Source organism: Protopterus annectens, chromosome 12.part0 (genome assembly GCF_019279795.1).
Source record: "Protopterus annectens isolate FY-2018-M chromosome 12.part0, PAN1.0, whole genome shotgun sequence".
NCBI classification, from domain to species: domain Eukaryota; kingdom Metazoa; phylum Chordata; order Ceratodontiformes; family Protopteridae; genus Protopterus; species Protopterus annectens.
In genome coordinates, this window is record NC_056746.1 from 1,378,481,901 (window position 1) to 1,378,770,258 (window position 288,358).

The 288,358-nt window shown below is 38.8% G+C and overlaps 1 non-coding gene across 1 annotated transcript; it reads right to left on the reverse strand.

Moving 5' to 3' along the window:
- Positions 1-17,271: 17,271 nt before the first annotated feature.
- On the reverse strand, positions 17,272-17,343 carry TRNAE-UUC. Its single transcript has one exon. It is a non-coding gene; the product is annotated as a tRNA-Glu (tRNA).
- Between the last annotated feature and the right edge of the window lie 271,015 nt (positions 17,344-288,358).

Sequence of the window (288,358 nt, forward strand, 5' to 3'; positions counted from 1 at the left end):
ACATTCTCCTGATGTAGTTTGATGTCTTCATGAAATAATGACTTTTTTCGTAGATGTTGACTGTAAATTTCCATTTTAACCTGCAAAATTCCAGAATTTTCAAATAGATAGTCATATTACGTAGTTTGGCTGATTTGGTAGGTTTTATAAACATGTATATTCACAAGTTCTTTTGTACCACATCTGGCTGAGTAAGTGAACATAATCAGAGCTTTTACATTTAAAGAAAAGAAAAACAGAAATTGACAATTTCAACAAGTGATAAATCAATGTTTCAGAGCATCTGTGATTTATGCAGACCATGTGGGCCAGCTGAGCATTAGAAGACATTAAAGTTAGGCATATAAAACACTAAATCTTAACATGTGTTCATGACTTGTTTGAGGTTATTCATATCTCGTGACCTGCTTCACCTCTCTGCCCCAAAAAGTCTGGTTTAGTAGAAACATCTGCCCATGTTATTCTTACTGTGCTGAAGTCCTATTTTGATGTGACTCAGTTCTCCATGGTATAAACAATGTATTCCATAGGCCACTGGGAATCAGGCTTTTAAAACGGATCAGTTCAGACGGCACTTTTTTGTTCTTCGGATGCCATCTCCTTCCTATTCCCCCCTGCTGTGCTGCACTGTCGCTCACCTTCCAAAATGAATTAGTGGTTTTGTTTCTGTGTGCCCTATGGAATACCACATATCTAAGAAACAGACATGAAAATAAACTGGCCAAGAAAAATGTGCTTATTTTAGATCTGTGCCAAGATGAATGCAGTTTGACATTAAACATGCTAAACACTGTATTTCACTGGCCTTGGCCACACTGAACATACTCAAACATTTGTTTCAGTCATTTTGGCTATACAAAGCAGACTCCTACATTTAGTGTGACATTTAGTGTGAGCCAAGTCTTATTCATCTGGCTAAATATCATTTTGCACATTTGTTCTCTCTACAACCTTTTACCATCTCTATTTTATATATATATATATATATATATATATATATATATATAAATGCATTATCATGAGTAAATATAATATAGCATGGCATAGAGTATGCTGTTATATTCAGCCCAGCAGGGTTTGTCTAATGTATTGAAAAATGAAATAAATCCATCTGTAAAATAAAGCCCATTTGATTAAAACTTGTTATAGCTGCTGTTTTTGTACATACTAGAATGCACCTGGCTGAATAAGTGAACACTTCTATATTACAAATAGCCCATTTTAGTTATGTAAATCTTTCTGTGATCTGATCTAACCATTTGGTGAATTTGATCATAGAAACAACCACTGAACAAAATGCAGGGGTAACATTGTAGTTAAACTATCATTTTAGAATTGGCAGATTCCTAGTCCTTCAGTGAATGCTACATTTATATCGCTTCTAAGATCTTATAATGCATTATGTATTTATCTTTTCCAGAGATCTCAGGCTTCAAGATATTTCTGCAATGGAGATTTTCTTCAATAACTTTTAAGGATAACTCTTTTAGCATTATTCTTTAGTTTTTGGCTTTTCTAACCAGTCTAAGGCATATTCCAGCAGGATTCCAAGCACAGGAAGGGCTTCATGAATAAAGATTAACAACAGTGTCACACAGCTGATCAGGTGGCTACTATAAGTACAGTGTTTTGTGGTTTCAAGACTTAATACTTCAGAAACATCAGCTGCTTGACTGGGTTTCCCATTAAAACTCACTCTTCATCTTTACATTTGAAATGCCACATTACCTTAAGGCCTAGCTGGTTGCTATGTGACACACACACACACACACACACACACACACACACACACACACACACACACACACACATTGTACTTTTTGGTTTGTATAGACTGTGTCTTGCTATTGTACTCTTAGTGTACTTGTCAATCAAAGTATTACTATGTTGTATATCTTGGTCTGAGACTGGAACTGGTCAGGTATGATCAGTCCGCTACCCCATTTAACAAACTCAAAAATTAATAAGTAAGTAAGTAAATAAATAAATAAATATATAAATAAACTTAATGAATGTGTTTTATTATTTGGAGTTAAGGCTATATTCTTCCTTAAGAAATAACATATCTATTCTTATTTTAGCAGTTGAGACATAAGAAGATTTTCTTTTGAAGGGTTCTTGGTTGGCTAATTTTCTTCATGAAATACCATTTGGCAAAAAAAAAAAAAAAAAAAAAATAGAATATCTTGCATTCAAGGATGTCCATGCACATCTGTTGATATACACTCAGTCATATCTTGCCAGGTACCTGAGCTTACATATTCTCATGAGACTACCAGTGTATTCCAATGCCATTGGCCAGCACTTTTCTGCAAGTCAAGAACTAACAATGAAGATTTGACATTTACAGATTTATCCTTTGCAATCTCTAAAGCACTCAGCAAAAGCAACGTCAAACACCAAACATATGGCTACACTCAGTAGATACCCAAGAGCAAAGCCCATAAGGCAAGCTAACACATTACCCAGGGCTCTTGTCATAGGGGATTCCATTATATGACACACAGATGCCGCACCCACGAGATTGAACTAAGAGAAGATAACAGTTAGTTGTTTATCTTGAGCCAGGATCCACTAAGTTATGCATGCACTCAAGTCACTATACCACAGGTACCACTATGAAGAGAGGCATTGTTGATTTATCTGAATATGTGTCTCAAGCTGGTAAGTTCCTTGAATTGAGCAGCATTCTATCTTCACCAAGGATGATGCCACAGTATGAACAAAAGATAATTAACTTCAATAATTAGCTTAGTTTCTGGCGTCTTTCCAGGAGGATTCAATATTTGTCAGCATGGGAGGACTTGGTTAACAAACCACATGGATGGACTGCACCTGACTCCCCTAGGCTTCCAAATATTGGCTAAAACTTTATGTACACCTCTGAGAGCCATTTTAGGCAATGCCAAATTGACAAACCTACCAACATAGCAAATAAAACCCAAACAAACTTAAATGCATTATTGCCCATGGCTAGGAGCCTAAACAGGAAACTTCATTCCTTAGAAACTCTCCTCAGTCTGGAGAATATAGACAACTGTGCTGTTACTGAGACATAGTTTAAATTCACAGGAAGTACTCCAGCAGTCAAGGCTTCAGTGTCTTCCATGCATTTAGACCATTAGCTGCACAGACAGGGACAAAAGTTGGAGGAGTCTCTGCCTGTATTAGCGACATATCATGAACAAGGGTGGGGACCATTGTTTTAATTTTAGGGTAATAAGACATAGTTGTGAAAGGGACCAGGGGGTGTGATTTACACAATTTTCTTGAAAATAAAGAATATGAATGGATTATTAGATTATGTGCAGAGTTTGAACCTGGTCCTAACAATACTGTAAGTATTATTTATTTATTTATTTATTGACATTTGTTAACCGGGTTTTTCCAACTGGGCTTGTGGCCTATTTTCAGTGGAGACCCGAGGAGAAAAGCTCCAGTAGTACATTTTAAACAAGTACAATTTTAAACAATATTGATATAATAGCAGCTATAGCAAAATGATTCACATATGTTGGGTTACATGCATAAAGTTAAAGTTGCATTAAAAAGAAGCTAAGTTACAATTTTACATTGATATAGTTCAATAGGTCAACAATACAAATGTTTTGTTTGTATAAAATTATGCAAATGCAAAGTAGACACATTGGAGAGAGAGGTGTAATGAGGTACTAAGTATGGTCCTTTTGAGGGTACATAAATGGAAGGAAGACTAGGTAGGGTCATGGCAAGGGCAGGTTCTGGAATTGAGAAAATAAGCTTTTAGTTCATTTTTAAAGTGTGAGGTGTGGGAGATTGAACGTAAATCAAGGGGAAGTTTGTTCCAAGCATGGGTAAGGGAGTGTTTGTAGAGTAGTTTGCCTACTGACCTTTTTGAGTAGTAGATATCAAGTAATTGTTAGTTAGAAGTACGGAGGGTCCGGGATGGGATGTAGATGGAGACTAAGGAAGATAGAGATGGACAGAAGGAGGGTTTATAAAGAATAGAGTGTAGCATATGAAATTGATAAAATAGCAGAAATTGGGCAAGTTCAAGACATTGAAGAGAGTTTAAAGAAATGCAGTGGTGTGAGTTGTATGGGGAGTTAGTAATGAATCTGGCTATTTTATGGTAAGTCTGTTGGAGTTTGTTTAGAGTGGAGGCCTGGATATTGGTAAGAACTGGGGTGGCGTATAAGAGGGAGGGGAGGAGGAGTGCCTGGCCCAGGGTAAGTCTAGATTCAGGGGTTAGGAATTTTTTGTTCCGATATAGCAGACCTAGTTTTTGGTTTGTTTTTTTATACATTGGAGTATGTGTAGGTTGAACTTTAGTTCGTCATCGATAATGACCCCTAGGAGTTTTGTGTGGGTGTCAGGTTGGATAGTTGTATTGTTAGAAGATGTAATAAAAAAGGAGGTTTTGTGATGAGAAAGAGAATGGGGAAGGAAAAGTAGGAGTTTGGTCTTTTTGGGATTTAGAATCAATAGGTTGTGAGAGAGCCATTGTTCAGTGGATAGTAGTGCCTGTCGGGTCAGGGAGTGTAGCTCAGGAATGCTATTTGAGATGGATATAAGTGTGGAGTCGTCGGCATACTGAATAAGGGAGGATTTTTTGCATGTGGTGTAAAGATCATTGGTGAAGATGTTAAACAAAAGGGGTTCCAAGATGGAGCCTTGGGGAACACCAGTGGAGATGGGAAGGAAAGGTGAGGAGGATGAGAGCTATTTGACAGATTGTTCCCTGCCAGATAGGTAACTATTAAACCAGGCAAGTGTGGAGGGGGATAGGTGGAGATTTGCAAGTTTGGATAGTAGTAGAGGATGAGAGACAGTATTGAAGGCTTTGGAGAGATCTAGGAAGAGACAGGAAATGAGTTTATTGTTGTCTAGGGCCTCTGCAATGATATGAGTGAAGGAGAGATGGGCAGTGGTGGTGCTGTGGTGAGGACGAAATCCATGTTGGGTAGGGGTAAGTAAGTGGTGTGTGAGGAGGTGATTGAGAAGCTGTGAGTGAATACATTTTTCTAATATCTTGGAGAGGGGGGACAGAATGGCAATGGGTCGGTAGTTTGAGGGGTCAGTGGAATTTCCACCTTTATGAAGAGAGATAGTGAAAAAATATTTCCAAAGTGTGGGGACAGTTGATTCCAGAATAGATTGATTAATTAGTATAGATATAGGATAGGCAATTGAGTCAGCAGCAAGTTTGAGGAATGTAAGAGATAGATTGTCAGTGGAAGGAGAGCAAGGTTTTAGCTTGAGTAGTAGAGATTTGATGTGAGTAATGGGAACTGGCTCAAAAGAAAACAAAGTTGTGTTAGTGGGACTTGGAGGGGTGGGTGTCGAAGTAGAGTTTGGCTTAGAGGTTACCAGATTTTGGATGGAATAGATAAAGTGTTTATTCAGGAGGGTAGCTGTTTCCTGAGAGGAAGAGTTAGGGTATGGGGAGGGATAAAAGGGCTTTCCAGGATAGAGGATGTTGTTGAGAATTGACCAAAATTTTTGAGGATTAGATTTGTTGTTAAGCTGAGCAGAGCTATAGTATAACGTTTTGTCATTAGTTGTATTTTTTTTGCAAGTTTCCTCAGTTGCCTGTATTTTTGAAGAAAAAGTGGTTGTTTAGTTTTAGTCCAGGTTTTCCAAGCACGATCTCTTTGTTTCATAAGGGACCTACTCTCTTTGGAGACCCAGGGAGCATGATTTGATTTTATTCTGATCTTTCTAGAGGGAGCTAAGGAGTTTAGAGCATTCATGAAGATGCTATTGAAAGTGCTTACAGCATCGTTTAGAGGGAGGTGATTTAGGATGGACCAATCTATGTTGTGGAGAATGGAGTTAAACTGGGATGAATTGAAAGTCGATAGTTTTCAACAGCCTTTGATAAGGTGGGGTTTAGGAATATGGGAGTAGTGTCTTAAGATGGTGGTAGGGAGATGATCACTGAGGGAGTCAGGTAAAGTGGTGGGATTGTGATATTGGTGGGTGGAATTGGTAAGGATCCTGTCTATGATGGAGCTGGAAGTGGAATTTTTATGGAAGCGAGTGGGAGATGTTATAAGTTGGTGGAAGCCATGTAGGTGGATGCTGAGTTGGGGGGAGTCAGTTGTGAGTTTGGATCAATCAATGTTGACATCACCAAGGCTAAGTGTCTCATATGGTATGTTGTGGGAGAACCAGGATAGGATGTTTTCAAGAATGGGCAGATTGTTACCAGGAGGAAGGTAGATAGAGGCAATTGCAAGTTTTTTGTGGGGATTCAGATGGCAGTTAAGGATGATGATTTCAGCTGTGAGGAAGTTAGGAATTGGGGAAGGGTATGGTGAGAGGTTAAGGTTGTTTGAGTATAGGATGGCCACGCCACCACCTTTTTTACAGGTCTATCAGATCGGAAGATGATATAACCTGGTGGGAGTATTTCACTATTTGAGATTTGTGGCTTGAGCCAGGTTTCAGATAGGGAGAGGATATAAGGGGTATTGAGAGCTATCCATGAGTGCAGCTCAGTGACTTTATTTGCTAGACTCTGAATATTCAAGTATTTGGATGGAGATGATTGTTGTGACTAAGGCTGGTGACTGTTAGAGGAGTAAGATGGGGGCAGTGTAGAGGTAGTTTTGGGGAGAGAAGAGGGGCCAGGGTTGGGATGGATATCTCCAGAACAAAGTAGGTTTTTAGTGAGGAGAGAGTGTGTAGTAGATGCTAGATGGAGTTTGTATAGTTTTGACTTAGCTTTGTGGGAAGGTTTAAAAACCTGTATTATGGATAGTTTACATAGAGGTAGTAAAAAGATTAGGGGATACAGTAAAAGATGAAGTAGTTGGATATATAAAAACAAACACTGTACCAAACGAAAAAAAGAGGGTACTGCAGCCACTAGTCCAAAGTCCGAAAACACGTTAGACTCTTTAACGTTCAGAAAGTTTATTTAAAACAACAACGTTTTTGTCGCTTAACGAGCGGACTTTTTAAATATTCCTTCATTTGTAATTTCTCATTTTTCTGAAGAAGTTACTTATGTTTAGTGAAGAAAACTTTGGTACAGTAGTTGGATATATGTTGTATGAGTGAGAAGTTGGTGAACATAGGAGTGGGTCAGAGAGATTGGAGTAGTAAGAGGTGGAGATAGAGAGAATAAGGAGTAGTGTGTAAGATATTAGAAAATAATACATGTTGGAATAAAATATGGTCGGATAGAGTAGGTCGAGACAGTGGTATAGAGGAAGTGGTGTTGACAAGATTGACAGATTAGTAAGGTGGTTGTGGCAATAGGCAGGAAGTGGAATTGTAGTGGCTAGTGGGATAGTTAGGTATAAAGATAACTGTAATGGGGTGCGTGGGAATAGGGGTAGGGTAGGTGAGTGAAGTGAGCCCGAGTGTAGCGAGGGCGAACAGAGAGGGGATAGCACCCTGGTCAAGATGAAGTCATAGAAACAATCAGAAAAAGATAGTGAAAAACTAGGTTGAGAGACAAGGATATAAAGCTTCTAAAGGTATAATCACCAGAAATAAAAAGAAATAAAATATGAGCAGAAGTAAGACCTGTTTTATTAAACCTGTTTTAGTAAGAATACAACTGTGATGATTGGAGAGAGATGGGCGAAGGCTGGCAGCCTAGTCAAATAGAATTTGATATATAATTCTGGCATTTGTAAATAAATGTAAAATACAAGCATGTTTTCTTGAGTGTAAAAGAATACTGTGAAATGTGGAACTGCAAAATATGTGACAACATTGCACTCTACTGGCTCAGTGAAGCATGTTGTGACCCTTTTATGTTAGAATTCGGCTCCAGTGCGTCTGGATGAAGGTTTCATGCCCATTGTTTTAAGGCTAATGTTTATGACCAGAATTTACATGTGGATGGTGCTTTACTGCTCTGGTTTCTGTTAGAATATACATATGAAATGTCTTCTATTGTTGTAAGTTTCTGAGCAGGTGTTAGATTGCTAAATAATGTGGTTTGTTTGCCTAGGAATACCTAAGTGTCAACATGATGTAATTTGGGAGGGACCCAGCAAACATATTTGTTAGTAATGTTTAAATACTATTTCTCACAAGAGAGAGAAGAGCATTTTGATCTTGGATATCTAACTCAGCACTCTGCCTAAGCTCACATGTAAGTTTCTAGCACTGCGATTTCTTGTAGGTATAGTTAAAGCTAGTAAAGATTAATTAGGTATTTTTCTTTGAAATCAGACCTGTCCTACTATATTAATTTAAGTTTCTGTGTGATCTCTAAACTTTTAGATATCTCTGTGGTGTAGTAATTTTGTCTTGTGTTTTAATTATTTATTATTAAATGTTTTAAAACCTTCTACCTTCTACCAGTGGCTGGTTTGTGTAGACATAAATTATACTTTAAAGTGCATTATATATTTATAGAGGTTATTGTAATAGGCCACTCTAAAGTAAGCCTTGACTGTTAGTCACACTACCATTGGATTATAATATTCCACAGTAATAATTGGACACCCTTTTAAGGGCCTTTTAGTAGCTGATATTATTAGTTGGGTGGTGGCAGTAATTACTACCATATGGTCTGGGTAAAGGGGCACAGCTGGAGAATCTGTGTCAGCCTTTCCCGGGAGTGTCTGTGAAGTTGTATAAATACTTATCTCAAAGTGTGTGTGTGTTGTGCCAGCTACTTGGCAGGGACACAAAGCACTGGTTGGACAGAGGGGGTACTGGAGGTTTTAGCTTGCCCAGCTAGGCTGAGACCTGGACCCTATAGCTGTGCCAGTGGGGAGTCTTATTGGGTACCTGGTGAGCAAGTGAGCAACCAGCCCCAGACTGACTGTGATCTCTGTGTGCACTTAAGGGAAATTGTACTTTACTTTGTGTATTAGTTATCCTTTGCTCTTCTATGAGACAACCTCCCTGGTGTTAGTGATGAGGACCGAGGCTCCTTGATTGCTGGGCCAGGGCAAGGCCGTCACAAGAACAACAAAATAGTTAATGTGTTTAAAAAAAAAAATTAAGCAGTGTCATGTGATATGCTGGCTGTGGTCAGGTGATACTTGTTTGCTCTTATTTACATGGTGATTATTCTTTGTAATGGTATTAGTATTGAGAAAGGGTTCTTACCTGAAATCGTTGCTTTAATAAAGTTTTTGCTTGACATTGGAGTAGTTTATTTCTGAATACATAGTTTAAATTCACAGGAAGTACTCCAGCAGTCAAGGCTTCAGTGTCTTCCATGCATTTAGACCATTAGCTGCACAGACAGGGACAAAAGATGGAGGAGTCTCTGTCTGTATTAGCAAGAAGTCTAACTCTGTGTTGGTTAAAAAGGACAATGCCCTGGAATTTATGCACATGCAAATCACCATACACACAGTCATACACCTTATCGTAGCAAGTTATAGGTCACTATGTCCCTAGAATGTCATAGCTCATACCTAGACCTACTGGAGACACTCACCATTAAACCAAATTCCCTATTCATAGGAAACTTTAACTACCCCTCTATAGACCTGAAACTATACACTGCCTCATTCTCACATGCACAATGATTCCTGGACCTTATTAACATAAATACCCTTGACCAGATAGTGCGCACACCCACCAGAGGTTCAAACATACTGGACCTGGTACTTACCAATATAGGTGAGTGCTGCATTCACCCCTAGTGTCACGTCCTCATTGGTGAGGTTGGACCACAAAGCTGTCCCCTTTGAAATAAAAATCAGCTTGATAACCCCAGCAGACCCTATAACAGGAAGTATACCAAAGCAAACTACATGATATTAAGCCATAGTTTGTCGAAATTCAGTGCCCCTTCTAACACAGAGTGGTTCACAGACACCCTGTCTAACCATGTACATGGCTGTATCTAAGCTACTGTACCTACTAGAAGTAAGCACAAAACAAACTCTAAAAACAAATTATACTGGTTGAATCCTAACCTTAATAGAATATATAACAAAAGGAAAAAAAAGTCATGGCTAAAATCAGGAAAAACAACTCTCACAGTGATAGGAGCTCTCTAATTAATCTAAACTCTCCTGTGCTTTAGGCTGAATTACAGAGTGAAAGCCATACATAAAAGCATCACAAGCTACAGCGAGGGATGCACTCTGATCATAATGCACAAGAACTGTATATCAACAGTACCAGCTATTGAAAGCATTCCATTTCTGCAGCTACCACTGTCAAAACACTTGGTGTTTGCTCCAGCATGCTGGCTGACAAACTCAGCAGGTCTGTCTTCATCTAACTAGAGCCCTTACAAGCTCTAGTTAGATGAAGACATCCCGTAACCTAACTTCTTTATCTTCTATTATGTCATATGGAAACTAAGAGGATTAATGAAATCCAATAAGGCCAATTACAATGTCAAGATTCACAGGGTAAAGACAACCACAAGGCCTTCTAACACTATGTCTGACACCTCAAAGGTAGCACATATTAGTGTGCCAAACTGGTGGTCAATGGAGAGACCTTCATTGAGCAGAGTAACAAAGTGAATTTGATGGCTGACAATTCAGTTAAACTTTACCACCTACTCCTCACTGCCTTTTCCCATGAATCTCTCCCATAACTATTAACAGGGAGCAGGTCCTGCTAGTGTTCACTAAGGTCAGAAACACAGCCTCACAGGGCTCTGATGGTTTCCTGGGATGCCTCCTAAATAGCTTGAAACATGGCCTATTAGGGCCACTTGAGTCACCTTTCAACTATAGCCAGAAAAAGGCTTTGTTCCTTGAGGATGGAGGACTACAATGGTTTTTCCATTTCACCTATTAGTCTGACTAGTCTAATATGCAAAGCCATGGAATTAATTATTATGGAAATGATCAACAAAGACAGAGGCAGCCTTCAGACACTGGACTCAACCCAGTTTGGCTTTGTCAAGGGAATGTCATGCCTACTAAACTTGTTGGACTTCTTCGAGAAGGTCACCAAAGCAATGGATAAAGGTAAAACAGTGCATACCTCCTACCTGGACCTGGCAAAGGCATGTGATACAATACCCCACCATGGGTAAAGCTGACAAACTCACTGAACTGGGCATAAATCCCTAGATAATTCACTGGATTGCCAGTGGCTCACAGACAGGACCAAGGAAGTCAGGATTGGTGATACCACCTCCACTAAGAGACCAGTCATCACTGGTGTAGCTCAGGGCTGTGTGCTGGAACCACTTTAATTTGGCATCTACCTCTTGAAGGTAATGGCTAATGTCAAGGGCCTTTGGCTGACCATGTTCACAGATGACAGCAAATTGGGAGCTACCATAGATTCCTTCATGACACACACATCTTACAAGAGGGTCTAACACAGACACATGACTGGTGCCAAAGCCACAGATTAAAACTCAGTGCCAAGAAATGCATTAGACTCCCTTTTGGGAAAACTACTACCTGCTAATTACTTCATCGATAAGACGCCCTTAAGAGTTGACCTGGTAGTCAGGGAATCTGGGATCATATGTATACAGTAATCTGACCTTTGACCAACATGTGGAAAAGGTAGTAAGAAAATCATTCTCTGTTACCCAACTTTAAGAAATGGCATGGCATCCAGATAAAAAGAAGTCATAGTACCACTTTATTTGGCTCTTATCAGACCCATCATTGCGTATAATACCATATTCGGCACATACCTCACCACACATATGCAACAGTTGGAACACCCACAAAGGCTCCCTACCAGGAGAATCCAGGTTATAAACATATTGACCTATATGGGCTGCCTTAAAACCTTTCTCTGCAGGTTACTGACATGAGATCTATGCCTGGCATACAAGGCATCCTCTGATCCAGCTCTGATGGACTTTTTGCACATCCGCAAAATGAACAGCATCAGAACCACTAGATCCAAGTATTTAAATTTTGCTTGTGACATACATAAGGCATGTTGGTGAGACAAATATGTGTCCCAGAAGATCCCCATGCTCTGGTACAGGCTCCCCTTCCTTTGTGAATCAGAGTCCATACCTAACCCTTCTTCTTCTTCTTTCGGCTGCTCCCATTAGGGGTCGCCACAGCATATCAACTGTTTCCATTTCTTCCTGTCCTCTGCATCTTGCTCTGTCACACCAACCGCCTGCATGTCCTCTCTCACCACATCCATAAACCTTATCTTAGGCCTTCCTCTTTTCCTGTTACCTGGCAGCTTCATCCTTAGTATTTTTTTCCCAATATACTCTGCATCCCTCCTCAGCACATGTCCAAACTAATGTAATCTTGCCTCTCTGGCTTTGTCTCCAAACCTTCCAACTTGGGCTGACCCTCTAATATACTTATTCCTAATCCTGTCCATCCTCCATACCTAACCCTATTTAAGCATAACCTTGATCAATAGATGGGAAATTGGAAATTCTTCCTGGGTCTGGCCCTCATGTTTCTGATAGAGAGATGGCAGACAATAATGCCCAGACTAATATACCCCCCTAACATAATCTCTAGAAACTTCCTAAGTAACATACCCTCTCCTATTAAATGACCCGATACATAGGGACACAATTGGATTGGGTTGCACAGCTAGGTTTATAAAGGCCCTGGTGGTCAATAGCCTAATATATACCTACGAACCTTTGTTACCAAGTGATAAAGAAATAAAATCCTGCCTGAAAGACCTTACCAGGATGTAGAAATGCATGAGCATTTGGCTGTATAGTCCTTGGATGTTAACAAATCCCAATATGACTAGCTTGACTAAAGATAACAGTTACAACACCAGAGGGTAAACACCCACCTCAAACTGCATTAAAAATGCACCAGAGATTAAGAGATTTATAATAGAACAATTGGTTTAAATCAGAGCGGATGGTGAACCCCGTAGAAGAAAAATGTTCACACATCACCAGATACGCACTTAATATACACAGGAGGACTGACAGACAGTATTTAAAGCCTCCTGTGATAATACCTGAGGAGAATGTAAAGTGAAAGAAGTTGAGGAGTGTTATAAATGACTGAAATTCAAAGCAGTGTGGAAACAAGCTTTTTATATACAAATATCTAATGATTGACAAAGACATGCATACAAGTTCCTGCTTTCATACACCCTTCAACAGCATGGGGCACAGACTTCATCACTGAGGAATTATAATTTCAGAGCAGTTTCCATCATCCTACAATACAATGCACACATCCTCTAATTCTGCCATGGCACTGTTAGGATCTGAACTCAGATCATTTGAGTATAAGCAGACAGTTTGCTGCCTGCAGCACACTGGCATGGTGAGTCATCATATTATAACAACTCCAACATTCTCCTGAGATTGTGTCATGCTCTGCATAACTGCCTTGCTTAGTGTGTGAACATGAACGCTTATTGTACAGGCCTTCTTATTCAGAAGGTACGAGCAGGATTAAGCAATTGTTAACCCATGTCAGCCCAACCTGACTGCCTTGGGTGTGGATCTAAAGAAGGATTACACATGCGGTTGCAAGCTGGAACATGGAAATCCTGGAATATAGAGTACTGCACTTTTGGTTTGTACTACTTCATCTATATAGGCATCTTAACTACTTTTAGGACATCTCATTTAATACTTTAATGAAATGATGTAATCATCGAGCAGTTACGGAAAAAGAATATGCCTGAAAAGCTATCACCTTTGCTGTAGGAATAAATAAACCTGGCAGGTGTTAGAGAAATCTTTTCTCAAGATATGTGTGCTTTCAGAATATTAGTCCATTTTTCTTGTCAAGCATAAAAATGATCCTACTTCATTTTGCATCTGATATTAAATTATGTTATATTACTTTCTGAACAGTTTGCTTAAAAGTCCCCACTGGTTTAGCACAAAGGGAAGGGAAAACAAATTAGAAACATGCATAACCGATTTCCTATCACTTTTTTATTACTTCTTTAATTTGGAGGAACACCTCTGAATTAAGACATTTCAAGGTTCATATATGGACCCCGCCCCCAAGCCTCAGAGAGACCACAGTGTTGTGACATAGTGCTATTTGCGCCCAGTTGAATTCCAGGGTTAAACAGGAAGTAGTTAATTCTAATAAACATGCAGTTAATGAGATAGTGTGCATTTAGAAAATATGGTTTTATACCCACACCTTCCACTTGCATAACATACATTATTTCACTACACATCTGTGATACATGCTGAGAAATATGATTCAGCTTACTGAATGTTTTCTTACTAAAAGGAAGAAAATCCACCTTTCTGCTTCCCTTTTTGGTATTATGTGGTAACCAAGCATTAGTCAGGAATTAATTATGAGTATACATTTCATATATCAACATTCACAGAGTAATAATTTCTTCATTGCTTGTTAATTTTTCTAGAAAAATGATGAATACTTCCACAAAGAAGCATACGCAATTTAGCTGGAATCAGATAGTCTCAGAGATGAGCAGTTTATAACAAACAGCATGTCAATATACTACCTTCACTTATTTATGAGGGACAAAACTTAATTATTGTATATCTAAAACAGCAGGTTTGGTTGATAGTGGAATATTTGGGGTGAGTGAGCTTCCCATTTTGTTAGATGAGATGATTGCTTTATAACAAAAACATGCAAAATTGTTGAGCAAGTCAAAGTTTACTATGTGGAAATTATTTATTTCCAGTGGAAGACCTCCCTGTGAATTGAGAAATTGCATATGAGTGGGTTCACAGTACTCACTGGGATTCTGTCTTGACATGGCTGATATATAGCACAACTGTAACCTTTAATACACGCAAAAGGATTATACCTTATGAACACTCACACTTAGATACGAACAGAATTTACTCATATATCATGTTGGCTACCATATTTTGTATTTCTACTCACTCATACATTTACACAAGCTCCTTTTGTATTAGCTATAAGACTAAAAGGTCTGTAGTCCTTTATATCAAAAGGAACTCAGTACTCTATGCACACATCTCCACATTATGCTTGTAATTAAGAGATCTGCATAAGGGCTGGTCAATTATTTCCTTAGTTCCCAGAAGCCTTTGTTGCTGATATCATCTTTTCTGGAAGCTGTTGTGGATATCAGACTATACTGGTGCATGTTTCTGATCACATGTATTTCAAGGTCTATATTAGCTAGTCGAAGTGTCAAAAGAGTGAACGTTCTTTCATCGACTGCTAATATGCAAAAACACACAATGCCGACTGGCTGGAACAGCAATTTTTTCCTAGGGAAAAAAATTGCTGGGACATTGTCTGGACTTTGCCGTTTCCTCCACTGTGGTGTGATCTCGGAGTTGGTATATTTAAGTGGGGTTGGGGGTGGGGTCACAGCCCCCCACATTGGGGTGTGTGTGGAGCAAAGCCCCCCACTTTATTTTGTTTGTAGATTTGGGCTTTTTTGTTGTTGTTTTTTTTTTTTTTGGGATCAGTGATTTTTTTTCCCTGGGATGGTATGTTCAACTTTGTGTGTTTTCGCATATTAGCAGAAAGCCGCGGTGGTGCAGCAGTAGTGTTGTTGCCTCACAGCAAGAGGTTCTCCTGTTCGATTCTCGGCTAGAGTGCAGGGAGTGCCTTCTGTGTGGAGTCTGCATGTCCTCCCCGTGGTTGGGTGGGCGTTCGAAAGACATGCGAAAATGGGCGTGCCTTTGTTGAAGGTTGAATGTCGAGCTGGCACCTCGGCGTTCGTGAAAATCTACTGCCAATCATTAGCAGACCGGAGTTCCGCTGTGGCGACCCCTAACCGGGAAAAGCCGAAAGACAACAACAGCAGTTGATGAAAGAGTGTTTGCTCTTTTGCCACTTTAATTAGCTAATATAGACCCGTATTTCATAACCTAGCAATATGAGTCTATACAGACCTATAGGATACCATATATAAAGCACCTCAATATAACTTCCAAGTTTCTTACATAACAAATCTCTCTTTTATGCTTTAAGAGGTCTCTGAACTTTCAGTTTTGAATTATTCCACCTAGTTGCATGCCATCTTTTGTGTAGCTAGGAAAATAAAATAATTTTGCATATTATGGATGCATAAAGACAACTCAAATACTTTATTAAATCTATGCAGCAGCTTGGCCAGCTGTTAGAGGAAGTTGAAATAATGGTTAAGGTGTTTACTTTGCAGACATGATGTGCAGGGTTTGATTCTCACATGGGGTAATTGGCTAGGCTTAAAATGGCTAACAAGAGCAGTTAGCCTAGTACTAATCTACGGACCTATGAACCTAAGGAAGGAAAAAGAATTATGAAAACAAAACAGGGTCGTCTAATGGTGAAACAGACCCTTCACAAGTAGCTGGTTAACTGTATTATTTGTTTATTTTTATGATGAATGCAACAAAATCCTGAAAGAGGAGGCAGCTATGGCTCTACTGAGTCAGTAGTTATTAAAACAGCGTTATCTAAAAATATATCGCTCAAAATAAAGGATTTGTGAGAAGGCACCTATCAATCTGTTGCTGGCTTTTTTTTTCCTGAATGACTTTTGATCAAATTCTAATTACCAAATGACTTTTGGAGATTGTTGAGGTTGGACCTGTTGTGTAATCTTAGAAATGGTATATATAAGCTGAGGGTGAGGGGGTCTCCCTCAATACATGTAAAGTTAGTGGGCTTGCCCTTTGAAAAAAAAAAAAAAAAAAGAGAGAGATGAACTTCTTTTCTGCTTGCTGAAAGTGGTTTGACTGAAAGACATTTAGAAAGAATGAGTTCTATAGATGCACAAGCTTCCTTAAGAGATGGTGACCTGTAAATCCATTCATGCACTCTCCAAACATCACAAATAGATGCCCAGTCAGGAGATAAAGTGGCTCTGCTGTCTAACAGAGTATGCTATACGTCAGTCACCATTTTCAGGGGGCTGAGGGTACACAGCTTGGACAGAGTATGCTATAGGTCAGTCACCATTTTCTGGGAGCTGAGGGTACACAGCTTGGTACTTTTCCATTCCTATAAAGAACTTCCATTGCAACAATCCTCATGATAAACATGGCATATCTGTGTGATTATGCTCACCATAACACTATATGCTTGAATACTAGGATCATATAAGTAAAACCCACTTCCTCTCACTATCGCCCTGGTCCTGTAAAAGTTAGAGGTATGTTGGTCTTTGTAAAGTGCTCTGTACTAGTTACAGACATTATGCAATGCTTGGGTATTTTAGTAAACTGAAATAATTAACCCAAAGTGAGTGGATATGTTACCATATGTTCATAGATTGGTACTAGGCTATTGGCCCTAGCAATTCCCTGGCTATTTCTTCCCACAATATTTACTTTCCTGGACCCCTGTCTAGCAGGGCGACTGACGTGATCCCCGGGGTAAATTTCCTATCTCCCATCCAGTCGTCAAGGTTCTTTTTGAAGAGGGCCAAGGAGGCACTCTGCTTGACATAAAGTGTAACCCATTCCCATACCGGGAGTTGAACCCAGGCCACCTGGGTGAAAATCAGGAATCCTAACCGCTAGACCATATGGGACAGCTTAGCCTTGTCTTAGAGATATATTACAGTGTTTTGTGTAACGATAACATTTTATTTCACCATCTGATGGTTTTACATAGGTTAGTCTAAGTTCATAAAACTTCTTTAGCTTTCTTCAAGTGTATTTCTTGATACAAAATCTTTGTTTTCACTTTCCATACATTAAAAAGGACAGAGCAAGACACATTGCACTCTCTTTTATTGCAGAGTTCCCATGAACAACCAGACCTTGAAATTTTGTTTGTGTGTTGCTAAAGGATTACAAACTGCTGAAAAGCTAAGGCCAGAGATGTAGACGTTTGTTCATTTAAAAGATTTAAGGAACCAGAATCCAGCTAATGGAACCAAGATAATGGGACCCATCCCAGGACCTGTAAGTGACAGCTGTCATTAAAGGTTTTAGGTCCAGTGACCCAAACAGTAAAAATCAGCTGCAGTCAGCCACCATGTGGGCTCGCTACCAAAAAATGGAAGGGTATGGGGGTCAGGTGACACACTGAAGCAGGATAAATTAAGATTGACCAGACCCTGCCAATGGAAACTGGATCCTTGTATGTGGAATGTTCCCTCTCTGCCGAGGATCTAGTGTTCTACCAAAGGATGAAACTTTCCAACCAGGTATAGCTTCCTTTCCATTAACAATAATGCTGTTCTGTTCTATACTGCAAGCTCTTCCATAAGATTTTATTTTGTAATAATTTGCACATTTTAATAAATGTAATGACTAGAGCTGAATTTTATTTTTTGGTGGGGTTACGTTTTTTTCTAATGAAGGCTGCCAGTTACAGCATTTATTTTCTACCTGAAGTATATGTTTATATGGCACTCATATACATAGTATTGATTCTACAGCTAGACCTTTCATTCTGTGTTGGTTGCTGTCCTATTCATGAGTTGTAGCTGAGGAGAAGCCATGGTCAGGTGTGAGGATATTCAAAAGCCTTCAGCCAGATTCCTTATAGCTGTGTCAGTAAATAAGCTAAATGCTTCAATACAAGTGCAAGCTGCAAAAAAAAAAAAATAATAATAATAAATAAAAAAAAAGAAAAAAAAGAAAACTTTGCTAATTCAGTCATCCTGGAGATCACAGGTATGGTTCTTAATAAAGTCGTACTGACTCTTCAGTCTTAATGGAAGACTTATGGATTCCTATGGGAATGATAGGAATGCCTACAGGATGGTGTCTTGTAAGAATGGGTTGCCCGATATAAATTAAAATGATGAATTTGCACTGAATTCTTGTTAGTAATTTACAGTCAATAATGGTCATCATGTCTGGTCATCATTTTTCTTATCAGTATAACTGGTACTAAAGTTACACATGGCAAACAATGAAGACTGATTTTGTAGCCAAGTCATCAAACATGTGGCTTTACAGATACTTAAACTAAGAGAAGTACTAAGCTGTTAGCTGAATTCCACTTGGTGGTGGGTTTATTCAGACAGCTGGTGTATTTGCTGGACAGACCTTGGAAACCCAAACACATAGTGATAGCGTTCTGGGAACATCCAGCAGATGCTTCTGTGTGATGAGTTCAACTCGTACTTCTAGGAGAGCTGTGATTTGCAAGAAAGAGACAGCCAGGCTTGAGTCTTTACTACTTAATACCTTAAACCTCCTGTAGCAGATATATACAAATGACCTTTTAAGAACATGCAAATGTTTCAGCAACATAGCTTCTGAATACAAATGACCTTTTAATTTTTAAGCTTTGGCAGATGCATCCATAGCAATAAAGACAAACCCCATTAGCTGTAGACTGTATAGCTGAGTTTCTCTTTGTTTTTGTAAGTACAGTATAATTAAATTAACAATGCTTTAGAAACACAGAGATTAAAATCAAGCCTGATGTCCATAAACATTATGGTGCTTGCAAAATAGCACAAATCACATAGGTTCATAGGTTCATAGGTAGGTACTAGGCTATTGGCCCTAGGGCCTATATAAGCCTAGCCAAAAAATGTACCCTGGCTTTCGCCACCCAAGAAAATTATTTTCCTGTGCCCCTGTTGAGCAGAGCCACAGACGTGATCCCTTGGGTGAATTTCCTATTTCCCATCCACTCATCAAGATTTTTCTTGAAGAGTGCTAATGAGGAACTCTGTTTGACATAGATAGGTAGTCTGTTCCAGAGTATGGGAAGTCTGCGATATGCGATGGAGTAAAGCTGTAGTTTTTTGAGACGGTCTGCGTAGGGAATCTGTTTGAGGCCAGTAATCCTCTTTGTGAAGTATTTCTGGGGTCTTTCCAGTTGTTGTAGATGTCTTGTGAGGTACATACCAAAAGGGGCATTGTACTCTATAATGGGTCTAATGAGTGATGAGTAGAGGGGAACAATGACCTCTTTTTTTCTGGATGAGAATCCTTTTGTGATGAGATGAGCCACGTAGAAGGATTTAATGACGATTGTGGCAATGTGATTATCAAAGGAGAGACAACTGCCCACCTGTGTCCCAAGGTCTCTTATCACATTTTCAGCATTAAGTAGACTACCAGCTATGTGGTAGTTCATGGGTACAAAGTTTTTACCAAAGGGGGTGACAATACACTTTTTGGCATTGAGCTTCAGGCCATGGCTTTGACACCAGGTATCTGTCTCAGTGAGGCCCTTTTGTAGTTTGTCCACATTGTTAGGAGTTTCGATTATGGCTCCTAGTTTGCAGTCATCTGCAAACTTTGTTAGCCAAAGACCTTCTGTGTTAGTCTGCACTTCAGAAAAGTAGATACCAAACAGGAGAAGACCCAGGACTAAACCCTGTGGTACTCCACTTGTCACTGGTCTGAAGTCGGATTTGGAATCTGCTACTTTCACAGTGTGGGTTCTGTCCATGAGCCAGTTGGCAACCCATCTTGTGACATAGGGATTTATACTTAGTTTAGTGAGCTTATCTATAATTCCAGAGTGGGGAATGGTGTTGAAAGCCTTGGTGAGATCTAGATAAGCTGTGTGAACCATTTTACCCTCATCTATGGCTTTGGTGACTGCTTCAAAGAAGTCAATCAGGTTTAGGAGACATGATCTGACTTTTACAAATCCAAACTGGGTAGGGTCCAGAGTTTGGAGATTACCAATGTCTTTGTTTATGAGTTCCATGATGATATGTTCCATGGCCTTGCAGACCAGGCTCGTCAGGCTAATGGGGCGGTAGTTCCCGGGGTCCGTCATGGCTCCACCTTTGTGGAGTGGGATAACCATCGCGGTGCGCCATTCAGTGGGTACAAAGCCTGAGGTGAGGCTATGACTGAACATGGTACTTAGGTAGGGTGCCAGTTCATTCTGTAGTTCGTGTAGAACGCAGCCTGGGATATTGTCAGGTCCCATGGATGCTGTGTTCTTGGCTTTGGAGAGTGTGTTTTTTACCATCTAAACTAAATGATAGAAAGGTGACACAGACAAATCATTCAGTAAAAAACTGCAGTCTAGAGTCTTCACTGTGTAAATCCTTAAACCATGTGTAGTTGAGGTCCATGGGATATATGCAAATGACCCCTTAAGGACATACCCATGTTTCAACTACATGGCTTCAAGGAATGAAACAAGCAGCATACCCTGGGACATGTGACCTTTCTCTGCTGTAAGATGACTGAAAGATGCACTGGATCTCCAATAGCCTTTTCAAGAATGTCACTCGTCCCTCGTCACTCCATAAGAAAAGAAAACACTATATATTTCAACTATGCAAAATTTTAGATATGTAATGTAAAACAATGTGCAGACCCATAAACAATGCAAATATTAACTGTGTGTGAATAAAAAGAAATGTAAAAAAACTGCAGTCTCTATTTTTCTGTAAACATTGTTCGATTTTATTTCTCCTCATATAAAAATCAGAAACTTTTTTCCAACAAATATCTTACATTTATACAAATGAAAATTAAACAACATGACACCACTTTAGTTTCAAACAGTACACATCAAACAGATCATTGAAACAACTGTAGTTGCAAACTTTATAATCTATCCAGTCACAATAATTTCCCAAAAGGTGGCTTTTATTTCAATTCTGTTGTGAATTTATTTTATTTAAAAATGTGACACATTAAAATTCTGCAGAATAAAAGTGCAGAAGACTGCTAATAGAAATAGCACAATGTATATAATTCTGAAATATATTCAGAGAACATTTAAGCATGGATTATACTGAGGTACAGATTTCATCTTTATATACAGGGATTTTACCATTTAGTGAACAGTATTAATTTCTTTTCTTTTTCAGGTGGCTCACACCATTGTGGATACCTGCATAATATCAAAGATTAAAACTAATACAGGTGAGGAGCATTATAAGGTGAGCCAGGTGATGTAATGCTACACTGATATCCAAGCCTAATTATACAGAGGCAAAGTAATGTAATCAAACATGTTTATGCAGGCCGTGATTAAATCTTATGTTACAGCCATAATGCAGTTACTACAACACACATCAAAACTCTTCTCTGTGAAATGGGCTGTGGACAAAATATGTGGAGGATGGGCCCTTTTGTTGTCACTCACCATGCCGAATACAGAACTACCAATGAGAATGTAATTTGTGCTTTAAAATCAAAAGCCATATTATGCTCTGAAAGTAAGAACTATCAAAGTACGATACAAAATACAAGTTGCTAAAAGGTATATTCAAGGGGAAGGTGAGAAGCTCCCCTCCCTCGGTACATACCAGTCCTGGTATGAAGGAATGCCATCAAAGAGAACACTTTTAATATCTAACCAAAGAATCAAATGTGCATGTTGCATATGCTTTAAAGAGTAGCAGACTGTATCTGCAGTGTTTGCATACAAAAAGGGGTGTACCGTGACTTAGTGAATCTTATTAGGTTGAAATTGTATTTCATTGAATAGTACCCAAAAAGGACTCCTGCTTTTCCCATTCCCCATTGCGGTATGTCTTTAGAGGGGGACTGTGAGGCCCCCATTACACATAGGGTCAATATTTCTCATCAGCTAGAAAACTAGGGTCCTTTTAGGTTGCAATTCAAAGAAATGCAGTTTCAAGCTAATAGGATTTGTACCTTGACAGAGGAAGAGAAAACATGTCACGGAATAAAAAAAGCTCACTTTCTAATACAATTACACCTACAGGGTTAGTAGATGTTCACAGAGAAATAGATGTGAGCTTTAAGGACACATGATTATTTGTCAAAGGTCTTTTCTTTGGCAGACAAACCAATGGCAAACATCAGACCTCAAGCTTTTTTGCAAGGGGCAACCCCCACCCTACAACCATTTTGTGGGGGAAGAGTATGTCTGTTTGACTGTCTGTGTGTCTGTGTGTGTGTGTGTCTGTCTGTAACATATTGTACACACTTGCTACAGCAGTGGTAGCAACACTTTGTGAAAAAAGGTAAGAATGTTATTCACAGAGCTTGGGAATTATGTTCTTTTTTAAAGATAATTATCAACAGCTCTATGGCAAGGAAAATAAAAGTTTTACTATCACACCAAAATATTTGTCAGGTTATTATTAAACGTCTCTAACAATTAAGCAAGCAACTGAATGAGCAAAGTAGAATAAGGGATCTTCCCTGACCTGTCCAGGTATTTTGATCTAGTAAATCTATTCATATTCCTTTTAAAGTGCTTTAGCTTGTTGGATTCTTTCTCTAGTCCATTTCTAGCTTAATAATAATTTTGGGGGTCACTCGCAGTTTGCTTGGACTAAAACTACTTAAACCACCACTAGTATACATTAATCCTGGAGTCTCCCATGGGGCTCAGCTGCTGCTGTCTTCTACCTTTATAAATAATCTCCCTGAAGTGGGATCCCCCTCCCTCTATGAGATTGCTTTCTGCAAATGTTACACTGCTTTACTAGTGTGTTATCTATCTCAAGAAAGCCACACTGCTTGTTACATACCTGGCCAAAAATTCGACACTTCTGTACAACTATGGCTGTGATGCTTTGTAGCTCAGACAACAGTTTGTCTATCTGCCCCCCCCCCCCTTACTGTCATGACAGACTAGTAAACCCTTTGCAGGACTGAATACTTCAAATACTTGTTGTAACCCTGAACCTTCTATCAGCTTCACTCATAAAATATTGCTCAGAAACAATTGTGGTGTGGCTTTCACCATCACCCATCCAAGATGCTGTACTTATTACTGCCCAGAGCAGTTGTAAGTTGCACCTTACTGATGGACGCCTCATGTATCTCAACACAGGCAAACATAATGAAAAAAGAATATTTCTGCTGTTGTACAGTGCACTGATGTCTTCTAACAGCTCACCTTCAGGGTTATTGCTAAAGCAGATACAAAACCCATACAGGGGTATGGGACAAGTTCTCCAACCTAATTATCAGAGCATAAAGTACCTATGTGTGTATATAGAGTAGTAAGGTCACCCTAGAAGAGGTGATAGCAGCAGCTGACGGTGATCATTTAATCTGGAGTGCTGCATGGGCATATATATATATATATATATATATATATATATATATATATAATCTGGAGTGCTGCATGGGCATATATATATATATATATATATATATATATATATATATATGTATATATATATATATATATATATATATATATATATATCTCACTAAACTAGGTAGAAATCCCTACGTCACAAGATGGTTTCCAAATGGCTCACTGACAGAACCCACACTGTAAAAGTTGCAGACTCCAAATCTGACCTCAAACCAGTGACAAGTGGAGTACCACAGGTTTCAGTCCTGGGACCTCTCCTGTTTGATATCTACTTCTCTGAAGTACAGGCTAACACAGAAGGCCTCTGGCTAACGAAGTTTGCAGATGACTGCAAACTAGGAGCCATAATCAAAACTCCTAATGATGTGGACATCCTACACAAGGGCCTCGCTGAGACAGATGGCTGGTGTCAGAGCCATGGTCTCAATCTCAATGCCAAAAAGTGCAGTGTCATCCCCTTTGATAAAACCTCTGTACCCATGAACTACCACATAGGCAGCAATCTACTTAACACAGAAAGTGTGATAAGAGACCTTGGGACCCAGGTGGATAGTAGTCTCTCCTTTGATAGTAACATAGCCACAGTACTCAGGAAGTTCTTCTACGTGGCACACCTCATCATAAAAGGGTTCTCATCCAGGAAAAAAGATGTCATTGTTCCCCTCTACTCGACACTCATTAGACCCATTATAGAGTAAAACGTCCCTTTTGGAATGTACCTCACAAGACATCTGCAGCAGCTGGAAAGTCACAGAAGTACCTTACAAAGAGGATTACTGGCCTCAAACAAATGCCCTACACTGACCGTCTCAAAAAACTCCAGCTTTACTCCGTAGTATATCGCCTACTCTGAGGTGATCTCTGCCTAACATATAAAGCTATGTCAAACCACCCAGAGCTGTTGGACATGCTACGCCTAAAGAAATCCCAATCCCTCCGAGCTACACAGTCTAGGGACCTAAACCTTGTCACCACAATAAACAGGACATGCTAGAGGAATAGATTCCTGTCCCAGAGACTTCCCATACTCTGGAACAGGCTACCCATCTATGTCAAGCAAAGTTCTTCATTAGCACTCTTCAAGAAAAATCCTGATGAGTGGATGGGAAATAGGAAATACACCCCAGGGATCACTTCTGTGTCTCTGCTTGACAGTGGCACAGGAAAATAACTTTCTTGGGTGGCGTAAGCCAGGAAACCTTGTTGGCTAGGCTTATGTAGGCCCTTGGAACAATAGCCTAGTACCTACCTATGAACCTATGAACCTATATATATGTATATATATATATATATATATATATATATGTATATATATATATATATATATATATATATATATATATATATATATATATATATATATATATATATATATATATGTGTGTGTTTTTTTGTTTGTTTGTTTTTTTGACTAGTACTCCCTGAGAATGGTACTCAGCTTCCTTGGATATTTTTATGAATGTTACCTGGAAACCAACTGAAAGTCAAATGCCCGAATTACAGAATGCTGAATTCTGTTCAGAAGGCAGATTCTTTGTGTTCTTCTGTTACTTGGAAGCATTTCTAGAATCTGCTGCAGACAGAAACCTGCAATGTATTCTTTTGTGTGCTGCCTAGCTCTCAAGTACCAAAACCTAGCAGTACTGACTCATGACAGCCATTTTTCAGTACTGCTTTGCTGCTTTCTTCTCCTCCGCTGATGCTGTAGGTGTTACCACTTGATTCAGAATAAAGTCCGTTACATGTGTGATAAATTCTAGATGGATATACACAGGCTGTTTTCAAATTTCTAAACAACAGCTGAGAATGGTTCAGGTGGCCGATACTCTCATGGCGGATGTCTGTAAAAGTTATCGTTATTTATCTCATAGAAATGAGAGTTGACAAGATGATTTTTAGTTTTTTTAATGGGGCATTGCTCCCCAACCCCCTCAATTAGGATTCCTTATAGGAGGAGATGTCCTTTTTGGTCTACCCTGCCCTGCAGCTATTACCCTATTCAGATCATACCTCACCTTTGCAGGATGTGTTTGACGTGTCCAAAACCTAAATAACATTTGTAAATATCTTTTGAGAAACTTGTTTAGTTTGTTTTTTCCTAGTGTACATATGCTGTAAATAAACCAATCTAAACGTGAGTAATTGCTTAAAGAGACACCTTATACCATGAAGTATCATGACAGAAAAAAATGGATGAAGATAAAGTCAGCGACAGCTTTTAGAAGCCCAGACACTTTCAGTGGGCAACAGGAATTCTTTCTGAGAACTACTTAACAGTCATATCTACCAAAGTGTAGTGACCTCACAGTATTTGGAAGTGCTGATTGTTTTTCCAGTAGAGCTAAACCCATGGTTACTATTCCATGTACTTTCGGCACATGTAATTTGATTAGTCAAATAAACCTCTTAATCATGCACATAGCCAGCCTTAGGCATAGGCCAATTAGGCAGCTGCCTAGGGCGCCGCTCTAGCAGGGTCACTTTTCCAGTAAACTGGGTGGTGTAAATAGACCAGGATGGGGGTACCAGGTGGTGTGGGGGTGCTGTGAAGTCATTTTGCCTAGGGCACCGCTTGACCTAAGGCCGACCCTGACCATGCAATATCATGTACAGCCCTCAAGAATATGCCTATTTCTGTGACTCATCCAGAAACTTTAGTTTGTTTAGTGAATTGTTTATGTTGCAAAAGATGCAAATGAAGTTCACAGGAATCAAACCCATTTCTGAAGGATACAGCTTTTTTTTTCTTTTGCAGATCATTACTTAACGGCTTTTCTTATATTGATTATCAGGTGTATTAAAATATGGAAAGTGTTCTTGCACTTATATTGTGGATCTCAAATTACTAAAACTGACTAAAATCCCAGTCATTGTACTCTGTATTCTACAGACTGCTAAGAGGTCACCTGTGTCTGGCATACAAGGCATCCTCGGACTCATTACTGATGGATTTACTGCACATTAGCAAGTCAAATGGCATCAGAAATACTCAGTCTAGGGATCTGAAACTCTTCATCAACATCAACATCAACAGAATTGTTTTGGGGGGCAGGTAAAACACACAGAAGATACCACTGCTCTGGAATAGACTCCCGATTCACAGAAAATAAAGCTCATCCCTGATTATATTGAATCAATACTTGGTTCTATGGAAGGGTAATTGAAAATTCACTGCATGACTGTCCCCTGTACTACTGATGGACAAAGACAACTCCAAAATGCTTTACCCCATGCACAGGTCTCCTCAAATTATCTATGGTATGATCCCACTTATTTTCATTAGGGGTAATATATAATTATCAGCCATGAGATGGGTAAGGCCAACCTAACACCAACTGGGATAAGTTAATTCAAGCACCAAAAGGGAAATTGACTAGGCTTAAAATGGCCTCCAAGGGCAGCTAGCCTAGTACTTACCTAAGAACCTATAAATGCATGTTTTACAAACAACAATAAAATAATAATCACTGAAATAAATGATAAAGCATGACAACTACCTATGCATGTTACATGTTTATGTGACCATCATGAAGTCTTGCTCTTGAATATAAAGCTCATTTTTAGTGTTTATTGCTGGAGGCCTCTGCTAGTGATTCCAATTACCATGTTAAAACTAATGTTTCAGCCCAACTTAGAAAGAGTTCCAGACCATACCAGCATATACTGGTGTCTCCACATTTAAAAATGTTGAAAGGTTTCTTGTTTGCTACAACATATGCAGTTATTTTGGGTCAACCATGTTTCCATTGGTTATTGCTTAAACCATGAATTCTTCTCTCCTTACTTTAGGAACATTGCTCAAGTCATCTTTTTCAGAAGAAGCATTAATGCCGTAACATGTCTTTGCCTCCTATTTGTACAGTATGTATAAATATGATTTCACAAGTCACCAGATACATATACACACAAGTGCACCTGGATATACTTATAGTTTTCTTGGTGACATCAAGTGTGCTCAGTTTTTAAATCATTGGGAATAAGGACTCCAACCCAAATCTGGGTGGCCTCTCCACCTTGTTGGAATGATGTTGCACAGGTACTGCTTAAGTTTGGGGTGTACTACAAAGTCAGAAAATAAGTATACAACAGGTATGAATTAGCAGCTACAGAAGTAATCATACTAGGAGGTGGACTGTGGGAGGCTAAGGTGAGGATTCTGAATACAAGGGAGCAAAAAGAAAAGACATAGCTGTTTCTAATAACAGAAGCCATTCAATCATTTCTAATTTGATGCAGTGGTATGTATGGCAATGTGCCAGCTCTGCACTTCTACAAATTCTCTCAAAAACTATTCAGAGTGAGAAAAGGTGTTAAGTAAAGACTAGACAATAAAGAGTCATAAGTAAAAATGCTAACCCAAAGTTAGCATTGTTTCTAGGCACAACAGCCAGCTTATGCTTTATCAAACACAGATTAACAGTGGACATCCAGAGTATGAAGATTTTTTCTCCCTTTTTTTTTTGGGGGGGGGGGGGGGGCAGAAAAAAAGCAGGAAGATTAACAGATTGCCTCAGAATAAACTCTGAGACCACTATAGGCATAAAATAATGATTTGTTCTCAAAGAATTCCTTTCATATGGAAAATGAGGTAGAGCTGACTTACCATATGAGCTAGTAACTCAAGTATACTCTCAGCTTGTCATGTATAGATGGTCCTACTTCAGAAGACCGACAAACCAAAAGACTGAATCCCAAAAGACTGGAAATTCAAAATACTGAACACATTTGTAATGTGGGGGCAAGACCCCCAGCACCCCTCATGTGGGGGACTGCACCCCCCTCCCCCTGCTAACTATCTATATATATATATATATATATATATATATATATATATATATATTTATATATTTATATACCAACTCCAAGATTGCATAATAGTGGAAAAGGGGCAAATTCCACCATTCAGTATTTTGAATTTTCAGTCTTTTGGTTTTTCAGTCTTCTGAGGTAAACCCATACAGATATATTACTTTGGATAGTAAAAGCAAACCATATTACTAACATAAGAAAAGGTCGGCTGTGGTGGTGCAGTGGTTAGCATTGCCACCTCACAGCAAGAGGTTCTCCAGTTCGATCCTTAGCTGGGGTGCCTTCTGTGAGGAGTCTGCATGTCCTCCCTGTGGTCGTGTGGGGTTCCTCTGGCTGCTCCAATTTCCTCCCACATCCCAAAAGACATGTTGTAGGTGGATTGTATACTCTACATTGGAGTGAGTGCGTGTGATCCTTCCATGGAAGGTTGGGTGCCAGGCTGTCAACTCGACACTGTAAAACTCCACTGCCAATCATGAGCAGACAGGTGATCCATTGTGGTGACCCCTAACTGAGAAAAAGCCAGAAGAAGAAGATTACTAACATAAGAAAACTTGTATACCTTTAGTTTTGATTTACATCAGTATAGACTAACAAACTATTTTTAATAACCCCAACAATAAAACTAGTCAGCTTACGTTTTTCAACAATAATATGAGACAAAGGCACATGTGTAACACTAATGACTCTCAGATCTTTTTTCATTGGTTCAGTTCTTGGCTGGGGTGACCTCTGTGTGGAGTATTAATATTCCCCTTGGTGCATTGTTAAATTTCAGTGGGGCATTTTGTTTCTTCTCATATTCAAAAGATGTACTGATAGGTAAACTCTTCCAATAATGGTCCGGATTCCCATCCACAACTGTTTCTGTGTTTTATGTCTATTGCTTGCTAGGGCAGGTGTGGGCTCCCCTGCAGCACTTAAGTATGAACAAATAAAAGAATACATATAACAAAATATGTATAAAAATGTGTAATTAACATCATATTACATTAACAGCGTATCTACAGATACTTCATATTGAATAAGATTATATAGTTTGCAAAAGAAAAACAAATATTACCCAGTTTGCAGAGTGAAATAAATAAAACATTCACTATTGTCAGGCTAATAATGATGAGAAAGCAGGTACAGAGTATAAATGATCTAAAGGTAGACGGAAAGACAGGATACGGGGTTAGTAGTAGGAATGATTAGAATGCAAAGTGAAGAAAACCATTGGTTAAACCAAAATGGTGGAGGTAACTAACTCAACTTACAGTAGACAGAGAGAGCTTTACTACACAGAAGGACTAGAGATGAGGAAAGGCTGGGTATGTATAAAAGTTCGCCATCATACCTAAACTGTTTACAAAAAAATATGTTTGCCAAATGCTTGGATACAGTTTATCTTAAATGGAAGAAAGCATTCTGAATTCTGATGTTTGTTGGGAAACTATTCCAAATATTAGGAGCGGTTTTTGAGAAGGCCCGTTTGCCAAAAACTAAGCCAAAGAAGCTCTGCATAGTACGATATCTCCCTGGTCATGTGATCTAACAGAATGGAATGTGTCCAGCTAAAGGTTCTAAGCACAGATGAGGAAAAATGTTGAATATTAGTCGCTTTTCTATTAAAGTGTTCAGAAGGAGGGTGGTGCAAACGGAGATGACAAAACAATAAAGCTCACCATTGGTGCTCTGTCATTAGCTGTTACAATAAAGTAACAACTCATTTACTTTATCAGAAGCAGTGCTGTGCAGTTAGCAGATCCTGCACAATCAGTGAAACCGCATATTCGACCTATGGGATGAACATATCATTGGCAATAACTTGTTCTGATTCTAAAATAGGCAAGTTGGTTAGATAGTAGCACAGTTTCAGCTGATGAGAGACTGTCTACTGTTTGCTCTGTGTGGTAACCTGGAGTATAGTATATGACCAGACTCCTAGGTATTCGGGGGTTTACCTGTGAGATCAGCTATGAAATGAAGAGGGTATCTGCACCCTCTGGTGTATGCCAAACAGTATAACATCAGACCTCTTGGACTGATAATGACATCATTTTAACATGGTTCTGCATATTGAAATTATTTTGATGCCTTGCACTTCAAATGACAGAGGAAGATCAGCACCTTCACAGTAAGACAGCAATGTGATCCATGCCAAGAGAAGAAAACTGTTTGTATGTGTCTGAAATAAGATCATTCAGTGAGTGGGGGACATGATAAGGTCTGTAGAACTCTTGAAGAAAGGAAGCCTGTGTCAGAAAGAGAGTCTTCATAGAATGTTTGCATGGATCATTCAAAGATTCAGTTAGTGAACTATTGAAGAGAACATTCATAATATTTTTTTAGAGTTTTTTTCAGTCAGAAGAGGGTAGTTAATCTAATCGAAATTTTTTTAGGTAATTGAAGAGTGATCTAGGTAGACCTTTATGTGTGTTTGTGGCAAAGCAGAGGGAATTTAATACACTACAGGCATTTTTGAATCCATGTTGTTTCTGATTTAGGCTGCCATGTTTGTTGAAATGATCTAGAACTTGTTTATACATTTCTGCATCCAGAATTTGTACCTAAGGGTGGTTCGGCAGCAATTGGGCAAAGGTCAGCAGATGAAGAAGGGATTTTGATTTTGGATGAGAGAATTATGGATGCCTTTCCCATTTTGGGGATTTGACGCCATTAGCTAAGGAAAGTGTAAAAATATGAAGTAAAAGTAAGTCAATATAGGGAGTGAAAAGTCTGAGGAAGACAAGATGAAGAGCAGTTCTAGAACAGCTTTATTAAGCATGACTGACAGTATATTGAAGCACTTCTTTGAAAGAAAGTTCCTCGAAGTACTCCACATGGAATGGATTCTGATAATTTCAGAGGGTTGTGGACTTAGTTGCTAAGTGAAGCTAGTGTAGAAATAGTCTCTGAACAAGTTAGTAGCTTGAGTTTGAGAGGAAGTTAATGTAAAAAGACTTGTAAGTGTGGGGGAAAACCTTTTTTGTAGGTATCATTGAGGTTTCAATTTTTTCCTAGTAGGTTTTAAGTGATGACTTTGAAAGACTCACAGCTATGTTGCTTTGGCAGTGTTTTTGGTTAATCATATTTTGTTTGCCACAAGATAGTGCAGATTGAAGTTTGAAGGTTCTTCTTAGTGTGGCAACATGACTCTTCCGAGCCCTTTCTCTTCCCAGTCTGACTTGTACTTAGCAGCTTCATCCAGATATTTAACCTCTTTCAGCTGGGGTCAGCCTGGCCAGGTATGGGTGTGCAGTGACCTCTTCTAAGAAATGCTCCTACATCCACAATGATGTCCTCATGAGCCCTATGAGACAGATACCCTGGCAGTTCTCCAGTTTCCAGCAGAGAATCTAATGCTAGGTACACCTTGATCATATGTCCCTCCTTCCTCTGATGAGAACCAAACAGGCCATACCTCAGCACTCCTCTCCTCACCCCATGCTGATTCCACCTGGCACCTGAAAGCGGAATCAAACTCAGACCTCCTGAGAGTCACGGTCAGTGCTTCATCACCTCCATGCCATCAAAGAAGCACTTGTTTGGCTATTCTTGTTGAACTTTTGAAATCATGGCATGACAGGAAAAACTGAAGAAGCCAAATTGTTTTTTGTGCTATGCTTTATTTATTTTATTTAAATTTGTTAACCTGGGTAGATCACTGATCAAAACTCACTAATTTCAGCTTCAGTCTGGGATACACAGCAAGAGACCAAACAGTAAACGAAACAGTATAGAGAATGGAGCAATACAAAATGGTAGAGATAACAATGCACTACAAAAAATAGTTTTGAGTAATATGGTACATTTTGGGTAGGAATTATAACATATACAATATATACAACAAGACACATCTAGGCTCCTGATTAGTAGAACTGTAGGTGGATAGACAAAGAATATATAGAGCTGGTAGGTAGGAGTGAGATTATGTAATGTTGACACAGAAGAGGCATTAGCATTTGTCTGCTTCTTTAAGATGTGTTTTAAGCTGAGGTTAGGAAAGTGAGAAACAGCTTGAGATGGCAGGGCAGAGTTTTAGATTGAGAACTGAATGAAGCTATGATCAGCGTTCTGAAGTTTGGTGTTGCAGTGTTGGAGTAGAGATGTTGTGATTCCTGCGGTTGTAGTTAGGTGGGGGTCATATGAGTTTGGATGTCAGTGCTGGGAAAGTTTGATTGTATAGAAGACGTATAGCTAACAGCCTAGAAGGAGTTTGCTTCTTTGATTGACAGAGAGTCATTTTTTGTAATGATTTGCAGTGGCGTTTTTGTTTTAGGGCCAGAGTGATGAATCTGTGGATTCCATTTTTGATTGTTTGGATGTTTCTGGCATTATTTTTTGATTAAAAGGCTATTAAGGGAAGGCCAGAGGGTGGCACAGTGGCACGTTCAATATTGATAGCATTACCTTTTTGGATGTACTAGTAATTAGGAATGCTGACCATACATTGATATCTGAGGTCTATCGTAAATACCCCCAGTATAACTCCTTGCTTCATGCCATCAGCTTTCATCCTCCTTATATATGCAGAAACATTCCAAAGTCACAATTCTTACACCTGAAGCGGATCTGTTCGGATGCTGACACTCACCATGCATATGAGGCAGATTTGGTTAGGAGATTTAATGACAGGGGCTACAAGAAAGGGGACATCTATCAAGGCACATGTTGGGCTGCCAACCAGAACAAAGAAAGTCTACTTCAATACAGGGATAAAACCCCAGATAATAACTCCCAAATCAGATTAGTCACCACCTATGGCAGGAATATAGATGTCCTTAACAACAGTGTCCGCAGGCATTGGAATATTTTACTGGCTGATATTAAGCTTAGTGCGCTTTTGGATGCTACATGCCACTTTTCTTTTAGGAGGGGCAAGAACATTGGCTCATTCATGAGTCATTACAAGCAAGGGAATAAATATGATAACAGCCAAACACAAATAACATTAGAAGGTGGGCCCTTGAAGGGCTGCTTTCCACGTGGACACTGCACCCACTGTAAAAGTATGCTGAAGACCAAAGAATGTACTAGTAAAAACACTGGACAAGTGTTCAATATATCTTTTTTTGCTAATTGTCAGTCTGAATGGGTTATTAACATGGCTACTTGTACCTGTTCAGCCTTCTATGTGGGACAGACATCTAGATGTGTCAAATTCAGGATATCAGAACATCTAGGTGACATCAGATTAAAAAAAAACAACAAATGCTTTATACAAACATACAGAGAAACACCAAAAAGCCATGTTTAGATTTACAGTTATTGATATAATACAGGGCAACAGAAATAATAAATCAGGTTGGCATCAGCTATTAAACAATATGGAAAATGGATAATCAAATTAGGTGCCTTGTTTTCTCCAGGATTGAATGACTACTTTTAATATATTTAATGAATTGGTGTAATTTACCCAAAGTAACCTCAGGTGGGGCTATACTATAAACAGGTGCTTATTTGTTTTGTGGATTTAATGCACTGAAGAAGGCTGGATTAGATAGCCAAAACTGGTCTGCTCTATTTTTGTGTTTCATGTTCTCCTATACTTAAATAAATCTACTATATTCACTGTTTGCTGGCTCTACGGATTTTTTCATTTGGGCATTGTGTTTGGAGCTGTGCAGCTACCATACTTGCAGGGGCCTGATCATTTTGACATTGTTTTGGTTTCTTTCCCCATTCCAAAGACATGCAGTAGATGAACTGGACACTTTAAATTGGTCATAGGTGTGAGTGTGGATGTAAGTGTGTGATGTAGAAGAACTACTGTGGCAGTTACCTTGGCACTATATGATGCGACACCCCGACCCCATGTGCAAAAATGGGAAAAAGGTGTTGTGGATGTGGATATGGATGCAAGCTGTTTAAGGGGGATTCCTTTGCTAATCACTGCTCTTGTTGCTTTGAAGAGGAAGGGGGAAATTTTTGTTGGTCAAGCATACTAATGTGTCAATCTTTTTCATTGTGCTGTCTGTGCGGTAGGATAAGTTCAGAGATGGGTTTAACTAGATGCCTAGATATTTGAAAACATTGGTATTCTGTATAACAGAGTTGTTATGGACCACAATGTGAAGAGGTGACTTAGTGGCGCTACTTCTACAGCTCTACATTTCAAAACTTCAAACTTCAAATTCAGTATACCAAAGAGCATTGCTTTAATTTTGTAGGAAGTGAGTAACAGCTTACTGTTATTAACCCACTGGATAAGTGAGAGTTAGTTAGTCTGAAGATCTCTTTGTAGTAAATGGAGAGCTTGATTTGAGCAGTGGAAAACCATGACATTTGCATGAAGGAGTGGGGGTAGTTGGGGGAGGTCAAGATGTAGTTGAATGATGTTAATGGAGAACAGTAATGGGGTCAGAATAGATTCTTCTGGGACACCCTTCTTGGGTGGAGCAGGGTGTGAGAAAGATGATAGGACCTTGATAGTGAAGTGGCTGCTAGAGAGGAAGTTGTTAAACCATGGCGTGATATTGGACAGACATGTATTTCAAGAAGCCAGTTTAACAGAATGAGATGGTCAACCAGGTTGAATGCTGATGTAAAGTCTATAAAAATAGCACCTGTGAGTTGGCCCCTATTCATTACCATAATGATGTCATCAGTTATGGGCCAGAGTGCTGACATCATGCTATAATCTGACCAGACACTATGCTTCTTGTGAGTTAGAAGCTTGTATTTGCTGATGTAATTAATAAGTTGATTGTAGATGAGTTTATCTAGAAGTTTGCCCAACACTGGATGCATGGAGATTGGGCTGTAGTGATAGGCTTTTTGTGGAATTTGACTATTTGTGGACTGGATTAATTATTGCATTTTTCTTTGAGTCAGGCATGGTGTTTTGTGTTAGGTATATGTTGCAAATGTATTTTAGAGAAGATATGATAAAACTTTTGCAGTGGAAGATGAACCAAGGATGGTGGCCATTCGAACCTGGGGGACAATCAATTTAAATTTGTTTGAGTACTGCCTCAATATCTTGGGACTAAACATGCTTGAAGTAGAAAAGAGGTATATAAGGGGGAGGGGGGGTCAAGAAGTTTAGAAGGAAATGATTATGAGGTAGGAATTGGGGGGAGGCTGCAAAATTCTGTGAGGAAATCAGGAGGTGAAAATTGGTAGATTAGCTTTTGGAGTTTGAAAAAGAGTTTCTGCCTATGAAATAATTTACCTCTTTCAGGATGTGTTTAGAAGTTCTGAATTGTAAACCTCGCTTGGCTTTCATAAAGTAACATTTGTGTTACCTTATGGCTTATTTTGACAGGTTTCTTAACCGGGTGAAGTTTTACCTCATTTCTTGAGAGGAGTTAGTTTTCTAGTAGTGACAGGCTTTCTTCCTCAGTTTAAACAGTGCTTTAAGTTCAGTTGTGAACCTGTCTTTCTTTTTAGGCTTGTTCAGTCTGAACATAAGTGGGAAGCAGGAATCTTCTAGGTTTCTCAAGGCTGAAGTGAGGGATTTTGCTGCTGAACTGGGTTCTAGTGTGTTTGGAATGAAAGAACAGTTGATGGAGTAGAGGTTAGATTTGATTTGAGCTTTTTGATATTGGTGTCTGATTTTACTCTAAAATGGCATAGTTTTGGGGGGGGGCTTTTTTGCATTGAAGGATTAGGGAGAAGGTTATGGGGGTGATCCTTGAGGGTGGGGGATGTGTATACTGATATTTGTGGCTAGAGAGGGACTGTTGGTGATAACTAGATCAAGAAAACAGTGGCTGCGTGTTAGGAGGTTTGGACATGTGTGATATTGGACTAAATGCTTAAGGATGAAGTCAAATAGGAGGTCTAGGACGTCACTATGTAAGAGACTGGGTTTAAGATAAGGTCACCTTTGGCTTTCTCAAGCTTCTTGATTCCAAAGTTTGGTTTAGTCCCTGATGCCTTTATTCACCCTTGGACAATGTACCCATTCGATTCTCCTCTTAGTAATGTAAAACATTATTATTTATTTTATTTTTGTTAGTTAACAGGAGTAAAGCAACAGTCCTCCTGCATCATTTCAGGTTCAGCCTGGAGCTGAAAAATGAGTCAGTAACCATTTATAAAAATGACAATTACATGCAAAACATGTTATGTCAAAACTGCAGACAATACAACATACATACATGCTGTAAAGGCACAAAAGGAAAGAACATAAGAACATTTTTTCCTTAAATGCTGACAAAGATAGAGGTAAATGTGGAGCGGATAAAATCTAAACCATGTAAGGACTAATCAGGAGACAATGATTGGAGTTCAGCAAAAAGATGGATTTTTAGTTTCAAAGACTTGTTATTGAGAAAACAGCTAGGTTTTATCTTTTAAAATCTCCAGAGCAACAGCCACAGAGATACATAAGCAATATAAAGTTTTGTGTACACCTTTTAGGTCTCTTACTTAAAAGATTGCCAGTGGGGAATTTTATGATGTCATGCTGGATATGTTATAAGTTGTGTAAGCCCTCTGAGTTGAATAACATTATTTAGGTGTTTTCAAGTCACATTGTTTATTTGGAAACATGGTATCACAGTTGGAAACCTGATAAAAATAATTTAGGGTGCTATTTAAAGTTGTGTAAGGAAAAGTGTACACTACACATAGACATTTGTGCAACACCCCAAGAGAACTATAAGCCATTAACCATATACACCATAACCTAGACAGGCTCAGTAGAGTTGATAATTGAGCACAATGAAATAAAATAAGTGCGGCTTAGAACTTTGTATTTACGATCAGTTAGGCTCCGCCTTGTGGCCCGTCAGACTGAATGTTATTTGTGGAGACATGCTAGTTGTTTTTGTATGAATATATTTTTCAGCAATGGCTAGTATATGAGGTTTTTCTTTCACCTTTGTTATGTCCGTTATATTTAGAAACACTGGCAAAGAAAATAAGGGTCTCAGAAATTCAAGGATAAAATTAGTATGGTATGGAGATAGTAAGTGTTGTGTTTTGCTCAGTTTCTTCCTTTTCTCTGAGTCTGTGAAATCTTTGAGAGTGTGTGTGTGCGTGTGTGTGTGTGTGTGTGTGTGTGTGTGTGTGTGTGTGTGTGTGTGTGTGTTTGTGTGTGCCTGTGTGTCTGTGTGTGTGTGTGTGTTTGTGTGTGCCTGTGTGTCTGTGTGTGTGTGTGTGTTTGTGTGTGCCTGTGTGTCTGTGTGTGTGTGTGTGTGTGTGTGTGTGTGTGTGTGTGTGTGTGTGTGTGTGTGTGTGTGTGTGTGTGCATGTGTGTGCGTGTGTGCCTGTGTGTCTGTGTGTGTGTGTGTGTGTGTGTGTGTGTGTGCGTGTGTGCATGTGTGCATGTGTGCGTGTGTGTGTGTGTGTGTGTGTGTGTGTGTGTGTGTGTGTGTGTGTGTGTGTGTGTGTGAAATTATGACTGTAGGACTATAAGGTGTGGGGGGAGCATGATTGTTAGACTGAGAAATGCAAAAGTGCATCAGGGCTGGGGCCGGCCTCATCACAGTGAATTATCTTAAAAAGGAAGAAGGACTATTCTAATTAATGTTTTGTCTGCTCTAGTGAGGATATGATGTGAATAAGTAAATGTAAAATATTTAATTTGGAGTTTGGAGAATGTGGAAAGAAAGTGTTTGGTATTGTTTTTCTTTCAAATATATATATATTTTTAATTAGGTGGTGGTAAAGTGGCAGTGTAGAAAATCTCTAAAAAAAGTGATTAATTTGTTACAATAACAGTGAGGCTGATAGGAAGGTGCAGATGATGAATGCTTTCAGAAGGCAAATAAATAGCTGAAAGAGATGGGACAAGGAGTGCAGCTATGCACTCAAATGTGATTTATGGTGAGTATTTTGGAAGTAGGACTTTGTGTGACTGATTGGTTTAGGCAGGCTTACAAGTACAATATGGAAATATTTTTTCTTAAAAGGTTAATCAAATAAAAAATATTGAAAAGTACCTCTATAAGTTTTTTTTTTTTTACATGGAGTGGGGTTAGGGAGCAGTTAGGGTTAAGCCTAGCCCACTTTTTGTTTTGCAGGGGACTATCAGTCAGTGCATTAAAGTTGTTCTGATCCACAAACCAATGCACTGTTTACCAGAGCAACACTGCACATGTATCATCATATGCCTTGCAAAAGGAAATAAAATTAGTATAACTTTGACCTGGTTAAAGTACTTAACACCTCCAAACCAGTGCACCTACAAAAACCCCTCTGCTTATATTATGATCCTTCATTTCATACACTACAGTTATGCCGTACTGTTTGAGTACTTACTGGCATTAGAGGCTCAGGGACAGACTAATCAGGCCAAATTATTTGGTGTCCTGTTGCAGTTTTCAGTTTTAATAGGATAGCAGGTTGAGGTCCAAGCCTACCATAATGCACACTGGGAGACAATTTATTTCACTCAGATGTGTTTGCTGCATGCAGGACTTTCTTTTCTTATAAGATATAGTGATTGCAAGAATAGGAATGTGTAGGCGCTACCGCCCTCTAAATAGTACGTTTGCACCATTGTGTATCCCACTGATGCCCCACAACCTTTATCAGTGAGATGTACGCTGCCTTGGTAACCTCCAAACTCTGGACTCCACCAAGTTCGGGTTTGTGAAAGGCAGATCATGCCTACTGAACCTGATTGACTTCTTTGAGGCAGTCACCAAAGCCATAGATGAGGGTAAGGTGGTTCACACAGCCTATCTAGATCTCACCAAGGCTTTCAACACCATCCCCCATTCTGGAACTATAGCTAAACTCACTAAACTAGGTATAAATCTCTGTCACAGGATGGGTTACCAATGGGCTCACTGACAGAACCCACACTGTAAAAGTTACAGACTCCAAATCTGACTTCAAACCAATGACAAGTGGAGTACCACAGGGTTTAGTCCTGGGACCTCTCCTGTTTGGTAGCTACTTCTCTGAGGTACAGGCTAACACAGAAGTCCTTTGGCTAATGAAGTTCGCAGATGACTGCAAACTAGGAGCCATAGTCAAGTCCCCAAATGATGTGGACATCCTACAGAAGGGCCTCACTGAGACAGATGCCTGGTGTCAGAGCCATGGCCTCAAGCTCAATGCCAAAAAGTGCATTGTCATCCCCTTTGGTAAATACTATGTACCCATGAACTACCACATAGGCGGAAGTGTACATAATGCCGAATGTGTGATATGAGACCTTGGGACCCAGGTGGACAGTAGTCTCTCCTTTGATAATCACATTGCTACAGTAGTCAGGAAATCCTTCTACATGGCACACCTCATCACAAAAGGGTTCTCATCCAGGAAAAAAGAGGTCATTGTTCCCCTCTACTCGACACTCATTAAACCCATTATAGAGTACAATGCCCCTTTTGGAATGTACCTCAGAAGACATCTGCAGCAGCTGGAAAGGCCACAGAAGTACATCACAAAGAGGATTACTGGCCTCAAACAGATGCCCTACACTGACCGTCTCAAAAAACTCTATCTTTACTCCGTAGCATATCGCCTACTCCGAGGTGATCTCTGCCTAACATATAAAGCTATGTGAAACCCAGAGCTGTTGGACATGCTACACCTAATGAAATCCCAAGCCCTCTGAGCTACATACTCTAGGGATCTAAACCTTGTCACCACAATAAACAGGACATGCTGGAGGGATGGATTCCTGTCCCAGAGACTTCCTATACTCTGGAACAAGCTACCCATCTATGTCAAGCAAAGTTCCTCATTAGCACTCTTCAAGAAATATATTGATGAGTGGATGGGAAATACACCCTGGGGAGCACTTCTGTGTCTCTGCTCAACAGGGGCACAGGAAAATAACCTTCTTGGGTGGTGTAAGCCAGGGAACCTTGTTGGCTAGGCTTACTTAGGCCCTTGGGCGGATAGCCTAGTATCTACCTATGAACCTATGAGTCTATGACCCTATGAACCTATGAACCTATGAACCTATGACCCTATGAACCTATGAACCTATGAACCTGTGAACCTATGACCCTATGAACCTATGATTGGAAAGAGTGAAGACATTAATGATAACCAAATCATCTGCAGAAAGTATCACTTGCAGGTTGGAAAGATTCAACATTACAGACAGGAAAAATAACCCCTACCATTACTCAAATCCCCAGTTCATTGGTGTACCCAGTCATTGGTGTACCCAATTCATTGGTGTACCCAGTTCATTGGTGTACCCAGTCATTGGTGTACCCAGTAAGCACACAGTGCTAAGAAGGATAATTTATAGAAGGCAGAAAGGTATCATCATAACATAATAATAGAATATCAGGCTATCAGCCCAAGGGGCTTTTTTAAGCCTAGTCATGCCTCCCAATACGATTTAATAGGTATTGGTTACCAAGGGCTTAGTGGAGGTATAAATACTTGGGCATAGGTGGCCGAGTTGATCAATCGACCTAGCAACAGCTTAGGTAAGGTAATAAAGCCAAGAATGGTTGTGATGTGTTGACCTGCCCATATTGCCCATATGGATGTAGAGAAGCTGGTGATGATGGAGAGCACTAGAGCTTTTGCGTAACTATTGTTCCAGAATACCAAGTGACATCATTACATGAGATCCAAGTCTTTACCTTTGTCAGTGGTTGTTGTGTTGCACTGCTGTTCAAGGTGCACGGAGTCCTGTCACATAATGAATAAGGGAACTACTTCAGCATATATTTTACTTGAAAAGTACAAAAGGTATTGTTTTGTTAGTTTGTTAGAAAATATCTTATTTTCAAGAAGCAAATGGAGGTTAACGGGGTTATAACCCCCTTTACAAATGGAATTAAAAAAAAAGAATGTTACAATGGCAACAGCTGTTAAAATACAGTATGCCTGTAACATTGTTGTTAACAAAAAAGAAAAAAAAAACACTAGTAGCAGCTGACAAAATACATTCTGGGAGTCTTGTAAACGTATTGGTGAGGTTCGCTGTTCTAAATTATCAGTGAGAAGTTAGAAGACAAGAAGGCCAAGATTCTTTATATTAGCAATGGCCCTTCCGCAAACACTTCAATGCAGGTACACAAAATAATGAAAGACAGACTTCCCTAGAATTAAGTTACATCAGCTGTGATGTACTCAGTATCTTTCAGGAAACAGAGAATGTCTTCAAGAATAACTTTATGACCTTAAGTAAAGATGAAGTCTCTAAAGTGTACAACAGACTGTCAGAAAAATATTTGGAAAACACAGGCTGTACCTCAAGTGTACTGCACATCGACCCTGTACTTCCCACTTAAAGCTTGCAACCTCGAGTACGTGGCATTCCTTAAGAACTGCACCTGAGCTGGGGCTATCCACCTGGAAACAACAAAGAATATTCCAGCACTCTGTGCCTTCTTTTTCATTTTTTTAAGGCACATTAATAAAAATAAATAAATAAATAAAATAAATGGGACATTGAGTGCGGGAATATTTTTACTGTTTGATGGGATTTCTACATTTCTATGTGAACACTTGCTATGTGGATTCCAGGTACTACTTTTTTCTGCTTGACTGTCCAGCTGGATCCAATGCTGTTATCCTTGCCAGCAGCCCCTACCTTTGTGAAATGACTCATAAACTAGTTTTAAGTCACTGTAATGTGCTGTCTCAGTTTGCAGGATGACATTCCAGTCATTCACTCTCCCAAAAGTATGTGCCAAGTAGCTACTTAAACCAATAAATATGGTATAAATCCTATATACAAAAATTAACAAAAATAAGGCTCATGCTCAGCTTTTGTGGTTTCTGCGAAATAACATCAGCTATTAAATTAGAGGTAGGATGATTTTAATTCACAACATGGCAGTGTGACAAATACTCTGCCTCAATATCTTTAGCAGTTACGTTCCAAACAGTGGTTCTGGTAATTTGGTATGAACAGTGTTTATAGATATATTAAGGGTTTTTACATGTCCAATCATCAGTTTCTCTTGGTAAAATAGCCCAGACTGGATATAAACCTAAACAACTAGCAATGATTAAGAAGTTACCTGGCACATCCCACAGAGGCTAGCACTGATCACCGCTGGAGTCTCAGCAGGGTAGGGATAGGTGAATGTTTATGTTTTCTATAGTCATCAAAGTCTTATGACAGCACACAATGATTTTTTTTCACTTGCAGCTAATATAACACTTTATTTTAGTTCCAAAACTGTCTCCAACCTTCTACTAAATAGAAATGATGTCAGGAAGATCCACAGTTTGTGTGTTATACTCTCACAACACATGCTTGGATTCATGGGGTTCATATTAGAAGAACGAAAACCCTAAACCGCAAATGCTCACATGAGTGAAAATGCCGGAAATCGAATGTGGGATTGCGGGGTTGTGTTACAGTGAGGAGTGGGATATTTGCCTTTTCCTCACTTCAGTGCGACCTTAGTTAGAATATATAGTTAGCGAGAGTGGGGGGGGGCGTAGCCCCCCAGAATTGCAACTTCGATCACTGGCTTTTTCGCTCATGTGAGCATTTGTGGTTTAGGGTTTTCGTTCTTCTAATATGAACCCGGATTCATGTTCTTCCACCTACACAGCAAACTCAAATTTGTCTACAGCAGTCCTGAAGCACCATTCTTTTGGGATGGCGCATTAAAATGTGATTCTCCTCTACCTGCGGTAACACCAGCCTATATGGAAATTAAAGATTCTATGGTACTTATTGAAAATACCAGGGCATGGACCGCTTTACTATCAAATGGACGATCGCACTATGTGCAATTCACATTAGTCCGAATCGACCCATTTGGTAGAACTGAGAGCACAAACGCTAAAATGTAGAATGTACAACAGCGAATGCAATCCAGCATTCACCGTTGTGACTTTCTACACTTTCATGCAGATCGCACTATAGTGGGGATCAGGAAATGTACCCTTTCCCTCACTATGGTACAATCTCAGAGTTTGTATATCTAAGTAGCAGGGGGTGTGGGGCATGCAGTGGGGCTTGCCCTCCTGCAAACACATTGTGTACTGTGTGTCAGAGAATGTCTTCATTTGTGGAAGTGTGGTGCATGTTCAAATATTTGAACATTCACCACTTCCGCGTAAGACATTTGTGTTGCTCGCTGAACGTGTTTTTCATTTCTATGGTTCATAAAAATGAAAGTTCGCAGATAGTGCGATCAGGAAAATGATAGTAAACTGTTTGGACCTCATTAAAACACATAAGTAAATTATGAAAAAACATAAAAACAGAGTGACAATAAATTGCAAGGTTAAACATATTAAAAATCTCTAGAAAATTCTGTACAAAAGAAAACACAATCATGTCATCCCAAACAATACAGTTTTACATGAATCAGTACCAAGCCATCTACAAAGCCTCGTACAAATGCTTTGAAAGACATCCATATTCCACCTTGTTAACCATAACAGCAGCTTCTCTTCTAAACCACAATTCCCATACATGTAACACAACAGTATAATCCTGTTTCTCTGAGAGTATATTGGTGTTCATAGACTACAGTCCTTTTGACTGTCGTTCAAGACAGGCCAGGAATAGTCAAATAAAAAGCAAAAGACTGTCTTCTTCATCTATGACCATCATAGTAGAAGCTAAAATTCCCACCATCTGGAAAATATCCTACGTAATCCCACTTCACAAAGGAGGCAGCTCTACTGAATTCTCCAGTTATAGGCCAATAGCTATACTCTCACCACTTGCAAAGATTATGGAAAAATGTATTCGTAGACAACTCATGCACCACCTAATCCAGAATCACCTTATGGCAGACACTCAGCATGGCTTCCGTCCTTATCACAGCACTACTTCAGCCCTCCTAGCCTTTACCAACACCATAAACCATAATCGCAACAATAATTATATATCCTCAGCCCTCTTCTTGGATCTTTCCAAGGCATTCGATATGGTTGATCACCAACTTTTAATCCACACCCTGCAAACATTCTGTCTAGATACTAGAGCCCTTCAATGGTTTCAATCCTACCTGAATGGTCGACAACAAGCTGTCCTCTGGCAGAACAAACTCTCTAACCTTCTACCGAACACCCTTGGAGTACCACAAGGCTCTATACTAGGGCCCTTGCTGTTCTCCATCTTCATTAACGACCTTTATACTGTCATCCCAAAAGTCAGCTGTATCCAATATGCTGATGACTCTACTCTGATTTGCTCAGCCACATCTCCAATAGAGTTATGGTCAGCTACCCAGACCACCTTTAATACAATAGAAAACTGGCTTCCTGAACGTCGTCTTATCCTAAATCCCCAAAAAACTAAAATGCTGTTATTTTCACCATCACGTAGGTCTACTGCTTTCACCTTTACCATAAATTCAAATGATGGCACAATAATCTCCCCTGACCCCTCTACAAAACTATTAGGTGTCATCATAGACAATAATCTAAAATTCGACCTACATGTTAACCAAACTATCAAAACCATCAATAAAAAACTAGGGTCACTTTACAGAATAAAAGCCTTCCTAACCCCTCCAGCTAAAATTGCCATAGCTCGCTCTCACCTTCTTTCAACCCTTCTGTATGCATCCCCTCTACTCTCGAATTTAAACAAGACTGTCCTTAACAAACTCTCAATTTGCTACAACCACATTGCCAGGTTTGCCACTGGGCTGCCTTTTAGGACACATCATTGCATCAATCTAAATCAGCTTGGGTGGCTTGAACTACCCAGCCTAATCCAGTATAACCAACTGATTATGGCTTATAAAATCCTCTATAATCTGGACAATACTCCTGCACTTAAAAATATTATCACCCCCTATAATAATCCTAGACCGCTTCGATCCTCTAGCCAACTACTAATTCAGACTAGCAAAATTAATAACACAGCCGGTGACTCTCTCTTTGCAAACTCTGTAAGTAAATCCTGGAACTCTCTTCCAGCTGATATTACCTTACTTTCCACCTTAGGTCAATCTAAAACTAGACTCAAACAACATTTGTCACTTAACTGGCTATGTCAATGTATCAAGCCTGGCTAACTCTCTCTAGAATGTGTAAAAATCTGTTAACCAGTTTACTGTGTAATTTAATTTAATCCTAACTTGCGCTCAGGATTAACTCTAACCTGTGGAACTTGTTTAACTTGCTTACTTATGTAATCTCTGTAAATAGTCTGTTTGTAATATGTAATGCTGGTATTATGTAATGCTGTATCTGCTTACCCCTGGAGCTTTTGTCCCCGGGTCTCTGCTGAAAATAGACATGCATCCAGTCGGACTATCCCGGTCAACAAATGTAAAATAAAATAAAATAAATAAATAAAAGTAATTCAAAGTGTTGTAATTTCTTACATTCAAGAAACAGGTATTGTGAAATCACTTTCACATGTTGTCACACTTCCAGAATAGCACTCGTATTGTACTTTTTATAATATTTCTTATTTAATTAGTAGTTTACATTGTGAAATCATTACATAAGATGTCATAATGCAGATAATAAATCAACATCTTTCATTCTTTCTCTTACAACCCTCCTGAGAGTGCCTGATAAGGCTTCTTATCCTTCCAGAGCGTGTCAGCTATTGGTATGAACTAGTACTGCCTAGTGTTATAGGTATGCACTAGTACTGTCTAGTGTTATAGACTGACAGTAATTCTAACTTCCAGTTAAGTAGTTCCTTATATACTTCCGAATATGCCTACTTCATTACCAGCATACTGGTCTCTCTTCACTAATTTCTACTTATCAATCTACTCCCTGTATTTCCATGTCAAAATATTTCCCAGAACCTAAAGCCTATTAGGTTGAGTTTTGTCTACAAAAAATATAAACTAAAGGAGAATAAAAAAATGCAAACTGAACCACGTTCAAACTTACATCAGTCTGACTTTTATATGAAATTCCCCTCTTAAGTGGATTTCTAAAAATGGATACAAAAAATGATATTCAGGATTTCATGCACTACCTGTATAATCATATAGACATATTACTCCACAACCCTAGTAAAACTTTTTTATTAGCATAATGTGTTTATAGTATGGTGTTTTTGAAGTATTCTAGAAATCAAGTTTACATCATCTCATATTCTGAATGTATTTATCCATTTTCCTTCTTAGCATCAGATTTCTGAAATACCCAACATCATAAAATTGTTAGTACTTAAAGACATAGTCTTAAGCATATCTGTGTATTGAAACCAACAGTCTTCTGTATACTAATCTCCAGAACTCTAACATACAAATCAGATGTCAAAACCCTAAACCCAAAAGTGATTCAATCAGCATGTTTTGTTAGCAGGGCTGCATCATCTGTATATCTCAAAATAAAAGGTTATTCATTAGCCTTCGACCTACATTTGCTGCTTAATGATACAGTGTACATAGTGATGGCACATAGTGAGCTGCTGAGAGGTCATCCCTGTTTAATTCCTCTGCATAAATGAATTTTATTACCTATAAATCATTAATCATGGGGTGTATCTTCTGCATAAATTAATTTCTTTACCAATAAAACTATTAATCATGAGGAGCATTCTCTGCATAAATGAATTTTATTACCTATAAAACTATTAATCATGGGGCATACACCTGAATTAGAATAAATATCATAGAGAGAAGTTGTAAGACTTTAGTGTGGAAGACTATGAATACATATGCATAATCCCCAAAACAAGTCAAACAATATTACCCACAAATCCTTTAATATGCCATAAATGTTTCTCTGAATTTCTCCTGCTGCCTACAGCACTCTTGTCATTCCTCAAGTGATCCATTAAGAGACTTAATCTGATGTTAAGAATGCTACTAGGACCTTGTAATCTTGATTAAGTAAAGTAACTGTCCTCCAATTATCAGTCAAGGCTTAGCAACATTTTTCTCTAAAAGAACAGAATAGGATAATAGCTTTATATGCTTTAGAGACATCTTGATGCATTTTTTCATACGTTGTAAATCAGCAACAATAACCTACCTGGAATGAGAATATCTGGTGTTTAGAACTGGAAGGGCTACAAACTATGTTTTTCTGTTTTAGGAGCTATACACTGGTCAAAGTTTAAATTGTTGCCTGTCACTGTGTATAGATCTTTAGGCAGTGTCACTTTGTTATGATTTGACCATTTATTTTGCATTCATAATTTTTTTCATGTATCATGATGCTACATTTACTTATCTTACAGGGGAGGTCATTACTACTGTATCAGAACTGTAGTTTTATAGATCTTGATGGAGAGCTTTGGCGTCTTTCATTCAAGTTATTATGCTGTCCAGTCTGCTCTCATCAGTATATTTGTTTTCCCAGAATCAATTTCCTTCTTTTTTATATTTCAAAAGAATAGCTCAAAAAAGAAATGGCCCCAGTAAAGAGTCCTCTTGGATACCATCTACTGTCTCACCCACTGAAATTTGTGGATACTAATTTTTATTTATTTACTTCCATTGTTGTTTATTGAGAAAGTCCGACTGGGTTGCATAAGACCCTTTTTCAGCAGAGACCTGGGAAGAAAAGCTTTGCTACAAGGACATTCAAAATCAACTCTGCAGGGTTTTCAATATATATGTATAGAACTTAAAGAAAAAAATTACAGACATGTAGGCTTAAAAATAATGACACAGTTTTCATTATGTACATATATGGCAACTATGACTAGAATTATCAACTAGGTTTTTGTGGAGCTGAAGTGTTTTTCCCTTTCCAAGTGCTGTGTCTGAGTTTGATGACCAGAATTATGGCGATTAGTGCACAGTTTCAGGAGAAATATATGAAGACCATAAACTGAGCTGGAACATGAAAATGTTAGAAACTGTAGTCAGATAAGTAGCTGTTATGTCATGATTTAAGTCAAAGATAGTGGACAGTAGATAGTAAGTGGACAGCAGATTGTAAGTGGATGTTCCTGAGATACATAAGATATACATAGAACCCATAACTGGAGGAGCTTTAAGGACCTTAAGTAGGGAGACAGAAAGGATAATACATGTAGAATTCAATAAGTTAGACAATAGTTAATTATGTACATTTAGCTGCTTTTTTGCAATGGTGGCTTGTAGGGTAAGGTAAAGTGTCTGCTGTGAGCTGAAGTGAATGATGGTTTTAAGGGGCCTATTAAATAGTTAGTGAGGTATTAAGTAAGGGTGTTCTTTGTGTTTGAAATTGCATTTGCTTTTAGCTTGCCTGAAGTTGAAGGGGACGTGGGTTCTAAAGCTTGGTTACATGGCTGGAATATAGTGTGTCTTCATGGTAGTTTGTGGATTTGGAGACAGTGACTATGTAAGTGGTGTCTGATTTCAAGGACCATATTGTGATGTACCACTGTAACACAGATTGTGTGGCGGGGCTATCTGTGGTTGATAAAATATTTTTGGACAATTTTTAGCTGAGAGAATATAAGCAAATTGGGAAGTTCCATCCATGGGAGTTTTAGGGGAGTAGTGTAACAATGGGTTTGACTTGGGAGATGCACTTAAAATTTAGTAAATTTATTATAACACTGTCACAGTTTCCTAACTGAGAAAAGTATGGGGTCACCGAAGATGAGTGATACATACAGAAGGCTAGGTAAGAGACACAAAATTGCTGTAGCTTTGTGCTTTTGGCCACAGAGATAAACAATTCCTATTTTTTAATGAATATAGGCACCAAGTTTTAGGTTTCATTAATTACAACACCAAGTAGTTTTGTAGAGGGAAGCACATCTACCTTGATGTTTTGTTGGAAGGTGATTCTGAAGGAGTGATTGCCTTGATTCAAGGTTTTGATGGTAAATAACATTAGTTTGTTTTTTTTGGGGTTGAGTAATAGTTGAGACTTTTCAAACCACTGTTCCACATTTGTAAGGAATTACTGAGTAAGGGATTGCTGAGTAGGTTAGTGAGTTAGGGATTGATGACTAAAGGATTTATGAGTAAGGGATTGATAAGTAAAGGCTTGATGAGTAAGAGATTGGCGAGTATGGTACAAAACGTAAAGGATTGATGAGTAAGGGATTGATGAGTAAGGGATTGGTGATTAAGGGTTGATGAGTAAAGGACTGATGAGTAAGGGATTGATGAGTAAGGGATTGGTGATTAAGGGTTGATGAGTAAAGGACTGATGAGTAAGGGATTGATGAGTAAGGGATTGGTGATTAAGGGTTGATGAATAAAGGACTGATGAGTAAGGGATTGATGATTAAAGGTTGATGAGTAAGGGATTGATGAGTAAGGGATTGGTGATTAAGGGTTGATGACTAAAGGATTGATGAGTAAAGGCTTGATGAGTAAGAGATTGATGAGTATGGTACAAAACATAAAGGATTGATGAGTAAGGGATTGATGAGTAAGGGATTGGTGATTAAAGGTTGATGAGTAAAGGATTGGTGAGTAAGGGATTGATGAGTAAGGGATTGGTGATTAAGGGTTGATGAGCAAAGGACTGATGAGTAAGGGACTGATGAGTAAGGGATTGATGAGTAAGGGACTGGTGATTAAAGGTTGATGAGTAAAGGATTGGTGAGTAGGGGATTGACGAGTAAGGGATTGAAGTTCTGTTCTAGTAGTGGCTGAGCAGATAAAAATGGAGTCAACACCATATTGAATAAGAGTGAGACTGAATGTAGGTTATTCCTAAATAGATTGAATAGTAATGGATCAAGGATCAAGCCTCATGAAACTTCAGTTGTGACCGATTGGTAGGTTGTTTGTGAGTGTAGATTGCCATTTTATGCATTAGGTTATGTTGGCCAGATAACTACTGAAGCATTTGATTGTGGGTTCAGAGAGTCCTAGAATTGTTAATGTATAAAGAAGTTTGAGATGGGGCACTGTGTCAACTGTTTCTGATAGATCTAAAAATATTGTGGAAGCAAGTTTTTTTCATTTCTGAGGAAAAGGATTGTGTTTATAAAAAGGATATTAAGACAGTGTTAATGCTATGATGGGGACAAAAACTATGTTGTGTATGAGAGCTTTTTTCTACTAAGAAACTGAGGAGTTGGGAGTGAATGCATCTTTCAAGGATCTTAGAGTGGGTAGGATAGCCATTGGACTATAATTGGATAGTTCTTGGGTATTGCCACCTTTGTGAAGGAGTAGAATGAAGGGTTACTTCTAAAATGAGGGGACAAAGGAATTACTGAGAGGTCTGTTAATAAGAATGGAAATAGTATGCTACACCACTGACAGCAAAATATAGGTATTGTGAAGGGAGTCTATCAGCTGCTAATGCTGGCTGTGGGTTTAAGTTGGATAGCAGCTTTCTTATTGTACTAGTGGGTACTGATTTTATATAAAAGGATGAAGGAGTATTGTACATAGGCAAAGGTGTGGAGGGATTAGTGTTTTTGTTTCTTTTATGAAATAATGAAAATTATTGTCTGTATTCACATCTAATTAATTTGGTAGTGTGTTGGTTGTGAAGGGTTTCCAAATTTGATGAGATTGCTACTGGTGAACCAAAAGTTCTGAGGATTCTCGTGTTGGACATTTTGCAGTGTGAGATAATATTTCCTTTTGTTGACATTTATAAGTGCTATTGGTAGATTACACAACTGCATGTTGATCTGGAAATTTATGGCAGTCTTGCTAGTTTGCCAAGTTTTCCAGGCTTTATTCTTGTCAGGTATTATTTGCTTGGTTTGAAGGTTAACCATGTGGCATGGTTAGGCCTAACAAATTTTCTTCTGACAGGTGCTTGTCTATTCAGGATCGAGGGGGAGTTGTTATTAAACGTCTCACTAGCTTTTCCAGTGGTAGAAATGTTAGGCTTGACCAAAAACATTGTTTGTGTGTTTTTGAAGTTGTTTTTGTTGAAATGTATTTATTTATATTTGTTTACTGGAGTAGTGCACTGACTAATATTGGCCAATGTCAGGCTCAGCCCGGGGGAAAATCTAAACATTTCACAACAAAAATACCGAAATGTAAGCAATAACAGAGTAGTTCAGACTAATTGCATAGAAAAAACTGTGTATATACATTGTAGTGAACAAACACAGTGCAATGTACAATCAGAGAATAATATACAATATATATATTAGGTTCTAAAGTGGGTCAGTCTTCAGTGAATCCTGAGAGGAGAAGAGACTCAGTAAGGAGATAAGTAAGGTAATCTGTCCTGCATTGAAGCAGGAGCATTTGCTTGGATGAAGAAGTGCTTTTTGAGTTGCATTCTGAATTTGGAAATTATTAATATTTCTAACTGTACTCAACTGGATAGTTTCTGAAGTTTTGTCATATTGACAATGATGGTCACTTGGAGAGTCTGGTAGTGTAACTGAGGATCAGATTTGCTCTGGATCAGAGGTTGATATCCAATCAATGATGGTAGCGTTATTGCTGCTTTCATTAAATCTCATTGGGGAACTTATCTGTTGGGCGAAGCTGAAGAGCTTTAATTTGTCAGTTTGACTTTACAGAAAGCAGTGCTGAATGCCTCTCCAAGGACAAGATATGCAAAAATCATCCCTTCAAGTTCTGTAGTTTTATAGCTCTCACCATGATTTTACAGATAATACTAGTCAGAACTTTAAACAATTACTGAAGTCTTGAGGTCCTCCCTTTTCCCATAATGTATTACACCATCCCCAATCCCTCAGATCAAGTTTGCTGTTATATATCCTCCCTCTAACGTTTAGCTCTCGCTGGTGTTAAGTATTATCTTCTTTCTCTTTGTCCTCAGTCAGTTGTGTTTGTTCTTTCCCTTTGTGCCCATGGGTAGTTTCCCTTTATTTTTTTATTCTAGCTAAAAAAAAAAAAAAAAAAAAAATATATATATATATATATATATATATATATATATATATATATATATATCTATAGTATACAATCACATAGTCAATATCACTGTGTGCAATTAACGTATGTGTGGAAATCAGATAACAGAACCATTAGTGCGAGTACTATATTGTCAAACCTTACAATAGTGAATAGTCGCTATAGCAAGGTTTGACAGTGTAGTGCAGATCGCACTATAGTGGGGATTGGGAAATGTACCCTTTCCTCAGTGTAGTGCGATGTCAGAGTTTGTATATATAAGTAGGGGGGATGTGGGGGGCACAGCCCCCCTGCAAAACATGTTAAAATATGTTTAGTGGCTATGAGCATTTCAGTGAAGTTTAAATGTTCGACATTCGACTTCACTGAAATGCTCGGTTTGGCATTTACTGTGGTTGGTGTTGTGATTTCTGAACATTTTCTTCGGATATCTGCACTTTCGGCCACAGTAGTGTCGAACATGTGATAGTAAACATATATGTACATATATATATATATATATATATATTCCTAAAATAATAGAAAGAAACTTTTTTTCTTTGTTGATGTGTGTGTGTGTGTGTGTGTGTGTGTGTGTGTGTGTGTGTGTGTGTGTTCAGTCAAACTTTTGCTATGAACTGATCGTTCCTGTTTGCTCTGTAGTATGTCAGACAAACCTACAGGATTTAAAAGATGCCTTCTTGTGGGCATAAAATCCCTAAATGAAATGCCCATAAGAAGTGCATCTACTGCTTGGGACTAGGTTACCTTAATGTTTTTTTGTGAGGTATGTGCTTTCTTCAATCCATGAGCCCTCTTGGATCGGTGCAATAAGCTAATTTTAAAAGCACTTTTACCAGCTTCATTGCCTTCTTCTTCTGGGACTCCAAACCACTCCAAACTTTTGGGCTTCAAGGAATCAAAAAAACAGATGAGGTCTCTCAGCATCTCTAAGGGCATCGGAGTTGTATGAAAAACATCAGAAACTCTCGGATCCAACGTCCTTGGATCTCAGCAAGGCCACTCCTCAACTGGATTCACAGGGCCTCTCAGATCTGAAGAGGATTATTACTGTGTCAACTCCTCCATTGCCATCTACCACTGCTTTGGATCCTACAACTTTGGATCTGGCCATGAGGAGCCATACACCTGAGTTCTTCCTAAAATCAGTTTCCCAGGCTCCTCTTTCACAAATCTTGCAAAACCTTCCAGACCCACTTCCTCGGCTTTACCCAGATATTCTAGAAGCTTGACAGAAACCAATATGGACAGGATGATGTTAAAGTTTTTCAGGGTTCAGCTCCAAATGTGTGGTCTTACCAACTCCATCCCCTCTTGGATCTATGAGTGCACTGACCCATTCCTTACAGACTCTTTCTCTGATCTGACCAGTGGTTTCAGAGTCCCAAGATCCTAGATACCCAAGACAGTTGGCATTGGATCTGAGGATATATCTCTATGACTATTTTCCTGACCAGCTTTGCACCAATCTCATCAGATCAGAGTGGATCTCAGATCCAAGAAGTTGACGCTGGGTGTGAGGGGATAGGTTTGGCTCCAACTTTGTCAGATCTGTCCCTTCCTCTTGGTTCCTTGGTGCTCAACAGCTTGGATCTAATTCTTTCTAGAGGCCTCAGATCCAGGGTTAACACTGTTCTGTCCCCTTCACCTTTTTTTACTCCAAGGGAGAAGGAAGGAGTTTCTCTGGGTCTGTTGGCTTTCCAGGTTGCAGAAAGGGCCTTCATTATACACTGAGATCCATCCTCTCACATCTCGGATCCTTGCCCCCTGCCCTGGATCGGTCAGAGAACTGAGCCCATCATTTCTGCCATAGGGCAACCTATCCCAAGAAGCCTCCACACTTCCCCTCTGAGTAAATTCCCCCTTCTTCTGACACCTCCCTTGAATATCCCATGGAAGAGGTCCCATGGAAGAAGATGTGTAAGAGGAGGCACATCACTGAAGACACTGACTTTGATGAGGAAGAACAATCCCCTCGATCCCCACCTGAAGGGTGGGTGTTCTGTTTGATGCCATTGTTATGGCAGCAGCTGCAAAAAAAGAGCTGGCCGAGTAAAGCTCCAGGGTCCATCCACCAAATAAGGAGCCCAAAGCGATTGACAGATTTGGAAAATGCATTTATGCCTTGGCCACTTTTGTACTGAGGTTGTTAAATTATCTGGCACAATTTACCCATTTGCAAAGAGGTTTGATCAAGGAGCTCTCAAATTCTTTTGCTGAGACCATGTCAGAGGATGACCTCAAGAAGGCCTCTCTCCCAAAATGACTATGAACAATTCCTCAGTGAGGTTAATCTCTCATACAGTGAAAGGTACCTCAAGAGCAGATGGTTTAGGCATAGCCATTAGGAGACATGCCTGGATGAGGCTTTGTGACTTTGTGATTTTGTGGAACCCTTCAAGGTGTCCTCTATTAATGCCTCCTTTGATGGCTCTTCCTTGTTTGGACCATCAGTGAAAGAAATGCTCATCCACAGTGAGCAGGAAGGAATGACCCTGTCTGCTATGCGGATCAAGTTATCTACTGCTACAGAGGACCTTTTCTAGAACCCAGCAAGGAGGGATGAAAACTTGGTTCTGGAAGTCTTTTGGACCTTTGCAAGACCCACACGGAGACACTTCCTCCAGAGGCACAGGGGAAGGTTTCAATGGTAGGCATCACCTCAAAAGCAGAGGAGGTCCACAAAACCAGGGCTCCAGAGACTCCATGTCTGACAGGCTCTATGCTCTTTGTCCATCTCTGGAGGCAGATGGGGGTCATCTGTCCCTACACCTAGAAGCCTGGACAAATCTTACAAACAATGCATGGGTGTTAAATAGAATACCCAGAGGTTATTACATTCCCTTTTCCCTTCCACCTCCAGGACCCAGGAGAAATCTCTCCCATGTTCTACCCAGTCAGAGAGAGTACACAGCTCAAGAAGTTCAAAAGTTACTACAAAAAAAGAGTTGTCCAACAGGTCCTGAGTGAACAAATAGCATTTGGAACTTACTCACACTTTCTTCTGGTGCCATAAAAAACAGGGGACCTAAGACCAATTCTAGATCTAAACAATCTGAATCAGTATGTCAAGAAGTCAAAGTTCTGAATAGTTATGGTTCAGTCCATCCTGCCTCTTCTGTGCAAGGATGATTGGATATGCTTTATAAAAGTGCAGCAAATATTTTGGTCTGATCTCCCCTACAGAAGAGTCACAGAGGGATGTACCGATCCATGACTGGCCCTCTGGGTCTCCTCTATGTGTATCCCCCTGTATAAAAACACAAATATGGAAAAAGAACACTCAATCACAGATTGATTTGTTAGCGCTTTCGTTTACTTCACATAGGTAAACTTCATCAGACAAAATTATATTAAAAATATTTGCCTTATATAGGGTTTTAAACAATGACATCACCAAATCAATTAACAGACAGAACCTTTAAAGGAACAATACATTAGAAAATACGATTGCATAATATTCACTCAGAAGGTATATTCTATTAATAAAGCAAAATATTATAATAACTTATAACCATTAAAAGTAAAATCTCACATACAAATACAATTATATAAAACATTAATTCAAATGAGACTCATTCTAGACTTATTATCTCATAAGTGCTCTCATTTGTAAAATGCTACCTATAGAAATAGAATCATTTAAACCCAGGTAGACCATGGCATTCAATTTTAACTGCCATAACAGTTCTTTTTCCTCTAATTTAAGTGAAATAGGTCCACCCCTCAAATTTTCATAGACATTGTCTATAACCATAAATTCAAATTTATGGTTTGGGTTGTAGTGAATGTGTCTTGCTAAGGCATTGTTCAAATTAGCCTTCCCAACAGCATAAATATGATTTTTCAGGGGTCGCTCAGTTTTTCCAATGTAAAATGAATTACATATTTTACAAATACCAAGGTATACAACCCCTTTGGAATTACAATTAAATTTGCCCGATATGTTGTATTTCCTATTCAAAATACATATAGACTTGCCTGCTTTAATAAACTTACACCATTTACAACATTCACATTTGTATATGCCATTATAAGGTGAAAATTCATTCAACATTTGTTTTTCTAAAAGGCATTTATGTTCATACCTCTCTTAAAGCTTAATTTGGGACGTTCACCCACACTTTTTTGAATAGTCTGGTCCTCGGTTAGGAAACCCCACAGTGATATTGCGGATGGGGATGATGTTAGTAGCAATGATGATTCCCCACCACAAAATGATGTGGTTAGAAGAAGCAAAAGACTTAATAATAGATCTAACAGTATGAACACCAATACTGTTGGTATGAATGATGGAGGTCCCCAGGTTTTTCCAAGAGGCAAGAATGGAACAAAAGGTGGTCAAACCAATACTAAAACACAACAACGACGGTGGAAGAAGAATCCACCGAACAAACGGAAGAGATAGGGACAGATTTAATTCTTAATGTACCTGTCTCAAATGTTGACTTACCTATTATTCTTACTAATAATACTAATGATTTCAGAATTTACAACTATTCCAACTTTATGCCTACTTATATGCAAACTGATGTTTTAGCTAAGGGCTGTACCTTTGTCCCCTCTATTAGAGGAGATGTAGCCAGGACACTAGTTGATTTAAAATTGTTTACGAGGAAATTGAACTTGCATGTTATGTTTGGTAATAAATCTTCTATTGTTAATGAATTTAGAACTGCCAGTACTTTTAACCCCCCATTACATCCAACTATTTCCCTATTTGAGAAAGTATGTTCTAATGACATTAGAATTTCTTTTGTCAATAGAACTACTTGTAATACACAATGGTTTAATTTATCAAGGGATGAAAATGAGGCACTAAGATCTCTGAGGTTTGCCAATATCTGAATTATTAAACCAGATAAAGGAGGGGGACTGGCATTTTTTGACAATGAGAAATACACAGAGAAAATGAAAAATCTTTTGTCAAATGATGCATATGTGAAAGTATCGAAAAATGAATTGAATGGGGCATACCAGCGGATTAAGGGCTTTATTAATGATTTATTTATTGATGGTAGTATCGACATTGATACATTTAACTATCTTTGGATTAATCAGCCTCGAATTCCTGTAATGTTTGGGTTGCGCAAAATACATAAGGATGTCAAGGAACCCCAGTTTCGGCCCATAGAGGATGGTAGACAGTCCATTACTTACAGCTGTGCTAAATTTGTTGATAATAAATTAAAAATGGCCACTTGTGATGAATTTCAAATATGTAAGGACTCTTGGGCCTTCTTGGAAGGTTTAAATAACATCAAATTCTCTGATGAGTTTAATTTTCTCACTATCGATGTACGTGATTTGTATACAATTATACCTCATGACATCGGATGTAATTGGGTGAGAGAATTTTTATTAGAGAAGCATGTTGAAGGTGCCACTATTGATTTGATCTTATACCTATTGGATTTAGTCTTAAAGAATAATTATTTTATGTTCGACCAAGAATATTATCTCCAAAAAACCGGTGTTGCCATGGGGTCTCCCTGTGGGGGTACGTTTGCCAATGTTGTGATGGCTTTTTGGGAGAAACATCTACTTTTTGAAAACCCTGAATTTAAACAAAAAGCTGTATGGTACACTCGGTTTTTGGATGATATATTTATTCTTTGGAAAGGTGACGAACATTCTGTCAAACTTTTTATGGAAGAAATCATGAATTATACTGATTTCTTGAAATTTACTTGGGACTTTCACACTGAGAGAATTTATTATTTGGATGTAGATATAATTAAAGACCATCTCAAATAGGAAACCAACCTATTCTAATGCCTTTTTACATTTCACTAGTTGCCATCCTGAATTTCAGAAAAAAGCTGTGGTTAAGGAGCAACTTGGAAGGGCGGCTAGAATGGTTTCCTTAGAATCAGATTTTGTTGATGAATGTAATAACTTGAAAATGATGTTTTTGAAACGTGGATACCCTGTAAATTGGTTGAACGAACTTGTTGATGAAGTCTATCAAAAAAGGATAAATGGTTGGTTTAAACCATTATTGAATAAAACATGTGTAGATGATTTGTTGAATTTAGATCTTATAACATCTGAATGTCATTCTGAGCTTAGTGCACATGATCTATTAGGTCAGACATTAATTGATACTACTATCATTTCTATTAATAATAATAATAATAATAATAATAATAATAATAATAATAATAATAATGCAGAATTTAATAATGAGAGACTGAGTTTTATTACAACATATTCGTTGGATTCCTCTATCATTAGGTCCATCCTATACAAGAACTGGGGTTTCCTAAACGAGGACCAGACTATTCAAAAAAAGTGTGGGTGAACATCCCAAATTAACCTTTAGGAGAGGTATGAACATAAAATGCCTTTTAGAAAAACAAATGTTGAATGAATTTTCACCTTATAAATGCATGTACAAATGTGAATGTTGTAAATGGTGTAAGTTTATTAAAGTAGGCAAGTCTATATGTATTTTGAATAGGAAATACAACATATCGGGCAAATTTAATTGTAATTCCAAAGGGGTTGTATACCTTGGTATTTGTAAAATATGTAATTCATTTTACGTTGGAAAAACTGAGCGACCCCTGAAAAATCGAATTTATGAACATATTTATGCTATTGGGAAGGCTAATTTGAACAATGCCTTAGCAAGACACATTCACTACAACCCAAACCATAAATTTGAATTTATGGTTATAGACAATGTCTATGAAAATTTGAGGGGTGGACCTATTTCACTTAAATTAGAGGAAAAAGAACTGTTATGGCAGTTAAAATTGAATGGCATGGTCTACCCGGGTTTAAATGATTCTATTTCTGTAGGTAGCATTTTACAAATGAGAGCACTTATGAGATAATAAGTCTATAATAAGTCTCATTTGAATTAATGTTTTATATAATTGTAATGTGAGATTTTACTTTTAATGGTTATAAGTTATTATAATATATTGCTTTATTAATAGAATATACCTTCTGAGTGAATATTATCCAATAGTATTTTCTAATGTATTGTTCCTTTAAAGGTTCTGTCTGTTAATTGATTTGGTGATGTCATTGTTTAAAACCCTATATAAGGCAAATATTTTTAATATGATTTTGTCTGATGAAGTTTACATATGTGAAGTAAATGAAAGCGCCAACAAATCAATCTGTGATTGAGTGTTCTTTTTCCATATTTGTGTTTTTTGCTGGTTTGAAGTTGAAATTTATTCCTGTATCCCCCTATATCTTTGATCCCAAAGTTTCTACAGAAAGCAAGAGGGCTAAAGAACTCAGTCATATTTATTTCCCCTTTGACCCTCATCAGGTATGGTTCCTTTTCCTTTGGATACACCTCAGATTTCCTCCATGAATACTGGAGCCCACTCAGGATCTCCTATCTCAGCCATCAGAATTCCAGCTTCCCATTCTCCATGCCCACAAGCTGACTGCATAGTTTCTCCACTTCCAGTGATAGTCAGACAGTCCAGGCTCACTGCCCTAGTCCATGACATTATTTTGGCTTCCCAATAGGCTTCCACTAAGAAGGTCTACGAAAGTAAGTGGAAAATGTTTTGATATGGGCTTCTAAAGAGAACACTGACCCTTTTTCAGCACCTACTTAAGCCTTCCTTCTTTTTCTCAGTACTCTTTTCAAAGAAGGAGCTAGTTTTTCTACCATCAAGTTGCAGCTAGCTGCCATATCCAATTTTCATACTGGAAATGAATTCTTATCTTTGTTAACCTTCAGGTTATGTAAAGCCTTTATGAAAGGAATCTTTCTCCTTAGACCACCCATAACAGACCCTTGTCTCCCTTAGGATCTCATCTTGGTACTCCAAAGGCTGACCGAGAAACCATTTGAACTAGCAGACAATTGTGACATGAAGTTTCTTTCTTGGAAAAATGATATTTTTGGTAGCTATTACCTCAACGAAAAAGAGTTTCTGAACTCCAGGCCTTATCTTCTAGGCCTCCATACATCATTTTCCACAAAGGTAGGGTATATCTACAAATGAATCTTTCCTTTATGCTTAAAGTAGCCACAGAAACTAACATTAACTAATCAGTTCAACTGACAGTCTTCTTTCCCAACTTTACTGATAAGGGCGAATACTTGGGGCACCTTCTTGACGTTCATAGACAACTACGTCTTTATCATCACAGAACAAAAAAGTGCAGCAAGTCTGATCAACTGTTTGTAGCTTTCTCACCTAACTGCTTAGGTCTAGCAGTTTCTAAAATTACTTTGGCCAAATGGATTACTGACTGTATTTCTTTGATTTTTACTCAATGAAATTTGGACTTTCCTTGTCCTCCTAGAGCCCACTCTACTAGATCTATGGATATCTCATCTGCTTTTACTTCCAGAGCTTCAATTGATGATACTTGTGCTGCAGCCCCTTGGTCAATGACTCATACCTTTCTCACACATTGCAAACTGGACATTGTCTCCAGAAGCAGGGCTTCCTTTGGTTCGACAATGCTCTGGCATATCTTTCCTTGAGGGCCTCCTAAGAGTTACATAGCTGGGGGCTCTTACCCCTCAGTGAGGAAGAATGAAAAGGACAACATCAGATTTATGCCTGTGTTGTCCATTTTCATTCTTTGTCATCTTCTCTTCCAGCCATCCTCCAGCTTGTCACTTCTAGAAGATCTTTAGATGATCTTGGAACTCTCAGGTTCCAGGTTTGAGCCTCATCCCTTTTGCATCTGTCCTGTTTCTACACCTCTATACCTCTATAAGCAGTAGGGCAGCAAACCTGATCTGAGGAATTGGAGATGGTGAAGTGCATTATGGGAAAATGACCTCAAGACTTTGATCCAAGTCTTGGAAACTGGCTGAGTTGGATCTGAGGGTCAGGTCTGTAACCCATCAATGAGGAAGAATGAAAATGGACAACACAGATGACAAGTTATGTTAATTATCAACAGTTAAATAAATTAATTATGGTTGCAAATTAGGTTTCTCTACTCCTTGTTTAGAGCATACTAGATGAGGCTTTGTTCAGCCACATTCAGTTCAGCAAAGTTGAACTCTAAAATCACTATTTTCCATAGGAACCCACTGCTTTTAAGAGATTTCTCAACCTGTCATGTTTTTGCAACCACAGAGCTGATATAAATCGTCCTCTACGCTCATCCAACAAAACCCTGCTCTGCATATCCAAAGCCAATAATACTGCAGGGAAAGGTCTTTTCTCTCACATCATCGCTAGGGAATGGAATAACTTCCCCCAAATATCTCCTCAGCACCAACCATCTCACATTTCAAGAAGTCACTTAAGTCACACCTCTTGCAATCATGGCTCTGTCCTTGCATCACATAAATGCTTTCCTGCTCCCCTCCAAATCTTGCCACCCTCCTCTCTTCACTGCTTACCATAGCTAATATACAGTACTCTAATACTCCCCTTCAGGGCCTACTAACTAGCAAATTATTTTTACCCTGTGAGATGTCTCCTTAATGGCATCAGTTTTTGATTGCACCATTCAATGTATGCTTTGTTCAGCCAATACTAACATCCAGGGTCTACTATGTATAAGCTAAGCTTGCTTAGAACAAACTAAGGTATGATATATTGCCTTGATTGTATATATACTACTGTACAGAATTGTTTATTGTTTGTAAATGGACCTCGTTCTAGTCGGACTTTCCCGGTAAACAAATGTAAAGTAAAAAAAAAAAAAATATATATATATATATATATATATAGAGGAGATCATGATTTATGATTCCAGCCATAACATTTACATGTGTGAGATGGACATCTGGCGTCGTTATCTGGATGATTGTTGGTTGGTGTGGAAGGCTGATGAGAGTTATCTTAAAGAGTTTCTTGATTATCTTAATGATGATATATGGGGAATAGAATTTAAAATGACCTTCCATAGATCTAGGATATTATTCCTGGATGTGGAGGTGAACAGGAATGAGGATAATACTTTGTCCACTACTTTATTTAGAAATTTCCCTCAATATAACTCTTTATTACATGCTACCAGCTTCCACCCACAACATATCATCCAGAATATACCTAAATCTCAATTTTTGAGAGCCAGAAGAATTTGTTCTAGCCAACAGTCCTATGCAACTATTAGAGATGACCTTACCCGTAGATTTATTGAGAGAGGTTACCGTCCAGGTACAGTTCACATGGCCAAAAATTGGGCTTCTAATTTCAATCGACAAGATTTATTATGTTACAAAGATAAACATCAGGATGCTATCCAACAGCCCATATGGCTGGTTACTACTTATGGACGCAATTCTAGGGGTTTCATGAATATTGTAAATAGACATTGGAATATTTTGATGGCAGACGAGAAACTCAAGTCTTTTCTTGGAGATAGATGTTCCTTTTCAATCAGAAGGGGACGTACGGTAGGATCTATGTTAAGTCACTATAAGAAAACTTTTTCTGAACCGATTGGCTATACTCAGTTATCTCTTACAGGAGGACCAGTTCTGGGATGTATTCCCTGTAATCACTGTTCATACTGTGCACGGGTTTTGAACACCCGTGAATTTAGTAGTAAAAACACTTCTGAGATTTTTGATATCAAGTTTTGGGCTAACTGCAGCACGGAATGGGTCATCTATTCGGTGACTTGTAGCTGTTCTGCTTTTTATGTGGGACAAACTTCTAGGGCCTTTTGTTTAAGAATTTGGATACTTGTTTGGCAGGGGTTTTTTTACCCTATGTGATCAATAAATCATTTGAATTTGGCTGTTTCCACCACTTGCTGGCGTTTTTTGGTTTATTTGGATGCTTCTTATTCAGCCGTGCAAGGGTCTCACGTGCATCTTTTTCTTGGACTGGTGTTTTACAATTCAATGAGCCATAGAAGAAGCTGTAAATTATAATAAGCGTATAATTTAATGTCAAGATTTGAAATTGCAAAGGCAGGCTACCAAGAAGCAGTTTAGGTAATAGAAAAATGCAAAATACACACTCACTTCCAATGTTGTGATAAAATTGGCAAACCCATTTCAGGACTATGCCATCAACGAAAATTTTTAGAATAGCATTCTATTCATAACAGACAAGCTCTGTATGCATTTTATTACTCATAATGACATTTATCAAGTTTTTCTTAAAAAAGAATTCAGAATACTGAGACACATGACTTAGGACTATATCCTAAAAATCCTAAAATCATCTAATTTACCATTTTCTGTGTTTACACAAGTAGTCTAATGCGCTATGGTTGACAGCTAGAAGTGCAGGGTTATTTGTGAGAATGTCTGGTTTGTCATACTGTTATTTCATCAAATGTTTGCTTTGCTGAAAAAAGTAAGTGGGATGTATATTAGGTGCACCTGTGTTTGTGTGAATGTGTGTGGTTTAGGGTTAGAGTAAGGGTTAGATTAAGTGTGTGTGTGTGTGTGTGTGTGTGTGTGTGTGTGTGTGTGTGTGTGTGTGTGTGTGTGTGTGTGCTTCTGTGATGAATGTCCGAGCTGTCTTGTTTATTGGTAATGCTATGGTAATGGTCTTTTTAAAGTTAAGATGTACGTTAGGGTTAGGGACATGGTTAAGGTTAGCACTAATTACATTAGCAATGCGTGCTAACCCTAACCCTGTCCTGGCCTCTAACCCTAATGTGCATCTTAACTTAAAAACCCTCCCTATAACACTACTACTGTTCAGACAAATTTGAGGTGAATGCGGTTTGGTTATGGGTACTGCATTGGAAAAGGAAATGTATTTCATTTTTCAATGCACTGAGTGTTGATGTGTTGTTTGTATAATATAATGAATGACCTACATGTTGTGGTACGTGTTTTCCATGTCGACTACTCATTATGTATAGTCCATATGAGATAAAAGACACAAGTAAGACACAGGACCAGATTCAATAAAGCTTACACTAAGTGTATGCTAAGTGTACACAGTTGTGAGTGAATAGATAACACAAACATAAGTCACACCTTTTTTCTACTCTGTAAAGACTGTTGGCCGAGGCGCTAGAGAAGTGAGATATTTCTGTTTATTAAATATTTGAAAGTTGAGCTGTTACTCACTGGTGTTCTTTTGGTCGTTGCTGTTATATGAATATTTACAAGTGTTGTTGTCTAATAAGTCACACTTTCTTCTTCCTAATTTTACTTTTCCTACTGATATTCTCGCAGCTTTAAATATTGAAGGGGATTCATAAAGGTTACCACAAAGTATACACTACACTACATGTACACTTAGTGAAAGCTTTCTGAGTGACTAGAAAGCACAAAAAATGTGCTACAAATTTTATTGAATACATATTGTGTATACTTAGTGTAGGCTTTATTGAATCTGGCCAATAATAAAAAGGAAAGACACCTTGGTCTTGAAGGATTTGTGGCATATTTTTCAAATGTTTTAAGATGAGTTAGCTCTGTGTCTACTAGAAATATGTTTATTGTTTATATTTGATTGGAAGAGTCCAACTTATATGACTTAAGCTTATATTACTCTGGACCTAAAGGAAGGGAAGACAGTAACTGATATAGCACACTGTTGCCCATTCCCTGTATTAACTACTAACTAAAATAATAGCAGCTTATCCAAACATTCCTTTAGCATAAGATCACAGGATCATAGGAATTTCAAGACAAGTAAGTCATGACATCATCTGTACCTTGAAAACATCCACTCTTATGATGTACCTCTCACTTCTAGAAGGGCAAAGCAGGTCAGGACAGGGATGACTTTTCAGATGTCCATTCAGTTATATGTTTTGTCCATAATAAAAGATGAAAGACTCAAATAAATTGGTACAGGCACTAATTATAAAAATACACACAGAAGATCTTTAGTCTTGCTTTGCTCTTATCATAATGAAATGCCATGCCACTAAGGTATTCAACTCAATTAATTCCAAATTTGTATATCTAATTATGTCATGTCATGTCATGTCATATTATGTTTATCCATGCAATATGTCACTATGATTCAAATTTTATATAGCACAACTCAATCTCAATTAAAAATTAATAAAAAATTTTGTTGTTATATGAAAATTACTACAGGAGGCAGGCAAAGATGACCACTTTCCTCTTCTTTGAGTGTATGACCATAAATCCTGTACTTCTATTATTTAATAGTCAGTCATTGTTTTTGATGATGCATGCTCCTATACAGTTCCAATTACCACCAAGAAATGCAAAAATTATTTAGTGAATGAACAACATAAATGGAATTTCTATGAGCTACTCTTAGGTTCACAGGCAAATGACCACCATGGTCTTTACAAACCTAACCATGCAACCCAACTCAGTTTTGTCCCACAATTCTTTGAACATCTATATGGTGGGGTATGTTAAAGAGGTAACTATGGGTTATGTGGGAGAGGGGGTATGTTAGTCGGGTATTACTTCACTTACTGTTGACCATCAGAGACACTGGGACCAGATTAGCAGTGAATTCACAGACTAGCTAATGATCAAGCAGAAAATACTGTTTATGCAATCCATCATTTTAATTTCTTCGGAATTTATACTAATTTCCAAGATGTTACACCAGCTGATTACAATGCTTACTGTCCACTCTCCACTAATGAACAAAGAAAATAGATTCTAATTAGCTCTCCTTTTAGGTTCCATAAATGTCACTCATTGCTTTTCTCCCTTGTTATTTCTCCTTTTGCAGCATGTTAGGGTCCTCACCTGAACCCAAATTAACAATTGTAAAAGATCCTTTACTTAGTTTCTGTGGCACGGTGGCTTTCGTGCATTATCTGGTTATTATCAGTAAGCATCTGGATTTGCAGGTTTCTGACCGCCTGTCTTGTGTTACAGCACAATCTTTTGTGGAACTAGTAGCATCTAATATTCATCTAATACGGTTTATTCAGTATGGATATTGAATAAAACGTGGGATAGTAATATTCCCAACAGAATGGCTATTGGTCACCCAGAATTATGTGTACTGTCATATTATGAGTCTACTTTCAGGAGATTCGATGTTTGTATTCCTTTTTTTATGTGTCATAGTCAGACTTTAAACTTCAGTGCTTCCCTCGTTTAATACCATTTTGTCATCCCAAATTAATCATGACATAGGATGAATTTATTACCAGACATATGTTAGAAAAATCAAATGTTCTTTTAAAATTTTCAATCAGCTTTGTTCCCTTTAAACAAAATAATATATAATTTATGGTAATCCTTGACCAAAATGACTTTTCCTTACGCTACAAGAAATAAATACCTGTACCTAGTGAATGTCCAGACAGGCATAACTGGAATAAGGATTTAGAAGATTACTTGCTAAGTGTGGATTGGTTATTATTTTTCAAATTTATTTTCATAGAACATAAGTCACAGCATAGTTATTTATTTACTCCACTGATGCTTCATTTGAAACTAGTTTGTGTTACTACTGTGGGGCTTGTTGTACTTATTTTTTTAAATTGCTGATGTCCCCAGGTTTCACCTTTGTGTGTCCCCTATTCTGCTGTTGTTCTATTATTAGATGTATAAAACAACTGGAACTAGGATCTTTAGAAAAAGGTAGGAACAAACTACATAGGAAAAAATGGGAAGTGTGGGTTCAATACATGCAGAGGAGGAAATAGGTTTAAAAGAATGCAGGAGTTAAATGAGCGATGTAATGGCTGACTAACAATGACTGAATATGTCAACAGTGATGTACAATGTTTGCAGCTACAGTTGTGTCACACAGTTTGGAATGTATAATGTTTGGAACTGAGATTGTATCACTATGGTTTATTGTCATTTATATAAATATATCATGCCCTGTGTTATACATGATGTTTCTTGTTTAAAAAAATAAATTGAGTAGAAACATAATTTCTACAAACTGAAGTGGATGGTAGGATTATTGCATGAAATGTTTGGTTGATCATGTTGATACTGTAACAATATGGTCTAATAAACAATTACCAGATTCTATAATATTTACCTCTTATCTATAAAAGTATACTTTTTCTGCTTTTCACTTTTTTATTGTCTTGCCATTGTTCTTTTTTTTGTAACAATCCAAGTTTGATATACTTCATATTTTTTCTTTGTTTCAGATTCATTGTATTTTTCTTTGTATACTTAAAGGAATAAATAAGCATACAAAGAAAAAATACAGTGAATCTGAAACAAAGAAAACATATGAAGTATATCAAACTTGGATTGTTACAAAAAAAAGGAATAAATAAAAAAATGCCGCGGTGGTACAGCGGTAGCATTGTTACCTCACAGCAAGAGGTTCTCCCGTTCGATTCTGGGCTTGGCTTGGGAGTGCCTTCTGTGTGGAGTCTGCATGTCCTCCCCGTGGTTGGGTAGCATTCGAAAGACATGTGTGCGTAAATGGGTATGCCTTCGTTGAAGATTGGGGGTCGAGCTGGCACCTCGGTGTTTCATAAAAAAAAAATCTACTGCCAATCATTAGCGGACCGGAGTTCCGCTGTGGCAACCCCTTACAGGGAAAAAGCCAAAAGACAAACATGCTTAAAGGAATAAATAAAATATTTTTAAGACTGGCACAATGTTAATCAGAGCAATGGCGATAAAACCGGGTATGATGTAATTCCCTTGCTGTGAAACGGTGTCAGTAGAGCTTTCTGCCATACATCAGGGATGTGCCTTCATACTGGCATTTTGTTTAACATGACTAAGGGGATTTGGTAAGGGTTGCCTAGATTCTGTGCAGGAAATCACCAGGTGTACTGTCCAGTCCCATGGAACTTAATGTTATTAATTTAATTTGTAGTTACTTAAAGGGTGTCCTCCCTTTTGTCTGCAGCAGTCTGATAATACATATATATATATATATATATATATATATATATATATATATATATATATATATATATATATGTTTGCTTAGTGTGAAGTCTACAAAAAAAGGTGTTCTGCAAATTCAGTTATTATAGCCCATGGACTGGTCATTGTGTCTCTATTTACTGAAAATATATTGTATTTCCCAGATTTTCCCATTCGAATTTGTGATGTAATTAAAGAATACATTGTCTTTGAGATCAAGCTGAGTTTGCATATATAAATATCTGGGTGCTGTTGGTTTGTTCAACAGGACTTTGGTTGACATCTGTTTAACTGACTGCATTTGGTTGATTATACAGATCAGCTGGTTGTGGAATATTTTCTTTCCCTGGGGATTGTGTGATCTCGGAGTTAGTATATATAATTAGAAGGAGTATGGGGGGCACAGTCTCCCACATAAAGGGATGTAGTTTATGTTTTTTTTAAATTGATATTTGCATGTACTGAAGCAACCTCAGCATATGCATAGTGGGAAGCTGATGTTTTGATCTAGAGTGGTTTGTCTTTAGGATGTCAAAATTCATGTTACAGCTTCTGTACTTTGTTTAATCCAGACTTCATTTTTGAAAACTAAGTAGTAACTTGTTTATTTATTTATTTTTGTATACTTATTCATTTTAGGATTCCACCAAAGTCTTTTTTCCTGAATTTATCTCTGTATGTATGACTTACCAGTTTTTGCTGTTGACTATAATAGCTTCCACCATTTTATCATGCTCAAAAGCTTTACCGTTACCTCTTCCCATGACCCTTTCAGAGAATTCTTACAACTGTTTATTATCACTATTCATAAATATTTTAACTTAAAATGTTCCCTTAAATGAATGAAGTCTGGTACGAAGGTATGTGTTAGTGTATAGTTCACACATATTACCTTTACTTTATCTTTGTTTATGTTATACCTTGAAACCTACATTATTTGACACAAAATGCTAAATATTTTGGAATGATCATTTCTGGACTGGTAATCTATAAAATAACATCATCAGCGAACAATGATATGTTTTTCTCAGCCCCATTCCTATTCCACTCACTTATATATGATTGTCTTATCTTTTGTGCCAATGGCTCCAAATACAAAACAAGCAATAATGGGGACAATAGACAGCCTTATTTTGTTCCTCTTCCACTTTCAACTTTTGACATCACCATGGCATTCATTTTTATCATTACATTAGACCACTTGTATATTTCTTGTAATATTAAGTCAATAAGTGACTGGCCATCCTGTGTCCACTTGTCCAGCTTGAATTACCTAGGATAGCTATAATAAACAAAGGCTAGACATAAAAACAGGCAACCTGCCAAACATGAACTAAAGCTTGCTACACTTAATACAGGTTCACTGACAAGATGCAGCTTGGAAGTGGATGACATGATGTTACAGAGGAGGCCAAAAATGCTGTGTATCCAGGAGACAGTAGGGAAGGGAAGTGCAGAAAACATATTTGACTTCGGATCCAAAATCCACTACTCAGGGAGAGGACAGACTAGAATTGGTATGGTGAGGGGCAATCTTAAGAAGGCAGAAAGGAATGTCATGAGAATTAATGACAGACCCAGGGGGCATGGTCAATTTAGCAGAGTGAGAGGACCAACTGAACGAAGCTCTGTAACTTCAAATTTTATCTGACTAATGTTGGGAGAAAAAGTAATATAGCAGAGACATTTTATGAAGTAATACATTCTAAGGTTAAACATAACTAAAGAATATAAATTTATGTTTTACCATCAAAATTCCAAGTGAAGGTCCAATGACCACGGGATGCTGAAATTTGGTCGGCTGAACCCATGTTGTGGAACCTTCAGTCATGCGAGTCTTGAGTTAGCAAATGCATTGTGCATTCACACATATGTGGTCGGCCTTCTGACAAAAGATCACTGTACAGTGCAGAGCAGGAAATTTGCCTTTTCCACACTTTATTGCGATCTTGGAGTTGGAATATTTAATCTGAGGGGTGTGTGGGGGGCTTCCCCCCCTGCTAAATAGTGTTGTCACTTGGTATGCAGTGTTTGACATCAGTCTACGGATGTCAAGAACAGTTGAATTCACATTAGGAAGTGTGTTTGCAAGATTCTAACCTTCTCGACATTCCATTTTGAACATCTGTGTCAATGTTTTTGGTAAGAATGCCTTGTGGACGTTGACCTTATGATAGTAAACCTAAATTTATATCTCAGATTTAAAAAGGAAATCAGTCAGAAATCAGTTAAAGATTTATCAGTGAAGAGACATGAAAATGAGTTACTGAGAGGGAATTATACAGGAACATTACAGTCAAAAATGAAATACAATCCTTGATCCAGAACATGTGAGATATATCTTTGAAAATAGACAAGTTAGACTCCAAGACTGATAATTAAAAAAAAAGAATGTAAGAAATAAATGGAGCATATGAAAAATCTGATAAAAATGGAAAGTAAACAGATTATTACTATGGAAGATGCTTTAAATGATCATGAAGGGAGAATCTCAGAAGTTGAGCTACAAACTATATTTCTTCTAAAACAAAATACTTGGCATGTTGAAAAAAATAATGATTTAGAGAATGGAGTTAGAAGGAATAACATAAAAAATTATGTTATGCTGAAAAAGGATGAAGGAGACAAAACAGTTAATTTTCACTTTACAGAGTAATATAAATCTCTGAATCTTCCTGAAGCCCTTTCTTTTGGTATAGAAAGGGCACATAGATATTTGGTCTCTCCTAGAAGGAAGGAAAATGTTCCCCCATGTTCAATTATATAGTAAGATTCATGTCAAGTATGGAAAATGGCTTAATTTTAAAAACTGCATGATCCAATTCTCTTATAAAAAGTGGTGCAGTGCCTCACAGCAAGAGGTTCTCTGGTTCAGTTCTCGGCTGGGGTGCCTTCTGTGGGGAGTCTGCATGTCCTCCCTGTGTTCATGTGGGTTTCTTCCGGGTGCTCCGGTTTCCTCCCACATCACAAAGACATGCATCTGGAGCATTTCTCCCCAGGCCTCTGCTGAAAATTGACTTTGTTCCAAGTCGGACTTTCCCGGTTAACAAATGATAAATAAATAAATAAATAAAAAATAAATAATGACTACTCTACAAAAGTTGGGACTTAATGGAAAACATGCTTAGCTGTAGTTAAGAATCTAAAGAAGAGAGGACTCAAAACAAGTATACCTTTTCCAGAAAGAATTAAAGTTCAACTTTCTGATGGGGTCAAGACTTTTGACACTCCAGGAGCTTCTGATTATCTTTGGAAAATATAAAATAATTGTTGTCCCTTCAGAAGAGCAGAAGAACAGAAATCTAACTAACTAAAAAAAAAAAAAAAACTTAAAAATAAGCGACACTATATATTTAAAAATTACTAAGGGAATCCTGTTTCTACTTTGTTGTTACCAGCATTATAAAATCAACCCCTTAAATCCTAGTAGGCTTATATTTACTTATTAATTCTTGAGATGGAAAGGAGCAAATCAATATAAGTATGAAATATGCTTCCTATTTAATAATTTTTTTCTAACAATTAATATAAAATTTCAGGTTAAGATCATTCTTCCCTACTTAATCTATTCTATTATAATAAATTGTACATATATTTAGTAATTTTTAGATTACAAGTAAGAAATAGTTAAGTTAAAATAGATATTAAGTTATAGGAACTAATGAAGAACTCACAATACTGAAGTTTAGTATTTGGTTACTTAGTAATATGCCTTGTAGTACTATAACACATCTTGTTTCTATGTTTAAATGATAATAGTAGCTGCAATAGTTGTGTTCAGTATGCAGAAAGCAGGAATTAAGTGTGCCTTTCCAATGAGCCCCCCCCCCCCCTTTTCTCTTTTTCCTCTCTCATATTGTTTACATATTTCCTTACTTTGTGCTTACATTTAACAGCCTAAAAAGCTTTGATTTATAGGGTAGTTTATAATTAACATTGTTTTTGCTTTGATGTTTGATAGTACAATATATAATTAGATTAATATGTTTTGTATTATTCTTAAACTACAGTGAATACTGTGCAAAAGTTAATGGCCACTAATACATTTCTTTATTGCTTTTTTAAATGAAGTCCTGTCTGCAGTTCAGTGACTGGAATGGACTTCAGGACCTTAATTCAATTGTTTTTTAAACTTAGGTGGAAATTTACTTATATTTTCTTTATCACCACCAACACAAACTGCTCTTGCAAGTGAAGAAAATGGAAACAACTTCAAGAATTTGAAACATCATCATATCATTAAAAGAATAAGAAACTTAAAAGTAAACAGAATTGTTTTAAGATATAATATGAATTAATGGGATTTTTTACTAACACATTTATAAATTATACATTCTAATGTTAAATGCTGATAAAGTAATCATTTTAAAGCATTTACTGAAAATATTTGCTGTTTGTTTTTAAAAAAGGGGAAGAACTAAGCAGAAGTATTTTCTTCAAGTGCATTGCATGGCAAACAGATACAGATGTTTAAACACTATAAACTGCTAATAGGAGTCATTGTCTACTGTTAATTGTTCTGTTCTTGCAGTCTCTTGTTTGTTTACTGTAGCATTTTGAACAAGTTACTTAGACTGATAGATATCTTAGTCACCCATATACTTTGTCTAATAGATTAATTTCATTAATAATTATTCATTATCAGTTAAGTAAGTGACTGAATTTTTAATCATGTGACTAGAGGTCAATTAAGGTAGTAAGTTAAAAAAGTAGGAACAGCATCTAGAATTACATTAAAATATATCTAGGCAACTTATTTTTTCAATTCAGATGTGACAGAGATAGATTTTGCTCAATTCCACAGACTCTATACTCTGTGTCCTGCTGGCTGTGATAATAGAATTATTTGTCAGAGTGAAGCTCACACTGTATGTTCATTTTTATCGCCCCTTATCTCATTTATGTTCTTATCAAAATGGTTAGAAACTTAAAAAAGGAAGAGACATTTTAATTGGGTTTGCACATAGGTGATTTGAAGTAGCAGCATTTTGTAAGTGAAGAAGTTTTTTTTTAATGAATGCATATAATTTGGAAATAGTTATGTGTCTTTATAAAAAAAAAGGAGAAAGAAGTTTATATTTAGGTCGCATAAGAGATTTGTGGAATAAGAAATGGTGTGCTATGGTACCTTCATAATCTTTAATAAATGGATAATGTATTGAATGTTAAAACTGATTAATTATGTCATAATCAGATTATGCAAAGGACATTAGTCCAGTCATTCACCTATGCAAAAGTCTGAGAAAACATATAAACTCTACATGTATTGTAATCTGGCACCCCATCCCTTACCCCAACAACCCATGATTACAGCATATTAACATAAACATGCTTCTGTATAGCTTTTCATCTTTCTACATTGTAGTGCTTACATGTCTTAAAACTAAAAAAGAGAAATTGTTTATTTTAGTATTTTTATCCTTTACAGCAGTCACTAAAAATATTTTACTATATAACATTCAATTTATATCATGAAATATTTTATACAAATACTGTTAAGAAAAACATTTTTTTTAGTTTTTCCACCTTTCTCCTTTCTGTTCTTCCAGGTATTGATTGTATAAAGTGTAGTATGTGCTTTTTAGTCCCCCACAAGTTTAACAAAGTCAACAAAAGTCCAGTCTTTCTCAACCACTTTTTCAAGTAAATCCTTATTTCACAAATATGATTGATGCTCTATAATCTTACCGTTTTCTCTAATTTCAGTGTTGTTAGTTGTTGTCCTGTTCATTTCCATCTCCAGCTGTAGACTCTGGTTCAAGTCTAAAGTACTCTCAATTATTCTAGTCAACTCCTGTGCTTTTTTTCTTCTTTTTTCCCAGTCTGACACATTTTCTTTTGGAATGTTGGAAAAGGTTTCACTGGCAAAGTTTCTCTGAACTTCATCATCAGAAGTATAAGAAGCAGAGTTCCCTTCTGTTTGAGGGCTCACTTTTTGTTGGACAGACTTTTGTATTTCCTTTTTAGCCTATTATGCATCAAAAAATGACTTTGATCCTCCAGGAAAAAAATATTCTGATGCCAAGTGGATACAGCTTGAATCTCACACCTGCTCATCTAAATTTCTTGATTGCCAGGATACATTTGCTTCTCTTCAGTCTGGTGTACAGTGAGTAATGATTTTCTACAAACTTTCTATTGTCTCCAATTTTTAACACTTTGCCCCTTTGCCACAGTTTTGTCAGGGTCAACTTTTTGTGTGGGTATGATTGCACCTTTACTGATGCACATCTTTGCTACTTTCTCATGGCTTGGTTTGGAGCATACATATGATGCATCCTTTCAATTTACAAATCCTGTTGTGGAATATCCGTGTATTTGCTTATCAGAGCTTTCATAAAATTAATACAGTCTTTTCCTTCCAATTTCTATGGTACAGCAGAAAATCCCAGGTTTTCCCTGTGTGCTCTGTCCTGTAACTCTACCATTTTTGAAACAGCTCTTCTTGAGCAGTCTCATATTCAACCAGCCTTTTCTTCATTTTTGACTTCTGATTTTTGCAGTTTTATCAGTTTGTCTGAGTAGCTATTTAAAACTTCTTTCATTTTTTACAGTCTTTTGTTATTTGAGTTTTATATACTTTTTCAGCGTTTCATTTATTTTAATCAGCTCTGAGCACATTTGATTTTTTTCCCTCTAGGTTACTGGAAGCCATCTCTTGTACCAAATTTGGAGCTTGAACTGCTTTTTTGCTGAACAGCTGCAGGATACTTCCCAGTCAGTGTTTTCTCTTCAACTTTTCTAGTTGATTTTCTTTCAGACTGATTCAGTTTCTTCTCTGCTGGTATTCAGGCAGTGTACTTACTAGCCAGTAACTGAATTTTACCAAAAGTGGAAGAATTACTAGCCCTGATCTCTGTTTCTCTTTTTACACTGGGAGAGCTGAGGTTAAGTTGCTGATAAATGTGCAGCTATCTTGGAAGTGATTGACAGAAATTACTTTGGCATGCATTTTCCCTAGATTGTAAAATTGTGTACGTTTGGGGCAGAATACTGTGCTTGTGGGGGACGGTCAGTGGTTTACTTAAATTTAGAACTATTTGTTCTCCACCTTGTAAATTACCGACTCATCCATGCCCTGTTCCCTACTTTCTACTGTCTTTCTGTGCTTATCTATGAAGCACCCTCTGGTTTCTGTAGTAGTCCTTCCCCCACATGCAAAAAGAAGGTGGTTGCAAAGGAGTCTTTAGGTGTCAGGCCAGCTTCTATACTGCCTCAGCTGCAGGTGTGCAACTCTGCTGTGGCCACTTATTGTTTGTCAGACTGCCCATCTTTTCTCCCTGTCCTCTTGGTGTGTAGCTTTTTCAGCCACCAAATGTGTGGGAGGGGGGATAGCCACAACGTTTGTAGCTGTACAGATGCCCTTGATGGTAAGGGAGGAAATGTTTTGGCAGCATCAGGGGAAGGTGCAAGTGAAAGGTTTTCACTTGACTGGTAAGGGCAGGACAAAGCTGTGATCATTGTGCCTGATATAAGTCAGTCTGTCAGCAGAGGGTGCTTAACTGGGAGAGAGGAAATTCACCCCGGGGATCACTTCTGTGGCAATGCCCGAAAGGGGCACAGGAAAATAATTTTCTTGTGTGGCAAAAGCCAGGGTACCTTTTTGGCTAGGCTTATATAGGCCCCTAGACCAATAGCCTAGTACCTACCTATGAACCCATGAACACAAAGGAACCTTTCGTTTATACCATAAAGCTGATGGTAATTTATTTCCAGCTTCATGGCTGCATGTTATTTTCAATATAATAATTAAATAAGTGCTCACTTTCTAACTTTCATTTCTTACTTTTTTTAGAGTGTTTCTATTACAGCACAGTAGTTAATTTAATGTTGCCATTTTGGCAGTATAGCTCATAAATTTTGATTTGTGAGTGTAGTGAGGATGGGCTGAAGTGCATCTGGTTATTGAGACTATTGATATCTCAATTCCATCTAGATAAATATGCAATAACTAAGTTGTGTTATACATCCATGTCTTTTCATACAAATAGTTTCATACTGCCCTTTCACCTTCTCTTTTGCTGCCTGCTTCTGCCACATTTATTTGTATCTGAAACCTCTAAGTTATAACTTTTATTTATCCTCACTTTTGCTGGTAGCATTATGAATTCTTTACCTTCAATTGTTATATGTATCTAAATAAGAGCTAATCATTTGGTATATTTATTCTGTCTTCCTTTAATACCAGTGTGGTTTATTTGGAGATTATTTTTTACATCTTACATGCTGATATTTTAGTTACTACAAAAGTTACACAGCAAGAAAGAAGTGTTATTTTGATCCAGCTAGTAGTTGTAAAGGTAATAGAATTTTGATTTATTTTTGCTTTAGTAACTTTATAGATTTAAGTATATTAAAGTAATACAAACTGTTTCTATAATCATCTTGCAAAATGCTTAATAGTAGGTTTCCTGCCTTCTCATATGCTCAGAATGGGACATTTTATATGAAAAGTGAGCTATATAGGATAAAGCAAATTGTTTAAATACCAGTTATTCTTACAGAATTTAATTTGTTTATTCTATTTTTTACAAAATTGAGTAACTCGTGTGGAATAATTATTTAATGTAACTATTGGAGAAGGCTTCTTTTTTTTGCAGGACATAATCACTTAAATGAGTATTGTTCTGTACAAAGGAGATAAGTGATAATCTTACTAATAGAACATATATAATATTAATTCTAGTGAATGTTAATAGTATAATATAGATGAGTTAAGTACTTGGAAATTGGGGAAATCTGAAAATATTTAATTGTTATAAAATAAGGAGATACTATATTATATTGTTTGTATTAAAGACTAACTAGATCTGTTGCCTTCTACTATTAATCCCTTCTTTATAATATTGATTATTCATGTTGCAGTTTTATAGGCTGACATATATACTATACAATCTTGTAAAATAAGTAATCCAGTAGTTATAGTAATCATAGTTGTTTAGTATTCTAGGATTGTATTCATATTACATAATAACTACATACATTTAAATATATATCAGGTTCATAGGTAGGTACTAGGCTATCTGCCCCAGGGCATTTATAAGCCTAGCCAGAGTGTGCCAGCTTTTGCTGCCCCATTGATTAATTAACTGAGCCTCTGTCAAGAAGAGCCAATGAAGTGATCCCAGGAGTGTATTTTCTGTTACCCATCCACTCGTCAAGGTTTCTCTTGAAGAGTGTTAGTGAGGGGATCTGCCTAATGTAGTTAGGAATTTTGTTCCAAAGCATGGGGAGTCCCTGTGACAGGAATCTATCCCTCCAGCATGTTCTATTTATTGTTGTGGCGAGGTTTAGCTCACTAGAGGGAGTGGCTCGCAATGACGTGGATTTCTTTAGGTGGAGCATGTCCATCAATTCTGCATTAGACATGGCTTTGTAAGTCAGGCAGAGATCACCTCTGAGTAAGCGATATGCGACTGAGTACAGCTGGAGTTTTTCCAGTCGGGCTGCATAGGACATATGTTTGAGACCAATAATCTTCTTGGTGAGGTACTTTTGTGGTCTTTCCAGTTGTTGGAAGTGTCTTGTGAGGTACATCCCAAATGGGGCATTGTACTCTAAGATGGGTCTGATGAGTTGTGAGTAGAGGGGAACTATAACCTCTTTATTTCTAGATGGGAACCATTTAGTAATTAGATGGGCTACATAGAAGGATTTCCTAACTACTTTGGCAATATGATTGTCAAAGGAGAGATTACTATCTACCTGGGTTATTACCTCTTCTGTATTAAGGGGGCTGTAACCTATGTAACTCAGACAAATTTTATTTTTTGATTATAGTACAATTTGTATTTTACTCAATATTATTTCTGAATTGTTAAAGTTATTGGAAGTTTCACAACATTTATAATCCATGGTGTTTACTTTCTTGCTGCTTATTCTGACATTTACTTTTTATATGTAATATTGACAGACTAACGTAGCAAGATTCATTTATTTAATATATTTTATTCTCTTTGTTTTGGAAATGGTTTTCTGTATTAATTATATTACTCAAATGTTACACTATTATTATATTGATAACATATATTTAGATATTTTTCATGAGTTTTTTCTCTAATACAGATTTGTAAGACTCATAAAAATTTGGCTATGTATTTCAGTAATTTGTATTTATTAGTGAAGTTTTCATCAGATGTATCTTCAGAAAACCTTTATAAGAGGTTTTATGGATGGCGCAGTGGTGCACTGGTAGCATTGCCACCTCACAGCAAGAGGTTCTACAGTTCGATTCTTGCCTGGAGTGCCTTCTGTACAGAATCTGCATGTCCTCCCTGTATTTGTGTGGGTTTCCTCTGGGTGCTCTAATTTCCTCCCACATTTCAAAGATGTGTCTGGAGTGCTTCTTCTCAGGCTTTTGCTGAAAATTGGCTTTGTTCCAAGTTGGACTTTCCTGGTAATAAATGTTAAATAAATAAATAAAATAAGAGTGACTTAATTCAATATATACATGAGATCAATAAAATATTTTAAGTTTTACCATACATTTAACAACATAAGATTTTTAATGCAGGGTAGTTACATATACATATTAGAGTATAACTTGAATTGAATATGTATGTTTATATTATGTATAATGTATATAATATGCATACCATTGTTTTTGTCAATTTGTATTAATTTGACCGAATGTGTTAAAGTGTAAACTTCTGTAATGTTTTGTATCTTTATTCAGGAGCTTTTCTCCCCAGGACTCCATTGAAAATGGGTACTTCGGGCCCAATGGACAATCCTGGTAAATCAACTGTAAATAAAATAAATAAAAAATAAATAAATAATATTCTTATGAATATAGGTTTATGTTTGAAATAAAATAATTAAAAATGCAAGCTTGAACATAAAGATTCTAAATAGTTTAATAGAAATAATTATAAATAGCTCTTTTGCTGCATATCAAGCAATATCAATTAACTTAATAGAAAATAACTGGAAAGGAATAGTTAAAAATAAAGAAATAAGTAAATAAATGGGGGGGGGATAAGATTGATATATAGTAATTTATTTTTATTATTTTATCCCAATAGTGACATAGGGTGAGTAACACTTGAGCAAATGACACAGAGAAATTTAAGTTATAGCAGCTAATTTTTGTATAAGGATATAGCTTTCTTAGTGGGATAGTATGATCTTTCTGTCTCCTTTTGGAGACAGAATGAAACATTAATATCCATGGTTAGTCGGACCACAAATATAAATATCTTAGTTTGTATTGCTTTTGTTTATTATATATGTTTTTAATATGGTAGTTTAGGTTTTAGAAATGAAGAAATAATTTTACTTAGATTTAAACATAGTAATACTAGTTATATGACATTTTATCACAGTGCTTTCAGTGTAAAGATACAAAATAAATGGAATGAAATTAATTTCCATTAACACCAACATAGTAAACAGCAATAAAAGAAATGTTTTAATGAAATATTTGAACATAAATATTGTCTTTTTGCAAGAGACACACCTAATTGAAGAAGGTATTGGTTTAATAAAAATGGATAAGAAATCATTGCTTCCTCAAGTTTTGAAATAAAAAGAAGAGGGGTGCATCCATAGTTTGGAAGAAACTCCAGTTTATGCCTAAAATTACATATACAATGTCTGATACCAAAGGTATGCATATCATAACAAATATTATTTTTAATAACAAATCATATACATTATCTAGGGTGGTCTCATTTTATCTGGAGATTTTAATTGTGTAATGGAAGAAAATGATACAAGTATTAAAAATGGGAAATGTAAAACTGGGGTGATAGCAAAAAGTTCAAGTAAATGACTGTCTAATAACTATGGCAAAGGTGTGGTGACAACTGCAGACAGTGAATCAAGTATGGCGCACAAACACATAGCGATAAAATGGTTGCTTCTACAAATATATTTAGTAAAATCAATAGCTTTAGAACTATGCCCATTTATCTGATCATAATGGCCTATTTATGAATATTATAATGGATAACAGAAACTATCAACTAATACATAGAGTTCCTGGTTATATGACAAAACTTAAAGACTTTAAAGATTACTTTTAGGATAAGTTACAGCATTTTTTACTTTAAATAATAAAGATGATATTAATAAAGTTATTCTTTTGTGATTCTCTTACAATACATAGTGATAAAATGAGAAGGTGGTCCTATAATACGATTAAGGAATGGAATAAAGCATTGAAGGGAATTGCATAATGCATGATTAGAACAACAAGGAGGATATATTGATAATGTAAAATTATAAAAAAATGACTTAATAGTCCAATATCAAAATATTCTGGAATATAAAACCAAAATTGCATTAGAAAAACTTAAGCTCCAGAGTTATGCATTGACATCTAAAATATACAGAGAATGGATAACAGAAGTAAAGCATTAAATTAAAAGCTCAGATCACTTGTATTATGAATGTATTAACAAATATAAAGACCTCAGATATTGAAGAAATGCTTTATATATTTAAAAATCACCATGAGGAACTTAACAAAAGCAATATGATAGTAATTGATGAAAACAAATTAAATGAATACTTAAATAAAATGTAGCTTTCAAGTTTAAAGAAGAGAAGATACTTAGAATTTCTAAACCTATAGCTATATGTGAAATTGGTAATGTAATGAAATGCAGTTAAAAGAGAACGTCACCAGGTTTGGATGGTCTGTGTGACAGTTTATAAAGTATTACCACACAATGTTATGAGTTAATTAAGTGAAGTCTTCTCAATTACTTATAATTCAAATAAAGTGTCCCCTTCATGGAAATACTCTTTAATATCCCCTATTTTAAAGAAAGGAAGAAATAGTGAATTATTTATGGCAATCTTGTCCTTAAAACTTAGAGAAATTGATGACTGTGTTGTTGATAAACCTCAGAAATGATTCATTATTAATAGGCATGCATATGACAATGTTAGAAGAATATTAACAGTATTAGACTTAGCAAAAAATCAAAAGAAAAAAAGTGTTAACCAGTTTATTTATAGAGAAAGCATTCAATTCTTTAGATTGGGAATATTTACTTAAAACACTTTCTGCATTTGGCTTTCACAAAATCTCATTGATTTAATTAAGAATATAATATTTTGGTTCTAAAGCATTCATTAAAATAGATATGTTTATTTCAAAATCATTAGATATTAATAGAGGTACTAGAAAAGATTGCCCCAGTTACTGTTTGCATTAGCCATTGAACCATTAGAAAAATCCAATATTTTGGTATATGTAAAGATAATAAGACTAAAATACAGCTTTTGGTCAATGATGATTCTCTTTAATTAGGGGAGGTAAATCACTATTGTGAAGAATTGATCAAAGAGATTAACTTATTCACAAGTTTACCATTAATGAAATTTATTGATAATAAAACTGAAATTATTTTAATGAATCAACAAATGAATCCCATATTAAGAAATAAATATAATTATAACTGAGAAATCAAGAATTTAAATATTTAAGAGTTATAATTCAACCTGATATTAATAAAATAATGAATACTGATTTTCAAAATCTCATGTTTTTATCTAGATTTATCAATAAGTGATGAATGGAACATCAATTATTTTTCCTTTGAAGAAAGGTTAGCTCTTATAAAAATGATGATTCTTCCCAAGATGTTGTATTTATCTTACAATCAACAGCTTTACAATGTACAAAATCCTCAGTAAAGAAACTGGAGAAGCTGTTAATCTCATTTTTATGGTATCTGAACAAGCCAAGACCTACATATAAAATCATATTAGATTATGGAAGTATGGAGGAATGAGACTTCCAGACTTAGAATCTTATTTTATTTTTTGCAATATTTACAATAATTATATCATGCTTAAACCCTAATTATAGTAGTAAATGGAAAAGTATTCAAGAGCAAATTATATCAGAATCCTTTAAACCTAAAGAATGCAGAACATTTGATTTCATTAATAATATGCTTTATGGATAGTTAAAAACATTTGATACGAAAACATAATATTGAAAACATATTCAGTATATATCACTATGATACTTAAAACATCAAGCAATTTTATTTAAAGATTCCCAATGCTTAAAAAATGAAATATGTAATATTTCCAACTATCTTTTTCATTTGGATTGACTGAAAGTCAAGACTTCACTTAAAAACAATAATATAATATTTATTTTTATTTTTATTTTACATTTGTTGACCGGGCTAGTCCAGCTGGATATATGTCCATTTTCAGCAGAGGCCCGGGGAGAAAAGCTCCTCAAAAACACAGTAAAATGTATATAAAATAACAATATTCAACAGATACAGGTACAATACATATTTAAGCAATTTTATACAAGATAGATTTTACATATGTGGGTAAATTAAATATATAAGCAAATATTTTCACTTCAAAACATGTCTGCTTACAGAATCATATGACTTATAACATTTGTTAGTTATAGGTAGGTAATGATGAAGACATTATAGGGGTATTGATGAAGGCATTTTAATAATATATAAGGCCCGTTATCTTTATGGTTTTCAGTAGGCAATTAGTATGTACAGTTGATGAGACAGGTGTCTTTGTGAAAAAAAAATAATGTTGTGGTTAGACTGTTATGATAAATATTCATCAATCACAATTATGGCAATTTTTGGAAATATGATTTAGACATGTCATACTCATAGGTTCATAGGTTCATAGGTAGGTACTAGGCTATCGGCCCAAGGGCCTACGCAAGCCTAGCCAACAAGGTTCCCTGGCTTACGCCACCCAAGAAAGTTATTTTCCTGTGCCACTGATGAGCATAGACACAGAAGTGATCCCCAAGAACTTTGCTTGACATAGATGGGAAGCCTGTTCCAGAGTATGGGAAGTCTCTGGGATAGGAATCTATCCCTCCAGCATGTCCTGTTTATTGTGGTGACAAGGTTTAGGTCCCTAGAGTGTGCAGCTCGGAGGGATTGGGATTTCTTTAGGTGTAGCATGTCCAACAGCTCTGGGTTTGACATAGCTTTATATGTTAGGCAGAGATCACCTCTGAGTAGGCGATATGCTATGGAGTAAAGCTGGAGTTTTTTGAGGTGGTCAGTGTAGGGCATTTGTTTGAGTCCAGTAATCCTCTTTGTGAGGTACTTCTGTGGCCTTTCCAGCTGCTGCAGATGTCTTGTGAGGTACATTCCAAAAGGGAATTAATGTTAATAGATGCTATTGCTAATAAATGTAATGATTGTTTATTTATAATGGATGAAGAAGAAAAGAAATCAATAGCTGCTATTTATAATTTTATGATCTTGACCATTAAAAAATGCTTACCTATGAAAAATTATATTTCTATTGTGCATAAACTAATTTTGATGAATAATTTTGATTCAAGAAAATGGAATTTCCTGGATTCAATAGATACTAACTTTCACTTAAATGATGATAAAATGTTATTACTGATGTAATACATCTAGTTTATATTGGGGGGTATTTATGTGGAACTATATATGCAGAATCTTTATTACACCTTATTATAAAATGTCTAAATTTAATAAAGATACTGTGGTCAAATGCTAGGCAATGTAATACAATAGTTAAAGCTGATTAGTTACATATGTTTGTAGAATGTAAAAAAAAATGAACAGTTTTGGAAAGATGTTTATATTTTTTATGGGCCTTTGGTCAGATAACTGCATCCTTTCAAAGTCAACAATTTTAATAACTGTTCCAGTTCCATCAGCTATTAATAGTAAAATTCCTAAAATGTTTTGAAGATTACTTCCTTTGGCTAAGAAAGTTATAACGAGGAAGTGAAACTCAAATGTGACTCTTTTATTTGAAGAATTTTTGGGTATTGCTGCTGTGATATGTAAAAATGAAAAATAAGTTATAAGACTATGTTCATTTAACAATGCTAAAAATATACTGCTGAGTTAATTTAAAAGCTTTAATTGAAAAGTTAACAACAATTGACTGAATATTTATGTATATTAATGATAAAATTAACTGCTTGAAGGTAAGTGTGTTGAAATTTCTTCCTTTCTGGGTAAATATTGTAAATATGTTAAAATCAATAAAAATTAAAAAAGTAACAGTCCCATGGCAGTCAGACTACTATGTAAAGATAGGGCAGTATTCATAACCTCAGCCTATGTCCCACAGTAGAATTAAGATAGAAAGGGAAAGAGTGCATTAAGGCAGCAGATAGAGGACATACTAGATGAAGCAGGCAGCACAAGTTGGTGGTGATAATCAAGGATCTGAATACTCATATTGGACAGACAGAGCAGGATATGAGGGCTGCCTGCATCCACATGGGTGGGGTAATGGGAATAAATGGTTTGATGGTGGCTAACACATGGTTCCACAAGAGCAACAGTCACAGGATCATATAAAAGAGTGGCCAACATGCAACTCAGGTAAACTCCCTCATAATAAGGAAGGGGCATTGAGTTATTCAGTGATTGCAAAGTTATCCCCAGTGAAACAGTCACCCCACAACATAACACACTGATGGCCACAATCAGGTGCAAGTAGTGATCAGAGAAGGCTCTAAGGTCAACAGAGTCTAGGCTGAAGACCTTGATGTTGCCTGGAGTGAAAGAACAAGAGTTCCTGGAAACATTCATGGCTCTAGCACATCAGGAAGCAGAGGAAATTGGAGGAGTTGAAGATGAATGACAATATCACAAAACAGCATGGATAAAGACTATAGAACAGATATGCAGATGAGGCAGATATGGAAATAAGGTACATATGGAAAGCTAGTGGTGGAATGCTGAAGTCCAGGAAGTTATTGAAAGAAAGGAGTGCAGGATAAAGTGAGAAGCAAAAAGACAGATCAGTCTAAGAAAGAATACTAGATGGCTAACAAAGAGGCTAAGAGAGCCGTCACAATAACAAATAGCAAGATATCAGAGGGACACTGCCAGCTTTTGGAAAATAAATCAGCAGATGGCACAAAGGTGCAAGCCAAATACAGAAAGATAAAGAAGTAAAGTCATCAAACACCCTTCATAAGGTATGCCAATAAGAACCTGCTCACATGTCCACAGGACATCAAAGGCAGATGGAAGGAATACTTCCAGCAGCTTCTGAATGATGAAAACCCAACAGAAGCTGTACTGCCTTGGGCACAGACAATGATGAAAGAGGGAGAAGAGCCCACCCTATTGAAACCTCCAGCAAATAGATGGATTATAGAGATGAGGTTTGTGATAGCCAGGCATGACCACTGAAGAAGAAAGGAGAGCGGCACTAAACTGAGAAAGATGGTGACAGCTGACACAGCACCCTAACCACATGAGAGTGGCACTAAACTGAGAAAGATGGCGACAGCTGACGCAACACCCCAACCGCATGAGAGTGGCACTAAACTGAGAAAGATGGCGACAGCTGACACAGCACCCCAACCGCATGTAGAAAATGGGAAAAAAGGGCTGACGATGCTGATGATGATAAACCTGAAACATTCTTAGGGAAACTCGTTTTATACATTGTCTCCGCAAATATACTTAACGTGCCATGTGAAATTCTTTCCCTGCATCTTCTAGCCCCAGTAACAGAAGGTCTTCATTTTTCCTTGTCAACCTCACTATGTAATGTGTGTCTTCAACATATTATCAAATAGCTGGCTGATTTTCATGAATTTACATTGATTCCAATTAATTATTTTTGGTAGTATCTTTTCCCACTGCCTCTTCTTGGTGCTATGTGATAGTACTCCTCCTTTCCCTTCTTCAGTTCAAAATTTTTGAACTGACTGTTGTTTACTGCACTTCTTTTATTTTAGCAGAGAAAATATAACTATAAACTAATGCTTTGATAACTAATTTAGGAACTATATATAAATGAACCTCCTTCCTTTTTGTCTTTCTGTACAGTAAGCAAACTCTGTTCTGTGATACCTTCTCCTTTTTATTCACTTCCTCATGTTCTTTCTCACCCCAAGATACGGCTTCCTAATATATATTGGGTTTTCCTTTTCATTTATTTATTAATTCTGTGATGGGTTAGATTCTTGTTATTTAATGCCGTTGGCTTTTTCCTGTAATATTGGCTTTGCCTAACCGATTGTACATCTTATTCTCTTGCAATTGGTCCTTCAGCTAACTTCATTCACCTTGTCCTGCCTCTGCATGATCACCTCTTATCTCCACCATCTTGATTGCTTCACTTACATTCACTTCTCTATCACCCATTCCTTCTTACATTCTTATAGTCCCTTCTTAGCCTTACAAATGCCTCTTTGTCATTTTCCTTTACATTGTCTTCTTTTCCTTCTGTTTTTGGGAGTCCACCCTGGTGTTTCTAATTTTACTTTCCCCATCAAGTTTCTTGAGTTTCTACACCTTATTTCTTAGAGTGTGTGTCGGGTGGCAGATGACGTACGCTACCCAATGTGCTGTTAGATTGTAATTGTACCTTCTTAGTGTGTGTGTCGGATGGCAGATGATGTATGCTACCCAATGTGGTGTTAGATTGTAACTGTACCTTCTTAGTGTGTGTGTCAGATGGCAGATGACATATGCTACCCAATGTGTTGTTAGACTGTAACTGTACCTTCAAACTCATACAAGGCCACATCTTGTTTTGCCATTGTTCCTTGCTTTGCTATTCATGTGATAACACCCCCCCTTCTCTTGCCTTCCCTGTAAATCTCTCATATTCTTCTTCTTCTTCTTTTTTCAGCTTTTCCCGGTTAGGGGTCGCCACAGCGGATCATCTGTCTGCTCATGATTGGCAGTGGAGTTTTACGGTGTTGAGTTGCCAGCCCGGCCCAACCTTCCACAGAAGGTACACACATGCATACACTCACACCTAGGGCCAATTTAGAGTGTCCAATCCACCTACTGCATGTCTTTGGGATGTGGGGGGAAACCGGAGCACCCGGAGGAAACCCACGCGACCACAATGAGGACATGCAGACTCCGCACAGAAAGCACCCCACCCGAGAATCGAACCAGAGAACCTCTTGCTGTGAGGTGGCAACACTAACCGCTGCACCACCGTGGCCGCCCTAAATCTCTCATATTCTATCAATGCAATATTCTTTAAACCATCTCTCTATTTCTATTAGATATTAATGCATACCCTGATATAATGCCCTCTGCTGTAGCTTCTGCTTTTTCATGTGTAACCTTGTTGAGATCCATTTACCATTTGTCTATACTGAATTAGCTCCCTGTTTTTTTTCTTTCCAGGTCTCTACTACTTGAAATAACTAATTTTAATAGCCCAGTCCATGCTATGGCCTCACAAACATAGCATTATGTATACTGTGAAACACTGCTGCGTCTGGTCCTCTTGGTTGTGGTCCTCTTGGTTGTGGTCATTTGACAGTCTAGTTACCCCCCCCCCTTTGACTTTGTATTTTCTCTCTCTTTTCTCCTTCTCAGGCTTCCCCACATAGTGATGGTTAGTGATATAGTGTCACTTCTTATCTGGCATGTAGTACCTTTATGTTTTATTACCTCCCTCAGAGTCATTAACAATCCTTCTCCAAATAATGTATTTTACTATTAGGTGACTTTACAAAGATTAGTTTTAACTACTCAACTCCTGCTTGCTTTTATGGTTTCATTGTTTCAGATACACATCAGCTAAGCATTCTTAAGCATTACTGTCAATTATTACTTACAGTTTCATTAACATTAACCCTCACCAAAGTATTTTTAACCGTGTGCCCTTTTTTATGCTTGAATGAATCTTACCTTTTATATTTGTAATTTTTCACATAAACAGCATAACACTATTAAACACTTTTCTCCACAACTGTTCATCAAAGTCTTTCAACTCTCATTCTCTTATTTATTTATTTTCTTTTGTTGATTGGGTGTGTTGTCCCAGTGATCTCTTTTCAGGGGAGGCCCAAGGTAGTAGTTCTACTAGGGGAACTCTGGCCAAGGGATTGTAGAATTTTCCCTACTCTTTTTGAGAGGTGCTGTGGAATCTTTTGCATCCACCTGAGCTGCCACCAAATCAAGCAGATGGGACCTCGGCGTGACATCTCATCTGAAGGATGACACACTCAGGAGTGCAGTGCCCCCCCCCCCCATGCTGGACTGCATTGTTAGCAGTCCTTCTTTTCTCACAGTCTGCCATTGTCTCTCGTCTTGTTAATTCTCTTTTTGTTGCAGGTCTTTCCCTTCTTGATGCTTTATCAGCAGGCCCTCTCTCACCCTCTTGGTGTTCTTTATTTCTCTTTGTCTGTCCTGTACCTTTTTAGGAAACAGTGGAAAAGGTTTAACTGTCTGTCTTTGTCTTTCATTCCCTGTTCTGGTGATGCCCTTTGCCTACTATTCCTTTCCATTTTTCCTCCTGGCTTTCCTGTTATAGAAATAGTTGATACCTCTCAATTTCTGTCATGGCTACTTATGGTTCCAAACAAGTGTCAACTGCATTTGGGAAAAACACTTTGAATATGGCCAGGTATACTAACTTGAATTTCAAGTTTAAGTTTCTGAACACTGTAAAATTTGGCACAAAGTTGTTTCTTTTCTGTATAGCTACTAATGAATAGTCTTGATTGACAAACTATTTTTTCTAGGATCAATGTTTTCTTTTTCCTCCAAAGTAGACTCAGGAGCTGTTCCTTTAAGTGATAGGTTTGTACTTTTACCAAAATGGGTCTTGGGAAGCAAACTGTTAGATCAGCAGTCATGGAAGGTGTTAGTTAATGAAAGGAAAAGGGTTTTAGTTTTACTACCAGACAAAATGGGCTAGCTTGGTCCTTTTGTGAGGTGGTTGTTTTGAGAGCCTGCAGTAAGTTCTTTCTTGAAGGAATAGGCTCAGTTTTGTGACTCGTGCAACACCTAAGCGAAAAGTGTCAGACCATTTGGTTTTGGAAAATAATATGGATAACACAAACAAAAACATTTTTTTTTCATTCCTATCAAACCCTTCTCTGTGTCATTCTTCTCACCCACAAGTGTGCCTGCACTATACTTAGGGGAAGGAAGCCATATAAAAAAATAAAGAAACAGTTTAATGTTCCGATAGTAACATGGCCTGCCTCCACTATACTTTAGAAAGGAAGACATATAAAAAGTAAAGAAACATGGCCTCACTGCACTCACAGTTTAATATTCCTATAGTTCACATTTGTGCCACAGCTTGTATATTTCTACTCTCAGCATCGCCTTTACTCCAGTTTGGACATTTCTTTACTGCATCAGATGTTATCAATCTGCCTGCCACTCTTCTGGTCAGGCTGTTCAAAGCCTTAATGACAGCTATATGCTTTAAGGCGTGGAATATAGAAATAAGCAGTACTTTCTATATACAAGAAGGAGGAGACAGCATGCATAATCTTGGTTTTAGTGATACAGCAGTGGGTGCAACAAGTAACTCCATTAGCCAATGAAAACATATGTTTGAAACGATGAGCCCTTTGGAAGTCAGTTGTGCATGATTCCCCAAGTCTGCAAAGCTAAAGGTAAGATACTAAAAACACACTATAGGCACAATTGTCAACTAAATGACTGTTTCCTGCTGAACAGCAGTCTTTTGAGTTAGAACCAGGAGTGTGGGGTGGAGCTTCTTGAAAAAATCATTTAATGATTTTACAGAACCTTTCAAAAATTTGCTGTTTTATTTGGATAACTGCACTTTATTTTCTCTAATGAAGGATTTTTAGTCACAGGTCTTGCAGTTATGATAAGAAGCCTTAAATGAAGGTTATAGCTCTACAACAGCACTAAGAAAAGTAAGGAAAAAATAAAGTAAAGTTTAGTGCACTACCGAAAAATATTGACCATTCTGAAGGAAGTTTGTATTTCAATGCATAGCAATATAGATATTTGTCAAATTTAAGTTGTCATGGTCATACAGAATGATGTGGTATAATTCAAATTAATTAATAACTTTGGCCACTATTTAGTTAGATAAAGTCAGCTCAGTCCTCCAAGGTATCCAAGCAGTCTCTTAACAGCTGATACTTAGAAAAAAATACAGATACGGTGCCTTAAATAACACTGCACCTGTTTTCACTGAGCCAGACAGAAACATGCTTCCAATATATTTTCTCTCAGCAGTAAAGTAGAAGACAAAAAGAAATTTGCAACCGTGTTGTTAACAACTGTAAGAAGGTATTTTCATCTGTACATTTTGTAACCACTAAACTATAGTAAGACAACTGTGTCTGGGCAAACTAATAAAATGATCTCTTCACCACTGTCTCAGGCTCGGCGTTTTGACCAAGTCAATAATTTGTGCATTTAGATTTAATGAAATCAGCTCCACACACCAGCAGCCTAGCAAGCAGGCTGCTTAAAAAATAAAGACCGGAGTCAATGTAAAAGCAGTACTGCTTTCTACTGATAATGATAGGTGACTTCTTACAATATCTTGTGAGAAACAGCTATAATCCGGGGATTCACAATTAAACAAACAAAAAAGCATTATGTGGGTAACACACACATACATCTCTCTCTCTCGCTATATATATATATATATATATATATATATGTGTGTGTGTGTGTACACACACACACACACACACACACACACACACACACACACACACACGCACACACACACACACACACACACACACACACACACACACACACACACGCACGCACGCACACACACACACACACACACACACACACACACACACACACACACACACACACACATATATATAAAGTAAGAAACAGTCAGCCATATTATTGTCTTCACTGAGTAATACCTTAAACCTCCTGTATTAGAGGCCCATGAGATATATACAAATGATCCCTTAAGGACATACCAGTGTTTTACCTACATGGCTTTTGAATGCTCGTGACTTTTTATTTTTTTAATTCTTTATAGGTACATTCAGACCAACAAAGACAAACCCCACTAGCTGTAGACATGCATGTTTCATTGTTTTTTTTTCCATATATGACATCATCAGTACAACATAAGTAGAGTGTTTGAAATGAAGCTTTGCTGTCCACGAAAATAAGGGTGGCTGCAAAATTCCCCAAGCAGCACCCAAACCAAAGGTTAAAAAGTTCACAAAGACTAACAAGTAAAAACTGCAAGAAAGACCCAGCCAAGGTAGACGGTTCACTGTGTACTTCTTTAAATCTTCTGTAGTAGAGGCTCATGGGATACATGTACATGACCAATGTTTCAGCTACATGGCTTCTGATTGCCCATAATTGTTTTACTTTTTAAGTCTTTATGGGTACATGCATCATTTAGGATTTTTTATGACCTCATCAGTACAGCATAATTGCATAGTTTGCCTATACTTTACAAAAATGTCAAGACCAAAACAATTGAAAAAACAGTTGTCAAGGCTAGCATTGACACCAAAAAAAAAAAAATTGGAAAAAAAAGGTTGTCAAGGTGCTAGGTATGCTCGGAGACATAACTTTGCAGAATACAATTTTAAAACCATGTTTTTTGCAGGGGCAAGACATCTGCACTCCTATATGTGGGGCTATGCCCCCCACACTTTGTTAATTATATTGAAACTCTGAGATCACATAATACTAGGAAAAGGGCATATTCCCCAGCCCTAGTACTGCAGCAGTTTTACACAACTGTTTTGTTGACCAATCCTTGTCTTCAAAACAGCTGTGGACTACACAGAAAGTCGACTGCATTAATGTCTTCCATATAAGGGGTCATTTGAATGTATCCTATGGGTCTCTATTACAGGACGTTTAAGGCATCACACAATAAAAACTGCTTTGTGTGCATGACTTTTTTATCCTTTGGCGCGCGCGCGCGCGTGTGTGTGTGTGTGTGTGTGTGTGTGTGTGTGTGTGTGTGTCTGTGTGTGTGTGTGTGTGTGTGTGTGTGTGTGTGTGTGTGTGTATCATAGTATCATAGGAAGTTACTAGGCTATTGGCTATGAGGCCCTTATAAGCCTAGCCAAGAATTTAGCCGATGTTCCAATAAGTCAGCACCCTATGCCACTGTCCAGCAGGGACATAGGTGGAATCCCAGGGGTGTACTTTCTATTTCCCATCCAGTTATCCAGGTTGCGCTTAAAAAGGTTTAATGAGCTAATCTACTTTACGCGGAGATGGAGTCTATTCCACAAAAGGGGGAGTCTCTGGGACGCAAATGTGTCCTGCCAACAAGTCCTATTGATGCCGCAGAACAGGTTGAGGTCTTGCTTGCAGGTTACTCCAGTGGAGCTTGACTTGCGGATATACAGCAGTCCCATCAGGGTGGGGTCTGAGATTGATTTGTATGCCAGCAGAGGTCACCTCTGAGGAGTCTGTAGGAGACTGAGTGGAGGGACAGGGCTTTTAGCCTATCTGTGTAGGGTAGATTTTTGAGGCTGTGTGAGGAATCTCTGTGGTCTCTCCAGCTGCTGCATGTGCTTTGTGAGGTATATGCCGAAAGGGGCATTGTATTCAATAATCGGTCTTATAAGGGAAGAATACAGGAATGTTATGACCGCATTGTCCCTGGATGAAATACCCTTACTAATGAGGTGGGTCATGCAGAAAGCTTTCCATACAATGGAGTAAATATTGTGGTAAAAAGTCAGTTTGCTATCAACCTGAGTTCCCAAGTTCCTCACTACTGATTGCGTGCTTAGTGCCTTATTATCAATGTGATAATTTATGGGGATGCCATTCTCCCCAAAAGGGATGATAATGATGCATTTTTTAGCATTCAGTTTGAGGCCACATTTCTGGCACCAGTCATTTGTTTGGGTGAGACCCTCTTGGAGGATGTCCACATCACTAGAGGAATTGATGACAGCACCCAGCTTGCAGTCATCTGCATACTTGGTCAGCCATAGCTCACTAGATTTGGCCTGCACCTCTGAGAAGTATATCCCACACAGCAGAGGCCCCACGACCGATCCCTGGGGAGTACTGTTTGTTACGGGTTTTATATATATATATATATATATATATATATATATATATATATATATATATATTTATATAGAGTTGGGTCTACTTCATAACATCAAAATCCCACAAACTCACTTCAGTGAAAGACCCGCTCAATGAATATCTTCCCAGAGTAAGTAATCACTGACACAAAAAGTCAAGAAAATGAAACCGCACCATCCTCAACCCACTCGGAGGGGGGCTACTCCTTCCCCCCAACTAAATATACCAACTCCGAGATCACACTACAGTTGGGAAAAGGGCAGCAAAGTTCACCTTGTTGGCCAACAGGGTACTTACCATGGGAACAGATTTGCTGATCCGGTGTGGGAATCAATACTGTCCGCTTTTGATATTTTCAGGTAGACCCATATGTGTGCGTGTGTGTGTATATATATATATATATATATATATATATATATATATATATATATATATATAGATATATATATAGATATATATATATATATATATATATATATATATATATATATACATATGTGTGTGTGTGTGTTTTGTACACACACACACACACACACACACACACACACACACACACACACACACACACACACATGGAAGTCGTTACCTTTGTCAAATGATGATTTGGTCAATATCTGTTTAGTTGACAGAATTTGTCATTTAAACAAATGGTTGACAGGTCTGTGAAACCAGACAGTTCTCTCAGTTGGGGAATCTGCCCTTTCCCCAATAATTGTGTAATCTCAGAGTTAGTATATATAATTAGCAGGGTGGGTTCAGGGGGCTTCTCCCCTACAAAAATTATGTTTTTGTTTGTTTTTTTGTGTTCTTATTTTGCTGCTTGGTGCATGTGTAAAATCATGTCAACACTTGTTTTCGACATTGTGAATGTTAATATTTGGGTCATTTTATAACGGTAAATATATAAATAGTAATTGTATGTATACACACACACACACACACACACACACACACACACGCACAAGCAGTGATAGATTTGGTGGTGTGTATGTGTTTGAATATTTTGCAGTGTGTGTGTGTGTGTGTGTGTGTGTGTGTGTGTGTGTATGTGTGTGTGTGTTTGAATGTTCTGCAGTGTGTATGAGTGTGTGTGCATGCAAATGTTTCTGGGTTAGTGTTAGAATAAGGGCTAAGTTAGGAGGTAGATTTAGTGTTGTCGATGTGTGATGATGTATTTTTGTATATCTGAGTGCCTTATTTAGTGGTAATGTTATGAAAAGAGGTTTTTGTAAGGAAAGGTGGGTTGGGATTAGGAGAAGGGAGAAGGTTAGGTTTGCACACATTAGTTGGTTCAGGCAGGATATGTATATACCTTGTACATGATTGCTTCCTAGGCTAGTGAAAGTGGATAAGGTACACATACTAAACCTAGAGTACTTGATAATAATTTTCAATCTTACTCACAAACACTGGCTAATCTACAATGTATGTACTGTACCTGTGTACTATGTATGTATTCTACCTATGTTCCAAATTTCACCTGTACACCACAAATCTATTAATTACCTTTATTTTTAAATTAATATTTTTTTGTTTGTTCTCTCCACTGTAACTGTTGATGTGCTGCATACCACTGTAAAAACGTGTCTTTTGTAATTTGTGTGTATACTGATCATGTCTAAATAACTAAATGTATCTGTAATTTTTCTATGTGGAGCTTTTCTCCCCAGGCCTCTGCTGAAAAAGGGCCTTTTTGGCTCAGTCAGACACCCCCGGTTAACAAATGTAAAATAAATAAAATAAATAAATAAACATAAATAGGATAATACAATTAAATCCACAACCAAAAGAAAGTACATTACTAAAAATACGATTTAATGGGACCACATGAAGAGGCTTAAAATTATTTTATCTTTCTACCCATATGGTAAGTATATTCAAAATAAACAGTGATTCCGACTTTCTCCTATGCAGATGGACATCTTTAATTAGCATTTTTATCAAAAATATCATTATTTGCAACTGCAATAAATTAGCATTAAATGAACATTTCATATTACGTTAGTCTACAATAAATGCAAGCGCACCATGGTCCCAGTATTCAATAGCAGAAATGTGTTTATTTATGGGATGACCATGCAGTCTGTTCTGTCTCCACTAACCCCCCCCAATAGGTAGGTGTAATAAATTCTACCATAACCAAGACAAACAGCTCAGAACAGCAGCGGCAGAGGCCAAGACAGCAGTCTTGCAGCTTGGCAACAACCTCCCAAGTAATTAGAAATCAGAAGAGCACTTTGTTCATTCACAGTATGTAATTAAAGGAAAATAAATACATAAAATGATCTACAATACGAAGAGCAACATAGTGGCGTTTACTGCTTAATTATCACTGCATCTACTGTCACACGTGTGCATGATAACATTACATTCTAACCATGCTGCCCAAACCTAAGCACTGTCGAAATGCAGAAAATATTGAGCTGCATATTATAAAAATATATATTATATAAATATTGTGCTCTGCATGCCTCTTACACCTTTTCTCTGTCTTTTCCCCATGGTATCCTTTCTTGCAACTATTCTCACTTGGTCTTTTAATGTTTCCATACATCTCTATATATGATATGCTGCTATCCCTGTAGCATAAGCCATCTCAGTCACTATGGCTACATCTTACCCATAAAGCCCTGCTAAGCATAATTTCATTTTTCATCTATGATTTGATATTGTTAACTGCTTCTTGAACTAAATGTTGTAGCATATTCTTGCTTCTGTAAATACTTATATATATATATATATATATATATATATATATACATATATATATATATATATATATATATATATTTGTTTTTTAGCAGATCCTTGTATCTGTCACCCAGGTTGTGCCTGCAAATGGTCCATTGTGATCAGTGCACTATCCCGGTAAATAAACATAAATAAATAAATTAATAAATAAATTAATTAATTAATAATTAAGTATAAATGTTTATATAAGTGCAAAAGATTTAATTACATTAGTCTCTCTATGTTTAAAAAATATTCTGACTAAATGTAGTCAACTTTGAAAGTTAGCAAGGTCTGATGAAGAACCTTCAAGAAATTCAAATTCCAAATACATAGCTGAACTGCTTTAAGGTTCTTTAGTCTCACCAATATAAATTTTGGCGAAAAAGAAGTGCCACATTATAATTTTTTTTACTTTCTGAATTGTTGCCAGCAATATGGTTTTGGCCTCCATAACAAGCATTTTTAAAATATTTGCTCATAGCTAATTTGAGATATGTTCCAGAGCTGTTACTACTTCATAGCTGAAGTCCAAATCATTAAATGAACTTAACTGCATATGAAATCGCAGCCAACGAAATTATACTTAATCTAGCTCATTGCCTTCAGAAAGGCTCAGGATGTTAGCATTCCCAGCACATAATTTATTCTCTTATTACTTCCAAGCAGACAAATACAGAAGTGTTTTCCGTTATTATGTTTGCATTAACTCATTACTGTTCAGTAACACTTTGTCAGCATGTTCTTTGATTTTTAGCAATGTCTACAGCAATAGTGCTTACAATTTCATCAATACGCTTTCTGTTTTAGATCCACTGCTCTTAAATCTACCATCATACCTCTTGACTGTCCAGATTTTCACAGTATGTCCAGATTTTTACCTTATATTTTTGGTCTGTTCCTCATAAAATTTTGGAGTTTCTGGTAAATAGGCGAGGACTAAAGTCACTAAATTATTGTAAATATTTGAGTCTCAGACTTTATATCCTTCAGAAAATGTATAGTAATGCAAAACCTTTTATTATATTAACTTTCTATGTTTATAACAGCATTAGTTAAAATCTGTTCCTATTTTTGGCCATTCCCCCCCCCCCCCCCTTTATTTTGGGCTTGTCCAGATTTCTTGTGCTAAGAGGTTGAGACGTATGTCCACCATCTGTGCTGTCCACTCTGGTTCCCCATGTTTCCCCTCCTTATTCATATCACTAGAATTGGCAGAAAGTAGGGAAACAGTGGGGCTCAGCATTTGGAAATGGATTTTTGTTTTAGACCTCACTGCACATCTGTAAGAGTAATGTTTCTATCAAACAGCTCAAGAATATCCAAAAACATAATTCCTATTTAGTGTAGTCCCGCATCACAGCTAATACACAATGTAACTGTAAGTTCAGTAGTTCTACGTTCCCAACTATAGGTAATACATCTCTTTACTGTTCGCTTGACTCTTAGTTGCTTACTAAAATCACCCCATTAATATTTGAACAGTGGCACCTCAGCACCTGTTACAAGCTGTAGACAACTAAAAAGTGAAACAAATAAAAGAAACCTTTGTTATTTATAACACTATGCCTTCCAGACATTGTGCATGGCGTGTACAGAAGTACTGTCCCTTTAAATTACATATTACTTAAAACTTTTGATGAAGTTTTGATCACACTATTTATAACAAGTTAGTGAAGAAACCAAATGAGGTTTTGTTATGATTGCTGAGTACAGGATTCTTGTGGTGGAATGCTATGGTTCAATAGAGCTGTATTTTCCAATGCAGAATGATGAATGCAGATATTTGCTTTCACTGCTGCATACAACGTGTACTTTCTTCTGTACTTGCCTTGTTTGGGTATCACAGACATCGCCAGTACTTTGCTTCTCCCATTTGCAAAGGTATGTAAACAGCATCAGAGCCATTAAGAATAAACATAGTTTCATACAGAAGCATTATGCCCAGATGTGCCCATATACACCTCTTACTGTAATTTCAAATGCTGTCTGCATGTATTCCTCCCCCATCATAGCAATATCAGATTTTTGTCTTTAATTTCAAAAACAGTCCAGTAGCCGCAAAAGACTCTGCCAGCCCTGGCAGCACTTAGAGCACTGATGATGTTTTACATGATGCATGGCGGTTTGGGACTTAACGTTTGTGGTGATAAGCTCAGTCCTGTTTGAACAAGTACGTCTGGATACATGCCAAGATGAGAGTAAAAGTAATGAGGACAGGGTGCGTTGGTCTGATTCTGAACAAGGCATGGTGGACATGATGAGTCAGTGACCAGACGTGGACGTTAGGCAACAGGGATTCATTACAAATAATTAGCAGGGCGGCCAGAGGCTAGGAAGCAGCTAGAGGTTATTACTACAGAAAAACAGCCTTGTCAGTATAAAAATACATTTCTTTGAGGGCAGTCAATTTAAACTTGCTCAGAAACCAATAATGTACAAAATTAAGTAGACTACATACGCAAACGATGCCCTTCTTTGGTTTCTGGTACTAGAGTCTGATTTACAGTCTGCAATTTGAAAAGACTTTTTGTGTATTTTTACAGAAATCACATCTCCTTCAGTATTAGCTGAGCAGGATGGAAGAACCAGTCAACTAGTAAGACAAATAAAGATTTTTTAATAAAAATATAAACAAATAATTAGGAATATTATGGTATAGATTGTGACAGCAGAAGATTATCTGTCGGTTACAGATAAATCTAATATATGGCTGCTGGTTCAGCTCACCATGCATTACCCAACCCCTTCCAGGTGTTCTGGACTACATGACAGACCCTGTGCTTTCATAGCTAGCCAACAATTTAGATATTTTGTTGCACCGGTTCACACCTCTCTCAGTCAAAAAAAAAAAAAAAACTTTGTTAGGTTCAGTTAAAGTGAATACTCTGTAACAGAATCTAATGGGCATTTCTTCCTCCTTTGTCTTTGTGCATTAGTTCAGGATCTTGGCAACCCCAAATCAAATCCCCTCTGCCTTTGATAGTGTCGAATGATTATAAATTCAACATCCTGCTCCTTCTACCACCTCCAAAATTGGACACAGCAATGTAGATGTGGTCTCAATGGAATGCAAAATAATGGGACTACAACCTCTCTATCCTTAAAGTAATACCACCAGAGTACAGTCCAGCATGGCTATTTCTACTGACCTCTGTACTTGAACATGATGCTTATTGCTGGCCGTGATTATCACACCTGTATTCCTTTCAGTGATCATTTTCCCAGTTTAACATTCATTAACCTGTTCATGACCTTCAGGTTGTTGTGCCCAAAATACAGCGCCATGTTCTTAACTAACTACAGGGAACCTTATTTCCCACATCTCTCTACACCCATAAGGTTATTTCAAGTGCCTTTTTAGGGTCCCCTCCCATGCAGAACTCTAGCACCAACTTCTATGTCATCACCAAATAAATTGAATGTGTTTTTTTACCTCTTTATCCCTATCAGAAATGAATATGGTGAATAGTGAGGGCCAAACTACTGACACTTGTGGCATTAAAGTAACCATTTCCCTAGCCACTGACAGCATCTTTGTATGCATCACGCTCTGAGTTCTTCCTCGCAGTCTTTCCCTGCCCATTTCAAATGATTTTGCCTCACTCTTTGATGCAGTATCAAGGCAAAACACTTGTTGAAGTCCAAACAGACCACACCCACTGGCACTCTCATATCTTGCTGTGCTATTACCCAATCACAGAACTACAAGAGGTTTGATTGGCATCTCTTTGTGGTGGTGAAGTCAAGTTGGTTTGGGTCCTGAAGCTAAATGCCTTATGAAAAAGACTCATGCTCTTCTGTCAGGATCCACTCTGTCACCTTCCCAGGTGATAATCAGATGACGTGGCCTGTAGCTGCCTGTAGTGATACTGCTTCCTCCCCTAAATGGCCAATCATCTGCTTCTAGCCTACTTATCAAAACTGTATCTATTTCTAACGAATGTTCAACACTGTATATACCTATGCAAGGAATGTACATCTTTTGTTCTGTTTCTAAATCACATTTACGTAAGCTAGTGTAAAGATTTTTCTCTCATATATGTACACTTACCTATATTTTGTATTCCTTCTGATATCATGCAGCTGTGTTTTATGTTTATGTTGAAACTGGTATTTAATGTGGAGCTTTTCTTTCTGGGTCACTGCTGAGAAAGGGCTTTATCCCCGTTGGACTTTCCCAGTAAATAAAAATAACTAAGTAAAAAGTTCCAGCAAGGTGCATGTTTAATTTCTAAGTACCCAGACTGGTATCTTATCAGAGGTCTGTGTATAGTCCTGTAAATTAAGCCCCCCACCCCTCAGACCTATTCATCCATATCAAACCTCTCTCTGTTTTATTCTTCTTCGAAAATGACATCCTCCTCTCTTTTAAATTTGTGAAAAGTAAAAACAACTCATTCAGTTCTATATCTGTGCACCTGTCATCCATAACTTTGTAACACAATGCTTTCCTCTCTGCTCTAGAGGTAGGAACTAACTAGTCTGCAGCTGGTAGTTTGAGACCTGTGACATCCCCCCCATCACCCTCTTGTTCTGTCTCTCATTCTTGTAAGTGTCTACCAAATGGCTATGTTCCTTTAGTTATATAGTCACACAGTAGTAAAGGGTATCTAACCACCAGTTTCCATCCGCCTTCTGCCTGTCATTTGACTTCCAGTTAATCACGTTCTGCATCATCCCATTCTGCCCTGCTTTTCTGTGTCCTCTTCTTCCTCCTATGCCCTGTTTTCCTACTCCCTTTTTCTCCTTCATCACCTTGCAAACTATCACTCTTTTGCAAAACTGCCATTCCTCCTATCACTTGTCAGGATATGACAAACTGTACAAATCTCTCTTGACATTGTCGATGTCACTGTGATCCTGGAAAAGCAAATGTAGTCAGATTCTAAGAGAGATTACAATTCCTCTTACTTTTATCCTTAAGTTCCTGGTGATGTACAGCATCGCTCTCCAAACTCTTTTATGTTCCTTCCCTTTCCTCCATCATCCCTTTCCCAACATCCTGTTTGCATAATCTTCATTCCCATCCCCCAGGCTCTGCACTGTCCATCTACTTTTCTCCCTCAGATGATTCTATTCCTTTTTCTTCTTTCTCATTCCCAGTTCACCTCAATTTAAGGTCACAATGATGTCCACATATCTCCTGAATGTGTCTTTCAGTGATATTGTTCGCCACTTACTAAACTGGAACCTATATGTAACATAAAACTGCCCCTACCCTATACCCATCTCAAACACCCACAAAGTCAGCATACATCCTCCCCTGCTCATTGACAGAATGTTTCACTGTAAAGCTGGATTCTTTGCCTTCTTTGCTGTTTGATTATCTTATCACGTAACAGACTCCCTCACTTCCCATGAAGGCCCTGTGTTTCTGCCCCAGCCTGCTCTTATGTCACTTCTCATGAAGGCCCCAGCCTGCTCTTATGTCACCTCCCATGAAGGCCCCAGCCTGCTCTTATGTCACTTCCCATGAAGGCCCCAGCCTGCTCTTATGTCACTTCCCATGAAGGCCCCAGCCTGCTTCTTATGTCACTTCCCATGAAGGCCCCAGCCTGCTCTTATGTCACTTCCCATGAAGGCCCCAGCCTGCTCTTATGTCACTTCCCATGAAGGCCCCAGCCTGCTCTTATGTCACTTCCCATGAAGGCCCCAGCCTGCTCTTATGTCACTTCCCATGAAGGCCCCAGCCTGCTCTTATGTCACTTCCCATGAAGGCCCCAGCCTGCTCTTATGTCACTTCCCATGAAGGCCCCAGCCTGCTCTTATGTCACTTCCCATGAAGGCCCCAGCCTGTTCTTATGTCACTTCCCATGAAGGCCCCAGCCTGCTCTTATGTCACTTCCCATGAAGGCCCCAGCCTGCTCTTATGTCACTTCCCATGAAGGCCCCAGCCTGCTCTTATGTCATTTCCCATGAAGGCCCCAGCCTGCTCTTATGTCACTTCCCATGAAGGCCCCAGCCTGCTCTTATGTCACTTCCCATGAAGGCCCCAGCCTGCTCTTATGTCACTTCCCATGAAGGCCCCAGCCTGCTCTTATGCCACTTTCCATGAAGGCCCCAGCCTGCTCTTATGTCACTTCCCATGAAGGCCCCAGCCTGCTCTTATGTCAGTGCTCCATTTCTATTAGACTCCTCGGGCTTCATTGAATTAACATTCTCCTTCTCATTTCCTGTAGTATCTCCTTTTTATCCCTTTCTGTTGGACCCCTTGCCTTATCCCTGCCCTTTCTGTGAGCTCTTTACTTCTTTTTCCATCCCTACTCCATCCTTTACATTTTGGGTTTCTACTGTTTCTCCCCTCCAAGGCTCCTTCAAGTAGTGGCCACCTTTGCCCATGTACAACCCCTAACTGACTCCACTAACTGCTAATGAATGTTTTTATTTATGTATTTGAGCATGTTTTCCAGGGTAGAGCTCTAATGTTTCTTATTTATGTATTTGAACGTGTTTACCAGAGTAGAGCTCTAATGTTTCTTATTTATATATTTGAGCGTGTTTACCAGGGTAGAGCTCTAATGTTTCTTATTTATGTATTTGAACGTGTTTACCAGGGTAGAGCTCTAATGTTTCTTATTTATGTATTTGAGCGTGTTTTCCAGGGTAGAGCTCTAATGTTTCTTATTTATGTATTTGAGCGTGTTTACCAGGGTAGAGCTCTAATGTTTCTTATTTATGTATTTGAGTGTGTTTACCAGGGTAGAGCTCTAATGTTTCTTATTTATGTATTTGAACGTGTTTACCAGGGTAGAGCTCTAATGTTTCTTATTTATGTATTTGTGCGTGTTTACCAGGGTAGAGCTCTAATGTGAGCGTGTTTACCAGGGTAGAGCTCTAATGTTTCTTATTTATGTATTTGAGCGTGTTTACCATGGTAGAGCTCTAATGTTTCTTATTTATATATTTGAGCGTGTTTACCAGGGTAGAGCTCTAATGTTTCTTATTTATATATTTGAGCGTGTTTACCAGGGTAGAGCTCAAATGTTTCTTATTTATGTATTTGAACGTGTTTACCAGGGTAGAGCTCTAATGTTTCTTATTTATATATTTGAGCGTGTTTACCAGGGTAGAGCTCTAATGTTTCTTTTTATATATTTGAGCGTGTTTACCAGGGTAGAGCTCAACTGTTTCTTATTTATGTATTTGAGTGTGTTTACCAGGGTAGAGCTCTAATGTTTCTTATTCATATATTTGTGCGTGTTTACCAGGGTAGAGCTCTAATGTTTCTTATTTATGTATTTGAGTGCGTTTACCAGGGTAGAGCTCTAATGTTTCTTATGTATTTGAGCATGTTTACCAGGGTAGAGCTCTAATGTTTCTTATTTATGTATTTGAGTGTGTTTACCAGGGTAGAGCTCTAGTATTTCTTATTTATATATTTGAGCATGTTTACCAGGGTAGATCTCAAATGTTTCTTATTTAAGTATTTGAGCGTCTTTATCAGGGTAGAGCTCTAATGTTTCTTATTTATGTATTTGAGCGTGTTTACCAGGGTAGAGCTCTAATGTTTCTTATTTATGTATTTGAGCGTGTTTACCAGGGTAGAGCTCTAATGTTTCTTATTTAAGTATTTGAGCGTGTTTACCAGGGTAGAGCTCTAATGTTTCTTATTTATAAATTTGAGCGTGTTTACCAGGGTAGAGCTCTAATGTTTCTTATTTATGTATTTGAGCGTGTTTACCAGAGTAGAGCTCTAATGTTTCTTATTTATGTATTTGAGCGTGTTTACCAAGGTAGAGCTCTAATGTTTCTTATTTATGTATTTGAGCGTGTTTACCAGGGTAGAGCTCTAATGTTTCTTATTTATGTATTTGAGCGTGTTTAGCAAGGTAGAGCTCTAATGTGAACGTGTTTACCAGGGTAGAGCTCTAATGTCAATGGATCAGATTCATTCTCAACCCCTGAAGCACAGAAAGTATCAAAACAGAAGTATATAATATCTTACAATGAAGTAAAGATAATTACTGTTGAATAAATCCAACCAGAGGTGATGGTATTTGCATTTAAATGTCTAAAACGTAGGCCTTCAGCTCAGTCCAGAATGATGAGTAAGCTGGGATTTCCTTGGGAGAGAGATTCCCATAGCTTTGCACCATGTGTTCATGCTTGTCTAATGTCTTCATCTCCTATTCTTATCTCCCATACCATCTTTATGAGTGCATTTATTTCCCAGTTCAACCTCTTCTTTTTTTTTTACGTGCTGGAGAATATGATCCTGTCCACAAGTCTCTAAGCCACACTGCAGCCATTTCCAAAGTCAATAATCTACTTCACTGATAGTGAAAATGCTTGTAAAACCTGATCTTGTGAGATCTAATGGGTTTTGCACTTCATCTCTTTACAACCTGTCTTTGCTTAGTTAACTCTATGCCACTTTCATATGTTACATGCACTAAAAAGACCTTTTGTAGTTTTTGGTACTAAGCTGTTTGAATGCTGGCTATTACTTCTGTCTGAATCTGTTTATCTGATTTCTGTTAATATGGTCTGTTTCTGTGGTTTGACTGTTTTATTTGGCCATGTTTAATACTGGCTCTAAATGGTACCCAATAATGGAACAGGATCTAAGTGGGCTTATTTGCGGTTTTCTACTTCATTGTTACTTTTGCCCTTCTTGCTACTTTTTCCTCCTTTTACTTAACTCATTTTTTAGTTCTCTGCAATGTATCTGTGAATAGTTAATTGAGACTTTTAAAAGCAGAGGTAAGGCTTGGAAATGCATGGAGACACGATGAACTTGTTGCTCTGACCAAAAAGAACTTAAAGGCGAATCATAGGGCTAGTTCTAGTTTAGAGTGACAGCCTACCTTCCTGCCTGCTATGCCACTTCTTTTGCAACTCTTGACTGTCCGAAAAGGGCTGGCTGTTGAGAAGTAACCTTCAGGAGCTTCATTTGGCTGCCTTCCTTTGCCTCTGTTGCCCCAGGCTGTACCCATCCACATGGGTTTAGTTCCTCTACATGTGACAAGTTATGATCCTAGTATGATCTTATTCCATCTCCTGGGGATCCAATCTCTGTACTTACAAGGTGCTTATATTCTGGAATTCACTCTCCCATCAGGCATTCTGTTCTCAAACTCAAATGCAATCAGAGTTTTAGCTCTGAAAGCAGCCTTTTATGGCTGCTTGCGCTTTTTTGGCTTTTCTGCTCCCTGCTACCTTACCCCTTTCCATTCTCTCTTCTGCTTTGGTCTCCTCTCTATTGCTTCCTGCTGAGCTCCCTCCCAACAAACTAAGCTGGTTGGCCTAGACAGAATGAAACATTTAGCAAAGTGCCGTCACTGGTTTTGGGTATTAGAATTTAAGCACCAGTCGATCTGACATTGCTGTCAAACTATTGCTTTATAAAGACTGTTTCTGGGGAATATTTCAGTTTGAAATATTCAGTGCCTTACTTTCAGGAATTAAACATTTTGTGAACTGTGCTCTATGCTTTGGGAATAACTTTATATATGTATTTTAAGTATCAGTGGTATGGAAAACATATACAAATGTGGTTTTGAGCTTTAACTTGTGACCCACCCAAGTTTAAATAATTGAAAGAATCCCACTAGGAAATTAAATGTTTTTCATAGCATAGGTTCACAAGTTCTGCCTCAGTGATTCTCATCCAAACTAGAGTAGAACCCTTAATATTAGGGCCTCCTCATATCAAAAGCAACTGCCACCGTGACAGAACCAGAGCATATCTTTCTGCCATTTCATCCAAACACACATTTCATGTAACCAAGATTGGGATTAAATGCATGGATTAATGCATCATTCTTTAAATATTAATTTTCAATTAAATAGACATATTAATTGACTAGTAGCTCTCTGTATTAAGGTCTCTGTTCACTTACATAATATCATATTGATAACATTTTAAGTGTAAAACAAGTTTCAGACATGAAATTACCAAGTCTTCCAGCATTGTTCAGAATGCTATCCATACAGAATATGGAATGCTATCTATACCAATAATCATCCCATTTATTTTTCCTCCTTGCACACAGCACTTCCCACCACCACCCACTAGCATAGCATCCTCAGAACTCTCTTTATCCACAACCATCACATCCCATCACTTACCACCATTCTCTATATATATTATGTCTCAGCTTTGTAATTCCCTACCAATACATTACCTAAAGGTCAGATATCAATTCTGCAAATCCAAAGACTTGTACTTGCACTCACCCCCCATCAAAAACCTAATAGTCCATTTAATACCATATCTATAATCCTTACAAAACTAGAATGTTCTGGAAATATACATCCAAATCCTGGTCCCAACCCCACTTACAGTCCAGAAACAAACATAAATAGTAAAATAATTCCAATGTCTATGATACAACTTCAGGCATAAAATTTATTAATATAAACATACAAAGTCTTTGTAATAAAATAACCAGATTCCATTTCTGTTTAGCATATCATATCCCTGATATACTTATATAGTCAAAAAAACCTGGCTAAATACTTATATAGTCAAAAAGACCTGGCTAAAACTATTAAAAATGAAAACATTATAAGGGTATAGTATCATAAGGCTTGACCAGAAGACAAAAAGAGCTGGAGGTATAGCCATTATGTACCAAATTGCATTACAAATTCAAACATCCAAACATACATAAGATACCTCCTTTCAACAATACTGAATTTCTAATTGGCATTCTTCAAATTAACACAAAGAAAAGAATACACATCATATCATGCCCCTGTACATTCCCCCTCTTGAATATATTCTGTCCTGGCTCTCAAAAAACATTCTCCATAAAACTATTATACTTGGTGACCTAAATATCAACTGCATAAACTCATTGCATGCATCTCCAATATACTCAACGGACCTCTGTAATTTTACCCAGTTGATAAATATGCCAACCAGATTTAACAAGGCCATAAATACCTTTACAACTATAAACTGGATTATTGCTCTAATCCAAACAAAATTCAAGACAGGCACACTCTGATTCATTATGTGATCATCATCTCATGTATACTATTAGACAATGCAGTACCATCCTGGCTCCTCCCTACCATAGTCTTGTTCATAAGTTAATAAACTTTAATCCTGAAACTTTCATATCATAGCAATGCAACTGGTGCTCACTATAGTAATGTCCTTAGACAAAGCTGTTGAAACCTTTAGCGATATCTTCTTAACTATTCATGGTGTAGGTGGAATGGACACTCTAAATTGGCTCTAGGCATGAGTGCGTGCATGTGTGTGCCTTCCGTGGAAGGTTGGACACTGGGTTGGCAACTCGACACCGTAAAACTCCACTGCCAATCATAAGTGGACAGGTGATCCGCTGTGGTGACCCCTAACTGGGAAAAGCTGAAAGAAGTATTCTTTAGATTCTAGGTCTTAAACTATATTTTATAAATCACAGTAAATGCAGTAATTACTAAGTTTATAACTGAAATCCACACACAATTAAAACAGATACAAAATTTAAATAGTTTCAAACCTTTGCTTAAACAGCACCTATGCCAAAGATGGCTCGGTTCTTTCTGCTCACCTGGCTAGCTTTAGTCAGATTACTTTTCTCCAGTTCTTATAGCCACTTTGCTTCCTAAACTTTTTGTACCTTATCGCTGGGCTTGCCACCCCTCCGTTTTTTTTCCGGACTATCAGGAAATCAAACCGATTCTCCGGTAGTCCGGAAAACACTGTACAAACTTCAGTATTCTGTTTCAAAAAGGAAACAGACTATCGGAGTTTGCAAATCGGCTGATTTACTATGCTTTTTTTACAGAAAAGCATAGCAAATCAGCCAAAAGCAGGCGGCGGGAACGAAAAAAGAGGGCGTTCCCGTTGATCGGCTGATTTACTATGCTTTTTTTACAGAAAAGCATAGCAAATCAGCCAAAAGGAGGCGGTGGGAAACGAAAAAAGAGGGCGTTCCCATTGAGTGATGCTGTCGTGACATCACAAAATAGGCGGTATGTTGGCGGGAGAGGGGGTGGGGCGGGCGGGGTTACTGGTGACGCGAGGGGCGTGGCGTGGCTCCGGTTTTAGCCGTGAACGAAGGTGGCAACCCTACTTATCGCTCCTTCTCATACTGCACTTATTTCCTAAACTCTTACTTTTCCACCTCCTCTCACACTCCACCCCTATCTACAACTCCTCCTCTGTCCATTTATCTTCCTGCTCATTTGCATAACTCCTCCTTTCATATCTCTCTTATCATTTTAAACTACATTCCACTTCACTTTCTGTTAATTCACTCAAACTCAAAAACGCTCCAGTTTGAACTTTTCCATGCAGCCATCATGCTATAAATACATTAATTGTTACTGTATGTTATTTCTCTAATCAGTAATTAGCCATTTACATTAATTTTTCTCTTGTTTTTTGTGTTAAATTTTATGTTCATAACAGAAATATTAAAAAATATTTAAAATAACATGGAAATAAGCTCATGTATAGATATTACTACCCTGCAATTATAAATGTACATCATGTGTAACTTAAATGTGGAGCTTTTCTCCCCAGGCCTCCGCTGAAAATGTTTTTTTACCCAGTTGCTTTTCTTGATCAACAGAGACACATACATACATAAACAAACAAATAAATAAATAATGTTTTGTAAACAACTTACAATATCATAGCAACCATTCAAGTTACACATGTACTGTATGCAGCATTTTGTTCGTCAGGATGAGAGCTTTCATATGGGGCTAAGCACTTCAGTCTGTGTTACTTGGTTGTTGAGATATTAAATAAACCTGAAATTTATGACAATATAAATAAATATTACATGAACAATAATTAATATCTGTTTACCTGCACTGGACAGAGGTCAAATATCACTACAGTTGCGTTTGGCATTGTATACGCTTTAAGTTGAAATATTTTACTACTTTGTATTTAGAATGGTTTTGGAATTATTAATGCAAAGAAGAACAAACAATATTTGATCCCTAGAGGTGTCAGCAGGATATAACTGCAGAAACACCTGGAGGTGTCACATGGCTGTAATGAGTTAAAGGCATGCAATGCCTGAAAGTAGTCAGAGTAAACAGGAACAGAGTCAGCACTGAGAATTAAATGTTCTTCTCAAAGAATATGAACCTTCTGTTCACCAATCCTAGCACATGAAAAGTCCATTACGTGTCCACCATTGATTTCAGTAGTATCATGGAAAAAGAGTAACTCCTCATGACCAAAAACAGAGTGGTTACTGGTGTTGAGCAGTGAGGTAAATCAGAGGTGCTTAGTCAGCTCAGAGGAGAGCCAGGAGTCTGCAGTCACCAGTGTCTATCAGTGATCAAACAGTGCTTAGCAGCACTAACAGCTAATGTCTGGATAAAATACACCAGTGATCAAACAGTGCTTATCAGCACTAACAGCTAATGTCAGGACACAGTGCATCAGTGATCAAACAGTGCTTAGCAGCACTAACAGCTAATTTCAGGACACAGTGCACCAGTGATCAAATAGTACTTCCCAGTACTAAAAGCGAATGTCAGGATACAGTGCACCAGTGATCAAACAGTACTTAGCAGCACTAACAGCTGATGTCGATACAGTGCACCAGTGATCAAACAGTGCTTAGCAGCATTAACAGCTGATGTCAGCATACAGTGCACCAGTGATCAAACAGTGCTTACCAGCACTAACAGCTAATGTCATGATACTGTGCACCAACAATCAAACAATGCTTAGCAGCACTAACAGCTAATGTCAGGATACAGTCCGCCAGTGGTTAAACAGTGCTTAGCACCACTAACAGCTAATGTCAGTACACAGTACACCTGTGATCAAACAGTGCTTAGCAGCACAAACAGCTAATGTCAGGATACAGTGCACCAGTGATCAAACAGTGCTTACCAACACTAACAGCTAATGTCAGGATAAAGTGCACCTGTGATCAAACAATGCTTAGCAACACTAGCAGTTAATGCCAGGACACAGTGCACCTGTGATCAAACAATGCTTACCAGCAGTAACAGCTAACATCAGGATACAGTGCACCAGTGATCAAACAGTGCTTAGCGGTACTAACAGCTAATGTCAGGATACAGTGCACCTGTGATCAAACAGTGCTTAGCATCAGTAACAGCTAATGTCAGGATACAGTGCACCAGTGATTAAACAGTGCTTAGCAGCACTAACAGCTGATGTCAAGATACAGTGCACCAGTAATCAAACAGTGCTTAGGAGCAATAACTGCTAATGTCAGGATACAGTGCACCATTGATCAAACAGTGCTTACCAGCACTAACAGCTAATGTCAGGATATAATACACCAGTGATCAAACAGTGCTTAGCAGCACTAACAGCTAATGTCAGGATACAGTGCACCAGTGATCAAACCGTGCTTAGCAGCCCTAACAGCTAATTTCAGGACACAGTGCACCAGTGATCAAACAGTGCTTAACAGCACTAACAGCTAATGATAGGATACAATACACAAGTGACCAAACAGTGCTTAGCAGCACTAATAGCCAATTTCAGGACACAGTGCACCAGTGATCAAACAGTACTTACCAGTAGTAACAGCTAATGTCAGAATACAGTGCACCAGTGATCAAAGAGTGCTTAGCAGCACTAACAGCTGATGTCAAGATACAGTGCACCAGTGATCAAACAGTGCTTAGCAGCACTAACAGCTAATGTCAGGACACTGTGCATCAGTGATCAAACAGTGCTTAGCAGCACTAACAGCTAATGTCAGGATACAGTGCACTTGTGATCAAACAGTGTTTAGCAGCACTAACAGCTAATGTCAGGATACAGTACATGTGCAATCAAACAGGGCTTAGCAGCACTAACAGCTGATGTCAAGATACAGTGCACCAGTAATCGATCAGTGCTTACCAGCACTAACAGCTAATGTCAGGATTCAATACACCAGTGATTAAATAGTGCTTAGCAGCAATAACAGCTGATGTTAAGATACAGTGCACCAGTGATCAAACAGTGCTTAGCAGTATTAACAGCTAATGCCAGGATACAGTGTACCTCTGATCAAACAGTGCTTACCAACACTAACAGTTAATGTCACGATAAACAGTGCACCAATGATCAAACAGTGCTTAGCAGCGCTAACAGCTAATGTTAGGATACAGTCCACCATTGATCGAACAGTGCTTATCAGCACTAACAGCTAATGTCAGGATTCAATACACCAGTGATCAAATAGTGCTTAGCAGCACTAACAGCTAATTTCAGGATACAGTGCACCAGTGATCAAACAGTGCTTAGCAGCCCTAACAGCTAATTTCAGGACATAGTGCACCAGTGATCAAACAGTGCTTAGCAGCACTAACAGCTAATGTCAGGATACAGCGCACCAGTGATCAAACAGTGCTTAGCAGCACTAATAGCTAATTTCAGGACACAGTGCACCAGTGATCAAACAGTACTTACCAGTACTAACAGCTAATGTCAGAATACAGTGCACCAGTGATCAAAGAGTGCTTAGCAGCACTAGCAGCTGATGTCAAGATACAGTGCACCAGTGATTAAAAAGTGCTTAGCAGCATTAGCAGCTGATGTCAGTGTACAGTGCACCAGTGATCAAACAGTACTTATCAGTACTAACAGCTAATGTCAGGATACAGTGCACCAGTGATCAAACAGTGCTTAGCAGCACTAACAGCTAATGTCAGGACGCAGTGCATCAGTGATCAAACAGTGCTTAGCAGCACTAACAGCTAATGTCAAGATACAGTGCACCTGTGATCAAACAGTGTTTAGCAGCACTAACAGCTAATGTCAGGATACAGTGCACATGTCATCAAACAGTGCTTAGCAGCACTAACAGCTGATGTCAAGATACAGTACACCAGTGATCAAACAGTGTTTAGCAGCACTAACAGCTAATGTCAGGATACAGTGCACCTCTAATCAAACAGTGCTTACCAACACTAACAGCTAATGTCAAGATACAGTGCACCAATGATCAAACAGTGCTTAGCAGCGCTAACAGCTAATGTTAGGATACAGTGCACCACTGATCGAACAGTGCTTATCAGCATTAACAGCTAATGTCAGGATTCAATACACCAGTGATCAAATAGTGCTTAGCGGCACAAATAGCTAATTTCAGGACACAGTGCACCAGTGATCAAACAGTACTTACCAGTACTAACAGCAAATGTCAGAATACAGTGCACCAGTGATCAAACAGTGCTTAGCAGCACTAGCAGCTGATGTCAAGATACAGTGCACCAGTGATTAAAAAGTGCTTAGCAGCATTAGCAGCTGATGTCAGTGTACAGTGCACCAGTGATCAAACAGTACTTATCAGTACTAACAGCTAATGTCAGGATACAGTGCACCAGTGATCAAACAGTGCTTAGCAGCACTAACAGCTAATGTCAGGATACAGTGCACCAGTGATTAAACAGTGCTTAGCAGCACTAACAGCTGATGTCAAGATACAGTACACCAGTGATCAAACAGTGCTTAGCAGCATTAACAGCTAATGCCAGGATAAAGTACACCAGTAATCAAACAATGCTTAGCAGCACTAAGAGCTAATGTCGGGATACAGTGCACCTCTGATCAGACAGTGCTTACCAGCAGTAACAGCTAATGTCAGGATACAATACACCAGTGATCAAATAGTGCTTAGCAGCACTAACAGCTAATGTCAGGATATAGTGCACCAGTGATCAAACAGTGCTTAGCAGCCCTAACAGCTAATTTCAGGACAAAGTGCACCAGTGATCAAACAGTGCGTAGCAGCACTAATAGCTAATGATAGGATACAATACACAAGTGATCAAATAGTGCTTATCAGCACTAACAGCTAATGTCAGGATACAGCGCACCAGTGATCAACCAGTGCTTAGAGGCACTAATAGCTAATTTCAGGACACAGTGCACCAGTGATCAAATAGTACTTACCAGTACTAACAGCTAATGTCAGAATACAGTGCACCAGTGATCAAAGAGTGCTTAGCAGCACTAACAGCTGATGTCAAGATACAGTGCACCAGTGATCAAAGAGTGCTTAGCAGCACTAGCAGCTGCTGTCAGGATACAGTGCACCAGTGATCAAACAGTACTTATCAGTACTAACAGCTAATGCCAGGATACAGTGCACCAAAAATCAAACAGTGCTTAGCAGCACTAACAGCTAATGTCAGGACACAGTGCATCAGTGATCAAACAGTGCTTAGCAGGACTAACAGCTAATGTCAGGATACAGTTCACCTGTGATCAAACAGTGTTTAGCAGCACTAACAGCTAATGTCAGGATACAGTACACCTGTGATCAAACAGTGCTTATCAGCACTAACAGCTGATGTCAAGATACAGTGCACCAGTGACCAAACAGTGCTTAGCAGCACTAACAACTAATGTCAGGATAAAGTATACCAGTGATCAAACAGTGCTTAGCAGCACTAACAGCTGATGTCAGGACACAGTGCATCAGTGATCAAACAGTGCTTAGCAGGACTAACAGCTAATGTCAGGATACAGTTCACCTCTGATCAAACAGTGCTTACCATCACTAACAGCTAATGTCAGGATACAGTGCACCTGTGATCGAACAGTGCTTAGCAGCACTAACAGCTGATGTTAAGATACAGTGCACCAGTGATCAAATAATGCTTAGCAGCACTAACAGCTGATGTCAAGATACAGTGCAACAGTGATCAAACAGTGCTTACCAGCACTAACAGCTAATGTCAGGACACAGTGCATCAGTGATCAAACAGTGCTTAGCAGGACTAACAGCTAATTTCAGAATACAGTGTACTTGTGATCAAACAGTGCTTAACAGCACTATCAGCTAATGTCAGGACACAGTGCATTAGTGATCACACAGTGCTTACCAGCACTAACAGCTAATTTCAGGATACAGTGTACTTGTGATCAAACAGTGCTTAGCAGCACTAACAGCTAATGTCAGGACACAGTGCATCAGTGATCAAACAGTGCTTACCAGCTCTAACAGCTAATGTCAGGATACAGTGCACCAGTGATCAAACAGTGCTTAGCAGCATTAACAGCTAATGCCAGGATAAAGTACACCAGTGATCAAACAGTGTTTAGCAGCACTAACAGCTAATGTCAGGATACAGTGCACCTCTGATCAAACAGTGCTTACCAACACTAACAGCTAATGTCAAGATACAGTGCACCAGTGATCAAACAGTGCTTACCAGCACTAACAGCTAATGTCAGGATACAATGCACCAGTTATCAAACAGTGCTTAGCAGCACTAACAGCTAATGTCAGGATATAGTGCACCAGTGATCAAACAGTGTTTAGCAGCCCTAACAGCTAATTTCAGGACACAGTGCACCAGTAATCAAACAGTACTTATCAGTACTGACAGCTAATGTCAGGATACAGTGCACCAGTGATCAAACAGTGCTTAGCAGCACTAACAGATATGGTCAGGACACAGTGCATCAGTGATCAAACAGTGCTTAACAGCACTAACAGCTAATGTCACGATACAGTGCACCTGTGATCAAACAGTGTTTAGCAACACTAACAGCTAATGCCAGGATACAGTGCACCTGTGATCAAACAGTGCTTAGCAGCACTAACAGCTGATGTCAAGATACAGTGCACCAGTGATTAAACAATGCTTAGCAGCACTAACAGGTAATGCCAGTATAAAGTATACCAGTGATCAAACAGTGCTTAGCAGCACTAACAGCTAATGTCAGGATACAGTGCACCTGTGATCAAATAGTGCTTATCAACACTAACAGCTATTGTCAGGATACAGTGCACCTGTGATCAAACAGTGCTTAGCAGCACTAACAGCTGATGTTAAGATACAGTGCACCAGTGATCAAATAATGCTTAGCAGCACTAACAGCTAATTTCAGGATAAAGTGTACTTGTGATCAAACAGTGCTTAGCAGCACTAACAGCTAATGTCAGGACACAGTGCATCAGTGATCAAACACTGCTTACCAGTAGTAACAGCTAATGTCAGGATACAGCGCACCAGTGATCAAACAGTGCTTAGCGGCACTAATAGCTAATTTCAGGACACAGTGCACCACTGATCAAGCAGTACTTACCAGTACTAACAGCTAATGTCAGAATACAGTGCACCAGGGATCAAACAGTGCTTAGCAGCACTAATAGTTGATGTCAAGATACAGTGCACCAGTGATTAAACAGTGCTTAGCAGTACTAGCAGCTGATGTCAGGATACAGTGCACCAGTGATCAAACAGTGCTTAGCAGCACTAACAGCTAATGTCAGGATACAGTGCACCTGTGATCAAACAGCGCTTAGCAGCACTAACAGCTGATGTCAAGCTACAGTACACCAGTGATCAAACAGTGCTTAGCAGCATTAACAGCTAATGCCAGGATAAAGTACACCAGTGATCAAACAGTGCTTAGCAGCACTAACAGCTAATGTCAGGATACAGTACACCTCTGATCAAACAGTGCTTACCAACACTAACAGCTAATGTCAAGATACAGTGCACCAGTGATCAAACAGTGCTTACCAGCACTAACAGCTAATGTCAGGATACAGTACACCGGTGATCAAATAGTGCTTAGCAGCACTAACAGCTAATGTCAGGATATAGTGCACCAGTAATCAAACAGTGCTTAGCAGCCCTAACAGCTAATTTCAGGACACAGTGCACCAGAGATCAAACAGTGCTTAGCAGCACTAACAGCTATTGATAGGATACAATACACAAGTGATCAAATAGTGATTAGCAGCACTAACAGCTAATGTCAGGATACAGCGCACCAGTGATCAAACAGTGCTTAGTGACACTAATAGCAAATTTCAGGACTCAGTGCACCAGTGATCAAACAGTGCTTAGCAGCACTAACAGCTAATGATAGGATACAATACACAAGTGATCAAATAGTGCTTAGCAGCACTAACAGCTAATGTCAGGACACAGTGCATCAGTGATCAAACAGTGCTTAGCAGCACTAACAGCTAATGTCAGGATACAGTGCACCTGTGATCAAACAGTATTTAGCAACATTAACAGCTAATGTCAGGATACAGTGCATCTGTGATCAAACAGTGCTTAGCAGCACTAACAGCGGATGTCAAGATACAGTGCACCAGTGATCAAACAGTGCTTAGCAACACTAACAGCGGATGTCAAGATACAGTGCACCAGTGATCAAACAGTGCTTGGCAGCACTAACAGCTAATGCCAGGATAAAGTATACCAGTGATCAAACAGTGCTTAGTAGCACTAACAGCTAATGTCACCATACAGTGCACCTCTGATCAAACAGTATTTAGCAACATTAACAGCTATTGTCAGGATACAGTGCATCTGTGATCAAACAGTGCTTAGCAGCACTAACAGCGGATGTCAAGATACAGTGCACCAGTGATCAAACAGTGCTTAGCAGCACTAACAGCTAATGCCAGGATAAAGTATACCAGTGATCAAACAGTGCTTAGCAGCACTAACGGCTAATGTCACCATACAGTGCACCTCTGATCAAACAGTGCTTACCAACACTAACAGCTAATGTCAGGATACAGTGTACCTGTGATCAAACAGTGCTTAGCAGCATTAACAGCTGATGTTAAGATACAGTGCACCAGTGATCAAATAATGCTTAGCAGCACTAACAGCTGATGTCAAGATACAGTGCAACAGTGATCAAACAGTGCTTACCAGCACTAACAGATAATGTCAGGACACAGTGCATCAGTGATCAAACAGTGCTTAGCAGGACTAACAGCTAATTTCAGGATAAAGTGTACTTGTGATCAAACAGTGCTTAGCAGCACTAACAGCTAATGTCAGGACACAGTGCATCAGTGATCAAACAGTGCTTAGCAGCAGTAACAGCTAATGTCAGGATACAGTGCACCAGTGATCAAACAGTGTTTACCAGCACTAGCAGCTAATGTCAGGAAACAGTGCACCAGTGATCAAACAGTGCTTACCAGCACTAACAGCTAATGCTAGGATACAGTGCACCTGTGGTCCTCCTCAAGGCTAAAGGCAGTGCTGCCTGAAACTGTGCTGTATTATGAGACTTTGCATGGTGCAGATTTTCCTGTGTGTGGCTTTCAATAAATGACAGTGTATCAAAAAGCCAGGGTGACTGCTATTAACTGACAGAAAAGATAGACAGTAACATTTTAAGGGATAAGGTAGAGGACACAAAGGTGAACAAAGGAGAGGAGAATTAGCAATGCAGAGTAATTAATGGCAACAGAAATTGAGGAGACACACACAGAGCCAGAGTGAAACAAGGCAGAAAATCTCAGAAGTCAGGGAATAAGCTGAATTAGCTGTAGGAGTGCAGGGGAATACCAAAGAAAGAGGAAGAGCCTCAGGAAGCAGACAGAGGTTAGCAAGAAGAGGAAGCCTAGGTACTTATGTAGGATGTAGTGGGATAAAGAAAGAGAGAAGGATAAATAAAGGTAAGGAAAAAGAAAATGGAATAATAAAAATAATAATAAGAAGAAGATATAAAAGATATCAGAAGTACTAAGACAGTTAAGCCAGTCCTGGGACAAGGCATATTATCAAAAGAGGCATAGCTAATGGCAGGGAAAGAAGGTATGGAGGAAAGAAGAAGTAACAAGGTCTGAAGGAAGGATAAGAGAAGAGGTGAATCATAGATTTGGGGTGCAGTGTGACAATACAACGTAGGAATTTGTGGAGAGGTGAGAGGCACAATATGTCTGTGGCTTCTGGAGAGCTGAGAAATTTGTGGGGAATTCATTAGGATCAAGGGGCACAACAAGGGAATGAGGAACAGCGGGCATTCTGCGTGGGAGATTTGGGGAGCGAAAGGCAGTGGGGAGAAGCTCACAGGAAAAGTGATATAATATTCTGCAAGGCACGATCAGACATGTAAATGAGGCAAGGAAGACAAGATGGAGAAATAAGAAAGAGGGAGGGGGTAGGAAGAGGATGGGTGAAAGTTTCTTCCTATTTCTCAAAACAGCACTGCGCCTAGTGTATTTACCATTGACTTGTAGCCTGGAATGTGAATGTCAAAAAGGGTCAGAGAAAGGCTGATTTACACTGAGGAAACAAGACTAGGGTGAAGTAGAGATGTAGGCAGACTATCTAGTAAGAGGTGTTGAAATAAAGATAGGCAGAAGAAGGTGAGAGCATAAATGAAGAGGTGGGATCATAAGGGAAGGAAGGAAGGAGAATACAAATTGGGCACGGATTGCAGTGAAGAAGGAAGGGGATCAGCCATAGCAGGAAGTGAAAAATATAATCAGAACGAGGACAGGGCAACAGCAAATCCAGATAGGAAAAAGTCAAAGTGGGTACTGGAGGTAAGAGGACTCAACTTTCAAAGGAGTCTATGGGCTGGCATTGGGATAGAAGAAGTTTTTAAATGAAGAGATGGTCCTGGGGGGATGACATTAACAACAGGCCATGAAGTAACCAGTGCAGCCAGAAAAGAAAAGGAATGTCAACATGAAATGGTTGTTGTGAACTAAAATGAATTAGCAGAGGATGCAATGTAAGAAGCAGATGGACAGCAAGGGGACCTAACTACTAGCTAAAAGCTGGGGAGCAAGTCGGCATTCTCAGATTTGCTGTCAGTGTTCAAAGCCAATAGTCAAAGAAAATAGCACGGAATGGAGCAGTGGCATAAGGTAGTTGGGGACTGCAGAGGACCAGGGCTAAAATACAGTAGCCATCTGAAATGTCAGGATCTAATAGAGTGAAATACTGAGACTGAATGGCAAAAAGATTGGACTTATATATACTGACTCTGAGATGCCATTGGTTGGAATATCACCTTTTCTTTGAAGTAGAATGATCTTGGATTTAGTATATACAAGTTCCCCAGCAAAATAAGTTTAAAGGAGAAGAGAGGTTTTTGAGATTTGCTCTTCTCCTGTGTTTTTGGTCTTTTTTATCAACTTGTTGTCATTCGGCATTTTGAGTGTCAACATTGAAATATGGAGGCTTAAAATATATCTGCGTGGGAGATGTAGGTTCTATCTTAGCCTAAAGGAGACAGCTGAACTGAAGGAGTAGTTGAAAAGCCTCATCAGGATGATGGTATGACCTTTAAACTGAAGTGTAACGGAAGACAAGGTGAAGCAGTCTGGAAAATATGCAATGAGGAAAGAGCCAGAAGCCTGCCTGACACCTGTAGCAGCAAACAGCCGTAGTTCAAGTCCGCACATGCAAACACCTAAATATGTAAAATGCCTTTATGATATGACTAGCAAGGACCCCGGCATGCTAGTGCCTGTCTTGTAGCTGTGTTACTGATGGGAGGAATATGATTTTAAGACGGGATATGTAATACTCCACAAATTATACTGTTAAAAGAGATGAGTTTCTCTAATATTAGGCATATCTGTATGTGCAATAATTTATTTATGTATGCTTTGTTGACTGGGTCAGTTCCACTAGGTCAGTGGCTTATTTTTAGGGGGACGTATGATGGCACTCTATAGTCATACTCATTTGGGGAAATTTGACAATTGCACCAGGAAAATTCCCCTTCTCTTTCAAAAGATACCAGAAGGCTTGTTACTAGAGACAAAATAAGGTCTAAGCTGGAGGACAAGACCCAGGGAGAAATACTGATAGTGGAAAAGAGGACTGTAAATGTTATTTTTAAGGAAAAGTGTGATACAGAGATAATATAGTTTAACAGCCAGTGCCCAGCAGATAAAGTTTTGATTGGCATGAGCAGTAGGTTGAACATACAAAGTGAGGGCAATAAATCCTGGAGTGAGAGAGTTGAAGAACAGATTGATCCGAATCTGTTTGTTTCAGGAAATAAAAAAGATTTCCTCTCCTTATGTTCCGCAAGTGTTTTCAGCAGGAGAAAGGGCTTTCATTTCAGATGAGGGAGGAGGAGGGTCAGTGCGAAAGGTTGGTAAGGTTTGGAAATTGGAAAAATGAAAGCGAAGGTAAATGTATATAAAAATATGTACATTCTGTAAATTTGTTTAAGAAATGGCTCTTTTTTATCAGAGATTTTAAGTGCATTAAATGATGTATACAACAGTAATGCATGTAATGCAAAATGACTCTTTGATAAGTGTTGTGTGATCTTTTGCATAACCCTAAGCTACCAATATTTCAGGCAGACCTTGGTTTAACATCTCATCCCTAGTTAGGAACTGCAGTATATACGCTGTCTTATATGGTTTCCTTACTAAATAATAACAGCCTTATAAGGGCTAGAGAGATAATTACAGAAGTCACATTTCCATTTCACCCATGGTAAATTAAATTTTGGAGTTAAAATAATTAGGAAGGGGATCTGGGGTCGAAGCCCCCATACTTTATTTTTATTTGTATCTGCTTACCTAAGCAGTGTTAGTAGCGCAACAGGTAGCACATTTGCCTCATGTCAGAAGACTGTGGGTTCTATTCCCACACCAGTTTGTTTGATTGCTGACACTGCAGGTGGTGCTGCACTCATGTTTCATCCTTCAGATGAGTCATTAAACTGAGATCCCATTGGCTTGAGTTGGTGGTGATATTTCAGGTGGAAGTAAAGTATCCCATGGTACCTATTATAATGAGGATGGGACTTTTACTTAACATAACATTTAAAGCATTATTTACATATTTACACACTGTACATATTTATAGGCGCGCGCGCGTGCACACACACACACACACACATATATATATATATATATATTATATATGTGTGTGTGTGTATATATATATACAGACATTTCTATTTTTTTTTTACTATTTATCATTTTCTTATAACATCTCCATTGTCATAATTCCATAAATGTCCCTCACTCCTTCTTCCACAACCATAGTCTAATTTTTTGGAATAAATCTGCCAAAATTCTTTTCCCACTTAAAACATTTTCATTCATTCTTTCATTCCAAATAACCCATATTACATAAAATAAATTCTTATACACTCTTCTCACATATTCTTTCTTCTTGTTCTTATAATATCAATATATAATCATATTCATACTTACTTTGTTTATGTCATTAATATTCTCACAACATTTTCTTCACACGTTTTCCAGAGTTTCATCACTCTTTTACTTTTCAAAAAACATGCTACAAAATAAACACACTCTTTCAAGTTTCGTTTTATACGGCATATTCCCGTTTACTGGAAACTTGTTTATTACAGTCTCCATAGGAAATCCTGACATTCTGCCATCTTGGTACACCACATTTTCTCACTTTATTGGCTTTAATTATTTCTTCTGGTAAATTTTCCCATGGATTTACATAATAATATTGTTTCATCACATTATTATACCACCTTTCTATCTTTCTCTATATCATCATTTTTTTTTATTTTCCATGTAATATTTTTTCTTGATAGTTTTTAATTTTTTATTTACATATTGCTTTTCTCTTTTTCTTATTCTCATCATCTCCTAGAATTTTTCTACACATTTTCCTATATTTCACTATCTTTTCCTTTCTTAAATCATCATGTCATTGAAAAAAAAAACACTTTTTATATTTCTTTTTAAATTCAGTCCACCATTCAGACACAGTTTTTTATATAAATCCTTCATGGTTATACAATCCTTATATAACTGCAATAATTCACACTCTCCAATTTCATCCCACATATTCTCATTTATTCTTATTTCCATTCCTGTTTTAATATACTCTCTTCCATCACCTCCTTCCATATTGCTAAATGGTCTGAAAAACCTGTCACAGCTGTACCACCATCTGCTACCCTCAGCCATTCCTATAATGCAAATTATACCATGACCCCCCCAAAACATGCACGCTGATTGGCCAGTGTGCACATTGTAAATCGAGTTATACTAATGGAAAAAGGTCCGGTCGCCCAGACTTTTTTCCATTAGTATAACTCTACTTTTAAAACACTGTCTCGCTATGTTAAATGGGTTTAACATAGCGAGACAGCTTTAAAATAAGCAACGGAGATCTCCGTTGCTTATTTTAAAGCTGTCTCGCTATGCTAAACCCATTTAACATAGCGAGACAGGTTTTAAAAAAAAGCAACAGAGAAAGCAAGATCTCCGTTGCTTTTTTTACCGTTTCGCTATGTTAAATGGGTTTAACATAGCGAGACAGTTTTAAAATAAGCAACGGACATCTCCGTTGCTTATTTTAAACTGTCTCGCCATGTTAAACCCATTTAACATAGCAAGACACAAAAAAAAGCAACGGAGATCTTTCTTTCACCGTTGCTTTTGCCCACAGCTCTGATGTACTGCGCAGGCGCACAGTACATCAGAACTGCCGCGGATGCCAGACATCTGCAGAAGGGCAGTAAACAGGCATTATACTATGCCATTATTTAAGAAAAGTAATAGTTTCTTTTCTTAAATAATGTCATGGTATAATAGCAATAACCCACTTCTGGGTGTGGGTAATGCTGTATTTACCCACGTTGGCTTTGTTTGGTCCCTCGGGACCAAACCACGCCAACCGTGGGTAAATCCAGCATTACCCACACCCAGGCGTGGGTTATTGCTATAATAATCAATTTCAGATTCAAATGTCCCCCTTCTATAAGTACATTGACTTTTGTTCTGCACAGCTAATTTACCAACTATCACTTCCTGTATTTTTAACATCTTTCCATTTTTTTTTTACATTTTCTCTTAAACTACAATTAAATTCCCCTGCAATTATAATTTTCATGTTAACCCCCCCACATAGTCTAATATTTGATGAAACAGATTCTCTTTCCTTGCTAGTTAAATATGCATATAATGCCATAATTCTATAAACACATTCAGTCCGCCTTACATCCGTAACAGTTAACCTTCCCATCCTTATCAAAGTTTCATCTAGTATTTTAAATCTTTTCTTACACAACACATCTACGTCACTTCCTGAGTTCTATATCATAGTTCCACCTCAAAATTTTCTCTTTTCAGGCTTTCTTCACTTGTCAGGAATGTTACATCCTCTAACTGAATAATATCCACAGCACATTTAGCGCACCATTCAGTATCCCTGTATTTCTTACAGTGTTAATAACACTGTTTAGATTTCATGAAAGTACTGTAACATTGTTGCTTTTCTTTCTTTTTAAGGTTAAGGGAAATATTTTAAACTTTTGGTTTTCTTATTTTAACTCTTTCCTTAATTGAGTATTTTTTTCTGGATTTATGTACAAATATTTCTTAATCCTCAGAATCGGATTTTCACTGGCGAGAACTTTACAAAATATTAGTATCAGTCCCTTCTCCTGACCTCCCTTCCTGTATGCACTCTTTTCCCCATCATGTTTTTTTCTAGAGCTTCTTCTTCTTCATCTGGTTCTCCATCTTCCCTAGCTTCTTGTTGTCTTTCTTCATGTATGTTTTCTTCCCTTCCCTTCCCCCTTCTTTTTCATTATTTACTGTTTGTTCTTGACAATCCACCCAAACGTGAATTTGTTTAGGTAACCTGCATTCAGGCACACACCTTCTTGCAGTATGTCCTTTTTACCCACACTGGTCACATTGTATCTTCTCACAATCATTAATTAAATGAGAAAAGTCCCCCACAAAAGAAACACGATCTAAGCTGGTCAGCATATCTTAATGTCCCTCTATGACCAGCCACAAAAATGACAGTTGGTAAATATTTCACATTTCAAAACAATTAACAACCTCCACTATTCATTCCATAAGTTTCTCTCATCTCTAACATTCACAATATTATCAACAGTTTCACATGGACCCTGCATGCATTTTTTTTAATATTGTCATCTTCCATTACATTAGTTCTTAAACTGAAAAGTAAATTTTTCCAACATTTAAGTTACTACCGAAAACAACTAATTATTCCACGGATAAATGTTCTTCTTTTTCTTAACAGAGTTCCAAAAATATTATCATCAGTGCATCAGTTTGAAATATTAAGTCACAAAAAGTCTCTGTCCTAGTATGCGTAAAAAATTCCATTTCTTCAGCTTTAAAACCCAGAACAGTTAGCAAATTGTCCCATACATAATATCTCTCTATTACAGTGCCATTTATTAGCTTTTATTCTCACAGTTGGCCTTCTCTTCTTTTTAAAATCAGTTTTACTTGCAGATTGTTGTTGCTTTATTTCTTGCCTGCTGTCACTGCTGCATATGTTTTAGTTACTCCACTATCTGCTGCCACAAAACCAGAGTCTTTATCAGTTTGCTGCTGCTTTTCTCTTTCACTTTCTGTCACACCTGAAGAAGTTTGTACTGCTGCATTTTCTGCTGCCACTTCACCTGGTTCCTTTTCCACATCCTCCGCACTTCTGAAAAGTTATCAGCCATTTCACCTCCTGAACCAGCAGAACTGTCATCTGGATCGTCCTGTTTTAATAATTTTAACAGAATATCATCTGCAAACCATCCTGACTCCAGTTCTGTTATCTGTACCACTTCAACAGACTCACTTACTTCCTTCTCCAAATAGACAGCTAAACGCTGCTAATTTGTAACATCTACCATACCAGAAAGTTTGTTTACATTTTGAAGCCCCACACCAAACAATGTTTTTCTCCAAATTCTCACTTTCCACCTCCAAACTCTCCATAGGTTTTCTCACCTCTTCCATGATGCTGTTTCCCTTTGGCCTCTTCCTTGCTGGTTTAGGAGCCCTCCAGCACCATCTAGTAGTTCCAAAGAGTGAGGGAAGTTCCCTGATGCCCTTGCCAAATGCCCCCTAGTACTATAAATACCACCTCAAGCCTACTCTAGTCAACAAAGGATAAAAGAGAAATAAAATATATGTACAGATGTTGTAACTTTGAGGTCTTGAATAAATGAATGTTGTATTTGTGATGTCACATTGCTATGAATTTCAAATGTAGATGTAAAGTCACAGCCACAGTAGATGTCAAGGACAGTGGGATAAGACAGAGGGAGGGACAGACGCACAGGAAGTTGAAGGAAATGCAGTAAGCAGAATCAAAATATGGACAGCAATTTCAATCAACTAAATAATTTAGGAAATACAACAAATGTCCTGCAGTGAGAAAAGTCAATATAGTTGTGTGGGCTGGGCAAATACAAAAAAAAAAATGATAGAACATGATAATGTTTAGGATATTTTGATATGAAAGGAATGGTGAAGGAGATATGGAAGTCAATGACATGAAAGTAATTACACACTAGATGTTAGAAAAAGAAATGAGGTATTGGAAAAGGGGAAGGAAAATATAGATTTCAGACGTTAGCAAATTAGTGGTCAAGAATGGGGGGAAAAAAAAGGGAAAACTAGTTTGCTACTAAAGATTATAGCCTTGTAACTTACTAGAGACAGGGTAAAGTAACTGAGATAACACACCAGGACAGATTTGCACAGTATGTGGTGACTATGGTTTAGCTCTAGTTCAGTATTCAAGTGCACATAGTTTCATCATGTTGGACTACATACAACATGCTGCAGTTATCTGTATAAGCTATCTTTTTAGGTCATCAGTCATAGGGTCAGTTCACAGCATTCCAGAAAAAGAACAATAAGCCAAAAAAAGTATTCATTTTTTCTTTTCCTGGCAGTGACCTCAGAAATAAGATAATGAAGCAAAGGGATGATGTGGTAAAGCCCCTGTAAGGGGGATAATGGGAATTCATTTCATGTCACAGACTTGATTTTCAGAAGTAGAGGAGTGTGATTTTTCTGGGAAACAGACAAAGTAAAAAACAATTTTCTGTATATGTGTGTTTAGTGAGAACAGTTAGGGCCATTTTAAGCTTAGCCAATTTCCCTTGGTGAGAATCAAACCCTTTACTCCGGTCTGTGATATGAGCACCTTAACCTTTATGCCAAACCCCAGAACAATGTGCCTGCCAACTTAAGACAGCCACCTCTACATACCAGTTTTAAAAAACAAGTCGCACACGTGCAGCTTTGCATGTAACTTGTCTGTATCGCATAATGACTGTGAGACTAACTAGGCAGATAAAATGAGAGAGACTTGTGGGATTTCCAGACCTAAATCCTGAGAACAAGCCTTGTGAGACCACATAGTCTGCCTAGACTTCAATCTTCTTGTAATACCCTGCGTTATAAAGAAAGATGGAGACAAGGTTTCTCCTTCACATATAAAAGCACTTAGTTTTTGTTTCATTTTGACTAATTCTTGCTTCCCAGACTAATCCCTAATTCACATGAACACATGCAGAACTGAAGAAAACAACACAGCAGTTAAAGGAATATTTTTGTGTATATAGTTTTCCTATTTTCCTTACATAAAATTGAGAACAGGTATTCTTATTCTTCAACTTTTCTAGATTTGATGGCCCAGGAAATAAAAATGAACTTTTAAAATGTGATTACTGCCTTTTTTCCTATCTGAAACAATGTGATATCACATTTAACAAACCATACATTTACTAAAAAGACAAAAATACATCATTTAATGTTTTTTTCTACAAGTAATGTTGCTATGTGTTTGATACAAGATTAAGGAAAAAGTTTGGCTATTACACAATAGCGCTGTTTTCATCAGAAATTAACTTTGCACCACATATTTGGTGTGTTCACTGTAGGATAAGGAAGACATTGTATTAAACAGAATGGCTGCTTTCACCTAATTAAAATGGTAGATAAGAAAACAATGAATTGAACTATATTTCATGATGGCTTCATTGCAGAATGTGGTCATCTGTGGCTAAGTTGAACAGTTGGTGGAATACGTGATTTCATAGCCTGACCTGAAGGCATGGGTAAACCTCGGCATACTGCAAGCCACTCTGGCCAATTTCAGAATGGAAATGAATGTCAGGCAGAGTTAATGACAGCAGGGGATTCATGATACTTGTATCCGATTATGCACCAAGTACTCAATGCAGATTAAAAAAAATATTTAGGGATAGAAAAATTCTGTACAACAAAGTTACTTTAAAAGTGTCCCACATGGTATAAACAATAGAGTCTGCAGTGGTGTGGGATGGTCATTGTGAGAGGACAGTGGTGTGGGATGGTCATTGTGAGATGACAGTGGTGTGGGATAGTCATTGTGAGAGGACAGTCGTGTGGGATGGTCATTGTGAGAGGACAGTCGTGTGGGATGGTCATTGTGAGAGGACATGTGTCCTTTTTCCAGTTGGAAGGAAGAAAGTGAGAAGAAACGTGAAACGTATAAATGTATGTCAACCTTAAGCGGATCCAGAACTGAATACCCAATTAATAAAATGTTTCAAACATATATCTGTTACATAAGCAGTGTACCCCGGGGGTTCAGTCTTGGGGCCTCTGTTATTTGGCATATACTTTTCGGAGGTGCAGGCCAAAACCAGTGGGCTATGGCTGACCAAGTTTGCAGATGACTGCAAGCTGAGTGCTGTCATCAGTTTCCCTAGTGATGTGGACATCCTCCAAGAGGGTCTCACCCAAACAAATAACTGGTGCTAGAAACATGACCTCAAGCTGAATACAAAAAAATGCATCATCATCCCTTTTAGGGAGAGTGATGTCCCCACAAATGAACACATTAATAACAATGCCCTAAGCACACAATCAGTCATGAGGGATTTGGGCATCCAGGTTGATAGCAACCTGACTGTTGACCACCATGTTGCTTCTGTTGTATGGAATGCTTTCTACATGGCCCACCTCATAAGTAAGGGTATCTCATCCAGGGACAAGGAGGTCATAACATCCCTGTCTTCTTCCCTTATAAGGCCCATTATTGAGTACAGCACCCCTTTTGGCATGTACCTCATAAAGCACATACAGCAGCTGGAGAGACCACAGAGGTTCCTCACCAGGAGAATCCAGAGCCTCAAACATCTACCATACACAGATAGGCTAAAAGCCCTATCACTCTACTCAATTTCATACAGACTCCTCAGAGGTGACCTCTGTCTGCCATACAAGGTGATCTCGGACCTCACCTTGATGGGATTGCTGCATATCCACAAGTCAAGCTCCACTTGAGTAACCCACACACGTGGCCTCAGCCTGGTCTGTGACATCAATAGGACTTGTTGATGGGAGAGATTTGTGTCCCAGAGATTCCACATATGTGGAACAGACTCCCTCTCCATGTCAAGCAGAGTACCTCTTTACCCCTTTTTAAGGGCAACATGGATGACTGGATGGGAAACAGAAAGTACACCCCTGAGATTCCACCCATGTCCCTGCTGAACAGTGGCATGGGTGGGTGAGTGAGCGTGATCCCACAGTTCTTGTAAATTAAAGCTTGATTACTACCTCTAAGTTCTATTCATCTCAGAGTTAAGTGATGGGAATAGACAGAAGGTGAACCACAGACACACACACAAACATATAACTGCACACATTCAGATACACAGCAGCATGTAAATACAAACATGTATATATACACACACACACACACATGCACGCACGCACGCACACACACACACACACACACACACACACACACACACACACACACACACACACACACGCACAGAGCCAACACATACACACTTGCAGCTACTTTATTGACGTTGCATACTTCAGATGCTTTATTCTATTTTTTTAAATATCTTTATGAAATTATCACTTAAGGTATAAGCAAACATAAATTAACAAAAAAGAAAACACATTTTAGCATTTTTTTCCATTTACATACATTATACATCACATATCTTTTACTTTTTTGTAACTATCATCAGTCCAACATTAAATAAATTGCTGAATTCCTGCCTTCCCTTAAATATCAGTCTTCCTCCCTTGAATATTATTATGAAGGTATTGTTCCTACAATTTCCATTTATTTCTATACAATTTGCTCCTTCCCTTTTTTAAAGATCCCTCTTCCAGTTCTTTTATTTCCTTTATAATATTTTTTTGAGACTCGCCCTGTCCTTGTGGAACACTAGAAATGGTTCTTTGCACAGCAGGGTTTGGATTTCTGATGGTCTTGTAGCTAATGAGATAGTTATCAGTAGGGCAAGTGACCATTCAGGAGCTACAAGGTGAAAAGATGACTGGGTCAGTTTTTCAAGGACATAATTTAGATCAGGATGAAGAGCTATTCTTCTTCTTGGTAGACTGAACTGCAATATTCCTTTCAGTTTGCCAGGTAGCAGGCATGTCAAGATCTGAGCCAAGAGCAGGAAAAACAAGATGGCTGAAAGCTATATTTTGATGAAAGCATCATAGAACAATCCTGCACTAAAAAGCTTTTTTAAGTACTACAGTATCGTGGATACCAGTATGGTACCAGGGTCCTGACTCCTTCTAAGACACCAAATGGCAAACCCTTCCTGTTTAGATAAGTAGGATATCCTAATGACAGACTTCCAAGCCACTTTGAGTGCATTCAGCACATTTTATATGAAGTGGTGCTCACAGGGTAACACAGTTAGATCATCCTGGCTGTAAGCTGCAATATGTCCAGGTTGGGATGTTTGAGGACCTTTTTTGTCCTGAATAGGAGATCCATTACATGTAGCAGCACAAAATCCTACCCCTGGACATCTCCATGAAGACAGAGAACCTGTGCTGCAGGGACCAAAAGGGTGCTGTCAAGAGCACATTTGTCCCCATGTCCCTTACCCTCTGGATTATGCTAGGCGTATATGGGTATGAGAGGGAATGCATAGAGGAAGACATCTGTCCATTTGCTGATGAAGGCATCTGCTCCCCCAAGCCACCACGTTGGGTGTACTTCTGAGCTTAAAGATTTTAGCTGTCTGTGCTTAAAGATGCAAACAGATCTACATCTGTGACACACCACCATTACATCACCAAGAGGTGAAGGAAGACATCCACGTGTAACACTCATTCATATCATCCATCTTTGACCTGCTGAGTTGATCAACTACTCTGTTCTAACCTTGTTGAAACCTTCTGTTCCTGTGCTAATTTGTGGAAGTATTATTCCAAATGATCTACCTTTTCTTGGAGAAGAATTTCTTTCTGGTAAATGGAGTCCAGAAATGAGCACAGGGATATTACTCATTTGGATGGAACAAAGTTTTATTTTGGAATGCTGAAGGAGAACCCAAGACTTTGGAAGCATTCCATACTAAAATTAGGAGACACCTGGATGAGGCAGTTATCTAAGTAGAGGTAAACTGATAGAGCTTTCTCCTTTGAATATGAGAAAACATCTGTAGTCCTTGGGAATAGAAAGTGGAGGTAGGCATTCTTAATATTTAAGTTTATTATCTGGGCTTGTGGGAAAGGAGTGGGGGGCAACAGGACCTGCAAGCATAACATCCTGAATTCTGAGTCCTTTGAGAAAATATTAAGCATTGATAGATCTTCTCCAAGACCATTTCTTTCTGTGTAGTAGAAAGAATCTGTAGTTGACTGCTTTGCTTTGCTTTTATGGGTACCAGTGCTGTTACAACTAGTGATAAAAGGTCAAAAGGTCATACACAATGGGAACATTTAGGTCTATTTAACCTTTTGGCATAGGGGAGATACCTGTAAACTTTGTCATTACAATCTGTAGTCGGTAACCTTGGAAAATGATTTACAGCATCTAATTATCCTGTGTGATACCCCCCCAGCACCAGTTTTGGAGGCATTGTGTAAGCCTTCCAGCAATCTTGGTAGTGAGAGAGCCTAGAATGGGACATGGTTATGTTGACGGTTTGAGAAAAGGGGTATCCAAGTAGCCACGGTTGCTCTCTGGGGGTGCAGACCAATTGGGACTCCTAAGCTTTCCCTTATGGTCTGTCAGACAGTTTCTGTTGTACTGGCACTTTTTCTTTTACTAACTTGCCTTTAGCATGCCTATAATAATAAGGGCTTGGGTTAGAGGCACAGTTCTTATAAATATGTATAGAGGAGTGAAAGAACTGCTCTGCACTATGCATAACTTTAGCCCTTTAATTCCTCTTAAAGACTTAGCTTGTGGCGATCCCAAAGACCACCTCCTTATCTAGTGGGGCATTAAGAAAATACACTTGGAGACTTGTGGTAATTGTGTGGTGAAGATAAGTAGCCCCCCCCCCCCTATGAAGTGTTCTAAACAGAAACACAGAAAGAAAACCAGTTAAGCACAGAATGCAATAACCAATCCAAGTAATACGAAACCTAGTGAGAAAAGTTATGCTGAGATAATTTAATGAAGAAAGAAATAAGAAAAAAGCAGAACTTCCAACAGGAAGACATGAAGATTACCACGCCGACTGAAGCAATGTGGCAGAAAGCAACATGAATTCAGTACAGGAGAACAGTGTTGGGTCACCCTAAGAGACATTTTTATGGAAGTAAAAAAGATGAATGAAAGGATGGAACAGTACATGAGAGACAATGAGAAAAATATGCAAGAAATAGTAGACATTGTAAACGAACACTCAAATATTATGCAGTCTTTAATGCAAGAAAACCAAGAGTTAAAGGCAAAAATAGATATTTTGGAAGCAAAAATGGGCATGATGGAAGTGTCCTTGATTGATCTGGAGGACAGAGTGAGACACAAGAATATTCATGTGAGTGACATCCCAGAAGGCAAGAAGGGAATGGACTGCAGAGCCTTCATCAAGAGCTTGCTGATGGAAACTACCCAACTGCCTGTAGCCTGGATCCAAATAGAGAAAACAATGGACTGCAGAGCCTTCATCAAGAGCTTGCTGATGGACACTACCCAACTGCCTGTAGCCTGGATCCAAATAGAGAAAACAATGGACTGCAGAGTCTTCATCAAGAGCTTGCTGATGGAAACTACCCAACTGCCTGTAGCCTGGATCCAAATAGAGAAAACAGACAGTATTACCTGCATCCTGCAGAGAGACGCTAGGAGATCCACAGACCAATCATAGCGCGGCTCACAAATTATGAACTAAAGAAGAAGATCATGTAATTCATATGGAAACAAGGAACAAGGTTTCATGTGAGGAGAAGTATGTATATTCATAGACGTAGACTTGTTTTGCACAGGCAAAGGAAAAAAAGCACAATTCGTTCCAGTGCAAAAGCAATGTAGAATGAAGGGGAATGAGAGGCAAAATCCTTAACCTGGCATTGATAACATTTTTTTCTCCCCACAGGCCCTAGAACATTTAACAATCCAGAGGAGGCAGACAACACTAAATGGAATGGCAAACTTTTTAGAGAGCAACCAGTCATGAGTGCAACAGAAGGATACACAAGTGGCAGATGAACAGAGGATACCTAGGGTGTGAATGAAAAAACTAAGGACATGTTTCTGTTATTCAAGGAATATAAGGCACTGAAAGGGAGTGAGGGAGTAAGAGAGCGAGAGCAGAACTCATTCATTCAGTACAAAAGAACAGGAAGGGTTTGGAGTAGCTGATACGAGAATCAGCTGACAGCACAGAGAAACAGGTCAAATGAACGTTTGCACAACAGAGACTTTGGACAAGAGGGCAAGTATAATAACATGCAAAATATTAGAAAAAAGCAAGTAGTGCACAGACTGGAAGTGACTGCAAACAGCGCCGATAATAAAAGTAAAGGGAGAAAGAATAAAGATTAAGGTACAAGATGAAAAACTGATGATGGATGTTAATAATGTTAATTTTAGTCGCAGCAGAATGGAGGAATAATTTTGTAACTGGAGAAAGGGAGAACGGCAGTTTGGTGAAAAAATAAAAAAACTGAACTCACAAATGGGAAAGGGTTATATGTTGGAACATACCATGTCAGTGGGGGAGGAGTACAAGTAAAACTATGGAAAGAGAGGGAGCCATTGAAAGTATATGAAGACAAGAAGATGTAAACATGAAACAAAAGTAAACAAGTATTTAGGAAGAAAAAGATTAAAATTGAATTAAACAGCAAGACAGAAATAGCAAGACATGAGGGACATACCAAAAGGGAAGGGGAGGGGATAATCTAAATGAAGTGGGGGAAACTAAGAAAATAAGATAAAACAATGCATGTCCACAAAGATGTAGCAGAAAAGGAAAAGTGGGATTCTAATGTAAGTCAAAGAAAAAAAGTAACTGAGATACACAATACTAGGAAGACATGACTTGGATTGGAGGGGGGGGGGGGCTGAACTTAATACCGTACAGATTACAAGTATTATTTCCTGCCAACTCTGAACAGAAAAGGGGAGAAAAAGCTATAGTGGCCTCACCAAGTAGGACAATTAGCCCACTCCTTTGGCGCAACATGATTTTGTATATAATTATCAAGTTGTTGGTTAATAAGGGTGGATAAATACAGGCCTCAGCAGCATTAAACAAAAAAGGAAAATCAAATGGAATAGTATAAAGCGAGAAACGGAAGAAAAAGGATGGAAGCATTCCTCTCAAATGTCCAGACTTTTGCCTCATATTTTTGGTCGGTTCCTCTTAATCTTTTTTTTGGGGGAGGGGGGTTGGCAAATCAATGAGGACTGAAGTGAGAAAATAATGGCAGACATTTGAGTTTCAGACTTCATACCCTTCAGAAAATTCATGCTAATGCAAAACCTGCTATTCTATCAACTTTCTAGGTTTATAAAAGCAATATTTTAAAAAATGTCCCTATTTTTGGAGCTTTGTCTCCTCATTATTTTTGGCTTTGTCCAGATTTCTTGTGCTAAGAAGTTGAGAGGTATGGCTAGAAGTAAAATGAAAAGAAATCACATGTAGCAAGCAAAACCCAAACAAAAGGAGAGAGAGAGAAAAGGGATGATGCAAAAGGGGAATAGGGAAATGTAAACAACAGGCAAATGACATACTCGAGATAAAGGACTACCTGTAGAAGAACAGCAACACTTACATGGAATTAAAGTATTAATGTGGAATACAAATAGGGTAACAACCTCAGTTAGAAGAGGTGGTATATGCTATTCAAAGCTAACAGGACAGGAGCTGATGTACTTGTATTGTAAGAAATGCACCTAGGAGAAGAAGGACAGAAGAAGCTAGAGAGGAAAGGATTCAGGTTATTGGTGAACTCCCACTGTGAAGGGGCAAGAAAGAGGATAGTAGTGATCATAGCAAGAAGAAGAATACAATTAGAGGTGACAAATACATTAAGAGAACCCCAAGGCACATATGCAGCATTGAAGGGATATTTGATGGGAGAGCTAACTACAGTAATGTCAGTATATGTTCCTCCAGAATATAAACAAAGGACTGTAAACAAATGATATTAATAATAATAAGATTCCATCATATGTTCATAGGTAGGTACTAGGCTATCGGCCCTGGGGCCTATACAAGCCCAGCCAAAAAGGTACCCTGGCTTTTGCCACCCAAAAAAATTATTTTCCTGTGCCACTGTCGAGCAGAGCCACAGAGGTGATCCCCAGGGTGAATTTTATTGTTTCCCATCCAATCATCAAGATTTTTCTTGAAGAGTGCCAATGAGGAGCTTTGTTTGATATAGATAGGTAGTTTATTCCAGAGTATGGGAAGTCTCTGGGACAGGAATCTATCCCTCCGGCATGTTCTGTTTATTGTGGTGACAAGGTTTAGGTCCCTAGAGCATGTAGCTCGGAGGGATTTAGATTTCTTTAAGTGCAGCATGTCCAACAGCTCTGGGTTTGACATAGCTTTGTATGTTAGGCAGAGATCACCTCTGAGTAGGCAATATGCGACGGAGTAAAGCTGGAGTTTTTTTAGACGGTCTGCGTAGGGCATCTGTTTGAGGCCGGTAATCCTCTTTGTGAGGGATTTCTGCAGCCTTTCCAGTTGTTATAGATGTCTTGTGAGGTACATACCAAAAGGGGCGTTGTACTCTATAATGGGTCTAATGAAGTAGCATAATGTAATGAAGTAGAGCCGGCGGCGTATATTTTGGGCATGTCAGAAACTGAATAGCTTCAGGAAGGAGTTAGACCAAATGATTAAAAGAGTCACAAAAGAAAACATGGGAATGTCAGAAGAGCTGCATTTCTTAGGAGCAAATAACAATGTGAGAGAAGTTACTAAATAAGTGTGGATAAGTCATCTTGCAATAAAGAAAGCAATAATCAGGAGATGGAAACAAAAGTAATGCCCAGCAATGCATGAGACAGAAGAATTAGTGAAACAGTTAAAGAGACAGGAACAAGGGAAATGGGGCAAAAAGAAGAGATTTAGAGAGGACTGGTACCAGTGAGTCCAATACGAGGAAGGTACCAAAGAAACTCAGCGATACACAGGAAAAGGGGAAGAGAACAAACGATAGCTGCTGCTGGAGTGCAAAATGGATATCTGTAAATAGATGTGAATAGTTACTTAATGAGATAATAAACAGGATCTGTTAAACCAGCAGGGGGATATACATGTAAATGGGCTGTATATAGTTAAGTGAATAGAACAGAAACGGAGCAAGAAAGGTGGAAAGACAGAAGCAGACTGTTACATGCAATCTAAGGATGTAGTATGAAAGCAAGATGAAGAGAAGGGGTAAAGTAGAACCTCACTTAGTGAAAACAAGAATATTGTGCATCCTAGCAATAGCGTGAGATCAGAAATGTAAGTAACAATGTAATGGGAAAAAAGTCGATCTGACTGGTCACTAGGATATAACTACAAGTGCACCATGTACAACAACGGCACAGAAAATGTTTGTGAAGAATCAAATCTGTATACAAACACTTACGGAAAAAATAATATGATACACTTTGACATCATCTAGAAAGGGTTGTAGCTTTAGCCAGACATGCCTTCCCATGACCAGAACGCACTGCTGCCACTCCATGGTGCCTCAAAAGTGACCACACAATTATTTTGATACTTGACTTGTGGTTCAGGAGGTCCACTAACTTTACCCTCAGTTTCGCATCAGGCACTTCCTCAAGTTTGTCTCTCAATTCTTCTTGGAGAACAATTTGGTATTTTGCTACGTCTGACAATTAATGGCCCTTGAGGACCAGAGTAGCAGCTGTGTAAATCATCTTTTGTTATGTACCTTTAAAAGCTGTTATGATCAGGTATCTTACTTATAGCACATACAACATTGTCATCAGCAATTTTTACTGCTTTAAAAGCTGTAATAAACTTCATGCTGGCACACAAATAACAAAAGTTTAGTAGGGTGAAGTGTCTAATAGCTTTTAAGCTGTTACCTGTCTGTGTGTCAGGGCTTCAAAACACTTCAGACTCCTACACTTTTCTTTGTGCAGCTAGCAGAACATTATGACAGCTAAAGTTACATGTACTACAAACAATTATGATGAATTCTGCCTGATCATAGCTCATTGGTTATGCGTTCTTGATTTGGATGTCAAGATTCATCTCTTAAGCTTCACTTCACTCTGCTCTCAATGTGCATTTCTGGACATTCATGTCTCAAACACAAAACAAGTTGGTTATGACTGGACCCAATTATAATTCTCCTCACTGAGGCTAACGACTGGTGTCAGAACCGTGGCCTTAAGCTCAATGCCAAAAAATGTGTCATCATCCCCTTTGGGAAAAACCCAGTTCCCATGAATTACCACATAGATGGTAGTCCACTGAACACAGAAGGTGATATAAGAGATCTGGGAACACAGGTTGACAGCAGCCTCTCTTTTGACCACCACATTGCCACTGTGGTCAGAAAGTCCTTCTATGTGGCACATCTCATTACTAAAGGTTTTGCATCCAGGAAGAAAGAGGTCATTGTCTCCCTCTACTCTTTCCTCATTAGACAATCATCGAGTATAATGCCCCATTTGGCATGTACCTCACTAGACACCTGCAACAACTGGAGAGGCTGCAAAAGTACCTCACAAAGAGGATCCTAGGCCTTAAACACTTGTCCTATATGGACAGACTAAAAAAACTCCAACTATTCTCTGTCTCATATCACCTACTTAGAGGTGATCTCTGCTTGACATACAAAGCCATGTCTGATCCAGCTCTGTTGGAAATGCTACATCTAAAGAAATCCCAATCCCTCCACACCACATGCTCCAGTGACCTCATCCTCATTACCACAATCAACAGAACATGCTGGAGGGACAGGTTCATAACCCAGAGACTGCTCTTACTATGGAATGGACTTCCTATACATGTCAAACAGAGCACCTCACTGGCCCTCTTCAAGAAGAACCTTGATGAGTGGATGGGAAATAGAAAATTCACCCCAGGGATCACTCCAGTGGCTCTACTCGACAGAGGCACTGGGAACTAAGGTCGGGTGGCACGATGTCAGGGTAATTCTATGGGCTAGGTTTGTATGAGCTCCAGCTCCATTAGCCTATCTATGAACCTATGAATCTATGTAGTGGTTTAGTTTAAAGTAACTAGTTAGAAAGAAGACTTGAGATATCAATTACAGATAGGATGACTTACCTTGATCAAAGCAGAAAACAAAGCAGAAACCAAGTCTAACAGAATGTTGGGCTGAATTTCTAGAGACCAAAACTTCAGAATAAGGAGGTAATTCTTCCACCCTATAGAGACATATAAAACCTAAACTGTTCTGTGAGTCCATTTCAAGAGACAAATACAAGGTGAAGAATGTAGAACCATTTGAGAGGAATAGCAGGTTGGTAAACTGGATGGGAAGGAGGACAAAGGAAAAGAGACCTGATAGGATGGAAATGTCACATGGGGATCCTCCTAGCTGTTCTCTTGAGTTCTAAACTTTTTTCTCTCCCATTTGTGAAGTAGCTACTGTAACTACATGTTTTGTGTAGAGATCCCTCTGTCCGATCTTGAGAACTCAGTTGCTCTTTACAGGCTCTGATGTGATCCTTTGCCTGACAGGCCTCCCAACTCCTTGGACAGCAGAATGTAGTCGCAACTCATTATTAAGACCAGGGAAAGGGGATGCGAAAGAGGAGGGGAAGAAACATAAGTTATGAGAAGAGAGGCAATAAGACCAATGTGGTGAGTAGGAAAGCCAAGTGGGAAAGAATGTATTCTGTGTATATAGCATAGCTTGAAGTCTCGGGTTATTGTTGTTATGTGAAGTGGGGAGAGGCAGTTTGGTTGCAGTAATAGTAGTACAGCCTTATAATAGAAGAGGCGTAGAGGTGAGAGTAATTGGCATACTAGGACAGAGATGCAATAAGTAGAAAACAGTGACAGGATGTGGAAAAAAAACTAGCTCAGAGTGGGCAGGTAATAAATAAGTAAATAAATAAATATTTGAGAGGCTCCTTGTCTCCAGCAGAGATTGTACAAACAAAATGGCGTCCAAAACCATTTTCCACTGCAGAACAGTAGGACAGTGGCTGCACCCAAAAATCAAACCGGCTGGTGGCACAAACACTGTACCAGTGGAAGAGCTTGAGTTATAGCCATTTAACCAGTAATGATGCATACATGTCCAGGATCACAGGGACATCAGCATTCTGCTCTTAGTTTTCTGATTTGATGAAGTTTCGAGAAACTATTATGAAAAAAGGAATTTGGGTTCAAACTGGAAATCCTTAAAAGTGGTTTCTGGAATTTTCTGTCTCCTCTATTTTTCTGCACCTGATTTTTAAAACAGGCATCTGACTCTATAAGACCTCTCACAGCTAAAATACAGAAGCAGAAAGTTACTGTGTGATAATGGTGTACTTAGGGGTACAACAGACAGATGGTTATTTTAATTGTGTCTGCTCTTGTACTTTTTATGAGAGTAGCAAGGACCCATCTATGGTCCTCCCGAAGTGACAATAATTTGATAGGGTGTGTGTTGATCTGCTGAAGCAAGATCCACACTGATGCTCTTCTAGTGAAACAAACCCTCCAAAAATAATCTTTTTGAAAGAAGATTCTGTTTATAAAGTGCAAATAAATAGGAACTTTCTTTGTGAGATAGAAACCTTCCCACCTCCTTTACAGGGGGCTGTACCTCCACACCCCCAAATGTTTTATAAGCAACTCAGATAGCACTGTAACTCTAGGTGAAGCTATTTCCCAACTGTAGTGGTCTGGGAATGCTGGGACCATCATCAACATAATTATGTCAAGGAAAACTGCATTCTTCTTGACTTTCTAAAATGGAAAACTCAGTTTTACTCCCACTAGTAAAAGTATTCTTTAACCGAGAGAAAGGTTTTCACTAAATCTATTTCATTGTATGCTTCCTAACAAATAGTATTATTTATAACGAGAGTACACTATTTTTGGCTTTATATGGCCAGAAAAGAGAAGGCAGAATCATATTTTTAGAATTTCTTCTCCTTTCAGGATGTTACATGGAAAAATGAATAAATTGAAGTTATGCCTTTGAACTAAACTACATGAAAATCTATAAGAAAAATCTGATTTGATAATACGTTATACTTGAATAACAACATTAAAGATGTGAATTAAAAGTATGTTCATAACATCTTATTTGAAATTCTAAAAGGCATTGCCTCATAATTTATTTATTTTAATAAATATTTATTTCAAACAAATATAAATGAATGCAGTGCAGTTCTTGATATCTCACAATCACAGCCACTTGTTTGAATATTACATTCACCTGCTTGATGTGCAAACTTTGCCAAGCAGCTATGGATTCCTAAATGTAACTCAGAATTTCTAAAACAAATTCCTAAGTATTAAGTATCAAAAAATATTTTAGATTTTTTTTTGTAACAACGATTACTCAGAGACATAAATATATAATTGTACATGCACTCCCATTGTCACTTAGTAGCAAACCTTAATGAGGATATAAACCTTAATGAGGATATTTGATTGCTATGTGTGAGACTTTTAAGCACATCTTTTATTCCATTAAGTAAAACTAATTGCAGAGGCATCCAATGTCCAAGTACATAAAGCCAAATGAAAAAACAAAAAAAAAGGTTTTATAAATTACTGCCATGATCACACGGGACAGTAGATTATCACACTTTCTTGGTTAACAAACCTGAGAAAACTTAATCCTTGTAAAAGCCTTTCTTTACTTTGTCTTTCATTTTGGGAAAACAAAATATACCTGCTAATCATATAGGCGACATACTGGCTACATTTTTATGTGTCTAGTTTTTGTACAAAAGGTGTGGTCTGCTTGTAGCTGCCAGCCCACTTATGTAGTTTGTTTTAGTCATTTATTAAGTTATTTGCAAATTACTGTCTAGGTGTATCTGTAAGGAAGCAAAAAGATCTAAATGATACAGGTGCTTTAGAATAACTGTAGCAGCACAAGTGTTAAGACAAAATACAAACAAATCACAATGAGAAGTGTAAATACCCTTGGACTATGAAGGGTCTGCTAATGTGTGGGTATTACAAAAGAAATGAAAGACAAGTAAATCAACATCCCACCCAGAATTTTGTTTGGCTTTCAACTGCAAAGTGATTGCAGTAGAAAGAATGACATATTTCCCAGGCAGAGCATCGCTAGAAAAATTAATAATCTGAGTTCTGAATAGTACCCTCTTTATATAAGGCATAGCCAAACTGTTCAGAATCTTTTAGGAGAAGGATGAATGAACTGTGCTACGGTTCTCTCGACAGATTTTATTACTGTATCCACATGCTGTAGCTGATACAGTCTCTGCATAACTGACATTAGATTATTTAACACAGGCTTTCTCTTGCATGTGCCTCAGCTGTTTTACTTGTCACCGTCTGGGCTGTTGCTGCCTCTAACCATCCTGTGCCACTTCTTAAAATAGATGCAGCAGGCCCAGAATGGGTGGGAAACAAAATATGAAGTAAAGAAATTATTAAACTTACTATTATTAAATGGTGAGAGAAAGTCAAATGGGACAGAGGCCTAGTACAAAAATGTATGCTAAACAAAGTGCAAAGGATACTATATTTTGTACAATTCATAACATGTTTGTAATCTACTTACAGGTTACATTGGTGACCAGCTGCAACATTAGATTAAGGTTCATGAGGTTCTGTTTTAGTTACATGAAATGTAAAAGAGTAAAGCCTGGATAATCCTGGAGGACCACATATTTAAGCAGCACATAAGACATATTGTGGTACAACAGTGGAGAAAGTAGCACATTCCAATACTGAGGAAGATTGTTTCTGAGAAATTAGATTCTTTTATGTTCACCAAAACTACCTCTGGTGAATTTACAAGAATCTATGACAACTTGATAAGCACACAGTAGTATAACAATACTGTGATATCATGTCAACATTATAACAGGGCTGTGAAACAACAGGGGGTATGATACTAGCGTGTTGTACCCTGCAATAAACTTTCATTTTGTCTGACCTTACCTCCCTCAACATCCACTATGCAGTCAACTGTCCTGTTACGTTCTTCCCAGCATCGCAGCTTTTGTAAGACATGTAATTGGGCACTTTATTTATTTATTTATTTATTACAATTTGATGACCGGGATAGTCCACTGGGCCTGGAAGAGCCCGTTTTCAGTGGAGGCCCAGGAAGAAAAGCTCCACAGGATATAGACAATTTTACAATAGTTATACAGAAGTAAATAAAGTAGTAGAACAGTGACAAATACAGAGATAATATAATTTGTTAAAAAAAGACATAACATTTCTAATCCTAGGTAATGATTTACAAAAGTGAGATTCATGTAGTCTAAACATATTAAAAGTACAGGCATTTCAGATGAAAAAGTATGTAAGTAAAACATTTATTTACAAATAAAAAAACAAGCGTTTTTTTTTTTTTTTTTTTTGTTTTTGGATGCTAGAAATAAGAGGAGAGGACAGAGAGAAGGTGAGGTGGGAGGGGTAAAAGGTGGCATATAGTGCAGAAAGGGAGTGGATTGGGAGGAAGTTTATGAGGTATAGGGTAGGAGAGGAAGTAAAGGCAAAGGGTAAGAGAGCGCAATGATAGAAGGTTGAGGTATGTAGTGCATGGGAGATGGTGTTAAAGACTTTATGTGGCAGGAGTACGGGAACATTCCCACTTTGAAAGGAGGTGAGACTGGGGAAGAGTTTTGGAGTTTGAGTGGCTCTGAATATTTCGAAGGGTGGTAGAGAGAGAATCCCAGAGTTTAGCTACGGAGCAGGATAATAGTAGGTGGCTAGGGGGTTGACGTGGCTTATATATGTTTAGAAGATTGTGGTTTTCTGATCTTAGAGAGTGGTTGGGAATGTAGGGGGTTGAAGAGGTGGACAGAGAAGGAGAACTAGCAGGTCTGAATATGAGCTTGTAAGCAGTAGTAAGTCTAAGGAGTTTGAGGTAGTTAGGAAGTTCAAGCCATTTCAGTGAGAGAGAGAGAGAGAGAGAGAGAGAGAGAGAGAGAGAGAGACAGTGATGCGATGAGTTTCTGGAGTTATTGTCAAATTTGGAGATTTTATTGTAACAGTCTTCCAACTTGGCCTGTAAACCTAGCTGAAGATTAGTGAATAGGGGGGCGCCATACATAAGAGAGTGAAGAAGGTAAGTAGAGGTAAGGGTGTGTCTGGTGGAGGGGGTAAGGTAATGATTGTGTCTATACAGAAGACCTATTTTTTGGTGAGTTTTTTATATTAGTTTGGATATGGATGTCAAATTTTAGATTTTCATCAATTATGACACTGAGCAGTTTGGTATGTGATACTATTTCTATGGGACTGTTATTCTGAGCAGTCCCTGTAAAAGAGTTTTTGTCTATATTGGTGTTTTTGGATGGAGAGAAATCATTAACTTTGTTTTATTAGCATTTAAGATGAGGTGATTACTATGCATCCATGCTTCGGTATTAGAGAAGGCTAACTGAGTTTTGAGAAGTAGGTCGGAGTGGGTAATTATTTTGTCTTTTCAGTCAGACAGGCATTTTAGATAACACACCACCTTTTCCATTTTAATTTGTAATGATACTCTTAATGAAGTTGTAAATTTAGCAAAATTAATAGGAGCAAAAATGAATGAGTAGCTCAAACTTTGATTCATACAAAAAGGATTCCATCACTGAATATAAGATCACCACAGTACCACTGTTTATAAGTAAGACCAGATTTACAATGAGATTGTTCATTTTGCATATTCACTACCTCACTTTCCTTCCTGTGACACTTCATGTGCCGTTTAATTGTCTTGAACTCCCATATCATCAAACACAGAGCCACACTAAGGCAGGACATAAACTACCATATTCTCCCAGCTGCCCTCTATTCAGTGACATCTTTGATTAGCATATGCAGCAAATGGCTACCCAGTACAAGTGTCCCCTACCAGTAATAGGCATAGTGACTCAACGTTTTCTATATTGCAAAGATATGGAATAAGTTCCCACTGTAATTAGGCAAACCTTCAGTAAAATGAGCTTCCAGCAGGTCATCAAACAGAAGCTAAGAAATGGTCTTGTAAATGTTGTATTGCATGTTTTCTAATTTAGTTTCATTTACTCTTGATAATGTCACAAATCGTACTTATTCACCTTCACTGTTCACAAGGTCCCTCTTTTGTCTGCACCACCCACTTCTTTCCTTACTTCTCCACCATTGCACCTTCATAGCTCCTATTTATTTACCTTTTATTTCTTATAATTTATCTCCTTAGCCATCCCTTTCAGGTAATGATGCATTGTTTCTTATTTCATTTTATACCATTCTCTGTATCTGTAACCTCTTCCCAGCCTTCGTCTCCTTCCCGTCTCTTTCTCCCCATCCTACTTCCACCATCTGCTCCATCCATAACTGATATCATTGCAGTCTAGAATTTTCTGACTGGGTATGTTGAAAGCAAGATAAAGACTCGTTTTTGTTATTTTTTACATGCCGGTGACTATACATTTGTGAACTTTTGGTAATGTTTATGTTTATCTACAACTGGATGCATTGCATCTCCCAGTACATATGAAATTACATAACATAGCTAAGCGAATGTATGCAGTTGATGCTGATTTGTGAATATATATGCATTGTTCAAGTACCTCTTCTCCATGGGCTACTACTCTGTAAATGGACTTCCCAACTGAAATTTCCTGGTTGCATAAAGCAGATAACTGCATACAAAATAAGCCCTATGAGGTATTGTGTTTAATTTTATGCAGAATCTGTAGAAGGTCAGTGGTATCTTACAGGCTGCAATGCAGTGCTTTTCATAACTATCAACCTGCAGACACTGCAAATAGGAGCACCAAGCTCAAAATCTGGACATCTAATTAGAATAAAACTTGAATACCAAATCGCATATATCTCTTCCCACTTCAGTAACAATATGGGATATTACTGAGAAATATGTTTAAACACAGAGCGTGACAAAAACAATGGAAAATATAAGTGCATTAAGAGACAGTGTAAAATCTGAAGACTTTAATAAACCATAGTCATAGGTTCATAAGTTCATAGGTATATAATAGGCTCACAACCACAGAGTCTTTATAAACCTAGCTGTGCAATCCAATCCAATTGTGCCCCCATATATCATGGGTGCTTATTACGAAGGGGCATGTTGGAAGTTTCTAGAGGATATTTGGGGGAGTATGTTGGTTTGGGCATTACTGTCTGCCTCTGTCTATCAGAGATATTGGGGCCAGACCAGGGGAGAAGTCCCAATTTCCCAACCATTGGCCAATGCTATGCTTAAACAGGGTTAGGTATGGACTCTGCTTCACATGGATGGGGAGCCTGTTCCAAAGCATGAGGATCATCTGAGACACATATCTGTTTTACCAACGTGTCTTATTTATGTCTCAAGAAAAACTTAAATCTCTAGATGTAGTGGTTCTGATGATGTTCATCTTGCAGATGTGCAAAAGGTTCATCAGAGCTGGATCTGAGGATGATTTATATGCCAGGGACAGATTGCCTCTCAGTAACATGTAGGAGTCAGTGGAGGACTAATTTTTCAGCAGGCATTACTTGTACATTAATACCCTGCTGTAGTGCGCTCGTTCTCCAGTCAGGGTACTGATGTACAGTAAGTCCATTACTTGTACATTAATACCCTGCTGTAGTGCGCTCGTTCTCCAGTCAGGGTACTGATGTACAGTAAGCCCATTACTTGTGCATTAATACTGTGCTGGAGAACGCTCGTTCTCCAGTCAGGGTGCTGATGTACAGTAAGCCCATTACTTGTACATTAATACCCTGCTGGAGAACGCTCGTTCTCCAGTCAGGGTACTGATGTACAGTAAGCCCATTACTTGTACATTAATACCATGCTGGAGAACGCTCGTTCTCCAATCAGGGTACTGATGTACAGTAAGCCCATTACTTGTACATTAATACCCTGCTGGAGAACACTCGTTCTCCAGTCAGGGTACTGATGTACAGTAAGTCCATTACTTGTACATTAATACCCTGCTGTAGTGCGCTCGTTCTCCAGTCAGGGTACTGATGTACAGTAAGCCCATTACTTGTGCATTAATACTGTGCTGGAGAACGCTCGTTCTCCAGTCAGGGTGCTGATGTACAGTAAGCCCATTACTTGTACATTAATACCCTGCTGGAGAACGCTTGTTCTCCAGTCAGGGTACTGATGTACAGTAAGCCCATTACTTGTACATTAATACCCTGCTGGAGAACGCTCGTTCTCCAGTCAGGGTACTGATGTACAGTAAGCCCATGACTTGTGCATTAATACTGTGCTGGAGAACACTCGTTCTCCAGTCAGGGTACTGATGTACAGTAAGCCCATTACTTGTACATTAATACCCTGCTGGAGAACGCTCGTTCTCCAGTCAGGGTACTGATGTACAGTAAGCCCATTACTTGTACATTAATACCCTGCTGGAGAACGCTCGTTCTCCAGTCAGGGTACTGATGTACAGTAAGCCCATTACTTGTACATTAATACCCTGCTGGAGAACGCTCGTTCTCCAGTCAGGGTACTGATGTACAGTAAGCCCATGACTTGTGCATTAATACTGTGCTGGAGAACGCTCGTTCTCCAGTCAGGGTACTGATGTACAGTAAGCCCATTACTTGTACATTAATACCCTGCTGGAGAACGCTCGCTCTCCAGTCAGGGTACTGATGTACAGTAAGCCCATTACTTGTACATTAATACCGTGCTGGAGAACGCTCGTTCTCCAATCAGGGTACTGATGTACAGTAAGCCCATTACTTGTACATTAATACCCTGCTGGAGAACGCTCGCTCTCCAATCAGGGTACTGATGTACAGTAAGCCCATTACTTGTACATTAATACCCTGCTGGAGAACACTCGTTCTCCAGTCAGGGTACTGATGTACAGTAAGCCCATTACTTGTACATTAATACCGTGCTGGAGAACACTCGTTCTCCAGTCAGGGTACTGATGTACAGTAAGCCCATTACTTGTACATTAATACCCTGCTGGAGAACGCTCGCTCTCCAATCAGGGTACTGATGTACAGTAAGCCCATTACTTGTACATTAATACCCTGCTGGAGAACGCTTGTTCTCCAGTCAGGGTACTGATGTACAGTAAGCCCATTACTTGTACATTAATACCCTGCTGGAGAACGCTCGTTCTCCAGTCAGGGTACTGATGTACAGTAAGCCCATGACTTGTGCATTAATACTGTGCTGGAGAACGTTCGTTCTCCAGTCAGGGTACTGATGTACAGTAAGCCCATTACTTGTACATTAATACCCTGCTGGAGAACACTCGTTCTCCAGTCAGGGTACTGATGTACAGTAAGCCCATTACTTGTACATTAATACCCTGCTGTAGTGCGCTTGTTCTCCAGTCAGGGTACTGATGTACAGTAAGCCCATTACTTGTACATTAATACCCTGCTGGAGAACACTCGTTCTCCAGTCAGGGTACTGATGTACAGTAAGCCCATTACTTGTACATTAATACCGTGCTGGAGAACGTTCGTTCTCCAATCAGGGTACTGATGTACAGTAAGCCCATGACTTGTGCATTAATACTGTGCTGGAGAACGCTCGTTCTCCAGTCAGAATACTGATGTACAGTAAGCCCATTACTTGTACATTAATACCCTGCTGGAGAACGCTTGTTCTCCAGTCAGGGAACTGATGTACAGTAAGCCCATTACTTGTACATTAATACCCTGCTGTAGTGCGCTTGTTCTCCAGTCAGGGTACTGATGTACAGTAAGCCCATTACTTGTACATTAATACCCTGCTGGAGAATGTTCGTTCTCCAATCAGGGTACTGATGTACAGTAAGCCCATTACTTGTACATTAATACCGTGCTGGAGAACGCTCGTTCTCCAGTCAGGGTACTGATGTACAGTAAGCCCATTACTTGTACATTAATACCATGCTGGAGAACGCTCACTCTCCAGTCAGGGTACTGATGTACAGTAAGCCCATTACTTGTACATTAATACCGTGCTGGAGAACGCTCGTTCTCCAATCAGGGTACTGATGTACAGTAAGCCCATTACTTGTACATTAATACCCTGCTGGAGAACGCTCGCTCTCCAATCAGGGTACTGATGTACAGTAAGCCCATTACTTGTACATTAATACCCTGCTGGAGAACGCTCGCTCTCCAATCAGGGTACTGATGTACAGTAAGCCCATTACTTGTACATTAATACCCTGCTGGCGAACGTTCGTTCTCCAGTCAGGGTGCTGATGTACAGTAAGCCCATTACTTGTACATTAATACCCTGCTGGAGAACGCTCGCTCTCCAGTCAGGGTACTGATGTACAGTAAGCCCATTACTTGTACATTAATACCCTGCTGGAGAATGCTCGTTCTCCAGTCAGTGTACTGATGTACAGCAAGCCCATTACTTGTACATTAATACCGTGCTGGAGAACGTTCGTTCTCCAATCAGGGTACTGATGTACAGTAAGCCCATTACTTGTACATTAATACCGTGCTGGAGAACGTTCGTTCTCCAATCAGGGTACTGATGTACAGTAAGCCCATTACTTGTACATTAATACCGTGCTGGAGAACACTCGTTCTCCAGTCAGGGTACTGATGTACAGTAAGCCCATGACTTGTGCATTAATACTGTGCTGGAGAACGCTCGCTCTCCAATCAGGGTACTGATGTACAGTAAGCCCATTACTTGTACATTAATACCCTGCTGGAGAACGCTTGTTCTCCAGTCAGGGTACTGATGTACAGTAAGCCCATTACTTGTACATTAATACCCTGCTGGAGAACGCTCGTTCTCCAGTCAGGGTACTGATGTACAGTAAGCCCATGACTTGTGCATTAATACTGTGCTGGAGAACGCTCGTTCTCCAGTCAGGGTACTGATGTACAGTAAGCCCATTACTTGTACATTAATACCCTGCTGGAGAACGCTTGTTCTCCAGTCAGGGTACTGATGTACAGTAAGCCCATGACTTGTGCATTAATACTGTGCTGGAGAACGCTTGTTCTCCAGTCAGGGTGCTGATGTACAGTAAGCCCATTACTTGTACATTAATACCGTGCTGGAGAACGCTCGCTCTCCAGTCAGGATACTGATGTACAGTAAGCCCATTACTTGTACATTAATACCGTGCTGGAGAACACTCGTTCTCCAGTCAGGGTACTGATGTACAGTAAGCCCATTACTTGTACATTAATACCCTGCTGGAGAACGTTCGTTCTCCAGTCAGGGTGCTGATGTACAGTAAGCCCATTACTTGTACATTAATACCCTGCTGGAGAACGCTCGTTCTCCAGTCAGGGTACTGATGTACAGTAAGCCCATTACTTGTACATTAATACCCTGCTGTAGTGCGCTTGTTCTCCAGTCAGGGTACTGATGTACAGTAAGCCCATTACTTGTACATTAATACCCTGCTGGAGAACGTTCGTTCTCCAGTCAGGGTACTGATGTACAGTAAGCCCATTACTTGTACATTAATACCCTGCTGGAGAACACTCGTTCTCCAGTCAGGGTACTGATGTACAGTAAGCCCATTACTTGTACATTAATACCGTGCTGGAGAACGCTCGTTCTCCAGTCAGGGTACTGATGTACAGTAAGCCCATGACTTGTGCATTAATACCCTGCTGGAGAACGCTTGTTCTCCAGTCAGGGTACTGATGTACAGTAAGCCCATTACTTGTACATTAATACCCTGCTGGAGAACGTTCGTTCTCCAATCAGGGTACTGATGTACAGCAAGCCCATTACTTGTACATTAATACCCTGCTGGAGAACGCTTGTTCTCCAGTCAGGGTACTGATGTACAGTAAGCCCATTACTTGTACATTAATACCCTGCTGGAGAACGTTCGTTCTCCAGTCAGGGTACTGATGTACAGTAAGCCCATTACTTGTACATTAATACCCTGCTGGAGAACGTTCGTTCTCCAATCAGGGTACTGATGTACAGCAAGCCCATTACTTGTACATTAATACCGTGCTGGAGAACGCTCGCTCTCCAATCAGGGTACTGATGTACAGTAAGCCCATTACTTGTACATTAATACCCTGCTGGAGAACGCTCGTTCTCCAGTCAGGGTGCTGATGTACAGTAAGCCCATTACTTGTACATTAATACCCTGCTGGAGAACGCTCACTCTCCAGTCAGGGTACTGATGTACAGTAAGCCCATTACTTGTACATTAATACCCTGCTGGAGAACGCTCGCTCTCCAATCAGGGTACTGATGTACAGCAAGCCCATTACTTGTACATTAATACCGTGCTGGAGAACGCTCGCTCTCCAATCAGGGTACTGATGTACAGTAAGCCCATTACTTGTACATTAATACCGTGCTGGAGAACGTTCGTTCTCCAATCAGGGCACTGATGCACAGTAAGCCCATTACTTGTACATTAATACCCTGCTGGAGGACGCTCACTCTCCAATCAGGGTACTGATGTACAGTAAGCCCATTACTTGTACATTAATACCCTGCTGGAGAACGTTCGTTCTCCAATCAGGGTACTGATGTACAGTAAGCCCATTACTTGTACATTAATACCGTGCTGGAGAACGTTCGTTCTCCAATCAGGGTACTGATGTACAGTAAGCCCATTACTTGTACATTAATACCGTGCTGGAGAACGTTCGTTCTCCAATCAGGGTACTGATGTACAGTAAGCCCATTACTTGTACATTAATACCGTGCTGGAGAACGCTCGCTCTCCAGTCAGGGTACTGATGTACAGTAAGCCCATTACTTGTACATTAATACCCTGATGGAGAACGCTCGCTCTCCAGTCAGGGTGCTGATGTACAGTAAGCCCATTACTTGTACATTAATACCCTGCTGGAGAACGCTCGCTCTCCAGTCAGGGTACTGATGTACAGTAAGCCCATTACTTGTACATTAATACCCTGCTGGAGAACGCTCACTCTCCAGTCAGGGTACTGATGTACAGTAAGCCCATTACTTGTACATTAATACCCTGCTGGAGAACGCTCGTTCTCCAATCAGGATACTGATGTACAGTAAGCCCATTACTTGTACATTAATACCCTGCTGGAGAACGCTCGCTCTCCAATCAGGATACTGATGTACAGTAAGCCCATTACTTGTACATTAATACCCTGCTGGAGAACGCTCGCTCTCCAATCAGGGTACTGATGTACAGTAAGCCCATTACTTGTACATTAATACCGTGCTGGAGAATGCTCGTTCTCCAGTCAGTGTACTGATGTACAGTAAGCCCATTACTTGTACATTAATACCGTGCTGGAGAACGTTCGTTCTCCAATCAGGGTACTGATGTACAGTAAGCCCATTACTTGTACATTAATACCCTGCTGGAGAACGTTCGTTCTCCAATCAGGGTACTGATGTACAGTAAGCCCATTACTTGTACATTAATACCGTGCTGGAGAACGCTCGCTCTCCAGTCAGTGTACTGATGTACAGTAAGCCTCTTCTCTAATTACATATCGACACACACCCTGTCGGGCATTACTTGTACATTAATACCCTGCTGGAGGACGCTCGTACTCCAGTAAGGAGGCTGCTGTACAGTTAGCCCATTCTCTAACAAGGATTAATGAAATTGGAAGTGCGACAGTATGGGGATCAGGTGATGGGGGGGGGTACACTAGCCACAGGGGTACAATAGATACTTGCAGTAATCACACTTCAATTATCATTGGGTGATGGTAAAATGGGAGAGCAGACAGGTTAGGGACAGATATGGAGACTGTGTTTTGTGAGTGTGTGTGTGTGTGTGTGTGTGTGTGTGTGTGTGTGTGTGTGTGTGTGTGTGTGTGTGTGTGTTCCTCTTTGGAATACATTAGGTCATCTAATAAAAAAGGGAAGGCATTTTTTGCTTATATTCCAGAATTAAAATACTGAACTGAACCAAAACAGGAGACCTTATTTGCTTAAAATACTGAAGTGAACCAAAAACAGGAGACCTTATTTGCCAAGCTGGTTAAGAACTTATTCAATAAATTCAAAAATAAAAACAGTTAACAGCTAACACTTTCATCTAAGTTAATTGCAAGAACACTTCTTCAAGCTGTAAAAGTGCTGCATAAATAAAATGTTTAAGCACTAGTGCAAATCACATGACAAGGGAAGGAAGCCAATGGTGGTCTTAGATGGATTAAATTTAAGAAGTGCTACAACTTTTTATGTACAACAAAATAGTGGTAACTATGGTTAATATATGAAAAAAAACATAGATCAAAAGAAGGGTAACAGATATTAACAAAAGGAAAGCAACTGCTAAGTACTAAAGGGATAATAAGGGAGTATTTGGTAATGTACATGAGTTTAGAAAGGTTGTAGTTTAGCACGTAATTTTCATAGCTCCAGAGCACAAAAACTATTAGCACAGTGACTTACATAATAGGAAAGTAAAAGGGGTGTTGTTAAACATTAGGGGCCTATAACAAGAAAACTAACCAGATATCCTATAGGATTATTAGAAGTATTTGGGGTAGTCTATGAAAAGCTGCATAAGGCAATGAAATAGAGAACCCAAGAAAAGGCAGAAATAGAAGACTTATCTTTGTCAAAGTTAGTGAAACACAAGGAACAAGAGTTAGTGACTAAGTTAGGAGGGAATGAGATAAAAATGGTATTGTATAATCAATCAACAGTGACTTCCCCAGAAACAGAAATTATTCCTGTGGAAGTCTGGAAGCTTGGAAAGAGAAAGTCATGTGATGTTGGAGTAAGTAATGTTGGACTAAATGCATTCATCCATCCACAACCCCATTTTCCCATTTTTGAACTATAGATATATCTGTATCTATAACTATAGGTGTGTATATATATATGTATATATATATATATATATATATATATATATATATATATATATATATATATATATATTCAAAAAACACATAAAGTGAAGCAAACCAATGGTAAACTTAATAAAAAAATGTAATATTACTACTGGTTCCTCAGACATTAAAAACATGCACAGTGAATCTTAATAAATAATTAGGTAAAAGTCACATGAACAATCATTAAGGTATTCGGTTGCCATAGTAACCAAGCCATCTTCTCAAGCCCTTAAAGACACATATCAGTGCCATCACAGGGGAGTGCTTAAAACTATCTACATAATGTTCTGCTTTTTAATACTGGTTTCAACTGAGGTTTCTCATTTAATCCTTTGGATGTATCTGCTCTAAGTCTAATTATCCGTCTGGTTTCTGTAACTTCTGTCAGATTGTCTATGTCCCCAACACATTCATTCAGTTCGACCTGTTCTATTGCCAAAAACCTAAAGTTGTGTGTGGGATCAAATGTCAGTACATGCTTAGACAATGCATTGGTGGCACTTCTTGTTCTAATATCCTTAAATCTATGATTGGTTTTCACAACATAGAATACAGAGCATATATTACGTACAGTTAAATATACTATGTTCTCAGAATTATTCGGAGAACTTAGTACTGGCATTTAGTCAGTTAGTATTATGCGTGTAAGTGTTGTCTACAGATTTTATCAACCGACTGTTATCCTGCTTATGTCTCCATCACACTTCTACTTTTTGACCCTTGCATGCTCCCTATTAGAAACACTTAACTGTACGCAGTATGACAGATTACTTATCAGGAACACAAAACATAACAGTAATATACCACAAAGATGTTCACGATGGCACAGAAAAATAAAACATTGTTTGTCTCTATCCTTGTCTCCATCTCTGTATTTGTTCCCCTTCTGTATGATCACTTTGTACTGTTGCATATTTATTATGCTACTGGATGAAATGTACAAATTATGGGGTTTTAAAATTTCATGGGTGTGTGAAGACTAGTAGATACAGTTTTCTTTGGTTTGTTCTTTTTTTTTAAATTAAACTTTGTGAAGTAGGAGTTATGTGGTATGCTTAGATAAAGTTCAGGTCTGTAGATTTTTTTTCATGCTGTCAAGGTTCGAATCCTGATGTATGTCAGATTGCTACTGAGTGTTGTGTAGGACTCCTTTGTGTGTAAGTGTTGGTTACACATTTTATTAACACACCATTACCCTGCTGCTGCATTAATCTGCTTGCTCCCTGTTGGGAACACTGTCTCGTACAGATTTTGCCTGAATAAATATGATGACAAACTGAACAGTAAAGCAACACAAAGATCTGCACTTCCTGTTGATACTATCTAGTCTAGATTGTCTAACTACTTAGGTAGGTGGTTCAAATCTAGCCAGGAGTGACTACTGTGAGTGCATGTTTCTTTGTTATGATTTGTAGAAATGGCTTCAACTTCATATATGATGTGTAGCTTTACAGTGGTAGTGGGCTCTCCCAACACTTTCATTCCCTTATAGCAGACACATCACCCCATAAAAAACACAGTGTCATCCATTCAAATGTGCTCTTTCCCACTTGTAAAACAATGTCTGATGTTGCGCTTTTGATTAATGCAATGTTTTTTAGCTTGTGATCTTAGACAGGTAGTCTGTTCAAAACCAGGCACTCATCCTTAAACTGAGTTGTATCAATATACGTGTGGCTGTACATGAAAGTAACAATGTTAACAACCGAATATCTGATGTATACCTGCATAGCTGGAGATTTCTCTTTCAATACTTTCTGTGCATGTCAGCGCAGATTCCTCCTTTGTTGGAAACTGCTGATGCAATTTGTTGAAATGTGCTTTTTCCAAACCTATGAATAAGCCTTCTCCTGTGGCATGAGGAAACTATGCCAGGTTTTGTGGTTTGCTGCCGTGGTAAAACATGCATTTGAATCTGGTGATGTTTGCATTGTGCATGATTCTGCTTCTACCATCATAGTGATGAATGCATTGTGCAACATGTATACTTTAGTATACCTAGCATCATGCAATATTTTGTGACAGGAGACAGATCGCAGCACTCTTTTAACCAAATTACAGACACATATGCCTTGCAGCAATAAAATGATGTAATGACTTCAAATACACAATATCTTGCAACTGTAGTAAGAATTCTACTGTGGCACGTTCAGGTTACACAATAACCTGTAACGTTTGGTGTCACATAGGTAGGTGTTCAAACCCCACCATGTGTGTCAGTATAGTGCTATGCATGAATGACATCCACCACAGTTGTCATGCATACAATGATAGGAAGGGTGTTACCCATCTCTTTCACCTCAAAAAATTTTTTTCACAACACAATGATATGGCCTATATGGTTAATACACATTTTGTTAGCTTGTGCACTTATATAGGTGGCTGTTTAATTCCAGCAAAGGTCATCATTATGCCAGTGTAGTGATATGACACCAACAAAATTGCATCATGTTATTTCCATCCATTTTCATGTTGGACAATCACCTTTCGACGCACTGAGATTCATACCAGTCAGATAGGTGTTCTCTGATTCTTGTGGTGAGAGTCCTCCTGTGGCACATGCAGTTAATGCAGCCTTGTATAGCATGTCTATGCATCTAGACTGTGGTTTGAGTCTGGGACTTTATGCATACAAAACAACGTGGACAGAAATTTGGGGCTTTGCCGGCCAACATTGATATTGGACTGCTCACAGTTGTGTACATTATCATAGCTACCTCCTTTTCAACACTGAGGCAAATTTGTATTGGATAAATTGGGTCTATATTATAACATCGAAGTCTAAAAACTTCAAATGGTATAATATCGAACCCAGTAGAGTGAACGCTTGAAATAGCGAAGCTACAGAACACCGAATACTTTCCTAGGGAAAGTATTCAGTGGGCCGTTTCTGCAGCTTCGCTATTTCCTCAACTGTGGTGCGAAGGTTAAAGACCGGGTTAAGGTAAGTGTGCGAATGAAGGTGAGTGTGCGATTGGGTGTGGGTTAGGTGAGTTAGGGTTAGGGCACGGGTCAGGTAAATGTGCGATTGTGTGGACGTGAGGGTTAGGGTGGGGTAGGTGAGTTAGGGTTAGGGAGCGGGTAAGGTGAGTGTGCGATAGTTAGGGACCTTAGGGTTAGGGTTGGGTTAAGGTAAGTGGATAGCTAGTGGTGTATGTCTGGTTTAGTGTAGGGTTTTGTGAAGTGTATGTGTGTGGATTATTTATTTTGGTGTGTTTGAGTTGTGTTTATGTTTGTCGGAACAGCAAATTTTTTTCCCTGGGGAAAAAAGTTGCTATTCTGACTGTTCGATTTTCTGGTGTTTCGATTGAATAGGTTCGATATTATAACATTCGATGTTTTTAGACTTCGATGTTATAATATAGACCCAAATAAATTTACCTCAAAAGCCCTTTTCTACTGCACAACTTAATTTGTGTTATTTGGGATAACCTTCATTACTATCTCATGTGGCAGGCACTGTTAATATGCTGCTCTGTACAGTGTGTAGCATGACTGGCAGGGATTTGAATCTGTTAGCATTTGTCTGTCTGACAGACATTTGTGACAGATAGCAGTGGCTTAAGCAAGGAATGTAGACATGGCACAGTAAAATGGCCTCATTATCTCACACTCCACATTAGAGGAGCTATACCCATTACAATAGGATAGTGATGTAAGCCCTTCAAGTGTGTTTTTCATGAGACAACCAGTATGCCTCTTTTTGTGGCATCAGTGGTTGATTATGCAGTTCTCTGACATCTGTCCTAGCATGTGTTCAAGTCTGGCAAAATGCAAATGTTGAGTATGTCACTGATTGCTCACAGCCATTACTTATTTTCATAATAATAATGCTCTGTATTGCATATCTTCATTCAAACATTTATGTATTACTGTAATTCATTTGTTCCTACTAAAGAGGTTTATGGGACATGAGGACTTAAATAACATTTCTTACTCTAGTCTGTGGTATGCTGCAAGATCACTAGAAGGTGTGAATGGGCCTATGTTATGAGGCTTTCTTGTTGTTTACTTGCTGCTGTGGTAGTGTTTTCTGTAATTGCTTGTGAACATGCCCAGTATAATGACATAGTAGATGTGTGCCATTTAGCAGAGACTTTTAAGTAATGAATGTCATGCAGTATATGTTGTCATTTGTTGTTATTTGTCAAGACCTAATTGAATTAGCCTGTGGTATGTTGGCTTTGCCAACATCTGCACAGTGGAGTTAGTGACTTACAGGTGGAAGATAACAACATTTTCAAAGGCCAGTGTACAGATAAGCAATTACATCTACTGCAGTGAATTCCTAATGCACACTGATGCTTCAGCTGGGTGTGTTGTATGTTACTGTAGTGTTATAAAGTTAATACTATTGCTTTTAACAAGGCTCACTTCAGGGCCAGATATACATTTCAATATACTGCAGTCACATCTGTACTTCAGTGCAATCATTTAAGTCAGCATGTCGAGTGTGACATTTACACCAGGTACGACACACATCACATCAGTGATTACAGTAACAAAAATGTGTCATAGTTACAAATAACTGTAGCTTGACACTTGCTACATTTTCCAATTAACTGATGTATTAACAGCATCATTTTAGCATGCACTTTTATTTTACCCATGTCTTGTGTGGGCTACCTGTCCATTTGTGACATACAGAAAACAACAGCCTATGTCAATTGATATACCTCATGACATTTAGAAAAACAATCCTTCTTTCAGTGGACTGACTACACTGGACTTGTACCTTGACTTATGTACGTGTTTGCATATGCCACCTTAGCATGACTTATTTTGCATGTATGTATACATGTATGTCACATCTGTTATAATTACTGAAATGGTAACATGTATATCAGATCATTATTCAGTTTATATCCTGCTCAATGTGACACATCTGTGTTATGTGCCATGTCCTTCTGTATTTTGCTACATCCATCCATCCATCCATCCATCCATCCATTCATACATGCATATATACGTACACAGTATGCATGTACAATCACTAATGTTCTAACATTCACAGCATGAACGTTGTTTAACAAAGGTTTTTTCATCACTTAATAGCATTATTGCTATGAATGCACAGGTGACAGTGACTTTTCATAATATGTCCATATTGGGCACAGGTGTGTACAATGCCCTAAAACTGTTTATTTTTTTCCTTCGTACACATATGACAATAACAGCCTTACAATTCTTTAACCTACATGTGTGTTCTAATATGAATCACATGGATGTAATCTATTACCTTTGATCTCTTCCACGGCATACAATCCAATGGCAGAGTACTTCAATACACCTGCCAAACATGCTCACATAGGCATTCTCAGTACAATTATGTGAGTACAGAAATATTACTGAGTGTGCCAGTGAACATGTATGAAGGCAACTGTAAATTGATGTATTTTGATTGTTATTGTATTACTGTTTAGTATTTACATTAACATAAGCACATGCTTGGCTCACGCATGTTAAAAGGTAAAATATCCCCTTTCTATGGTTGCAAGTGACAACAAATGACAAAGGCATGTCCCCTTCTGATGTACATGATACAACGGCTGTAGAGTTAATTTATGCATGTTTATACATGATGATGTGGAGAACAGAGCATTACTATCAGTTACCACAGATAATTTCCTGTATAGACATCTGATATGCAGTTGCTGCAATTTATGCAAATATCCACTTAATGTACAATATCTACTGGCCTTGCTGTTATCTCAACTCAGCGTTTTATTAATATTTATATCATATTTACTCCCTTTTCTTATACTGTTGCTTTGAGTCCCTCATATCCCTTGACAACATGTCCATTTTTACTTAAGTATATGGGTGAATAAAGTGAACAGGATTATTTTTATTAAAGCAATATAAAATTATTTGCATTACAAATAGTCTTTATGACATAATCATATTTGAATCATATCAGTACATTTCCATGGTTAGCCTCCCTTGCTTCTTATTTCTGCACTTATCTCATTATATGAGTATAGTTTCCTTGTTTATCTTTCCATGCATTTTAATTGTTTCATTAAATTTGCCTTTGCTTTGTACTACCTGCCTGCACATGCTCATTCTGAAAGTTTGCCTCTAGGCAGCAACTTTTGTTTACATTGGGTGCCTGAGCTTCCGTGAACCATTTTGTGGCCACTAACACTTATGCTGCCCATGAAAAGGTGCTAATAAAAGTGTAAGCTTGCTTAGCTGCATGCATTTTCAATTAGCTCTACTGCTCATTGTACTGACATGCTTAAATCATGTAGGCTTAACGCAAAGTGTACACACTTGTTAATGAATCCCAGTGCAACTCTAAGCAATCTTCAGGCAGTCTAATATTACTAACCTAACATCACCACTCTCCAGCAGTATATGGTTAAACCACTCACTTTCAATAACATGGGGATAGCCGTCTATGATGATTTTACATAAATAGTAGCTAATAATATACTTTCCAAGAACACATGGTTAAACCACACATTTCTGATAACATGTGGATAACTGTCAATGATGATTTTATATAAATAGTAACTAATAAATCTAGATCAGTAACAGACTCTTCTTTTAAGTCATCACAAAAGTCAAGATCTTCTTCTTTCGCCTGTTCCCATTAGGGGTCGCCACAGCGGATCATCTGTTTCCATTTCTTCCTGTCCTCTGCATCTTGCTCTGTCACACCAACCACCTGCATGTCCTCTCTCACTACATCCATAAACCTTATCTTAGGCCTTCCTCTTTTCCTGTTACCTGGCAGCTCCATCCTTAACATCCTTTTCCCAATATACCCAGCATCCTTCCTCAGCACATGTCCAAACCAACGCAATCGTGCCTCTCTGGCTTTGTGTCTAAACTGTCCAACCTGAGCTGATCCTCTAATATACTGATTCCTAATCCTGTCCACCCTCATCACATCCAGTGCAAATCTTAAGATCTTTAACTCTGCCACCTCCAGCTCTGACTCTTGCCTTTTTGTCAATGCCATCATCTCCAACCCATATAACATAGCTGGTCTCACTACCCTCTTGTATACCTTCCATTTCACTCTTAATGGTACCTGTCTGTCACAAATCACTCCTGACATTCTTATCCACCCACTCCACCCTGCTTGTACTCTCTTCTTCACCTCTTGTCCACACTCACCATTACTCTGAATTGTTGATCCCAAATATTTAAACTCATCCACCTTCACCAACTCTACTCCCTGCATCCTCACCATTCCTCTATCCTTCCTCTCATTCATACACATATATTCTGTCTTAGTCCTGCTGACCTTCATTCCTCTCCTCTCTAGAGCATATCTCCACCTCTCCAGGCTCTCCTCAACCTGTTCCCTACTCTCACTATAGATCATGAGTCATCCATAAACATCATAGTCCACAAGGACTCCTGTCCGATCTCATCTGTCAACCTGTCCATCACCATTACAAATAAGAAAGGGCTCAGAACTGATCCTTGATGTAATCCCACCTCCACCTTAAATGCATCCATCACTTCTACTGCAGACCTTACCACTATCACACTACCCTCATACATATCCTGTACTACTCTTACATACTTATCTGCCACTGTCGACTTCCTCATACAGTACCACAACTCCATGTCATATGCTTTCTCTAAGTCCACAAAAACACAATGCAACTCCTTCTGACCTTCTCTATACTTCTCCATCAACACTCTAAGAGCAAACATTGCATCTGTAGTGCTCTTTCCTGGCATGAAACTATACTGCTGCTCACTAATCATCACCTCCTTCTTAACCTAGCTTCCACTACTCTTTCCCATTACTTCATGCTGTGACTGATCAGTTTTATCCCTCTGTAGTTACTACAGCTCTGCACATCACCCTTATTCTTAAAAATCAGTACCAAAACACTTCTTCTCCACTCCTCAGGCATCCTCTCACTTTCCAAGGTTTCATTAAACAATCTGGTTAAAAACCCCACTGCCATCTCTCCTAAATACCTCCATGCTTCCGCAGGTATGTCATCTGGACCAACAGCCTTTCCATTCTTCATCCTTTTCATAGCTGTCCTTACTTCGTCCTTGCTAATCCACTGCACTTCCTGATTCACTATCCCCACATCATCCAACCTTCTCCCTCTCTCATTCTCTTCATTCATCAGCCCCTCAAAGTACTCTTCCATCTGCTCAACACACTCTCCTCACTTGTGAGCACGTTTCCCTCATTATCCTTTATCACCCTTATCTGCTGCACATCTTTCCCAGCTTGGTCCCTCTGTCTAGCCAATTGGTACAGGTTCTTTTCTCCCTCCTTAGTGTCCAACCTTTCATACAACTCTCCATATGCATTATCCTTAGCCTTCGCCATCTCTCTCTTCACCATACGCCTCATCTCCTTATATTTCTGTCTACGTTCTTCATCTCTCTGACAATTCCACTTCCTCTTCTTCACCAACCTCTTTCTCTGTATACTCTCCTGTACTTCTTTATTTCACCACCAGATCCCCTTGTCCTCCTTCCTCTGTCCAAATGTCACACCTATTTACCTGAAATATGAAAATTAACTCTTTATGGTTAGTGCTGGAGTAGAAGGATGATACAGTGAAATCTGAAAAATACATCAGAGTTAGTGAGATAAGAGTGCTGCTAAGATTTTTGAAGGGCACAATGAAAATTAATGGACAAATGTGGAATTTAAATTTTATACAGGTGCAGAGTGAAATACCTTGTCACAAATACGTTGAATGCTTTATTGCCAAAAATTACTCAAGAAAAAGTTTATATCCTTTTACTTTATTTTGGGCTTGGAGTGGCACCATTAGGACAAACTTTGCTGATGTGAGTAGAGGTGTTATTTTTCAAAATGTTGTACTTGAACTGAATTCTACTAATATTTCAGGTTGCCTGTTTTGTAAGAAACTAAGAATTTTAACAAGAATTCACAGTGTAAAAGTCAAGACTGCAAGAATTCATAATCAGTTGCAGAGTTACTCAGACAGCTCAGATTTTGTAGACAACTAAAGTCATGATGCCCTGAATGTTTATGCACATTAACTCTCGGGTGTAGGAATCTTGACACAAGAGTAGGAAATATGAAATATATTTATAATATTCTAATGGCAAATGTATTGAAACTAGAGCTGCATATTAAGGTTTTATGGAAGTCTGAATGCATCAGTAAAAAGATCATTAGAATTTATTGCATCTGCTGATGGAGATTTAAATTTATCAGATATTAACTGGGAATCATACCTTTCAACCGGGAGAGATCTGCATTTTTACAAACAGTAAATTATTTATTTAATTGACGTTTGTTGACCGGGAAAGTCCATTGGGTCAGAAACCCATTTTCAGTGGAGGCCCAGGCAGAAAAGCTCCACAGTTAATCAACTATTGTACAGACCAAATACACAGTGAAAGAGATATACATACATAAGCATAGGGTGGGGAGTAAATAGTGTATAAGTTAACACATGTTGTCAGACTGAGCGGATACATAATAACATACTTTCAGTCCACAAGAAAGTAATCATAAACTTTAGTAAATTGCACATATTGTAAGTAGGAGAAAGAGTCATATAGAAGAGGAAGAGCAAAAATTAAACAGAGGGTTAAAGTAAAATCTGAGTAGTTAAGTGTGTCAGGTTAAGGGGGTTACACTGTATTTCACAGGTACAGCTGGGATTATTTAAATAGTGGGTTTTTAGTACAGCTTTAAAGGCTATTAGGGATTTGAGTTGAATAATGTATGAGGGAAGGTTATTCCATAGTTTGGCAATATTGTAGGAATAAAGGCATGGTCCTGCACTTTTCTTGTATTTAGCTACATTTAAAAGTGACTTTTCAGAAGATTGGAGGGTTCTAGTTGGGGTGTATGTGTGTAAGATAGACTGGAGTGCAGGACAGCTATCAGGTTTGAAAATTAGCTTATGAGCAAGTGTTAACTGAGTATAATAGAGATAGTAGTGAAATTCAAGCCAGGACAGGTTTGAAATAGCTTTGCAGTGGTGTGAGCGGTTGGGCATGTTAGAGACAAATGTTGCTATTGTGTAGTAGCACGATTGCAGCTTATTACTGAGGGATGTATGGAGGTTGGTGAAAATGGGGGTTTCTATACAATAGGGATAGTATAAGCAAAGTGTTTGTTAGTTTTATCTTAGTTTATTTATCTAGGTAGAGTTTATGTTGGCATAGTTTGCCAAGTTTGAAATGAGTTGTCTTTACTGCATTGAGAATGTATTGTTCAAAAGAGAGCTTCTTATCAATAGTGATTGCTAAAAGTTTTGCAGATAATGCTTTTTTATTTCTGTATTGTTATGGGAAAAATCTTGAATTCTGCAGAGGGAGGTTTTGATGAAAATAGTAACAGTTTAGTTTTTTTTGGGGGGGGGGGTTCAGCATTAACTGAGCATCATTTAGACAGGTTTCTATGGAAGTGAATGCATCTTGGGTGATCTTCTGGAGGTTGGTGAAATTGTTGGAGGAAGAGATGATAGTTGAATTATCCACATATTGAATTAATATGCTTTGTTGGGAGGCTTTATCAAGATCATTAATGAATATACTAAATAGTTGTGGTCCTAAAATGGACCCTTGTGGGACACCTGTGTTATTTGCAAGATACTCAGATTGTCAATTTTGCCATCTAACCGATTGTTGTCTATCATTTCGGTAGGAGGAAAACCATTTTGGTAGGAGGAAAACCAGGTTAATACGCTTAGGGTGCATCCAAGTTTTTCTAAATATTGTAATAACTTAGGGTGTGATACTGTGTCAAAAGCCTTTGATAGGTTTAACAGCACTGAAGTAAATAGGCCAGCATCAAGAGCTTTATTCATAGCATCAGTGAAGGAGACTAAAGCTGTGGTTCTTCTATTTCCAGGGAAGAATCCATATTGAGTGGAAGCAAGGAGGTTGTTGTTGATGAGGTGATTTAGTAGTTGGGTTTGTATGCATTTTTCTAGGAATTTTGATAGTGGGGAATGAATGGAGATTGGCTGGTAGTTTGAGGGCTTGAGTACAATACCACCTTTGTGTAATGGAGTTAGACTTTTTCCAAGGTTGGGGGACATAAGATTCAGAGATGGAATGATTAATAAGAATACTTACAGGGTAAGCTATAGCTTTGGCAGCAAGTTGTAAGTATTCAGGTGGTAAGCTATCAGCAGAGAGTGAGCAGGGCTTTAGTTTGGTTAGTAATTTTAGAATTAGGAATGTAGGTACTGGTTGTAGTGAGAAAGGAGGATTGGGTGTATTACTATTAGAAGAAACCATAGTGTATATAGAGGTAGTGATGGGGTCTATTTGTGTGGTATTTTGGGAGTTGGGGATGCTTTTTGTACATGAATCTTTGACTAGTTTTTAAATGGTGTCAATGAAATGGGTGTTAAATATTTGTGTTATCTGGTGAGGGTCTTTGTCGGGAGAAGGTGATGGATTTTGAATGTTACCTGGATTAAGCAGGGAGGATACAGATTTCCAGAATTTTTTTGGATTATTACTTTGGGAGGATAGTTCTTAGGAGAAATATGTTTTCTTATCAGTTATGATAAGTTTTTTTGGTGTATTTCAAAGTTTATTTATTTTATTTGTCATTTGTTAACCAGGTTTGTCCAATTGGGTAGAGACCCCTTTACAACAGAGACCCGAGGAGAAAAGCTCCACAGAACAGTTACATAAAAACTCGAATGTATACATGAACATAAAAATTATAATTACAAAACAAACAAAGCATACATTACATAACATATAAATCTGAAAACTGTAAAATTTTATACATTTTTTAAGATAGTGATAATATGAAATGAGGATGAGTTAGAAGAGAAAAACAGAAACTGAAAAAGTATGAGAGAAAAAGATAGCGAAAGAAAGAAGAAAGGGGCTGAAAGTGGAGGAGAGGCAGATAAATAGTGTATGTTAGATGCAGTATACAAATTATACAAGATAGGATTTAAATGAAAGACTATATTAGATAGGAAATAAGTGAATGACTATTGAGAAGAAGATTGAAAGAAGAGATAACAGTGGGTAGGAAGAGAAATATAAAGATAGGATTGAAAAATAGGAAGAAAGGATTATGTTGGGGCATTACAAAAGCATAGCCATTGCTTCTGGTATGTAGCTTTTAGAGCAGTTTTGAAGGAGCTGAAGTGAGGGTGAAATGGAGCGGGATGGCTCAGCTGGACAAGGTGAGTGGATGGTCCAGAAAACAATCAGCATAGTTTTATGCAGGAGGGTATGCTAGTCACTATCTTGGGGGTTGCTGGTAGTGAGATGGGCAGAGTGAAACCAGGGAGTTCAGGCACCTAGGCCCTAAGTCAAACAGACAGGGCAGGCACTTTTGTAGGTAAGTGAGGAGGAACACTAAAAATAAAGGAGTTGAAAAAAATCGAAGAAGTCTCGGGGGGCAGGTGAGTTGCACAACATTTGTGTTATACTGCCATCTAGTGGGAAGGAAGTGAAAGGGAAAATACTAACACTAAGAGAGACAGTTGGGGAAAATGAACACTCTCTGAAGTCCTTAGTAAGTGTGCGAACCCTAGCAGAGTCAGGGACTCAAAAGTTAAGTCCCAAGACTATAGGATGATTCTTTATATAGTCTAAGTTTAGCAGTACCAGCTAAAATATCAGAACTTGGACCCACAGTATTTGCTGGACAAAAAGCAGGACATACGTAGTTCAGTGGGGAGGCTTCCGTTCCAAGTATCAATGCAGCTAGGGAGCCGTAAGTTATTCACAAACTTTTCTGAGTGGAGCCTTCCAAAAAATAAAACAAATTCAGGCTGGTGCTTTCACACAAAGCAATAAACTCAGGCTGGTGGGAGGGGGTAGACCAACACTCGTTCCGTAATGGAGCGGCTGAAAGAGAAGAAAGAAAAATACAATATAAAAGGTAAGCCAGTAGAAGAGAGAGAAGTAAAGCAGTCACAACTGTAGCAAAGGAGAAGGGGCCAGAGGAAATGTACAGGTTGAAATGCAGTTTATGCAGAGCTATTTAACACCAAAAATAGTCAGGAGACATAAGCAGAAAAAATAAAGACAAAATGAAATAATGGAACAGGATGCAGCATATGCACTTCTATGAGAAAGTGCAAAGCTAAGGATGAGCAGTATAGAGCAAGAAAAAGGGACGGCGGGGATAAATAAGGGAATGAGACAGCTTTCAAACATGATGAAAGAAGTAAAACTAAAAAAATAAATAAATAAATAGTAGGTCTGAAACAATAGAAGAAAGAAAGATGGAGGGGGAAGTGGCCAGAAGTATTAGAAACAACAGAGAGAGGAATGGTTGCAGTTAGAAGTGCTGCAAATGGTCAGTTCAGACAAGAATATTTAAGAGATGGAGAAGTGTACCAGGTGGAAACAAGAGTAAAGTAGACTGAAATAAGGCTAATGCAATTACAGTAATGCAGGCAAAAATAAAGCTAGTACAATTGCAGCAGAAAAATTATAGTCAAAACACAGTAAATACAAAGATGCCTATTTAAACTTGTTAAACTATACAGAGCTAATCAATAAACCATACATTAAAAACAATGTAAAAGTAAATGAATACATATGCATGTAAAAGCTAGAAACCAACAACAGTACATATATATCAAAAACAATATAAATGAAGGAATATACACTTGTCAGCAGCGGTAAAAAGCACAATAAAAGTATTTAAACTACTGGCAAGCAAGCACAACACGCAGGGGACTAGAGAGCGATCCATCTGCTTGAGTTCTACAGTTTTTACATATTTTCCAGGTTTTGTCTCTAGACAGGAGGGTTTGTATAGTTTGTTTAGTTAGCCAGGGGACATGGTTAGGTTTTGTTTGTTTTGTTTGAAGAGGTGCTAAGCTATTTAATGTGCTAAGGAATATGTTATTTAAAGAATGTACAGCATCATCTAGAGGCAGTGTTTTTATTGGGGTCCAGTTTTGAGCTTGTAGGGTATTGATAAATATGTTTTGATCAAAGTGGGCAAGTTTCTTGGCAGTTTTGTATATGTGAGGTTTGGGGATATGTATTTGGGTTTTATGGGTGTAAGCAGGTAGGTGGTCATTTAAAATGTTTGGGAGGGTGCTGGTATTGGAGTAGTAGTGGGGGATGAGACACTAGACTCTAGTCTAATACAGATTCTGCTCGGGTATTTAAAGCACGTGTAGGCTCTGTGATAAGCTGTGTGGCAATACAGTAGATGTGTTTAGTAGGGTTCATATGAAGGGATATTATTAGGATTTCCATACTATTGAAAGTGGGGACAGGTGTCAGATGAATAGTTATTATTAAGGAGTCTCGATAAATTAAGGCTACACCTCCACCTTTTTTATGGGGTCTGTCATTATGAAGAATGTTATAACCTGGTGGAAGGATTTCAGTGTCAGATATATGTGTTATTACTACAATGTCTGGGGAATGGTGACAGAGCCAAGACTGAAATTCAGTAATTTTATTACAGAGGCTTTGTGCATTGATTGATACAAAATATAAATCATGGGTTTTAGAGGATTGAGTGTTTTTTGACAATTTATTTGGACCAGGATTGAGGTGGACATCTCCAATTTGAGTTAATGCTAGGAGAAAATGAAGCAATGTCTGTGGCTGGAGTGTTTTTAGCAAAGATATATGTGGCTAGTGTTGTGTTAATTTCAGTTTAATATTTGTGGGGGAAGTTGTGTTTAGCTACATATTGGGTATTGCTTACTAATAGGGATGGTGAAATGAAGTAACTATTTAAATTATATTGTAAATATGTAGCTAGTGTTGTGGATGTTGGAGGAGATGTATTTAATCTGGAATGTATGGTGGTGGAGAGGTATAATAAGAGTAGTAAAGAAGTAAGGACAAGTGAGATAAATAAGAGTCTTAGTAAGTGATTCATATTAGATTCTAGGAAATGGAGCTGGTTGTATATGTTAAAAGAGGTGGCGGAGAGTGGTGAGTTACAGGAGGGGATGTGACAAGAGAAGGGGAGGGGCTGTTAATGATATGAGGTATGGTATTGGTCAAGGCAGACAGAGGGTAGAGTTACAGGAAGTATAAAGGTAATGAAAGAGGGGGTGGGTGGGAATGGGGTAGGGTAGAGGAATGAAATGGGATGAGCCAAGCCATGAATGACAGTGTCCCAGAAACAATCACCCAATCACATATCAGGACAGGTACGTACAGAATGTCTTGGAAATTAATTTAGTGGGATACAGCAGACCTAAACAGATTAAATAGGAGAATAACAATAAAGGGAAGAAATAGAGCCTTGATAGTGACTTTGGAAGTAAAGTTCTAGATAGCAGCAGAATAACAAGGGTTCCAGTAGTGAGCTGTCCCATTTAACCAGATAGGCCAGCAAGTTGTAATAAAGCTGGAGGGTATTAAAAACTAATAAAAATTATAGCATATACTGTAGACTTCTAGTTTAGAAGGGTTTGTAGAATAATTCAGCCCTTTTCTTGAAAGATGTAATCACACGGTTCTGCGCAAGTGAAAAGCTACCTCTAGTGCTGAGGTAATGAACGTTATGTTCAAAATGCTTCTTTCCACATTAGAAGACCCAATATTTTGGATATTGTATTATATCACCCATCACTAGATACAGCATAGCTGGCATTTACCCAAGCTAAATAAGTCTGATCATGTTGGCATAAGAGATGCATTCTGCTTCTATAAAAACTATGGTGCTCTGTCAGGAATGTTGTAAAACTCCATACAGCAAATTATGATATCATAGCTAGCTTAGCTGGCATACTTTCTTTGGACAACACCTAGGAATCATACTATGGTAAATGAATATTGTCTAACAAACTCTCTATTATTTGATCAAGGAGCACATCCCACTAGTTAAAATTAGTCTTATGCTAATAAATCTTCATGGTATAATAAAAGAATAAGTCAAAAAACATGCTAAGGAATGGAAACTGTGATATCATAAAGATAGCCATTTGTGATTTTAATTACAATGTTCTCCTGCACTGAAACTGTATTCAGATAAAGCCACAAAAGTAATCACCAGTGCAATTTGTGTAGAAATGAATTTCTAAAATGGTCTGTAATGTTAAGTTCTGCAGCTAACTCCACAGTTAATAAAAAGTTTTAATTGATCCAAATTATCACGTGCTCAGCTAAGTATATAGTCAGCTGATAATCAGCCTGATATACAAAGGTTGATTATTCAGTAGTTAAGTAGAAGTTGGAAATACTTTTTTAGACTGAAAACAGTTGTTATAAAGAAAGAAAACACATACTGTATAATATGTGTAAATGGAAAAAAAATGGTAATACGTTTTGTTTTCCTTTCTATTAATGTATGTGTGTCTGTGTCATAAGTAATGGTTTAATAAAGGTGTTTTAAAAAATGGAAGTACTTTTGATGCTGTTTTTGGCTCAATGTTTTCAGTGTTTCACTATCTCAACCAACTATTTGATGATTCCAACTATGTCCAACTGTATAAAATATTTAGTATTAAAGACCTTAAAAGATGTGAAAGCTAATTTTCTGCAAGATCAGGTAGAATTCTGGATGAGCATTTCTAAGAAATGTTAACAGTAAACTAGGCAGTATTTTGACTTCATTATTCTATTATTTGTTATCAGAAGGCTATGCCCCAACAGTACGTAGGAGAGTTTTTTCTAAAGATGAAAGAGCTAGAGATTTATCATCCCATTAACTAAACTTGCACACAGGGGAAGTTAGTCAAGAAGAGACTTTTGAAATGAGTTCCATCTTTTTTTTTGTGGGGAAATCACAGGTGTTCTACAACACTCAGCTATAGAACAGACTGCACTGTGGCAAATGTACAATTAATGGTTAATGTTCATTATATTGTTTGTTATATTACTTCTTGTTTAAGTACAGTGTTTTTATTGCAGTATATTAACGTTTTAAAAGTTCTGGTTAGGAGAGGATAAAGTTGAGTCCTGTGGTGAGTCATGGGACTTTGAAACAAGTTGCCTGTGAACTGTGAGAGGGGTTAGAGAGCAGTACTTCTATGCAAAGTGGGAAAAAAGCATTCAAACATTTTCACAAGAAAACTCACTGGAACCTTTCAGCCAAAGAAAAGAGTGCTGTCTGGGAAAAATTTCCCACCCTAACACCATGTTCCTGTTGTGATCTTAAATTTACTAGTTCTTGAGTCGTATCATTCTTCATGTTAATTTGACCACATAAAACTCAGTGTCATTCCTCTTTCACTGCTTCTTGTTATGAAGCTCAAAAGTACATGTTTGAGGAGGCACTACACTCATACTAGTTAAATTCAGTTACCCTTATTTTGTATTCCTCAGACACAGAGGAATGATTATTAAAGCAATAACCGATAACATAGTGTGGTATATTGAAGATTTACCCATGGTTGGTGTGGTTTAATCACAAAGGCAAAGCCCGAGTGATTAAATAAAGCCAACCGTGGGTAAATTTCAATAAACCACAACCACGGAGTCGGTTATTGCTATTATACAATGACATTATTTAAGAAAAAAAATACTTACTTTTCTTAAATAATGTCTTTGTATAACAGTGCATTACTGTTCTTCCGCTGGTTGTGGTACACTGCTTCCTTGTTTAGATGTACTGAGCATGTGTATGGGACTTGCATCCCATGCACACCCAGTACATCAATGCTTTGAAACAGAAGCAACGGAGAAAAGAAAGCCTCCGTTGCTCCGTTTTTTTTTCTTTTTTTTTTTTATTTGTTTAAAAAAATATATTTTGAGGACTTTATACCAACAGAAAAAAGTCTGGGTGACCGGACCTTTGTTCCATTGGTATACTGTGGGATTTACAATGGGCACACTGGCCAGTCAGCGTGCATGTTTTGGAATATTAATTGGGGGGGGTCATTGTATAGTCACAGTTATATACAAGTGTAGCCAACTATTCTCAGACAAAATCTCAATCTAAATTGATCTGCTTACCACTGTGATCCCTTTTGAAGACAGAGACTGTTTGGCCATAAGGTATCATAAAAAGATACTGGTTGGCTCACTACAAGTGTGACCAGTAACGGAGGTCTTGGAATCAGATTAGCAGTTTGACTGGTGGCAGCGTACCATGAATACAGGTAGGAGCTGCTATCAGTAGTACCTCCTGTGAAGTAATGTGAGCACGTATCTGGGTGAAAAACAGTTTGGTTAAATGTTGGTTACTGTTGGTAAGTTGGCACTTCAAGGCACTGGGCTCAGTATGTGGTGGATGAAATCCTGGGCAATTAGTCATAATAACCATGTTCTGAAACTGATAGTATGCTGTTTATTTGCATGTAACAGGTTTTTGGTATAACCCAAGGCAGTACTGTGTATTTTCTTTAAGTTTTTTACAGTGAATTACCCTCTTTCATGTAAATATATGGAACTATCGTCTTTCATCAATGATTGTTTTTACTGACAGGAGGGGGCAGTGCAGCTAATTGAAAATCAGCTGTTTAAAGTGCTGCCTGATTAAGTTGCAGATCATAGAACAGAAGTGATTGTGGGCTGTGCTCTTAGCTCACTGTAGTATGAACTCAGAGTTGGTAAATATCATCTGTTTTATGTGTTTTTTGATCCTTTAAATGCATGATGGAGTCAGTGAGTGACATTCAATGATATATTTGCAAGGCAATAGTTGAATTGGAGCTTTGTAACCCTTGCTATATATCACACTGGTGGCAGAAAAGGGATTCAAACCCAGCCATTTGTTGGCAGTGGTACAGCTTTGGGCTCTGTAACCTTTGCTGCCACACCCATTATAATTTTCCAGGGTGCTGCTCATTCACTGACAGGCTAATGCCTCCACAGCCAACAATTCTTGCACAAATGATACATCTGCTATCTGACCCATGGGTATCTCTCGTGTAGCAGAAGTTAACCTCCTCCTCCTCCTCCTCCCCCTGGGGAGGCAGTGAGCTTGCAGCAGCGGCTCACTCCGCTTCCTTCCCTGCACTCCCTGCATCTCTGACATCGATGTCACTAACTGACCCTGGGCTACTGGCTATTTATGACTGAGATGGAGAATAATAATGGCAACAAAAGTGGTTTTGTTTGGCAAAGGGCCAGTCATATTTATGAAGAAATAAACCACCCAGTGGTGTAAACCTTAGATCTACAGGATTGTCACTGCTGAAGTGACACCCTGATCCCATGTGCAAAATGGGAAAAAGGAATTTTGGATGGATGGAGGGATGCATCTGAAAGTCCGGCTAAGTGGCCACTTGTCCTTCATGGTGAACTTTGTCCTTTCCCCACTGTAGTGTGATCTCGGAGTTGGTATATTTAGTTAGGAGGGGTGTGCGGGGCGAGCCTCCCCACATGGGTGGGTTTAATTTGTTTCAGTATACAGTTTTTTATTGTTTTGTTTTTCCAGACACGTGGTTTGTTCATCGTTGTGTTCCGGGTATTTGTTCATGTGAGGTTTCTACAATTTCATCTTGGTCTTGTCGGATTCTAAATTTCGGCTTTTGGGTCTTGTCAAGTAGACCCATATGTAATACCAGTGATAGCAGTAGTGAACTTAAATCAACCCAAATGTGAACTCATTTAAATGAGAAACAGCAGTTCAATGTAATTTAAGCAAGTGTTTTTGCTGGGGGGGGGGGTTATGCCCATTATTCCACCTAATGTGGGGGCGGGTTGCCCCCTTACCAGCATTATTAAGTGATCATTTGACTCAGATATTCATATCAGTAATATTTTATTTAAAGGTCATAATTATGTTCTCCATCACACAACATCACTGAGAGTTCTCCTCCAGCACTCTTGGCTGCATGCCTGGACTTAGGGAAGGGACTTGTTTACATCCAAGAGGTGATGCTACCTCCACAATAAAGTCCTCAATCTGGCACAGTGCTACGTCAGCACCTGTGGCTTTAAACCTCAATAAATCTTCATGGTTGTTTTCAGCAGTAACTGGTGCTGGTCAAGTCTACAGCTTTCTAGCTTCTTGGCTATGGTTATCTATCATGAAAGCCATTCCAGTACTGAGTCTATAGAAGAATGCACAGACTCATGTAAATGATCTCCTGCATTCTACATAATTAAAGTTGATTGGTAGTGTAGTATATCTATCACAGTGTGTATGTTGGAATGAACACCCATCCCATTTGCTGCAATCCTGTAAGGTATAACATAGTGGCAAACAGATGCTTCAGACCCTATTTTACTGCCTGGAAGTGGCCAGTCATCTGCCTCTTGACCAAGTCCTTGGCTGACCCTCTGTCCCTAAGAATACCAGTCCAACCCCAGTCACCTGCTCCCTAGTTAGTTTCATAGCCTATTTACCAGCGGACTCTCCAGGTCTGTCTTTGGAACTGATTATCAGCCTTAGCCACCGATTTAGTGGCTTTCCTTTGACTAAAGTAACTTTCTTTTTAATCCTTTGTGCTACAGGCAGGACCAGCCCCTGCTGCTGTGTATTCAGTTTATTTATTCTATACTGCCTGTTTAAGTAGTTTTATCACAACATGCTACTACGCAAAGACAGCTGTATTACCAGAATCACACTGTCATGAGTCTTGCAGGCATAAGATCTTCAGCAGTTTAAGATAACCTTTCTTAAGACAATCCAGTCCTTTTTATATGGTAGATGTTCACACTCACTGATCTACTGACTCTCCTTTGCAAAGCATAGTTCCTCCTGGAGTCAGAGAGGGCTCAAGGAAATGTATGCCACTCTTTCTTATCATACTGTTACTTGACATTAACAAACAAGTTATTTTAGTGGATTTTTTTAAGAAGCAAACATTCTGAAAATGACTGATCTCACAAAGTTCAGTTTAGCTTTCAGAAGATCACAGATGACCAGACCAGATCTCACCCTTCCTCAAGCTCCTCTAGGCAAATGGTATCCTAGATACTAAGGTAGCGATAAATTTCTGTGTAAAAATACCTGCAGAACCTGTATTCTAAATTGGCCCTAGGTGTGAGTGCGTGTGTCTGTGTGCCTTCTGTGGAAGGTTGGGCACCGGGCTGGCAACTCGACACAGTAAAACTCCACTGCCAATCATGAACGGACAGGTGATCCGCTGTGGCGACCCCTAACTGGGAAAAGCCGAAAGAAGAAGAAGAAGACTGTAAACAAATGAAACTGTCTCATGTAAATGTGAGTGTGGTGAAAGATATGTCCCAGTATACTTGTTACAGCACACTAAAAAGCTGCTATTTAGTGCACATTATTGCAGAGGCAGGGTCTGTAACTGTGAAAATATTCCTGCTTCTTCCTTTTCTTCTTATCTTGTTATCTTTTCCTACTGCCTGTCCAGGAGGGGAGAAACCCCTTATGTTCTTTCCTTTCTTTCTTTTAACAGTAAAATGTATTGTACACACAGGTATAATACCATATGTGCAATCATTAATAACAATCAACATGCTTTGGAGTTGTCAGTCTTAAATATACTACTGTAACAACTCTATAAACTAAAGGCAGCAAAGCTTAATTTTCAGTACCTATATCTTTTTACTTTGTTGCTTGTTTGCCAACATGAATACATCATTTTCTTTATAAATGAGTGCTTTCTTTTCACCGGGTATTAGAGAATGTGCTTTGCCAAGCAACAAATGATGTATTGAAAATAGAGAACACCCACTGTCGCTTTCCTAAAGGCCTAGGCCAAAGCTAGTATCCATAGTTTGCAATATATATTTATAATAATTACTCAGACAAAAGTTTAATATATTTTGCAGGCACATAAACTCCTGTAAAATGAATTCCTTGTTCATGTAAATGTTTATAGCTGACATAAACACAGAAGGCACTCTTACAGAATCAGGGTAAAGGTTAACTCATATTCATCAGCACAAGCTCACAACCCACATTGCACAATAAGAAAGTTCTCTGTCAGTATTTAAGTAGCACATGGTTTTGTTATTTCTGCTTGTCAAAGGATTGACAGTTTATTTGCTTTGCTGCATAACAGTCATAAGCTAAGTGCTTCAAAACAAGGAATAGTTGAATACTAGAATAGTTGGGAATAGCACAGGACACATAGAGTTAGACTATAATGATTGTATAGTCTTGGTTTATATTTGGATGGAGACACACTAGTTATCACCTCCAAGGGGCTGTTACCGAAATATGTGGTGATTTCTGTGTCACAGTGAGAATAGTGAGGGATCTCCATGTCTTCGAGCAACAAGACACAGCATTGTGAGACATACTGAAATGCTGAGTTCAGCCTGTCAGCTGCAGATATGCAGGCACAGATAATATGAGAGAATTGAAAGCTTAGTACCAGGTCCTGGCCCATCCTATGTTTGTAAGAATTTCAGTGCTATCACAACATTGCTGTACTGTATGTCATGCCAGAAGCAATGTTTCATTATGTTACTATTGTCCCTGGAAGACAAAACACAGAGAAATAAATAACTTCTTTATTCAATATGTATTTGTATATATTTTCATACAACAAATCAAGCAAAAACAACATTTTAGTTCCAAATAATAAGCCAAAAACCTAACACCACCCTGGCAAAGTCAGCATTACTGATAAACAATTGTTTTGCTGATACCCTCACAGAATCAAACCTTCCTTAATTCCAATCTATGAATGTAACGACATTTTCATTTTTATAAATGTTTTCAAACATATATCCGCGGTGGTGCAGCGGTAGCATTGTTGCCTCCCATTCGATTATCGGCTACAGTGCGGGGAGTGCCTTCCGTGTGGTGTCTGCATGTCCTCCCCGCGGTTGGGTGGGCATTCAAAAGACATGCGTAAATGGGCGTGCCTTCATTGAAGGTTGAATGTCGAGCTGGCACCTCGAAGTTCGTGAAAATCTACTGCCAATCATTAGCGGACCGGAGTTCCGCTGTGGCAACCCCTAACTGGGAAAAGCCAAAAGACAAACAACAACATAAATGTTTTCAAACAAAAGCAACAATAACTTGTTATTGTCACTTGTAGTGGCACACAGCAGTATCATGAAAAAGGGAGGACATAGTATGCAATCAACATGCATATTGAGTATAGTTTGAGGTGTTAAACAGTGACTTGTAATTTCTTTCTTGATTTAAGTAATTAAAATAACACTAATTTAATTTATTTATCTGTTTGTTTATTTATTGGCATTTGTTTACTGGGAAATTCTGACTGAGAAGTGCCCTTTTTCAGTGGAGGCCTGGAGAGAATATCTCCATTATACAAACATCATGACATTGTTTGCATTATATCATCACTTACAGTCAGTTTCATGGTGACCAGCAGTTCCATTATTCAGACATCATTAGAAAAATGTATGTGCTCACCATAATGTTCCATCAGTGTTGTCCATTTTCATTTTCCTCAACTGATGGCTTCGTATCTGAAACTCTGATCTGACCAGCTGCTTCTACCAGATCCTCAGATTTAAATCTCTCAAGCTCCCCCTTTTAGCCATAATGCCCTGCAAACCTAGCATACCTCAGATTGAGTTTGCTGCCCCTAGATATAAAGGGACCAAATCTTAATAAAGTTAATAAATATAGAATAAGAAAAAGGAGCTGGAGATCAAACAAGGAACAAAGGTTCCCTAGAGAACTTTTAGGCCTTTCCAGGAGTAATGGGATGGGGCGGGTGGGCGGAAAGTTGAGGAAGAATGAAAATGGACAACACAGATGGAACATTATGGTAAGTACACAACTTTTTTTTATCTGATGTTGTCCTTTTCATTCATTCAACTGATGGGACAGAGTCCCCAGCTACTCGAACCTTGGGTGGCCCTCATGGAAGGATATTCCAGAGTACTGTGGAGCCGAAGGCAGTTCTGTTCCTGGAAACCAAATCTAGTTTGTAATGAGCAATAAAAGTGTGAGCATTAGACCAAGTTGCAGCTGCACAAATCTCATCTATGGAAGCCCTTGATTTGAAAGCTAAAGACACTGCCATAGTCCTCGTAGAATGAACTCTAGGAGGCTTAGGCAAGGATAACCCTCTTTTACTATAGACAAAAGAGATACAATCAGTTAACCATTTGGCCAGTGTAACTCTGGAAACTGGCTTATTAATTTGTCAGGAGAGAAGGAAACAAACAACTGGTGAGATTTCCTGAAATCCTTGGTTCTGTGGAGGCAAAAGCAAAGTTGTCTATGCACTCCCAAAAGATGGAGCATATACTCTCCTTTATTTAATTTTGGAAAGAAAACTGGGAAGTTAATGACCTGGTTAATGTTGGAATCAGTCTGCAAGGACACCCTGTCTTTGTGGAAGACCAGGGACAGAGATTTGGAAGATAGAGCCTGGAGTTCAGATTCTCACCTAGCTGATGTGATAGTGGCTAGAAAAAAATGGTTTTCCAACAGAGAAATTTTAGATCGGACCCGGCTAAAGGTTCAAAGGGAGTTTAGGTGAGGGTCTGCCACACAATAGTTAAGTCTCAAAGAGAAATAGGATCCTTTAACACAGGTCTGAGTAAAAAAGCCCCTTTGAGAAAGTCTTTACATAATTAGAAGAAGCTAAGGTAGAGTTACTTTTACCTAGGTGGAAGTTTGAAATGGCAGCAAACTGGACCCTAATATTAGAAAGCTAGCACCCTAATTGAAAATTGAGGCTAAAAATTCAAGTATAGCCAGTAAAGGAATAGAAAGGTGGTCCTGATCCCTGCTAAGGACCCAAAATACAAATCTCTTTCATTTACGTTTGTAAATCTACTAGAAGCTTTTTGAGAAGAGAACAAAATATGACAGACTGGGAGGGGAGGAGAGCCTGGACTGTCTAGCAATCAATGGAATTGGAGAAACCATGCATTCAGTTTAAGGCATTTTATGTCTGGACGAGTCATGTCTATCGGGTGAGACAGAAGGTCTGGAACTGGATCCAGTATCCAGGGTAGAAGTAGAAGGTGAGGCCAGTGGAAGGGGAACCAAGTCTGACAAGGCCAAAAGGGGGCAATGAGTTTCTCTAGAAATTTAAGAATGAGCGGTAATGGTGGGTAAGCATAAAGGAGACAGGAGAGCCAGTCATGGACTACCACATCTCTCGATGACGCCCCTCCCCATTGGATGGATCAGGGCGAAGAACCTACTGAACTTGTTGTTGAGGGGAAATGCGAGTAGGTCACAGAATGGCTAGCCCCATCAATGGAAAATTCTCTCCACTACTTTGACATTGAGCGACCACTCATGAGGCATCAGAATTGACCTGCTTAGTTTGTCCACAATCATGTTTGTTTTCACCGGAATGCACATTGCTATTAGAAAGTGACCAAAACAGATTGCTCATTGCTGCACTCTCATAGCTGCTCAACAAAGCATATAAGACCTAGTTCCTCTCTGTTTGTTGATGTACCAGACCACTGACATGTTTTCTGTCTGAATAGTAATTGTCCTGGCTGGGAGAATGTCTTGAAGGGCCTGCAGTGGTAGAAGAATTGCTCTCATTTCCAGGACATTGATATGCCTCCTATCCTCTTTGGGGGAAACACATACCTTGGGCTGTCTTTCAGAAGTAGTGCCCCCCCCCCCCAAGTTGGGAGGCATCTGTGGTCACCGTGGCTATGGGTGGGGGAGAACAAATGGCTGGCCTTTGGAAAGTTCTTTGAAATGCATCCACCAAAGAAGATACCTTTTGCATGTTTGTGTGATCCTGACTGGATTGTTGATTAAAGGATGCTGAAGAATGGACCACTAGACTGACAGAGACCATTGAAGTATCTGCCTGTGAAACCTGGCCAGAGGAATGAGGGTGATAGCAGCTGCCATGGATCCCAAGGCTTGTAAAATTAGTCATGCTTGAAGAGAAGAATTTTGTATTACTTTCCTGACTTGGGATCTGAGTGTCTGGATTCAAGCAGGAGAAAGAGAGGCTATCTGATTGACTGTGTCCAGACTAGCATCTATGAATTGCAGACTTTGTGTGTAGGTGTGAGTTGTGATTTGTTGTAATTGAATGGGATGCCTAGATGCAGGCACAACTGGAGCAAGTAGTCCCTTGCCAATAGAAGTAGATGCCTGGTTGGGGCAGATAGGAGCCAGTCGTCTAGATATGGAAACACGTGGAATCCCAGCAGTCTCAAGTGAGCTGCTAATACTGCCATGCATTTGGTAAACAACCTGGGGGCTGTAGTGAGACCAAAGAGCAGTGCTCTGAACTGGTAATAACTGGCTCCCAGACAGAAGTGCAGATATCTTCTGGAGCACCTGTTCATTTTGATATGATAGTACATACCCTGAAGCTCTATTGAGCACATCTAATCATCCTTTCACAGCAGAGGCAGAATAGACTGAGCTGTGACCATCTGAAACCTTGAATATTGCATGAACTGATTTAGTCTGCTGAGATCCAGTATTGGTCTCAAGTCCCATATCTTTGTTGGCACCAAGAAGAATCTAGATTAGGTCCTGCATCCTGTCTGGTCTGACGTAACCTTCTGGAAGACTCTTTTTTTCTTGCAGCTTTTCTATTATTAATGCTGCTGTTTCCCTCTGATTTATAGGATTATAGGATCTTACTAGGTTAATGGCCTCAAGGCCCTTACAAACCTAGCCAAGTTCAACCCGTGTTGCTAAAGGTGCCTGGTTCAAGCAGACACTAAAATCAGCACCTATTGCCCCTGTCCAAGATGGACACAGGTGGAACCCCCAGGATGAATTTCCGTTTACCCATCCAACCATCCAAATTATGCTTAAATAGGGCCAATGAAGGGCTTTGTTTAACATGAATAGGAAGCTTGTTCAAAGGTGAGGCAACCTCTATGAGACAAATCTGTCTCTCCAGCAAGTTCTGTTGATGTGACATAACAGGTTAAGGTCCTTTGAGCAAGTGACCCATGTGCATTTCACTTGCGAATGTGCAGCATTTCCATTAAAGCTGGATCAGAGATTGCTCTATATGCAAAGCACAGGTCATCTCTGAGCAGTCTGTATGATCTAGATTACAGTAACAATCATTTCATTCTGTCTGCATAAGACAGAGCTTGAAGACCCTAAATTTTCTTTTTAAGGAACCTTTGTGGTCTCTCCAATTGCTGCGGGTGTTTGGAAAGGAACATACAAAAGGGAGTGTTGTACTCTATTATTGGCCTGATGAGGGAAGAGTATGGGGAGTATAACCACTTTTTTTTGGGGAGGAAATACCCTTAGTTATGAGATGAGCAATATAAAATGCCCTTCTTACCACTGTGGAGACATGGTGATCGAAGCTAAAGTTGTTGTTGACATGTGTGCCCAGATCTCTCACCACTGTGTTCATAGGGTATTACTATTGATGTGGTAGTTTGCAGGAACATCATGCTGAAGGGGATGATAATGCATTTTTTTGCATTAAGTTTAAGACCAGCACTTTGACACCAGTCATCATTTTGAATAAGACCTTCTTGCAGGATGTTGACATTGCTAGGGGTTTCAATGATTGCTCCCAGTTTGCAGTCATTAGCAAACTTTGCCAGCTACAGTCCTTTAGTTTGGGGTGGAACACTGCGGATTCCTTTCATTCTTGTATGAAGGATTTAGAAAAATGGGATGATATAACCTCTGGATGCAATTCTCTGCAGCCAGGAATCTTCTGTTCTAGATAACCAGGCTCTTTGGGACAGAGACAAAATGCTAACTGCCTTTAGAGGGTAACAGACGAGCCTTCCTTTAGGAGTGTTTGTTAGGGCTTGTCTGAGAAGGAAACCTGGAAGCCTTGGTTCTGCAGGCCACCTCTGCCACATAGATGGCCTCTTCCATTTGAGTCCCTCCCCCTCTGCCCTTGGGAGAACTATCTCCATGTGAGTCTTGAAAAGGACCCTAGGATTTACAAAACCACATTTTTTTACCTTTCTGATAATTCCTAGGGAAAGGTCTTTGAGAAGTAGAAAACCACATGCGCATGGCAGACAGGGTCTTTCTCACTTGCTTACATCTGGAGAGCATGTCCATTGCCTTGAGACCAAATAAGGAAGCTCCATCAAAGGGAGCATTGATGAATGAAGGCTTAAGGGGCTCCACAAAGTCACATAGAGTCATCCGTGCATGTCTCCTAATTGTCATGCCTGAACCCGCCACCTGTGAGGTACCTTCTTCTGCATGGGAGATCAGCCTCATGGATGAATTAGAAATAGACTGGAAGGTGGCCAGCTGCAATAAGACTCTATTTAGATCCTTGGCAGACATGGACCCAGAAAGAAATTTGGAAGGTTCTTTAGTCAAATTTCTTTGTAGTCTTGTAAAATCTGCCAGGTAATTCAGCAGCCAGAAAGCAAAGGTCACTGAAGCATACATGAGCTTACCAAATCTGTCCAAGGCCCTGGACTCCCTGTTAGAGGAATGGACAGAAGAGCTCTGTTCCACAAGCTCCTTTTTGGTGGCAGAACCATGGCATCAACCAGGACCCCTTTGCTCCAGTGTGCCCTGTCCTTAGGAGGCGCTAAAATTTTGTCAGGACATTTAAGGATTGGCTCCACAGTGTCAAGTTCCTTCCACACCCAATGGGAAACAAGGTTTATGAGTTTGTCAGCTTGGGGATTCATCCAAGAAGTGGCTGGGCAGACCTGAACACATCCAGGAACACAAATTCCTCCAGAGAAAGGGTATCAGAAGACCAACCACCTTTCGTTTTTAAATGTTATAGAATGTCTTCAAATGAGACATCTTCTGATGGAGATCTGGGGGTCCCCTCCCCTTCATTGAAATCAGTGTCCTCAGTGAGAGATTCCTTAGGGAAATCTAGGTGTCCCCTTTTACACATCTTCTTCCAAGAGAGATGAGAATATCCTCAGGGACTGACTGGAGACTTGATCTGGCTGTCCCAGTGGAATGGATGAATGAGGCTCAGAGCAGAGAACAAAATTAGGTATATTTGCCTGATCCAAGTAGGGCAGGGATGTCCTTTCTGAGATAAAGAGAAAGTCATCTCTACAACCTTGAAGGCAGACCATTTGGGAGAAACCAAAGTTGACAGCAAAGAAGCTGATAATTCATGAACCATTGGCTCCTGCAACCCCACAAGCACTCCACCTGATGAAGGAGTCAGACCTGAGCTATCTAGCACTGAAATTCCAAGGGGAATGATAAGGACAACATCAGATCATCAATTACATCCCTGACAAACATTTGGGAATTACAAAATAACAATTACATAATACATATTGACTCAGATAATTACATAATACATATGGACTGTAGGGTAGAGATTGCCTTCCGTATCAAGGGCTGCTATCGTAGTATAGGCAAAGAGAAGGCTTCATGCGTATGTACTAGGCTAGCTGCCCTTTTGGGACATTTTATATGCCTAGTCAAGTTCCCTTCCAAAGGTGAGAATAAAACCTTGTACACTGTGTGTCTGTGAGGTAAATGCCTTAACCATTATGCCAAACCCCAACCAATAAGGGCAACCTAAGTGAAAGACCAGCATTGGCAGAGTTTTAATAGAATGTACAACAGAAGCTGCTGTTAAAAAAGTGAAACCAGAAATATTGGTTGCCTTCGCTCAGGTAATCAGAGCATACTAATAACTTCCAAATCCCGTAACACACCTGGAGACTCACTATGCTTATTCTATGTCACCAGACAGTGGAACTCATTGTCTATCCCACTAAGAAGGACAACTTTAACAACAACCTAAAAGAGCACCTAGACTCCTCCTGGCTCTGTTCTTTTTCCCACTATGACTGATTCTCTCTCTCTCTCTCTCTCTCTCTCAGAGCTCTAGATCACCAGCCCCTAACTTTCCGGCTCTCCTCCCTTATCCTGTAAATGTAAATACATCCTATGTATAATCGTGTAGTGCTTTTCATTGCTCCTTTGTAAATGCAATTTGTATATGCAGTTTATGTTTATTGTTGTATAATACTAGAGAAATCAAACTGTATTCCTCATTGGATGATTCTAAAACCCCATTTATACTGTTCAGAAACTGACTCATTTTTTCCTCTGTAAATTCTTTGTAATTTTTGTAATATTTTGTGACTCTAATGGATCTCTTCACCCCAGGCCTATGCTGAAAATGGGCCTGAATGCCAGTCAGACCATCCCAGTAAACAAAAGGCAATGAATAAAGAAATTAGTTGGGCATATAAAATATTGTATGATAACTATAGGAATCGGTCATAGGAGGTAAAAAGGATTGAGAAGAGCGATTGTATAAGCAATTCACAAAGAAACAAATGGAAGGTTATATGTATGGCTCTCAAAAATGCAACAAAGTCTAGATGATTTAGAATCTTTGCTTGGAAGTGTTTGCAAAGGTATTTTTATACCCAAGCAGATTACAACAATTTTTTCCTCAGGTAGATTGCAAATGTATATTCTAATTGCCATGTATGTTAACTTGTTATTGTTTATGTCTATGTGATTTTTTTGCATTATTCTATGTCAACTCAATTTGAATGTATTTACTGCGGAGCTTTTCTCCCCGGGTCTCCACTGAATAAGGGTTATATCACAGTTGGACTAACCCGGTCAACAAATGTCAAATAAATAAATAAATGTTAGAGATTTGATGGTGAAGAAAGAGGTAATTGGCAACATATTTTTTGGGAGTGTAGTGAGATGGCAGACATTAAAAAATCCATGTAGAATATTCTGTCAGAAATACTGGGTGAGCAATTGGTTTAACTAAGGAAATTATTTTTGAGCTGTGCGACAGAATCGGAATTGCCTAGATATAGTAAGGACTTACTGAGTTTAAATCTGGTGGGTGCCAAAAAATGATTACTAGAAAATGGAAATCAGAGTCTAAACCAACTTTACTAGAAGTAGCGAATATAGTAACAGACATAAAAGAACTGGAAGTAGGATCTTTAGAAAAGGGTAGGAGACAATTATATAGAAAAAAATGGGGAGTTGTGATAACAACACATGCAGAATAATGTTTTGGTGGAGGAAAGAAAGAAAGAAAGAAGTTTAAGGGAAGGCTGGAGTTGAATGAACTATGTAATAGTCAATTGAAAGTGACTGTATAGAAGATTCTATGTGATGTATAATGTCTGCAACTGAAAATATGTCAGTGTGGTTTGTTTTCATTTGTATAACTGTATGATTGCCTGTGTCATAAGTGATAATTCAAGAAAGATGTTTCTTGTTTAACATAATAACAGTTACATGCATTGCAAATGAATACATTTTTTGTTAAACATTGCGGTATATACAGTATGCATAGATTGTCTGGTTTTACGTAAGAATATTTATTACTATAAAGACTTGTTCAAAATGAAGGACATAGGAAGATAGCATAAAGAGATACAACCACCCAGAGAAAGGAAGAAGGGGTGGAGGGGTAAGGAAGTTAAAGGAGACGAAATGATAGGGGAGGGTATAGTTGTGATAATAGTACAGTACGTTTTGTGTAGCAGAACGTCAGGGAACACATTTATATAGCTATATTAGTGGTGGTGCACGTATTTATGAGGTGTTTCTTCAGTTGGCATTTAAAGTCTTTCAGGTTCTTTAGTGGGATGGGATGGTATTGCAGCTGCTAGCAAAGCAGCGTGAATAGAGCAAGTATTCTGTATTGTTGTTCGGTTTAGTTTCGGAGCGTTATAATTTGTCAGTGGAGTGTGGAGGTCTCAGTGGAGCGCAGAGGTCTCTTAGTAGTGTAAGGCTAAATGAGGGAGTGAAGAGATGGGAATTTTTCAGCGTTGTGAGTTACAGTCAAAATATAACAGCTCTTTCATTTCTTGAACTACTATATATATATATATATATATATATATATATATATATATATATATAACTTAAACAATCACATGGACAGTGTTACCATTTATTGCACTTAGATTAGAAAGTGCTGAAGAAAATGAAGAAACTTCTTAAGTCCCAACCCAAACCTGCACCACATTGATGAAAGAATTAGCAACGTGAATGAGAAAGGAGGCACTGAAATTTCTTTGTAACTTGGTGGAAGATTATTTATAGGAGGTTAACTGAAGGTGTAATTATTGTAACAATACCAAAAGAATGTGACAAACAACCAACTAAATAAATAAATAAATAAATACCAGAGTGAAATTTATTTCATACTACACTTTAAAAACTCCAAGTCAAGGCAGAGTCACTGAAAAATATAGTCACTTGTCAGGTGCTATGTTTAATAAATTGCTCATAGCAGAAAACCCTACCAAACACAGATGTAAAAGACAAATGTTTAGATTGTAGCCATTTTCAAACTAATCATTATAATAAATACATGAGTGAAAAAGCCCCGCTTCAGAGAATTTATTCTATGAAAACATGGGAGTTCTGGAGCTGAAATATTTACAAATAAAAATCACATTGTAAACCATGGCTTGGAGTGACTGCTGAGTTGGGTTTGCAAAATGCCAAGGAGGCTGCCTTTACAGAGCCATAACTGGCTTATCTAGTGCCTGGTGCTGGTCCCCAATCTGTCACCCCACCCCTTCAATTCTTCACATGAAGAGCAAAAAGGGAAAAAGAAAAGGACCTCAGTTTTTAAACTGTAGCAAGCTACTTGCTACAGTTTACCACACACAAAGTGCTGAACCCCTGAAGCACAGCAAATAATAATAATACAGGAACTGCGCTTCTCAATCACACCCCAACACATTTTGTCTGGGACAGCTGTCACCTTCACCCCACCTTTGATGCACTTCTCTGTCCTCACAGGCCACATCTCATTGTCTTCCCAGCTGCAGAATGTAATGTCACCATGCTAGGGGGTGGGTGGAGTTAGGGTACAGGAAAATGCCCAGCTATGTAGGACAGACTATGTGATGTTGAGGGCTATTAGCTCTGCTCTGAGCTTTTACCACCCCTTCTCAAGCCACTGACAGCTGAAGTGGTATCCATCCCTGAGGGTAGTACTAGGGTCATTAAGTTAGGAGCTGTGGAGCAGAGCAAAGTAGTTGACGGTCAGCTGGAGACAAACCAGGTTTAAAAAAAGTCACCTGCATTAACTGACTACTTTAGTTGCTTTTGGTAAGGTGGAGAGTGCATAGTGCTTTGACAACAGAGACTTTGATACCAGTGCACTGACTAACAGGGTATACATTACAGAACTATGCTCTGGGAATGTGGAATAGGGTTATGTGTCCTGGGGAATGTGGTACTGATGCAATGCTTTGTCCTGACCACCAAGAAGCACAGAATCCAGAGGTAATTAGCTGTACTTCAGGGCAGACAGGCAGGTGTTAACCACCCCTCCAACATGGACACATATATTACGTGGTGGATACTAATAACCTCTCCAGCATGGACATATTTGTCATGTAGTAGATATATCAGGTTAAGCCAGTGCATACCCTGCTGCAGGGGCGGCTCGTGCTATAGGACTGCAGGACTGCAACACCCCCACCTGTAAAAAGAATAAAATAATTGCATCCACTCCACTGTAGAAAATAAAAAAAAAATTCATGAGTCCCAGAACTCCATGCATGCGTGCTTAGTTCCTGACTGCTGTGTTAGGCAGTCCAGAGCTCCACACATGCATGCGTGCTTAGTTCCTGACTGCTGTGTTAGGCAGTCCAGAGCTCCACACATGCATGCGTGCTTAGTTCCTGACTGCTGTGTTAGGCAGTCCAGAGCTCCACACATGCATGCGTGCTTAGTTCCTGACTGCTGTGTTAGGCAGTCCAGAGCTCCACACATGCATGCGTGCTTAGTTCCTGACTGCTGTGTTAGGCAGTCCAGAGCTCCACACATGCATGCGTGCTTAGTTCCTGAACTCCAGACTGCTCTGTTAGGCAGTCCGGATAGAGAAGGAAGGGAACTCTGCCCTGCCAGGCCAGAAGTCCGTGCAGTGACAACTGCACAGATCGGAAGAACACTGGTCACCTGAGGGCTCCAGCCTACTCATGTCTCACAGCGAAACCCAGAACAGCCTGTGCAGGCTGTTATGGAGGACAGACAGGTGATCAGGCTACTAGAGAGGACAGAATCATCAGGCTGATGCAGAGTGTGTGTGTGTGAAATGCCCCAGTTGCTACATGGTGGTGGGTAGAGAACAAGGCTTAAACCCTGTACCTTGGGCCCAATTGGCAAAAGCCTGAATTCCCTACCCACCACCATTTGTAAAACATTTGCAGATTTTTGCCTCATATTTGTTCTGTTCTGTTCCTCATAAAATCTGTGGTTTCTGTATTTTTGTTACTTAACACAGCCAGTAGTGCAGTGGTGTAGTGGTCGCATTGTTGCCTGACAGCTACAGGTTGTCTGGTTTGATTCTTGGCTGGGGTGCCTTCTGTGTGGAGTCTGCATGTCCTCCGTGGGTTTGCTCTGGTGTACTCAATGGATATTTCTCCCTATTTTGTGGACTGTATTCCCCCATTATTGGCTTTGTCCAGGTTTTTTGTGCCAAGGTTGAGAGCTATGGTGATAACTGAACTCACTGAATATGTTTGGGGGCTGTATTCCCCCATTATTGGCTTTGTTCAGGTGTTTTGTGCTAAGATGTTGACAGCTATGGTGAGAACTGAATTCACTAAATGGTAGCCATTTAAGTTTCAGTCTTTCTTGCTTTCACAAAACAGATGATTTGTCATAGTGGTATGTTGCTCTGACTGTTTTGCACAGGGTCCTGGGTTCAATACTTGGCAGTGAAATGTATGGTGGTAACACAGCATTTTATTCTAACAACTTTCCAACATTATACAAGCAATGTTTAAAATGTGTCCCTGTTTTTTGGTCTTTAGCCCAACCCCCCTAAATTTTGGATTTTTCCAGATTTCTTGTGTTGCAAAGTTCAGAGATGCAGCTGAGTGTCAAGTAGATTTTACAAAAAGCTGAGAGCTGCAGGGGAACAGAAGTTTAGTTCTGCTTATGCCAAGTCTGCTTGTGTTGTTAATGGCACAATAGGTAGTATACTTGCTTTTGATGCAGAAGGCTGTGGGTTCTACTCCCACAGTAAGTAGATGCATTGCTGGTATTGTAGTGTATTGTAAAGGGGGTGGATGCTGCAGTCCTTTTTGGTGAAGATACCTAGTAACTATGAAGCCGCTATCAGTTTGCCATCCATTCTCTATTGCAATATTACTAGCTTATCTTTTTTTTTAATGCAACTTAGGCAATTTATTCCTCAAGGGCAAAAGTCACTTTATTTGTAGATGAAACAATGAAATATAAAGTTGTTTGCTAGCAGCAAACTCTTCATTAGTTACAGATTTCTTTAATGTGGAATTATTTAGATGACTTTACTTCTTCAGAGATTGTGCATATTTACTGATACTGATGGACTGTAAAAGTTTGAGTAGACTTTTATGATAGAAATGTTCTGAATTGGGCAGTTTTGTCGTTATTGGTGCATGCATTTTATTTCATTGTTTACTGGAAAAATGTTCTGAATTGGGCAATTTTGTCATTATTGGTGCATGCATTTTGTTTCATTGTTTACTGGAAAAATGTTCAAAACAAATTTAAAATGCCCTCTTAACAACTGTACTATATTGTACAAGGAATATAATTTAATACAGTCAGGAAGATGTATCAAAGACCACTTGTATGTTTCGTGTGCAAGGGGCCTATGATTTGAAAACAGCTCAAAGTTAATCTTTATCTGCCACTGGCAAAATGTATTTTCTCTGAATGTGGGTTTCAATGCTGTTTCAATTAATGTGAGTTTCAACGGCACAGAAGTTTTAATGCTAAGTCTGTTTTCATTGTGAGATTGGATTGCTTTATTTAGCAGATGCCTTAGTGTTTGTGCTGTAAAATGCAAAATAAAACTTTCAAATGAAGTCCAAATCATCGTAGAAGTAAAGCAGCATGCCCATTAGTGTTTATGGTAAATGGGGTGAAATAGCCAAGTAATGATTCATTGGAATGGCTGCAGGGGGGAGGCTCCATTCGACCATGATTTTGTGAGGGGGGAAGGGTGGCAAACTTAGACAGCCCCGGTTGAACTATACCTCTCAAATATGCAGACTTTCACAGAATGAATAGATTTTTGCTTCTTATTTTTGGTTTGTTCCTCATAAAATATGTGGTTTTCTGGCAAATGATTTAGGAATTAAGTCACTAAATAATGACAGACACTGAGCTTCAGACTTCATAACCTTCAGAAAAATGCATGCTTGTTGTTCAAAGAGTCTAGCGTTAATTTCCAAGAGGTTTTATCTTTATGGGAACAAATCTTATGCTGAGTACTGCAGTATTATTCTTGATTTTATGGCTCGTGCAGGTAATTAATGTGCATAAACAGCAGATAACCCTGAATAATTAAATAATACAGTCACTGTAATCACACTGTATATCATCTGTTGTCGTCCCATGTATGAAAGCCAGGGATGGACAACCTCGTACGTCTATCAGTCCACCAGTCTTTTAAATTAATCTTAACTATCCAAGTTATCTAACAACTGTAGTGAGCTGTCAGTGCAAATTCAGTACATGAAAATTCCTAACCTAAGAATACTAATTACATAGCCAAAATTACTTCTGATTTAGTTTGTGGACCAAATACTTGCCAGTCATAGGATGGCGTGACAGAAATATATTTCTGCATAACTTTATATTTCCCTAATTCCATACAATCTGCCAACTATTCAGCTCTCATCTGTTTTTAGAAAAGAGGTCTGGGTAGATATTTCCATCAGCATTTGTCTTCCTCAAACATGGATACACAACATTACAACTGGCACAGCAAGGAAAACCACATATGATGAAACATATAGGTTCATAGGTTCATCAGCACTTACAAGGCCATTGATCTGTTTGGATCTTAAGGAGCCCAGCCTTATATTCCCACTGTAGTATTTAGCCCTTATATTTTACAAATTAATAAACTAGTGGCGGACAGAACAATGATACGTTGGGATATTTACTTGTTGCCTCTATCCATGAGTGATATCAAGTGAGTTGACAAAATCAGTCCTCAGTCAGTCTTAGGCAGTTATGAAGAAGATGAGAAGAATTAAGCAAGAAGAAAAAAAAATACCACACTGATGACATTTTTTTGTGGTTTTATTATATAGCTTTTAACCTGATCGTTAGCAAGGCAACTCTCCTGCACCACATGGTTTGATAGTTTGTGCCCACAGCCCAGTGCAGTCCACCAAAGCAAGCAGAGGTATGAGTTAAAGGCTGAACCACGCAAAGCCAAAGGGACGGTTCCTTTCTGGGGCAGAATTAACCTGGTCTAAAAGACTGGTTACCTTATTACTAATAACTACCAGACTGTGGATGATAAAAGACTTAACCATGACTAGTACAGGAAATAAATACCAGACTGTGGATAATGCAAGACTTAACCATGACTAGTACAGGAAATAAATACCAGACTGTGGATAATGCATGACTTAACCATGACTAGTACAGGAAATAAATACCAGACTGTGGATGATGCAAGACTTAACCATGACTAGTACAGAAAGACTTGACTAGTACAGGACAACAATGAGGGTGATGCCTAAGCATAGCTTTCATCTTCTTTGCTCAAGAATCGGGGACAAAACTATAAGTAATTGGGGACAAAGGCTTAAAATCAGCAACAATTTTTAAATATAACAATAATTCACTTAGAAAGTTAATAGAACAACAGCTTTTCTATCAACATAAATTTTCTGAATAATAATAATAATAAGTATAAAACTCTAACATCTGGCATTATTCACTGATGGTAATCTTCAGTGATTTATCAGAAAAAAAAATTATGAGGTACAGTTTGAAAGCTTTAAGTTGTATGAACAGACCTTTTTATAATTGTAATTTTAGTTCACCATCATTAAATAACTCACTTTTACCAACTGAGTAGCCTTGTTTCAATATGTTTAGAAACTGTATTTAAGCATGCTATTTAAAATATTATGTACTCTGTAATAGCTGATTACTGTTTGTACATTGTCATTCTATGAGTAATGTTGATAACTTCTGTAAGAAATTTGAGAAGCTTTTTTCCCTGGTCCTCTGCTGAAAAGGAGTTTAATTAAACTCAGCCAGACTTTCCTAATAAACAAAGACAAAATGAATAAATAAAAATGCATTAAAATAAATAGCTAATATTGTTATAGGCACAACTTAAATGGATATTTAAGCACTATATCTAAAGTTAAATTCCCTCCGGCTAACCCTAAAACTTGAATAATTGAAAAAGCTATGTTGCACTAATAAAAAATTTTATATCACATTTATATTTGAATGCATTGTTGTTTTCTGTCAGTGGACTGACTTGGCATCTCCTAATTTTTCTCTAGCAACAGTTCTGTATAGGCAAAAAAATGGCAAATCAGTGAAGTTGGTTTCCTAGTTTACCATTTTCTTTCTATAGAGAAACTGTTTGGAGATTTTGAATGCATTTACCAGCATTACCAATCTCAAGCTGAAAGCAGAATCCTTTGTTTAGTATGCCTTAAAAGATATCTCCAACCAATATCAAGCTTTTTTTTCAACAAATAGTGCAATTTCTTCCCACTAATCCATCCCCAGCATTGCTACATGAAAGAAACATGACTGATATTATTTAAAATTGTCTTTCCCTGTTTTTGTATGGCACAGCTTCTGCCCATAATAGTTTACTTTCACCAAAGTCCTGCAGTCTTTCCTTCTGATATTTATTTTGCCATGTGTGATATCATGTAGGCAAAAAGGAATAGAATAGATAATCTCATATCTTTAAGACCTTAACTCATTACACCCAAGTGACTCCTCCAGGTGCATCTGCAGTTAACTCCTACTGATGTCTGTATGCATCAAATATTGCTTGTTCATATTTACATCAATAATTGCAAAACCATGCAATGTACAAGGTTTTAAAATATTTAATCTCAAAGCTTACACAACAGCAAACTCAACTGCATTACTATTTGACCTCTGTCTAGTGCATTTAAATAGATACTAACTGTTGTTTTTATTATATTAATTTATAATGATATAATTTTCAAATGTTTCTAAATATGTCAATAACCAGATAACACAGGCAGAACTCTTTAGTCTCAAATGAAAGCTCTCAGCTAGATGAATAAAATGCTGAAGACAGCATGTGCATAACTTCTATAATCTGTATGCAGATGACTTAAAAATGGAAAATGTGTAAACTAATTACATCTGTTAGTGACAGGACATGTCTGTAAAAGAGTTTGACTAAACTGTCCATTTGGGCACAGGAGAATGATATGCTGATAAATGCATCAAAAACAAAACAGAGAGATGTACATTGAAGGGTGCATTTAATACAATGCACAAGGGTAGAACCGGTCTTTAGTTTTTCTGATCTTATTAAACAATTGGTTACTGATGGTTATAAAATTACAGGGTGTATAAAAACGTGTATTAAGTCTAGGAAATCAGAAACGGTGAAATAGTTGTTTGTAATTCACATTATACCCAAACTACAGTAAGAAAATAATCATATTGAAACATTTATAAGAAAATTAACCTGCATAAATTTTAATGAGTACAGTGCAAATATACCAGAGGAACCATGGTTACGAAAGTTAAAGCTGAACTTGTACAATATCTCAGAGAGTTATTTAAGAGGAGATCTTTGTCAACTATTTAGGGCATTTACAGTCAGTTACCTCTAGGAATGTTTGGGGTTATCAAACAGTAGTCGATAATTGTCAAACAACCTGTGCAGGAGAATATCTACGAATGAGAGAGATATACTAATTGGTTGTTTGAGAGAGTAGCTGATGCAAGGAATAGACCACCAAATTATATTAAAACAAGCACTAATTAAGATTTTTTAAACAGAAACTTGGATGCATTATGGTATTGACTGTTTTAATATATTGATAGGCTAGATGGACATTATTGCCCATGCCTGAAATATTTGTATGTATGTATGCAAGATGATTCAACCATGTAAGCTTTGTAATCTTAACTTCAGTAATATCATTGTTTTACTAGTGTATTGTGAGTACCCTAGGATGGTTGTATGTATGTATGTATGTAAGATGATTCGACCATTTAAGCTTTGTAATCTTCCTTCAATAATATCATTGTTTTACTAGTGTATTGTGTAGTGTCCTAGGATGGTTGTATGTATGTATGTAAGATGATTCGACCATTTAAGCTTTGTAATCTTACTTCAGTAATATCATTGTTTTACTAGGGTATACATCCATTTGGACCAGTGTAAATAAATAAATGAAATAAAAGCCACTTTAACCAGAAAGTGCTCCGAGCTTGTCACTGGAAAGAGGCTTGGACATAGAGAGTTTATCAGGTGAGAAAATTAATATGGTAAAAAATAAAATGCAACCTCAGCTTCCTATCTTGAAGTCTCCATCTCGTTCACCTTCTTGTCCTTGCTTGTATCTTCTTCTCTGCTTGCAACCACCTTAGTTTTCTTCTCTGATAGGCTGTAGATACTTATGTGCACCAGAATATGTATTCTTGGTGATTCCCTTGGTCCCTTGGTCATTTACTACTTTATCTTACTAAGTCTAAGCACCAAGACAAGGTTCACAGTAACCTGTTCATTCCATCTTCCTCTCAAAGTCACTTTGTTAACTGAACCTCTAATCGCCAAATCCTTCTTATCTGTTTCCATACTGGCTAGTATAATCTGCTTTGTGTCACTTTCCTTCCCCCTCCAGTTCCATCATCTTTGTGACCTCACTATCTATATTAGATATTAGCCTTCTTGCACTTCAAGTGATCTCTTTCACATCCAATTTATAATCTACTCCCACCCACATTGAGTGCCCTTCCTTGTCCATGTCCTTCCTGTTGCCTATATGCTGTTGGTTTTTGTGCGGCCATTTCTGGCTCTGCACTCCCTTCATTTCTAGTTACTACTGTCTGCACTTTTTTCCACCTTGGTTTCCCTCTCCATAACCTTTCTTTTGAGGCTGCCTTTATTGATTGTCTCTTTACTTTAAGCTGTGCCACCCCACTTCTCTGCATTCCTTTCACAAACTCTGTCCATGTCCTGCTATTCCGTCATTTTGTCCACCTTATCTCCTAATCTCTCATTGCTTTTTGATCCCAATGAAAGTTCTACTGTTTCTTTCCTGACTAACCAATTAAAACTCTCTCTAACTTGGGGTTTCATAGGTTCACATATTTACAGGTGTGTAACAGGCTAGCTATCTTTGTGGGGCACTTTTAGCCTAGCCAGTGTCCCTCAAAGGTGAGAATCAAACCCTGTAACTTGTGTTTGTAAGGTAAACATCTTAACCATTATGCCAACTTCCAACCCATATATCAACAAATATACATGACACAATCAATCCATTTAGGTTCATAGGTTAGTACAAGCCTAACTGCCCTTGTGGGCCATTTTAAGTCTAGCTAATTAGCCTATGTGAGAATCAAACTCTCACCTTTTATTTGTAAAGTAAACACCTTAACCATTATGCAAAACCCCAACCCCATCGAATATCACTGAATCACAATTCATTAAATTACATTTGAGGGTAAGTCTTCTGAACAGGGAAAAGTTTCACAGTTGGCATAATGATTAAGATCTTCACCTATTATGTACAAGGAGCTAGGTTTGATGCTGATCTTAAGCCAACGTCTCTATGGAGTAGCACAGACGTTATATGGTACCTAACAGTGGAAGAGTTGTATAGACTGACCACTTTGAGCATTGACTGTGGTGTGCAGTATCCTCAGAATAGAAGAAAATGGATCAGAGACTTAGTGTCATGCCAGGGCAAGCCACTGGACTGTGTGAAAATTAGTGCCAGGTGATTTAGTCATGTTGACTAATGTCATCAAAAATATGTGTATTTGCTGATAAGTGGTTTGAGGATCTGGACTACTCTGACCTACACCAGGGACTCATACTAATGGTGGGAGTGGTCTATGTGCACCTATTGGCCAGAGTGTGCCTGCTGTAAAGTCCAGCAGCCCTTGGTCAATAAGCTACTGGATGTCCAGTGTCCAGTTGCCAAGCTTGGGTTACCTGGGATAGCTCTGTTGAGAAAAAAAATGGACACAAATCCAACCAACCTGCCAAACATGAATTAAGAAATGCTACACTCAGTGTAGGTTCACTGTCAGGATGCAGCTTGAAAGTAGATCACATGATGGTAAGGAGGAGTCTGGACATCCTGTGTACCCAGGTTCCAAGGTGGAAGGACAGTACAGTAAAGACACTTAGCTTGGCTTCCATAGTCTATTACTCAGGAGACGGACACAGTAGAAATGGTGTAGGAATTGTGGTGGAGGAGAGGCTTCAGAAGACTGTGAAGGATGCCATCAGACTTAGTGACAGACTCATGGCATTAAGTGCAGGGATAGGACATGATTCATAACTTCAGCCTAGGCCTCACAGCAGGGTTGTGATAGTGAAGAAAAGAGTGCATTCAGGCGGCAGCTGCACGACTTACTAGATAAAGAAGGACAGCATGAGTTGGTGCTGGTAATGGAGGACCTGAATGCACTTATCAGGACAGACAGAACAGGATATTAGGACTGCCTGGGTCAACATGAGTGAGGGCAACAGAAATAAAGAAGGAGGGGACATTCTAGATTTCTGTCTGGCAAATGGTTTGATGGTGGCAAACACATGGTTCAGCAAGACAGACAGTGACAAGATCACATACAAGAGTGGCCAACATCCAACTCAGGTAGACTTACATCTAGTAAGGAAAGGGCATAGGGTTAGAATCAATGATTGCAAATTCATCCCGAGTGAAACAGTCAGCCCACAGCATAAACCACCAGTTGTCACAGTCTGCTGCAAGCAGTGGTCAGAGAATGCTCTAAGATCAAAAGAGATTAGGTTGAAGACCTGGAAGTTGACTGGAGAGAAAGTACAAGAATTCAAGGAATTAATCATAGCTCTATAGCTTCAGGAAGAAGAGGAAATTGGGGGAGCTGAAGAAGAAGAACGGTAGGACCTCAAAACAACATGTGTGTATACTACCTACAGATATGTAGCTGAGCCAGTTATGGAAACAAGGTACATAAGGAAAACTTGTGGTGGAATGCAGAAGCCCAGGAAGTCATCAAAAAGAAAGGAGGAATGCAGGAAAAAGTGGCAGACAGACCAGGCCAAGAAGGAACACTGGTTAACGAACTAATACACTGACAGAGCAGTTGCAATAGTGAAGAACAAGGCATCAGATGTACTCTCCAGCTTCTGGGAAGCGATTCTGTGGATCGCCCACAGAAAATCTATCAGGATGAAAGTCAAAGACAGAAAGATAAAGAATTTAATCATCAAATACCCTTCATAAGGGATGCCAGCAACAACCTGCTGACCAATCCACAGGACAGCAAAGGTAGATGGAAGGAGTACTTCCACCAGCTTCTGAATGAAGAAACCCCCCACAGAAGCTGTACTGCCCCAGACAGAGCCTAAAATGAAAGAAGAAGAAGAGGAGCCCACCATAGAAGTAGGAGGAAGAGCCCACCATAGAAGTAAGAGCAGCACTAAGGAAGATGAATTCAGTAAAGCAGCAGGCTCAGATGAGGTCACAGCAGATATGATAAAGCAGCAGGCTCAGATGAGGTCACAGCAGATATGATAAAGATACTGGGTGAGACAGGGGAGAAATGGCTCCTGAGGGTACTAATAGCAGTGTGGAGAGAAAGGCGTATCCCAGATGAGCGGAGAATAAGCACACTAGTGCCAGTGTTCAAGTACAAAGAGGACAGTTACAAATTGTGGGCAGTACAGAGGTATCAAACCTTACCAGTGTATGTTGCCCTCCATGGCAAAGTCTGATCATAAATCCGTCTCTTTCAAAGTAACGATCATACCTGCCCCTGGCAAGAGCAAAAAGGGTGAATATTTTCTCCAAAGCAAACTACAGCCTCTTAAGCAATAGCATAAATAGTTACAAACCACTGCTACCACTGTCAACAATGACTCCTATACAGAGGTGTATACAAATGCCCTGTATAAACACATATATCAATGTATAGACTCAGCTGTACCTGAACGGATCAAAACAAGGTCCTCACAAAAAAACAAGCCACCCTGGCGGACATCAGGCATAAATAGGTTATACAATAAGAGGAAGAAACTAATGTCCAAGAGCAAGAGGGACCTGATTCAGGAGAGGAAGGACACCCTCCACAGCTTGAACAAGCAAATTAGATGTCTGGTATGGTCCTATAAGGCTAAACTAGCATCCCTAGCTAAGGATAATCACAAGGCATTCTTTATCTGTCAGAAATCTAAAAGGGAAGGTGTAGCCCTGTGCCAAACTAGTCGTAGATGATACCACTCATACCGACCCTGAGGACATCACAAACCTGCTAGCAGACAGATTTGGCACAAACCTCACCCCCCTGTCCCCACCAGACATACTCCAAAGCATACCTGTCATCAGTCCTCTACCTAGTATCTCTAAAGAGCAGGTCATAACTGCACTCTCCATGGCCAAAAACACAGCCTTTATGGGACTGGATAACATCCCAGGCTGTCTATTCAATGGTCTAAAACAGGACTTAGTGGAATCACTTGGCACTCTCTTCAACCACAGTCTAAGTACTGACTTTGTCCCAGCAGAGTGGAAAACAGCAGCAGTAATCCCCTTGCACAAAGTGATACATCAACCGACCCTGGGAACTATAGACCCATAAGCCTAACCAACCTTCTCTGCAAGGCCATGAAGAGAATCATCATGGACCTTATCATCAAAGGCATAGGTGACCATTGAGAAACTCACCCAGCTGGGAATTAACCCATACGTCACTAGATGGGTAGCCAACTGGCTCACTGAGAGAATGGATACAGTCACCTCTACCAGCAGACCAGTCCCCAGTGGTGTTCCACAACGATCTTTGCTGGCTCCCCTACTGTTTGTAATCTATTTCTCAGAAGTCCAGGCAAAAATAGATGGCCTGTGGCTTACCAAGTTCGCTGATGAATGCAAACTGTGTGCAATCACTAAGTCCTCTAATGATGATGACATACTACAAAAAAAGGCTTACACAGGCAAATAACTGGTGCCAAAACCACGGACTTAGACCAAATGCAAAAAATTGCAGTGTCATCCCTTTTGGCAAAGGGGAAATCCCTGCAAATTACAATATTAACAGTACCTCCCTAAGCTCAAACCCTGTGGTGAGAGAATTGGGAACACAGGTTGATAGCAGCCTTAACTTTGATCACCATGTGTCAACAGTGGTAAGGAAGTCCTTCTATGCTGCATATCTCATAAGCAAGGGCATCCCATCCAAAGCTAAAGATGCTATAACTCTCCTCTACTCATACATCATCAGACCACTAATAGAGTACAACACTTCCTTCTGTATGTACCTCAGCAGAAACCTGCAGCAGCTGGAGAGACCTCAGAGGTTTCTCACCAAGAATATTTAGGGCCTTCAACACATGACCTACGTGGACAGACAGAAGGCCCTGTCACTATACTCTGTATAAAACTCAAAAAACAAACGCCAAAGGTACCAAATAATCCACTAAGTAATCCAAGGCACCCAGGAAACGTAGTCAGCCACTGGTAAATCAAATTCACAACTTTATTCAGCCAAAATGAGGCAAAACATGTTTTGTCTCATTTTGGCTGAATAAAGTTGTGAATTTGGTTTACCAGTGGCTGACTACATTTCCTGGGTGCCTTGGATTACTTACTGTACTCTGTATCGTATAGGCTGCTGACAGGTGACTTGTGCCTGGCCTGCAGAACACTCTCGGACCCTGCCCTAATTGAAATGCTGCACATCTGTAAGTCAAATGGGACAAGATTCACTCACTCTAGGGATCTTAACATAGCCTGCAACATTAACAGGACATAGCGGAGAGACAGCTATGTCTTCTAGAGGTTGCCATTTCTCTGGAACAAACTCCTAATTCATGTAAAACAGAGCTCCTCAGTGACCTTATTTAAGCATAACTTAGACAACTGGATGGGGGTCCATAAATTTACCCCGGGGGTGTAACTTATGCCCCTCTTGGATAAGGGCAGTTGGTGCTGATCATAGGCTCATGCTGCAAATATAGACCATACAACTTGGTCAATAGGGGAACAAGGGTATAACATGACTAGGCTTATAAAGGCCCTAGAGCCAATAGCCTAGTAACCTCCTATGAACCTATGAACCTATCAGACTGCATGAAAGGTCTGGAGAGGGTGATTGATAAATGAATAGGCAGAGTAGTAGAAAGTAAGAATGGAGATGAGTGGCTGCGATTCATATCAAGATGCAGCACAACCAACCCATGTTTGCAGTGAGACAGATGGAAGAAACTAGAGATAAGGAAAGAGTCAAATTGGACATTCCCAGAATGGGAGTAAACATAAGACAAGGTCCCAAGAAAGAAGACTTTGGCAGTCCTGTGGTGGTTCCAAGCTAAGTACAAGGATGCAATGTTAACGTTTGAACAGTGTTCAGTCTCAAAGATGGGTTCCCATTGGGAGTGGGTGTGCATCACGGTTCAGCTCTGAGCCCACTGCTGTACATACTGTTCATGAACTACATTAGCAAACAGGTCAGAAGGGACAGATAAACATAGTTGCTGTATGCAGATGATGTGGCAGTACAGGCAGACTCTGAGCAAGAACTTCAGCAAAGGACAGGGGAATGGAATGCAAAACTGAAGGCACAGGGGATGAAACTGAGTACAGATGAGACAGTGGAAATAGCAGCAACAGGGTAAAATCAGAAGAAAATGAAAATTAGGATATAAGAGAAAATAGTGCAACAGGTTAGCAGCTTCAAGTATCTGGGAGTGGTGGTTGAGGAGGTGGTCAAAGCTAAAATCAGAGGGGTGGCAGTCAACTAACACAGAGTATCAGAGGCAGCATGTGACAGAAGAATTCCAAACAAGCTGAAAAGTAAGGTGCACAAAACTGCTGCGACCAGTGCTACTGTTTGGTACAGAAACCCGGGCAATAAAGACAGAGAAGAGGAGGAAGCTAGAGGTGATGGAGACGATGTCCCTGAGATGGGTGGTAGGATGTGGACTGTGAAGCCCCAAACTGTAATTTGTGCTACTGTTACTTTGCTTGACTGTCCTAAATGGCAATTTCATTTCATAAGGATTCAGATGAATATGCTTCAGATTAGAAGCCCAAGTAGCTCCAATTGTAGCAAAGGTCAAACAGAAGAGATTATGGTGGTTTAGGCACATGTGCAAAAAAGCAAAAAAACAATCTGGTGAAGAAGACTTGGGATAGACAGGAAGAAGGCAAGATGAAATGAAGGTATCCATCAAATGGATGGAGTGTGTGAGAGAAGACCTGTGACAGTCCAGCATGACTATCAAAGAAGGTAGGAGAGTAGCACTGATTCAAGACAGAGATAACAACAGTTGATGCAACTCCTTAACCTCATGTAGAAAATGGGAAACATGAGGGTTGATGATGATTAAAAGCTTCCACTCTAGATGTTGTGGGGGGACTTTGCCTATCCACACCCTCTTACTGAATACAAACAACTCTATGGCCACACAATACAGGGGAAAGGGGTACCCTCTTACTGAATACAAACAACTCTATGGTCACACAGCACAGAGGAAAAGGGAACCCTCTTACTGAATACAAACAACTCTATGGTCACACAGTACAGGGGAAAGGGGAACCCTCTTACTGAATACAAACAACTCTATGGTCACACAGCACAGGGGAAAAGGGAACCCTCTTAGTGAATACAAACAACTCTATGGTCACACAGTACAGGGGAAAGGGGGAACCCTCTTACTGAATGCAAAAAACTCTATGGTCACACAGTACAGGGGAAAGGGGGAACCCTCTTATTGAATGCAAACAACTCTATGGTCACACAGCACAGGGGAAAAGAGGGAACCCTCTTACTGGATACAAACAACTCTATGGTTACACAGTACAGTGGAAAGAGGAACCCTCTTACTGAATACAAACAACTCTATGGTCACACAGTACAGGGGAAAGGAGAACCCTCTTACTGGATACAAACAACTCTATGGTCACACAGTACAGGGGAAAGTGGAACCCTCTTACTGGATACAAACAACTCTATAGTCACACAGTACAGGGGAAAGTGGAACCCTCTTACTGGATACAAACAACTCTATGGTCACACAGTACAGGGGAAAGGGGGAACCCTCTTACTGGATACAAACAACTCTATGGTCACACAGTACAGGGGAAAGGAGAACCCTCTTACTGGATACAGACAAATCTATGGTCACACAGTACAGGGGAAAGTGGAACCCTCTTACTGGATACAAACAACTCTATGGTCACACAGTACAGGGGAAAGGAGAACCCTCTTACTGGATACAAACAACTCTATGGTCACACAGTACAGGGGAAAGTGGAACCCTCTTACTGGATGCAAACAACTCTATGGTCACACAGTACAGGGGAAAGGGAAACCGTCTTACTGAATATAAACAACTCTATGATCATGTAGAACAAGGGAAAAGGGAAATTCTCCCTTGAATTTCTTGTTGATGAGTTGTAGGTGCAATGAAATCCTGTGTTTTCTGTAACATGTGTTATCATGTAGCCAGGCCACCCTACCTGTCTGTTTGTATAGCACCTGTGCATTATTATTGGAACTTTCCTCACATGTTTTATTGTAACTGTTTATTATGGTATTGAAGCTTTTCTTCCCAAGCCTTTGCTGCCCAATTTGACTATCCTGGTAAACATATGCAAAATAAATAAATAAATGAATGAATAAAGTTTTATTCCTGTCCCACTAAGCATGTTCCAGACAGTTCACTAAGTAACTTAACAGCAGAAGGGAATAGAACGCAACTGTATTATCACACAAGGGCAATGACAAAACAAGCACAGATCGCTCTTTTTTCTAAATGAAGTTGCAGTACAGAAACTGCTGCTGTCCAGTCAGAGGCCTTTAAGCAGCAGACAAGCAATTTATACGTATTTGCTTATAGATACCAGACATATGTGTGTGTGTGTGTGTGTGTGCGTGTGTGTGAGTGTGTATATATATATATATATATATATATATATATATATATATATATATCCATGCATAGATAAATATGTATGGCACAGACTGATTTCTGTAAAGTGGATTTGTTTGATTAAATATATATCTTATGAATAGGACTGTTTTAGGCTTCTTGACAAAAGACAATACTATGAGTTAGTAAACTGATACAAAATCTCAGCTACTGTATTATCCCCGATGTTTCCTTCTCATCTGCTTACTAATAATATGAGAACTTGGGGGTAACAGTTTGTTACTTCTCTATACACTTTTTTCTCTTTTTTTTTCCTATGTAGTGTCTGTGGACAGTGTAGCTAGAAAGGTGTGGCTTACAAAATTAAGAAAGTTGACATTAAACTTTGCACTTTGGGGAACAAAGTCAATTCCTAACTCCCACAACTGGGCTGAGAATCATGGTTACTCCTGCCCTGCACCCCTCTACTGGTCTTTTTTTTAATAAGTACCAGAGTACACAGATCCACAAACTTACAAAAGCAGTTATTTAAATAAAGTAATTCAGTCAGCAGGTCAGTAGCACTTGCATTCAGTGGATCCTTGTACAGTTGAAGCTCATTCCATGAACACAGGTCATCTGGACTTGACCCATACTGTGTTCCTATTATAAAACGGAGGTCAAAACAAGCAAGTGCTTGGCTGATGGCCAAAATACATAACTGGGTGGGAGCTCAGGCACGTGAATAACTGAGAAAACAGAATAAGGAGGAGGAAAACTCAGTAACTGGGAATCTGAAACATAATATTAACAACGTGCAAACATAGCCAACTTGTATCTAACAACAGCAGCTGAGGCCTGCTTTACGAATCGTTCTCTGCCAAACAGAAAGAAGAATGTGAATATTTTTAACATGTCGTAACGAATATGCCAGAGGAGTGAAGAAGCCAAATGATATCCTTCTAATGTTTCATTATAACGTCCCACTAATTGCAAAAAGCAACTGTTGCAGTGTTTTTTCAGTATGTCAGTAAGCACATATCAAGTGACATTGCAATAAGCAGCTCGTTTTGAGATTCAGCAAAAGCATTTCAGTTTTCAACTGTTTCCCATTCCAAGAGCTTAACTGATGTAGGAGCTCTGCCTGTCTAACCAGCTGTGAGGTGGTAACAGACCATACACTGGAGCACCGTTGGGTAGACAGATCTAGCATGCTTGTGGTCACTGGTCATGCAGCTGTAAATGCATATGATAAACGAGCACAGCATGAACTCCTTCCAACACATATTATACTTCCATTATTACTGTGAAAAGGCTTAATCACATGATTTACTCCCTTTGTCTCCCTCAGTATTCTCTGTTGCCCATACACACATGCGCGCACACGCACACACACACACACAAACACGCACACACACACACACACACACACACACACACACACACACACACACACACACACACACACACACAGAGTGAGAATCATTGTTTAACTAGTGTTCTTTGTTAGTTGATGTTTTATCTTCCATGATTTGCTGAGGATCAGAGAGAAAAAGAGATAGAGATAGACCAATGTTCAGTTATAGCTGTATATATATAGTGTGTGTGTGTGTGCATATATACCTCTCCCTCTTTTATAAATATATATGTGTGTGTGTGTGTGTGTGTGTGTGTGTGTGTGTGTGTGTGTGTGTGTATATATACCTCTCCCTCTTTTATATATATATATATATATATATATATTTTTTCCATCTATCTCTCTCTCTCTCTCTGTCGCTCTATATATATATATTAAATCGAAAGTACAGTTCAACGAACCGTATTTCCTCGGAAGCACCTCCGCGAAAGTGCATTCCATCGAAAATGCACTTTTGCAGAATGAAAAAATAAAAACTAACTAAAAAAATAAAATAAAACACTAAACAGTGTTATGTAGGGGGGTAAGCCTCCCTGAACCCCCCATGTGAGGGGCTGCACCTCCCCACACCATCCTACTTTAATATTCTCACTCCGAGATCACACTACAGTGAAGAAAAGGGAATATTCCCTTATCCCCACTATACTACGATCTTAACAAAACTTTCCTTAGTTGTACATCAACAGTATATGCTGATGTACAACTAAGGCAACATGCAAACTGCATGTTTTTTTTTTTTTGTTTGTTTACTTTAGTGAAAGTACTTTTTTGACAAAATGCACTTTTGCTAAAGTAATTTCGATAAAGTACGGTTCGATGAACCGTACTGTCAATAAAACAAATAGGACCCATATATATATATATATATATATATATATATCTATATATTTATTTATATATATATATATATATATATATATATATATATATATATATATATATATATATATATATATATATATATATACACATACACACACACACACACACACACACACACACACACACACACACACACACACACACACACACACACACACACACACATCATTTTTTTGTACCTCCAATCATCAGCTGCCATAAGCTCTTCTGTCATTTGCTAGGTTTACTGGATCCTCCTTAGTCTGTCTACTCAGTTTCGTTCATGTGCAGGTCCAGTGAAAAGGTGGAAGATTCTGGCGCAGTGTCATACTCGATTCTGGCGCAGTGTCATACTCGATTCTGGTGCAATGTCATACTGCTGCCACTGAGTATGCCCTAATCTCTCCTCTATCTGTGGAAGCCTTGCAAGCTCCACAATGGCTGTCTAGGGGAGGTACATGTGCAACTTCATGACCAAAAGGTATATACTGTGTGCAGCACAGAACTCTCCAGCTTTGTAATGCTGCCATCGCAGTGAGGTTTTATAAATGCTAGTGGGTGAAGTTGTGCACATATAGTACCATAGCCTATGAAACGTAAATCTAAAGTCATGACTCTGAAAGTCTGAAGCAAAATCCTTGAAAAAAAAAAAAACAATACTTATGAGCCTTTCTTCAGTGTTGTGAATATACAGATGTCAGTTTAATGATTTTCATTACTTTGGGCCCAAATTTTCAGCTTGTCATCTGTCAATCTCCATATTCTAATCTGTGCTACTGTCACTTTGCTTGACTGTCCCAAATGGCGCTATCATAATGATTCGCATGAAAATGCTTTCAATTGCACTTGCTTGCAGTGATCACACACAGTTTTATTTTGTTTTGCAAACCTGTATATGTTTGCTTACCTCATATGCCTAGAAATGTTTCTGTGCACTATTATATTTTTTTCTTACTTTCTTCCATGTTTGTTTTCTTATGGTTTATTATAGCAGGAACCCTTCTTTGTACATCATGTATTATTTGTCTTCAAAAACTATACCAACAGCATAACATTTGTTGTTGGTAACCAAATAAAACAAATCCTTTGTATTCTTATAAATGTATAGCTATTTGTTTAATTTATTTGATCCATTTTTGTCAAGACCCCAATAATTTGAATCCACTCCAATGAACAAAATCAAAGATTGCTCAGTTTTAAAATGCACTGATACTGTGTATCCTTGGGTTCAATTATATTAAATAGATCAGCACAGAGTTGAAGCTACATGCATGGAAGGGATGTGGGTGAATTGCTCATCCCCCCCCCCCCCATACAGTAATTGTTTAGTTTCAAGCCAGTTCACTTGATTGGGCTCAGACTGTCAGATTGTAATGATAGAGACCTTGATTAGATGTTCTATAAGCAAATGCCTGCATAATTATCTTCACAGATGTCTAAATATCACCAGTACTTCTAGGAGTGAAATACACCTGCTTTAGGCAGAATCTCACAAGTAGTTTTCAGAATTACCGGTTAGCAGAACAGGAGGAAACCTACAGCTTTCACATGTATTAATATAAAGCATATCTAAGCTGATGTTTCCTGTAGATGGCACCGACTTAACTTATTTACAATAACATTAAGAAAAGGCAGAATTGCTTGTGTAAGAATTGCATTCTTCAGGTTAGTTACTGGATAACTCAGTGGTATTCAGAAGTAAGGAAGTGCTGTAGCTTTAAGACAATTTAGAAACTAGTTATGAATATTTCTCTTACCAATGAGGGGACAATAGCAATCAATTGATTATACATACCCAAGTTAAATGTAATAGCAAGTGACATTGATTGAAAAACAATGTATTCTAGAAAAGATAGTGTGTTATATTTGTATATTAATTTATTTGTTTTTGTGTACACCCTGCCTGGCACTAGTAAATTGCGGCTTCACTCTCTTAACATAGGCGGTCCTTACTGTGTAACCCTAATTACACATGTGCTTCTGTGTGCATATAAAGCTATAGTCCTGCCTGGGCCACCCTAACGCTTTCCTCACCTGTGGTCACTGTCGTCTATCTAGTTTTTACTAATTAATGAAACAGCTGCATCTAGTCATTACACTGTGTCCTATTTGATGAGAGAACAGGTCGACACTGGTTTTATTCCACATCCTCAGCCTTTATCTAGTCATTACACTGTGTCCTATTTGATGAGAGAACAGGTCGACACTGGTTTTATTTCACATCCTCAGCCTTTATCTAGTCATTACACTGTGTCCTATTTGATGAGAGAACAGGTCGACACTGGTTTTATTTCACATCCTCAGCCTTTATCTAGTCATTACGCTGTGTTCTATTTGATGAGTGAACAGGTTGACACTGGTTTTATTCCACATCCTCAGCTCACTAGTATCGTACACAATTCGTGATCAGATCATACACAGTTCGCTATCACAGCTTGTGTCACTAGCATAACATGTTTCAATCTTTGTACCAGTGATCCAAAGCTCTGGTGCAATATTTTAAATAAGATGGAAATACCTCCTACAATTTTTATGTTTTTTAAAATGATAACAGCTTATATAATCCAGGACAGTTTCCAACCATATTGACTTAACAAGACAAATAAAAGATGTACTTTTGCATTTTAGAGACAGAGAGATCCATGACTGATAGAAACATGTTGCCTTTTTTAACTTGTTTTTACACCAACAATAATAGTGTCAGTTTGGAGAGATAGTCACATCCATTTTTTTTACAAAATGTCTAACAAAGCACATGGTAGAAATCATAATGGTATTAAAAGTCCGTCTCTGTAGCAGTATTAAGTACATAATGTATCGGTGTACCCTGTTAAGCAGATCTAATATTGCTCAGTGGTTATTTCTTTATATCTATTGTTTGACAGTTGAATTCTTACTACCTTGTATTTTATTCTTTCTTTCTTTTTTTTAATAATCTCTGTACCTAGAGCCATGGCTAAAAACCATGTAGTCCAATTAATTTTCATGTTCAACAAGCTAAAAAAAAGTTTAATAATTGGCTGCAGTTTTGAGCTGCAAATAGAGAGAGCTCTGTGTGCCTAACACACAGGGATGAAATGGCTATTTTTTAATATGCAAAGAATAATTTCAATTTAAATCTCAAAGGAATTTATTTAAACCTAGTCCAAACGTGTCTAAAATTTTACTTCATCTTAATTGAAAAAAAATAACCATTAATAAATACATCTTTGCGGAATTAACAGCTAAGAATACTAGAGATGCTACTATTTATCTGTTTGACAGTTAATTACAGAATCATGATTACAAACTACAGATGAGCTTCACACTGCAGCATTGGGCTTCGTTATCGAAGTCTCTGTTTGCCTGTTCTGTGAAGCTTTCCAAGTCATCTAATCACACAGTGCTCCCTGGTCACCTTTAAAAAGACGTACGTGTGCTTACTGGGCTTAGCTAGTTAAGAAATTGAAAAATAATGCTTGTAGCATACGTAATAAATATGCAAATCCAAAAGCTGTTGCAATTGTTGAGGATATTCTGCATCTGTTTATTATTCAGGATTCTGGCCACTGGAGAGTGCAGTGATGCCCTTAAATGCTATGTGGTACACGGACAGACAAAATTAGGTTGGGAGGGTGGCCTAATGGTTAAGGTGTTTGCCTTACAAACACAAGGTGCATGGTTTGAGTCTCACAAGGGATAATTGGCTAGGCTTAAAATGGCTCGCAAGGGCAGTTAGCTTAGTACTAACCTATGAACCTATTACAAGAAGAAGGCAACTTTGTTAAGCATGTTTCTGACATAAAATAGTCAAGCACCTCTCAAAGTGTTGCTAAACTCTAGTCTAATGTTACAGCACAATAAAGGTGAGAAACTGAAAAGGATTTAAAAGCTGTTAATGTACTTCCCTGTCACACAAATCTGTGCTAGAGTTAAGTATGTAACAACTTCTAATGCTGTTTGTTCATCAGAGGGTGGAAGCTTCTGGCCACTGTTTGTGTTGCAGTGCTGTGTTTCATGGTTTTCTACACAGTAAAACACTTCATGCTATTTTAGTTTTTTCTGTAACTAGTAGCATATTGGGACAGCTAAAGTTATATGTACTGCAAAGACTTTATGAACAGGTCTCTCTAATCATAACTTGTTCATGGGTTCATAGATTTAGAGGTAAGTACCAGGCTAGCAGCCATTGTGGGCCATTTTAAGCCTAGCCAATATCTCTTTTTGTGCTCAAAATAACCTGTCCCATTTGGTTAAAAATTCATCTTACCCATCCTGTGGTCGATAGTTATATATTACCCCTAATGAGAGTAAAAGGGATCATACCATAGATAATTTGAGGTGATAAAGTATTTAGGAACTGCCTCTGTCCATTAGTAGTACAGAGGGCAGACCTGGGGTAAAATTTCTGATTCCCATTCATGGCTCTGAGTTCAGCTTAAAGTCTTTAAGATAGAAAGGGATGAACTTTATTTTATGTGGGTGGGGAGTCTTTTCCATAGCAGCATTATCGTCTATGAAATATATGTCCAGTAACTGCATAATTGAATTGTAGATGCAGTCCCCCCCATGCTCTACTATGAAACTCAGTAACTCCCACTGCAGCAATGTTTAATGCTGTCTCCTATTGTTCTGCTACAAACTCAGTAACTCCCACTGCAGGAAGGATTAATGCAGTCTCCTATTGATCTCCTACAAAGACAGGAACTCCCACTATAAAATGTAATCCCCTTTCGGACAAACTCTTAACTCTTGTCTTCCTACTACTATAATCATCTTTAACCACTATCTGCTTGTTTTTCTATTATACTCACAGAAACCTGTTTATCATAACTGGAAGCTGATTTAAAAACAAGTGCATTCTTAATGTTAGTGTTTGTTGAGCTATATTGCAAAATAAGGTGTGCATAAGTATGCTTATTATGTTTATTATTAATCTTAAATAATGTAGAACATTACCTACAGTATACATCTATCACTACTGTATAAAAATTTGGAGCTTTTCTCCCCGGGCCTCCGCTGTAAATGGACTCACGTCCAGTCGAACTCTCCCGGTTAACAAATGTAAAATAAAAATAAAAGTAAAATAAATGTGTCCCTCAAAACCATTCTATTAATGTTGCAGAAGAGGTTTAGATAGCTAAACTTAGTATTTCTGATCCATTTGACTTGCTGAGGTGCAGTAAATCCATCAGTACTGGGTCAGATGATGCCTTGTATGCCAGACACAGGTCACATCTTAGCAGTCTGTAGGATAACAAGTATAGTGACAGGGCTTTGAGTCGGTCCACGTAGAACATGTTGTTTAGGCCTTGTATCCTTTTAGCAAGGTATCTTTGTGGGTGTTCACTTGTATGTGTCCGGACAGATACATGCCAAAGGGGGCATTATATTCCATGACTGGCCTGATGAGGGCTGAATAACACCCTGGATCTGGACACAATCTCTTTGTTTATAAGTTGTTCAATATAGGACTTTCTTACAACAATAGATACATGTTGGTCAAAAGCTGGGTCACTGTCCACATCAGTTCCCAAATCCCTAACAGCTGGATGTTATCACATGGATGTTACGATTCTCTTCTCAAGCTTTGCTTTGCTCTGGTCTCGAGGTGGAATTCTTGATATCCATGTATCCATGTCTCCAACACAGAAGTTGGTTATGATCCACTGACCCATCATAATCCTCTATATCTAACAGCTTTGACACTGTTATGAGTGCTACCTAATTTACCGAGATATCTACAAAGATGAAGATGAAATCTTTTAGCTCAGATATTTTAAAAGTGGTAAATGTTACAAAATAATTTTCTTTCAGAGAATGAAGTAACAGTTGTAAACTCACCTGGAAGAATGTGTCCGCCTCTTAAAGCCCTTGTCCTTTTGCTGCTTAATTCTAGACAACCCCAGTTGAGATGGCCAGTGATTCTTTACCTACGTGCATACTGGCTTTGAAAATGTTAAGTTAATTGCTGAATGCTGCTTGTAGGTTTTGCATTTCTATTAGAATCTAATAAGAACTAATTAATGTTAATGAAGCCTCAAGATGTTCTACTTAGTGAACGAAACAGTGACAAGAGAATCACCATAGCTTGCTTTCTGAGATCAGCTTTGCCCTTATTTGGTTACTGCTGCCCCGATCAAATAAAGTATCGTGATTTATACCCGATCAAATAAAGTATCGTGATTTGTACCCGATCAAATAAAGTATCGTGATTTGTACCCGATCAAATAAAGTATCGTGATTTGTACCCGATCAAATAAAGTATCGTGATTTGTACCCGATCAAATAAAGTATCGTGATTTGTACCCGATCAAATAAAGTATCGTAATTTGTATGCACTTAAGATTTAGAGGTACATCCCTCTTCCATGACAACATTTGTTAAAAATGTTCCCTATTAAGGAGAAGAGCCTTTTCCTTATTATAGAAAATAAAGGTAGTACTAGTACAGGCTTTACTGTTTCAGGTGAACATGTGTTCACTTACTTTTGCAATACACCCTTATCAACTCAAGAATATTTTGTTAAATGAGAGGTCTGTAAACAAATTCATCCTGCAGAATCAGTGCATATAATGTAACTCCTCTCATAACATGTGAATGATCAAATCTAGATTGTTCTGCTTCTGATAGGAGTCAGTTATGCCTTGTGGGCTTACTTGAAGAATAACTGAATTAAAACAAATTTATGCTGTGGATATGCAAATGTAGTAAAATTTTGATAATAAGGAGAAATTTGACTGTACCATCAAACCAGGAAACATATAAAACAACTGTAATCAAATGCACTGGAAAGGCAGCAGAAATCCAGCCCAGGAAACAGTTTGTTTTATTACTGCTTCTTGTGCAGATTTGAATTGAGAAGTATTCACATATATTTAATGAATAAAAGAATAAGACAAGCCATGGCATTGTAGTTTGTCTAGGACAGGTTATCAAGTTAAAGTGAACTAGTAAAGTAATCATTTAAGCTAGTACTTTGTGCTGCTATGTGTCACATTACACAAATAAGTTACATCCATATCAAGTTATAGATAAAACAAAAACTAAGAATGGTACAAAATGTCTTTCCATAAAGTTCTATACCCTCTGTTTGTCACACACCTCCAACCATACATTTATCCACTTAATCTTTGAAAAAGGTAATCTGGACCTTTAACAGGAGTAAAACATCATTCCAAATATTTATAAATACTTCTGCAAAGCACAGTAGATATTTATCTGCTTAAGTAAATGATCGTATCAATATCAATTACTTCCATGGATTTACAAATCTGTTCTCTGAATACTTACATATAAAAAGTACATTTAGTAGTCATTTTCAAAAATACAAAGTATCACAACCAGATTATTTATGAGAAGGGTCATGCTTTCCATTAAGTTTCTAGTTATCGTCTTTTGTATACCCTTTATATGCTTTGCGTGTTTCTTTTTATGGGCACCTGACACGCTGAGAGCACATCCAAGCACTGATCTTAGAGGGCTTGTTTTAATAAGCATTCTAACTTCTGATTAGCTAAAAAGTACATTTATGGTAATGCCACCCAATATCTTGGATACTGCTAAATGTACATTTACTACACATCAATCAAAAAAATATTTTACAGTCTTGGCCAGCACCATGGTGTGGAGGGTCCTATTTACAGCCCAGGAGACCCAGGTTCATTTACTGCCTCTGGCATCTGACACATTGGCAGGGAGGGATGCATGTGAACATTCTGGGGGGTGGAATCACTTATCTAGACTTTCCCTGTGAGGAGGTGTGGTCGATAGAGGGAAATAGTCGTGAAATGCAATATTCAAAAGCAAGTGGAAATGAAGGGGTAAGTCATAAATGAAAAAATCTGCAGTGAAAGCAGTCAGTGGCATGACCCCCCCTCAATGTCATAGGTTCCACTCTGGTCCCAGCCTTAGAAGATAGATAGTCTGGAGGCTGTAGAAAATGCTGACAGACCCAGCGATGGATAGAGGCACTGAGGTAAGCCAGAAAGAATGAAGCAGAAGGGGAACCCAAAAAAAAAAAAAGAGTAATAATTTACTATCTGTTAAAATTCCAAAGTCCTTATATTTCTAGCTAAACTATGACTTCTCTATGTAAGAGAATATTGATAAGGAAAATCTCAGGGAATGTCTTTTATTGATATTAAATACTGAAGTCATTACTTACCATCCATACTCATTTATTTTGAGCATTTATTAGTATTTGAGAACATTCTCTTTCTTCATAGTAATATATGGATTTTAAAACCGTTAGCATAATTCATGTCACATACTATTTATTATATCATAGTAGAGACATTAAACATGATAGGCCCAAAGACAAACACATGAGCTAAATGTATGCAAAGAATTTTTTTAAAGAAATATCATCCAATTTAATTATCTAGATTATTTCATGTAACCCATTTTCACCTCTTTGATCAAATAGCTATTTAAAAATGTATTTATTAAAATGCCACAATTTGCTCAATCACACATATTATTTCAGTCTAAGTGAAGAATACTAATCTGTGGTCCTTTATCCACAGATCTGATCTGTAAGTAGATGGATGTCTGTGGTCCTTTATCCACAGATCCGATCTGTAAGTAGATGGATGTCTGTGGTCCTTTATCCACAGATCTGATCTGTAAGTAGATGGATGTCTGTGGTCCTTTATCCACAGATCTGATCTGTAAGTAGATGGATGTCTGTGGTCCTTTATCCACAGATCTGATCTGTAAGTAGATGGATGTCTGTGGTCCTTTATCCACAGATCTGATCTGTAAGTAGATGGATGTCTGTGGTCCTTTATCCACAGATCTGATCTGTAAGTAGATGGATGTCTGTGGTCCTTTATCCACAGATCTGATCTGTAAGTAGATGGATGTCTGTGGTCCTTTATCCACAGATCTGATCTGTAAGTAGATGGATGTCTGTGCTCCTTTATCCACAGATCTGATCTGTAAGTAGATGGATGTCTGTGGTCCTTTATCCACAGATCTTATCTCTAAGTAGATGGATGTCTGTGCTCCTTTATCCACAGATCCGATCTGTAAGTAGATGGATGTCTGTGCTCCTTTATCCACAGATCCGATCTGTAAGTAGATGGATGTCTGTGCTCCTTTATCCACAGATCTGATCTGTAAGTAGATGGATGTCTGTGCTCCTTTATCCACAGATCTGATCTGTAAGTAGATGGATGTCTGTGGTCCTTTATCCACAGATCTGATCTGTAAGTAGATGGATGTCTGTGCTCCTTTATCCACAGATCTGATCTGTAAGTAGATGGATGTCTGTGCTCCTTTATCCACAGATCAGATCTGTAAGTAGATGGATGTCTGTGCTCCTTTATCCACAGATCTGATCTGTAAGTAGATGGATGTCTGTGCTCCTTTATCCACAGATCCGATCTGTAAGTAGATGGATGTCTGTGGTCCTTTATCCACAGATCTGATCTGTAAGTAGATGGATGTCTGTGCTCCTTTATACACAGATCTGATCTGTAAGTAGATGGATGTCTGTGCTCCTTTATACACAGATCTGATCTGTAAGTAGATGGATGTCTGTGGTCCTTTATCCACAGATCTGATCTGTAAGTAGATGGATGTCTGTGCTCCTTTATATACAGATCTGATCTGTAAGTAGATGGATGTCTGTGGTCCTTTATCCACAGATCTGATCTGTAAGTAGATGGATGTCTGTGGTCCTTTATCCACAGATCTGATCTGTAAGTAGATGGATGTCTGTGCTCCTTTATATACAGATCTGATCTGTAAGTAGATGGATGTCTCTGGTCCTTTATCCACAGATCTGATCTGTAAGTAGATGGATGTCTGTGGTCCTTTATCCACAGATCTGATCTGTAAGTAGATGGATGTCTGTGCTCCTTTATCCACAGATCTGATCTGTAAGTAGATGGATGTCTGTGCTCCTTTATCCACAGATCTGATCTGTAAGTAGATGGATGTCTGTGTTCCTTTATACACAGATCTGATCTGTAAGTAGATGGATGTCTGTGCTCCTTTATCCACAGATCTGATCTGTAAGTAGATGGATGTTTGAAATGCAAGACTGGACCCCCCATCCAAATTGTTAGGAAATATATATATAACCTTTAATAGTGAGGTCTAAATGCAAATTCTTCAAAATGCATTAATATCTAATGACTTACAATTTCCATATCTGCTTTATCTCATTTTCACATAAATGGTCAAATCATAAAAAAAAAAAAAAAAAAAAAAAAAAAAAAAATCATCACTAGAGATCTAGGGATAATGGTGGACAACAGTTTATGCACTGACTTGTGTGTATCAACCATTCTCAAAATGTAGTTTAAAATAGCATGTCTGGTCACTCCAGGGAAATTTCTGTACCACTTCATACCACATTCATTTGACCCATTAGTGAATATAGTGTCATAGTCTATAATCTTTGAAAAAGCCAGTAGAATTTCTTAAAAAGTAATAAATTCAAACACACACACACACACACACACATGCGAGCGCACACACACACACACACACACACACACACACACACACACACACACACACATATAAATCCAATGAAAGCCCTCATAGAATCAAAGAAGTGAAAGAATAATATTAGCTGTCATTTGGAACTCGAACCCAAGACCACATGCCTATTCTCACAGTGTCATTGCCTTGGGACAAACAAGAGCCTTTGGAAAACTCAACACCTGTCTATTTAGAGGCTTTTGTTTGTCCAGTGGGAGTGACGCTGGCATAGTATGCTGGTACTGGAGTTTGAGTCCTGAATGAGAGCAAATATTATTCTTCATTTCTGTGATTTGAAAAGGTATACAAATTTCTTTCTTACAAAATCACTGGGTTGGAAAACTTGATATGTTTGAAAAGGCTTCAGGAACTATCATTTTTTAGTGCATCTTACAGCTCTCACCTATATCTCTCAGAAAAAAATCCTTTCTAGGTCTATTAATGATTTTTTAGTGCATCCTACAACTCTCACCTATGTCTCTCCTGCTCTTGCCCTGCCACCCCACTATTTTTCTAGGACTTGTGTCTGTGCTAAAAGTAGGACCTGCCTATCTTCTAGGCCTTCCATTCCCTCTTTGTCCTACCATATAATTGATTTGCACATAGTGTTATTTTAAGGTTACTAAGGGCAGCTTGTACAAATGTTTTATCACAATGTATATTATAATTTTATTAATTTTTGTTTCATGATTGTTGTTAATGTCTCTGTTTATAACTGTATTATCTCTCTTGTATACACCTGTTAATCACTTTTGTAACTAACTGTAATCATTGTTTTCTGGAGCTTTTCTCCTCGGGTCTCTGCTGAAAAAGGACACCTGCCCAGCCAGACTAACCCGATTAACAAATGGCAAATAAATAAATAAAATAATAAAATACTATTTTGTTTCTTAAAGGTTATGTACAGGTAATCTCTGCCTGGTCTATAAAGAGAGCAACAAAGGTACATACTAGGTAAGTGATCATGGGGACCATAAGATGTCCAGTTATATACAGACCACAAGATGGTCAGTCATATACAGACCATAAGATGTCCAGTTATAGACAGATCATAAGACATCCAGTCATATACAGACCATAAGATGGTCTATCATATACAGATCATAAGATATCCAGTCATATACAAACCATAAGAAGTTCAGTCATATACAGACCATAATATGGTCTATCATTTACAGATCATAAGCTGTCCAGTCATATACAGACAATAAAATGTCCAGTCATATTCACTTTTAAGCAGACAAACTCAGGAGTTCTTGCCCGACTTTTCATGCACTTAATAGTACTTACCTCCCAAACTGAGCCGGGCTATACATGATAACCCTGATGTAAATTTGTATCTACCCATTCAGTCATCAAGACTAGCCTTAAAGGTAGCTAAAGTAGTATTTTGTTTGACCCGTGGTGGTCACTTATTCCATAAAAAAGGAATATGCTGAGTTAGGAACCTATCTTACCAATGTGTCTTGTTTATTTGTCGGCTCAGATTTAAGTCCTTAGTGTGGGTATTTGTAGAGTCACTGCTTTTGCAAATAAATAGGTCAAACAGGATTGGGCCTTTTCAATGGCTCAAAAGCCAAGACCCAGGTCACCTCATAGCAGCGTGTAGGCTACTTAGCTTAAGGAGAGGCGTGCTAATCTGTCAGGGTAGTTGGAGGATTTTAGACCTTTAATTTTCTCATTTGGAAATCTTTGTGTCTTTCTATTTGAGTGATATGCTTCCATTTGTACATCCCAAAGAGGGCACTGTATTCAGTGATGGGTCTGATCAGGAAAAAAAATTACTGATATGATGATATCTTTGGATCTTGAAGATATTCTATTGGAAATTAATTGGGTCAAACAGAAGGATTCTTAACTGAGGTGGAAATGTGGTGATCAAATGAGAGAAAATTATCCACATAAGTACTTATGTCTCTTATGACCATATCTGTCTAAAGAGGAGTACTATTTATAGCATATGAGGTGGGAACATCCTTTCTGCCAAGCTCTATTATGATGCACTTTTTTTCATTTAGTTAGAGACTGTTTTTGATATGTCATGTATGTGCATACATCAGCCCTTGCGGGAGCTGTTGTGCATCAGTGGATGAGCGGATAGCAGTGCCCCAGTGTGCAGTCATTAGCAAACATGGGAAACCACATTTTTGGGATACTGGCTTGGACATCTGCAAAATAAATGCCAAACAGGAAGGGACACTGTCAGATTTTGTTCTCCTGGAAAGTCTATACTTGCAATACACACATGGGGCAGTTAACACCAGATTGGGGAACCTAATGCTATAAATAAGTAGCAATACACACATGGGGCAGTTAACACCAGATTGGGGAACCTAATACTGTAAATAAGTAGCAATACACACATGGGGCAGTTAACACCAGATTGGGGAACCTAATGCTGTAAATAAGTAGCAATACACATATGGGGCAGTTTGGGGAACGTAATGCTGTAAATAAGTAGCAATACACACATGGGGCAATTAACACCAGATTGGGGAACCCAATGCTGTAAATAAGTAGCAAAACACACATGGGGCAGTTAACACCAGGCTGGGGAACCTAATACTGTAAATAAGTAGCAATACACACATGGGGCAGTTAACACCAGGCTGGGGAACCTAATACTGTAAATAAGTAGCAATACACACGTGGGGCAGTTAACACCAGGCTGGGGAACCTAATGCTGTAAATAAGTAGCAATACATACATGGGGCTGTTAACACCAGGCTGGGGAACCTAATACTGTAAATAAGTAGCAATACATACATGGGGCTGTTAACACCAGGCTGGGGAACCTAATGCTGTAAATAAGTAGCAATACACACATGGGGCAGTTAACACCAGGCTGGGGAACCTAATGCTGTAAATAAGTAGCAATACACATATGGGGCAGTTAACACCAGACTGGGGAACCTAATACTGTAAATAAGTAGCAATACACACATGGGGCAGTTAACACCAGGCTGGGGAACCTAATGCTGTAAATAAGTAGCAATACACACATGGGGCAGTTAACACCAGATTGGGGAACCTAATACTGTAAATAAGTATTGAAAAAAGAAAAAAAAAACATGACTGGCACATGATGCAATAGCTTCTACTTACAATAAGAGCAAGTACTTTGTAGTAACTACTTTCAGAGGTAATCTGCTGAAACATATTGCTGTTTTCCTACATAGCTTTGATACATTGTTTTCTTTAGGTTTGTTCACTACAGCCAGGTCAAGGCTGAATTAATCTTGTGTGTCCAGGCTACCTACCTGTTCAAAGTAAATATGGGAATAAAAATCATAGTACAAATATAGAGAGTACAAGATATCAACATGGAGTTTTGGCAATCACACTTCCTGAAGGATAGGAGGTTGTCCTCTTGTCAAATTAAGTTATGAACTTAAGATAGCATATTTCCAGTTTTATGGCCTAATGTGTGTTTTCAAGGAAAAGTGACACGCTTTCTTTTAGAAAAGTATCTTAATTGGCATATTGTTTTTATTTTCTGTAATTATACCAATTAATTTATCATTTCCAAACTCTATAACAGTTTTAACAGAAATTCCATGGATGCTTTAGGAATACATTGTTACTATATATCTTCAGAAATAACAAGATAATTAGTGCTGCAAGAGATTTATTGATGTCAAAAGTTCCATTATTAATTACGTTTTTATAATGGCCCCCATTGATCAAGCAGATATTTCTTAAAAAAAAGATGATATGCTTTTCATTATGTCAAGCACAACTTCCATTTCCTTTTTAAGCCTACAATTTTGTATTATCTTTTTAAAACAATGTTTCTCAGAACATATAACAATTCATTTTGTTCTGTTGTCAAATGTGGGTCATATTTACCTCATAAATTGTATTTATTTGATAGTTGTCTTTTCCTATTGTCAAAATAAATCTACTAATCTGGTCTTTTGTATGCAACTAAGTGACAGTCAAAAATAAATTATATTATTTAGAAGTCTTAACTTTCATTTGACATCTGTTAGTACAATTGTTCTCCAACTCCCAGGTGGCCAGTGAATTTTATGGTTTAGATTAATACATGTGCCAAAACATGTCTAGCAATATAATCTACCAAGTAATTAAGTTTGGCTGCAAACACTGCTACTTCTCTGGACCAATGAATTAAACATAACTATGAAGGAAAATTCTACTTGATTGGCTCTAATGATATTCAGCATAGCCACATTTAAAGTCTCTCTAACATACTTGCAAACGAAATATTCAAAATTAAAATGTTTTAGGATTATAGTTGTGCTGGGCCAACACAGAAACACTTCTTGAAATGATATAGCCAAACATTTAATTCCATAAATCGTACAATAATTAGTTGAGCTGAATACGCTGTAGCCTTGAGATAACTAATAAATCAACACAGAAATAAACATAGCAAAAAGGAATGCTTTATGAATAACACAAAAGCACTTCATTCTGCATGCATCTTAATCTATGTGAAAGTACATAAAAATTAAAAGACCAACGTTAGCAGCTAGCAGTTTATACCGCTTACAACCTTCCTCCCTCATCCACCTTCCTTCACTCCTTCCTGAGTCGTTAAACAATATTGGATCATGTAAGCTGTAGTCAGGGCTTCATTCCTGTTTATCTCACCAAATCATCTTGAAAACTGGTGGATTATATCAAGCTACTTCATAATAATGATTTTAATAATGAAAGCCAATATTTCTAAATCACATTTTATTGTCTGTTTCTTTTTTCACTTCAGAGATACAGACAGATTGTATGCACTTTTTTAATATTATCATTAGTAATGAGGAATGTGAGATTAAATGATTACTTGTGTTTCACAGAATTACCCTTGTCAATCAGATAAATATGTGCAGTAGTCAATACCACTCCTAGACACACAGAGCATGGCAAAATTCTTCTTTTCTTCTTCCATAAGTGGTTCTATCCCTGCACTTTCTGCTAAACAGGAGGATTCACAAAAGGTAATAACAGGAACAAAACATAGGTAGCCTAAATAGAAGTTTGCATATTGGTAAAAAACACATGTCTATGGGCTGTGCATTCATTATTCCATATTATAACTCTCATGTACACTGTTTTCATGTTACAGGTTCAGACTTGACTTCTGCATGACAAGTACGTGTCAGGTCATCTTTAGTAGCAGTTTTGTGTCTGTTTCTCACACAAAAGTAAAAATAAAATAAAGATGTGACTTTCCAGTTTACATATGACATTAAATTCCTTGGGACAGCAGAGTCAGAAGTGAGGAGATGGCAATGCAGTGCTGATAAAACCAATGTATTTAAAGAGCTTTTCTCAGTTTCTAGACAAGACTTATTTACAAGGATAAAGGAAAAGTACTTTCTTGCAACAAAACACAAGAAATAATAGAAATAAAAACCAGACCATTCACAACAGTATTTCCAGAGTTCAGTTCACAGCAGCAGAGGTCCTTCATGCATTTTTTTTTAAGCAGACAGTATTTACAAGGCATCAGCATTTCCCTTCAAGACTCTGTTTACCCTAGAAGCAAGAGTAACACCACCAGTTTTTCAAAAGCACCATTTCTGTTCCTTTTCCAGTTTTCAGGGTCACCTTCCAGTCTGCCTTCATCTTACACCAGTAGTTCCCTGAAGACTCCTCTTTGGTAGCTTCTCTTGATCCAGAGGTCAGTATTATAGAATATGATCTCTTCCATAGGTAGGCAGTGGTCAGTATGTACCTTGGAATGTAAACAAAAAAAACTGAACCATCACAATTGCAGGCTGAGATATCACAAAAATTAAAAATAAACGTACTCAGCTGAAATAATCCCAAAGGCTTAACATAAAATCAAAAGCATTAAGTGCTTTTTTGTCTGATTCAGTTGTACTCTTCATCAGAATAAAATAAATTTCATAGATTCATAGGTAGGTACTAGGCTATCTGTCCAAAGGTATTTATAAGCCTAGCCGGAATGTGTTGGCTTTCACTGCCCCCTTAAATTAGTTCCATGTGCCACTGTCCAGCAGACCCACTGAAGTGATCCCGGGGAAACTTTCTGTTTCCCATACACTTGTCAAGGTTTCTCTTGAAGAGTGTTAGTGAGGAGCTCTGCCTAATGTAGACTGGAATCTTGTTTCAGAGCATGGGATGTCTCTGGGACAGGAATCTATCCCTCCACCACGTCCTATTTTTTGTTGTGGTGAGGTTTAGATCCCTAGAGTGTGTGGCTCGAGGGGATATGGTTTTCTTTAGGTGGAGCATGTCCATCAATTCTGGGTTGGACATGGCCTTGTATGTCAGGCAGAGATCACCTCTGAGTAGGCGGTATGCAACCGAGTACAGCTGGAGTTTCTTCAGTCGAGCTGCATAGGGCATCTGTTTGAGGCCAGTGATCCTCTTGGTGAGGTACTTCTGTGGTCTTTCCAGCTGTTGCAGGTGTCTTGTAAGGTACATCCCAAATGGGGCGTTGTACTCTATGATGGGTCTGATGAGTGATGCATAGAGGGGCACAATGACCTCTTTTGATCTGGATGCAAACCCTTTTGTGATTACGTGGGCCACATAGAAGGATTTTCTAACCACTTTGGCAGTGTGATTATCAAAGGAGAGATTACTATCTGCTTGGGTCCCCAGATCCCTTATTACATCTTCTGTATTTAGGGGGCTACCACCTATGTGGTAGTTTGTGGGTACTTTGTTTTTTCCAAAGGGGATTACTATGCACTTTTTGGCATTTAGCTTGAGGCCATGGTTTTGACACCAGGTATCTGTCTCAATGAGACCCTTTTGGAGGATGTCTGTGTCAGCCGGAGAGTCAATTATAGCCCCTAGTTTGCAGTTGTCTGCGAACTTGGTCAGCCGTAGTCCTCCTGCGCTTGCCTGTACCTCTGAGAAGTATATGCCAAACAGGAGGGGTTCTAGGACTGAGCCCTGGGGAATGCCACTTTTTAACCAGTTTAGAGTCAGACCTAGCTCCCGCAACTCTTACTATGTGGATTCTGTCCGTGAGCCAGTTGACAACCCATCTCATGATGTAGGGGTTTATGTTCAGGCTGGTGAGCTTGTCTATAATACCAGAATGGGGAATGGTGTTGAAGGCCTTTGTGAGGTCTAGGTAGGCTGTGTGGACCACTTTTACCTTGTCTATAGCCTTGGTAACTGTCTCATCAGGTTTAGGAGGCATGATTTGCCCTTAACAAAACTGCACTGGGTAGGGTCCAGTGTTTGAAGGTTCCCAATGTCTCTTTTAATGAGATTCATGATGATGCGCTCCATAGCCTTGCAGACCAAGCTAGTCAGGCTTATAGGGTGATAGTTCCCGGGGTCTGTTGTGGCTCCATCTTTGTGGAGCGGAATAACTGTTGCTGTGCACAACTTTATGGGCATATAGCATGTGGAGTGGCTGAGTTTGAACAGTGTGTTTAGGTGAGGGGTTAGTTCATCTTGAGCTTGTGTAAGACGCAGCCTGGGACACCGTCCGGTCCCATTGATGCTGCGTTTTTGGCTTTGGAGAGGGCTGTTTTAACCTGAGTGTCTGATTTCAGGGGCACTATATTCTTCTGGTATGGTTATGGGCCCTTTTGGGGGTGAGAGGGGGGTGAAGTTTGCACTGAACCTGTCTGCCAGGATGTTGGCGATATCGGTCGGTTCAGTGTATTTTGTGCCATTCTGCACTAACTCCGAGCAGATCTGAGAATTGCCACTTAGATTCTTGACATAGCTAAAGAATGCCTTGTGGTTATCTTTGGAGTCCTTGGCAATTTGTTTTAAAGCTAGCCTTGGATGATTTTATGAGGGATCTTAGTTTCTTGCTGATAGTGATCAGGGATGTCTTCCCTTCTTGGGATTTTACTCTTTTCTGTTTTAGTTTCCTCCTTCTATTGTATAGTTCGGTTATGGCAGAGGTCCACCAGACTGGTTTCCTTTTCTTGGAGGAGTGAGTCTTGGTTTTGCTTGGGATGATCCATGCATTCTTGCAGGTGCCCATAGAGTGCATTAGTAAAGGATTTTGCAGCTTGGGCAGCATTATCCTTTAGCATGGGGGATTTGAAACTTTCCACCTTGGTCTTAAGTAATGTGAAGTTTGCTTTTGAAAAGTTTTTCACGGTGGTTCCTTTGACCAGGGGTGGGTGCGGAATGTGGACATCCAGAGTGATTAGTTTATGGTCAGATCTAACCAGTGAGGGGTTGATCTCCAGTGTGGAACACTGGTCGCCCATGTTGGTGATGACCAGGTCCAATATGTTGTGACCTCTGGTGGGGGTGTTGACCAGTTGATCCAGGGCATTTGAGTTTATAAATTCTAGGAAATGTTGAGCAAGGAAGTTATTACTTGAGTAGTTCTCCCAGTTAATGTTTGGGTAATTAAAATCACTCAATATCAGGGTGTTTGGTAGGACCTTTATGTTTCCCAGTGTTTCCAGAAATGTGGAATGGGGGTCATGGAACATGATGGGCAATCTGTAGCAAGCTACAATTTGAATTGCAGTTCTGCCCAATGTTAGTTGCACGTGGATGATCTCTGAAGCATCATGCTGTGCCACTAACCTGGAGGTGTGGGTATCCTTGATGAATATGGATATGTCCCAACCTTTTGTATTTCGGTCTGGGTTTTGTGGCCGAAATGTATGGTATGAGTTGTAGCCTGGTAGTGCTGGGGTGCTCTCTGGAGCCTTAAACCAGGTTTCTGTTACTGTGCATATATCGATTTTCTCCATACTGAGGAGTGCGTGCATTTTGAGGTTTAGACTTCTGGCATTGAGTAGCATTACCCTCAGTTTTTTGTTACTTGTGCTATTTAAGGTGGTGGGTTTGTCTTTTGAGCCTTGCCTAAAAAAGGCACTATGGGGGTGGCAGGACCCTTGGCCAGTATTTGAAAGCCTAAGGGTGACTGGTGCAAGCCATCTCTAGCGAAGCAGTGTGGCTTGTCAAGCATGTTATCCAAGGCTGACAGACACTGGATCCCTTTTGAATGACACCAGAAGCTTGGCCAATTGTTGAAATTAATAATTTTTTCTTTATACTGCGGTATCATTCTTGGTGAGGGCAGGATGCTACTCAGGGTCATACCCGCCTGGGCTACATGATCAGCGAGCTCTTCCATGTCTCTTTTCATGTAGTCCAGGGAGGTACGGCTCAGGTCATTCACACCAACATGAACAATGACAGAGTCATATTTGTACTTGTTCTGGAGTGACCTGAGTGCTTGTGTTATGTGGCGGATTCTGGCTCCCGACAGGCAGCTAACAGTAACCTTCTGCTTATCCAGCCTAGTGAGTGGGACGTCAGTGTGCCTGACTATAGAGTCACCTATTACTAGTATGTTGGGTATGTTATTTTGCCTTAAGGGCTGTGATTGCATGGCACACTGGTTTTGTGAAGTATGTGTTTCATGGTTTGTGTTGGGGGGGTGGAGGGGTCTTGGATATCTGCTTTGGAGGTCTCTGTTGCTTTTGCAGATTTTTATTTAGAGCCTCCGAGTATGTTTTTGTATATTTATGTGTGTTTTTTGCCAATGCTGGTTTCATAGGTCTATGTGAGACTGGTGGTATGATGCAAGTAATTCCCTTCTCCTCTTGACTATCTGGTCCAGTCTTGGGTTGAGAGAGAGCTTAGCCTCCAGTTTGGCTGTATAATTGCATCTCTTCCATGTATTAGTGTTTGGTGGTAGGAGGAGAGGGTTGTCTGTGTAGATGAGGCAGTTGTAACATTGCCTCAAAATGCACAGATTCACAAGTTGGACCAGAGAGTACACCTGAAACTGCCCTTTGGACATGACTGGATAGGTACAGTGAACTGTTTTACTGAATGGCTGGTAAGGTCGAATAGAGAGCCTTGTCCTTCTCTACAGTATAGGGGGGTCTAGTGCTAAGGTTTATTAGTGCTTGCTATGAGTTTTGAGCAAGTGCCGGGTTGAGAAGGGAAAGGTTTGAGTGCTTAAGTTGAAAGTTTGTCTAATTCCAAGGGAAAAATTGAAGAGTAGACTTTGGAGCCAGGAATAGTTATACCCTAGCTAACCGGAGCTGCCCGGCACGCAAAACCGTGCTAATGCGGGTTTTATAGCAGGGAAATGAAAGAGATAGAAATTATCCCAAAATGGCCAATAAACTACTAATTTCTGGGCTTCAACCACTCCTCCAGGGACAGATAGGCTGCTCAAAGCTCCCCTCTCTCACAGGTGAACAGAGAAACTTCCTTCTATCCAAGTAAGGTATGGGCAAACACAGAAACTTGTAACACAGCCCTGAATTTAGCACTAATCTGAAAACTGGACTATACTAGCTTAGAAAGGTGGGAAAACAAGTATTTTTTTTTTGTTTTTTTGTTTTTTTCAGAAAATAAAGCAGATACAATCAAAACAACACTTTAAATGCACAGAAATGGCTATTAAACGTGAGTGTGTAGCTTACAACAGTTAAACAGATAATTTAAACATAAAAACAACTTTGTTAAAGTGTAGGCAGTAAAATAAGTACAATATTTAGCTGAAACAAGCTTTTTAAATCACAGAAACTCTAGAAAATCGGTGTTTTAGGCAGAATTAGCTAAAGGCAGCACGAAAATGCAGAAAAATTATACTTAATCACTCCAAAGTCTCTCTTCTGTCTCTCTGCTGCTGTAGAACTCTTCAGGGCACCAGGCAGTCGCTTGCTGAGCTGTATACAAGTACAAAAACCTTGCAAATGCAGGTTTTATAGCAGGGAAATGAAAGAGATAGACATTAGCCCAAAATAGCCAATAAAACCACTCCTCCAGGGACAGATAGGCTTCTCAAAGCTCCCTCTCTCACAGTGAATAGATAAACTTCCTTCTATCCAAGTAAAGTATGGGCAAACACAGAAACTTATAACACAGCTCTGAATTCAGCACTAACTTGAAAACTGGATTTAATAGCTTAGAAAGGCAGGAAAACAAGTATATATATATATATATATATATTTTTCAGAAAATAAAGCAGATACAATCAAAAAAACACTTTAAATGCACAGAAATGGCTATTACACTTGAGTGTGTAGCCTTCAACAGTTAAACAGATAATTTAAACACAAAAAACTATTTTGTTAAAGTGCAAGCAGTAAAAAAAGTACAATATGTAGCTGAAACAAGCTTTTTAAATCACAGAAACTCTAGAAAATCGGTGTTTTAGGCAGAATTAGCTAAAGGCAGCAAGAAAATGCAGAAAAATGATACTTAATCACTCCAAAGTCTCTCTTTTGTCTCTCTGCTGCTGTAAAACTCTGCAGGGTACCAGGCAGGAGCTTGCTGAGCTGTATACTAGCACAAAAACCTTGCAAATGCGGGTTTTATAGCAGGGAAATGAAAGAGATAGACATTAGCCCAAAATGGCCAATAAGCTACTAATTTCTGGGCTGAAACCACTCTTCCAGGGACAGATAGTCTGCTCAAAGCTCCCTCTCTCACAGTGAACAAAGAAACGTCTTTCTATCCAAGTAAGGTATGGGCAAACACAGAAACTTGTAACACAGCCCTGAATTCAACATCATGCGTTAAATAAGAATGTACACCCTATAACGTGGTCGATAACAACCAATCCTCTTGTTGCTGTTATGGTTACAATAAATACATATTATTCAAGTATAAAAACATACAAAACTATATAACCAATTTTCAAAGTTTATAGCTTTTTACAAATACTTTATGGATGATGTTTTTATTTTATGGAACAGTAATTTAGATGAGTTATCTAGTTTTGTGGTCTAGCTTAATAATATAATCAATTATTTAAGGTTTATGTTTAATGTTAATAAAGGCTGCATTATTTTTTTTTTTACATTTAACTATTTACAGGAAAAAAAATATGTTTTAAATGTCAAAATGTATAAAAGGAAGTCCAAAGCAATGCTTATCTGCATTACCAAAGCATGGATCATAAAAATCTCAAAAGCGATATAGTAAAAAGTCAGTTCCTCAGGACAAGTAGGTTGACTGATGAACTTGAACATTTTATAAATTAATGTGTAATGTTGAAGCAGAAATGTTTTCAAAGAGGATAAACAAAATGGTTGGTATATGAATTATTCACTGAAGTAAAGAACAACAGAGATGTTAAATACAAAAAACTTAGACAATCTAAAAGTCCTACTACATATAAAGAGAATATTAAGCCAACTGAGGATTTTTCAAAATCCTGCATTTTGACAAGTTCTTTAGATGACAGAAGTATTGATAAGCTTATTAGACATAACTTGAGATTTTTGATGAATTTCCCAGAGATGAAAAAGGTTGTTGGGGACAGTGATACCTTTGTAACTTAAGGCAGGAACTTGAAGGATATTTTTCAGGTAAGGTTAAATAATGTACCTGAAACTACCTGTGGTCTCCCTGTTGGAATGTTTAGATGTCACTCATGCAATTATTGCAAATATGTGGCTGAGGGTACACATTTTATGGTGAAAAGCAGGCAATATGAGATTACGTTACAATGTAGATTCACTTATAAATTAAAGTTTGTTGTTTATATTACTTTCTGCACAAAATGTCAGTTTTTTTTTATATAGGGAGAACTACAAGGGGATTCAATAATAGGATTTATGAACATTTGCATACCGTGGAGAAGTTGGATACAGGCAATGCTATGATGAAACATGTGCAACATCACTTGAGTAATTTCACTGGAGGAAGACTTGTATTTTGTGTTATTGCTCAAGTAAAAAAATTTACAAAATAGATTTGAGGCTGAAGAAGATTTAGATCGGAAAGAATATTGTTGGCAATTAAGCTTGGATGCTTGTAGCTTTTCTGGCCTCAATGATAAGGAAGATTTTAAACTTGTTTTGAAAAGGAAGGAGTTTAAACATTAATTTCAGGTTACATTCACTAAGCATATGATTGAACTTTACTTGTTTAAGCGGTGTATGAATTTAATGGTGTTTGTCTGATGATGTTCTTTGTATAAAATGAAAGTGCTTACGTGAACCTTATTAAATTTGTTTTATTTATTTATTTAGTTAGAGTTTCAAATTTATTTTCTCAAAAGATGTGTTCCTGTGATTGTGCTAGATTAAACTGGCTCTGCCAGACAACTCTAAAAATATATCTTTATTTGTGATTTCAAATGTTTTTACTTCTTGTTTCTAAGACCTTGATAATGTCTCATCTATATTATCTTCAATACATGTTGTGAGGTCCTTAACTTATCCTTCAGGACATAGTGTAAAGGCCTTAGCTTGTTCTACAAACTTACCTTTTCCATGAATTTCAGTTTCTTTCCAAGGTTTCAGAACATTTATGTGGTATATCTGTTCTGATTTATTTTTTCCTGGTCGTCTCACCCTGTAAGTTACTTCACTAACTTTTTTCTACATTTTCAAAATGTACGTCTTACTTTGTAAGGCACTTGTTTTCAATAGTGGGTATTAATATAGTACTTTATCCTCTGGATTAAACTCTCTGAGATTAATATTTTCTGTTATATGCTCTCTTCTGTGCTGTATATGTTGCTTTACTATAGACAAGATATTTCTTACATGTCTTATTGGTCTGTAAAATTGTGCATCACTCTTTCAAAAGAGATATCTTTATCATGCAATGTTCCTTTTGTTATATCTAACACGCATTAAGAATGTCTTCTATATAGCAGTTCAAATTGTGTGAATCCAGTTGAGGCTTGGGGTAAATCCCTTTCAACAAAGAGAAGACATAAAAGCAGTTAGTCACAATTTCTCCCATTCAGTAGTAAAGCCCGAAAGGGTGTGTTTTATTGTGTAGGGCCTCTACAGCCCTGGAAGAGCATTATTTACACAATAACACATACTCTGGAGGGCATTATTCTGCTTAGAGAATGGGCTATTTGTTAAATTGTTCTTTGTTTTTGTTTTTTTAATTACTACATATTTTTTAAATATTTTTGATGCAAAATGGTTCCTCCGCATACAGTTTCAAACTTGCTGTAATATGTGCTGGCAAATCATTGGGGGGTCAAGTCACTCAATAATATCTTACATTTAAATTTCAGACTTTATCATAGCTCTCAACTAATCAGGGACAAATCTGAACAGAATTAGACAAATTCAGAAGGAATCAAAGGACAGTCAAAATATTAGTTCTGTTAACCTGACACTGACAGAATTAAAGAATGTGAATTAATATGCATTTTCTGAAGTAAAAAGAAGTCTGTAAGTCTACACATTGTCATTGTTTATTATGTGTAAGTCACCTCCTTTTCTTCAAAAGTCACCAGTTTTAGTTGGGAGTAAGGGAGGCAGAACTAAACTCTGAGTCAAAATCAGGGTTGTCCCTGAGGTGACAGGTATGGGTATCATATCCTCCAGAAAAAAAGTGCATGTTATAACATAAATCCTGTCATTAGAGCAACTTTCTAATTTTATAAGAGTAATATTTAAAATCTGTCACTATTTTTGACCCTTTGCCCTCCCATTATTTTAGGCTTTATCCAGATTTCTTGAGCTAAGAGGTTGAGAGGTATGTATACCTCTTAATTTTAAATGAGTTTCATTCTATGCAAGATCTCCCTCCCCCCACACACACACACATGTGCGCGTGCGCCCACACACATACACACACACACACACACACACACACACACACACACACACACACACACACACACACACACACACACGTGCGCGCACACACACACACACTTCCACTTTCATGCATGCACTCTGAAAGAAACAAAAACAGACTCATACAAGTGTATACACACACACACACACGCTTTCATGCATGCACTCAGAAAGAAACAAAAACAGACTCATACAAGTGTATACACACACACACACACGCACACACACACACACTTTCACTTTCATGCATGCACTCAGAAAGAAACAAAAACAGACTCATACAAGTGTATACACACACACACACTTTCACTTTCATGCATGCACTCAGAAAGAAACAAAAACAGACTCATACAAGTGCATACACACACACACTTTTCTATTTTTTAATTATCCATTTGTTCTAATTTTATACTTGCTAAACAGCAAAAACACTGTTAGTGAGTTGCAAAATAATGTCTCGATCAGTCTGACTCTCACTTTCATGCATACACTCATGTGCACACTTTTCTTTCTTTCTTTCTTTTTTGTTTGTTTTAATTTTGCACTTGCTAAAGAACAAAAGTGCTGCTTATTAAGTGTAAAATAATGTTGGCCATTGTATCCATTACAGTCCAAGTTCCACAGCAGCTTAATATGCTGCCATGAAGCAGTGGACTTGTTTTTCAGCAGGCATTAGCTGTACATTAACACACTACCGGAGAATGTTTGTCCTCCAATCAGAGTGGCAATGTGCAGGTCACACATTCTCTAGACTCATGTTTGTCCTCCAGAATACAATGTACAGGTCACACATTCTCTAGACTCATGTTTGTCCTCCAGAGTACAATGTACAGGTCACACATTCTCTAGACTCATGTTTGTCCTCCAGAGTACAATGTACAGGTCACACATTCTCTAGTCTCATGTTTGTCCTCCAATCAGAGTGGCAATGTACAGGTCAGACATTCTCTAGACTCATGTTTGTCCTCCAATCAGAGTGGCAATGTACAGGTCACACATTCTCTAGTCTCATGTTTGTCCTCCAATCAGAGTGGCAATGTACAGGTCACACATTCTCTAGACTCTTTTATAACAGAATGTCTCAGTAGCTTAACAGGTAACACAATTATCTTTTGTGAAGAAGACTGTTGGTTCTAATCCCACAGCTGATATTTGGATTAATTTTTCCAATACTGACACTGCAGTACAGTATAAGTGCGGTACTGCACTCTTGCTCTCAGTATGTCATCCTTTCAAGAAGAAGTTAAACCAAGGCCACATCTGCCTTAGTTGGTGGTAGCTCAGGTGGATGTAAAAAGTCTCAAGACACTTATTTCCTGGTGCCCTGGCCAAATTTCCTCTGGTCATTATGAATACTACCATGGGTATCCCTTGAAAAGAGGCCACTGGCCTAGTGGTACTAACCTGGTCAACAAAGTGTAAATAAAATAAAAATAGATTTTAAAGTTTTATTATCTGTCTGAGGATGGTATATAGATGATCTTAGCCATTTTACTTTAAAAATTTGACAAAGTTCATACATTTTTCTGGACATGAATGGAGTGCCCTGGTTATTAAGAATTTCTGGAAGATTTCTTACTCTATAAAAGAGAAGTACTAGTATTTTTGCTATGGGCTTTGCATTAACCCATTAGATGGATACTGCCTCAGGAAATTGTGTTACCTAGTAGCACATTACCAGACTATACTGCTGGCCTTGGAAGTTCACACTTGGTAAGGGTATCAAAGGAATTTTAAACCCTCTATGTCCTTCATAACACCAGGACATTACAATTTAACCAGAATTCTAACTTTTGTCTTATCCATTCCTAATGACCATCCTATGTGATCATTTCATCAAGAGTGTTCTACCAGGCCTTGGGATTTATAGGAGGCTTGGTATCTATTCTTCATCTTTTGTTACCCCTGTACACTGTAGAGTAGTTCATTTCTTACCTCTAAGTATGGGTATGAAGTAGGGCTGATCTATTCCTTCAGTTCCATATTTACTATTTCTATTATCTCTCAAACTGTACTTTGAGTGTTGCCTTCCCACTCAGCCTTTTTCACACTGACATGGCTTATCTGGAGGTCAGCCAAGTCAGCGTTATTTTCATCAGTATTCTGATATGAATTGGAGGCTGTGGCCTCTTCCTTTATAATAACAGAAACAGATTTCTCCCCCTCATATACTTTATGCTCTTTAAAAGGCAACTCACAAAATGAATTTTCTTTCACCAGGGGTACTTGTACTTTCTCTTTTTCTTTCTTCAGCATGTATTTTACTTGCTTTGCCTTTATAGCTCTGCTTCTGTGCCTGGCTGGCTTCCTACATGAGTATAACAGGTATAAGACTATGTTCATGTTACCGTATCCCTTTTTCTTTCTTCAGCATGTATTTTACTTGCTTTGCCTTTACAGCTCTGCTGCTGTGCCTGGCTGGCTTCCTACATCAGTATAACAGGTATAAGACTGTGTTCATGTTACCGTATCCCTTTTTCTTTCGTAAGCGATTCGTTCATGCTTTCCTTCATTTCTATGCTACTTCCCTTAATTTACTTTTTCTGTGAGCACTTCTCTGTCAGTCTCCACAGTGACGTTTTTTAACAACTAGAGTATTTTGACCTAGTTTTCTTGATGTTTTCTGAATCATGGACCCTTGAGGTCAATCTCCACACTGGATTATTTTACCACTTTAATAATTGGCGATTTTTGCGAAGACACAGTATCCTATCCATCTAACATTTCCACCCAGAGCCAATTCTTAGCTGTTTGTGCTTCTTCTAGTCCTATATCCTTTTCTTTACTGAGGCTATGCATTTCTGGTGATGTATCCAGTTGAAATCCCTCCACCTCTTCAACAGCTCTTTGAATTGGGGAAAGTCTTGGTTAATTACCACATCTTAGGTACAATAACTACTGGATGGAACACTTTTCCCAGAAGTACTTGCACTTCTACGTATGTTATAGGATACTTTCTTTTGTGTTCATGCACACATAGTACTTTGATTTTCTATTAACTTGTTGTTTATGTTTACAAACATCTCTAACTAGTATAAGCATGCTCCTTGAGTCCAGCAATTTTTGAATCTCTTTTCCTTTCACAACATTATTGCATCTAACAAGTTCAGTAACTGTACAGTGAGAAACAAAAGATTCCAAACGTCTAGTAGTTAAAAGATAAGAATTTTCAAATCCCGTAGGCATTTCTTCAAGTACAGCATATTGCCCAGTATTAACAGGGCAAACTGTGCAAAAAAATCTAGACCCTTCATTATAGCAGGCCATTAAACTCTATATAAAATCCTGACTAATTATCTTATCCCTTCTGAAATGATCATCCAAAATGTGCCCAAATAAACATTGTAGATCATAATTGTAATACAAACAGCACTCATTCAACCACCAGATATCATTTTACTACGTAACTTTGGGATGTTTCTACCAGACATCTTCTACTAATATTTACCTTGCCAATCCACTACACAAAGTATATAATACCCACACCAGACTCTTAACTAACTGGTATGAGCCAACATAATAGTCCCTTTTAATACATTAAACTGCTTACTTGGTGGACCAACTACTCTGTATGTTTGATACCTTTAACAGAACCTCTCCAGATCCACCTTACTAAACTTCTGTCAAAGTACCTCTACTAATTAACCTAAAATCACCAAAATACATGCACTACCTATTTTACTAACTATTCTTCAAGTTGGTAACCCCCCCAATCCACTGCAAGTCTTTTTTCTTTCCTCTTTCAAAGACTATCCACATCATATTATATTTTAAAGCATGCAGCCATAATGACAAGTGGATCCAACTTGGACACTGGACCAGCTACCACCAAACCAATAATAGCTGTTTCTGAGATATGGTTGAGGAATGACTAAATATTCCCCCATCTTTCAACAAAACTACATCTTATTCAAAGGGAGCAGACAGATAATTGGTACCAGAGAAGAGTAACTGTCATTAGAGACAAGAAAACAGATCTAAGTACAGAACTTTTTGACATGCCAAATACTACTCCAGCCAAGAGCTGAAATAGTTATTGTTGCAGGCATCCCTAAGAGCCCACACTCAACTATTTATGGCAGTTATTTATTTGCTACTACTTTTAGCATTTGATCTCATCCTGTGACACCTTACTAAATCTGTGAAACATAAGGCTACTGTTCTAGGCAATCTTAAAATTAATTGTTAACTAACAAATAAACCTCTTCTCTAGGCTTACCTCCAATTAGCACCTTACATAATAAGTCAAAGAACAGACTAGATCCAGCCCAACCTTACATAATAAGTCAAAGAACAGACTAGATCCAGCCCAACCTTACATAATAAGTCAAAGAACAGACTAGATCCAGCCCAACCTTACATAATAAGTCAAAGAACAGACTAGATCCAGCCCAACCTTACATAATAAGTCAAAGAACAGACTAGATCCAGCCCAACCTTACATAATAAGTCAAAGAACAGACTAGATCCAGCCCAACCTTACATAATAAGTCAAAGAACAGACTAGATCCAGCCCAACCTTACATAATAAGTCAAAGAACAGACTAGATCCAGCCCAACCTTACATAATAAGTCAAATAACAGACTAGATCCAGCCCAACCTTACATAATAAGTCAAAGAACAGACTAGATCCAGCCCAACCTTACATAATAAGTCAAAGAACAGACTAGATCCAGCCCAACCTTACATAATAAGTCAAAGAACAGACTAGATCCAGCCCAACCTTACATAATAAGTCAAAGAACAGACTAGATCCAGCCCAACCTTACATAATAAGTCAAAGAACAGACTAGATCCAGCCCAACCTTACATAATAAGTCAAAGGACAGACTAGATCCAGCCCAACCTTACATAATAAGTCAAAGGACAGACTAGATCCAGCCCAACCTTACATAATAAGTCAAAGAACAGACTAGATCCAGCCCAACCTTACATAATAAGTCAAAGAACAGACTAGATCCAGCCCAACCTTACATAATAAGTCAAAGAACAGACTAGATCCAGCCCAGATTACAGATTCTCCTCCCTGTTAAATATTAACACTACGCAGTTACTCCCTGCAACTCTAAGTGACCACTGTTCGATTACTGTTCGGTGGTCACTTAAAGTTATGAAGTTACATCAAGACATTTTACTTAGCATTGATATCCCTGACTCATTTGACACTATCTTCTGTATACAACTATATACAATAGACATTCTACCTTTAAATTTAGAGTGATTCAAAAAGTTAATCTTACACCTTGTGGTGGAGATATTGTCGCACAAACAGAATCTGTGGAATATAAATTGATTTCAATATTAAGAGCTGATTATGCACCTGGCTTAAATGCTACTGTTAGCATTAAAACAGTGTTAAAGTTCAGGTCTAATAGAATCTAAAAAGAATATGTTACAGAAATTGTTATATTTTTAGGTGTTCTTTGGCTGCATTAATATAAATATTTTATTTTAATTAGTATTAGGTTAATTGCTAATTATTTTTTAAATTGTGAGTGATTATTGAATGATTGTTTAGAGTATTTATTACAGTCCATTTTGTATTCGTAAAAAAAATTCTTACACTGATGATGAGCAGTTTTGTGGATATTAAAGTTTTATATTTTGAGTGGCCATGTCATTCATTTGTTATTTTGGATTTTCACTTATAGAAAGACACATTTGGATACTACATCTGATTTTTGCTTTTGCTTAATTCTAAAGTATAAAAGCCAAGTGTTGGTTGTTCAGGTCAGGCCCAAACAAACTGAAATGTTCAACATCTAAATAATGCATCACCTGTTTTCGATATCTCTCAACTACATGAATATGTTATGTACATAACCATGTGCAGTGTACATTACTACAGGCTATCACATGCGCTACTATAGGCTATCGCATGCACTACTACAGGCTATCAGAATTCCTGTTCCTCTTCCCATTTCTATATTTTAATTTATAGCAGCTAATATCCTCATGGAATAATTCCCTTAGTCCCATCTTCAATCTGATACCGCTCCAAAAACAAAATAAAAAAAATAAGGCTCTTCAGGAACTTGAAGAACAACAAAAGCTCTTGTTCACTTTTATACTGGAGCAACTGCTTGCTAGAATGGTAGCAAGCAGTTACTAATGTTTATAACACACACATGAAGTGCTACAGCACTCACTTTGTCTGCAAATGCAATACTGAAGAGTGAATGGGATTGTACGATTGGATGCTCTAACACTTTCTGCCCAGAGTTGCTGCCCCTTTCTCTCCACCCTAGCTATGCTACTGGTTAGTGATAATGTTAATATATTGTACACACATAAAGTATAAAGCTGCTGAATTTAACATTCTTTCTGTGTATTAGTGATCCCTACGTTGTACTAATTGCTGTGTTTTTAAACTTGTAACAATATTCATATTCTAATGTCTGTTTGGGATGTTTGTATTCATATTCTTTTTTTTTATACTTGCAACACTTTTCTACTTTGATTCCTGCCATATTCATTGTATTTGCCTAAATGGTTCTGGTCATGAGTGAAAGGGTCCTCAAATCAGTTCATTTCAGTTACATGGTTAATAAAATAAAATAATTATTGTTACAGGTATAGTGTCATTGCTAGTAAATGTGCAATACATTACTATGTGCCCCTTTCTGGAATAATAAAAATTACTCAGTTCAGATGGTAGAATTTTTTTGTTGTTTGTAGACAAAGAAACATATTTAGGTGAAGGCTTATTATCAACCCATGTTGTATACAAGTCTGACTTCATTGTATGCAATTTCAGTTAGCAACAGATATTCAGCTAATACAACTAGTTGTTTAGAAGATTTAGGGTGACTCTGGAGTACACCGTTTCTTAAGGTGCTAGGGGTGTCCATTTAAATTTATTTACACTCACAAAATCTAGAAATTTACTTGCATTATTTACATGAGGGTCTAGCCACAGTTTCAAACCATGTATTAAATTAGCCATTTGTGACCTCACCAGTTTGCCTGTATTGAGTTTCCAGTTGTGAAACCTAAGGAATTGTACTTTGAGTACAGCCCAAGCCCTGGCATGACTTTTTTTAAAAAATGTTGTAGTTATTTGTATCAACATCTTCAAGGCCAATATGTGTTTATAGTGAATATCCAGTTAAATGTGAGGACAGTGGCCAGGCCCACTTGGCTTGGGGCGAGTTTTCTCTATCTGGATATCTTTCAAATATGCCCAAATAAGCCCCCACATTATCTTCCATTCCAAGTTTCCTGAGAGGTGTATTGTAGTTTAGGATACTTAGTACGCTGCATGGCCTGGTCATTACAGTGGATAGTTGTGGTTGGGGCTGAGCAGGCTTTGGCCAGTGGCTGCAGTGTTTTCTAGGAGCTGAGCAGGTGTTGGTTAGTAGCCACACTTATTTCTACAAGAGTTATAGTAAGGCTGTCAATGACTGCACTTTTCTTTTGATGAGTTCATTAAAGCCTTACTAGAGTTCACTAAGGCCTCTGTAATTTTCCCATTTTGTATAGAACTCGGCAGCTCCATTTCCGTAGCACACTGAAGCTACTGGCTTCACAGGAAATACATACTGACAAACAGAAAGTTTATTCTCAGAGAAACCTTACTTGAAGTCATGAGGATTCCCTTTTTCAGAGGAAATCCCATAAGTGCACAATGTTTTTATGCTTCGCACATGGTTTATTACATGAAATGAGAAATATCAATACTCTAGATCAGTTTTTAGGCTATAAGTATCAGTTTAAGCTATAGCATTTCACTCAGGAAGGCTGCATTTCCTTTCTAAGGAAGGGAAGAGCAGCACACATGCATGTGTGTGTGTGTGTGTGTGTGTGTGTGTGTGTGTGTGTGTGTGTGTGTGTGTGTGTGTGTGTGTGTGTATGTGTGTGTGTAAACTGTCTGTTCTTTGCCTTCACCAATATAGCATATTGCAGTGTAGCCTATTAAAACAACAGACTCTGAAAACAGTTTTTTTTATTTACAAAAGAAAAACTACTGTTGTTTTTTTTTTTAGTAAAAGATAGGCATGAACAAAAATGAATCCATTCAAATCCATTCATAACAGTCTTTCCGGAGTTCAGTTCACAGCTGCAGTGCCCCTTTATACTTCACTAGGTTCTCAGAGCCACAGTTCGTGTTCCTTCTCCATTTTTCAGTGTTGCTCCCTTAAGACTCCTCTTTGGTACCCTCTCTTGATCCAGACATCAAGAATCTGATGTCCTTCATAGGTAGTCATCTTTACATTCCTCAAAATATATCTTTACCTCAATGGTTGCTATAGAGATGTGTCTCTTTCTGGTTTGTCTGTCTGTTCTGTATTTCTCTGTCAGTACTACACTTTCTGGTAGTCACAACCCCAAACTGAGGAGTATGATAACCATTTGAAATGTTGGGACCCATTATAGCAAGGTCCGTAATGCAGAGACTGAATGGCCAAAAAACAGAATTATATATATATTAAGTCTGAAATGGCCATTTCTTGGAATATTGCCTTTTCTCCAAGGTATGGTGACATTAGAGATATATGTAAACTTGGAGGTGTGTGGAGCTTTCCCACCCCCATACTGGTGGGTACAGGGGGCTTGCCCCCTACAAAAAGGAAGTTTAAAGAGGAAGATCAATGATTCAGATTCGCTCAGCTCCTGCATGTTCAATTTTTTGGGGTTTGTGTTGACACTCAGCATTTTGAGTGCCATCACTTCAATAGGCAGCCAAGGAGTATATTTTCAGGTTCAGTAGTCGTAATGCAACACTAGTTAAATTGAAAAGTAATCAGTTATCTAATACTTTGTGAATGATGTAAGATATGTAGGGTGCTGATTCAGGAAAATAAAAAGTCCATGTAAAAACAGATAAGCAAAAGCAATGACCTCCAAAAATATATCATTCTGAACATCCTGGATGAATCTAGCAAATTTTTAAAATTACTCTCCAATATTAAGACAAAGGAAGTAATGTGAGGGTTTCAATTTTTTGACCTTATGCAGGAAATAACGACAGAAGAACAAGTTTTAGAATAGAGAAGGGGTACATAGCTATTTCTGAGGATAAAAAAAATATATCAGTAATCACAAGGAACATGAAGCTGTCTCTGGGGGTTCATAGATTCATAAGCTCATTGGTAGTTACTAGGCTATTGGCCCAAGAGCCATTTTAAGCCTAGTCAAGCTTTCCCCAAATTTGCCAAAATATTGCTGACGTGTAAATACCTCAAGGAATTTCATGGTTATGATACAGGCTTGTACATATCAATTGTTTACAAGCTGTCCCTGCCATTAGGGACATATGTGCCAAACCAGGGGTACATTTATGATTTCCCATCCATTGGCTTAAGTTACATTTGAATAGGGTTTGGGATGAGATTTGCTTCACATGGATGAGAAGCCTGTTCCAGAGAAGGGGTAATCTTTGAGACATATACCTGCTCCTATAACATGTCCTATTTATCACATATGAGGTTTAGGTTCTTAGAACCAGTATTTCAACAATGTCAAATAAATAAACAAACAAATAAATAAATAAATAAATAAAAGTTCTGATGCTGTTTGCTTTGTGGATGTGCAAGAAATCCATCAGTGTGGGACAATAGGATGCCCTGTAGGCTAGGCATCGATCACCACACAGCAGTCTATAGAAGCATGAGTACAGGGGCAGGGCTTTGAGATGGTGTACACAGGACTTGTTGTTTACTCCCTGTATTTGTTTTTACAATTAACCACTGTGGTCTGCCATGCTGTTAGCAGTGTCTGGTCAGGTACACATAGAAGGGTCAGTTGTACTCAATGACTGGTCTGATGAGGGCCGAGCACAGCAGAACTATGAGCTCCTTGGACATGGATCATGTAGAAGGGTCAGTTGTACTCAATGACTGGTCTGATGAGGGCTGAGCACAGCAGAACAACGAGCTCCTTGGACGTGGATGCCGTTCCCTTACTTATAAGTTGTGCAACACAGAATACTTTTCTTACAACAGTAAACACATCGTGGTCAAAATTCAGGTTGCTGTCATCATACCCAGCTTCATGATTACTGTTTCTATGTTTAGGGATGCATTATCAATGTGGTCATTTCCAGAAGCATGCACTTTTTTCACATTTAGTTTTAGTCCATGACTCTAGCACCAGTTGTTTGTCTGCATCAGGCCATCTTAAAGGTTATCTGTATATTTAGGGGACACAGTGACCACATCTATTTATTTATTTAAAATTTGTTTACTGGGAAAGTTCAACTTGGAACAAAGCCAATTTTCAGTGGAGGCCTGGAGAGAAATGCTCCAGATGCAGGTTTTTGTAATGTGGGAGGAAACCAGAGTACCCAGAAGAAACCCACATGAACACAGGAAGGACACGCAGACTCTTCACAAAAGGCACTCTATCCGAGAATTGAACCAGAGAACATCTTGCTGTGAGACGACAATGCAACTGCTGTACCACTGCACCATCCTAGCTTGCAGTTATCTATAAACTTTGTCAGCCAGAGGCACTTGATGTTTGCCTTGACTTCAGAAAAGTTGATGTCAAAAAGAGGAGGTCCCAGCACCAATCCCTGTGGGACTCCACTAGTGACTGACCTCTTTGTGGAGGGGGATTCCTGTCTTGTAACTTCTTGCATCCTATTTTTGAGCTAGCTGGCTATCCATCAGGTGACATATAGGTTTATGCCTAATTTTGTACGTTTATCTACACAGATAGCACAGTCTGCATATTGCTTAAGGTCTTCACTTCCCATGCCCAAGGAAAAAGGTTTGATCCTGACCTCCAGCCAATGACTGTTTGGAGTTTGATGTTCTCACTGTGTCACTGTGGGGTTCCTCCTATCTATGCTAAATGTTTCCACCAGAAACTCACCCAAGAATGGAGCTGTGGGCAGCAGCACAGATTCTAGATGGTGCCTATAGGGAGAAAAGTTGTATAGACCAACTGCTTTAGGCATGAACTATGGTGTGCAGTATCCTCAAGATAGGAAAACATGGATCACACACTGCATGCTGTCTCAGAGCTAGCTACTCAATGGTGTAAACACTGACTGTAGTTGATTTGGTCATGATAACTAATTTCATCAAAAAATATGGTTGAAGACATGGCCTATTCCAACCTGTGCCAGGGATCCACGCTAATGGTGGGAGTAGTGTATGTGCTCCTGTTGGCCAGTGTGTGCCATCAGAAAGCCCACCAACCCTGCATCAATAAGCTATTTGCTGGCTGGTTTCCATTTGCCCAGCATGGGTTATGTGGGATAGCTCTGCTGAGCAAAAGCTGGATGTAAAACCAAACAACCTGTCAAACATGAAGTAAGAATTGCTACAGTTAATGCATTTCACTGACAGGATACAGCTTGGAAGAGGATATCATTATGGTAAGGAGGAGGCTGGACATCCTATGTATCTAGGAGACAAGGTGGAATGGCAGTGCTGCAAAGCCACTGTGCTTGGGATCCAGGGACTACTACTCAAGAGGGGGATGGGCTAGAAATGGTGTGGTAACTGTAGTGAGGAAGAGGCTTCAGAAGGCAGTGAGGGATATCAACATAGGTAGGTACTAGGCTATCGGCCCAAGGGCCTAAGTAAGCCTAGCCAACAAGGTTCCATGGCTTACACCACCCAAAAAAGTTATTTTCCTGTGCCCCTGTCGAGCAGAGCCACAGAAGTGTTCCCCAGGGTGTATTTCCTTTTTCCCATCCACTCATCAAGATTTTTCTTGAAGAGTGCTAATGAGGAACTTTGCTTGACATAGATGGGTAGCTTGTTCCAGAGTATGGGAAGTCTCTGGGACAGGAATCTATCCCTCCAGCATGTCCTGTTTATTGTGGTGACAAGGTTTAGGTCTCCTAGAGCATGTAGCTCGGAGGGATTGGGATTTCTTTAGGTGTAGCATGTCCAACAGCTCTGGGTTTAACATAGCTTTATATGTTTGGCAGAGATCATCTCGGAGTAGGCAATATGCTATGGAGTAAAGCTGGAGTTTTTTGAGACGTTCAATGTAGGGCATCTGTTTGAGACCAGTAATCCTCTTTGTGAGGTACTTCTATGACCTTTCCAGCTGCTGCAGATGTCTTGTGAGGTACATTCCAAAAGGGGCATTGTACTCTATAATGGGTCTAATGAGTGATGAATAGAGGGGAACAATGACCTCTTTTTTCCTGGATGAGAACCCTTTTGTGATGAGGTGTGCCACCTAGAAGGATTTCCTGACTACTGTCGTGATGTGATTATCAAAGAAGAGACTACTGTCCACTTGGGTCCCAATGTCTCTTATCACACATTCGGCATTAAGTAGACTGCCACCTATGTGGTAATTCATGGGTACAGAGTTTTTAACAAAGGGGTATTAGTGACAGACTTATGGCAATCAGACTCTAATGTAAGAAAAAGGCAGTATTCATAATCTCAGTCTATGCCCCACAGCAGGGTTATGATTGTGAGGAAAAGCATGCATTCAGATAGCAGTTGCAGGACCTATTAGATAAAGCAGGGCAACAGGAAATGGTGTTGATGACTGGTGACCTGAACGTACACTTCTGGACAGGCAGAACAGGATATGAGGACTGCCTAGGTCCATATGGATGGGGGCAACATGAATAAAGACTGAGAGACCATTTTAGACTTCTGTCTGGCAAATGGCTTAATAGTAGCCAACACATGGTTCAGAAAGAGAGACAGTCACATGATCACATACAAGAGTGGCCAACATGTAACTCAGGTACGCTTCCTTCTAGTAAGGAAAGGGCACTGGGGTAGAATTAGTGACTGCAAAGTCATCCCCAGTGAAGCAGTCGGCCCACAGCATAAACACAGCTTGCCACAATCAGCTGCAAGCAGTGGTTAGAGAAGGCTCTAAGGTCAACAGAGACTAGGCTGAAAACCTGGAAGTTGATTTGAGACAAAGCACAGGAGTTCAAGGAATTACTCAGGGTTTTAGTACCTGAACAAGAAGAGGAAATAGTTGGAGTTGAAGAAGAATGTCAGCACCTCACAACAGCATGTGTGAGGACTACAGAAAAGATATGTGGCTGAGCCAGGTATGGAAATAAGGTACATAAGGAAAGCTGGTGGTGGAATGCAGAAGTCCTGGAAGTTAACAAAACATCAGGAAAAAGTGGGAGATAGAAAAGACAGACCAGGCTAAGAAGGAATACTGGTTGGCTAACAAAGAGTATAAGATAGGAGGTGTAATCGCAAAGAACAAGGCATTAGATGCACTCTACTAACATCTGGAAAGTGACTCAGTAGGTGGCACAAAGAAACTCGACCAGATTGCAAGCCAAAGACAGAAAGACAGAGACTCATAAGGGATACCAGCAATGACCTGCTCACCAATCCACAGGACATCAACGGCAGATGGAAGGAGTACTTCCAGCAATTTCAAAATGCAGAAAACCCCACAGAAGCTGTATTGCCCCAGACACAGCCTACAATGAAAGAAGAGGAGGAGCCCACCATGAAGAAGCAAGGACATGCTAAGGTAAATGAAGTCGGGGAAAGCAGCAGGTTCAGGTGAGGTCACAGCATGTATGATAAAGTGAATATGAAGAGTAGTAGAAGGTATGATGGGAGATGAGCAGTTAGGATTTGGATCAGTATACAGCACCACCGACCTGATGTTTGCAGTAAGACAAATAGTTGAGAAGAAGCTGCAGAAAAGGAAAGACTCCAACTGGGCATCCCTAGACTTGGAAAAAGCATATGACAAACTCTTAAGAAAGCTAATTTGGCCAGTCCTGTGGTGGTTTGAAAACCCATAAACATTTGTAAAATTAGGGCAGGCTATGTACAAGGACCCAATGACTCAAGTATGAACAGTGTTCTGTATCAAAGGGTAGGGGGGTCAGGGCAGAGTGTGTGTGTGTGTGTGTGTGTGTGTGTGTGTGTGTTTGTGTGTGTGTGTGCTACTGGTAACGGACTATATTAGCAAACATGTTGGAGGGAAAACAAATGGGTTGGAGGGGACAGATCAACAAAGTTGTTATATGCAGACAATATGGCATTACAGGCAGACTCTGAGCAAAAACTTCAGCAAAGGACAGGGGAATGGAATGCAAAACTGAAGGCACACAGAATGACAATGAGTGCAGATAAGGCAGTCATAGTGACAGCAAATGGTGAAATCAGAAGAAGCTTAGAAATGAGACAGAAGGGAAAACAGTGAAAAAGGTTAACCAGCTTCAAGTATGTGTGAGGGGTGGTTGATGAGAACGGAGGTCTGAATGAGAAGGTCAAAGCTAGAATCAGAGAAGCTGCAGCCAACTGGTACAGAGTGAAGGGGTAGTGTACGACAGAAGAATGTAAAAAAGCTGAAACATAAGGAGTAAGTACAGCTGTATGCTACAGAAACCTAGACAGAAAAGGCAGAGCAGTTGAAATAGCTGCAGATGATGAAAATGAAATGCCCAAGACAGGTGGTTGGATGCTCAGTGTGGGACAAATGAAGAAATTAGGTCATCAGTGTGGAATCCAAGCTAGCTTTAGTTGCAGAGAAGGTCAGGTTTGGTGACATGTGCAGAAAATAATCTGGTAAAGAAGATTTGGGACAGACATGAAGAAGGTAAGAGGAAACAAGGGCATCCAGCAAAGAGATGGATGGATTGTGTGATAGACCTGTGACAGTCAGGCATGAGTGTCGAAGAAGGCAAGAGAGTGGCACTGATTTGAGAGTGATGATGACAGCTGTCAGGACACACTACATGCAGAAAATTGGAAAAAGTGAGCTGATGATGATGATTCGTAAGTTTTTCTTCAATGCCCATGTCAAGTCTTGTCATTTTGATTGTTTTTACTGTCAAATTGCTTATTCCATCCGTGTTTTGACATTGTAAACTGCATCTTGAACTAAATGTTGTAACATAAACTTGCATCTGTAAATCTGAATATGTTTTTACCATGAAAGGCAAACCAAGGCAAGCAGATGAAGACTGGTTAAGATTTTTAGCATATCATTGTACTTGTAAATATGTTTTGTTAATTTCTTATGTGATCCTATTCACCTGTGCTCTGTCTGCAAATGGTCCATTTAGAGCAGTGCAGTAACCTGGTAAAAAATATAAATACAATAAAACAAATAAAATAAATTGCTGTGAATGACTTGGCCAGGTCAAGGTAGCCAGTGTGTACTGTTTTGCCTTCATCCATAGCTTTAGTTAGACTGGGTGAAAACTGGCCATTTACAAGTTCTAAATATAGCGGTATATTTCAGCATCCACAGGTTATCATGAGGTTGAATAGTTTCAAACTGGTAAAAGAAGACAGATGTATGAAAAAAATAAGCACACATGAACACATTTGCTGATCTCCAGCTCTGCTGTCAAAGGTTTTATGCTTAGATCTTACACAAGTTTTGTTTGGCATTCTACAAATCAGGGTTATTCATCTCAGAGTCACAGCTAGATTGTGGACAGTGGCCAACAATAAACACTGCGGTCACCATTCTGATACAAACAGACTGTGTCTTTTGGTCAGCAGTTCTTGCTGTTACTATTACCATCTGTGGCCATGTGGTTATCGCTGCTACTTTACTAATTTGAGGTGTTACAAGTCCATTACATATGGGGTCTGGTCTGAATGCTGACACCAAAATGTCCAAGCTGTCTTGCTGTGACACATTATACAAAGGTCCATAAACAATGTGCACTGGCAGGACCACAGTAACAACAAATCATCTTTTGCTAGTAATGTGCTTAGTGTCAAAGAAAAACAAGTAATAAACGTGGAAAAACATCACATACCTGAAAGCTGTGATTTGGTCCTTGTGATAGTTTAATAATGCCTCTAATGCTACAACCACAAAAGTTAGGGTTTCCTAGAATTTATCACATAAAATTAAGGTTTCCAGTCACAGCAATAAAGGAGGGTAAAATCCCTTGTTCATAGGACTGCAGAGGCTATGACTAAGAATTATAACGAATAACCCCGAAAAAGCCAACATTAGGGGAGCAGCAAAACACATTATTGTGATAAATAAGAAACTGAAAGTGACTCCGTGTAACCTCAAAAGATGCCCTTTTTTAATTCTTTGAAATTATGCAACTAATATAAGGATTTGTAACAGAACATCCATGCTTAAGTTAGAATTTAAAACCATGCATCATGGCCAAATACAAGATGTCATTTTGAGAGATGGAACAGCAGAGCACCATCTTGAAGATGAGATCAGAGGCAGAAGGAATTCTGAATGTATATCACTGATATAAAGCATTTTAAGCAGTGTTTGTTTTGTGCAGGCCAAGTGGTCAGTATACTGCACTCATACGATTGTATATTGACTGTCCTGTAAATGTCTCTAACTACACAACAAACTAAGCAGGAAAAAGGAAGTCTGCATTTCACTGCTGACAGAAATATTAATGCTTACTGCCCTCTAGGACAACATTTAGATAAAGTACTGACATAAGTTCCTCAAAGCCTGTGTGATTTTTTTTTTTTTTTTTTGGTAACTGTCTATTAAATAGAACAGTGTGGTAAAAACAAGAGAAGAGTTTCAAGAGTAACCAAAAAAGGTTTTACTATACTGGGGAGAAGATCAGCCTGTTTTGTTGTGTATACCTATAAACCTCTTAGAGCACAAAATCTAAACAAAGCCATAAATAATGGGGGGACAAAGGCCCAAAAATAGGGGCATTTTTTTAAATATTGCTCTGACAAACTTAGAAAGTTGATAGAATAACAGATTTTGCACTGGCATGCATTTTCTGAAGGGTATGAAGTCTGAAATGCAAATGTCCGTTATTATTTTCTGACTTTTATCTTGAATGATTTGCCAGAAAAACAACAATTTTATGAAAAATGTACCAAAAATATGAGACAAAAATCTGGGCATTCTGAAAACATCTGTACAGTTGAGAGGTATGTTTCTTATTCTGCTCCAGGTCAGCTGCAACTCTGCATATTATGTGCAAAATATGGATGTGATGAGTAAGAAGTATGAACTAATTTTATAAAGGATGGGGTTATGGTTACAATAAAAATAAGAATTTATACTGCCAAATGTTTCAGAAACCCAGACATTGCAAAACAGTGTTCATGTTGCAGTCAGTGAAGCTCAACCAACCCATCTGTAATGGACAGGGTGGCTGGTTTTGTGAGATGCTACAATTATAAAACTGTTAAGTGGGTCGTGAGGAAAAGAAGGATGGCATTCTGAACTTGGGGAAAAAGTAATGGTCCTGTGAAGAAAAGAAAATGCTAGTTCATTTTCCTGAAGAATGTAGTCACAGTAGGGTATGAGAAATAGTTTGTCGTCTCACAATATACTTAAACTGGTCAATGTTTTTTTTGTCTTCTGTTAAATTTAGTATACTCTGTAGTTTGTAGGTAAATCCAAGAACATAGCATCACTGTCCATGATTTTATTCTATTACTTTTAATATTTACTACTATTTTTAAGCTCAGTAGGTTTCATTCAAGCCACAGCTGTCATTTGGTGACAATGCCTAATAATGAGGACTTAGCTGTATATTATTATTATTTTTTTATAAAAACCTAAAGGTTGAAGCCATGGAGTGGGTCTTAAGATGGTAGTATTAGAAATACTGCCATGTCAACAGGATCCTTCCCTGAACACAGCTGGTAAGGCTCACAAATTATTGTGTGTTTTTTAGAACATTTACCTTTTTTGAGCATGTAAGAAAAGCTGTTCCAAGGAGGACAAGAAAACCACGCCAAACCCTAGAAGCCATATAACAAGAGAAGTAGCAACACAGTGCTTCAAGATTTCTGTATCATGGCGACAGGTTCAGGGGTTCATTCATGACCTCTGCTTATTGTGATGAAGTTTGCATGCTGTCTCTGTTACAAGCTATCTAACTGGCTACTTGGTTTGGGGAAAAAAAAAAAAAAAAATATATATATATATATATATATATATATATATATATATATAAAATTATAAAATTGTCCATATATATATCTTACTATAAATGCTGCATCTCTCTCTCTCTCTCTCTCTCTCTCTCTATATATATATATATATATATACACACACACACACACACACACACACACACACACACTAACACACACACACATATATATTTGACATGGATAATAAAGGTTCTGAGGACCACCCCACTTGCTTGGTAAAAATAAATAGCTGGAATATAAATAAACAAATAAATATAAATGCACTTTCTTTCTTCTTATTGGTCTGCTTGTAAGTCACATATGTACGAGGAAGAGATGATGTTTCAAAAATCTTATTCAGTTTTCATCTGCTTCAATAGCTTGATGGTAAGAGCAGCCAGCATGGTGAATCATTGGAGGTCTAGGTATAAGTCCTAGATGATGCACACACACTCTTTTAGTGATGCCCTATTAAGCTTTAACCAGGGCCTCTGCTTCTAGAAGCTTCTTATTGATGTAACACTTTATCTCAATTCCAATTCAAGGAATTACTGATGCATTCTTTCCTTTCCCCCCTTTGTCTGATGACTTGTGTACTGTACTGGAGAAAGGAAGGTGCTCCTGCACTTTAAGTTATATGACTGTCATAGCATAACACTAGGCTATCAACCCAAGGAGTCTTTTTAACCCGGGCCAGTCTCCCCAATAATATTTGATAGGTATTGCCTGCCAAATGCTGTGGGGGGTATATATATATTTAAAAAGAATGACAAAAACTACAGAAGAAAATAATTTTATGCAGAAAAACATCCACCAAAAAATAAAAAAGGAACGAAAATCACACCATTAGCATAGATGCAATATTTATTGAATGCTTTTGCTCTTGACAATGTACAAGAACTTCATCAGAATAACAAAAAATTAAACCAGTCAGTAAATATATACACCGCAATGTAACTTAACTAAATAATCATAAATCAAATAGAATAGTCATAAATCAATGGACTTCCAATGGAAAAAAGTATTCAAACCCATGTATAACAACCTGGCCAATAGGATTAGTAAAGTGTGGAGTGGTGGCCAATAAACTGTGAGAACACTTAAGCAATGAAATGCATAGAATAAGGACATATAGCCAATGTAGTGTTACGTAAAGGTAACCAATATACTTTGGCATGGGTGGCCAAATATTTACAAGCTTCCTCTCTCTAATACAGGCATAGGTGCCAGACCTCAAGTTTATTTATAGTTCCCTATCCACTTATTCAAGTTTCATTTGATAAATGCATAGAACAATTGATGTCCCGATAGGGTAATTTGCATATATAGCATGGGCCGCCACTACAGGTTTAAAGTATCACAAAGTGAGAACTTTAGCTTGTCTGTGTTTTCCTTGTAGTTTTTGCTGATTGGTTTGTCTGTGTGTCCTTTTACCCTTTGGTTCAATGTCAGTTGGGATATTTTGCAGCCACCTTAATCTTTATGGGCATCAGCTGGGTTTAAAGATGCTGTGTTTGGAAGTATAGCCAAACTATCTTCTTATGCTGTGTTGTTAAAAAGAAGTCATGGATATTAAGAAGCCATGCAGCTGAAACATTTCCTGAAGGGGTCATTTGTATATATCCCATTAGCCTCCACTACAGGATGTTTAAGGTATCTCACTATAAAAGCTCTGTCTTTTCTGGGTTTACTTGCAGATTATATATATGTATATATATATATATATATATATATATATATATATATATATATATGTTTACTATCGGAAGACCGTGCATTAGTCCTACAAAACACATTATCTTGAATATGAACTATTAAAATACAGTCATTCTGAAACCCACAATATCGAATCTGGCATTTATTTCTGTGTTCATGTGAGAAGGGTATTTTGCAATTTGGTGTAATTTAAGGTTTTATGCATTTACCTGATCAATGTTGTATATTTTGATGTTTCCAGTTCAACAGCCTACATTTTGATGAACCAATACTCAGACTTCTGAGATATATACATATATACATACATATATATATATATACACACATATACACACACATACATACACACACACACACACACACACACACACACACACACACACACACACACACACACACACACACACACTTATATATAGAGCTTTGGCCGGCTAATATCTACCTGAAATCAGCTGGACGTATCAGTGAATTTAAGTACACTTTTATCTGCTCTTTTGCATATAGTACTGTATTTAATTTATTTATTTTTGTTTTTCACTGAATATTAACTCAACTGAAGTTGTGGCTGTCTCTCTACAGAGTACTTTTTAGAATTTCTGTGTAGCTACTGATAGCAGTGGGGGATAGTTTCAGCTCATCATTGACATCCTGTCTTGCATTATATAAGTGGTAAACTTTGAGTTATCTCTGCTTAATATCAGAGCTTTGGCCGGCTAACATCTACCTGAAATCAGCTGGATGTATAAGTGAATTTAAGTACACTTTTATGTGCTCTTTTGCATATAGTACTGTATTTAATTTATTTATTTGTGTTTTTCACTGAATATTAACTCAATTGAAGTTGGGCCTGTCTCTCTACAGAGTACTTTTTAGAATTTCTGTGTAGCCATTGATAGCAGTGGGGGGTAGTTTCAGCTCATCACTGACATTCTGCCTTGCCATATATAAGTGGTACATTTTGAATTATCTCTGCTTACTATCAGAGCTTTGGCCGGCTAACATCTACCTGAAATCAGCTGGACATATAAGTGAATGTAAGTACACTTTTATCTGCTCTTTTGCATATAGTACTGTATTTAATTTATTTATTTGTGTTTTTCGCTGAATATTAACTCAACTGAAGTTGTGGCTGTCTCTCTACAGAGTACTTTTTAGAATTTCTGTGTAGCCATTGATAGCAGTGCGGGGTAGTTTCAGCTGATCACTGACATTCTGTCTTGCCTTATAGAAGTGGTACATTTTGAGTTATCTCTGGTTAATATCAGAGCTTTGGCCGGCTAACATCTACCTGAAATCAGCTGGACGTATAAGTGAATTTAAGTACACATTTGTCTGGTCTTTTGCATATAGTACTGTATTTAATTTTTTTTCTGTTTTTCACTGAATATTAACTCAACTGAAGTTGTGGCTGTCTCTCTACAGAGTACTTTTTAGAATTTCTGTGTAGCCATTGATAGCAGTGCGGGGTAGTTTCAGCTGATCACTGACATTCTGTCTTGCCTTATAGAAGTGGTACATTTTGAGTTATCTCTGGTTAATATCAGAGCTTTGGCCGGCTAACATCTACCTGAAATCAGCTGGATGTATAAGTGAATTTAAGTACAATTTTATCTGCTCTTTTTGGCTTTTCCCGTTTAGGGGTCGCCACAGTGGAACTCCGGTCTGCTAATGATTGGCAGTAGATTTTTACATGCCGAGTTGCCAGCTCTGATGCACAACCTTCAACAAAGGTACGCCCATTCATGCATGTCTCCACACAGAAGACGCTCTAGCTGAGAATCGAACAGGACAATGCCTTACTGTGAGGCGACAATGCTACTGCAGTACCACCACCGCAGAATATAGTACTGTATTTAATTTATTTATTTGTGTTTTTCACTGAATATTAATTCAACTAAAGTTGTGGCTGTCTCTCTACAGAGTACTTTTTAGAATTTCTGTGTAGCCATTGATAGCAATGGGGGGGGGGGGTAGTTTCAGCTCATCACTGACATTCTGTCTTGCCTTATATAAGTGGTACATTTTGAATTATCTCTGCTTAATATCAGAGCTTTGGCCGGCTAACATCTACCTGAAATCAGTTGGATGTATAAGTGAATTTAAGTTCCCTTTTATCTGCTCTTTTGCTTATAGTACTGTATTTATTTATTTGTGTTTTTCACTGAATATTAACTCAACTGAAGTTGTGGGTGTCTCTGTACAGAGTATGTTTTAGAATTTCTGTGTAGCCATTGATAGCAGTGGGGGTAGTTTCAGCTCATCACTGATATTTTGTATTGCCTTATATAAATGGTACATTTTGAGTTATCTCTGCTTAATATCAGGGCTTTGGCTGGCTAACATCTACCTGAAATCAGCTGGACGTATAAGTGAATTTAAGTACACTTTTATCTGCTATTTTGCGTATAGTACTGTATTTAATTTATTTATTTGTGTTTTTCACTGAATATTAACTCAACTGAAGTTGTGGCTGTCTCTCTACAGAGTACTTTTTAGAATTTCTGTGTAGCCATTAATAGCAGTGGGGGTAGTTTCAGCTCATCACTGACATTCTGTCTTGCCTTATATAAGTGGTACATTTTGAGTTATCTCTGCTTAATATCAGAGCTTTGGCCGGCTAACATCTACATGAAATCAGCTGGACGTATAAGTGAAGTTAAGTACATGTTTATCTGCTCTTTTGCATATAGCACTGTATTTAATTTATTTATTTGTGTTTTTCACTGAATATTAACAAAACTGAAGTTGTGGCTGTCTCTCTACAGTTAGTTCCCCATCCACCCTCCCTGTTCTTGTTTTGGTGTTAAAGTTGCTGGCTTTGAAACTGCCCACCCCTCTTGTAGATTTGTATTTGGATACTCCTTCTGGGCCCATCTCATTTGCTCACTCAACTGAGTGCAGTGAGATCATATTCTGATTTCAGGCACTCCTACTGTGTACAAATAGAGCATTTCAGAAGGACAATCCCTGTAGTTTCTTAATCTTGCTCTGCCTTCTGCACTTGTTTTTTAGTGATTTGTTAATTTTATAGCATTTATTTGAACTGTATTTGCCGTAGTGTTGCTACACACTCAGGTGTGCTGGCCTGCATTACAATTTGAATTGTATTTACTGCTGTTTTAGCTGCTTTTCTGTAACAAAAAAACATCTAAGCTTGTTTCCTGCCTTTCCTGTAACTAGTCAAGTCCAGATACAGACTTGCTGTATCCAGGACTGTTGGTAAACTTTTGAGCCCTCCAAGCCTTTCTGTGTTGGAGGGATGCCTTCTAGCTTATCAGTTGGAGTGGTAAGCACTAGGTAGCCTATCTACCACGGGAAGAGTGGGTTTTGGCCATGAAATTGTAGTTCATTGGCCATTTGGGCAGTTTTTCCATATCTTTCTACTTTCTGTTTAAAAGCCCGTTTTGCGTTTGGTCCCTGCCTTTCCTGTTACTAGTCTAGTCCAGGTATAGATTTGCTGTATCCATAACTCTTTGTAAGCTTCTGAGCCCCCAAGCCTTTCTGTGTTGGATGGAAGCCTTCTATCTTATCAGTGGGAGTGGTAAGCATCAGGTAGCCTATCTACCACAAGAGGAGAGGTCCCTGGCCCAGAAATTGTAGCTATTGGCTGTTTGAGCAGTTTTTTCCATCTCTTTCAACTTTCTGGTTTGAAAGCCGCACTTGTGCCTGTTTCCTGCCTTTCCTATAACTAGCCTAGTCCAGTTACAGAGTTGCTGTATGCAGAATTGTTAGTAAGCTTCTGAGCCCCCCCCCAAGCCTTTCTGTGTTGGAGGGAAGCCTTCTAGCTTATCAGTGGGAGTGGTAACACTAGGTAGCCTATCCTCCATGGGAAGAATGAGTTTTGGCCCAGAAATTGTAGTTTATTTGGCCGTTTGGGCAGTTTTCCATCTCTTTCAATTTGCTGGCTTAAAAGCCTACGTTTATACTTGTTCCCCTCCTTTCCTGTAACTAGTCTAGTCCAGGTACACATTTCCTGTATCCAGGACTCTTTGTAAGCTTCTGAGCTCCTCAAGCCTTTCTGTGTTGGAGGGATGCCTTCTAGCTTATCAGTGGGAGTGGTAAGCATTAGGATGCCTATCTACCACAAAAGGAGTGGTTCCTGGCCCAGAAATTGTAACTATTTGCCATTTGGACAGTTTTTTTCCATCTCTTTCAACATTCTGGTTTAAAAGCCGCACTTGCGCTTGTTTCCTGCCTTTCCTGTAACTAGCCTAGTCCAGATACAGAGTTGCTGTATCCAGGACTGTTGTTAAGCTTCTGAGCCCCAAAAGTGTTTCTGTGTAGGAAGAAAGCTTTCTAGCTTATCAGTGGGAGTGGTAAGCACTAGGTAGCCTGTCTACCACGAGAGGAGAGGTTCTTGGCCCAGAAGTTGTTGTTTATTGACCATTTGGACAGTTTGTCCATCTCTTTCAACTTTCTGGTTTAAAAGACCACATCTGCACTTGTTTCCCATCTTTCCTGTAACTAACCTACTGGGGTAGCACTAGAAAGCCTTAAACTGATACAAGCCATCTAGCTTAGAAAAGAGACTTTGGAGTGATTAAGTATCAGTTTTCTGTACTTTCTTGCTGTACTTAACTGTTTTCTGCCTAAACACAGATTTGCCAGTGTTTATTGAGATTTAAAAGCTTGTTTTTTTCACATATTGTACTTATTTGACTGCCTGCACTTTTAAAAAGTTGATTTTTGTTTAAATAATTTGTTTAACTGTTGGAATTCATCAACTCAAATGCCCTGGATCAGCTGGTAAACTCCCCTACCAGTGGCGAAAACATATTGGACCTGGTCATCACCAACATGGGCGACAGGTGTCAACCCGTCACTGGTTAGATCAGACCATAAACTAATCACTTTGGATGTCCACACCCCACCACCACCCCCAACTAAGGAAACCACATAAAAAACATTTCTAAAGCAAACTTCACTTTACTTAAGACAGAGGTGGTAAGTTTCACAGCCCCCACGCTAAAAGATAACACTGCCCAAGATGCAGAAACCTTTACAAATGCACTCTATGAGCACCTACAAGGATGCATGGATCATGACATCCCTGGCAAAACCAAGACTCACTCCTCTAAGAGAAGGAAACCAGTTTGGTGGACCCCTGCAATAAACAGGCTATACAATAGAAGGGGGAAACTAGTTCAGAAAAAAAAACAAATCCCAAGAAGGAAAGACATCCCTGATCGGTATCAGTAAGAAACTAAGGTCCCTCATGAAATCATCCAAGGCTAACCGAAAGAAAAATAGCCAAGGATTTAAAAGATAACCACAAAGCCTTCTTTAGCTATGTTAAGAATCTAAGTGGCAATTCGCAGATATGTACTGAACTAGTGCAAAATAGTACAAAATATACTGAACCTACTGATATTGCCAACATCCTGGCAGATAGATTCAGTACAAACTTCACCTCCCTCTCACCTCCAAAAGGGCCCACAACAATACCGGAAAAGTATAGTGTCCCAAAAATCACAGACGCACAGGTGAAAACAGCCCTTTCAAAAGCCAAAAACACAGTGTGAAAGGGGACCAGATGGTGTCCCAGGCTGCGTTTTGCACGAACTACAGAACGAACTAACCCCCCACCTATACACGCTGTTCAGCCTCAGCCTCTCCACAGGCTACATGCCCATAGAATGGCACACAGCAACGGTTATTCCTCTCCACAAAGGAAGGGCCACAACTGACCCTGGTAACTATTGCCCCATAAGCCTGACTAGCCTAGTCTGCAAGGCTATAGGTTCATAGGTTCATAGGTAGGTACTAGGCTATCAGCCCAAGGGCCTATGCAAGCCTAGCCAACAAGGTTTCCTGGCTTATGCCACCCAAGAAAGTTATTTTCCTGTGCCAGTGATGAGCAGAGACACAGAAGTGATCCCCGGGGTGTAGTTCCTATTTCCCATCCACTCATCAAGATTTTTCTTGAAGAGTGCTAATGAAGAACTTTGCTTGATATAGATGGGTAGCCTGTTCCAGAGTATGGGAAGTCTCTGGGATAGGAATCTATCCCTCCAGCATGTCCTGTTTATTGTGGTGACAAGGTTTAGGTCCCTAGAGCGTGTAGCTCGGAGGGATTGGGATTTCTTTAGGTGTAGCATGTCCAACAGCTCTGGGTTTGACATAGCTTTATATGTTAGGCAGAGATCACCTCTGAGTAGGCGATATGCTACGGAGTAAAGCTGGAGTTTCTTGAGGCGGTCAGTGTAGGGCATTTGTTTGAGTCCAGTAATCCTCTTTGTGAGGTACTTCTGTGGCCTTTCCAGCTGCTGCAGATGTCTTGTGAGGTACATTCCAAAAGGGGCATTGTACTCTATAATGGGTCTAATGAGTGCTGAGTAGAGGGTAACGATGACCTCTTTTTTCATGGATGAGAACCCTTTTATGATGAGGTGTGCCACGTAGAAGGACTTCCTGACTACTGTGGCGATGTGACTATCAAAGGAGAGACTACTGTCCACTTGGGTCCCAAGGTCTCTTATCACGCATTCAGTGTTAAATAGATTGCTGCCTATGTGGTAGCTCATGGGTACATAGTATTTACCAAAGGGGATGACAATGCACTTTTTGGCATTGAGCTTGAGGCCATGGCTCTGACACCAGGCATCTGTCTCAGAGAGGCCCTCCTGTAGGATGCTCACATCATTTGGGGACTTGACCATGGCTCCTAGTTTGCAGTAATCTGCAAACTTCATTAGCCAGAGGCCTTCTGTGTTAGCCTGTACTTCAGAGAAGTAGATACCAAACAGGAGTGGTCCCAGGACAGAACACTGTCGTACTCTACTTGTCACTGGTTTGAGGTCAGATTTGGAGTCTGCAACTTTTACAGTGTGGGTTCTGTCAGTGAGCCAGTTGGCAACCCATCTTGTGACGTAGGGATTTATGCTTAGTTTATTGAGTTTAGCTATAATTCCAGAATGGGGGATGGTGTCGACAGCCTTGGCGAGGTCAAGATAGGCTGTGTGAACCACTTTACCCTCATCTATGGCTTTGGTGACTGCCTCAGAGAAGTCAATCAGGTTCAGGAGGCATGATCTGCCTTTCACAAACCCGAACTGGGTGGGATCCAGAGTTTGGAGGTTACCAATGTCTTTGTTTATGAGTTCCATGATGATACGTTCCATGGCTTTGCAGACCAGGCTCGTCAGGCTAATAGATCTATAGTTCCCGGGATCAGTTGTGGCTCCCCCTTTGTGGAGTTGGATAACTGTTGCTGTGTGCCATTTAGTGGGCACAAAGCCTAATGCGAGGCTATTATTGAACATGGTGCTTAAGTGGGGAGCCAGTTCATTCTGAAGTTCGTGTAAAACGCAGCCTGGGATGTTGTCTGGTCCCATGGATGCTGTGTTTTTGGCTTTAGAGAGTGCAGCTTTCACCTGCGTAGTTGTGATTACAGGGACTCTGCATTCTTCCTGTATAGATATGGGCCCTTTAGGGGGTGAGGGGGGGGGTAAAGTTAGCACTGAACCTATCTGCCAGGATGTTGGTTCTGTAATTTTCATGCCTTTGTGCTGTAACTCAGAGCAGATCTGGGTGTTGCCATTGAGATTCTTGACATAGCTATAGAATGCTTTGTGGTTGTCCTTGGAATTAGTGACAATTTTATTTCCATAGCTAGCTTTGGAGGATCTTATAAGGGATCTCAGCTTCTTACTGAGGCTGACCAGGGAGCTCCTCCACTCATGGGATTTTACTCTCTTTTGCAACAGTTTCTTCCTTCTGTTGTACAGTTTGTTTATGGCAGAGGACCACCAGATTGGCTTCCTTTTTTTGGAGGATAGCGTCTTGGTTCTGTTTGGGATAGCATGATCCATGCACTCATGTAGGTGCTTATAGCGTGCATTTGTGTAGGATTCAGCAGTTGTAACTGTATTGTCCATCTACATGGGTGTCATGAAGTTCACTACTTCTGTCTTAAGAAGCATGAAGTTGGCTTTGGAGAAATTTCTTACTGTGGTTTCCTTAATGGGGGTGGGGGGTGGGATGTGGATATCAAGGGTGATTAGCTTATAGTCGGATCAGACCAACGAGGAGTTGACTTCAGGTGTGGAACACTGGTCACTCATGTTGGTAATGACTAGGTCTAGGATATTGTTGCCCCTGGTGGGGGTATGGATAAGTTGATCTAGGGCATTGGAGTTTATGAATTCCAGAAAGTGTTGCACTAAAGAGTTAGTACATGAGTAGTTTTCCCAGTTAATGGTGGGGTAGTTGAAGTCGCCCATTATTAGGGTGTTTGGTTGAACCCTAATATTTTCCAGTACATCAAGAAAAGAGGAGTGGGAATCCTGAGGCATGGTGGGGGATCTGTAGCAAGCTACAATTTGGATTGCAGTTTTGCCAAGAGTTAGTTGCACTTGGATAACCTTGGATGCATTATGCTGAGCAACTGGCCTGGAGGTGTGGATATCCTTAATGAATATGGACACACCCCCACCTTTGGTGTTTCGGTCCAGGTTAGATGGCCGAAAAGTGTGGTATGAGTTATAGCCTGGTAGTGCAGGGGTGCTCTCTGGAGCCTTGAACCAGGTCTCAGTCACTGCACAGATATCGATGTTCTCCATTTTAAGGAGTGCCTCGAGTGAGTGCATTTTGAAATTTAGACTTCTAGCATTGAGTAGCATTACCCTCAGTTTTTGCTTACCTGTTCCTGTTATGGTGGTGAATTTGTTACTTGAACCCTGCCTAAAAAAGGCACTATAGGGGCAGCAAGAGCTTTAGCCAGTATCCGGAATCCCAGGGGCAACAGGTGCAGGCCATCTGTGGCAAAACATCGTGGTCTGTCGACCATGTCATCCCAAGCAGACAGATACTGGATCCCCTTTGAATGACACCAGAAGCTTAGCCAATTGTTTTGTCCTTGTACTGCGGTATCATTCTGGGCGATGGCAGAATGCTACTCAGGGCTAGGGTCATACCTGCCTGGGCTACAAGATCGCAGAGCTCTTCCATGTCTCTTTTCATGTAGTCCATGGAGGTACATCTCAGGTCATTCACACCAACATGGACAATGACAGAGTCATATTTGTACTTGTTGTGGAGTGACCTGAGTGCGTGGGTTATGTGGCGGATCCTGGCACCTGACAGGCAGCTGACAGTAATCTTCTCTTTGTTTAGCCTGGTGAGTGGGACATCAGTGTGCCTGACTATAGAGTCACCTATGACTAGTGTGTTGGGTATGTTGTTTTGCCTTATTGGCTGTGTTTGAGTGGCACACTGAATCTGTGGGCTATGTATCATTTGGGTTGTGTTGGGGGATGGAGGTTGCTTGTGTTTCTGCTTTGGAGGTCTCTGTTGCTTAGGCAGATTATTATTGAGAGCCTCTGTGAATGTTTTTGAGTTTTTATGTGTGGATTTTGGTAGTGTAGATCTGATGAGTGTGGTGTGGTGCAAATGTTTACCTTCTCTTCATGACTGTCAGGTTCAGTCTTGGTTGGTGAGAGCTTTACCTCCAGTTTGGCTAGATAAGTGCATCTCTCACAGGTTGTAGTGTTGGGTGGTAGGAGGAGAGGGTTGTCTGTGTACATGAGGCAATTTCTACATTGCCTCAAGATGCCCAGATTCATCAGACAGACAGGAGAGAACACTGGGAGCTGACCCTTGGACATGCCTGAATAAAAAACTATTTTCCACTAGATAAGTGAGGAAAGTGAGTACAAGAGCTGTTTTTCTCAATGCCAGTGAGAAAAGTAAGTACAAAAACTGTTTTCCTTTAGGTAATGAGGAAGATTGAGTGCTATAGTAATTAGTAACTTATTTAGTGCTTAGAAGTTCTGAACAAGTGCTGAGTATGAATAAGCAAATTTAAGTGCTAAAACTAAGAATCTGTATCTGCACTAGACGAGTTACAGGACAGAAACAAGTGCAAATGCAGGCTTTCAAATCAGAAAGCTGAGAGAGATGGAAGATTGCCCAAACAGCCAATAATTACAAATTCTGGGCCAGAGCCACTCCTTACGTGGTAGACAGGTTACCTAATGCTTACCACTCCCACTGATAAGCAAGAAGGCTTCCCTCCAACACAGAAAGGCTTGGGGGGCTAAGAAGCTTACAAACAGTCCTGGATACAGCAAATCTGTATCTGGAACACTAGTTACAGGAAAGGTAGGAAACAGGCTTACAGTTTTTATTTATTTATTTATTTTTTCAGAAAAGTAGCAAAAACAGTAGTAAAAACAATTCACATGCAGTGCAAGCTAGCACACTTGAGTATGTAGCAATATTAGACCACACCCAGTTTGAAAAATGCAATTAAATTAAAAAGGACTAAAAGCAAGTGCAGAAAGGGTTTATTAGGTAGAATGCGGTAAGTGCAGAAAGGGTTTATTAGGTAGAATGTGGTAAGTGCAGAAAGGGTTTATTAGGTAGAATGTGGTAAGTGCAGAAAGGGTTTATTAGGTAGAATGTGGTAAGTGCAGAAAGGGTTTATTAGGTAGAATGTGGCAAGTGCAGAAAGGGTTTATTAGGTGGAATGCGGTAAGTGCAGAAAGGGTTTATTAGGTAGAATGTGGTAAGTGCAGAAAGGGTTTATTAGGTAGAATGCGGTAAGTGCAGAAAGGGCTTATTAGGTAGAATGCGGTAAAGAGAATCAGTTCTGAGTTGGACATGGCTTTGTATGAGAAGCCATAAGAGTATGGAGCGCAACCTCATGGAACTCATTAACAAAGACATTGGGAACCTCCAAACACTTGACCCGACCCAGTTCGGCTTTGTTAAGGGCAGATCATGCCTACTAAACCTGGTTGACTTCTTCGAGACAGTCACCAAGGCCATAGATGAGGGAAAGGTGGTTCACACAGCCTACCTTGACCTCGCCAAGGCTTTCGACACCATTCCCCACTTGGGTATTACAGAAAAACTCACCAGCCTGAACATAAACGCCTACGTCATGAGATGGGTTGCCAACTCGCTTACAGACAGAACTCACACTGTAAGAATAGCGGGCTCCAGGTCCGACTCTAAACCAGTCACAAGTGGTGGCCCGCAAGGCTCGGTCCTGGGACCCCTACTGTCTGGCATACCCTTCTCAGAAGTACAGGCAAACACAGGAGGACTATGGCTAACCAAGTTTGCTGATGACTGCAAATTGGGAGCCATAATTGACTCTCCATCTGACACGGATCCTCCAAAAGGGCCTTACTGAGATGGTCACCTGGTGTCAAAGTCATGGCCTCAAGCTAAATGCCAAAAAAATGCATAGTCATTCCATTTGGGAAAAACAAAACATCCACAAATTACCACATAGGTGGCAGCCCCCTTAATACAGAAGGTTAATAAGAGATCTGGGGATCCAGGTAGATAGTAATCTCTCCTTTGACAATCATATTGCCAAAGTAGTTAGGAAATCCTTCTATGTGGCCCATCTAATTACTAAGGGGTTCGCATCTAGAAATAAAGAGGTTATAGTGCCCCTCTACTCGTCACTCATTAGACCCATCATAGAGTACAATGCCCCATTTGGGATGTACCTCACAAGACACTTCCAACAGCTGGAAAGACCACAAAAGTACCTCACCAAGAGTATTACTGGCCTCAAACATATGTCCTATGCAGCCTGACTGAAAAAACTCCGGCTGTACTCAGTGGCATATCGCTTACTCAGAGGTAATCTCTGCCTGACATATAAAGCCATGTCCAACTCAGAACTGATGGACATGCTCCACCTAAAGAAATCCAAATCACTGTGACCCACGCGCTCTAGTGAGCTAAACCATGCCACAACAATAAATAGAACATGCTGGAGGGATAGATTCCTGTCACAGAGACTCCCCATGCTTTGGAACAAAATTCCAAATTACATCAGGCAGTGCCCCTCACTAACACTCTTCAAGAGAAACCTTGATGAGTGGATGGGTAACAGAAAATACACCCCTGGGATCACTTCATTGGCTCTGTTTGACAGAGAATCAGTTAATTAATCAATGGTGCGCCGAAAGCCAACACACTCTGGCTAGGCTTATAAATGCCCTCGGGCAGATAACCTAGTACCTACCTATGAACCTATATATATATATATATATATATATATATATATATATATATATATATATATATAGGTTTACTATCAAAATGCCGCCATGCAATTGCACGGCTATGAAGTATTCGAACAACATATGTTCGAATACTTCATAGTTCGGCAGGTTATGTGAGCGAACATTAGCATTGCAAATGGACTGTGCATTCGCAATTATAAAGTTCGCTCATGTAAGGGGATCGCGGTACAGTGCGGTTAGGGAAATACATCCCTTTCCTCATTGTAGTGCGATCTTGGAGTTGGAATATTAAGTTAGGGGGGGTGTGGGGGTGCAGGGGGGCTTGCCCCCCTGCATGACTGTGAGTTTAGGCTAGTTAGGTAGGGAGTTATGGGACGGGTGGGAGTGCTGTTGATTGACGAAAACGTCGCTCGCGACATTTTCGACAAGTAACACTTGTTTTCGACATTAGGGCCATACAAAAATGTGTACATTCGGTGAAACAATTTGCAAATATGTACACATTTTATTTTAAATTGCGACATTAAGATAGTAAACCATATATATATATATATATATATATATATATATATATATATATATATATATATATATATACACCTGTGAACATTATATATATATATATATATATATATATATATATATATATATATATATATATATATATCTCGAGAGAGAGAGAGATAGTGAGAGAGAGAAAGACCATTGCCCCATTGCCAGGACACAGTTAAAAAGAATCCATGAAGAGGCACTCTACTTTTTCAGTTAAACAATTAAAACACTAGCATGTAATATACAGTCCTGAAGGAGAGAAGGTAAATTGGAGTATAAATAATCTGAAAATATCTCAAGAGCATCAACAAAGCTCAAGTGAGAAGTGACATCAAAAAATAAGAAAAGGAATGGTATGAGAGCAAGCGGATGTAGTCAGGAGACAGAGTGGATAATGTAGCTAAGGTAAGCTTTTTTTCACAAATCAGTGGTGGATTACTGCATTAATGGGTTAACTTCTATGACGTAGAAAAAATTGGAAGGAATTCATAAATGTAAGATAGATACAAGGCAGATATTTATGGGGTAGATTAAACAAGCTGCTGGGTGAGCAGAATCTGTGTTTTTTCCAACAAGTAGAAAAGCAGATGGCTCTGGCCAAGAGATCTTTATGAGCCATCAAAGATCTTATTCAGTGGGGACTAGGTAGCCGGTGAATAAAAGAAGTCCAGGATAGAATCCCAGGGGTTGAAAACTCTGAAGGAACAATAAAATAGCCCTTCACTTGTAATGCACTGTTGTCAAACACTGTGTGATCGCTAGTAAACCTATTTATGGCTTATTCATTCAGCACAAGATATTTTAAAAGCAGCTAATAGAATATGACATGCGATCTGCCCTGTCAGAAACCCTGCCTATGCGTAGGAAAATAACACTAGCAAAGCTTACACTGAAAGGGTAGTTATTTGTCACATCATTTCAGATGATATAGTATATAACTTTGCTGGAAAATAATGCATGCATTTATTTTCATCGTCAATTTTTCAGAGTGATACTGAATTAATTTTACTGGGAGCTCAGACAAAACAGAAATTTCTCTGTTAATATAAGAGGGGCTGCCCAAACATTAGTTTTACTGTGATTTTTCATTCCTTTTGATGTTAATTTACATTTGCACAGCTAATCAGACTTCACCTCATTTCACCTAGGACTGGTGAAGATACCACCTTGTGTTACGCATTAATCCATAGGAACATTTGTTTTCACAGCTGACTTCACAGTCACTCAATTTCCAACCACCCCTCGTGAATGAAAGCTGTTGCTATGGAACAAAATAAAAATAAGCCTGCATCGCCATCTCTCTTTTTTGTGATTGGCTCACCATTATCCCAGCTTTGTCAAACAGAAGAGTCAACAAAGTTTTTCTTCAGGCATTCTGAGCCAGTTTTCCAAACATGCTTGCTGTTCTTCATGTCGGCTGACGACCAGCTCATTGGTCCTTCATCACATGGACCACTAGCACAGTGCAAAACAATAAGTGACAGGTTTCATCAGGTTGAGATATCTGGAACATTTCACGATCTTTTAAACTCTCATCTCTTAACTACTTTTGCTTCCTTCTTGCAAATCTATTTGGTGATTTCTTTTTTTTGTTTTGGCTCCTTAAATTATAGCTGCTGGTGCTGTTGGACTTTTCAGCACTATGAACGTATGGACCATCATTCTAAAACAAACACCTTTTTTCTCTAACACCCAGCTCTTTCTGATATTTGACATAATGGTTATGGTAATTATACCACTTCTGAAGTGCTTTGTATTTTCCTGGAGTGTCATAACCAAACTATTGTGTTGCTCACCATATGATGCAGTAATAATATTAGTAAGTGCACATGGAGTATTCTTTTAGGATTTCAGCTTACTTCTTTAAAGTTTTTTTATTAAAGCTTTTCTATTATCGTCAATAGGCTGAGCTGAGTGATTAGTATCAAAACTCTGCTTTGGTAAATGAACAAGTCCTTGAGTCTATTCTCTGCCTCCCTCAATCTCTGGACAGATTATTTGATCTACATCACCTTGACATTCTCTTCCTGGCCTTGTTACTGTCCACCTGGGTACATCATAGTCCACTGTCATGCACCTTTGGCAAACATCTGTAATGCTGTTTGTGCTACAGTCATCAGTAAATTCAGCAATACTGTGATAGGGCCTAGCAGGCTGAGATGTTAGCTACCTGAGCTCTGCAAAAGGGTTCCTTAATGCTTTTGAATGTATCAGTGCAATCTGCCATGACACAAGGCTCTGCCATGACACAAGGATCACGCTCCCTTATGTGATTATGCAAGTAACTAGTTAGCCTGTCTACCCTGTGCAGGCAATTGCAGCATTGCAGTTTCATCTGATGATATCTCTGCCCTCCGTGAGGAAACCATGGCTACTTTCATCATATTATATGACAACCACACCAAATAATGGAAAATAAATCTGTTTATCATATCTTGACCTCTGCGGTAGTGCTGTCTCAACATCACTCTAAGTGTTTTTTATGTCTTAATTTGTTGTACCAGAAAAAGGCCTGACGGACCTGTCATGCTGATTTGATCTAATACAGTGCAAAGGCTTCTTGTTTCCACTACGCACTCTCTTTGGTTTCACAAGATAACATAAGAAAAGCGACACATATTCTGCAGCTCTATCTCTCCATTCATTTACAACGGGAGTACTGCAGTTCTTTTATTTTCTTTGACTGCTTTTGACAAGAGTGGCAGTTTATCTTGTTACAGTAACTTCCTTTAAATTTAGCAGTGACCATCTTCTAAACAAGACTTTTAAGTACTTCTGATTTGTTGACTTCTAAGAGGCAGTCTATTGTAGTTGCTTTTATGTAAAAGCTCTAGTTTAGTTCTAGGCTACAATGTCTGGCTAAAGTGTCAAACTGCGTCTATATTACAACAGCGAAGCTTTAGTTAATCGAATAACTAAAGCTTGATCTTGTAATATCGAAAGCTAAACTTGTCGAATGGCTGATTCAACCAAGGGAAACACTTCCCTTGGCCGAATCAACAAAAAAAATTTACATCCGAAATCAAGTGGGGGGCTTCACCCCCCAACAGCCCCGTACCTAAATATACCACTCCGAGATCGCTCCAAATTGGAGAAACAGGCATACTCCACAGAACAGCCAAGGGAAGTATTTCCCTGGGTTAAATCGGCCGTTCGACAATTTACGGTTTTGATATTACAAGTTTGAGCTTTACATATTCAATTAAGTAAAGCTTCAATCATGTAATACAGAACCGTCAAGCTGACCATCTATGGCTGACAGCTGTTGATTAAAAGAAAAATGTCAATATATTTATATTGATCTTGTTACTACATTAATTCAGTGAAAGTTATTAATCTAATTACATTGTTTTCAGATGCAAATGTCTTAGAGTAGCTACTCCTCCAATACTGATTGATATTCCTCAGTCAAAGAGTGCTTATGGTAAACAGTCTGGCACTGACGGGACTTTGAATCCTACAACTTCCAACCAGATATCAGAATGGATATGTGATGAACAGGGGTTACAGTCCTTGGCTCTGCTCCAATGCCCATAAGTAGATCTGATGGCAACCAGAAAGATGGTCTCTTGTATCACATTACTGGCTCCCAACATGCTGAAGTATAAATGTGCAAACAAATCTGATTCACTGACCAATTCACCAACTATATCCTGGCCTCAAGGAAATGTACGTAATATGCACTGCTATGCTTGGTAGAATGTTCCAGCACAGACATCAAGACTAGAACTACACACTGACTGTTTACCGAACTGAATCTTTGACTTAGCATTCCTGGCTCCTTTCCTGTCACTCTGTCTGTCTGTCTGTCTCTCTGAATAACAGTGGTTTGCGTGCTCTTTACTTAAGTTGACTGCCTTCCAAACAAATTATCACTTTCACAAACAGACAATTCCCAGTGAAGGTTGGAAGAATTATCCAATTCCCTACTGCTTTTGCCATGGTAAGGTAGTGCTGCCTCCTCCTATACTTGGCCGAGGACTAATTAGCTGCCACAACAATCCTGAGCAACAGCCAAACAGAGATAATAAACTTAAATGGGAATGTGAACAGTTTATCTGGCCAGTTAGAGGTGGATACTCATTGCTTGACACCCGACAGTACTAATTAATACCATCTCTTCAGGTAATAATGTACAAATAAATACCAACCACAAGACCATAACAGTGAATAAAAAAGTTACTTAGAAAATAAAGAAGTTCAACAATGGTAATACAAATTAAGCATACAGAGGTAAATATATATGCACCAAGAACAGAAAAATAATTAATTGCACTGATAGAGTAGTTAAAAGAACAATTCTAATTAAGCTAGATAAATTTCTCTCGTGACTCTAACCAAAAAAAAAAATACTGAAAACTAACTGCTAAGTTACTAGAATATTATACAAGTAGATTATAGAACAGCAATTTATGTAGCTGTTGGCAGAACAAGATATTTCAGCAGGACTGACAGTCTCTGCTATTGCTCAAAATGTTTTAGCTTATATTTTGTTTACCAGAATCCAGGGATAATTTTTCACATGGAGAAGAAACAGCAGAAAGAATAGCTAACAGGATTTCATATATTGCTTTAAGTTAAAAAGAACTGTTTCTTTACAACCTTAACTCAGAGCCTTGAATGAAACTCTTATCTCTTTTATGGTTACCCCTGCAATTACATACAAGACAATCAATTATTTCCTGGCAAACTGCAACTCATCACAAAATGATTGCAGAATGAAGTTTCAGGTTTAAACATATTTTTGTCTATGAAAAAAGGGTGAGCGTAGCTGCCTAAAAGTCCAACTTCGTAGAAACAAGTAAAAATGTATATAGCCAAAAAGACGTAGTCGGACTACCATGGGAAGAAATAATGAGCACTTTATTAAAATAAAACACACAGATGAGCGCTTTCGCATACACCCCTGGTACGCTTCATCAGCTCTAAATTAATCAAGACATCCACTTACATTTAAATAGTGTGGAATGATTGCGTATCTCTAATCAAACAATTAATCAATTATATTAAGTTTGAATGCAAATCTAGAATCTGAGTGAAATAATATCAAATGTATAAAATAATTGATATTATTATATATTATATCAATAAAAACAACAGACCTAATAAGAAAAACTTCATAAAAAAATCATAAAAAAATATATATATATATATATATATATATATATATATATATATATATATATCAAATAGTCACCATCATATGTATATATTACTCAATTAAATATGTGTATGTGTGTGTATATATAAAAAGTATGTATAAAACATTCAAGTAAATTAATATAAAGTGCATCAGATATTAAAACATCATATTATACTGTAAATATTGAACATAAAAAATCAAAAGTCAATTGAATAAAATAAATAAACAAACAAATAAATAAATAAATATCTATCTATTTATTTTAAACTGCGTAATTCTAGTATGGGTTTAATAGTGATGAATTGATTCAAACCTGGTTCTTGATGTGCTCTCAGTTTTAATATCCATTCAATTTCCACTTTTTCTAAATAATTCATCACATTGCCTCTTCTCTTATTGATAGGGACTATCTGAATGACTCTAAATCTAGAACTATGTCCTGCATATGCTGAACAATGCTTGGCTAAAGCATTTCGCTGGTCAGATTTTTTAATGTCATACATATGGTTATACATTCTATCCCTCAATCTTCTGGTGGTCATACCTATATAAAATGCCTGACATGTATCACAGTTGGCCAAATATATCAGGTTGATATTGTTACAAGAAGCATAAAATCTAGGTTCAAATTTGTAATCTAATGTCGGATGTATAAATACCTGTTCTTTAGTAATCAGTGGGCACATATTACATTTACCACATGGTAGGGTGCCTGTTATTCTAGGACATTTTAAACGCTTGGAATCTTTATCATTACGCTCAATACATAAAATTCTTTTTAGACTTTTGCTATTTTTATATGTGAAGCTAGGTCTTTTGTCCAGTATTTTACTTAAGTCAGGGTCAGCCATAAGAATATACCAATTTTTGATATAATTCTAGTAATTTCCTTATTGTCAATTGTGTATCTGGTGATAAAAGTTACTTTATGTTGATTCTTTGGCTTATAATTACCCTTATGGCTAGTTCTTTTTTGTATATGTTTTATATAGGTTCTATCAATTATAGATGTCCTAATTTCTTTGATTATGTTACTGTTATATCCTCTATCTATAAATAGACCTTCCAGAATATCAGCTTGTTGTTTCAAGTCCCTAGATTCTTTACATAATCTAAGTAGCCTTATAAATTGACTTTTTACAATGTTGGAAAAAACATGTCTGGGATGCATGCTGTTGTAGTGCAATAATGTATTTTTCCAACATGTTTTTCTATATAAAAAAGTTGATAAATAGCCTTGTTCATTCTTCTTAATAGTGATATCTAGAAAATTCACACTGAGGTTAGAAAATTCCATAGTAAATCTTAAAAATACAGTTGTAGATTCCAAATATCGAATAAAATCTTTTAATTCATTTATGGTACCATTCCAAAAAAGAAGTATATCATCCACAAACCTCCTATATAGTAATATTTGAGTATAATATTTACTATTAAAGAGGTAGTTTTTTTTCCAATAGTGGGCAACCAAATTAGCATATGTATTTGCACATGGGGTGCCCATGGGGACTTTGAATCCTACAACTTCCAACCAGATATCAGAATGGATATGTGACGAACAGGGGTTACAGTCCTTGGCTCTGCTCCAATGCCCATAAGTAGATCTGATGGCAACCAGAAAGATGGTCTCTTGTATCGCATTACTGGCTCCCAACATGCTGAAGTATAAATGTGCAAACAAATCTGATTCACTAACAACTTGTCCTTTGAACCTCACATTAATAACACCATAAAAATAGTAAACAAGAAACTAGGTTCCCTCTATAGAATAAAACCCTTTCTTACACCTCCAGCCAGGGTTACTATTGCTCGCACCCACCTCATCTCTACCTTGCTCTATGCCTCCCCTATCTATACCAAAATACATAGAAGTAATCTGAGTAAACTTACATCCTCCTACAACAATATTGCCAGATTTGCAGCTGGGTCCTCCTATAGAACTCATCACTGTATCAATCTGAATTAGTTAGGATGGTTAGAGCTGCCAGATTTAATACTTTTCAATCAATTAATAGTAGCTCATAAGATCCTGTATTTACCTCAAAATACACCCATACTTACATCCCTAGTCATCCCCTATAATAACCTCAAGACCTTACGCTCAGCTAATAACCTACTTGTACAAATATCAAAATCCAACAACTTAGCTGGTGGCACCTTGTTCTCCAATACAGTAGGTAAAGCCTGGAACATCCTCCCAAGCCAGCTAACCTCAATATCCTCTGTCAGCTTATTTAAAAGCAAGCTTAAACCCTATCTCAAATCACACTGGCTATGCCCCTGTGTTAACCCAGACTAAGTACCTAACTATTAACTAGACTCCCACAAGTCCTAGCCTCCCATGATCATGATCTTGTGTTGTCTCACTAATTTTTAATGAGCTTAACCTTCCTTAGGATTTTTTCTCATGTAAATAAGTATATACTGTGGAATGATCAAACACCTTCATATAGTATCACAACCTATGTGTTAAATAACACTAGAAATCCATCCTTGTTTGCTGATCATCTATACTCTATCTATTGATCTCTAGTGTTTTTCTTTCTTAGGTTTTTGTGAGACCTTAGTATCTCTTATCATAAATTACTAGGTGTATCTAATTTTGTAATATGTTATAAAGATTTGTACTACATCATTTCTAATGCAAATGTATTAGTCTTATTCATCTATTCTTAGATAACTTTTTCCTTTTTCCTACTGAAATATAAAATATATGATCTTAGGCTTGTACTTCTTCTTCTTCTTCTTCTTTCGGCTTTTTCCCGGTTAGGGGTCGCCACAGCGGATCACCTTGTCCGCACATTGAATGGCAGTGGAGTTTTACAGTGTCGAGTTGCCAGCCCGGCGCCCAACCTTCCACAGAAGGCACACTCACACGCACACCTAGGGCCAATTTAGAGTGTCCAATCCACCTGCAGCATGTCTTTGGGATGTGGGAGGAAACCGGAGCACCCGGAGGAAACCCACGCGACCACAGGGAGGACATGCAGACTCCGCACAGAAGGCACCCCAGCCAAGGATCGAACCGGAGAACGATCTTAGGCTTGTACTATAATTGTTAAAACTTCTTATGTACCAAATTATACTGTTATTGTCTTTGTCTTGACCTTTTATGTTGTAATTTGCGGAGCTTTTCTCCCCGGGCCTCCACTGAAAATGGACATATATCCAGCTGGACTAGCCCGGTCAACAAATGTAAAATAAAATAAAATAAAAATAAAATTCACCAACTATATCCTGGCCTCAAGGAAATGTAGGTAATATGCACTGCTATGCTTGGTAGAATGTTCCAGCACACACATCAAGACTAGAACTACACACTGACTGTTTACCGAACTGAATCTTTGACTTAGCATTCCTGGCTCCTTTCCTATCACTCTGTCTGTCTGTCTGTCTCTCTGAATAACAGTGGTTTGCGTGCTCCTTACTTAAGTTGACTGCCTTCCAAACAAATTATCACTTTCACAAACAGACAATTCCCAGTGAAGGTTGGAAGAATTATCCAATTCCCTACTGCTTTTGTCATGGTAAGGTAGTGCTGCCTCCTCCTATACTTGGCCAAGGACTAATTAGCTGCCACAACAATCCTGAGCAACAGCCAAACAGAGATAATAAACTTAAATGGGAATGTGAACAGTTTATCTGGCCAGTTAGAGGTGGATACTCATTGCTTGACACCCGACAGTACTAATTAATACCATCTCTTCAGGTAATAATGTACAAATAAATACCAACCACAAGACCATAACAGTGAATAAAAAAGTTACTTAGAAAATAAAGAAGTTCAACAATGGTAATACAAATTAAGCATGCAGAGGTAAATATATATGCACCAAGAACAGAAAAATAATTAATTGCACTGATAGAGTAGTTAAAAGAACAATTCTAATTAAGCTAGATAAATTACTCTCGTGACTCTAACCAAAAAAAAAAAATACTGAAAACTAACTGCTAAGTTACTAGAATATTATACAAGTAGATTATAGAACAGCAATTTATGTAGCTGTTGGCAGAACAAGATATTTCAGCAGGACTGACAGTCTCTGCTATTGCTCAAAATGTTTTAGCTTATATTTTGTTTACCAGAATCCAGGGATAATTTTTCACATGGAGAAGAAACAGCAGAAAGAATAGCTAACAGGATTTCATATATTGCTTTAAGTTAAAAAGAACTGTTTCTTTACAACCTTAACTCAGAGACTTGAATGAAACTCTTATCTCTTTTATGGCTACCCCTGCAATTACATACAAGACAATCAATTATTTCCTGGCAAACTGCAACTCATCACAAAATGATTGCAGAATGAAGTTTCAGGCTTAAACATATTTTTGTCTATATTACATATAAAAGAAGAAATACAATACTCCTGTCGCTGTTGAGGCATGTTATAGATACAGTTTCACAGTGTAATTTTCATAAAGTTGAAATCGAGCTCTCAAAAAGGGCTCTAGTTTGAAATAAGAAACAAAAATACAAGCATGACATTTTACATTTAATTTCTTTCCGAAGGCATCGCAGCGCTTATATGGTAAAACATGCTGAGATGAATATCAGAAGGAAATAATGCGTATCTCACAGAAAGCCAAAACAATATCTAGAGTCCTAAGAATCAGCTACATCTAAGAAACTAGTGGGGAAATCCATCAATGTTTGCTTCATACATGACAATGTTGAGATGGATTAAAGGGAAGAAAGAGCACACTCCCTTTTAGTATAACCCTGTCCAGTCTATTCACGCTCATTGCATTTCTCACGGAACTAGTACACTGGTCACTACTCTGTATGTCACTTCCTCTTTCACTCAGGTGGATAATTATTCCTTCATTACCTCCCTACTCCTTCTGACTCTGATGACAAAAAAACAGACATGTTTTCCAGCTGTGTACTCTGGTCCAGCAGCATTGTTCTGCTACTTTCCAGTCAAGATTCTCAGATATTGTCCCTGCTGCAGGTACACAGAACCCAAATCTGGCTCCTATGTAGTTCTGTAAACTGTGACTCACATTCCCACAGGATTAAACAAGACATATCAAAACAGAGTATGAAGGGCAAGTATGCCTGCCATAAAGCCTGGATTATAACCTGCAGACTCAACTTCAATGTTGTCTAAGAAGCCTAGTGAAACTGTCATCCTGTCTCTGCCATCCTATTAAGTGAGGTGTGCGTTTTTGGGAGTGGTAGCCTGGGAAATGCTCTGGGGGACACATTCCCATCCCTATTATCCTACTAAGTAAGCACCATGATTTTGGGAGTGAAAGGCCTGGTAAATGCTCTGGAGGAGGTGTTGCTACTCCCTATCATCCCCAACTCTCTGCCTGCATCCCTAGCAAAATCTCCTCCATTCTAGACATATATTCCCCTCCTATAACTAGGCTTCATGCCGTGTTTCATATTCAATACACACTTGGAACTTTTATCTTAAAATATATCCTTAGTCAGTAGGTTTAAAAATTTGTCTTTGCTTCTGGCAAGAAAAAAACAAAAAAACAAAACAAAAAAAAAAAAAACAAAAAACGTCTGGACTGCACTCGCTCCCAGCTATCCTAGCAAACTAACCCATCCTAAAATTCTCCCAGTCTTTACCATTGATAGCTGCCCTGTTTTATTTTCTAACTAGCTATTTCCCTATAGAATTAACACTTATAAATTTAGCTAAAACCTGATAAAAAACTGATAGAAATCCTATCATTGAGTCAACATCCTTCTCCCAGTATAGCTAAGTACTTTCTGTTACACACTGGTAACAGTAAAAAATTGCTTGAATTACATTGGAGGTATTGGTATTAATATCCTCATAAGGCATTGGACTTGGTCTATATTTAGTAATTTACTCTGCTCATTAAACTGGAAAAGCTTTGAAAAATTCAGCATGATTGAAAATATGAAGTCAAATCTGCAAAAAATATTCTTTGTTTATAACAAACTTCTTCATTAGGCATCTTAAAGAATAGATTGGTTACATGCCCACCCATCCAGGGCCACTAGAAGCAAAAAATCCTACCTCTGGCCTTAATCAGATTCTGTGTCCTGAGATAGTCATTCCAGCTAATGCTTTCTGTGTGGGCTTTGCTTCTTAGAGTATACACTCAACAGTCATCCATCTTTCTCTGACCATAGCAACCTCTTTTTTTTTGACCTTATGCCTGATATTTACACTGGCTTAAACAGAAAAAGACTATAAACAACCTTCAAATGAATTGTCTTGCATAGAAATTCAGCTTCTGAAGGTATATTCCCTTGATTTCTAAAGACATGCAATACCATCTGGTTCAAATTTCAAACTACATATCCTCAATTACTTTCTTTCCAAAGGATCTTCCCTGACCTTCAGAAAATAGGGTATTTTTCAGAGATCTCTAGCTACGAGCAAATAATTCCTTTACCCACCTTCTCTTTTCAAAATACTTAAATCTATTTCTGCTTTACACCTGACAATCATCACAGATTAAAGGATGGCTATAGTACATACACTGCTTTACTTTCCCCAAATCCATCTATAAAAGTGTGGGTTAGAGAAATATGTCAAATACTTATGTTTGTTAGCTTGGCCAGGACCTAGTCATGCTCATTAACTTGGCCAGGGCCTACACATGTTCAGTAACTTGGCCAGGGCCTACACATGTTCAGTAACTTGGCAAGGGCCTTCATTTCAGCTTCAGATTCCTACTCCTTGCTTAACTTCCATGAATGTCCATAACCCATGATCAAAGTGTGGGTCACCAACTAAAATTGCTGTGATTTCCAAGGCTGTAGGCTGGAGATTGCTTTATTAGTCTAGCTGCCAGGAGAGAGATTTTGGATGGCTGTTTAGCAGTTTAAGTAGTTATGTGCTCAACAGAAGGTCAATTCTTTTTTCAGCTGCGAGCCATTTTGCTTTTACTAGGGTTTTGCAGTGATATTCCTGTTTTGAAGACAGTGCAGTGAACCAGGAAATACTATTTGGGATTGTCAGGATGAGATTAGAGTTTCTTTTTGATGTGGATGCTATGAATGGAACAATGTATCTTAGCTAGGAGAGAAGCATGCCTTTACTTATTGCTGTTCTAGTGTGCTTGAAGAGAATGAGGGGGGGTTTATTGGCCCAGAATAATAGTGAGTTAATCTTTTCCTTCTGCCGTCAAGGTGGAAAGCCAGGGGTCCAAGTCTAACCAGATACCTGGATATTTAAATGTATTTATGTTTTGTAAGGGAGAGTTGCTAGGATTAGTGACCTGTAAGGTAACCAATTGAAATGTCGGAACCCACTGGTGTGACTCCAGAAATATGGAGACTAAATGGCTGACAGATTGTACTTACATATACTAAGTCCAAGATGCCATTTCTCAAAATATTCCCTTTTCTCCAAGGTATGATGATCTGGGAATTGGTATAAGTCTGGGGTGTGTGAGGGGCTTGACCTCCCCCCCTGTGAAACGTTTTAAGGAAAAGAGTGATCTTCAAGATTTGCTCTTCTGTTTTTTCATTATTTATTTATTTATTTATTTTTTTTAGTATGTCGGCACTTTTGCATTTTGGGTGCCAACATTTCAATAGGAGCTGACTTGCAGTGGTGATGAAGTTTGAGAAAGCTTGCACTTGGTTCCAAAAAGCATGGCTGTTGCTTTGGAAGAGTTAAGCAGAAGAGTTTTGTTACTGATCCCTTGGGTAAGGACAAGGAGGCCTGACTAAAGATATTTTTTGTAGTACTCTGATGAGCGATATAAATCCATGGCATCAGCGTACAGCAAGAGAGGAAAGTGAGGAAGTTCAGAGTGACGTCTACTGATGTAAATAATAAAAAGGTTGGGGATGCAACTATGGAGTCTTAAGGAATGGCTTTGTGGAGTTTAGAGTAAAGCGAGAGAAAAGAGAGAGAGAGAGAGAGAGAGAGAATTATATTTTGAGAGTGAAGTTGTGTTTGCTAGAAAATGACTGAAGCAGGGAAGGGCATCAGGAGTGATGCCTATGTCAGTAAGATTATGTATGAGGATACTGTGTTCTGCTATGAAAAGACTGTCAAAAAAGGCCCCATGGCACGTAGGTCTTCATCTGTCAGGGCCTATAATGCTGTGAATGTGCTACAACTGGACCAAGCACTGTGCTGTTCGGAGAAGACAAGTTAGCATTGCTAATGTATTGTGAGGGATGGGTGTATGTAAGTTTCTCTACAATTTTTCTGAGGATGAGGAGGATGGAGATTGGGTGTGGTGTGAGGCTTTGGAGGAGTTGGGTTGTTTAGAAAGTGGGTTAACTACTGTGATTTCCATACCTGGCTTTGTGTTTTGCATTAAGCATGTGTTTTAAATATGTTTGAGGGGTGCTGAGATTAATTTGCTACACTAGTAAATAAACCAGGTGTGAAGGCCATTAGAACCTATTGGGTTTTTAATATGTATTTTTCTTGTAGTGGGTCATTGTCATTTGATATAATGTGTTTAAAGTAGAAAGAGGGAATGCAGGGGGATGGGACACATTGGCTGAGGTGAATGTAGGGAAGCTGGAAAATATTGTGAGAAAGTCGGGGGGGGGGGATTTAGATCTGGTGCATTGACAGGTTCTAGAGATGTTATGACCAGCAAGTCAGTCTACTTCTTTCCAGCATTGTAGGAACGATTTAGTAGTGAGTTATGTTAACACTTCATGAATTTAGATTTATATCACCTTATCACCTGCTTTGCAAGGTTTTCTATGTTGGTAAAGTTTTGTCTTGTTTCAGGGGGTTGGCTTAGCTTTCTAGGTGCACCAGGCTTCACCTCTAAGCTTTAGTTTGCTGGTCATCCAATTACTGTTGTTAGGTTTGTATAATCTGGATATCAGATGGCTGTGGAGGTTCTGGGCATGTGTGAGAGTTTGGGAATGACTATGTTGCAGTGGTGACATCAGTGGTAAGAAGAATGAAAGACCAATCAAGGACAGAGGTGGTAGTCTTGGGTTTCTGGATGCTGGATTGTGATCTTGCTCTAAAGGTGATTCATTTTGGCAGAATTGTTCTGATTAGCTTACCTATAGGTGACTTTCAGATGTTTACAAATGAAAATATGGCCTTTTTACACAAATGACCTCAAAATCTGGAATAACCTGCCAACAGTGTCAAGTTGCAACCATTCCTGAGTACTTTCACCTCTGAGCTCAGAACTCATAGGTTCATAGGTTCATAGGTTCATACTAGGCTATCTGCCCTAGGGCATTTATAAGCCTAGCCAGAATGTGTTTGGCTTTAGCCACCCATTTTAAATTTATTTTGCTATGCCCTTTTTCGAGGTTAGTATACTGTGCCTCTATCTAACAGTGACACAGAAGTGATACCCGGGGTAAACCTACGATCTCCCATCCACTCATCAAGATTCCTCTTGAAGAGAGTCAATGAGGGACTCTGCCTAACCTGGACTGGGATTTTATTCCAGAGTGAAGGGAGCCTCTGGGTTATGAATCTGTCCCTCCAGCATGTCCTATTTATTTCAGTGCTGAGGTTCAAGTCTCTCGAGTGCGTAGCTCGATGGGATTTGGATTTTCTGAGGTGCAGCATGTCCGTTAATTCCGGGTTGGACATGGCTTTATCGTCAGGCACAGATCTCCTCTGAACAGGCGGTATGCCACTGAGTAGAGCTGGAGTTTCTTTAACCGGGCAGCATATGGCATCTGTTTGAGCCCTTTGATCCCCTTGGTGAGGTACTTTTGGGGTCTTTCCAGTTGCTGCAGGTGTCTGGTAAGGTACATCCCAAAAGGGGCATTGTACTCAATTATGGGCCTGATGAGGGATGAGTAAAGAGGCACGATGACCTCCCTGATCTAGATGTGAATCCCTTCATGATTAGGTGGGCTATATAAAATGTTTTTCTAACCACTTTGGCCATGTGGTTGTCAAATGAGAGATTGCTATCAACTTGGGTCCCCAGGTCCCTAATTACTTCTTCTGTACTTAATGGATTTCCACCTATGTGGTAATTTGTGGGCACTTTGTTTTTGCCAAAGGGATGACTATACACTTTTGGCATTTAGCTTGAGGCCATGGCTCTGGCACCAGTTGTCTGTTTCTATGAGGCCCTTTTGGAGGATGCTTGTGTCGGCTGGAGAGTCGATTATGGCACCCAATTTGCAGTCATCTGCGAACTTGGTCAGCCACAGTCCTTCCGTGTTGGCCTGTACCTCTGAGAAATATATACCGAACAAGAGAGGTCCCAGGACTGAGCCTTGTGGGACACCACTTGTAACTGGTTTGGAGTCTGACATGGCTCCAGCAATTCTAACCATGTGGGTTCTGTCCTTGAGCCAGTTTGCAATCCATCTAGTGACATAGGGGTTTATATTTAAGCTGGTGAGCTTATCTATAATGCCCGAGTGGGGTATTGTATCGAAGGCTTTTGCGAGGTCCAGGTAGGCTGTGTGGACCACCTTCCCCTCGTCAATGGCCTTGGTGACTATTTCAAAGAAATCAACCAGGTTTAAGAGGCAGGATCTGCCCTTACCAAAGCCGAACTGGGTAGGATCCAGTGTTTGTAGGTCCCCAATATCTTTATTTATGAGGTCCATGATGATCCTTTCCATAGCTTTGCAGACCAAGCTAGTCAGGCTTATGGGGCGATAGTTTCCAGGATCCGTTGAGGCACCACCTTTATGGAGAGGGACCACTGTTGCTGTACGCCACTCTTTGGGCACATATCCTGTAGTAAGGCTGAGATTGAACAGTAGTTTTATGTTTGGGTTTAGCTCTTCTTTGAGTTCATGTAGGACGCAGCCCGGGACACCATCTGGTCCCATTGATGCTGTGTTTTTTGCTTTGGAGAGGGAATCTCTTACCTGAGCATCTGAGATGTCAGGGGGGCAGCACTCTGCTGGGATAGATATTTGCGCTTTTGGTGGGGAGGGGGGGGAGAAGTTTGCGCTGGACCTGTCAGCTAGGATGTTGGCAATGTCTGTGGGTTCGGTGTATTTTTTGTCATTTTGGACTAATTCTGAGCATATCTGGGAATTACCACCCAGGTTCCTAACATAACTAAAGAAAGCCTTGTGATTATCTTTAGTGTCCTGTGCAATTTTTCTCTCGAAGCTGGCCTTAGACAATTTTATGTGTGCCCGTAGTTTTTTGCTAATACTGATCAGTGATGCCTTCCCTTTTTGGGATTTTGCTTTATCATTTAGTAGCTTCCTCCTTCTATTGTATAGTTTGTTTATGGCTGGGGTCCACCAGACAGGACGTCTGCCTTTGGAGGATTGGGTCTTGGTTTTATTTGGGATCGCATGATCCATGCATTCCTGAAGGTGTTCATAGAATGCGTTTATAAAACATTCTGCGGTCTGGGCTGTATTTTCCACAGGCCCGGGGGCTTTGAAGGATTCCACCTCAGTTTTGAGGAGTGTAAAATTTGCTTTAGCGAAGTTTTTCACTGTGGTTTTCTGGGCAGGGGGTGGGGTCGGGATGTGAATATCCAGTGAGATTAGTTTATGGTCTGATCTTACCAGTGAGGGATACACTTCTGGTCTGGAGCATAGAGTCCCCATGTTGGTGATGATCAGGTCCAGTATGTTTTCCCCTCTTGTGGGAGTGGTAACAAGTTGTTCCATAGCATTTGAGTTTATAAATTCTAGGAACCTTTGGGCTAGGGTGTTGGAGCTAGAGTAATGCTCCCAGTCTATGTTTGGGTAGTTGAAGTCGCCCAATATAATGGTGTTTGGAGAGACCTTCATATTTTCCTGTGTTCTCAGGAAGGCCGAGTGGGGTTCCTGGGTTTGGGAGGGTGGTCTGTAGCAGGCTATAAACTGGAAGGCAGTTTTACCCACTGTTAGTTGCACATGGATAGTCTCTGATGCTTCGTGCTTTGCCACCAACCTGGAGGTGTGGGTATCTTTGATGAATATCAATACTCCCCCTCCTTTTGTGGTTCGGTCCAAGTTTTGGGGCTGAAAAGCATGGTATGAGGTATAACCTGGTAGTGCTGGGGTGCTCTCGGGAGCCCTGAACCAGGTTTCTGTTACTGCACAGATATCGATGTTCTCCATGCTAAGGAGAGTTTCGAGTGCGTGCATCTTGAGGGTTAGACTTCTGGCGTTGAGTAGCATTACTCTTAGTTTCTTATCACTTGTGATACCTATGGAGGTGGGTTTGTCTTTTGAGCCTTGCCTAAAAAAGGCACTATGGGGGTAGCAAGAGCCTTTGCCAATATCCGAAAGCCCAGGGGTGGCAGGTGCAAGCCGTCCCTAGCGAAGCATCGTGGCTTGTCGAGCATATCATCCCAAGCTGACAGGCATTGGATCCCCTTTGAATGACACCAGTACTTAAGCCAATTGTTGAAATTGATCATCTTGTCTTCATATTGTGGCATCATTCTTGGTGAGGGTAAGATGCTACTCAAGGTCAGGGTCATACCGGCCTGGGCTACATGCTCAGAGAGCTCCTTTATGTCTCTTTTCATGTAGTCCAGGGAGGTACGTCTCAGGTCATTCACACCAGCATGGACAATGACTGAGTCATATTTGTACTTGCCTTGGAGTGACCTGAGTGCTTGTGTTATGTGGCGGATCCTAGCACCCGACAGGCTGCTCACCGTGACCCTCTCCTTGTTCAGCCTGGGGAGCGGGACGTCAGTGTGCCTGACGATAGAGTCACCTATTACAAGTGTATCAGGTGTGTTGTTTAGTCTTAAGGGCTGTGACTGTTTGGCACACTGGCTTTGTGAGATATGTGTTGCAAGTGTTTTGTTTTGGGGTAGCGGCTGCTTGGGTGTCTGCTTTGGAGGTCTCTGCTGCTTCGGCAGATCTTTATTTAGAGCCTCCGAGTATGTTTTTGTGTGATTATGTGTGTGGTTTGCTGTCGTGGTAGGTCTATGTGAGACTGGAATTGTAGTGAGTATGGTTTCCTTCTCCTCCTGACTGGTTATGCCAGTACTGAGTTGAGAGAGCTTAGCCTCCAGTTTGGCTATATGGTTGCATCTCTCACATGTGTTGGAATTTGTTGGGAGGAGGAGAGGGTTGTCTGTGTACATGAGGCAGTTGTAACATTGCCTCAAGATTCCCAGATTCACCAGCTGGACCGGAGAGGAGATTGACAACTGACCTTTGGACATGCTAGAATAATATTGGGAATTCCTTAATAATTGAAAACCAGGGCCAGTGGGGAGTGAGGGTGTAGTGCTTTTAATTTTTAGTGCTGACTTATATAATTGCTTTAGTGAGCAAGTGCCAGGTAACTTAAGTGCAATGTGTTACAGGTAACTTAAATGCAAAAACGACAAACAGTAACTTTCTTTCAAGTGAAACAAGGAAATAAGTACAGTAAGCAATGCAGATATCATTAGTGAGCCACAGAAGCACTGAGAAGCCACGTATTAGGTGGAATTAGCGTTCCAGGGAAATAACAAGCAAACAAACAACAAGCATATAAACAAAGCTATATTCAGCAGGCCTGGATCTAGTCTATGCTACAGCAAACAAGGTGTACCAATTTCAGTAGGATACAGTTCAAATATTCAGGCACTATAAACCTTTAACCAGAAATTCCCAGCTCAGAAGGGCAGAGTCCAGCCTCTTCTCCTACAAGAGTGCAGACCACAAACCTTCTTAATGTAAAATAACTGGCCTGAAGCCCAAGTGCCTAAACCAGAACTAATACACTTTAAGAATAACAGACACTGGGCTCTCAATCAGCAGTTCCCAACTTAGAAGGATGAAAGCTACCTGTCCTGCCACCACAGTGCATGCCACAAACCTTCCTAATGTAAAACAACTGGTCTGAAGCCCAAGTGCTTAATCCAAAAGACTTAGAATGACAGCTAAACTTTAATCAAGTTACTACCAAGCAGTAATAAATACAATTGAATACTTTAGAGAATGCCTGGATTAGTGCTCAAGTTACACAAACAAAGCTAGATCCAGCAGGCCCGAATCCAGTCTATGCCACAGCAAACAAGGCGCACCAACTTCAGTAAGAAGCAGTTCAGATATGCATGCACTATAAGCCTTCAATCAGAAATTCCCAGCTCAGAAGGGCAGAGTCCAGCCTCTCCTCCCACAAGAGTGCGGACCACAAACCCTCTTAATGTAAAATAACTGGCCTGAAAGCCTAAGTGCTATAACCAGAATTAATACACTTTTAGAATAACAGACACTGAGCCCTCAATCAGCAGTTCCCAACCTAGAAGGATGTAAGCTACCTGTTCTGCCACTACAGTGCAGACCACAAACCCTCTCAGTGCAAAACAACTGGTCCGAAGCCCAAGTGTTTAAACCAGAAGGCTTAGAATGAGTTACACCAAGCAGTAATAAATACAATTGAGTACTTTTAAGATGATGCAAAAGTAAAAAAAAGTAGGTAGAAACACAAGTACAGTAAAAGCAGATTAAACACCGGACACCTTTTAGTGTAATTTGTTTGGGGATTATCAAATGAAAACTGTGTCAGATCTGCTTTACTTAAGGTAAAACAGTAGGGATTCTACACATTACTCTGGATGAATAACACATTATCTGATAACTCCTAACATGAAAGTAGATGTGCAAATACTATATTGTATACAGTTAATTTCTGTGTGATCTTACCTTATACCTTTGCTATCTTTTAGACTTTGTGCTGTATTTACTATTACACTTTATGTATTCCTTCACTATTACACTTTGTGTCTATCCCTTCACTGTCACAACTTGTGCTGTATCCCGTCACTATTATACTTGGTGTGTATCCCTTCACTATCACACCTTTTGCTGTATCCCTTCACTATCACACCTTGTGCTGTATCCCTTCACTATCACACCTTGTGCTGTATCCCTTAACTATCACACCTTGTGCTGCATGCCTTCACTATCAAACCTTGTGCTGTATCCCTTCACTATCACACTTTGTGTTATATCCCTTCACTATCACACTTTGTGTGTATACCTTCACTATCACACCTTATGCTGTATCCCTTCACTAAAATTACCTTGTGCTGTATCTCTCCACTATCACACTTTGTGCTGTATCCCTTCACTATCACACCTTGTGCTGTATCCCTTCACTATCACACTTTGTGCTGTATCCCTTCAAATCACACCTTGTGCTGCATGCCTTCACTATCACACCTTGTGCTGTATCCCTTCATTATCACACTTTGAATTATATCCCTTCACTATCACACTTTGTGTGTATACTTTCACTATCACACCTTGTGCTGTATCCCTTCACTAAAATTACCTTGTGCTGTATCTCTTCACTATCACACTTTGTGCTGTATCCCTTCACTATTACACCTTGTGCTGTATCCCTTCACTATCACAACTTGTGCTGTATCTCTTCACTATTACACTTGTGTGTATCTCTTCACTATCACACCTTGTGCTGTATCCATTCACATAATAACAGACACTGGGCTCTCAATCAGCAGTTCCCAACTTAGAAGGATGAAAGCTACCTGTCCTGCTACAACAGTGCATGCCACAAACCTTCCTAATGTAAAACAACTGGTCTGAAGCCCAAGTGCTTAATCCAAAAGACTTAGAATGACAGCTAAACTTTAATCAAGTTACTAGCAAGCAGTAATAAATACAATTGAATACTTTAGAGAATGCCTGGATTAGTGCTCAAGTTACACAAACAAAGCTAGATCCAGCAGGCCCGAATCCAGTCTATGCCACAGCAAACAAGGCGCACCAACTTCAGTAAGAAGCAGTTCAGATATGCATGCACTATAAGCCTTCAATCAGAAATTCCCAGCTCAGAAGGGCAGAGTCCAGCCTCTCCTCCCACAAGAGTGCAGACCACGAACCCTCTTAATGTAAAATAACTGGCCTGAAAGCCTAAGTGCTTAAACCAGAATTAATACACTTTTAGAATAACAGACACTGAGCCCTCAATCAGCAGTTCCCAACCTAGAAGGATGTAAGCTACCTGTTCTGCTACTACAGTGCAGACCACAAACCCTCTCAGTGCAAAACAACTGGTCCAAGCCCAAGTGTTTAAACCAGAAGGCTTAGAATGAGTTACACCAAGCAGTAATAAATACAATTGAGTACTTTTAAGATGATGCAAAAGTAAAAAAAAGTAGGTAGAAACACAAGTACAGTAAAAGCAGATTAAACACCTGACACCTTTTAGTGTAATTTGTTTGGGGATTATCAAATGAAAACTGTGTCAGATCTGCTTTACTTAAGGTAAAACAGTAGGGATTCTACACATTACTCTGGATGAATAACACATTATCTGATAACTCCTAACATGAAAGTAGATGTGCAAATACTATATTGTATACAGTTAATTTCTATGTGATCTTACCTTATACCTTTGCTATCTTTTAGACTTTGTGCTGTATTTACTATTACACTTTGCATGTATTCCTTCACTATTACACTTTGTGTCTATCCCTTCACTGTCACAACTTGTGCTGTATCCCGTCACTATTATACTTGGTGTGTATCCCTTCACTATCACACCTTGTGCTGTATCCCTTCACTATCACACCTTGTGCTGTATCCCTTAACTATCACACCTTGTGCTGCATGCCTTCACTATCACACCTTGTGCTGTATCCCTTCATTATCACACTTTGTGTTATATCCCTTCACTATCACACTTTGTGTGTATACCTTCACTATCACACCTTATGCTGTATCCCTTCACTAAAATTACCTTGTGCTGTATCTCTCCACTATCACACTTTGTGCTGGATCCCTTCACTATCACACCTTGTGCTGTATCCCTTCACTATCACACTTTGTGCTGTATCCCTTCAAATCACACCTTGTGCTGCATGCCTTCACTATCACACCTTGTGCTGTATCCCTTCATTATCACACTTTGAATTATATCCCTTCACTATCACACTTTGTGTGTATACTTTCACTATCACACCTTGTGCTGTATCCCTTCACTAAAATTACCTTGTGCTGTATCTCTTCACTATCACACTTTGTGCTGTATCCCTTCACTATTACACCTTGTGCTGTATCCCTTCACTATCACAACTTGTGCTGTATCTCTTCACTGTTACACTTGTGTGTATCTCTTCACTATCACATCTTGTGCTGTATCCATTCACATAATAACAGACACTGGGCTCTCAATCAGCAGTTCCCAACTTAGAAGGATGAAAGCTACCTGTCCTGCCACCACAGTGCATGCCACAAACCTTCCTAATGTAAAACAACTGGTCTGAAGCCCAAGTGCTTAATCCAAAAGACTTAGAATGACAGCTAAACTTTAATCAAGTTACTAGCAAGCAGTAATAAATACAATTGAATACTTTAGAGAATGCCTGGATTAGTGCTCAAGTTACACAAACAAAGCTAGATCCAGCAGGCCCGAATCCAGTCTATGCCACAGCAAACAAGGCGCACCAACTTCAGTAAGAAGCAGTTCAGATATGCATGCACTATAAGCCTTCAATCAGAAATTCCCAGCTCAGAAGGGCAGAGTCCAGCCTCTCCTCCCACAAGAGTGCAGACCACGAACCCTCTTAATGTAAAATAACTGGCCTGAAAGCCTAAGTGCTTAAACCAGAATTAATACACTTTTAGAATAACAGACACTGAACCCTCAATCAGCAGTTCCCAACCTAGAAGGATGTAAGCTACCTGTTCTGCCACTACAGTGCAGACCACAAACCCTCTCAGTGCAAAACAACTAGTCCGAAGCCCAAGTGTTTAAACCAGAAGGCTTAGAATGAGTTACACCAAGCAGTAATAAATACAATTGAGTACTTTTAAGATGATGCAAAAGTAAAAAAAAGTAGGTAGAAACACAAGTACAGTAAAAGCAGATTAAACACCTGACACCTTTTAGTGTAATTTGTTTGGGGATTATCAAATGAAAACTGTGTCAGATCTGCTTTACTTAAGGTAAAACAGTAGGGATTCTACACATTACTCTGGATGAATAACACATTATCTGATAACTCCTAACATGAAAGTAGATGTGCAAATACTATATTGTATACAGTTAATTTCTGTGTGATCTTACCTTATACCTTTGCTATCTTTTAGACTTTGTGCTGTATTTACTATTACACTTTGCGTGTATTCCTTCACTATTACACTTTGTGTCTATCCCTTCACTGTCACAACTTGTGCTGTATCCCGTCACTATTATACTTGGTGTGTATCCCTTCACTATCACACCTTTTGCTGTATCCCTTCACTATCACACCTTGTGCTGTATCCCTTCACTATCACACCTTGTGCTGTATCCCTTAACTATCACACCTTGTGCTGCATGCCTTCACTATCAAACCTTGTGCTGTATCCCTTCACTATCACACTTTGTGTTATATCCCTTCACTATCACACTTTGTGTGTATACCTTCACTATCACACCTTATGCTGTATCCCTTCACTAAAATTACCTTGTGCTGTATCTCTCCACTATCACACTTTGTGCTGTATCCCTTCACTATCACACCTTGTGCTGTATCCCTTCACTATCACACTTTGTGCTGTATCCCTTCAAATCACACCTTGTGCTGCATGCCTTCACTATCACACCTTGTGCTGTATCCCTTCATTATCACACTTTGAATTATATCCCTTCACTATCACACCTTGTGCTGTATCCCTTCACTAAAATTACCTTGTGCTGTATCTCTTCACTATCACACTTTGTGCTGTATCCCTTCACTATTACACCTTGTGCTGTATCCCTTCACTATCACAACTTGTGCTGTATCTCTTCACTGTTACACTTGTGTGTATCTCTTCACTATCACATCTTGTGCTGTATCCATTCACATAATAACAGACACTGGGCTCTCAATCAGCAGTTCCCAACTTAGAAGGATGAAAGCTACCTGTCCTGCCACCACAGTGCATGCCACAAACCTTCCTAATGTAAAACAACTGGTCTGAAGCCCAAGTGCTTAATCCAAAAGACTTAGAATGACAGCTAAACTTTAATCAAGTTACTAGCAAGCAGTAATAAATACAATTGAATACTTTAGAGAATGCCTGGATTAGTGCTCAAGTTACACAAACAAAGCTAGATCCAGCAGGCCCGAATCCAGTCTATGCCACAGCAAACAAGGCACCAACTTCAGTAAGAAGCAGTTCAGATATGCATGCACTATAAGCCTTCAATCAGAAATTCCCAGCTCAGAAGGGCAGAGTCCAGCCTCTCCTCCCACAAGAGTGCAGACCACGAACCCTCTTAATGTAAAATAACTGGCCTGAAAGCCTAAGTGCTTAAACCAGAATTAATACACTTTTAGAATAACAGACACTGAACCCTCAATCAGCAGTTCCCAACCTAGAAGGATGTAAGCTACCTGTTCTGCCACTACAGTGCAGACCACAAACCCTCTCAGTGCAAAACAACTAGTCCAAGCCCAAGTGTTTAAACCAGAAGGCTTAGAATGAGTTACACCAAGCAGTAATAAATACAATTGAGTACTTTTAAGATGATGCAAAAGTAAAAAAAAAGTAGGTAGAAACACAAGTACAGTAAAAGCAGATTAAACACCTGACACCTTTTAGTGTAATTTGTTTGGGGATTATCAAATGAAAACTGTGTCAGATCTGCTTTACTTAAGGTAAAACAGTAGGGATTCTACACATTACTCTGGATGAATAACACATTATCTGATAACTCCTAACATGAAAGTAGATGTGCAAATACTATATTGTATACAGTTAATTTCTGTGTGATCTTACCTTATACCTTTGCTATCTTTTAGACTTTGTGCTGTATTTACTATTACACTTTGTGTATTCCTTCACTATTACACTTTGTGTCTATCCCTTCACTGTCACAACTTGTGCTGTATCCCGTCACTATTATACTTGGTGTGTATCCCTTCACTATCACACCTTTTGCTGTATCCCTTCACTATCACACCTTGTGCTGTATCCCTTCACTATCACACCTTGTGCTGTATCCCTTAACTATCACACCTTGTGCTGCATGCCTTCACTATCAAACCTTGTGCTGTATCCCTTCACTATCACACTTTGTGTTATATCCTTCACTATCACACTTTGTGTGTATACCTTCACTATCACACCTTATGCTGTATCCCTTCACTAAAATTACCTTGTGCTGTATCTCTCACTATCACACCTTGTGCTGTATCACTTCATTATCACACTTTATGCGTATCCCTTCACTATCACACTTTGTGCTGTATCCCTTCAAATCACACCTTGTGCTGCATGCCTTCACTATCACACCTTGTGCTGTATCCCTTCATTATCACACTTTGAATTATATCCCTTCACTATCACACCTTGTGCTGTATCCCTTCACTAAAATTACCTTGTGCTGTATCTCTTCACTATCACACTTTGTGCTGTATCCCTTCACTATTACACCTTGTGCTGTATCCCTTCACTATCACAACTTGTGCTGTATCTCTTCACTGTTACACTTGTGTGTATCTCTTCACTATCACATCTTGTGCTGTATCCATTCACATAATAACAGACACTGGGCTCTCAATCAGCAGTTCCCAACTTAGAAGGATGAAAGCTACCTGTCCTGCCACCACAGTGCATGCCACAAACCTTCCTAATGTAAAACAACTGGTCTGAAGCCCAAGTGCTTAATCCAAAAGACTTAGAATGACAGCTAAACTTTAATCAAGTTACTAGCAAGCAGTAATAAATACAATTGAATACTTTAGAGAATGCCTGGATTAGTGCTCAAGTTACACAAACAAAGCTAGATCCAGCAGGCCCGAATCCAGTCTATGCCACAGCAAACAAGGCGCACCAACTTCAGTAAGAAGCAGTTCAGATATGCATGCACTATAAGCCTTCAATCAGAAATTCCCAGCTCAGAAGGGCAGAGTCCAGCCTCTCCTCCCACAAGAGTGCAGACCACGAACCCTCTTAATGTAAAATAACTGGCCTGAAAGCCTAAGTGCTTAAACCAGAATTAATACACTTTTAGAATAACAGACACTGAACCCTCAATCAGCAGTTCCCAACCTAGAAGGATGTAAGCTACCTGTTCTGCCACTACAGTGCAGACCACAAACCCTCTCAGTGCAAAACAACTAGTCCGAAGCCCAAGTGTTTAAACCAGAAGGCTTAGAATGAGTTACACCAAGCAGTAATAAATACAATTGAGTACTTTTAAGATGATGCAAAAGTAAAAAAAAAGTAGGTAGAAACACAAGTACAGTAAAAGCAGATTAAACACCTGACACCTTTTAGTGTAATTTGTTTGGGGATTATCAAATGAAAACTGTGTCAGATCTGCTTTACTTAAGGTAAAACAGTAGGGATTCTACACATTACTCTGGATGAATAACACATTATCTGATAACTCCTAACATGAAAGTAGATGTGCAAATACTATATTGTATACAGTTAATTTCTGTGTGATCTTACCTTATACCTTTGCTATCTTTTAGACTTTGTGCTGTATTTACTATTACACTTTATGTATTCCTTCACTATTACACTTTGTGTCTATCCCTTCACTGTCACAACTTGTGCTGTATCCCGTCACTATTATACTTGGTGTGTATCCCTTCACTATCACACCTTTTGCTGTATCCCTTCACTATCACACCTTGTGCTGTATCCCTTCACTATCACACCTTGTGCTGTATCCCTTAACTATCACACCTTGTGCTGCATGCCTTCACTATCAAACCTTGTGCTGTATCCCTTCACTATCACACTTTGTGTTATATCCCTTCACTATCACACTTTGTGTGTATACCTTCACTATCACACCTTATGCTGTATCCCTTCACTAAAATTACCTTGTGCTGTATCTCTCCACTATCACACTTTGTGCTGTATCCCTTCACTATCACACCTTGTGCTGTATCCCTTCACTATCACACTTTGTGCTGTATCCCTTCAAATCACACCTTGTGCTGCATGCCTTCACTATCACACCTTGTGCTGTATCCCTTCATTATCACACTTTGAATTATATCCCTTCACTATCACACTTTGTGTGTATACTTTCACTATCACACCTTGTGCTGTATCCCTTCACTAAAATTACCTTGTGCTGTATCTCTTCACTATCACACTTTGTGCTGTATCCCTTCACTATTACACCTTGTGCTGTATCCCTTCACTATCACAACTTGTGCTGTATCTCTTCACTATTACACTTGTGTGTATCTCTTCACTATCACACCTTGTGCTGTATCCATTCACATAATAACAGACACTGGGCTCTCAATCAGCAGTTCCCAACTTAGAAGGATGAAAGCTACCTGTCCTGCTACAACAGTGCATGCCACAAACCTTCCTAATGTAAAACAACTGGTCTGAAGCCCAAGTGCTTAATCCAAAAGACTTAGAATGACAGCTAAACTTTAATCAAGTTACTAGCAAGCAGTAATAAATACAATTGAATACTTTAGAGAATGCCTGGATTAGTGCTCAAGTTACACAAACAAAGCTAGATCCAGCAGGCCCGAATCCAGTCTATGCCACAGCAAACAAGGCGCACCAACGTCAGTAAGAAGCAGTTCAGATATGCATGCACTATAAGCCTTCAATCAGAAATTCCCAGCTCAGAAGGGCAGAGTCCAGCCTCTCCTCCCACAAGAGTGCAGACCACGAACCCTCTTAATGTAAAATAACTGGCCTGAAAGCCTAAGTGCTTAAACCAGAATTAATACACTTTTAGAATAACAGACACTGAGCCCTCAATCAGCAGTTCCCAACCTAGAAGGATGTAAGCTACCTGTTCTGCTACTACAGTGCAGACCACAAACCCTCTCAGTGCAAAACAACTGGTCCGAAGCCCAAGTGTTTAAACCAGAAGGCTTAGAATGAGTTACACCAAGCAGTAATAAATACAATTGAGTACTTTTAAGATGATGCAAAAGTAAAAAAAAAGTAGGTAGAAACACAAGTACAGTAAAAGCAGATTAAACACCTGACACCTTTTAGTGTAATTTGTTTGGGGATTATCAAATGAAAACTGTGTCAGATCTGCTTTACTTAAGGTAAAACAGTAGGGATTCTACACATTACTCTGGATGAATAACACATTATCTGATAACTCCTAACATGAAAGTAGATGTGCAAATACTATATTGTATACAGTTAATTTCTGTGTGATCTTACCTTATACATTTGCTATCTTTTAGACTTTGTGCTGTATTTACTATTACACTTTGCGTGTATTCCTTCACTATTACACTTTGTGTCTATCCCTTCACTGTCACAACTTGTGCTGTATCCCGTCACTATTATACTTGGTGTGTATCCCTTCACTATCACACCTTTTGCTGTATCCCTTCACTATCACACCTTGTGCTGTATCCCTTCACTATCACACCTTGTGCTGTATCCCTTAACTATCACACCTTGTGCTGCATGCCTTCACTATCACACCTTGTGCTGTATCCCTTCATTATCACACTTTGTGTTATATCCCTTCACTATCACACTTTGTGTGTATACCTTCACTATCACACCTTATGCTGTATCCCTTCACTAAAATTACCTTGTGCTGTATCTCTCCACTATCACACTTTGTGCTGTATCCCTTCACTATCACACCTTGTGCTGTATCCCTTCACTATCACACTTTGTGCTGTATCCCTTCAAATCACACCTTGTGCTGCATGCCTTCACTATCACACCTTGTGCTGTATCCCTTCATTATCACACTTTGAATTATATCCCTTCACTATCACACTTTGTGTGTATACTTTCACTATCACACCTTGTGCTGTATCCCTTCACTAAAATTACCTTGTGCTGTATCTCTTCACTATCACACTTTGTGCTATATCCCTTCACTATTACACCTTGTGCTGTATCCCTTCACTATCACAACTTGTGCTGTATCTCTTCACTATTACACTTGTGTGTATCTCTTCACTATCACACCTTGTGCTGCATCCATTCACAATTATACTTTGTGTGTATCCCTTCACTATCACACCTTGTGCTGTATCCCTTCACTATCACACTTTGTGCTGTATCCTTTCACTATCACACCTTGTGCTGTGTCCCTTCACTATCACACCTTGTGCTGTTTCCCTTCACTGTTATATTTTGTGTGTATCCCTTCACTATCACACCTTGTGCTGTATCCCTTCACTATCACACTTTGTGCTGTATCCTTTCACTATCACACCTTGTGCTGTGTCCCATCTCTATCACACTTTGTGCTGTATCCCTTCACTATCAGACTTTGTGTGTATCCCTTCACTATCAGATTTTGTGTGTATCCCTTCACTATCACACCTTGTGCTGTATCACTTCATTATCACACTTTATGCGTATCCCTTCACTATCACACTTTGTGTTGTATCCCTTCACTATCAGACTTTGTGTGTATCCCTACACTATCACACATTGTGCTGTATCCCTTCACTATCACACTTTGTGTGTATCCCTTCACTATCAGACTTTGTGTGTATCCCTTCACTATCACACCTTGTGCTATATCCCTTCACTATCCCACTTTGTGTGTATCCCTTCACTGTCAGACTTTGTGTGTATCCCTTCACCATCACACCTTGTGCTGTATCCCTTACTATCACACTTTGTGT